The sequence below is a fragment of the Rattus norvegicus genome, chromosome 2, assembly GCF_036323735.1.
Source record: "Rattus norvegicus strain BN/NHsdMcwi chromosome 2, GRCr8, whole genome shotgun sequence".
Classification (NCBI taxonomy): Eukaryota; Metazoa; Chordata; class Mammalia; order Rodentia; family Muridae; genus Rattus; species Rattus norvegicus.
In genome coordinates, this window is record NC_086020.1 from 32,442,830 (window position 1) to 32,731,187 (window position 288,358).

At 45.8% G+C, this 288,358-nt stretch overlaps 3 protein-coding genes, 2 long non-coding RNA genes and 1 pseudogene across 13 annotated transcripts; 2 read left to right on the forward strand and 4 right to left on the reverse strand.

Annotated features, from left to right (window-relative positions):
- Positions 1-3,611: 3,611 nt before the first annotated feature.
- Positions 3,612-31,285, reverse strand: Ptcd2 (pentatricopeptide repeat domain 2). 2 transcript variants are annotated; one of them, XM_006231847.5, is made up of 11 exons: positions 31,152-31,285; positions 29,807-29,899; positions 25,999-26,128; positions 21,774-21,891; positions 19,217-19,295; positions 18,743-18,834; positions 16,191-16,304; positions 12,803-12,877; positions 7,503-7,541; positions 5,479-5,592; positions 3,612-4,296 (listed from the first exon to the last, which is right to left on the reverse strand). In XM_006231847.5, the coding sequence occupies exons 1-11, from the start codon at positions 31,255-31,257 to the stop codon at positions 4,072-4,074; spliced, it is 1,185 nt and encodes a 394-aa protein (XP_006231909.1). In that variant the 5' UTR covers positions 31,258-31,285; the 3' UTR covers positions 3,612-4,071. The 2 variants fall into 2 exon arrangements, with proteins under 2 accessions (XP_006231909.1, NP_001101118.1); NM_001107648.1 differs by lacking the exon at positions 7,503-7,541 and having other exon boundaries at positions 3,616-4,296; positions 31,152-31,284.
- Positions 31,286-31,348: 63 nt separating this feature from the next.
- Mrps27 (mitochondrial ribosomal protein S27) lies at positions 31,349-99,912 on the forward strand. 7 transcript variants are annotated; one of them, NM_001199192.1, is made up of 11 exons: positions 31,375-31,479; positions 35,278-35,355; positions 47,463-47,533; positions 49,660-49,718; positions 84,060-84,174; positions 87,353-87,431; positions 88,330-88,445; positions 92,920-93,022; positions 94,883-95,025; positions 96,890-97,060; positions 99,049-99,353. In NM_001199192.1, exons 1-11 carry the CDS (start codon positions 31,407-31,409, stop codon positions 99,286-99,288), a joined length of 1,248 nt encoding a protein of 415 aa, NP_001186121.1. In that variant the 5' UTR covers positions 31,375-31,406; the 3' UTR covers positions 99,289-99,353. The 7 variants fall into 7 exon arrangements, with proteins under 7 accessions (XP_038958469.1, NP_001186121.1, NP_001102013.1 ...); XM_039102540.1 differs by lacking the exons at positions 31,375-31,479; positions 35,278-35,355 and adding exons at positions 73,233-73,383; positions 74,801-74,865 and having other exon boundaries at positions 47,462-47,533; positions 99,049-99,912; XM_039102541.1 differs by lacking the exons at positions 87,353-87,431; positions 88,330-88,445 and having other exon boundaries at positions 31,349-31,479; positions 99,049-99,912.
- Positions 99,913-108,593: 8,681 nt separating this feature from the next.
- Map1b (microtubule-associated protein 1B) lies at positions 108,594-201,642 on the reverse strand. Of its 2 annotated transcripts, NM_019217.1 has the most exon segments (7): positions 108,594-113,065; positions 114,360-114,598; positions 116,331-122,811; positions 130,681-130,821; positions 133,296-133,378; positions 192,872-192,973; positions 201,295-201,642. In NM_019217.1, coding segments are annotated over 7 exon segments (7,386 nt in total). In that variant the 5' UTR covers positions 201,479-201,642; the 3' UTR covers positions 108,594-112,909.
- Positions 201,643-201,647: 5 nt separating this feature from the next.
- LOC102553545 (uncharacterized) lies at positions 201,648-224,645 on the forward strand. Its single transcript, XR_351331.5, has 4 exons — positions 201,648-205,132; positions 217,223-217,328; positions 217,442-217,560; positions 223,875-224,645. It is a non-coding gene; the product is annotated as an uncharacterized LOC102553545 (long non-coding RNA).
- A 13,273-nt stretch (positions 224,646-237,918) lies between these two features.
- LOC134485714 (uncharacterized) lies at positions 237,919-239,014 on the reverse strand. The gene is made up of 2 exons (XR_010063977.1): positions 238,386-239,014; positions 237,919-238,061 (listed from the first exon to the last, which is right to left on the reverse strand). It is a non-coding gene; the product is annotated as an uncharacterized LOC134485714 (long non-coding RNA).
- Positions 239,015-272,559: 33,545 nt separating this feature from the next.
- Mif-ps2 (macrophage migration inhibitory factor, pseudogene 2) lies at positions 272,560-272,905 on the reverse strand (annotated as a pseudogene).
- Between the last annotated feature and the right edge of the window lie 15,453 nt (positions 272,906-288,358).

Here is a 288,358-nt window from a genome sequence, read left to right on the forward strand (position 1 = left end):
GGTCATGAGCCCAAGAAGTCACCTTCTCTTTATAAACACTGCAGTAGGCTTTATGCTTTCTTTTTTTTTTTTTTTTTTTTCTTTTTTTCGGAGCTGGGGACCGAACCCAGGGCCTTGCGCTTCCTAGGCAAGCGCTCTACCACTGAGCTAAATCCTCAGCCCCAGCTTTATGCTTTCTTTCTCACCTTTTAACTCCTAAATATAAAAGCCTACAAAAAGCTCACTTGACATCATACACAAACAGAATTCTGGTCTTCAGACTTAAGGTCAGATTTCTATTGGATCTGGGGCAGGTAGCCATCAAACATGATTTTTAAATACATGTATAGAGATTGTGGAGAATGGGGAAAGTCTTGAGGGACCAAAGTCCTGGGTAAATATGTGTTGCTTGATGTGAACACAGCCATGTCAGGGACCAAAGCCTTCCAGGCTAGGCTCAGTGGAATAGCAAAGCCTTCACTCCTGGTCTGAGTACGTGCAGAAGAAGTCCACCATAGCTCTGTCCCCAAGATGTCTGCAGCCTGAAGATGGCTGTCCTACAGACTGCTCCTTCAGAGATTCGCCTCCATATTCAGTTTCAGAGTTTCCTGGAGGACTTAGCATACTGGAGGATTTTGAGAATCGCTTGTTGATTTCTCAGTAAGGCCTCGAGCTATAGTCTTTGTACCTTTGCTTCTGCCTGGTGTTCTGGTCTCTGGCAGGGGTGTGTTTCACTGGCATCCCAACATCATTGTAATTGGTACTCTGTGAAGACTCAGTACGTCACTCTCCCGGAATTGAAACGTGACCTCGGAACAATTCTTCGAGTTGGGCAGACCTAAATACACTAATGCTCTAGTGAGTCATCTAGTGGTTTTGTGTGTACCAAGATGTTTACTGCATCTGTAAGGTGCATGGGTACTTTACCCGTGTAGCCTCAGTGTGAATCTCTGCTCTCTCTTGAGTTCCAGAAATGGAAGACATTTTTGAAAACTCGTACCCTAAAAAAAGGGGACTTTGAGCGCCCTCTGCTGTCTCATCTAAATTCTGCTGCTGTAGGCTGGAAAAGAACACCCCAGAAATAAAGGTATATAAACATACAAAACAGAGACTCACACAAACACACAAAACACAGACACATAAAACAGACCCCCACACACACACATGCAAAACACTGACACACAAAATAGGCACAGACACATGTTGACACGCAGACACACACACACACACACACACAGAGAGAGAGAGAGAGAGAGAGAGAGAGAGAGAGAGAGAGAGAGAGAGAGAGAGGCAATACAGACATGTGACTACAAACATGTTTACCAAAGGTGCTTCCCAATAGCCCCTTTTAAATACCGTTGGCTTCCACTCCCTGGGATCCAATCTATGAACTTCAATCTTTCCTCTGAGCAAGTGGGGTAATACTATCTCAGAGGGTTTTCCTGAAGGTTCAGTGAGATATATATTCAACTGCTCTGCAGGAGGCTGAGAAACAGTCACCCTGGCTATGTGTTGGGTCATTTAAAAAAAAAAAAAAAAGGGCTGGGGATTTAGCTCAGTGGTAGAGCGCTTATCTAGGAAGCGCAAGGCCCTGGGTTCGGTCCCCAGATCCGGAAAAAAAGAACCAAAAAAAAAAAAAAAAAAAAAGAACTCTGGCATAAGTGGCCCTGCTTCTGTTGTCACCCAAACCCTGTCACCCAAATGCCCAAGAACAGAGGTTCTCAACCTTCCTAGTACCTCAACCCTTTAATACAGCCCTTCATGTCGTGGTGTCCCCCAACCATAAAGTTATTTTTGTTGATACGTCGTAACTGTAATTTTGCTTCTGTTTATGAATCATAATGGAAATATCTGATATGCAACGCTGTGAAAGGGGCATTTGACTCAACATTGCAACCCACAAGTTGAGAACCACTTCTCTAGATCAAAGAAGCACTCTTTAAAAAAAAAAAAAAGTAATTAATGGGACTGGAGAGATATCTCAGTGGTTAAGAGCACTGGCTTCTCTTCCAGAGGACCCAGGTTCAATTCCCAGTTCCCACATGGCAGCTCACAATTGTCTGTAAATCCTGTTCCAGGGAATCTGACTCCCTCACACAGGAAGGCAAAACACCAATGTCCATAAAATTAAAAAGTAACAACAGTAACTAATACATTTCAGGAAGTGAGTGCCCCCCTTTAATAGTGTATTGGTTACCCTGGTACTGAGGCTGTAACACAGGTAATGATGGCTGGTTTCCATCAGCCGAGGTCAGCTGCCTCCCCACAGGGAAGCAGGGGTTAGGAAGGTTGGTGCTTATTGTTCACAAAGTTGTTTGTGTTTTTGTTTTTGTTAATGAATGGCTGTGGCCTAATGAGTGCCATATTTATTCAACACATCACAGCCATTTACACACAGTAAGTTGGGGACAGGGAGCTTGGTCTATTCTCTAAGGCTCTGCAGGTAGAGAAGCTAACTTTTGCTGTTGTTTACGGAACACCAGACACCCACAGAAGCCATCACTTTCTATGAAGACAATTTTTTTTTTTGTCATTGTTGCTTTGTTTTTGTTTTTTTAAATGAGGCTGTCTAATGCTTTATAGAACACAGGCAAAATCCTTCTGACATTTTGGGATTTTCAGAGCTAGAAGAAGGCCTCACTTATTCACGGAATTCTTCAGCGAGGTGGGAATACTTTAAGTGCCACCTGCTAGTTACGGTTACACAGCGCAAGGCACAGCCCTTACTGAGTGTCAGGCTCACCGCCTGCTTTACACTCACTGTGAGCTCTCTCTTGCTGTCAGCCTGTGCGCTGGCTATTAGCCCCACCTACCCAGTGAGCAAACTGAAAACAGCCAGCCAGTAAACCTTGGGAGTCCTCAATATTCTGGAAATATCTTAGGAGAAACGGCTTTAGCCTCAGAAGAGATATCTCTGTGTCTACCTCTATATTATATATATACTTTATAAATATTACATATGTTTTTATGTATTATATATAAATGTGTGTTTATATGTTTAAAGTATTTTATAAATATAAATATATATTTATTATATATAATAATAGTTCACAGTGGGAAGGATTTCAGAACAGGAATCTAGCGTTCTATCCCAAATTAGTTCTGCTACTTTGATTAAGTCATTTCTTCAACCCGAAAGATGAGGGAATTAAGAGACTCGGGAGACTCTAATTCTACGATTTCTGATTCTATGGACAATTCTTGTCTGAGAAAAACAATGGCCTCAAGTACAAGTGTGCAGCACACGTGGGTTCCACACCTGTCTGGCCCTCTGAAGTAAGAATCGGTAAGATGGTTCCTGGTGCCTTCTGTAAATGAGCACAAATGCACAATTCAGGGCTGGGTCTTACACTGTCACAGAACTGGGCGTGCTGTTGGGAAAGTTTACAATAACTGGTAATAAAGTAACAACAATAAAGCACTCAAAAGAGGAGGGTACAGCAGACACGGTGACACACAGGCCCGAGTGTTTATGGTATTAAGTACAAGGCTAAGTGTTCCATGGTTTTCAATTGGCATTTTTGGCTTGCCAATGACAATGGCGATAATCATTTTAAACGTAGCACACTTATCAGTCCTGAAGGCTAAATTCTGGTTTTGCTCACGTGCTGAGAAAAGAAACACAACCCAAGTCTGTGCGGGTACCTTTTATTTATGTCAGAGAAAGTCCAACTCTCCTGGCCCGAGACTGGAAACGTGCACACAGACAGAAGATGACAGCAGGCCTGAGACAGGCCTCGGCCATTTCCAGAGATCAGATCTCCCGAGCTCGTCAGGACGCCTCTCCCCAAACTCCCCTCTGCCGTGAAGGGTCAGTAAGGTTGAAATTCCTTCTGTGGTACTTCTGAGTCCACGCTGCTGAGCTGAGGTAGTGGCTGTGAGCCTTCCTTTGGAGTGTCTGACACGCGGTGGCTGCCTTTCTGTGGAGCTTCCCCTGCTCGAGCGACATATTTCTCTGCTCAGCACAGCATCACTCAGGGGTCTTAGGGAGACCAAGTGTCAGCACAGCGCCACTGAAGTAAGATGGCTGCTTGGAGAAGCCACGAATTCACGTGAGGAAGCAGCTCCTCACGCCAGGGAGATGGAAAACAGTTACTCAGTCAGCAGGGACCGGCTGAGAGGTTGTAAGGTCCGATGGCTGACAGTCCTCTTCTTCAACAGCAATGTGTTGGATCTCTTGTCCCGGGGGACATGACAGAGCAGAGCATCCAAAGTGTAAATGGTGATTTGACCGTTTATGTGCAGCTTCCCATAGACCTCATCAAACCTGGCTATGAGTGTAGGACGGCCCTTCAATTTTTCTCTCGTTTTGGCCAGCTGGAAAGAGAGTTATACTGCATTACAATGAGGTCTTCCTATCCTCTTAGAAGCAGAAATAGACATGTAGAAATGTATAGCAAATACATAAACACCAAGGCACACAGGCATGACTGACTAGAAGAGCCGGTCCTCAGTAAAGCCACGCAAGCCATATTATTTTACCTTACGGAGGCAACTCAAATAGCACATGCTTTACAAGGAGACACAACTGGGGGAGGTCAGATGACAGCGCAATTCACAAAGTACAGTAAGAGTGTGGGTGGGGCAGAGTATACAGGCTTTACACGTAGTCCACGGAAAGATGCTTGGTGTCTACCCTAAAAGTCAAAGGGATGGCGAGGGCCATGGTCTGACTGAGACTTAACAAGCTGCACAGAGGACAAAGGGTGGGGGGATGTGGAGACAATTCCAGAGGCCCCATCACAGCCCAGAGAACAAGTGGTGATTTGTACTGGGAGAAGCACAGGAAAGATGGAGAGGTGACTGTACGTGGGCCACACCGTGTGTTACAGTGAAGGACTCACTCTAAGGAGCTGAAGGAAGGGGTCAGTGTCACCCTCCTAACTTGGGTCTTAGAAACGTGACCATGGACACTGAGGTTTACTGCAACGGGGAGGAGAGGGAGATCCAAAATCGGATACACAATCTGGACTTCTATTCTGGAGGTGAAACACTGGGGGTGGGCACGCCAAGGAGGTCACTGGCCATACAGTCTAAGACACAGAGCAGGGGCCAGACCAGAGCTCTTGATAATGGCCACAGGTCCATCACTAACCCTGGAAAGTGGGTCAGCTCAAAATCAGAATGGCTGATGGTGTACTAGTCACTTTCTTCAGTTTGCTTCTATTTCCTCCTACCAAAGGAAGCAAGGGTTAACTGAGAGTGGGAGCAAGGGGAAGGTACAGGACACAGAGAAAACTGTAAAAGCGTGAAGTCATTATTCAGAGAAGGGAAGGCACCTACAGAATAGTGCAGGGAGAGAGAAGAACACTGAGAATTCTAGAAGCCACATTATCCCAGGAGGAAACAGTCATTGTGTTAATGCATGCAAGCCTTGAAACCACAGAGACTGCTGTGTCTGACCTCTTGCTGCACAGCTGGCCTCGGGGCCGGGACACCAGGTGAGCCCCTGAACTGCGCTCTTGCCCTCAGTGCCACCTGCAGCGCCGACAGACTTACCACTTCCTCTGAGAACGTGTGTCTTCTTACAAATTTCGATAAATTTGGGTCAAGAGCATCCTGTAAGATCTTTAACAGGCTTTCCAACATATTCGACTGGATGTGGATTAAGATCTGAACAGAAAAAGACAAGACTGGGCTGGCATGCCAATGCTGAGATAAGCCTGAGCTGACAGGCACCCTTTTAAATACCATCCCCCAGTCCATTAGCATATGTATGTATGCGTGTGTGTGTGTGTGTGTGTGTGTGTGTGTGTGTGTGTGTGTATGCTTTTTAAATGCTTTGCATGTACGCTCACCAGCCAAAGTTACTTTCTTACAGCTAATGACATTGCTGTGCTGGGACTAGTGAGGTGGCTCACACATCAGAGGTGCTTGACACACCAGCCTGGGTTTGATTCCTGAATTCCACAAAAAGAAACTCACTCTCTCTCTCTCTCTCTCTCTCTCTCTCTCTCTCTCTCTCTCTCTCTCTCTCTCGGCCCAACTTTAAACCCTGGCTGAAGTCTCAGTGAAGTTTGTTTACACCGCACCCATTAAAGACCCTTCAATACTAGGTGCCAAACAAGTTTTCAAAATGTCCTTGTTAACGACTTCCCATTAGCCTGGCACTCATAGCACACGGAGGTGCAAGGCTCATTGCCCCTCTAATTGTCAGTACTCGCTAGGACAATTTGAGACACAGAGAAAAGGTTTTAAAAATTAGAATAACTGAGAATTCATCAACCAATGTTAATCACTATTTATAATTTGATGTATCTTGAAAATGTATTTTCTGTAAAACTGGATCTTTCCTTTGTCATCTATGAAATAATCTTGTATAGCACAAGAAATAATTGGAAAAATACCATGCTGAACAAATGCATAGCAATTAATCATGGAAATATACCATCTTCATTATATGACTGATGGGTCCCTATGAGAGGCAGTGTTCCCCTCCAACCTAAACCAGCTATTTTGATCCACCCACTTCCGCCCTTTCTGTTTGCTGGGATGTTGGCATTTTCACTGTCGTAACAAAACCGATACTCAGGAAGGGAAGAAGCTCACTAACTGGAAGTTCTGGAGCGGCAGGGCGTGGGGCTAGCCTGAGCTCAGCTCGGGAGGGTGCTTGAACCCAAGTCACACCAGGGCAGATGGCAACGAGAAATCGGCATGGAAGCAGGATCACATCTCAAACAGGGAAGCAGGGGGAGGGAGGGGGGCGGCTGGCTACGCTTCCTCCCGCCTGAGAGCACAACCTGTGACCCCAGGGCCACCCTCTAAACAATCTCACATGTGGATATCATGAATTTTGGCCACACACGGCCTTCCATTCCCTTTCCTTATTCCCACTCCCTCTGGGACACTTCCTCTTCCCAACACACCCCTCCTATTTTCTCATCTTTTTAAAAAACAACACCCAGCCCACCCCGAGTTTAATTAGGCATTCAATGCATGGGTTATTTACTATGTCATAGGTAGCTTACTACATTTCCTCAAGAAAAATGCCTCTGCCTCTTCCAAACACCATTAACTGCCATCTGCTTCTCACATAAGGAGGGAGCCTCCTGTAGGCGCTGCCTCTTAAAGGTCTCCTAACTCACTTCCACACTAAGGGTCAAGCTTCCAATAAACAGACTCCTGAGAGACAGGAAAAAATCCTCAAGCCAAGCAGCTCACCAGGTGAGGGGTTATTTTGGTCCCTAAGAACTTCACAGCATTGAAAGACTGCCCTGTCTTAGCACTTACAGGAGTCCAGTGGGCGAGCTAGCCCCTTGTCAGAACCTCTGCAAGGTAAACTGTCTTCTACATGAGTCTCTACTTAGAGCCATGCCAGATTTCTGGAGAAATGATAGGAATTCAAACGCAATCACAGAGTGCCCTGCCCTGGCCTCCCCTGCTTCCAGATACAGCTGTAGTGGGAACTCATCCTGTGACGTCAGGTGGCACGGCTGAGAAGGCCTGTGGTTTTCTTGAGACTGACAGGGTAGAGTCAACATGAGTGTGTCTTGATGAGATCATAGGCTAAATGAATACAATACCTGGCAAGTACCAGCTGGGAAAGTAAGGAACCAGGTCCTCTGGGTCATAGAGGCAGCAGAAGCAATTCAGATAGAAAGAAAATTAAGTTGGGGGTGGGTGGCTTATGTAAGTTTGAATTCTAATTCATTGCAGCAAAAGGTTTTAATTTTAACAAACACTGTCTTAGTCAGGGTTTCTATTCCTGCACAAGTTGGGGAGGAAAGGGTTTATTTAGCTTACACTTCCACATTGCTGTTCATCACCAAAGGAAGTCAGGACTGGAACTGAAGCAGGTCAGGAAGCAGGAGCTGATGCAGAGGCCATGGAGGGATGTTTCTTACTGGCTTGCTTCCCCTGGCTTGCTCAGCTTGCTTTCTTATAGAACCCAAGAGTACCAGCCCAGGGACAGCGCCACCCACAATGGTCTGGGTCCTCCCGCCTTGGTCACTAATTGAGAAAATGCCTTACAGCTGGGTCTCAAGGAAGCATTTCCACAACTGAGGCTCCTTTTTCTGTGGTAACTCCAGCTTGTGTCAGGTTGACACACAAAACTAGCCAGTACAAACACTGATTTTTAAAACAGACCAAGCAAAAGAAAACCCCCATCTATCAGCCTTTGTCAGGCTAGCAAACTGTTTACAGATTCCAAGGAGGTGACAGTCTTGGGAAAGCTGAGGCCCATTTGTCATTCAAAAGAGTGTGATCTAACAGAAGACCCAGGATCTGAAAGCCTCCTCAGAGAAGGCGAACTGTCTCTTTCATCACCCCAGGACGGTGAAGCAGCCCTATATAATGCAGCATGAGGAATTCAGATTGGACACCTTGGAATTAAGTGGGATTCCTTAAAGAGTAAAACCATTTTAATACCGTTTCCTGATAGTAGATAATTCCTTGACTGCATTCACGAAGAGGATCGAGTTCTACATTAATTCAAGGTTCCTTATGTGTGGTCCTTAACCACTCATGTGCTGGCTTTCTCCTCAGCAGAGGACAGGCGCTGCTTTGCAGGAGCTCCATACTCTATCCCAGGCGACATTTGTGATGGTTTGTACATGCTCGGCCCAGGGAGGGGCACTATTAGAAAGTGTGGCCCTGTTGAAGTAGGTGTGTCACTGTGAGTGTGGGCTTTAAGACCCTCATCCTAGCTGCCAGGAAGCCAGGATTCTGCTAGCAGCCTTCAGATGAAGATGTAGAACTCTTAGCTCCTCCTGCACCATGTCTGCCTGGATGCTGCATGCTCCTGCCTTGATGATACTGGGCTGACCCTCTGAACCTGTAAGCCAGCCCCAATTAAGTGTTGTCCTTATAAGAGTTGCCTTGGTCATGGTGTCTGTTCACAGCAGTAAAACCCTAAGTAAAGACAGAAGTTGATACCAGGGACTGGGGTATTGCTGTGATAGGCCTGACCATGGTTTTGTTTGGAGAATGTGGATTTTGGGACTTTGGATTTGGAAAGTGGCGGAATGCTTTAAATGGGTCTCAATGGGCCATCCTAGTAGGAATGTGGAAGACTTTGCTACTGAGAGTAATTTGAACTGTGCAGACCTGGCCCAAGAGGTTTCAGTGGAGAACTTCAGAACGTGGTCTAGAGACTGTTTCTGTGGTATTTTGGTGAAGAATATTGCTACTTTTTGCCGTTGTCTGCAGAGTCTGCCTGAGGTGAAGAGACTCAGATAACTGCATTGACAAAGGAAGTCTCAGAAACGCCCATCATAGACTTCGTTCTCTGGTTAAGTCTCATGAAGAGCATTTTAAGCAAACATAGCAAACTGAGAAAGGGGAAATATAAAATATATGGTTCAGGTATTAAAGGGGCACCAGGAAGTGAAATGGAGCTGAATCCTGTGTTCAAGGATATTAAATTGAATTGAGGGAGAAATGACCTTGTGGTAAGATTCCACCCAGCTAAATTTAGATCCAGGCATGGTAGAATAAGCCTTTAATCACAGTAGGCAAAGGCAAGCAGATCTCTGAGTTCAAGGACAGAGCAAGTTCTAGGTGAAGAAAAACTTAAATACAGGCTTGGTGGACCACACCTTTAAATCCCAGTGCTTAGGAGACAGGCATGCAGGCCTCTGAGTTCAAAGTCAGTCTACAGAGCAAGTTCCAGGACAGCCAGCTTAGGCAGTGAAGGAGTTGGAAAAACAGAAAGCTGATGATGATGTAATAGAACAAGGGGCCATATTCTAGCCCCAGCAAGCAGCAGAACTCTGCAACTTTGCCTATGTGGCTCTGGCTTTAGAGACCAGAATAGAAGGCATGACTGGGACACTTGATGCTGGTTAATTGGAGCTAAGAAATTAGTGATTAAGAGAGACCAGTATCACTGAGGTGAAATCTTCAGGGAAGTGTTTCCTGAGAGCACAAAGAAGCTGTGCCCCAGAGATGCCAAGGTGGTATCTCGTGCTGCAGCTGGACTCAGTAACGTGAGAGAACCACCCAGGTGGTACTGGTTTTGAAGGCATAAAGGGGTCATAAATGGCAGCTGAGGCTTGGCACTGTGAGAGGCCAGGGAAGGCCACTGGTGAAGGCGCAGCCTCAGTTGCAGTTGATGGCCCAGGACTGAAGGGGTCATGCACAGGAGCTGAGGCTTGGCACCATGAAGAGAGCCTGTGAGAGGCTATTGGTAAAGCCTGGTTGCAATGGAAGACCCTGGTATATTGGAGATGCCGGTATCACAGGATGACCACCAAGAACAGCAGCAGCAGTGGAGTGGATCAACTTGAGCTTAAAAGTGCTGCAGAGGGCAGAGCTAGGAAGTGATGCCAGCCCTTTGGAGGAGCCCAGAAGATTATGTATGGATCTCAGACATTGGAACAAGAAGTTGTAATGTTGAAGTTGCCTTGGAGACCAAGATGTTTGAGATGCCAGAGCCATGGGCTATCTGCTGAGGAAAGCTACTAAAAGGGAGTCAAACCAGCCCAGGAGAAAGAAGTCTGTTGTAGTCAACAAAGATGAAAAAGGAGGTCTCCACCTCTGAAGACTGCTTTGACATCAGACATGGAGATGCAGAGTTTAGAGTTTGCCCAGCTGGTTGCCTGTCTTGCTTTGGGGATTACACTTAAGTGATTGGATGGATCTCAGAAGAGACTTTGAACTTTTAACATTGTTGAAACAGCTATAGACAATGGAACTTTTGAAGTTGGACCAGTGTATTTTGCATTATGCTATGTTTAGGTATGGCCCCCATAGAGTCATGTTTGAATAAGCCTATGGGGGCTAGGGAATACAATGTTATAGTTTGTATATGCTCAGCCCAGGGAGTGGCACTATTAGAAGGTGTGGCCTTGTTGAAGTAGGTGTGTCACTGTGGGTGTAGGCTTTAAGACCCTCATCCTAGCCTTCAGATGAAGATGTAGAACTCTCAGCTCCTCCTGCACCATGCCTGCCTAAATGCTGCCATGTTCCTGCCTTGATGAAAATGGACTGAACCTCTGAACCGGTAAGCCAGCCCCTATTAAATGTTGTCCTTTATAAGAGTTGTCTTGGTTAAGGTATTCATTCACAGCAGTAAAACCTTAACTAAGACAACATTTCTTCCCCCTCTCAGCAGGCTTAAGGTGCATTCCCACCAAAACACTGTCTTGTTGTGAAAAGTCAGTTACTAACCACTGCAAGGGACAGATATGAACAGCCACCGAGACCCACAGAACGGGCCCCTGAGACCCACAGAACGGGCCACTGAGCCCCACAGAACGGGCCACTGAGCCCCACAGAACGGGCCACTGAGACCCACAGAACGGGCCACTGAGACCCACAGAACGGGCCACTGTAGTGGGTCATGCTAGTCAGTCCTGTGACCTTTCCACAACTGTCAAGAATGGTGAGGGAGTCCCAGGCCTGGCTAACAGACACAGCCTTCCTAGTTTCACAGGTCTCACCTTTCTGGAGAGGTGGGACCTCTCCAGGCTTTATAGTCTGCTGTCTGTATAACACCCTGGCTCTGCTGTCTACTTAACTCTGAGAACTTGGAAACAGAGGTCAGAAGAGGACATCGGATCCCCTAGAACTGGAGCTACCATGTGAATACTAGGAGTCAAACGTGGAGCCCACGATAGAGCTACAAGTGTTCTGAATCACTGAGCCTTCTCCAACTCTTCAAGTTCCCAACTCTCAAGATCTGTGGTCTTCTAAAAGAATCCAGGGGCTAGGCTGAAGAATACACTTTTGGGGAATAGAGATAATAAGCCCAAGTGTGACGTGCTAGGTCCAACCATGCAGTGGGTGCCCACAGGCAGGCAAGTGCAGCAAGGACACAGCTGGGCTGCAGAGCTAAAGACGAGATCCGGGAAGCTGAGAGGGTAAAGGAGACCTGCGGGGGTTCACACTGAACCATGCCCTGCTGGTTGACCGCTAGAGGCAGTGGGCATGACATGGTGCACATAGGTACATGCAGGCCAAATACTCACACGTACAATAAAAAAACCTGAGAAAAAGTTGGGAGCTTGTCTTTCACAACTCCACACAGCACACATGTACTCATACTCAGGCAAGGACTCAAATGGGCTGGCTGGGTGGAGGATGGGCAAAGCAGTCCTTATTTCCGCTGGCTCAAAACGCCTCAGTTGATTCTCTGCTCTAAAACGAGAGGCATTGACAGGCTTTGCTCCCAGTGTTCTGGGAGAAAATTTTCATTTTCAGCTTGAATGTTTCACGTCTTTGCTGAATGAGTACAGCCCCTTAGAGACCCACACAAGGCTCCACACAGGTGTCATAGAAGCCCAGGTAAGTCACAGGGTGGAGATCCCTCAGCAGACTGACAATGTGACAGGAATTAAATAGACACTGTCTGCTCAGTGTCTACTGACTGCACAGCAAGCTGTCAGCTGACAGTCACAGGCACGCCAGGAGTTAGCTGCTACCACAGAAACGATGCGATTAGCACCACAGGCTTCACCCAAGGCCTGGGAAAGAGCCTTGCCTTCTTAATCTACAGCCTTCTCACACATGTCTTACATGTGCAACACACACACACACACACACACACACACACACACACGCACACACACACACACATGCACACACACACACACACGCACACACACACACATGCACACACACACACACATGCACGCACACACGCACACATGCACGCACACACGCACACACGCACACACGCACACCCCCTTCATAAACTCCTGGAAGGCCTGTGGTGGTGATGACTTCTCTCACAGGAATGGTTCTCCCCAGAATGGAGCTTGGTAAATGACTATTGTTCTGAACTGAATGACACTGGGCAATCAGGACGCTGCACACAGACAAAAACAGTAGACACTTTACCACATTTCAACTCACTTTAAACTGTAAGGAGATCACTTACATTTAAGTTGGTACACGTTATGCTTTCTGGATTCATGATTTGAGAAAAAATGGACGTAGCTTTTTCCAACTGGTTCTGGAAGGAGAGACAAAAGTCACACTGCAAAGCATGCACCGTCAATTCTGTTCTCCTGCAGGCCACGCAGAGCAAGCAGGACTCTCCTGTGCGTGGAGCCCCAGGGTTGAGCCAACAATGGAAACGACCAAAACTAAACAAACACTATATGAAGGGCTCTACCCCACGACATAGCATCCTACATTTTAGCAGTGTCTCTGAGCCTGGGTTTTAAGATGGAGGCATTAGACTGGCATTCTCCCTTCTCCTCCTAGAGCCAGCTCTGAAGAAAAGACCTACAATGAGAGACAAAGCAAACCTCATCATTGGTATAATGAGAGCAGTGAGGCTTCTAATCCCTGAAGAAATGGCACACTCCAGAATCCTTGGAGATGGCACCCAGCAAGGTGGAGGAAGAGGCAGGCAGAGGTCCTACGTGGTATAGAGAGGGCCTCCACATTCTAGTTTCTGGGAGGTTCTTCACCAGCACAACCTAAAGTCCTCGGCCTAAGTGCCTGCCTGTGGTGACTGGAACTTTGCGACTTGTAAGGGGCAAATCTGGAGGGACAGATGGGAGGAGGAGTGGGTTTGTGGCTAAGCTGTATCTGCAGGATGCGGCAGAGAGAAGGCTGTTGCCACGCAACAGGACAACAAGTGTGAGCGCACATCAGCAGGAGGGCGGATTACAACACAGAGCTGTTCTACAAGGGAAGGCCTGCCCATCTACACTGGCATGATTCCTTGCCAATGGTTTCTAAAAGAATTCGTGGTTCTGAGTGATGAGTAAGCAAAAGAGAAAGAGTGTAAGAACTGCATAAAAAAGAGTTTTAAAACTAAGAGAGGGAAAGGACACAACAAAACAGAGAGGATGATTAGTGGAGGAGACTCCAGGGTGAGACTGTTCATGGAGACAGAAGACAAAATGAGGAACAAGGACAAGCTCACGTCTGTCAGCTGTAGAAATGATATCAAGCAGACTTCTCCACAGCAGTGGGGCAAGATGTGGAACAGAAGGCCAGGGCTTAAAAAACAAACAAAAAACTCAAGAAGAGCAAGTGCTATCTCAAAATGTTAAGCCCAGCAAAACTGCAATAAAGCAACTTAAACTGCCAAGAACTGAGGTACTATAGTTCGTTTAAAGAACTCAACAGAAGGCACGCTGCGGGCAAAGCATAGAGCACTGGGAGAACAGCACACCAGGGTAACAGCAGTGAACCACCGAGCCAGAAAACACCACAGCTGGTCCTACAGAACAGCGAGAGAGCAGGACTACTCACCTGGAAAGGAAGAGATCACTACACAAAAGGAACGTAAGGGCCTGATTTGAGAGCACAGGGTCTATCTCCTCCCCTATTTCCTCCTTAAAGCCAATAAACTGGGCATATCTACAAGAAAAGCGGACACTACTAAAGGTGCCATAGCCACTAAAATTCATGAGGGAGATGAAGAGAGAGAGAGCATGTCAACCTCACCATCAGTAGCTGTTGTCACAGGAATTAGACTGAGAAAACTAAGTAACGACATGTTTTTGGAGTGGTCAGCAGAGAGGACAGGGGACGGGAAGACCTGAAACAGAAATCCCAGGCAAGCTGAGGCTGTGCTACAAAAGCCGCCTTCATAGCAGCGTTTCCACGCAGCTCACCGAAGTTCAAGATAAAGGTAAGTTCCCCCAACGCAAGGTTCCTCGGGGCCTTAGAGTTAATGAGGCAGAGTAGTAAGGAAATACAGGGGACACGAGAGAGAGCCTCCCCACCAAGTTGCCTCCCAGGCTGGCACCCAGTTATCTACAATCTGGCAAACTACGTTCAGCAAACCCTGTACTCCCTTTCAGAGAAATGGCACAAGACACTGTCCTTCTTCAAGCACTTGTCCAACGGCTTCCTTCATAAATTCTGACGTCATTTGAAGAGTAACTGGTAGAGCAGTAGCAAACCAATGAAAACCACATGCTAGAAAATACTTTGTTATAAAAATAAAAGGCTCCGAAAAAAGGGGTTGGGGATTTAGCTCAGTGGTAGAGCACTTGCCTAGGAAGCGCAAGGCCCTGGGTTCGGTCCCCAGCTCCGAAAAAAAAAAAAAGAACCAAAAAATAAAATAAAATAAAATAAAATAAAAGGCATCAAATAAAAACCCACTAAGATCACGCATGTCATGTGAATATAAGCATCTCAGGAAAGACTCGTGTCCTAAAGTCAAGTTGAAGTTCTGCAAGACTTGAAAGATACACCTAAACCAGAACAAGAAAGACTTCCAAGTAAGACTATTGAAAAGGTATTAGTGCACCCACGTAAATGTGATCAGAATGAACAGACACAAAAGCTAAGGTGGTGATGCTACCAGAGAAGGCAAAGTGACAACTATGACCATGGAGAGTCCTGCACTGCACAGCGCTCAACTCAGTCATGATGACAGAAGGCTCCATGGGAGTTCCCACTGGGATGGCTTCGGCTTCCTAAGAGCAAAGAGCTACGAAAAGACTGGGACATGTGTCTCACACAAGACTTCAGTCCCTGTCCCTCAGGCCCTGGCAGAGTAGGAAGACATGAAAAGACTTCCCTGGCCAGACAGGGATGCTGGTAAGCCAGAAGTGACCATGGTGCCCGTTAGGAGTGCATCCTTATAAGCCTTCCCCAGCATTAAGGAAACGATCACCCTCGAAGTCCAAAGTACCTATTCTAATTAGTTTTAAGTAAGCGCTCCCCCGCCTTACTGGCTAGGTAAGTGACCTAGCTTGGTTACAACTTGGTGTCATAAGACTTTTATTTTCCGCATAGCAGAGGTGATCATCTCAGAAGTGGGCTCTTCAAGACAGCAGGTGTTCTAGCACTGTGTCCTTCACGGAGATCAATCTCAGAGATTTTACCATCTTTCTGGGCCTTGGTTGCTTCGATTGTCAATGAGGGGATGACAGTCTAAGGGAAAGCTAAGGCTTCAGCTAAATATAGCAGGCGGAACTACCTAACTGACAAGGATTGACCTAGGGATCCTTACTCATCCGCACTTTGGAGAGAACTGATTTAAAATGCTCTCTAAGGACGCCATGCGGGAAGCATGTGGTGTCTTTACTGACTGCAGCTTCCTTCTATGATTCTTCCTAAGATGTTGGCCCCACCCATGCTAAGTGGAAATGCATGCTGGGCCTTCAGTTAAAAGTGAAAGCGCTATTTACAGACACAGGTATGGCTGCAAACTGCTGTGGCAAAGAAGGCATTGCTTTTATTATGGGACTTCTTTACAATACAGTTAGGAGGGAAAAATGAACCAGAAACAAAAGAAAGCAATAATGTCCTGCCCACTGCCCACCTGCTGCTATCTCCTCGCCCCCAGGCCTTACCTGATTCAGAGCTAACGCCACTGCAAAACAGGATGCTCTCCTGGAGATAACGTCTCCCTTCATTAGGGCTTCTTCTCTTAAGGTAGTACAGATTTTAAGTGATTCCGGGCTGTTCTGTGAGAAGATTGGATTGCTCAGTCAGTGCCAAGAACCCTCAGGTGGACTGATGGCTGACAGCACTCGGTGTCTCAGATCTCCTGAAAAATTCCACTCAGCAGACATGACAGTGTGAACTGGGGAAAGACTGCAGGCCTCAACCCTACAGGCAACTAAGGGACACTCGGAGTGGGACAATGAGTCTTCCCCAGGGAAGGGCACACCAACGGGTTATCAGATAACAAATGGTTGGCCCTGAAAACACGCATACAGGTAGCACTACACACACTGAGCAGGTTGTACTGAGGAATACACATGTATACACATATACACGGAACAACAGTTGGTTGAAAAAAAAAAGCTATGAATTTGAAAGAGAGCAAAAGGGAGTATATCAGAGGGCTTAGCAGGAGGAAAGGAAGAAGAGAGGATATAATTATTATTTTTTAAGAAAGATTTACTTTATTTTTATGAGTACATAGTAGCTGTCTTCAGACATCAGAAGAGGGCATCGGATCCCATTACAGATGGTTGTGAGCCACCATGTGGTTGTTGGGAGTTGAACTTAGGAAGTTCATCTGAAGAGCGGAAGAGCGGTCAGTGCTCTTAACCTCTATGCCATCTCTCCATTATAATTTCAAAAAGAAAGGAAATCAAACTGTACAGAGACTGTTTGCAAATAAACTAGGCTATCTGTATGGTAGCCGCTCAACTCTTCAGCTTGCCTATCTCCACTGCAGACCAGTTTCCACTCATACACACTCAGTTTCTTTGTTTAGTAGTGGGCTAGTTTCTAGGCATAAGCCCCACAATGCAGTCAACTACTACTCATTAACTACTACTGTAATGCTCTGTAACACGGGGGACTTCCTTTGGGGGATTGCCAACTTGAAAATCTCCAGATAAGTTAAACACTTGAAAATATTAATACTAATCTAACATAGGTCATAAAATGACCCCATAAAAGTAGAAGCTAAAGAAAATAAAGAAAAAATTCAAGGGGGTTAAGAGACGGCTCACTGGCTGCTCTTGTAGAGGGCCTGGGTTCAGTTCCCAGCATCCACATGGTGGCTCACTGCTGCCTGTAACTCCAGTTCCAGGGAATCTGATGCCTTCTTCTGGCCTCTGTCAGCACCAGCACACACATGGTGCACATATTTACGTGTAGGCAACACCCCCACACACACATAAAGTAGCTATATCTAAAAAAGAAAGCCTCATTTTTAAATCGGAAAAGTGTGGTACCAACCTCCCTCTCAGTTATGCACCGTCTGTGATGTAAATCTAGCCCCACCCTCTGGGCCACCACAGTGGTGGTTTACAATGGCAGCACCAGTCCTACCTCTGTGAGTCCGTGAGACTCAAGACTCAATCCTCCAAACAAAGTCTGAATTTTATGTGGGGCAGTTGCCAGGGGTGACTGGAAATCTCAGCAACTCTGTTTCCCAACTTGTCTCCACTTCATGAAACAAGTTCTTCTTGGATACAACACAGTAAGAGCATCCTCTGGCCCTTCTTAAGAAGCAGAACTAAGTTCTCTATTCTTCATGCACCCAGGGAAGCATGCCTGAGCAGGCTTGCCATTTGGAATGACCCATGTTCTGGTGCTGTATGACTGGGAAGGATTACCTCATCCTGAGGTCAGTAAACTACAGCCTTCGGACCAAGTCAGACCAAGTCTAACTGTAGCTAAGAATGGGTTAAGGGTTTAAAAAAGCCTATAAAAACAAATTGAGATTATGTGGTAGCACAGCTTAGAGATGGCTAAGTGGTTAAGAGCACTGACTGCTCTTGTAGAGGACGGGGGTTCAATTCCCAGCACCTACATGATGGCTCTTAACTATCTGCAAGTCTAGTTTCAGAAAGTCAATACCTTCTTCTGGCTTCCACAGGCACCAGGCATGCATGTGGTGCACAGATATGCATACATGTATACAGAATGATAATAACCACAAAGAGAATACATGAGCAATCGCATGTATCGTTACCCCAGAAGGAGGGGATGATTTCCAGAGGGCAACAGGAAGGCGGATATAGTATAGTCTACCCTTCCGGGGAATCTAGAACTCAGCAGAAGTTGTCTCGCTTTCACCATCTACATCTTGCCAAAGTGCAAAAGACGGTTGTTCGTCCCATGATAAAAATGTCTGACAAGGCTGACTTGAATTTTCTAAAAGTGGATATTTAAAATCAAAATACTTGTTTCCAGATGGAAAATAAGCTTTAAAGGAACCAAAGAAAGAAAGGAAGGAAGGAAGAAAGAAAGAAAGAAAAAAAGAAAAAAAGAGAAGAGAAGAGAAGAGAAGAGAAGAGAAGAGAGGAGAGGAGAGGAGAGGAGAGGAGAGGAGAGAGAGGGAGGAAGGAAGGATGAATGAATGGATGAATGAATGAATGAATGAATACCCTCTCAGATACTCCTCAATTCCAGGGGCCCTGAGAGTTAGGGGAAGTCTTACCAGTTTGTAGCAGATTGCAAAAGCGAGGACATAGGTGTCTTTGCTGAACTTCACATCTTGGTTTTTCATTTCAATCAGCACTTGCAGCGCACCTGTATGGAGGAAAGAAGCAGCCAGCAGTTAAAGGCACCAACTGGCAGGCCCCAGACTTCTAATCAGTTCAGCACCACCTAGCAAAGAGCAGATCTTAGCGTGATGAAAGTCCTTCCTCAAAGTCAAATAGCGCTTATCTGAATGTTAAATTAAATCATCAGATCATGCAGGAAGAATGCATAGAAAATCTGTCAAGGTTTCAGGTAATCTGGGGTGGCTCACTTCAGCCACCACATACAGTGAGATGTTTTCAAACTTAAGGAGTGAGGTCACGGTGGGGCTCCTCGACAGGAATCTAAGGGTCACATCTGCGGCCCTTCCCACCCCAGCTGCTACTCCAGTAGAGTTTTCCCACAACATCAGACTGGATGTAATACTTACTTTCATATTTGCCTTTGGTAAATAACATATTCATCAAAATATTGAATGATGTGGAGTCTACGAAGAAACCTTGTAGATGCTGGAGAAGAGAGACAATACAGTTTGGTCGAAAGTTTAAACTGTTACGTGGATGCCACATACTGTATCAGTTTTTTGAGACCAGGTTTCACTAGGTAGCACTGGCTGTCCTGTAACCCATTATGTAGATCACTGGATGGCCTCGAACTCATAGAAATCCACCTGCTGTTGCTTCCCCTGTGTTGGAGTAAAGGCACGAGCTACTTACAGTGAGGGGCCTGTATCTTACTTCTACAAGTTTTATTTTGTAGCTTCCTGAATTCCCTAGTAGTCTGGTATACAGAAGATCTTCTTAAAGCTTAACTGATGAGGAGTGTTATAGCTATGGGAATGGATACACAAGACAAGAAACATGGAAACTCTTGGTTTCATGAGTAGTGAAGAATCAGGACAGTGGCCATGAACCTGGCACTGACTAGTAGTGTCAAATAGGAGCAGCGAATTGGTTTTAGATTGAAGACGAGAATGTCTCAGGGAACTGTAGGGGTCACTGGCAGGTAACACAGTTAGTCACTTTTGAAAATAGTCTACTGAAACAGTGGTTCACAACATTAGTTTTAACTTTTATTCATCTTAGTAACAAACCCATCTCTGTACTTACAATTGGTTTTAAAATATACACGTATCAGAATAGCTAAATCAGGTAACATTTATCACTTAAGAATCACTTAAGAAACCTAACACCTACTCCCGCCATAATTTTTAAAGAGTTATGTTGCCACTACCACCGTGGTTTATAACAGTTCAATTCTCTCACACCACATCGCTTTGCCATGATATTCAAATGTCGTTTCCTTTATTCTTTTTTGACAGCCTGCTGTGTAGGCTGAGACTAAGGGATGAGAAGACATGAAAGGCTGCTCTAAATGCTGGCTGGGTTTTAGTCTGGGAGAGCTTAGGTAGAGTCGGGGAGACGGTGAGCGGGAGTAAGAGGAGTGAGAAAAATAAAGCCAGAGTCTCAGTCAGCACTGGGACGATGGTGACAATGACCAGAACAGGGACAGGGGTAAGAGACAGTGGACGGAGAGAACACTGTCACAGACACAGGGTTAGTTAGGCAAGGCCTCACTTACTCAGTTCACTCTTCTCTACAGCAGACCTCCTTACACATTTGAGGCTTAAAAAATTACTTGCATTTTGGTTTTACTGTCATAAGCAAAACTTTGACTTATAATGATGAAAAATTTAATTTTCTTTTAGTTGTAACATTATTTATTTAAAATATTAAAGACACAGTTTACTTTCCAGGTTTTAATACACACACACTAGCATGTAATTGTGTGTGCATGTATGTATGGGTATGTACATGTCAGAGAACAACCTTGGACATGACTGTTTAGTGCTGTTATTTCTTTTGTCTCTCACTAGCTTGAAACACACAAGGCTAGGCTGGTTGGCCAACGCGCCCCAAGAATCCAGGTCGCCACTTCTCTGGCATTGTGACTGTAAGTACATACCACTGTGCTGAACTTTTCTAAAATATGGGTTCTGGGGAGCAAACCCAGGTTCCCTTCAAACACTTTTTTTCTTTTCTTTTGTTTAAAGTAGAAGCCAGCAAGAGCAGATGTTGAAACTGGTCTTAAATTACCTTTTCTCCACTTGCTAATACATTACTCCACCTTTCTAATGCGTGGTGTTCTTAAAGAAGGGCAGCTCTAGTGCTAGGTGTGATGGTACATTATCCGAGTCACCCCACTCAGAAGGCCGAGGCAGGAGGATTGCAAATTAGAGAGCAGCCTGAGCTACCTGTGTCAGATAAAAACCCTAGGGATCATTCCAACAGTACAGAACACAGTACGTGAAAGAGAGGAGGGAGTAGCACCAGGCCTGTTCACTCCACACTTCCTAAACGTGCTAAACTATACACTTGGGCACCAGCCCAAGTTGACAGCGTCTCTGGCTATGGATGAATTTATAATGTTTCTAATTCAGTCTCACCCTCTGTAATATAGAAAAAATAGTCACATCTGATGACTGGTTGGTCTGCAAATGATAATAATAATAATAACAACAACAACATTTTTATGGGAAAGGGTTGATGACATAGTAAATATTTGGTAAGCAACTAAAAATGTTTATAAAATGTATTTATTACTATTGTGTGCATGTGTGCAAATGGTGCACACATGGAGGTCAGAGGACAACTGTGTGGACTAGCTTCTCCCCTCCACATTTACTTGGGTTCCACAGCTTGAACTTAGGGCCTCAGGCTTACGTGGGAAGTAGCCTTATCCATTGAGTTATCATACTGCTGTGCAAAATTGTTTTGATTTAGAAAAAGAAAACCAGAATATATAAAAGCATTTTAAAACTTGGCCACTTATAAATGCAGCCTTTGGTCAAAAATAAAATCAGAGAGCTTCTTTACTCGACCTAAAGGTCTTACCTAGAAAAAATATGTAATGAAAAAGATGTCTTTTCTAACAGCACCGAGAACACCAGATCGCATCAGCAGGGGAAGGAACCGAAAAACAATCACCTTGTCTCTGATGAGCTCCATTGCAGAGTCCTCAAGGTCCAACTCGTAGCACAGCCTCATGAAAACGGGCCCGAACTTATACTCTCCCAACGTGAAATTTCTGTTTTCTGTATGGTACCTGGTAATCAAGATTAGTCTATTAGCAAAAACAGACACGGGGATGAGAAGATCTAAACCAGCAAGCAGAAAAACCCAAGTTTGGACTCCCAGCACCCACGTAAAAGTCAGGCTCATACATCTGGAACCCCAAGTCTGGGATGCGGTCAGGAATCTCGGCGTAAGGACAGCCAGTGTAGCCAGTCACTGAGCTCCAGGTTTGGTGAAACCTAGTCTCAAAAAAACAAGGTGTAGGGCAACTGAGGAAGACAGTTGACTGTCATCTCTAGCCATGGGTATGCACCCTCACATGCACATGTACACACACACACACACACACACACACACACACACACACGATATATATCACACATACCACATACCCACAAGGACAGATACAGACACAGACTATAATGTGCACTCTACGAGATGCTGGGAGCACAATAAAGAATAAGGAACTCCCAGTTTGGGAGAAATGGGATTTGAATAAAACCAGGAATTGCAGAGTGTAATATATTGGGCACTGAAACGAAGTTTTGTTAGAGGCCAACTCTAACGCGCTCTGAGAAATAAGACAGTGAAGTACACACCACTGTGGCCATCCCCTAGACTAAGCAACTACCTGCTGGGCTAGGAGTGCCTACAAGCAGCAGGGGCTCTCAGAATGGGCCCCACCACAGAACAAAGGAGGAGAGCTGGCTTTGTGTCACACAAAACCAACAAGGCACCTGTAACTTACACCAGCCCCTGCTTTTCTAAGTTCTGGCAAATGCCTATGTAAGCCATGGCTGTTAGGTAAACAAATTAAATGCACTTTTGGAAATGTAAGTCCTGGGAAGAGATTTTAACGGCAGTGACATCGTACTATGTGGCATAAGTTCTACAGGTATCCAGTCAGCTACTGGACACAGACCAGCACAAACCTACTTCCAGTAAGCAGCCATCGCTGCTGTAGGCACCTACAAGGAAACTCTGGTGACATGGGGAGCACTTCATGGTCACACGCAGGTCAGATTTCCAGGATGTAAATGACTTTAACACAGACTTTACTAGAAAACATTTCTCCCTCTGCTGAGACAACATGGGAGCTGAGGTGGCACTGGGCTGGGCTGTTGTAAGCACACGCAGTGCCAAACACTGTGGTGAATACGGGCCCTGCCCCCTTATAGGACCTGAGAACTGAGTTATTAAAGACAAGAGAGGACTTTGGACTGCTTCTGCGAGATGGTTAAATCCAGCTCTTCTGTTTATAGACTATATGACTGTAAGAAAGTCAATTAACCGTCTGGAGCTTCAGTTCCTCACCTGTGAACACAGGAACTCCATAGTTGTGTGCGAACTGGATAAGGTTTGCTCGGCACATGACCCAATGATTTCATGTTAGCTATTATACAATGTGAGGCATCCTTAAAATCTAAAAGTATTTCAGTAAACGAGGAACTCATGCCAGATTAAAAACAGAAAGCCAAAGTTCCCCTGGTTTGATGTCCATGTTCAAAATGAAGTTAACACCACACCAAAGAAAGGGAGGGTGTAAAATCCCCATAAAGTGGACAGCGCTGAAGCAAGGTTATGAGGAGATGAAGCTGCTACCCCACTGTGGCTCAGTAAGGATGAGCCTCTGTTTCACCCAGGCCCTCCCCTCCTGGCTGCCGGCTATGGGCTTCAGGAAGACAGCAAACAGGTTGGCTGGACCTTTCACCCTGCCCAGCTGCTCACGAAAGAGGCAAGGGAAAGCAATGGGGTTGTGTTGTGATTGTCAGTGAAGGACCGGAGTCATCCTTTGGACGTGTTGGTGAATATAAAAGCAGAAAGAATGTTCAGAATTTTTATCCTGTTTATCTTGTTGTGTTATTCTTACAGGTATCTGCTGGCTTTAGGGTAATAATAAGGAAAACAAGGGAAAAGTAACCAGAGGGCCTCAAATAACAAAGCAAAGACAGATCTGCAGGCTTACTGGTAGTCTGTGTCACAGCTTGAATTTGGTTTGTTTCCCAAAGGTCTCTGTTGCAAGTTTGTTGTTCAATGTGGTCTAATGGGATGTCCTCAGACCAACTAAAAATAATGCTCTCAAAACGGTATTTTTCATATGCCCCCCTCAAGTCCTAGAGGAGTGATTATAAAAGCCGGAGTCTGTCCCACTCAGCTTTGGGGCCTCCTATATTGAGATGTGAGACATTGTGAGACAGCCAAGAACCTTCAGGAGAGCCAAACTGATGCCAGTGTCATGCCCTAGACTATCCAAAACTGTGAATCAAAAATAATCTTCTTTCTTCATAATCAGACTGTCTTGGGTGTTTTTGTTATAGTTATGAGAAACAAATGTACTCTTTGACCCAAAACAAAAACAAACAGTATGTAAGCTTTCTAGAGTTATTCACCATGACGTTAGTTGTGTTAAAGAAAAGCTACAAGTAATTTAGATATCTAACAACAGGGACCAGTTGATTAAAATATCTAATATGTAGTAGAATAATCTAGTGCCACTCATTATGATTCCTTACATTTAAATAATAAGACTAACATATGTTGTATTTATTTATGGAATACTATCTTTTATACAGTAATCAGAACTAAAAGGAGCTCGGTGTGGTGACGAAAACTCATCAAAACCATAAAATATTTGCATAAAAATCCGTGAAAATCTGTAACTATTCAGATGAGCTTTTGTAGGTTGATGTCCATATACAGGTGAGGGCTGGCACAAGTTAGGTCAAGGCCATGATGGGACAGTAAAAAGTAAGGCGGGGACAAAGCTTTTGTAAGGCTGGAGAGAAGGGGAAGGAGAGGAGAACGAAGATGGAGACGAAGAGAAACAACCCAGATCAGGGTGGTCTTGAATGGCCCTAGGTAGTTATGAATGTTTAAGGGATGGATTTCTATAGGTAAATTTATCTTATGTAGGTGGGCAGTTTATATCCTTATCAGTTGGTTGTGCGTTTATTGTGTGGATGTATTGTAGACTGAGAATTTAACATATGAATCTGATTGTTGAGTTACAGCTTATAGAGTCATAATTTCACCAGGTAGTTGGGAGTTTATGCCTTAACTACCAAGGTGCGGCTGTTGGGAGTGTAAGCAGAGTCCATAGCAGGGAGCTGTGATAGGCCAGCCGCTGCTGGACTTCTAGAGCCCTGATTTTACCGGGTAGCTAGAGCCAGAGAGTTCGCAGCTAGCAGAGAGCCGCCAGGAGAGATACTAACCAGAGGTAAATCATGGTTAGTTCCATATGGCCCTCCAGTGCCGAACTAACTCTAGGGACCGGCATGGCAAGGTGCCACGCTGGAACGGCTTTCAGACTGCCTGGGTCTGAGAGTACTTGGGGGCAGCGTGGAGCCGCTGAGATAAAGATACCCCAAAGTCCCTTGTGGCTCTATGGGTGCCAATGCTAGCTTGAGATATAAAAGGTTACCCATTTTTAAATAATTACAGTAACAAGCTTTGAAGAGACTTCCCGTCATTCCCAGTCCTCCCCACATGTGCCTGCTGCCCCAACTGTCCAGCAGTACATCCAGTTCCCCACATCCAACTGTGGTATGGCCAGACAAATCACCTTAGCTAGGAGACACTGAGCTGTTTGTGGTGCTGCCCCAAGGCTCGGCAGCCTCCCGATTTGTGTGGGCTTGTGCCGCATACACCATGCTAACAGTGGGGTACTAGAGGAAGAAAGGGGGAGACCACACGGAAAAGCGCAGAGGCGATAGAAATCTAAGGGAATCTTCTTGGACTGTTTAGTACTCCCCTTCTGACAAAGGAGTCTGCAGTAAAACCTAAAAAGATGCAGTAGGCAGAAAGCAGGAGGAAGGAGGGTGAGGAGGCCACTGGTCCCAGGGAGAGAGGAAGCAACGGACTGTATCCTATCCAAGCGAAGAGGCTCCAAAAATACCTGTCGGTGTGACTGGCAGCTGCCAGAGCGGCCCTAGTGCATGCTGAGGGGCTAGGGGGTGGGTAACTGGAGGGACTGGCCGCCATGTTGGCAGGTTATGAGGTGCTGTTCTATGCTTGGCCCCCGGGTAAGGATCAACGCCCACAGTTGAAGGTTATCTGGAAGTCATCTGTGTAGAGGCAACTGCTCTGGGAAGGGCGGGGTGAGACGTGAGAGCCCCAGGGTTCTCAGGGAGCACCTCACCTGTAAATGACGGCTTTGGCCAGTCGCACGTCTTCCGAGGACTGGCACAAGTGCAGCAGCGTTTTCAGCTCCTCCCTCAAGATGAGTTTGTTCTGGGTCAACTTCTCCTCCATGTTTCTGAAATAGATTTCTGGAAGAAAGCACAGGGTGGCGGCGGTCAGGAAGGGTGGGGAGTGTAAGGAGGCTGACCTCAGGGAGAGGAAGCCCAGCCATAGCGCACAGCAAAGAGGTACCAAGGGCATTTGTGTCATGGCTTCCCTCACTGGCTTCCTGCTAGAGAAGTGGGTGCTGACAAAGGTCTGTAAGACACGCTGTGTCACACACAATTCTGGGCCACATTCCACCCGTCTCCAGACAACACAAACTGAGAGGGGAGCAGTGCCTCTGGCACCGTTTGGGTGATACTTGAGCACACTCAAGCACACTCAAGTGTAAACGAGCACTAGTCCAGCCCTAATAAACCAAAGTTCAGGTGACTCGTGAGAAGATAGTGTGGGCAGGCCCTCACACTCGCAATGAGTCGGATATCAAGAAGGGAAGCAGGAAAATGCAAATCCATGATGGGTTTAGCCAGACATCGTGATTAGGATAATTTCCTGTTCTTGCCCTTGATTCAGCTTCTCCTCTTTGATCTTCATGGTCTGCCTTTACTATGCTGTAAGAAAGGAACCACACGGCTATATGATGAGCAGAGAAAATGTTTTAAAAAGAGAAAGAAAACACAAACGGAGACAAAACCCACCGCAAACGACAACAATCCCGGTTCTCTAAACACTAGCACTCATTAGCTACAGAGTCATTTTTAGGTCTGCTCTATCTATGATGTCTTTGCACCGATGGGAATGTGTAAGGCGGTGGTTCTATGGGAACACACTTTGCTCAATACTGCTGTGAGACACAATGCAGGAAGCCAAAGTCAAGGCTACACTCAGTGCAGGAGCTGTCTGGGATTTGTTACAAGCCTAGAGCTGTGAAAGAATGCTGTTGATGCACACTTGCAACATAAGAACAAGAGTGGAGTCACTCCGATCTTGGCATCTGAGAAAATTCCTATATGGTTAGTGGCCAAGGCATTGGATCTTTCAAGCTTCCTTCTCAGAACCAGGTGATGGTTTTGCAGACGCAAGGACCTGGGCAGACCTAGGTCCTGCCACTTACATGCTCTGGAAAGACCCTTGTCTGTGAGACATCATTCCTCATGCACCAAGCCAAGACTATGATGCCTACACCCACAGGATTACATGAGGGTATGGACGGAGAGCATCTGACAAGGGGCCTGCCATATCGTCACTGCCGTTACGTAACGGCATTAGCAACCTCATTTCCATCCTAGCCCTGTGTGAACTAAGCAGTACAATTTTAGAGATTTCTAAGCAACTTCTCATTTAGAAGATTTTAAAACAACGATTTCGCATCCTGCACCTCTTAATCGTTTACCCAGTGAATCTAAAACATTTTAAAAATGTAAATTAGGACTTAAATAGTTTGACTTGCAAGTATCTTCACAGTCAAGAGGGATGTGTCTCTCACATGGCAACGGCTCCTCCCTAAGAGTTTAAAGTCTACCCAGGGAGACAGGTTACTTTGTAGCAATAGCATGTGAACCATGGCAACAGGGTAAGAAGAGTCGCATTTTGACATCTGCTGTTACCATGAGCAGGACAGATAAAAAGTTTCCTGGAAGTGGAAGAATATCAGTGAACATAGTGATGGAGAAGTCTGTACAAAGCGTGGCATATAAAAGGATGGCACTGTGCCTTCCTAAAATGACAGAATGGCATCAGCAGTGTACAAATATCAGTCTGACAATGCAGTAGACCGTACTGACTCTCGAAATTGCATCTTGGAACATGTCCACAGCTGTCACAGCTTTATGAAGTCCGTGACAGTTAGACATGACAACAGCACAGAGTCCTTCCAAAGCAAACCTCAGACAGCCCCCCAAATCACCCAAGATACAAAGACAACCTGGGGACTGGAGATGGCTGAGGGTTGAGAGCACTTGTTACTGCTGCAGACGACTCAGGCTCAGTGTCCAGGGTCTACATGGCAGCTGACAATTCCCTCTAACTCCAGAGGACTCAGTGCACTCTTTTGGTCTCACTGTAAACACATAGTATATACGTGCAAGCAAAACACCTACATACATAAAGTAAAAATAAATACATCTTTAAAAATATATATAAGAGAAATAAAAATGAAAAACCTTCGGTGAATCCACATTGAGTGTATGTGGGGTCACAGGTGAGGCAGGTACAAGATAGAATGAAGCCTGTCATTGCTGCCAGGCTCAGAGAGAGGCCTTTGGCAGCGTGATATGGGATGGAGCAGAGCGGGTGATATCTATCAGATATATTTGGGCAATGTGGTGCCAGACCTAGTGGGGCTAAAAGACAGCCTTTTATTTTTTATAATTTTACAACAACAAGTGTATTCATGGAGATACAAGCATTCTCCCCGACTGCTGGGGCTTGTCCCTGAAGATCAGTGAGAAGGACCAGGGTGGGAGCAATGGAAGCATGAGATGTTAGTCAGCTGTTCAGCAGTATCTGACAGCGAGAGGAAGGAGTGCTGGGCGTGTATCTAAAGAACTCAATTAATTTCGGAGGGTCACGAGACAAGCTGAACAGCCATGAATGTAAGAAGAGGGTTTGGGAGGGGACGCTGGGAGGTGGAGGGTCAGAGTGGCCAGTGTGTCATGTACATATGTGAAACTGTTTTAGGTCAACAGACAAGGTCTTTTAAAAGCCAGAGGAAGTCTTAGATATGCTTATGAAGGAATTGGAAGTTATAAATATATACCCTACCTGCAGGACAGAGGGAATGAATGCAGCAAGACTGCTAAGATACTAAAGGGACTGAAGCCTAAGGAACTGGTGTCCTTACATTTTTAGTGTTTTTTAAATTTTTTTTTCTTTTTTTTTTTTTCGGAGCTGGGGACCGAACCCAGGGCCTTGCGCTTGCTAGGCAAGCGCTCTACCACTGAGCTAAATCCCCAACCCCTAAATTTTTTAAATATTTTAATTATATGCACACACACACACCTGCACATAGGTTTTGTACACATTTCTGCCTTTGAAGGCCAGAAGAGGGCGCCAGATGAGTTGAAGCTAGATCATTCTAGGCAGTTGCAAGCCACTCAAGGTGAGTGCTAGGAACCAAACTCAGGTTCTCTGGAAACAGCAGCAAGCACTCTTAACTCCTAAAGGATCTCTCAAAGGCAGGAAAAACAAAACAGTAATAATGACCCACAAATGCCATCAGCCTTACCAAATACCAAGTTTGCTAAGTTTGACTGCTTTATGCACCCTAAACACAGTGGGTTTTTCAAAGTAAATGCCAGAGTCTATAATGTGAAAAATGCCACACCATGGTCTCATTGGCCTACAAATATATCACACAGGTCTGTGTTTCACCAAGGGTTAATCAACATTTGAAAGTCAGTCACTTGGATTCTTGAATGATGTATGTAGTCTATTCAAATCTGCCGTCTTTCCAATTCTATCTCTGTCCATCTCCCAGTTGATGCTGATGCTGGTCCTCAGATTATATTCTGAGTGGCACAGATCTAGATGACTGGCCACAGGGCTAACTTCACTATTTCCCTGGGATCCTGGGGGACAGGGCTCCCAGAGTCTAGAGAAGAGCTATAGACTTTAAGTAGCAGAGTATGAGAGGAAGGGTAGACTAGGAAACTAAGCAAATGGTCACTCTTTTTTTTCTCTATGAGATAGGTCTTGAGAAAAATGAATAGAGACAAAGAAGAAATATGAATAACAATGAGAGAATTGATGAAACATAATATTACCTTTGGTGCCAGGGAGGTTATATGCAATAACCATCTTTTTATGTTGAAATTCCTTTAATTTCACAATGTTATCTGTGAGTAGGTATCTTTTAGCTAAAAATTAGAAAAAGAAAATAAAGTCATTTTGATTGCTTTTCCCCCTGCTAGCAAATAAGAATTATAGTATCCCTGGTGGAGAAACGAGCATCTCCAGTCAACGACTGAATGCAAGTGTTACATTTGAAAGTAGGTAGGGATTGATGGGGTGTGAAGACTGGCTGACAAGGTGACATATGAAGCACAAGTGGTTCCATTTGCCATCCAGTCAGGGGCTAGCAGTGCACAGATACCACACACACACACACACACACACACACACACACACACACACACACACACACAGAGAGAGAGAGAGAGAGAGAGAGAGAGAGAGAGAGAGAGAGAGAGAGAGAGAGATTGATTGATTTTGGGAGAAGCATGAGATACTGGAAAAAGCTACATTGTGACTTCCAGTTTTAAAACTTCTGCACTGAACATAGCCTTTCAGATCGGTAGCCTTATGTCAGAAATCACTGAGCACAGCTTAGCAAGTCTGGAATGTATCCTTCTTCTGCATGGTTGGTTGGCTGTGCATGAGATAAAAACAGATGAACCGTGCATGCACTGAGATCTGATACCATAAAGTAGTAACAAAAATAATTGTTTTTTATAAAAAGGCAGTCCTGTGAAACTGTCAGACCCAGGTCTTTAGTTTAAATACTGCAGCTGCCAGCTCCCTGTGACCTTGGGCAAGTGACAACCTAGTCTACTTCCTATTCTGTAAATGAAAAAGGGTACCTCTGGGTGCTGAATGAAGTTAAATGTGTGTGTGTGTGTGTGTGTGTGTGTGTGTGTGTGTGTGTGTGTGTGTGCATATATATGTATATAGATACATGTGTGTATATATAGATACATATCTATCACACTAGGACGTTAAATAATTTTATTGTCAATAGCGGTCATGTGTTTAATATTTTCAGAAAGGCGGTAAGGAATAATTTGGGGGATGAGGACACCTTCCTCGAGTCTTTTAGAATAGAAGCTGCACGGCTTGGGTTCCCATGTCTTAAACTCCGTACCAAAACTTTGCAGAAAAGGAACCACAACGAGTTAAGAAATGTTCTCAAAGAGCAACTTGGACCTTTGCGAGTCCAGACCCTAGCTGTCCTCTGCTTTTCCGGCACCGAGCAGAGGGATTCACAGACCCAAGGAAACCTGGCTGCTCACGCATGCTGCTAAAGGGAAAGGGCGCACGAGACTTCTCCAAAGAGAGAGCCGCCCCCTTCGCTTCCACCCTCCCTCCTTTCAGGCGTGTGGCCGCGGGTACCTCCGAGAGTGCAGCGGCAGCAGGCGGAGCCTGAGCCTGTCACCCCGGGATGCAGTGAACGATGCGGTACCCGCAGGTGTTCCAAGGGCCGAAATACCGTAGCCATATTGTTCCGGGCCGGGCTGCACCAACTGCGGGACCCGCGGCCAGGGGGGACCGCCCAAGGTGGTCCGTCCACTTCCGGCGGAGGCGGGCTCTGTCCCGCCTTCCCTGTGCCTGACCCCCGGGGCGGCGGTCCATTTGGTACGCTCCAAGATGGCGGCCCCCATGGTGCGGTGTGGGATGCTCCTGGCTCGGGGAATAGCTGCGTCTCGCCTTTCCTTGGCAGGTTGGTGGCTGCTGCCTTGGAGCAGTAGCTCCATTAGGCCTCTCATCACGCTGTTTATTGAATGAAGGGAGCGATAGCTTCCAAGAAGATCATAAATGCTTCTGGGATCCGGTTGCTAGAGAAGCCATGTAGGGTATTGGTTAGTGCAGAAAGGAAAAATAACTCATCTCCTTTAAGGCTAGTACCCGCCAATCCAAACTTTTGAAAAGTAGATGGCGGCTGTGGCATGAGGCTCTGCGTATGTCTTGTAAGTTTAATGTGTTAAACTAGTAGACTTTGTAGGGATCATGAAAAACCCGAATATATTCACTCATGGGGGTAGACAGTTTTCTTCCCCTGAGATTTCTTTGGAGGGTCATCAGGCAAAAGTTTTTCCTCACTGCTTCGTACTTGATAGTCCGAACCCTTGGTCTTCATCTCGTGAAAGAATTTTTCAATACTAGCCTCACTTTACCTAGTGACCTTGGTCACAACTTCTACCTGACTTTTGTTGTTGTTGTTGTTACAGTTTTCCACTAGTAGATAGACAAGTAGAGGACTTTGATGTCTTAGCTGAATCGCACATCACGCAAAGCCTTATTAGTGAACCTAATGGTGGGAAATATTTTAAAGTATTTAGAAAAGCCTAGTTTGTCGAGGTTACAACCTCATAGTCCTTGAAGATGTGCTAGATTACAGGAGTGAAATGAACTAACCACACTTAGATGTTTCCAGTGCTGTTTATTTTCAATCAGACTCCCCTTAACACCAGTTACAAAAAGAAAAGCAATACACACTTGCTCACACTCCTACCATTTAAAAACTTCATGGTTGGCCTCAAGAGTTTTCTAAAGATAAAGCGTTTGAACTACCTGTTTAAGAATGTTGCATTTCGTGCATTTGACAAGTTGATAGGAACAATATTTGGCACTAAAGTAAGAATGCTTTGTAGAGCTACTTAGCATATTTAATTGTGATTGATAGTAAATTCTTTGAAGTCTAATAAGACCCATGCTAGTAGATGAAGGAGAGAAGTTGGTTGATAATGGTTGGGACAACCATGCTAACAAAGAAGTGGAAATTACATAGAGCAACATGAGAAAACATCTACTTTGGCAGTTGGTTTCAGTTTAAACTGGTAAACATATGGTAAGCTATTCCAACATGGTAGCTGCTAGTACTCGTAGCTATTTAAATTTAAGTTGAAGATAAAATAAGATTAAAAACTAAGACTTTTTTACTGGCAGTTGGTGTTTTATGTGTTCAGTGGATCTACGTAGCTGGTGGATTTTGTCCTGAACAACTTAGAATATAGCATTTTCATTTCTCCAGAAAGTTTTTTGGACTCTGCATTAGACCATAGATGGAGGCTGTAAGAAGGCACTATACGTACATAGGACAGATTTGAGTATGTGTATAAATACCTTGACTTAAGCACACAGCTGTACAAATTCATGGCAGATCAGTCAGTATATGCAACACTTTGAGACTTCTAAATAGTCCTCTATGAAAAGAATACAGCTAAAATTATCAAAAGGGTGGAAGAAAAATGAACCGAGAGCAATGACAAAAAGACTTGGAAAGGACAGAGGAAGGAAGCCACTGGGTAGCATAATTAGAAGACAGTGAGACATTAGTGAGACCATAACTACCGTGCTGATAGGCGGTATTCCTTCATTCTGTGTATGTGAAAGATTCAGAGATGTTGTGCGATTTGCCCAGTTTTCCATTAGCATTTATTACTGGCAACACAACGGCTGAAAGTTAAATTGTGCTGCTAAAACTCATCTATTTCCACAGTCACATTTCCTTATTTTAAAAACAAAACAAACCAACAAAATGCTTGGAGACGGTTGATTAAAGGCACAAGTAGAGCCATATGTGGTGGTACATACCTTTAATTCCAACACTCAAGAGGCAGAGGCAGGAGGGTCTGAGTTCAAGGTCACCCTGGTCTATGGGGGAGTTACAGAACAGCCAGGGCGACAGAGAGAAACTCTGTTTCCAAAAAACTGAAACAAAAAGCCTAAAATAACAAGCAAATATATAAGGCTGTAGGAGCAAATATGTTTTCCACCAAATTTGAAGTTCTGGGTCCTTCAAAGTACTACAGAATTCCAAGGAGAAACATTCCTTTTACTGAAGATACTTAGTTTAGAGAATATTGTTGCTCCAAGGATATTGATCTAAGTAAGGGTAATCTTGGGAAACATTTTAAACACTCTAGTTTTAGAGGCAGGGTCTCACTATATAGGGCTGGTTGGCTAGAAACTGTATAGAGCAGGTTGGCCTTGAACTTACAGACACTCCAGCCTGACTAAGCAGATATTAGTGTGTGGAGAGGGATTGGGCAAGCTGAGACCCAAACCTGTGAGTCTGAAGTCAGTCTCTTACTCATGCAGATATGGTTTGAGTACTTTGTTGTTGCCCGCTTACTTGTCAGAGAAGCAGAGATCTGTCTGCCCTGTAGGCCTGCTGAGAGTCTTTCTGCTTTTTAATGAGATTCCTACATATAACTAAAGTTTAAGAGATCTTCCGGGGGCTGCGCATTTAGCTCAGTGGTAGAGCACAAGGCCCTGGGTTCGGTCCCCAGCTCCCCCCAAAAAAAAAGAAAAGAAAAGAAAAAAAAAAGAGATCTTCCACTTTGTTTCTGGTCCGTCTCCTTCTGTCTTTTGCTCTGGCCACAGAAATTCTTTGGTTGTAACATAATCGTACAGAAACTCAGTTCATACTCAGTACTGGAAAAACCTTTGATCTTTCTAGAAAGATGAGTTATTATTTTATTTTACTTTAAAAAAGTGTGTGTGTGCCTGTGTGTGTGTGTGTCTGTGTGTATGCATGCATGTGTGTGTATGCATGTGTGTATATGTGTGTGTTGAGTATGTGCATGTGCATGCATACATATACATGCTTGCATGCACATGCTCAAATGTGTGCATGTATGTAGAGGCTAGAAGTCAAAGCTAGGCCTCATCTCCAGTCACTGTTCACTGAGGTAGAACTCAGGTTGTACTCCTTGTGTGGTCTGTTATTTTTGCTGGGTGTCTGCCTTGTATTTTGGAGTTCTTTCCCTTCGCTTGGTTAAAGAATTCATAAGCAGTACCACTCACTCACTGAAAGTACACAGTTGTGCGATTCTCAGCGTTGTGCAAGCATCTTTACAACCAACTCAGAGTATGTTTTATCACACTCTGTATCTCTTGTTGCCAGTCACTCTCACCCCCTCAATCCCCATTCCCAGTTCTAGGTGACATGTGGCCTACTTCCTCTCTTCAGATTTCCCTATTCTGATGCTTCGTGTAAGTGGGACATAATTTGCGGCTGGTATCTTCTACCTAACGTAATGTTTTCAGGATTCTTATTCTTAAATTGCTAAATAGCATTCCATTACAATGACATACCAATTCTTGGTATATACTGCTCTTTGCTTTATACAAAATACCGATAAATATGCTAATCCAAGTCAAATGGAAATGTTTTCAGGATTGATAACCATAACACATCGAGTCAATGACAGCATAGTTTGACAGGCTATTTGGGATCTCAGAAGGACTTTAGAACTGAAAAGTGGGGCTGTAACTTGATAGTATAAATGACTTTCAGTTTAAAAGATGAGAAGGACCAGCATGTTCACCTGTGAAACTGTCATGGGGTCTTTTAGACTTTTCTGTGTTTTGCTGTGAAATGTGTGGTAGTCATTATAGTATCATGCTTGAATTTTAAAAATGCATGAGTTGATAGTTGCAAATACAACGGAAGTTGTAGTCAGTAAAGAAGATCTGCGAAACAGGCCTGCTGATCTGATTATCTCTCCCTCAGGTAAAAGATGCCTGCTCTCCGCAGCATACGTGGACAGCCACCAGTGGGAAGCAAGAGAGAAGGAGCAATGCCATCTGGGTAGGTTCTGCCATGCACTGTATGTGGTCACTCGACCTACCTCGTATCATACACTCACATGACACATGCATAAGATATCTCTGTGAGGGGCTGGAGGGATATCTCAGCGGTTAAGAACACTGACTGCTCCTCCAGAGGTCCTGAGTTCAAATCCCAGCAACCACATGGTGGCTCACAGCCATCTGTAAGGGAATCTGATGCCCTCTTCGGCTGTATCTTGAGATAGCTACAGTGTATTCATATAAATAAAATAAATCTTAAAAAAAAAAAAAAAAGATACCTCTACGATGATGTGGCTTAAAGAAGTACATTTTGGGGTTGGGGATTTAGCTCAGTGGTAGAGCGCTTGCCTAGGAAGCACAAGGCCCTGGGTTCGGTCCCCAGCTCCGAAAAAAAGAACCAAAAAAAAAAAAAAAAAAAAAAAAAAAAAGAAGTACATTTTAAGTCTTAAACAGAGTTCTGTCCACTTATGGAAGATCACCTCCGCTGTTCCCTGCGGCCTGAAACCGTCTTTGTTGTCCGCCTTGGTGTTGCACTGCACTGTAGTTTCCATGCAGCTTGTCTCTGTTTTATAGTGTCATTGCCAGGTGACAGATTTGGAAGCAAATTTGCAGTGTCATGGAAGCCACGAAAGGATAGTGAGCAGGAAGCTCATAGAACCCTCTGCTTCCCTTGTTCCTGTTTCACAGTTCAGGTTGCAAGCAGCCTTTCTTGTATAAATTACCAAGGCCTAAAAGAAGTCGCTGACCCTACAGGCGCATTTTCCAAATGCGCAAGCAGTGGCGACGGTGCGGAGTGAATAGGTGGGCGATGGGCTGAGACTGTCGCTGTGCGCATGTCTACCTGTGCTGACCTAGCACCTCCCACCACCCACCTGCGTGTGCTCAACTCCTCAGTTTCTCTGTGTTGTGTTAGATAAGAACAAAGCCCTCCCTGCGATGGACTCTTCTAGAAGAGCAGGGATGTAGCCTTTAGTTTGGCCACCTTTAGGATGCTTCAGAACATGGTCTCCTTTGAGAATGTGAGTTGAGGACTTGGCCAGCAGCTCTAGATGGGGTGTGTGGCCGGGGGCGGCCAAAGCAGAGCTAGGCAGGTTCTGAGGGTGTGTGATCAAGCCCTCCATAGGGAACTTAAAGCCTGACTCTCGCAGCCTTTAAATCAATACTTTATACCGTCTGGAGATTAAATTCAAAGGTAATACATTTTCTAAATGTAACACTTTAAAATGAAGCAGTTTGGTTTATAGTAGTACTCTGAAATGTAATTCAGAAGTCACTACACTCTCTCATTTTCTATGTACAGCCCTGACCCACAGGACAATGGGTATGGGCACAGATGTACTCTACTAGGGAAACCAGACATCACAGGTATCCCTAGAGTGACATTTTTACTTTAAAAATGGACAGTTTTTGATAAAGTTCTAAATAACTCAAATGTCCACTTATAGTCCATTGTTATAGTCAATTTAATGAAAAATATCTAGCTTATTTTTAAGTATGAAAGTGCTTTGTGTTCATGTGTTAAAACGAAATTAGTTCCATGAATTAGAAGCAGGTTTGAAAGTAGTAAAGGGTCTCTCGCTGAATGTGGAGGGGAGCTGGCACCAACAAATCCAGGCAAGCTCAGCACCTCGACCCCGCAGGAGTGGGCTGTAGGCCTGCACACAACCATTCTGGACTTTAGATGTGGGGACTGGGGACTCACACTCAGATTTTCACTCTTTTTTTTTTTTGGTTCTTTTTTTCGGAGCTGGGGACCGAACCCAGGGCCTTGCGCTTCCTAGGTAAGCGCTCTACCACTGAGCTAAATCCCCAGCCCCCAGATTTTCACTCTTACTCACTGGCCCATACCCTAGCCCCTAGAAGGACTTTTCAACCTACAAAAAATTATTGAGCTCCTCTCTACCTTTCGCCCATATTCACTTTTTGTTTTCATTTTGATGTTTTTGTTTTCTCATTCTAGTGTGTGTGCGTGCGTGCGTGCGTGTGTGTGTGTGTGTGTGTGTGTGTGTGTGTGCGCACGCCCTGTCAGAGAGGTGTGCACATGCTGTTTTTTAACTGAGATACTGTTTCACCCATCCTAGCCTTCAGTCTCAAATTCTTCAGTATACACACTCGTCATCTCCCACAGCACATTTATTGAGTTCATTCGTTAATGCTTTTTTTCTTGCTTTTTGTCACTTGACTTCAAAATGCCCCTTATCAAATTTTTTCCTCCTCTAATACAGGATGCATTCTGGGTTCATGTTGCATTTAAGTCAAGTGTTCTTAATTTGAAATTATTCCTTACCCTTTTTTATTCCTCAGGCCTTTCTCACCGTTCTTTACGGTTCAGTTGCAGTTTTGCTTCCCATGCACACTACTCTGTGGCAATGTGATCCTGTCTGGGTGTCTGATGCGGACACAGCTGGTGACTCTCCGCCTCCCCTACACACATCAGCTCCATGTCCTGGTCACATGAGTTCTCAGCTGCAACACTGGCGGGTGTTCTCGACTGGCAGGGAGACCTTTAACTTAACGATGGTGTCCTGCTGCATCTCAAGTCTTCCCGTAGGTTTTCTTTCCGTCCATGCCTGAGTCAGTCTACACCTAAAGGTTGCAGAGTGGCGATTCTCCACCTCCTACTTGCCCTGCCTATTTACTAGTTGGCACCAGTGTGTTCCCCTTAGGCCGCAGACCTCGCTTCCTTTCCTGTTTCCTTCTCATGTATCTGTGGTCATACTTTGTGTTGACGGTTGTTGATTGCTGGGATTTTCCCCACTGGTTCATTGCTGTCATTATTTGGAGTCTAGTGTCCCATGCTGCCTGGCCAATATATTTTCCCAGTTTATTTTCCATGTCCTCTTTCTCACCACTTGCTTCCTTCTTGCTTAACAGTGTGTTCTAGGCTTAGTACCTTCCCTTCCCTAGCCTGGACTCAGCCCTTCCTTGGGAATGCTCGTGAGTTGTATTAGAAACAGGAGCTAGGCATTAGATGTCATTGATTCTTACCCAATAGCTCAAATTCCCATTCATCTGCACGGGGTTTTCCCTGGCTTTGCTGTGGTCTCCTTTCTATGGTTAGAGCTCGGTTCCCAACAGAGGCAGGGCTTTGTGGGGAGTCATAGCATTGCATGTTATACAATATCTTCTATCTAGAAAGTAGCAGCTCTCTGGTCATCGTGAAAGTTAAAAATAATCTATGCATACGTTAAGATGTCCTCTGAATTCAGTTATTCTTCTCTTAGAAGCCATGCACTCGGATAATTCTAATGTGGCTTCAAATAGCTATATAGCAAAGATCGTTCTCATGTGCCATATGTGAATAAATCCACAGTGCTATGGAACTATAAATAAAGGAGTGATGCATTCTGGGAAAGCTTATGGTTAAACATTTCCCTAGGTATGGAGGAAAGATGAGGAAATGGGGCCAGCCACTGTTGGTGTCTTGTGTTAGGTGCAGTTAGATCATTTAGACATATGGGCACAAACCTAAAGGGCTTTGTCCTGGTCACATGAATAAGTTTGCCAAAAAGTACGATGATAATCTGTTACACATAAATATCACAGGGAGCCAATTGTCTCTTCCGTGTTGAGACCAGTGCTTGAGTAAATTACCAGTCATTGCTGCCCCTCTGCCTCCAGTCAGAACTGTTTTCCTACTCTGTAGCTTGTCTTGTGCCTTCCCGCAGTAGCATGATGTGGATTCTGCACCCAAGGCTGGCAACTGGGTTTGTGTCCGGATGTCACCACTGTCCATGTCTATAGTTATGTTAGGGATGATTGATGTCTGCCTAGTTCCTAAACATTCATCCTAGAAATATGTGGAATGGATGAGTCCCTGGGTCCCTCTGTATGTCTCTCTGTATATTTGATGTGAAGTAAAGTTTGGAATTCAGACTGCCTGGAAGAAAACGGAGCCTTCGGAGGCTGTACGTTTTTCCCATTGTGTAACTGCTACCTCCTCTGGTTCATAGATGCACATTTTTCTGCATAGCATGACTGCTTGAGTTTGCTAGGGTTGAGCTCTGATTCTGAGCAGGGCTCCAGGTGCTCCTTTCCTGCATTTCCGCAGGTCAGGCAGTAGATGGCAGTGTGGTCCTTGCGAGAAACGCCCTTCCGTCTGTGCTGAGGCGCGGGAGAGCGTGCGCTCATGTGGAGCGCGGTGATTGGATATCGCTCTGGGAGTGCTGTGAGGTGCTCGGGTCGGGTTCGCTGATTGGAGGAGGGAGGAGGGCCGATATGAGGCATTTGCTCCTGTGGCCCTCATTGGCGCCGCTGCGGGTGTGGCGTTCTTGGCTCCGCCCGCCGTCCCCGGAGAGGGCTGTTTCAGGGGTGCCTAGGATCCTTGAGCATTAAAATGCTGCCTCTATTTTCTTGAAAGCTACTTGTTGCATTGTCTTGTGCATTCAGAAAGGCAGATCCTATGCAGTGAATTATCACAAAGTGAGCACACCTGCATAGGAGGCTGGAGCATCCTTCCCGCTCTGGAGACTGGGTTGTCTTTCCTGGCTTTCTTCAGAGACACCCGAAATTCTGATTTGCAACACCAGAGGCTGCTTTCTAAAAGCAGTTTAGCACTTTACACGAGAAAGTGTAAAACAGGAAAGTAGACAATGCTGTAAAGAATCCCCAGCATCCGCCATCTGCTTTCGGCTGTTATCAGCTTATGTCTGCTCCCCTTCCTAATCCTTTGGACTGTTTTGAAGCAGATCCTGCGCGCGCGCGCGCGCGCGCGCGCGTGTGTGTGTGTGTGTGTGTGTGTTATAATTAAAAAAGATAAGACTTTTTTTTTTTTTGGTTCTTTTTTTTCGGAGCTGGGGACCGAACCCAGGGCCTTGCGCTTCCTCTGTAAGCGCTCTACCACTGAGCTAAATCCCCAGCCCAAGATAAGACATTTTTAAAGCCATTGTTGTATATAAAGGTATATGAAATAATCAGCTTCTGTTACTGTTTTTTGTTTGTTTGTTTGTTTGTTTTTGTTTTTTTGGGAGGGACCAGGTCTCACCTTGTAAGCCTTGGTAGTCAGGAGGACCTTGAACTCAGAGATCCACCTACCTCTGCCTCCCCCGGATTGAGTGTGTGCACCACCACACCTGACCGATTTCTGGTATTCTTATAAACATACTTTTAATGCTCTAATTGAACAAGGAACCAACTGAATCACACAGATACAGTTGTGCTTTCTCTTGACTCTTTAATAAAAAAAAAATTGTAGAAACATGGGAGTAAACCAGATTCAACAGTATTAGTTCGAGTTCATCTATATGCTGTACCCCTCTATCAGATTGCTGCCACCCAGTCATTTTATATGTATTTTGATATGTACCTTCAAAGTCGATTTTTAAAGAAAACTATAATGGCATCCTTAAACACTGCATGTTCCCATTTCATCATGTGTTAAACATGCGTTCTTCACTCACAGAGGACTTACGTGTCACATCCCGCATGACACACTCACATGTCCCGCTTGCGAAAACTCACTTTCGTAGAGCATCTCACACTCTTGATTTGCAGATTGCATCGTTCTGCTGGTGATGAATGTGTCTAGTTTCCCATCTGTCCTAGCTGTAAAAAATAATATGATCGGGTTCGGGGCTTATTTTATTTGTTGTTATTGTTTTTTCCATGGTTGGTGGTCTAGTTGGACTTATTTTTGGTCATTTTGTTTGTGGTTAGTCTTATCCCTTGTTATTAATGTTGTTTTTGCTTTTATTTTTGTTGTCATGGGTTGGAAGAATCAAGATTGTTAGGAGGTCCTCACAGCCTGACTCTAGGGTCCACACGGCCCAGAGCCTCATAGTTTTTCCTACAGATCTAGGAGGGCTCAGCCCACCATTTGTGTCACGGGCCGACTGTTGTCCTTTTCCGTGGTTACTGCAGCTTTAGCCCTTGACCAAAGAGCCAGGTAGTGGTTTCTGGGTACTTGGTTTTGGCTGCTTGTTACTTAGTGGCTTAAGAGAGATGATACGTTACAACATGGAGCTGAGTGGAGGAAAAGGCTGCAGGAACAAACCCAAGGTCAAGTTTCAGAAAACACCAGCTGCAGTTGAGTATGGGTGGAGAGCTCAAGGCCTGGATCCCCCCCACGTCCTCCCCCAATGCCCACACCCCCTCCATCCCTGCCTCAGCCTCCTGCCTGAGGAAATGTATAGTGCAGTCATCTCTACCCAAGTGGTCTCTCCAGGCCCTGGGGTGGTAGAACACTGGAGAGTCGTGCAGAAGGCAAACGGGCTTTTCCAGTTTTAATTCAAAGTGGAATGTTACAGTGTACTTTATTCCTGCCTCGCTGAGCAATCATTTTCCACAGAACAGTAGCAGGTGGTGATGGACTGCAGCCTGGAGGGCTCTCTGAGAGTGCTATTTGGGGAGTTAAATTCCCTTAGATACAGCGAGACGCTTTCTTGAGGCATGTTCCTATGATGGGCACACCTCCTGCCTAGACAGTTTTGAGTTTAGGTGAGTGAGTTTATGGAGTCCCAGCTCCTACCTGCTGTATGCCTCAGGGCATCTGTCTTAGTTGACAGGGAAGTATGCTCGGGGACAGGTGGGAGCCTGGTGGGGTGTGGGAAAGCCGCTCAGTCACCTGACTGCAGAGAGGCTCCTCTCCCCTTCTCCTGCTTCAGCTAGAAGGGAATGGGTCTTACATTACCCCATCCCACTGGTATGGAAGTTAGATCCTCTATTTCTGTTTTTTTTTTTTTTTTAAAGATTATTGTCCTTCTTCTAAGGTAATTACTTAACTTAAATTCTAACGCTTACCACTTTATCCTTTAGAATAGCATACACACACACACACACACACACACACACACACACACACAGAGGCACACAAAGAAAAAGTGATACACTATGCTATTGTCCAATACTAAAGCTTTATCTTTCAAAACATTATATTTAAGCTGCTCTCTGGGCCCCTTTATTTACTCTCAGTTCTTACATCTCAAGTCATCTCTGAACAGCACCTACTTAACTGGACCTCTGAAGACTTCCTTAGCACTGCTGCAATACTGTTTGCATTCCTTGTCTCTACTCTGTCCCCTGTCTAAGTGTAAACACTGCCTGCTAGTGTTCATTCTGTCCCTTCCCTCATCCAGTTCTATTTCTGCCTTTCGATGCTATGCTCAAACCAAACCAAACCAAACCAAAACCCTCTCCTGGTAGAGTTAAGGTCCTTGGTTTGTTTAGAAGTTTTGGTTTGGTTTTCCTTTGTAAGTAGCTCCTAATTTTCCCCCTAGCTCTTTTTAAGATGACCCCATTCTCCCATTTCACAATGACACAGAATCTGTTTGTTGGGCTTATATGTGCAGAAGACTCTCTTTTATTATTAATCCTGAAACGCTCTCAGGAGACAGCTGGTTTGGTAAAGTGCTTGCTGAGAAAGCCCAAGGACCCAAGGGTGATCCCCCAGCACCTAATGAAGCCAGATGGGGAGTGGGCGGGGACAGGGCGGGGCCGGAAAGAAAGGATGATCCCCAGCACTGAGGGAGCCGGGTGAGTGGTGGGGCAGAGCAGGGCTGGAGAGATGACTCTGCCTAGGAGCATTGGCTGCTCTTGCTGGTGGGTTTGGCTCCCAGCAGCCACCTGTAACTCTCACAGGACCTGACACCCTCTTCTGACATCAGGTACTGCAAGCACATGGTGTACATATGGCTATGTGACCATGCAGGTAAAACACTACACAGAAAATTAATCTTTTTTAAAAAAAGATCCAGGTGTGATGGTGCCTGCCTGGATTGCCAACACCGGGGAGGAAGAAACACACAGACCCCCGGGTGTCACCGAGAGCAAGTTCACTGTAATTGGCGAGCCCCAGACACATGCACAGTACCTGAGGAACTGAGTGAAACCACAGCTGACCTGTGGCCCCCATACACATTCACAGGCCGTGTGTGCATGCGTGTGCACGTGCATGTGTTTTTCTATTACATGTCACCTCACCTCATTCTCTTGGTACTCTTGGAAATTAAATTTCTCTCAGAAGTCATTCTGTTTTCAGTGTCTCTTAGTGTCGCCCTTCTCATACTACTTCCTTGCTTTCTGTGTAATTTCACTTCTGCCTGGTTTTTAGTTCCCTAGTTCTCACTTACGTCTAACCTTTTTAACTCACTGCTTGCTTGCTTGCTTGCTTGCTTTTTGAGACAGACTGATGACACACAGCATAGGCTGGCCTGAAACTCGTGGTTCTTCTTGCTTCAGACTCCAGGTGCTGGGAATATGGACATATGCCTGTTTTTATCTCCTGTTCTGTCCCACCTTCCCTTGCTTTTGAGTTTTGTTGCAGTATTTACATAAAAACAAACCATGCCTAAAGCATACAGTTTAATAAGTTTTGACAAATGTGGAGCTGTGTATGACTGTACTTGTCATAGTCTGGTGACCCGCAAAGGCAGTGACTCTAGTCCTTTAATACCCGTGCTCCTTTCTGCCCCTCACCCCGGCCCCCAGGAGGGGATTCGTGTGCTTCTTGTGGTCCAGTTTGCCATTCCTAGGTTTTGTGTAGAGGAGCACCTCTTTGAATAAAATGCTTACCCTGGCATACTTGGGATCACCAAGAAGACATGCAAATGTCAAGGCTGCAGGGGCACCAGAGCTCACTTGTGTGGGATCCTCAAGAACATTGGTCCTTGTTCCAGTTTCTCCTTACGCCAGCAGCGCCAACCTAACTGAACCCCAGAGCCTCCTAAGCAGCTCCCCCTCTTACAGAGCCCTGAGTTTTCTCTGACCACCAGTTACTCAAACCAAAGGTCCCTGCACAGCAGCTCGCTGATTGCCTGGGGCGACTAACCCTGTAGTTATTCCCTCAAGTTCTGCAAGTGTGAGTGCCCTTGTGGCCCCGGCAATTGTATTTACCTTCTTCAAAGCTCAGTTTTATTTTTATGGTAAAAAGAGTCATTAAAGCAGTATAGTTCATCACATTCCAGAAATAGTATTTTTTTTTATTGTCTGTGGGCTTAGACACCACGCCCAGACCCTGCCTGCTCCGCAGGTTGTTCTTACGCAGTACACCTTCTTCTCCACTGGCTGCACCATCAGCTGCTGGGTCTGTTGGAGGCCCTGGTTCCCTACAGAGCCAGAGAAAATGACCCTTACTCTGGTGGCAGGCCTAGAAATCCAGTCTTAAACCCGTGGGAGCTCACTCCATCATAAAAAGTCCTTAGAGCCTCCGTGCTGTTGCTGTTTTCAGACAAGAACGCTTTAATACTATCTTGTGTTTCATCTTCCGAATGTATTTCCACATCGTGTAGTGGGAAATTCTGCTAAGTGAAGAGTTCGCATTTCAGGTCCATTTTCCCGTAGTATTTGTTGTCCTCCACAGCCGTCAGCTTCAGTGAGTGTCCTGGGGAGCAGAGAACCTTCCAAAACAGTGTCTTTGGCACAGCCCATTGAGCAGAACTTGGGCATCTGTTGGCCCCTCACTAAAGCATGAAGTGTGACTTTGGCTGTGGAAGCCACCATCCAGGAGCCTGTGGCGCTGGCCCTCCATATGCTGCAGCTGCCCTGCTTTCCTGGCCCTCCTGCCCTTCCCTGTTTTCTGCCTCATTCATCACAGCAGCTCAGTGATGTGGGGTGATTGGTCAGGTGGTGTGTTTGCAGCAAACCTCTCTGAGGTGCAGTATGTAAATGTTATTCATCAGGCGGGGGTTCTGCAGCTGCTGTCCTCTTAGAAGCCCAGGCCAATTCCAATCACCAAAGACGCCTTGGTGTGAAGATTCAGATAGAATCTGGTTACCATGCTTAGCGGTAGTCAGCGAGCTGTCTCAGTCCTGTGATGGCGAGGCGCTGTGCATACTTGTGAAAAGGACAAGGGAAAGAGCCTTGCAGGCCATTTTAACTAGGCCAGTAGCTCCTGATCCTGGCTCTTTATGTATGTGTGTGTAAATTTTGAATAAAAGGAGGTGATTCTTCATAGTGATCATTCCCATAAGAATGGTCCTAATTATAGACTTGGTAACATGAGTATCTAATTATGAGCAAGTGCACTTGACAATATTATTGATCCCTGATAGGGAAGGGTTTTAAGGATCTGTTTGTGGGTTTTACAGATGCTGTAATCACCTGTTTCAATACTTTTAAGATAGTCATTAATAAAGGCCATTTATAACAAGTCATGTTTTAGGAGTTCTGCCAAGTTGCTTTTCCATGGTTGCTTGCTCTAAGTCAGGAACCATGTCCCTGAGGCAGGAAGATAAATAGTTGACTGTGCAATAAGAAGTTGCCAGTGAACAGGTGTCAGTTGAGTGTCTCTGAATGTCTCAGGATTTGCTACTTACGTTACAGTAAGAAAACCTGAGAGGTGTACCCATTTATTCCTTAGCCTTTCTTCCTTTGATTCCCGCCTCTAGATATTTCCAGAGTGCTTTTCACAGAACTGTCCTGTAAACTGAGTGTAGGTCGGTGAATTCAGTTCTTCCCTGACACTTCTACTGTAAGGGCAGGAGGGATCATCTCATATGGGTATTTGTGGTTAATAGAAAATACTTTGGTTCAGAAAGGGAGTAACAGGATCTGAACTATGTTTAAAAGCCTCCCTCAGTCTGCTTGCTTGACAGAACCTCAATTCTAAGGGTAAGGTAATTACATGTATGTTTGCGTGCATGATGCTGGCTGCATGTGCACACTTGTGCATGTGTGGGTGTAGGCAAGAGGATAGCCTCAAGTTTTTTTCACGTTTCATGTTTGTTTTGAGAGAAGGGTGCTCACTGGTCTGGTGCTCAGCAAGTTAGCTGGCTGGCTTCTCAGACCCCCCGTGGCCTGCTCAGCAGTGGGATCATTAGCTCATGCCACCATGACTGGCTTTTTACATGTGTGCTGATGATCAAACTTCATGCTTGCTTGGCAAACACTTTACCAACTGACCTATCCTCTAGACCCTTTAATAGTTACTAAAGCGTGGTCAAGAAATAAGAGATTAGAAGCCTAGCAATGGAGCTGATGAAATAAATATGTATATATTCAAATCTGGAGCCTATAGGTGTTGCTGACCAGTTATGTAGTATGAGAAACGGTGGGATGAAAGATAACTCCTGCTTTCTCAGCCAGCCAGCCGTCTCTTTGGACTGGTAGGGAGAGCATATTTAGAGAGGACATTTGAAGAATTTAGAGGACATGCAGCTGAAAAGCCTATTGAACACACAAATGGAGATAGACTGGAAATGCAGGTCTGGAGTCAGAGGCCAGAATCGGGGTAGATGTCTATACGCAGACTGACTGTGAGACTAGAGCTGTGAAAGGGACTACTATCACGTAGCACCTTAACCCAGGCCTGAAGCCATAGCAGACTCCACTACTGAGAGTTGGGCATTCCAGGGTCAAGAGACAGAAAGAAAAGACAATCCTAATGGAGCCTGAGAAATGGTGGGGTGCGGATGAGCAGATAAATATTTCCTCAAGGATCTCTAGATGGAGAGATCAAATGAGGACAGAGTTAGCACTGGCCTGGTAGATTTGATACAAGGATAGTGCTCTCTTAATTATCTCTCCATCAAAATGGGATACAGTCATGAGCCTGAGAGTGCGGGGAGACAGTACTGTTAACTTGAGAAACAGTGAGGCGATGTGACAAGCCGTTCGGAGTGTGCATCACCTGGAGCCAAGGTGAGTTTAGGGTCCGTGATGAGTGGGACGTCACCCATTCCAAGTGTCCTAAGGGTGGTCTGTTGAGGGGAGCCAACACCTGGGCGGTGGAGACTCCTAATCAGGAAGGAGAGGCAGGGGCTTTTCTGCTTTAGTTAGCAAATACAGGAGAGTCTCTTGGTAAATGACCATTATAAACCTTTGGCGTGGCTACCATATGTGACTGGTGTACACTGCTAGGGATAAGAGGTGGTGACAGCTCCCTGGGCTTGCCTCTCACCTGGTTCCTTTTCCTACAGACTGACAGACCTCATGCTTTGTGTTTCCTTACAGAGGAACCTTATCGATCCATTTTTTTAAGAGCTAAATTTGTACTTTTTAAATTATTATAACCTAGTTCAACCAGTTACTGAAAACTGTGTCCTCAGTGTCTGAAAAGGAGCAGGAGTGAGCATCTGCGTCCATACTGACTTTGTAACGTTCTCGGCCATCTGGCAGGAGTCCAGTCTGTTTTTTATATTTAACAGAGTTCTTTCTCCTTTGTCTTCACAGCTGATCTTGCATCCTTAATGGACAAAGCATATGAAAGGAAGTTGCCTGTTAGTTCTTTATCAATATCTCGGGTAAGACCATTTTAAACCTACTTTCAAAGAAGGAAGCAATCAAGACTGTGTAGACAGCTGTGTTGTAGAAATAGTAGTCACGTGGGAGATAACTTTGCACAGTGTAGTGTGTTTTTATAATTACCAGTAGGTAGTCTATGATCTAGTGTCTGAAATGCAAGGAAGCAAATACACCAGACTCAGGTTAGCTATCACTGATGAGTTCTTTTCCTCAGGGTCATTATTCTGTGTTTCCTTCAGTGGAACACAGTGACCGTTCTTTCAGTAGACGGTTAACCCTGGGGAAGAGCTCGAGCTAGCGGTGAACTGACTGCCTCTGGAAGGTGGGTCGGGGAACTGACTGTCAGGCCAGCAACGTGAGCAGTGATCAGTGGGAACCACCACAGGGCACCCCCATGGCAGCCACTCTTCTAGTTTCTCGCCACACGTCATGTATGTTCATCTCCACAGAAGCTGTGAGACGTGTGTGGTATTTGTAAGGTGCAGTTGATGGGCAACTTTGCAGATGCACGTAGCTTGTAGGTAGAAAGGCTGGGACATCAGAGTCCACCTGAGATCACCATCAAGACAAGACCAGGTCAGATACTGGGCAGCAGTGTTCTTCTGTTTCCCCGTTTCCAGTTGGAGGGTGGCCGTGTCTCCCTCAGAGGTAGTGAGATCTTGGAAACATCTTGTGCAGAAGTGAGCGGGATCCTTCAGTCGGGAGCTACTAAATCTAGACAAAGGGACAGAAAGAATCTTTCCTTTCATCCCTGATCCTTTCCCTGTGCCCTTTGTCCTCTTAGTATAGAAACAGTTCGGCTGTCACTCCTTAGACTTGGGGACTTGTATCTCATAGTGGAGAAGATTGAGAGGCCTTTGTTTTCAGTGCGATTCCCCCACCCCGTGGGCTGAGATACCTGATTTTCATTTAGACAACGCTTGGAACTTTAAGAGCTGTTGTGAGCATGTTCCAACCTGAACCTTCCTCCTCGGGACGGAAGCCTGTAGCTGTTGGTCCAGATGGAGCAACTCAGTCCCAGAGGGCCCGTGCCATCTGTTTCTGCAGAGCAGGCTATCAGGAGCTGCTTCTCAGGCTCAGGGCCGGTGTTTGCGCCTCATGTTATCTGCCCGTTAATGGATTTCTAATCAAACCCACCGGGCTTGGTTATTTTTAGAAAGTCTCCCTTCTCTCTCTCCCTTCTCTCTCTTCACGAGGATTTGTTAGACTCACAGCACACCTAGTCTCTTATTCTGTCTTCCGACTTGAGATCTTCCACCTGAGAGCAGAATCCACCCTTGGGGAGTATTTCCGGCTCATTTAGATCATAGGTAAAGAACAGACTCAGAGTTTCTACCGTTTGTCTTTTCAAGTGCTGGAGATTGAACCTGGAGCCTCGTGAAGCTTGGTTAGGCACTCTCCACCAGTGAGCTGCATCCCCAGCCCCAGGACGCAGAAAAGTTATAGCTTGAAGGAACCTCAATCCTAAAACGCTTGCTCCGTATCGACACTAAAATCAGAGTGAAAACAGCTACAAACGGAATCCCGACGCATAGATTTTAATGTTCTGAACAGCATTGTTCCAGAGTTAAGATCTCCGCCATTTCAGGGCTGGAGAGCTGGCTCAGTGGTGAAGAGCACTGGCTGCTCTTGCAGGGACCTGGGTTCAATTCCCAGGATCCACATGGTGGCTCACAGCTGTCCCTGACTCCAGTTCCAGGGCTTCTGACACCCTCACATGTGCAGTCCAAACACTAATGAACGTAAAGTGAAAGTGAATTACATTTGTTTTAGAAATGGATCTCCACCATCTCCACCTCGTGTTCTGTGTATTCGGAGCGCAGGATGGGGAGGAAAGAGGAAGACAGGCGAACAGTACTGTGAGAGGCTCCGTCTGTATGACAAGGTTTGGGTTTAAATGGGCGCTTGGTTGTTCTTTGTTTTGGACCAAATACAGAAATATGTAGAAGAGGAGCTGTGCTGTGTCTCGTTCTCACTAGTGTGAAGGGTTTTCAGGAGAGAGCACAGCAGCAGCAGCACGTCTGAAGCAGTAAGAAGAGTGCACGTCTGGTCAAGAGCACGCATGATCTGGACCAGGCATGTGGCATAATTTGTATTCAACCAAGAATTTTTTTTTCTCCTTTAGTTTGTGGACAACATTTCATCTCGAGAAGATATAGACTCTGCCGAGTACTATCTTTACAAGTAAGCTTCCCGTCGCCTCTGCTTTCACACTCACTTTCAACACCTGGGTTTGGTTTTTTTTTTTTTTTCCTCCTTTTGTAGTATTGAGAAGTGTGTATGCGCACACATACAAATGCATGAGTGTGTGTGTGTGTGTGTACGTATGTACGAGGATGAAGCCAGTTGCATGTAGTCCAGATCATAAACAGAAGACTCATGTATTTGCTGTCTTCTCTTTCCATGTAGACCATGCATAAGACTCTTAACTCCAAGCCACTGTGACTTGCTGTAGTCAGAACAAATGCTCTTAAGATATCTTTTTTAAAATTCTCTTTTCATTATCAGAATGAGCCGTTTTCTGACTTTTTAAAAACATTTTCATGACTTTATAGATACTTTTGTGTCTTAAGAGTCGAGGTAAGCTATGTAAGCAAGGCTAGTGATAATCTTCTCCCATTGTCTAAATGACAAAGCTTCCCAGCCTGAGAGGACAAGGCCTCAGAAACGGTTTGTGAAAATGAAAAGTTACAAGCTTTACTTGTGGAGTTTCTCTCGAGTAACTGAAATCGGGGGTTAAGCTGGGACACCAGAGGCCTGGTCCCCTGAGAAGCTTCCACTAGCTAGGCCTCCTGTGGTTACTGTGGCTGACATCCTTACGGAGTGACTTTTGATCTCAGAGTGACATTAAAAGCACAGTCTTCCATGAAGGAATATCGAGCAACTTCTTAATCTTGGCCTACAGCTCCTGGCTGTCCTGCCTGCGGCATTTCTTACTCCCTGAGCAGTTCCATCTCCAACCTTTTGGGGGTCAAATGACCCTTTCATGGGGGTTACCTAAGACCATGGAAAACACAGACATTTACATTACAATTCCTAACAGCAGATTTAAAGTTGTAAAGTACCAATGAAAATAATTTTATGGTTGGGGGTCACACAACATGAGGAGCTCCATTAGGAAGGTTGAGAACCACTGACTTAGAGTAACCCTTACTGCTGCAGTGGCATAGGCTTACGTCCTTCCCTGTCACAACCTGTAGCCACCACCATATTTTAACTGATGGACTTTGTGCTGTGGGTCTAGGCACGGGCAGCAGTTTTAAGCTCCAGCATTTCCCAGGACTTGTGGCACACAGCACCTTCTCATCTCACCCCAGGGGCACAATTGAAATCTCCAGATGTCATGGTTAGGAAAGCGTGGACACTCAGTAACTCACCAGCGATCTTTACAGGAAGGCTGCTACTGAGGTAGCAAAAGGGACGACAGACATACATGGGCTGTGCACTACTCTCTGGGAGCCGGCCACACTGGGATCCACTGCTTATGATAGAAAAGGAAACATGAAGGAAAAGGAATGCTTTAGGTACCACAGTAAACTGCAGGTGTTTAAGGCAGTCAGTCCCATTGACAAAAATCTGAAAACTGTAATATTCTACATCTGAAGGGAAAATTCAAAAAGTAAGGATAAAGGTGACTCAGTCAGTGGGAAGTTTAAAAACTGAGTCAGTCAGCACTTGGGAACCAGGGCATGCTCAAAGCACCAACTGTGACTGTTGTAACTGAAGCTTCAGCTGAATAAAGCATTTTAAAGAAACACTGACACAGTGAGAGGACCTGAGACAGACCCATGGGTATGGTTTGGGTTTGGGTCTGGGGAGTAGGCTTCGGAGTGCACACAGGCTCTTCAAGCTTCTTAATCTGGGAGCCATCTTCAGGGCTATAGAAGCCTGGGGTATGGCTGAGGGAAAGGAGGATCAGAGAGGGAGAGGTCCAGCTGTGCTGCCACAGGCCCTTTGCTTCTGCTGAGAAGCCAAGCCTCTATCTGCTTTCTCTGTTGTAGTCTGCCAGAACGTTTTTTGGAGATCTGCAAGTTGGGCAAGCCTAAAACTCACCATTAGCATCTCAGTGGTGCTTAGCATCTATTCTGTTATGCATATAGATGACAGATGCCCGCACTATTTGCAGCATTTGTTGTTCGCACCAATTAAATCATTGATTTTTTTTTTTTCATTTGTAACAGCTTCCTTACAACTGCGCTCACTACAGTCGGTAGTTAGACTGCTCTTGTCCTGGGTCTGCTGTACTGAGATGCAGCCATGCTGCCTCATCCGGAACCTCTTAGTGTCTTATACTTGTCTTTCAGTGTAATTGGTTTCAGTTGTGAAAACCCAGCTTGGAGACGGGGTCCACAGGCCCACCTTCAGAGAGCTCAGGACGTAGAATACAAAAGCTGCAGGGCCTCCTATGAGGCCTTGTGAGCCACGGGCTCTTTTGCCTGGTTCTCCTGCTTCCTTCCACAGCCCTTCTGAAGCCCTGTCTTTGATTTCTTTAATGCAGACATTTTCTTTCCTTATTCTAGTTTGCCCTGTAAAGGAAGAAAAGTATGTGGCAAGTGTCTGTCTTCCAAATGAAAGGTTAGATACAGTGAGTCTCCTGAGCTGAGAGGTGTAAGAAGATTCTTCAGGCCCCTAGCCCTCCCCTCTGGAGAACAGAGCTGGGGTAGGGTGAGTGGGGACTTTTCTGCTTTGTTTTGGCATCATCAGTGCCTGGTGTGTGGTGAGGTGAGGCAGGAGCCACGGCTCCAGCAGGTGAAGACCGTGACGCAGGGCAGTCAGCCAACAGCAGCTGACACAAAGGCCAGTCAGAGGTCAGTGGAGAGGAAGGACATTTATTCTTCTGTTTTGAGAACTTTCTTACTCTCTGCTAATTTTTAAAATAACTAAGCTACAAATATTTTCTCCTCTGGGCAGAGGGTTTTTGTTACTGACTTACTGTTTTGCTGCCTTTTGAGAGGGCAAAGACTTCCTGCTTTTACAGTCACCACAGGGTTCAGAAGCATTAGCTGTGTAGCCTAGACAGAGTCTAAGATAGAGATTGCCGGAGCAGTGAGCAAGTGTGAGAGGGCAAGGTGCTGCCTGTCCTGAGCAGGGGAGCCACACACTCCAGGCCGAAGCGGAAGCTGGCATGGGGTCGCCCAGAGCAAGACCATTGTGAGGGACCAGGCTGGGGTGTGGCAGCTCCTAAGGGAACTATGGGAGGAGGATTCTGGGGAGAGTATGATACAGAGTGCTGCGGTATGAGGGAGAGGTTGGGATTACAGGTAGAAGGAGGTGCCTGGAATGTCGGGAGTCTGTGGACTACTCACTGTTATTCTGAGAACTGCAGTGTTCTTTATCTCCTTTGGAGCCCTGCCTGCCTGGGGTCAGCATTATTTTATGGTGAGTGTCCGTAAAGTTTCATACAGTGAACACGCCTTCCATTTTGGAGATCACCCTTCCTGGCCTGCTAGTCAGATTCTGAGCTGGACACACACACCCTCTGCGCTTGCTGTCCACACTTAGACAAGAGAACAGGGAGGCTAATGTGGCTCCATTTTTAGGAGACAGAACTACACGTTGTAGGAAAAACATGCCATCAATACACGCCACCATCGGGGTGATGATAGTGAGCTTGAGCAGTTCCTGTGTTAGTGGTGGAGGCTACGCTAATGGCAAGCAGCTCTAGTTGCTGCCCTCCCTTCTGGTGACCTCTTTAGTGAGGGTTTTGCAAATTGCAGTTTTAAAAGCTTATTTCGACTTCTGCATCACTTGGGGGACTGTGGCAGTAATATGAAACTTGTTCCTGTTACGCTCACAGCGTCAGTGATCAGAACATGGTGGGTTATTCCTGAAGGGTGACAGGAATCTCTGGCCATACATTTTCTACTGAGGATTCTACAGTTCCAAAGTTGCTGTGGTTTCTGGAAACAAAAGCATGGTGAATGTTGAATCTGTTGTCACTCTAGAAAGGCTGCAGAGCCCAGGAGCGGATCTTTTTCTTAGAATTGGACCCTTGTTGTCATGGAGAGCAACATGCCACCCAGTAATGAGAGAGGAAGACTACGTACCATGGCCTCAAGCATCCTTCATCAGTTGCTTAGCTGACCTGGCAGATAACAGGAGTCCCTGGGTGGAGACGGATGACAGGTCAGGAGCAGCTGGGAAGGGACAGATGGTAGCCTGCGTGTCTCCAGGTCTCCAGGCTGGCAGGCTGCCGAAGGCCCAGAATAGCTTCATTTCTCAGTGAGTGTAAGTGCTGCAGCGGCTCCGTGGAAGGTGGTGCTGTGGGGTGTTTGTGCCTGGGGGAGAGGGGGAGTCAGGGTTCCTTAGCAGTGAGCTGCAGGCAGGTTTGCTCAGGAATAACTTCTTGAGGTCTTAGACTGTCATTCAGCTGTCTTAAGTTTTTCTGCTAACATATTGCTTGGTCTCTATGAAATTCACACTTTTCTTTAAGCCTAGCGGTCCAAGGGCGACCAGTAGTTCTAGAGTGTTTTTAGAAGCAGCTCCTTAAACACTTTCCGGAACAGCAGCTCTGACACTGCTGTGCTGTGGTTGTCTTTACTTGTTGAGCCTCACCACAAGCCCACAGAGACACTCGACTGTAGTCAGATTTCTGTATTAGACAGCAGCAAACGGGCAAGCGTAGCTCACGCCTCCCCAAAGGGCTTGGCGAGGAGAACCGGAGCATCGGCCTCCACTGCTCTAGAGCCTACCCTTCTTCCCTCTGGTCTTTTAGCCTGGAGCTGGTGACAAGAATAAAGCCTATACTTTGCTAGCTATAGCTTACCACTCCCAGGGGCTCTGAGGTGGTTGCCATCTTTATTACACTGGGGAGATGACTCAGCACCCATAGGGGCTCCTGTGCTAGCAGCCATAGCAGTCCAGCTATTAAGAATGCCTGTGTGTCCATCTTTGTGTAGTGTCCTTTGTTTCTCTAGGGTAAATTTGTAGTAGAATGGCTGGAACATATAGAAGATACATGTTTAACCTTTTCTTAAAAAAAAAAAAAAGATTTATTTTATGTAGACACTGTAGCTGTCTTCAGACACACCAGAAGAGGGCATCAGATCACATTATAGATGGTTGTGAGCCACCATGTGGTTGCTGGGATTTGAACTCAGGACCTCTGAAAGAGCAGTCAGTGCTCTTAATCACTGAGCCATCTCTCCACCCCTGATGTATATTTAACTTTTTAAGAACTTGATAGTTGTTTTACAAAGTACTCAGCTCACTTTATAATCCTAGCAGAATCTCATTCCTCTGCATTTCAGCTGACAGATTAAGCTGAACTAGTGTGTTTTGATTTTGATTTAAATCTGTAATTGCCTGATGATTCCTCCATTGACAAAATGTTCAAATTTTCTGCCCTGTTTTGGTGGCTGTTTTCTTTTTACTGAATTTGAAAACTTTTTCTTAGTCTTGTGTTTTCATTCACTTACTGTATTTTCCAAAGTAAGGTTTTACTTTTGATGAAACACCAGTTCTTCCTGGATTTGTTCTTTTGGTGTCTTCTAAAACATCTCTGCCAACTGAACACCATAGATAATTTCCTCTGCTATTTTACCTGAGAATTTTGTAAATTTAGGTTCTAGAGTTATATCTGTAAGTAATTGAGGGTTTTTTGTTTGTTTGCTTGATTGCATTGTTTTTAAGGTTTTGTTGGTTTTCAAACAGAGTAGAAGATAAGGCTCAAATGCTTGTTTTTTTGTTTGGTTTTTGCTTTTTCATTAAAACCCCTAATTTTATCCAAGCACAAAACTCCTTTCACATTGCCCTGAACCTCTTGGTAATAGTTTTCATGTGACTTTTTGTTCTGTTGATCTCTGTTTTGCTTTATTTGGTTTACAGCTATATTGTCTTCATGGCCATAGTTTTTAATGTCTTTTCATTAGATAATATGGATACTCTAGCCTGGCTCTGCTATCAAAGTTCTTCTGTCAAATTAGGCCCCTTTCATCTTATGTGTAGCTGCATGTGTGCACACATTCACATCTCCATGTGGTTGAAGATGCATTCTGTGTACTCGTGCTGTGTATGTGCCTGCATGTATGTATGTATGTGTACTGAGGGTGTGCCTGGTACCCACAGAGGTCCGGAAAGGGCATCAGATCTCCTTTCGTTAGTGTTAAAGAGAACTGTTCCATAAACAGTCTGGAGTTGTTGATGCCTGTGAGCTGTCATGTGGATGCCGTGATCCAAACCTTCATCCTCTGTAGGAACGGCTGGTGCTCTTAACCGCTGAGCCATCTCTCCAGCCCACACAGATGTTCTTTGTTTGTTTGTTTGTTTGGTTTGTTTGTTTGTTGGCTGTCCAGGTGCACTATGTAATCCAGGCTGGCATCACACTTACAGAGATCCACCTACCTGTGCCTCCCTAGTGCTACAGTTAAAAGGGTGTGCCACCATGTCTGGTATGAACTCTTAATGTGGAGGAACTGGGAGTAAGCAAATCAGTAGGTACTGAATGTCTAGTATATATTTAGATAAAAAGGAAAGGGGGTGAATATAGGGAACATGGAGAGAAAGATTAATTTTGTTAATTAGCTGTTCTTTTTCTGTTGAAACAACTACTCTGATAAGGTTTAAAATGAAAATACATGAGGACAAATACCAACTACTGGGTCCATAAGGTAAATCAGCTCTGTTGATACAGGAAGTTCTAAAGCCGATAGGAGGTAGAAGAGCATTTTCTAATTCACTGAAACTGTGGTATAATCATGACAAATCAAAAAGACTGCAGGTTTTTAAGGATGAGTACGTATGTGGAGCTGTTCAAAGTCCAGGCAAATCCCACAGATAATAGGTAAGTTCACTGTGTTTATATAACAAGGTTTGTGTTTTAAAATATGTTTGGGGTAAAAGGAAAGAGGGATTAATGTTGCCATCCACAAATATGCATTAGAAGGTAGAACTTGACTGGTAAAGTTGAGGTTAGAACTGACTTTGTGGGGCCCGCCATCAGAGAGAGGGCCCTGTGAGGACAACTTGGGGGATGAGGCGGCTACACAGAGGGAGAAAAGATTGCACAAATGTTAAGAGGAATGAGGAATGATTGTATATTTTTATTTTCTATGGAGTAAGTTACAGAATTACTAGGTGACAGTAACAGTCTGTGGGGCATGTGTGCATGGTTTGTGACACATGTGTGTGTGTGTATGTGTACTATGACCATGTACATAGGATGGCTCTGAGTGATAAGCACAGTCATACAAAAGCTGTTAACAGTGCTTTCTTTCAGAAAATAATACTCCAGGGTAATTTTTCATTGAATTCTGTCTTGGACTTTTGAATTTTATGTTGTATGTATTTCATTGTCAAGAAGAACTTTTTTAATGACCCACAAAGTAATTATCATTAGTAGACTCTTGAGAAATGTGTATTATAACAAAGTTATTCCATGAAGATTAGTAACCATTTTTTTAATTTAAATGGCTAAAGGTGGGAGGGAATTAATTTTCCCTCCCTGCACTGTTAAAGATCTGACATGTGGTAATCAGCGGTAGGAATGGAGAGAGAAATAGATTATACACAGGAGGGGAGAATAAATCAGCAGAGTTAATGGAAAGTTGAAAGCATAGAGGGTTGGAAATGAAACCTTGGCCAATGGGAAAAAGACTGGGACATGGCTGAAGTGCGGCCTTGGAAGTCAGTCAGGAGGCTGGAAGAGGCTGGACACTTTTTGTCTTTTTATGGAACAGTGTGTTCTAAGTTGCGGTCTTCTGTCTACTGACCATACTTGATGGTTAGAGAAGAGCCGGCCGCAGAGCTGTGGAGGAGGCACAGTTGCCAAGCGTGCCATGCGGTCTTCCTGGCGTGCTGGCGGCAGCTGGGAATCTGGAGTGGAGCTGGCCTCTGAGGCTTGTCAGCTTTAGAATGACGTGAAATCGGAGTGACATCTGTAAAGTCTGTGGTGAGCGAGTCAGGTACTAGGAGCCATGATAGAGACCTGACTTAGGAAGCAAGTAGGCCAGCGTATCTGCCTGTGCCAGGTCTCTTCAGAGCAGTCTCAGTAGAAACCAGAACAGAGACGGAATGAGTCCTTAAATTATGACAGATCAACAGCGGCACAACAGTCTGTCCTCTTGTGTAGGGTAGGTGCTTACAGACCTTGACAGCAGAGTGTGGTAGGGCCAGTTTAAGCTCTAGTTTGATGTGTGACGTGCAGCCTGTTAAGCTGACTGTAGATAGCAGCTGCCCGGAGGAATACCTGGCCTTCTCATTGAGCTCAGAGCCTCAGGCTTTGTGAGCACAAGGGCCTGGTCTGCTGAGCTTCTCAGAAACACTGCTCTCTTAAATGGTATTATTAGCGTTTCAGTCAGTTCTGCCATGATTAACAAACAAAATAGCAGTAGATATAAGACTAGATCACAGAAAGAGTGGGGCTTCCGATCTGTCGGGGTTTTTAGTCATAAACAGCTGTAGTGATCCCTGCTTACTTTCTAGACAGCTGGTTACTATCCAATATCTACCTTTATATCTTCTGTCTCTGAAAGACTCACAAAACACATTTTTGATGACTTGCATATAAATGGGAAGGAAAGGGGCCAAAGTAAATCTGTTCTAACATAGCTAGCTGCCAAAACCTTTTAAGAGTGACCCTTTTACAAGTAAGGCCTGTGTCAGAAGATGGCCTCTGAGTTCTGTTTCCCACAGTACAGTCCTGCGGCCAACAGCTCTTTCTGTTGGCTGTTTTCATGACTGTAACAGTCAGCATCCCTGGATCAAGCCTGTGGGAGCAGAAGCTGATTAAACCCTTCTGCTTCTGTCGGTATCGGTGTGTGTGTGAGTTTGCGGCGAGCTCCTAGCAGCTGCTGAGAGCGGAGCAGATGAGCAGAGGCTTCGGGGAGGTGTGTGGGCGGGAGCAGGCGTTGCAGTTGGTTGCATCATGATTTTTGAGGCCGAGAGCAAATAAATTCGTAAGTATTTCCAGATGTTCTGTGTGTAGGGAAGTGGACACTTAGGACCTTTGTGAATTCTCTTCATTGATCATAACTGCTGTGATTTTCATGATAGATTTCTCTTTATCTTTGTTTTAACCAGCCAGTGTTTTTCTGAGGCCTATTCTGTTCCTTTAAATATCAATGCTGGTTTTAAGACAGCATCCCCATTTCCTAGGTGAGCTTGGAACTTAAAGCTGAGTCTTTGGATGCTAGACTAAGCAGCCTGTGAGGAAAATACGCGGCTTCATGGTCCATACTGGGGTTGGGGGTGATGGTGCCTCCCTGAGGGGATGCTCCAGGAGGGCATTAGTCTTCATTGCTAATAGAGGAAAGGTTCGGGAAGCATGTCAAAATGAGATCATCCCCATTCTCGGCTTGCTGAGTTAATGGCAGGTAATGAAAGGTATCTTGTCTCACACATATATACGGTGTTCTCAGAGCACAGCCATAGTGGCCTCCTGACCTGAGAGTGCCCTGTGCTATCTGTCTCTGCCTGTTTCCTGTTCCCTGTTTGGCCTCATCTCTACTTGGCCTCACTTTTAATGTAATTTCTGACCCTTCCTTAAAATTATATTTTAGCTACTTATCAACTCATCAGAAATAGATTTTTCTTTACTTAAGAAGTAGTTTTAAAGGTCGGTTTAATCATGATCTCTGAGGTCAGCGTGCTAGGCCTTGAGAGTCAGGTGTGGCATATGCTAGTGTAGTTAACATATAAATAGTGTGAGTAACACTGTCACCCCCTCCACCCCTCCTCCTTCACTAATAAAATTGTTAATAAAGCAGTACCCTTGTCTTGGTAGGTGGGGGCGTGGAGGCATCGTGTAAAAGCTGCTGCAGGTCTGCGAGCAGAGAAGGTGAATGGTTACTCAGATTTAGCTAAAGACTAGTCATGCTTTGTCCTTGAAGACAAGGACATTTTTCTCTTCACTTTTCTTTCAAGGAAGTTGTGTTTTACATCAGATTTTTGTTTTTAAACCCATTATTCCCCAGTGATCTTTGCCAGATTTGGAGATTGGGCATCAATAGTCCAGGCCTTGTCAGGATTCAGAAATGGGAGAGACAGATAGGTGCTTATGAAGAGAGCTCAATACCCAGAGGGAAAGGACGTCCCATTTGGGGGAAGCATCCTGATCCTAAAAGACATGACTGCCCTATAGATAGTGAACTACAAGTTGCTAAGCTTTATGGCAGCCTTAATGGACCAGTAGGGAGCAGCAGAGAGTCATCTGCATCCTGTCTGTGGGGGAGGGGTGTGCGCTGATTCCCAAGTAGGAAAAAACCTGCCCCAACCCCAGCCTTGGCCAGATGGTACTGAGTAGGTAGATAATCAAAGCACAGAAGCGATATCGCCGAGGGGTCTGGGCCGCAGGCATTCAACAGCTGAGAGAACCTGTGCATCTCCTCTGATGATAGAGCAAGCAGCAGCAGCTCGGGTAGCTGAAGCTGTCGGTTCTTCTCAGCATTCCCCTTTCCCTGATGGAGACGCTGAGTAGCCTGCTTACAGAGCCCATGGTTACATGGAAGGTCGGCTGGTCTACTATGGCCTTCAGGGTTAGGATGAAACAGACACTTTCCATATCTTAAAAATAGGAAAAGGTGGGTTGGGGATTTAGCTCAGTGGTAGAGCGCTTGCCTAGCAAGCGCAAGGCCCTGGGTTCAGTCCCCAGCTCCGAAAAAAAAAATAAAAAAAAATTTAAAGCAAAAATAGGAAAAGGTGACTAATGCCTTTAACTTATAAAGGAAAAAAAGTCTGTCTTTTAATGTTTCTGGCAATCTTTTTATTATATCTATTTTAAGTGGATCTATTTAGTTAATTCAGGTTTCATCTATAAAGTTAATGCAATTTTTGCAATATTATTTGAGAACCTAAGAAGATAACCGTAGGTTCATGTGAAAGAATCAATGGCCAGGAATGACTATAACTTAGAAAACTGGTGGGATGGTCTGCCCGATGGACCACAGGGCTTGTTAGGATGCCATGCTGGGTGATGTGCCAGCACACAGTGTGACGCAGGCACACAGACAGGACAGAGGAGCCAGACGGACATCTACACACACTGACCAAACGTGAGATGCTTTGCGTGTCCATGGGAGGGACAGGCGAGGTCATCCCTGCTGCTTGGATGGTGGGTTAGATGAAGAAATGCTCACAGAGCAGGTTTCCTTTTTAAGGTGGAGCAATAGTCCAGGTGAGAAAAGCACACCATACTTCTATCTGGAAGTAAACGGCAATACCAGAGATATGACAGTGGACATGTGCCGTGAACGTGATGGGAGATTGAAGGCTGGCAATTCCAATGTGTGAAATCTTAAACATTCTATAAAAGAGAAAACTTACACCTGGAAGACAAGCGAGATTACAGCCCACTTAGGATTGTTGAGGTAAGGTGAGCACGGTCATCAGGCAGCACATATACTAAAACTGGAACAATACAGAGGTAAGGCAGCAAATAGGAGAGCCTGCAGTGCTGCCCTGCAGGAGATCAGTCTGGATTGTCAGGTAGGCTTGAGCTCGGGAAGGTAAGGCTGTACTAACAGTATCTGCGACTGGATTTGTTTGTTTCACTCATAGCTGTTGGTCTTGACAATCAAGGGTATGTAATGTTACAAAATATATCAGAGATATTCCCATCTTTGTTTTCTCAAAGTTTCTATAAAACATATTATTCATTCAATATTTGGTAGCATTCACCAGTGAAGTCATCTGGAATTGGATTTTTAATTTAAATTGCAATTTAGTATTTTTAATAGATCCATGGCTTATTAATATCTTATTTTGTCTTGCTCAGTGTTAGTGAGATTGGCTTATATTTAGTAATTAATTTTCCTTAATATCCCATTAGTATTCCTACGAACTTTTACCTTTTCAGAATTTTGCTGGGTTACTGAAGTTTTTGTTGTTTTGGGTTTTCTAGTTTATTGGGCCCTTGTAATCTTTATGGAATAGCTTTGAATTAAGTGGCATTTTCTCATTTCTGTTGTTTTTATACAAGACTGATATTTTTCAGCCTAGTAAATTAACCCCCAATTAATGTATGCTTTTGTTTTTAACATGTATATGTGATTTTTAACATGTGTATGTGATACGTGTGGAATTGCATTAATTATGAGATATAGATTTATGCTTATACATAACCTTATATGCATAAAACATACACCCCCACCCCCGGTCATTCTTACGCCATTTATTGAACAGTCCATGATCCATGCTGTGCTTTGACATAGGAAACAGTCTGCAGTCCTGTCTGTACCATTGCTCAACTTCTCTCGTGGAGCATGTTTAACAGCTTCATTGGCTCTCAGATGTATTTTCCAAATGCTTTGTTTGATGTGTAGTTCATGCATTCTCCTCCCAGTGGAGAGACGTAGATGTAGCTGAACTCCTCAGAGATGTGGCCACAAACCTCAGATAGCCTGTAGGGTTTTCTGCTGATAATAATCATAATCAAATCCTTGTCCTCATTTTCCTCCTCTCATAGAAGAGCCTGCAGATCCCAAGAGGGGGCATTACATATCCCCCTGTTTTGTAGATGAAGGAGATAAAGACAGAAACCTGTCCAAACAGCTAGAGACTGACCAACGACCTTATCCCAGATTCTTTTGGTTCTTCCTCTAAGCCTCCAAGGAACGTTTGTTTCCATATCATCCAGTCTCGTAAGAACACTGTTTGCCAGCTCCACAGATCTCGGTCAGGTTAGCTTTCCATCGCCTCAGCAGTGCGCTGCTCTGAAAGCACACTCAGTATTTCTGGCGTGTTATGTCACTTTCTGTAGTGGTGTCAAAACACTCCTAGCTATCAGGAACACCCATGGTACAAAGAGAACAGTATCTTTTTAAAGAGAGGCAGAAATAGCCTGGGTTTGTTTTCACGTGTCAGTAGAGGTCTATAAACCTCTGGACTTTTGGAAGATGTTTTAATAGAGGATGACTTTCAAGTTAAGGCTGTATTCTGATAATAGTGCTGTCTGTTTATCATATTTATGATACCTAGGTTTCATTCAAAGGAGTTGACTGAAAGACTTTGGAGACAGCCTCCTTTCCTGCCACGATGTAAGTTAGCGTTCACCTCTGGACAGAGCATAGATGTGAAGCCAAGGCTGGCGTCTTAGGGCTGGCTGATCTTAACATGCATGATTACTGAGGTGGGAATTGCTGAGGTCATTCTAATGCCGTGTCCTCCACCCTCACCCTCCACCCACCTTCTCTTGGCTTTCATTTGTTAGTGTTACCTTTCTTTGTAGATAATAATCATTTGGGTTCCACTCTCGGATCTTTCTAGCCAAGTATTTTGTGGTAGTTTGCGGTCCCTAGATACTTATTTGGAAAGCAACATTGGAGCAATTTATTTCTCAGAATCTTGATATCTTATTATGGTAAGATAGTACAGAGTCTCTTTTATTTGTTTTGATATCTTCATCTTTGGCAGCAATAAATCTGACCCTTCCCTGTGGACAGAATGTATTGTATCTCTGGAGAACAGCCAGCTATGGTTCACATGTCGAGCATGATTCTGTCATAGTGACTTTGTATTCCCTGCACTGGAACATAGCTGATCTTCAGTAAATGTTTGTTTGACTGAATGATCGAATGAATTTATAAGCCAATTAATATTTAAAATTCTGATTGAATACATGTTGTTTTCCTCTGTTCATACATTGTTTGAACTCATTTAATGAGCAAATGAGGATAATTTGGGGGTGCATTTTCAAATAAATTACATAGTGAAGTATAGAATATCAATCCAGGGCGATGGTGTGGTTAGCAGTAAGCACTGGGCTGGAACCCAAAGATCTGTGTGGTTCCCCCAACATAAACAGTCTGAGTCTTGTCAGGCTGCTTAATCCTTGCTGATCTCAGCTTCTTCGTCTTTAAAGTAAATAGAGAAAGCTGTAGAAACTACTCTCCCCTGCACATGGAAATGCTCTGAAAAGGGTAAAGTCTGTCCAAGTACAGAGGAACTGTGTTCTCTGTGGGCTGTCTCTAGAGCTCTGAGCTCCACTTGGGGAGACATGGAGACTCCTCAGCCATGAAGCCAGCACATTTGCTAGGGTGAGAGAAGACTCAGGAACCCAATGGTAGCACATTTCTGGTTCCCTGTACATGTTCCCGGCTCCAGTTCAGTACAGGTCTCTTGTCACTTCTGCCTATAGTTATGAACTGAGCCAGCTGTAGATTCATAGTTCCTGGGGGAAACACAGGTCTGTGGAGATCTTCGTTTACACTGAGTACAAGCTCCAGGGGTGTTGCTCTTAGGTTCCTTGTCTCAGTTAGGTGCAGGGGAGCCGTGTGAATACCATATCTTGAGAACCGTAGGGAGCGTCTCTGTTGCCCCTCTTCCTCACAGGCTTAGAACTGTTCAGACAGGGAGCGGGCGGGTGTTTAGAGGACTAAGAGGCAATGGGCATATCTGCCTTTGTATCTGGCTCTTTGGAGCCAGTTGCTTTTCCCTCTCTTTTTTCTCTGCCCTTGGTGGGATGTCATCTTAGGCCAAGCCCCAAACAATTTTCTGATTTTGTTTCTACCATTTGTATATGTTTTATTTATAGCACCTTCAAAGATAATAAAAAGTAAGATCATTAACCAATGTATTGGGATGCCGTAATATACAGTTTTAATCTCAGTATTCAGAAGACAGAGGCAAGTGCATCCCTGAGGTCAAGGACAGACTGGTCTACTGAGAGCACTGGTGTACAGTGCTGCATAGTAGATCTTGTCTCATTAAACAAGGAAGGAGATCTGTTTGAACTCATAATGTTGATTTTTTTTCTCTAACAACCACCCTTCTGTCTACTTAGGACACAGATTTTAGAAGTCAGACTAATGATTTCCTGGATTTGCAATTCCTAATCGTAGACGGACAGACGAATATCACTACCCAGTTATTTTATAACTTCGTGAGACATCATGTCTAAGACTCCATCGCTAAACCACATGTTAAGAAGACAGAGCCTGAGGGTTGGGGATTTAGCTCAGTGGTAGAGCGCTTGCCTAGGAAGCGCAAGGCCCTGGGTTCGGTCCCCAGCTCCGGAAAAAAAAAAAGAAGACTGAGCCTGTCTTTTGTTTTCTTCCAGGAGCTTTACGGCTTGAGACTTGTGATTAGGTCACGGATGCATTTTGGATTTTTGGTAGTGCTGTGCCCCAGTACTGAGAACTACTCTCCCCCACTTAGCAATATGCTCTGTTAAAACTTACTTTGTAAATGTAAAAGAGGGCCATAGGAGACAGTCAGAAGATGCTTCCTAGAGGAGTCGGCCCTTCAGCCCTGAAAGGGTCTTCCTGTAGCTCAGTGTCCGGGGCTCCAGGAGCAGGGAGACTTCATTGCTGTCCCTAAGGCTCGTGCCAGCCTTAGGCTCGTGCCAGCCTTGCACTTCCACCTTGGAGCCTGCCCTGTGCTGTGCTGAGTACTCAGTGTGGCAGCCAGAGCCAGTGCTGGCCTAGCAGTTTGCTCTACTCGTCTTCAGGCTGTAGCAGAAAGTGGGTTAGTGGGCAACCAATGGGGCAGGAAGGAAATGGATGGTGGTATCCAGGAGTGTTCGTCTTCATGGTCTGGATGTTGCTTATATGGTACATTGTATTACATCACCATTTAAAACTCAGATGCTAGACTGTCAACAATCAGCTGCCCAGTAGTTCAGTTCTTGGTTTTCCATTAAACTCCTGTTCTTGAACCAGCATGATGGCTCAGTGGGTAAAGCACTTGCCACTAAACCTAGGGCTTGAGTTCAGCCCCTAATGGTAGGAGAAAACTGACTTCAAGTTGCCCCTGGCTTCCACACACTGTGGTATGTCTGCATACATGGCTGCACACCCATATAAATAAACACACGCAGGAAACAGTTTTAAAAATACGGTTCTTGCTATAACATAGTAGTACAGAGATGCAGTACAGCTCCTGGTGCGCTCGGCTGTTGGTGGGTTTTTGTTTTGTTTGCGTCTCAGTCGCTTTTTGATCAGCATTACCACACCAGTGAAGTGGTTTTTAGGAACATATGCAAGATGCCACTTAAGTGTAGATTATTTAGTTAATTATAGCAGAAAATAGTGTGAAACTTGGCATTTCGTTGTCCTGGAAACAGCCCAGCATTTCATGCATATTTTGAGTGACCTAATTACTTCGAACATTCTGAATGACTACTTCACCATTAGTTCAAATGCGTTTACCTAGCGAACTTTCATTATGTAATGGTTTGACTCCCGTTTTCAACCAGTACTCATTTTACTCAGTGCAGTTTTAGCACAGAAATAAAGACGGATAAATAAGCTGTGTGTGGGTGTAGCAGTGGCGGGCCCTCCCCTCTGTGTTCCGTGTAGCAGTGGCGAGCCCTCCCCTGTGTTCCCTGCTGTACAGCTTCCACCCGACCACGGCAGCTAAAGCAGAAATGCGATAATCTCGAAGGTTCAGGTCTGTAGCTGGGAAGAAGCAATAAAGCAGCAAGGAAACGGGAGGCTGATGTCGGAAGGGCAGGAAGTGTGACTCAGGAGGTGTGTAGTGACCAGGACCTTGAAGGCAGTCTCGTATCCTCCAACATGGCTTACTCATAGACCAAAGACTTAGATTTAACAAGTGAAATCATCCAGGGTATGAAAATACAACAGGAAAATAATCTTTAGAATCTAGAAGCTTGGTCTTTTTGAACATGGTGAGAATGTCAAAAATAACCTTAGTAAGAACTTGGTTTGTCCTAGGAATTATAAATTCATGTGTAGCAAAATGATTTACAGCTACGTCAAATAATAAGAAAAATGAGAAACTACTTAATTATGATATTGGTTTTCCATTAATAATCTTAAGAAATAGGTCAAACATCCTATGAATCATAGGGATGTAAACATTGCAGTGGAGGGAAAAAGAACAGAAAAGGCAATTCTAAAGAAAAGCCAGTAGCCAAAAGAATATGAAGTAGGTTCAGCCTTGCCCGTGAATACGTGAGTAAAGTGCGTAATGGTGAAGACTTGAACGTTACAGTTTTGTCCTCATGGAGGTAGATACTCCTCTACCCCAGTACACCTACTGGCTTAAGTTGGTGGTTTTTAGAAAGAATTTGTCCTACAAGAAATAGATGCATAACTCAAGAAAACTAACTGTAGTTTTGTTTACATAATAAAGAGCCAGGAACACCGTAACTAAATAACTGGTTAGGAGAGCAGTGTTGTACTAGCTCTGGATGGACCCAGTGGTTTTTACGTCTATATTTTGTATGTAATGATTAAATTTACATAAAATTATTAGACTTATGTCAGGAAACTATGCTCCTCACAGGGCATGAGAACAGAAGGGCCCACGACATGCTGTCTTCATGGTGCTGTTAGTTCCTTGATGAGGCCGTGCCCTGCTGACCTGAGCCTTCCATTAGACCCTATGTTCCTCAAACACTGTGGGATTTAGAGTTGAGCTCCAGGCCAGGGATGGTAGTATACACTTTCACTTCCAGCCCTTGGGAGGCAGATGGCTTGAGTTTGAGGCCACCTGGATCTAGAAAGTGAGTTCCAGACCAGCCAGGGCTACAGAGAAACTCTGTCTCGAGCAGACAAGGGGGAAAAGTGTTGAGCTCCAGTTTGAGAGGAAACCTTTAAATATCCTACTCAACCAAGTCAGTCATTTTAGAAACCTTTGTTTTCTTCCTTTCTGCCTTGCCCCAGCCCACCCTGAACAAGGAAAACAAAGGCTTACAAATTTAGCTCTCATTTATCCCCACCACAGCTTGGAATAGGAAATGTTCTGAAGCAGAATTTCCATAAAACCCATGTCCATGACATCCCATGAGAGCAGTAGGGCTATTGTAGGCCAGAGTCACGTGATTCGGGATTGTAGCTACGAGAGCCTACAGTGGCTGGTGGTTTATGTAACACAGGGAGAGTGATAATCCGAGCATCTGTGGACTCACAAGGCAGGACTTTTGATAGAGGCTTAGTCTCCTCAAGGTCACCACATTTAACCTCATTTCACAGATTTTGTCAAAGATACAAATCTATCAGTAATAAGATTGATGTATACAGAGCTATGAAGATTCCACTAAAAACATGAAAATAATACAAAAAGGTGGAGGTAGGCTCTGAAGTAGCAGAGCACTTAACTCCTACGCCGGCCTAAATTTAATTCTCAACACTGAAAACAAAGTATGTGTGGGCATCAAAGCTAAGGGCTCAGGCACCTGAGGGTGATTCTCTTGGCTCAGGGCAGGGCGCCCACTGCACTGATCCCTTTGTTCCTTCAGAAGCAAATGAACATGTTACACAGCATCCTTGGCAGTGCACTGTGCGGAACAGCCAACAAGCAGTCCGTCCGTCCGTCCTTCCTTCCTTCCTCCCTTCCTTCCTTCCTTCCTTCCTTCCTTCCTCCCTCCCTCCCTCCCTCCTTTCTTTCCTTCCTTCCTTCTTCCTTCCTTTCTTTCTTCATGCTCATTTATTAGTGTTTGACGATTTCATGCATGTACCTAACATGACAGATAACAGAGAGAAATAGTGTGCCCCGCCCCAAGCCCTTCAACAAGGCACCCTCCTTGTTGGAGGCCTTTTCTTCTCACTATATAACCCACTAACTTTAATTGCCATTGTTGGGGTGTACATTGAATGTTTTGAGTTCTAGATGTGGTCAGCCCCTCCCCCAGCAGCCATTTGGTGCCAATGGCTCCTCAGGGCTGGGGCCTCATGTGGTCCTCACGGACACTGTATTTACTTACATTCCTTTTGTTCAGGAAGTCATCCCAGCGGCTTTCTTAAATCCCATCCTTACAAAGAGCAGTGAGGGCTCCCTCTGCACAAATGGCGGTCGTGGTCAAACAGAAGTGCGTTAGGCTGGGAGAGCTCTGCACTTGGTTCATCTTATTCTGAAAATCTGATAACACGGTCAGCAGAGAGGCTCCAATGAAATGTGAGAATAGCAGGCCCATTGTCTCAAAGCTCACTTGGGCAAGCGACTAAAATCAGATCACACAGTAATTTCCTGGTTTCCATGAGTCATCCTGCTGCTTCTCTGCCTGGCTCATGTGTTTCTGCAGAAAGCACTCCGTGGGTAATGTGAAGAGTATTCCCCAGGCCTCCTCTTTTCAACCACAGGACGTTCTACAGTTGAGTCAGCCTGCATTCTTCCCCCGTCATCCCTTCCTTGGATTTCGTTTATCCTTTTATTAATACCTGTAAGGATTTACATTGTGAAGTAGCTTCACCTGTTCTTAATTTTATGGCACTGTTACTCCATTTCTTAGCATTTTCTTTTGTATGACTGTATATACAAACCTGTCAGGAAGCACACTACTGTTGCGAATGTATACAGGGTTAGGCCGGTGCCAATAAGCACACCTGTGGCATCCTTAGGGTAAAGATTCATTGTGATACTTGATTGTTACCGTGAATCATCGTAATGGAAACTTTAGCACTGAGGTGCCTTGCTCACAAGCCTATTAATGATACTGTATTCTAGAACCAGGAGTAAAACAAGACAGTGACTTCATTCTTTATTATTCAATGTACATGATGTTATTTTCAACCTCAGAAATAACCATTCACATTCTCTAGCCAAATGTCCCTTTGCATAGAGTGAATTTAATTAGAATCTAACCGGAGGATAAACCGTTGGTCTGGCTGTGGCATGACAAAGCCCCAGGGGTTAGTAGAGTGCTGATAGAAACTGTCGTCATCCTTACCCCGCTCCAGTCTCCTAACTTGATTTAGCACCAGACAAATTCACAGTTGAGAGCTCCAGAGTCCTACTCTCAGAGTTTGAATTCTGCCGTGTTTCATGTTGACTATATGACTTTGGGAACATTTTAGTCTTGAGACCCCTCATCTGTAAAATGGGCATAGTATGCTTACTTATAAAAGGTTGTTTCATAAGTAGTCTTTAAGAAGACGTGAGTACAGCGATGTGCAAGTTAAAGCTGGTGACATGTTGGTTGTGTTACTGAACGTAGTATCTGTGGGTGATTGGTTTGAGTGCCTATGGAAAACAGGTTCTATGTGACCTGGGTGTGCAGCACTGACCAGATGTGACGAGTACCCCATTAGGGCCGGTTAATGCTGTCTTAAACTAGGCTCTTAGTTCATCTGACTATCTCTTTGTGTTGTTTAACGAGGTGATCTCTATGTTACCCAGTCTGACCCGGACTCCTGGGCTGGGGTGACTCCTGTGTCAGCCTCCCCAGCACTGCCCTGGGTATGCTCTCAGCCTGTAGTCATTTCTGTTGTCACATTTTAGACGTGACAGGTAAGCTTTGACTGGGGCAACTAAATTTTGCATTTTACTTCAGTTCAGTGAAAGAAAATGACATGTGTGTTTCTTGGCAGCAGGCTCTTCTCTAAAGAAAAGCACGGTGGTAGCCAGAAGCAGGACTTAGAGGTTTCTAACAGCAGTCCTTATTCAGATTTGAATGACCTAAAGTCACTAAAGCAGAAGTGACCCAACCCTTGGAGACATTTTAATTTCTTGAATTGTTACAAAATAAAACTACCTAATGGCATGGCTTGTGTCTAATGTCACACCCCATGTGGCTTCGCAAGGAACGAACAATTTGATTTGGTCAGATTTCCTAGAGGAAGCAGATGCTATTACTCGCCATAGTTTCATGGAATAAGGACCGTGATTCTTGCTCCTGGTTCTGGTTGCTTCTGAATTCTCTAAATTCTCATGTCCTCTGCCCAGCGTCTGCCCACATCATTACAGGCTCGGGAAGGCCTCTCTTTCTGTCAGCCTTGAGGTATTACCTAAGGACAATTTTACTTCCCTCGCTGGTTGCCATTGTGCTTGTCCTCTTCCTCTCTTAGTGCTTCCTTCCTTCTCTCCCACCTGTAACTGTCTCTCTCTCTCTCTCTCTCTCTCTCTCTCTCTCTCTCTCTCTCTCTCTCTCACACACACACACACACACACACACACACAAGTGCACATGTGCGGTTTATATCTGCCGTGTAAAGCCACAGCACCCCTGATCTTGAGGTTGTGCAGCCATCCGTGAGAAGTTGCCCACGGTGTTCTGGGCTTTCTTGTTAAGTAGAAGTTCCTCCTGTTGTTTTTTTAGTCTTGTAGGAGTCATTCCTTCTTGGACCTTCCAATATAGATAAAACACTTAGGATGAATATGTACATATGTGTGTATGTATGGGAACAAGTCCTATGAATTTCTCCTAAAATTTTACCATTTTAAATTGTGCTAGGCATTTTGGCTTAAACCTAAAATCTCAGAACTTGAGCTGATGATCTGTAAAGTTCAAGGCTACATAGTGAGCATCGGGCCAGCCTGAGTTATATAGCAACACTTTCAAAAAGCAAATGAGTGAGTAAATGATGGCAGTGTTACATAGCTTTCTAAGTATCGAAGTTGTATCTCTAAAAGAGGTAGATTGTGGAAATAAGTCCAGAGAAAAGGAATGCTCCCTATTGGGTCACCCCAGCCTGACTCCCTTCTCCTCTTTGACTCTTCTGTTATAAATAAATCAGAAACCTTGCTACCAGTGATCAGCCTAAATGGCACATGCCTGTTCTGGTTGTGTGAGCATTTGCGACTGAAAAGCTTCTATCCTTGGCTTCACTCAGACTGAGCGCCTTTGCAGGAATGAGGGTTTGCCAGTGCTGTCCTCCTTACCCTGTGCCATCACGTTGGCTAGTGGCAGCCAGGTGCTTGTTGCACATGTGCACTGAGCATGCGCAGGTGTGGCCGGAAATACTCCGAAGAGCTTACGTTTTATTCAGTGACCTATTGAACATTGCTACTGTTTGCTACTCTGCTTGGGGTGTCTGAAAATGCTTGCAGCAGGCATGGTGCCCGCCTTGTAAGGTGGCATTGTCTCCGTAATCTTCATTACCAGTCAAGAGCTCTACTATATTGAGTAGTTATAACTTGCACCCTCGTTTTATAGATTAACAATCTTGGTCAATTTCCTGAACTAGTAGGAACCAACTCTAGATAATGCCACGTCTTATATCATAACTTCTTTACTACCGTGAACAGTTATGACATAGTCCTTGGAGCTGTGGTTTGGATGAACGTCGTGCTAAGTTCCTATGTAAAAGCTTGGTCCTCAGGGTGGTCTAGGAAGGTGCTGCGTTCCTTTAACAGGTGGGGTCTAGCAAGGTCCTTTCCATGTAGGAGGTACCAGCAGAGGGGGTCAGGAGCTGGGTTGCTAGAGTGAGTGTTGTGAGTCCTGGGTTTACTGCTCAACACCATTATTAAAAACGAAGAGTGTAGATGTCCTAGTCAGTACTCTGTGTTCTCTTCCTTCCTCACTTGGATTTGAGTGGTGTCCCTTTTGTTGTGATAAAAGTGCTCTTTTAAAGCCACCAAGGAGGAAGGGAGTTCATTGTCACAGTTACAGTCACAGGTGAGAGTCAAGAAGCTGAGAGGAGCAGCTCAGGAGTTAAAAGCACTTGCTGAGACCTGGATTTAGTTCCCAGACTCTCCATGTCCATGATTCCATTTCCAGGGAATCCAGCTCTTCCTTCTGGCCTCTAGGCACTAGGCATGCATATAGTACATATTCACACATGCAGTCAAAATAATCATACACAGAAAATAAAACGAGAATGAAGAAGAGGAGGAGGACAACAATGACAAGTGTTTGCTGCTGCTCAGTTCCCCCTTTCCACTTGGGTAGTCCAGGATCCCAGGCAGAGAAAGCCAGCATGCATGGCGGACGGGTCTTCCCATCTCAGTTAACACAATGGGGACGGTCCCTCCGGTGTGCCCAGACCCTGTTGTCAGGAAACACGAACCATCACACAGGCAGTCCCACCAGAATGTGCTGCCTCATCAGAGACTCAGCGCACAGTATGAACTGGGTCCTCCAGAGCCATGAGCCAAACTCAACTTTCCCTCATAAGCAGACTGAGCCAGATACGTCACGTCACTGCAGTGGCAGGGGCTGGCTGACTGGTGGACTTGGCATTGCTAAGGATTTTGATCAGCAGCACCAGACAAGCCATCAAGTACCTGGTCAAGTCAACTTAGGCTTGGATGTATGCATATTGAACTCCATACATTGGTTCCAGCTGTCAGACACATGTCTAATTCTCTCTTGACTTTCATATAACCTGATGATTATAGCATTGTCTCTTCTGCTTTACAGATGACAAAACTAATTCTCAGGAGAAATGACTTGGGCCAGCTACTGAGTCAGGGCCTGTTCCCATCAGACACAGCAGCATCTTGCTAGCAAGCTCCTGGGCCATGCCGTTTGCTTTTCCCTGGGAGAGAGGCTCGATCCTCCCAAATGTCTGAGCCAGTTTACTGGTTCCCTGCCCTGTCCTGGTCTACTTCTCTGTCTGACAGAGTAACTGCAGAGGACACATTTCAGGGTCGTAAGAGTGAAACCGTGCGTGAGGAAGGTGGGCTGTGTTTCAATCACGTCTCTAATACCTCAGAGAGTCAAAGATTCTCAGGAAAAGGAGAGAACGGTTGGGTTTGTTTCCTTCTGAGGACTCCTGGCACTACTGTGTACGCCTACAGTAAACTCACATAGAACCCAGAGCCACTTCTGCTCACGCAGTTCCCAGTGTAAGCATGGTGGCTGCTGAGTGATCACGTCCACAAGAGAGAAGGCTAGCTTGCCTCACCAAATGCTCCAGCAAGCTGCACCAAGTAATTCTAAGTAGGTCCAGAACCTGAATTCTCTTCTGTTTTGCCCTCAGTTTTTACTTAATTAAAAATTTTAGAAGGCCAGCCGGAAACCAAATAAGCCCCTCCTGTTGGTACCAGTTTGAAGAGCACTGCATTCCCTTTGGCAGATGCATACACATGGCCAGCTTTCCTACAGTCATGCCCTAAGTGCCACTTCACACACTCCTGCAGAAAAGCTCCATCCCTCCCTGCTCGGTGACTCGTCTGTGTGAGCTGATGGTGCTGGAAACTAGGAAGAAAGGTGTTTGCCTACTCCTGTTCTCACCTGCAAAGTGTGGTCTTCAGGATGGACGGAGGACATACCCCAGACTCTCCTGCCACGGTATTTTGTCCCCAAGTTGTTCTTCCTGCTCTGCTTAAGCCTTTCTGGAGTCTATTTAACTATTACCCATCAAAGCCTTTAAGCACAAAGTAAAAGAGGGGGAGGGCTTAGAACAGTGAGGAAGGAGTAGATTTTGCCAGGCTGTCCCCGCTCCATCCCTGGTGACTCATCACCGCACAGCACAGGCCTTGGAAGGCCGCCTGCAGTCACAGGGAGTGGCTCTCCTGACACTTGCTTTCCCAGGCAGTAAAGATGTCTTTAGATTGTTCATTCCCTAGTCCTGGGCCAGCTCAGAGCTTTTATTTTCCTGAAGCATGGCGTCTGTGCAGACGGTGAGCTCAGGCTTTTATACTTGGTTCATCACTAAGAAACCACTCATCCGTATTCAGAGTTTGTAGTCGGTCTTTCTGTGGCTGTTATAGAGCCAGAAGGAGTTAGTTATATGTGCTCCCTGTCCTTCCCATGACATAACGTTTACATTCATTCTTAAGATTTATATATTTTGTGTATGTGAGTACACTGTCACTTTCTTCAGACACACCAGAAGAGGGCATCAGATCTCATTACAGATGGTTGTGAGCCACCATGTGGTTGCTGGGAATTGAACTCAGGACCTCTGGAAGAGCGGTCAGTGCTCTTAACCACTGAGCCATCTCTCCAGCCCCTTTACATTCATTCTTAAGACTGTTCTTAGCATTGTAGATATTTAGTGTTTTAAATGTTTGATTTTGATATGGAAGCTGGCTAGAGATAAACAGAACACTTGCCTATTAAATGGCCTCATCTGGATCCCAACCATTTGGCAGTACAATGTTGCTGTAAAACTATAAAAAAAAATGCTGTCTTTTACCCCCCACTAGGTCTGGCACCTTGGTGCCCCAAGGTATCTGGTAGATACCTTCATCTCAGTCAGCAAAGCCTCTCACCCGCTTTGCTCCATCCCCTATCACACTGCTGATGGCTTCTCTCTGAGCCTGGCAGCAATCTCTCTACCCATCCAGTTCCCAAGGCAGGTTGCCACCATGCCAGATATGTCTCCAGCCACCACATACTCTCTTGAACTTAAATCACCACATGAAAGAACACACAACACAATAGCCTATGATCCAATTGATAAGATATAATTTGCTCATCTAGACACGCAAAGCCCTGTACAATCCATCCCTTAAGAATATTCATAACAGGGGTTGGGGATTTAGCTCAGTGGTAGAGCGCTTGCCTAGGAAGCGCAAGGCCCTGGGTTCGGTCCCCAGCTCCAAAAAAAGAACCAAAAAAAAAAAAAAAGAATATTCATAACAACCTGTAAATGTGCAGAGAGAAATCTTAACATCAGCCTCAGCTGCTTCCCCCCTTCTCAGTTCCAGTCTCCTCTCTAAAACTTTTCTCCCGCCCATCCTTCCTTCTCGTCCAATGACAGGCCTTGTTCTATCTCGTACCTGCCTTCACCTGCGTAATGACATCATCCTACAGTACCAGAAACAGGTTAGTGAGCTTTTCACCATCACGAGGGATAAACTTCCAAGGAGAAAGGCTACTTCTGGCTTACAGTTTTAGAGCTCCAGTCTTTATTGCGTGTGTGGGCCCTTTAGGTTTAAGCCTCTGGCAGGGCTGCTGGTGACAATATCAGGGAACGTAGTAGGGTGAAGCCATTCACCCTATGCCTGGGGTTTGTACAAAAGCAAGGAGCTGGGCAGGATCTCACATTCCCCCCTTCAGTAGCACCATTCCTTAAAGGTGCCACCACCTCTCAGAGGTACCTCCAATAGATGGGCCTGTGGAAGGCATGTAAGATCGAAAGTGCGGCTGGAAGGATGGCTCCGTTGTTAGGAACGTTTGCTGCTTTTCTGGAGGACCTGAGTTTGATTCCCAGCACACATGGCAGACAGCTCACAGTGGCCTGTAACTCCAGCTCCAGGAAATCTGGCACTCTTTGGGCCTTTGTGGTCACCTGTACATATGCATGTGGTATATACAGACACATCAAAATAAAAATGTAAAAACTAAAGACAAAAGCTATAGCAGTCATCTTATTTCCCTGCCTTTCTATGTAAAGAACTAAGGAATCTTTAAAGTGGCGAGTTAAAACCTGTGGAAACCAGTTGGACTGACGTGCAATCTCAGTGTGCAAACTTGCTTCTTTATTACACCAAAGACAATGGTTACGTCCTTCCTGCGGTTCCAGAAACTAGCTGTCAGGAAAGTTCTTAGTCTCTTTGTGCCCACACAGTCTTGAGACCATTTTTAGAAAGCATTTATGCTGTGAGAATTGCCAGATAACAGGAATTTCATACTAAAGTAAGTAAAGAAGGGTGATTAAGATGGCTTGTCGGCAGTGCACCTACAGAGGAAAAACAGTAACAGATTTAAGACCTGAGTCAGAGCAGACAAAGGCTATTCTCAATCTTAAAAACCACCCTCTTTGAGGTAAATGGAAATAAAGACAAAAGCCCATGGCTACACAAGATGCTAAAAATAAAGGACAACTGAAGGCTAGACCTTAGGTAGGACTTTTGTACGACCACTTCATGGCTCAGGGAACGTTGCAGAAGAGGGTACAGAGAAAGTATAATAGCCTCAAGATGGGGAGGGGGGTTGTGAAATTCCCTTTTCTAATGAGGACATAGATATGGGAACCACAGGCTCATAGCACTGTGCACACTGGCAGTGAGTCCCCAGCAGCCAGGGAATCCTGACCGCCAGCTGTAGAGGGTGAAGGGCCCCGGGGTCTGTACCACGTACAGCTGATGTGATGGCAGATTCTGAGAGGGGGAGACACAGTACAGGATGCATACCCACTGCGGAGTCCACCAAGCTCTGATAGTTCTAAACTCAGGATCAAACAGAGGGTCCTCATTGAACTGTGTGGGGCATGGACTACAAGTGAGAGAAAGACATGTCCATACAGGTGGAGAGAGCTGGTGTGGCTAGGAGAGCAGTAGAGGGCAATGGGAAGACCTACCAGAATATACACACTATATAATTACGGAATTGGAAAAGAACGGGACTTACTAATGGCTTTGCTAACAGAATAGTTAATTGTTGAAACATTTTATTTCCTACAAAACTTGAGCTTCAATTAAAATGTACTTGGGGAAACTTGTTTTCATGACTGTATCATTTCATTTTAAATTTTAGATGCCGGCTAGCAGGCTCTGGTGTCCCCATAATTAGGGCTTTCCTGGGGTAGGGTTGGGGGCAGAGACAAGCATTTGCCTAGAATGCACAAGCTCTCCAACACCAACAACTTTGTCTTGTTCCTGATTCTGGTAGAATTGCTTTGAGCTTCTCTCTAGTTCAGTTGATGTTGACTGTGGACTTGCTGTAAATTTCCTTTTTATGTTGAGGTATGTCCCTATGTCTCTGGTTTCTCCAGGAATTTTATTATGAAGGAGTGTTAGATTTTGTCAAAGGCACTTCTGCATCTAATGAGATGGTCCTGTGGTTTTTGTCTTTCTGTTTGTTTATATGGTGGATAGCATTGACCAGTTTACAGATGTTGAATCATCCCTGAGTCTGATAGAATTCTGCACTAAACCTTCTGACCCTGGGCTTTTGTATTAATTACTTTGTTGCTTAATTACTGCTTCAATTTCACTAGGGGTTGTAGGTCTGTTTAAATTGTTTATATGATTTTGATTTCATTGTGGTAGGTGGTATATATATTGAGAAAATGATCCGTTTCTGTTACCAGTTTGTTAGAGTACAGGTTTTTAATGTGCACCCTTATGGTTCTCTGGATCTATCTCTTCAGTGTCTGTTGTTGTGCCCCCCCCCCTTTTTTTTTTCTTTTTTTGAATTTGGATATTCTCTCCCCTTAGTTAATTTGAATAAGAATTATCAATCTTATTGATTTTTCTCAAAAAAACAACTGTCTATTTCATCGATTCTTTGTGGTTTTGTTTTGTTCATTTCTGCTTCATTGATCTCAGCCCTGAGTTTATTTCTTTCCACCTACTTCTTTTGGTTGTGATTTCTACTCTTTGTACCAGAGCTTTCCCTTTTAAAGCATTGTTCGGTGTCGGAGAATCTGAGTGGTTTTGATTAAGTTTGTGAAGAGGGTTCTTTGAAGACTTGAACTATGTCTTCTGCCAGCATTCTGTTTGGTTCATCCCTGTGGAACTCTGTTCCCTCGGGCAGAATCCTGTCATCCTTCCTTCTGTGGATTGTGCAAAGGAAACAGTAGGGGAGGAAATAAGACCGGATGGTTTTCCTGTTAGTATGCTTCCTCTGCCATGAGGTGACCTCCTCCTGCTTTGTAGGAGAAAGGCAGTGTTTCCTCCAACTTCGACTGTTTATAGGCAGGATAATACTCAAAACTGGCAGCAGATAGCTGTTTCCAGATGTACAGTGCCCACAGATGTCAGCATATGTATGTGCATGGTGAACTCTAGTGGGCCTAACTGCCATCGCTACATCCTCAAGTACCTAAGAGTGTGTGTGTGTGTGTGTGTGTGTGTGTGTGTGTGTGTGGAGAGAGAGAGAGAGAGAGAGAGAGAGAGAGAGAGAGAGAGAGAGAAGCACACACCTAATAGCTTAGTGTGGGGGGGAGATGGGAGGAAGAGTCTAAGAGGTTAGTCGGGGGGAGGGCTAGCTTTGTGTGTGTGAGAGACAGAGAGAGAGAGAGAGAGAGAGAGAGAGAGAGAGAGAGAGAGAGAGAAGCACACACCTAATAGCTTAGTGTGGGGGGGGGGAGATGGGAGGAAGAGTCTAAGAGGTTAGTTGGGGGGGAGGGCTAGCTTTGTGTGTGTGTGTGTGAGAGAGAGAGAGAGAGAGAGAGAGAGAGAGAGAGAGAACGAACCCTAAGAGCTTAGTTGGGGGAGGGGAACTTAGTGGTAGGGGGTGGTAGGGAGGTTGGTAGCTACAGAAGTAGCCTGACTCTGACTGGATTGTGAGACTGAAAATGAGCTCAGTCTCCCCTTCAGATAAGTGAAAATCCTCAGGGATTTGGCTCTGTTAACGCCCTAGGAGAGTCAGGATGCTGAGAGCTCTGAGGATGCTCTCTTCTTTATTTGGGAGAAAAAAATCTAATTCTTAAGAAATCCAGATTAGTGCTGAGCTTTTTCCCCCTCAGAAATGGCTGAAGACATCTGTTATCCCACGCAGCAGCCACATCAGATCTGAAGCAGCGTGCTCCATCTCCACCTCTGTGGCAGACAGACGCTGCCCGCTAGACTGTCTGCAAACCCTGACTTCTCTCCAGTCAGACCACTTGCTATCCTACTGACTTCCTTTCCCTTCTATCTCCCTTCCCCTGCCTCAGTTATCCCAGCGTAGCCATGACTAATCAGTGTGTGGGTTTCCTGCCTTAGTCACATCTGTCATGACTTTGTAGTTTTGTCTGCAGCCCTTTGCTTTATAAGACATGTTTGTATGTTTTTAAACCCACTGTAGGTTTTATACTCACAACCAAAAAGCATTCTCTTAGCTTTGCCTAAACCAAGCCAGTTCCCACAACTTGTATGTTTTTATAAAGATTAGTTCCAGGATTAGTTTTCCTCAGCTTCCTGACTCACCTAGTCAGAAACCTTCTCCTTTTAGCACCCGTTGAGGCTTCCAGGGTACATAAAGCCAACCTGTGGGCCTGTGTAGCAGCAGTGTGCCAGTGACAGAACAGTCTCCATAGTAGCTCCTGCATCAGAGAGAGAGAGAGGGGGGGGGGGGGGAGAGGGAGAGAGAGAGAGAGAGAGAGAGAGAGAGAGAGAGAGAGAGAGAGAGAGAGAGCCAGATAAGCGTTTGAGGGATCTTTAGAACAGCAGGGGTAGAATTTGGGTCGTGTACCTCACACAGGGCCACTACTGATGGATGATCATTTCATGGGTGTGCTGTCTGTCCATGTAGGATACAGTGACCGGGGTCCCACTTGCCACAGCAGCCTTCCTCGTGCAGTGATTTCTCGGATGTCTTACCTCAGTATGCTCCCAGTGATATGCCGGGCTCTCATCGATTCTCACAGACGTGATAGTTAAGAAGTCCCTTTGTCAGGCATGGACTTGACGCTACATGTTTTAAATTCTGTAACTTTGCTTAGCCTCCTTTCAGGCTGACCATCGGAGGAAGGCTAACGATTGCAGAACACACAGAAAGCTGCTTGCAAACTGCACTGTCTTTTTTTTTTTAAGTTTTGTTTGTTTGTTTTTAAATTGGCAAAATAAAAATGATAGCCAACCAGCAGATACAAATTGTGGCTCTTGTTATTTGTTTGTGGCATGGTCTTTCCATATAGCTCTGGCTGTCCTTGAACTCTATATAGACCAGGCTGGCCTCGATCTCACAGAGACCCACCTGCCTCTGCCTCTCCGGTGCTGGGATTAAAGGTGTGGCCACCATGCCAGCTGTTGCACTTTTATAAATACCTCTGGTTTGAAAGAGGACCCATGGACATGACCTACATAAAAGCCTTAGGATGACCGGAAAGTCCTGCAAAATTTACCGCAGAGGGAACTTCCTGGGTCATGGGATTGGCTCGAGTCTTCACTGTGGTGGGCCCTCTGTCAAATGTACAGTGGTAAAACTGAAAGAGTGGAACTTGAGGATCACAGCTCTGTGAACCCAACTGAAAAACTGCCTAGATATCTAACCAAAGACATTTCATCCACACCAGGGTAGCTAGAAATTGTAGGTGTTCAAATCCAGTCTTTGTATTAGCCTTTGGTAATGGGGTAGGAGGACATCTTTTAAAACATGGTACATTTATTTAATAGAGGTTCAACATATGTTTATTGGAAGTTGAAGTTAACTGAAACTTCCTTAAGCATAAAATATGGGATCTCGAGCAACAAAGGAATTTTAATCTGTAATAGTGATATTTCCATTTTGTATTTGTGATCATTGAAAGAATTAAAGATATTAAATTCTGAAATTAACAATTCTGAAAGCAGAATTTCCTGCAGGATGGAAAAGAAAGTAATTATCTTTCTAGTTACCTTTTTAGGATGAGAACGTGGTCAGTAGCAACTGAATCAGAGAGCGTCAGTCACACAACACTCTAAGCTTTTTTTTTTTTTAGTTCTTTTTTTTGGAGCTGGGGACTGAACCCAGGACCTTGCGCTTCCTAGGCAAGCGCTCTACCACTGAGCTAAATCCCCAACCCCTCACTCTAAGCTTTTTAGTGGGAGGAAGCACTTGACCCTTTTGAGAATTGCAAACTTGACTTCATGAACTAATAATTCACACTCCACACTGCAGCCCATGGAACCGGCTGAATTTTCTCCTTGGCAGCCTTTTCTACCACCCCTCCTCCGTCTGCCTTACTCAGTAAGGTTCCCGTGTGGAGAGCCTGTTGCCACAGGATACAGAATCTACTGGGAAAGGGAAAGCGTGTGTGGGCCTGGGCTTGCCTGGTGGCTGCTATAATCAGGGAAACCATGTGGAAAGCTTTCTCATCCGTGTGCAGGAGCCTGTGTTATAGCCAAGTGATAGCTGCTGCAGGCCTGTGGGCCCCAGCACCATGCTTGAGGCCTGTGGCAATTGTGGTTGTGATCCTAAATACTGCTGAGCGTGACCACTTTGTCAGTCTAAGGTAACGAGTCATTTGACTGCTGTGGAAGGACAGCCAAAGCCCACTGTTTTGTTGTTTTTGATTAAATGATTCAATTGGTCATAAATAACTATAAAGTCAGTCTCTGGTCTTCTCCTTTTACCCTCCATCTCTTTTAAGTAACTTCCCTTACCTTCTAAGAAACCAAAGGTGGCAGGCTCTTAGATCGTGTCTGCCTGACAGACTGTGACTCTGCTCTCCAACCTCCTGGTGCTACAGCCTTAGTGAGCGATCAAACAGGTGAATGTCCACCCTTTTCCATCCTGACCTGGGTGGGGGGAGCACGCTTCTCAGCTCCTGCTATTGGCTTGCCCATGGTTCGGGCTTCTAGAAAGCTCTGGCAGCCTCAGTTAGCACTGGGGACAGAGATCTCTTCTGCCATGGGTGCTAACTGTGGAATCAGAGTGAAAGCTTGACTGCAAACTTCTTCCATCCCGTCTTGTGTGACTCCCTCCTCCAAGAGGTACACAGCCACAGAGCTGAGCTGCAGACTGCCTCCCGCCTTTCTGAGCACAGCCGTGTGGGGCTTCTTTGAGCTGCCTTGTTCGTCGTTTCTACACTTAAGCAGTTCTCGGGTCCTGGCAGCCTGCTGCTTCAGTGGTAGTGATGTGTCCGATGACTTGTGGCCCATGCTGATGGCATCCGGTGCAGAGGGGCAGCCTGTAGTGGCTGGCTGTAACCTGCCAGTCTGCTGGGTGGAGCAGAGAACAGAAGTCAGTGCTTGCAGGCAGGTTGGAAATCAGTGTGTTGGTTTGTGTTCTCTCTTCGCCTTTCCTGACTGCCGTGCTGGCCAGCAGTCCACAGAATCATCTAGGTTGCGCCCATTTAGAGGCCTCCCTGCCCCTTACTGGAGTTCTAAAGAGGGTCCACACCAAACTGCTTGTGAAATTGGCCGAGGAATCTCTCATACCGTTCACGCTTCGTTCTTTTTTTTTTTTTTTTTTTTTTTTTTTTTTTTTTTTTTGGCATACTGTGTTGATTCCTTCGTGGTCTAGAAGTTATACACAAATTCTCTTTCTTTCTCTTTAGTTTTAACTGATAGGATCTAGAAAGATGTTCACTTACTGCCTATAGGGGAAAGACTGGAATTCCACTTTGAGCAGCATTGTGTGTGTGTGTGTGTGTGTGTGTGTGTGTGTGTGTGTGTGTGTGTGTGAAGCAGTGTGCTGGTGGCTGTTAGTTAAAGTGTCCCAGGCAATTGTGATGCATATGGACTGTGAGGTCTTACAGGACAGAAGTCACTGACCTCCTAAGAGCTGGGTAGCTGCAATTAAGTGAGATGTATGAGAGGTCAGTTAAATGAGATATGAGAGGTAGTCATGATTAATGTGTCCCTTAGGTTTCTAAAAGCAGAGGAAGAAAGAGACTTTGAGAAAAGACTCCCCTTTTTTTTCAGCCTTGGACTATTAGCGAAGTGCTTGAAATAAAATTTTAATTTAAGTTCTGAAGGTCTGTAGCATGGGTGCTACTGTCGATCTGCAGCGTCTCACAGTTGCTTGCCTGATCGTAAGAGAAAAGGTGCTTGCCGGCTGTGGTGATGAATGCAGCCACAGAGTGCATCAAGTCTGCCAGCAACAGCGAAGAAGCTGCCCATCCAAGACGTTCAAGGCAGGAGCTTAAGGGGGAGGTTAGGTTTAAAAAGCTCTTAGGTAAAGGGATAGTTGACAGTTTTAATCTCTTTTAAAATGAGAAATAGACTAAACTACCAAATCCTCAAACCCTGCGTCTAACCTCCTTCCATTGTTATAAAAGATGTGTGTAAGGAGGCTGTGAATTCTCCAGGCAGAGCGGCACTATTCTTTATATATACACACACATGTTAACAATGCAGTCTCATACACACACGTGTTAACAATGCAGTCCATGCAGTCTCATACACACATTAACAACGCAGTCTCATATACACACACGTTAACAATGCAGTCTCATATATACACACGTGTTAACAATGCAGTCTCATATACACACGTTAACAATGCAGTCTCATATATACATGTTAGCAATGCAATCTCATATATACACACGTTAACAAAGCAGTCTCATATACACACGTGTTAACAATGCAGTCTCATATACACACGTTAACAATGCATTCTCATATACACACATGTGTTAACAATGCAGTCTCATACACACGTTAACAATGCAGTCTCATATACACACGTTAACAATGCAGTCGTGCACAGAAGTATGCAGCAGTTAGCAAATGTCTTGAGAGAGCTCTGCGTTTATGTGCCATGAAGTGCCATGCCCTGAGGAGTCCTGTAGAATAAGTCCCGTAGAGCAGGATTATGAAGCTCTGTCCTAATAAAAACGAAACCGTTTAGACATGGCCCTGAAAGTCTAGTCTCCTGCATGCTGGCAGAGAGGCAGAAGAGCCTTCCTGCCCAGGCACCAGCCGTGTGCAAGCACTCGGGCCAGAGCAGCATCCCAGGAGCCTTCCTCCTAGTGACTGCTCCCTCCTCAGGCTGCCTTCACAGGCCATGAGGAGCTGTGGGAACAAGAGGGAACGGACGGAGCAGGTACAGTGGAGCTCTGTGTGTTTTCTAGAGTCAGTACTACCCCAGTTGCTCCTGAATGTTCAAGAAATAACTCGTGTAACTTCCTGCAGACTTCTTTGCTGGTCTAGTTTTCTTTGTCTGTTTTACTTCATTCCCAGAATATCAACTTGAGCTTCACATATCCCCTCTAACAAGATATGTATTTACATAATGTCCTGGATCATAGTTCCCCAGATCACTTCCATATAAATCTTACGAAAGCAAGGTGTTGAGGCAAGGGGGTTAAATAGCTAATAAAGCTGGATGTGAAGACACACACCTTAGTCACAGCACTTGAAAGGTAGAGGCGGACAGATCTGTGAGTCTAGACCAGCCAGGACTACACAGAGAGGCCCTCTCTTAACACAAATAAGTAAGTAGGTTTATATTTTTCTTTTTTATTATTTTGCCTTCTCTCTCCATTTCAGACTTACAGTTAAGAGTTTCAACTTCAAACTTTTATTAATTGTCAACACTCGTGACTTTTGGTCACATGGACTATACCCAGTAACTATTGCAAGAGAAGGACCCGCTGGTGGAAGGTGTTTGAGTTTTAACATTTAAGACATTAAGTATTACTCTTCTTGTGTTTTATTTAGATTTCGACACAGTCCCAACTGCTGGTACTTGAGAGACTGGACCATCCACACGTGGATTAGACAGTGTCTGAAATACGGAGCACCAGACAAAGCCTTGTATACACTTGTTAATAAGGTGAGCTTTCCTGCCAAAGCCTTGCATACCTTTGCTCATCCGAGGAGTGTTTTCTGAGTGAGTGTGTGTGATCTGCTGTTTGTACCTGTGACAGTACCACCAGAAACCACTTTCCCATGAAGGTGTCCCCTCAGATTCCTTCTCATGCTGCTTGTAGACTGGAGCCAGTTATAAACTAACCAACAAATAAAACACTAAGAACTTCCATAGCTGTTTCTTTCCCAAACACAGTGATCAAGAGAGGACAGGTGAGCGAGGAGCATGGCGGGATGCTGCGCTGGCGGTCACTTCACTTCGTCTTCATCCTCAAGCCCTGCCCTACTTGTCTGTTTCCCTTTCAGAAAGTTTGGGTGAACGGTGGCCATTTTTGCTAGAGTGTCATCTCCAGGTCATTCTATTCCTGGATAATAATTTGTCCTTTCTCCTAAGCTCCACAGTTCTCTCCCCAACCCAGAGTGAGCTCCAGGGGTTAAGGGCCTTCCGATGTCACTCTCCACCCAGCACTCAGCCTTCATTGACGTCATGACAAGGAAGTATATTCAAACTAAGCACACAAGTAGAGTGTTACTACTGCCAGAGTCAACCTGAACACTGTGATGAGCCTTTAAAGAACGTTAACAATGTTCTTATGAAAATATCGTATGTTCATAGTATCACCAGATCCTAAAATTAAAATTCAGACAGAATACCGGTTTATCTTTGATTCTTCCCTGTGAGGAGTATTTTCATCTGTAACTTAGTCTCACATCAGGTCAGCATATGTCATACACGGTGTCAGTGTGAGATGACACACTGATTCTGGGAGTGAAGGCAGAAATGAACGGCATCTCATCCTTACCGTGCAGAAATGCAGGAGCTCACTGGTAACCTTCACAGTAGAGAATTCCTGCCACACACGAGGAATTCAGATGATGGAATCCAGCTGGAAGGACGGGGGAGGATATAAGTGCCACTTAAGCTAGCTCTAAAAGGGTGCACATGGAGCAGAATGGGCTGCCTCTGTCTGCAGTGACCGTGTATTTCAAGGGGACTGAGTCAGGGAAGGACAGTCAAGGCTCAGGGCTCCCATCTCCAGAAAAAAAGGAAGAAGGCCTAGGAGAAGACAGACATGAGATCTTGTCTTTATTCCAGAAATTACATGCAGAGATAAAGATCCCTATGGAGATGCATTCAGAAGGTTCTAGACAAGCAGAGCAAAGGCTCTCCTTTCTGTCACTTCCAGGCCTTTAAAAGAGACGTTACCAGATGAGGGGTCAAAAAACACAGCTTTTAGCCCTTTAGGTTCTTTCTGTCAGTTGCCCGGAATGTCAGGCAAATAATTTTCTCTGTCTGTGTCCTGGTTTTCTTAATTCCAACTTGAGTGAGTGTAAGTGATTTACAACCTGAGCTGCCCACTAGACTTACCCAAGACTTTTTAACGCTTGAGCATGTTTTGAGTCTGGATCCCCAACACCCATGTAAAAAGTTGAGCAGGACAACCTATCCTTGGATGTGTACACACACACACACACACACACACACACACACACACACCCCTTGTCTTAATCTCTACTGTTCTAAATCAGTATGTCTTTTTCTGGGCCTAGGCATTTGGGGTTCAAAGCATCACTGAGTAGAAAGTGTAGAGATTCTCACACACCCCTGCCCAGCACACACAGCCTTGCCTGAACAGCATCCTGTTCCTGGAATGGGTCATCTGTGGTAGACACAGCATTAGTACCCAAAACCCACAGTTTATAGCAGGGTTCGTTCTTGATGTTGTGCGTCCTGTGAATACGGATGGAATGCTAAATAACACGTGCTCTAATAGAAATAGTCACTGTGGGGGCTGGAGAGATGGCTCAGTGGTTAAGAGCACCGACTGCTCTTCCTGAGGTCCTGAGTTCAAATCCCAGCAACCACATGGTGGCTCACAACCATCTGTAATGAGATCTGATGCCCTCTTCTGGTGTGTCTGAAGGCAGCTACAGTGTACTCATACAATAAAATAAAAATCTTAAAAAAAAGAAATAGTCACTGTGCCTTTTCATCCTTCCTAGAGACGTCACTGACCCATGACCAAGGTTGAAAATCCTAGACTGGCTCATTTCTTGTCTTTGTTTTGCAAGCCTTATCCTGTACTCCAGATTGGATCTTCCTATGTATCCCTAGAGCTCACCTCAGTCCTGCTTCAGCCTTCTGAGAGATTATAGACATGAGGGACCACACTTGGATTGGACCAGTTAATTTTAAAGTTCCTTCCTAGCTCTAATGAATCACTGTTCTACAATGTTTTGGCTTTTGCCTGCCTTGGATTCAAGCTGATATGGTCGAGCTCTCTGAGAATCACAGGCCACACCCCTGAGCCATGTGCTACCTTAGTCAGTTTAGGGATCCTCAACGGAGGCTTAGGAACTTCCCAAGGGAGTAGGTAGGGAAAAAAAAAAGTTCTCCAGTTGTTTCTGGTAGTTGGTGATACTGTGGAAGAGAGAAGTTAATCCTACTGGAGTAAGAATTTCAGGTAAAACTGTAACCATGATCAGGCAGTAAGGAGTGAGGCTCAAGTGTATATGAAAATCACAGAAGCCACTAAAACTGCAAGATTCCATCCCAGTTCTGATGCTGCGGCCTGAGACTCCGAGATCCAGTCATGAAAATGCTCCACACAAGCTCTGAAGCAGACACCAAAGCATCCTTATTGATTTCTAAGATATTATTCTTAAATTCTGACATCCTAATGTGAAGGCAAACAGAACCTTAGGCACTTGGTTTATCGTAAAGTGTTGGTATATTTCTTGGGTGTTTAGAAGTCAGACCATTTGCTGTATAGAGCATACTTTTTTCTTAGGGTCTGTTTCAAATTTTCATTCAGACCCTGTGAAAAGAGTCATTGGACCAGCTCTTTGTGAAGGTGGCGATTGGTCTCTTTCTTTGTGTTGTTTTAACTATGATGACAGTGAGCTGTTGTAATTTTCACCCATCAGTTGTCTTCTGTCAGACCCCCACTCAACTCTCTCCCTTCACCAACTGTTCCAGTTTCCAAACCTCAGGAGTCCCAGCCTCAGTCTCACTGCCACCAGTGCTGCAAAATGATGGTTACGTAGTGTCACTCAGTGGGCCAGCTGCCCTGACTAATACATAGGCTATATTACAGATGAGCCAGAGAAGCTTTCTTTCTCTGTTTGCACTTTTATTACAGGTTCAGTATGGAATTTTTCCAGATAACTTTACATTCAACTTACTGATGGATTATTTCATAAAGAAAGAAAATTATAAAGGTAAGAAACCTGATCACGATTCAGTTAATACAGGGCTTTCAGCTCCCAGTGGAAGTGTATAAATGCAGACAGCTTCCTCCTTCTTCGCTTCTTAATTACATCTCTTTATGTTTCTCTTTTAGTCAGAGAAGTTTGCATCGTTAGTATTACTTATGCCAAAAATTTTAAGTATCGCCCTTTCTACTGCTGGGATGGAAAATGTCAACGTACATAAGTTACTACAGGGGAAAAGTTCATTAAAGTTACTACAGGGGAAAAGCTCATTAAAGGCCACTCCGGTTCCACTTCCCCAGCTGATCGAAATGTAGAATATAAAGAATAAAGTAAAAACTGATGTAGTTTTCACGTGTAACTCTTCTGTAATTATGAGTGTATGCAGTAAGCATAGTAGGCCATGCAGTCAGTTGAAAACATTTGTTGTTTGTTGACCATGGTGCTCTTCATCTCCCCATGCTGATGGACATTGTGTGGGGCATTTTCATAGGCATTCTCTTGTTGAAGTAAGCAGAGCAAACATGTGTTTGACTTTGTTTGATCATTGTGAAGATGCTACTTACTGTGGGCCAGAGATGTGCAGGGCTTTGGTTCATTTGAAGTCATGGATGCAAAAGCTCCTGATTCAGTGTGCACAGAAGGTGTGAGTGGCTCCACAAGGACCTGCTTCCTAGAAAAACTGGGACCAGAGCCCGTGTTTACAACATCCTGATTCTGCTTGGTTTCCACTGCACTGCACTTTAAACAAGAGTTTACATTTCGAGATTTGGTGATGTTCCCTATGAACAAGAGTTTACATTTGGAGATTTGGTGATGTTCCCTACGAACAAGAGTTTACATTTGGAGATTTGGTGATGTTCCCTGCGCCTACTTCCCCTCATTCTCACCTTCATGTCCTTGCCAGATGCTTTGTCTGTGGTTTTTGAGATCATGAAGCAAGAAGCCTTTGAAGTGCCATCCACCCAGTTCCTCTCCCTCTATGTTTTATACCATTGCCTAGCAGAGAAGACAGACCTCACAGTAAGTGATCTGCCCTAACCAGGCCTGAGAGCTTGAGGAAAACCAAGCAGTGACTGCTGGGCAGGGAACTTTGTCTCTGAGCCTTCGGTGTGTTTTGTTTTATGGTTTCTAACAATGTAGACACTTCCCAAGTAAAAGCCCTTAGGCGCATTTGTTGGGGACGGGGAGGTATTTTTGTTTTGATGTTGGGATTGAACCCAGGTCCTTCTGCATACTGAGGCAGCATTTTACCACTCTGACCTACAACCCTAGCCTCTTTTACACAGTGTGAGACTTGAGCCAGGTCAGGTGACCCACAGCAATTCAGTAATGAGTCATTCATGATCACTGAGAACCAGATGGCGTGCTAAAGGGGCAGGGGGCAGCCAGTTGTGACCGTTCGCTAGCATGCTTCATTCTGAGTGTGTGTCGGTTTTCCTGCAGTTGTTCCACACCAGTTGTGTTCTAGAATGTGTAGCCTGCCAAGCTTTGGCTTGCGCTCTGGGTGAGACACTGACTGATGCTTACTGCTGTCCTGAGAGAACAGTGCTGAGAACAACAGTGGTAACTGATACTCGAGTAGCACTTTAGCACTCGCTCTCCACTGCACCGGCGTCCTGGGTTGTAAGCATATCAATGCCTTCACTCTTCACAGTACCTACAGAGACAGGGAGACGGAAGCATAGAGGCATTACAGAACCACCATGGCACTAGTAGATGATGCCAGGCGTCGGGGCCCTGCGATGTGCCCTTAATTCAGTACCAGGTCTGAAAACCTCAGTCTGGATACCTGCTGAGATGCCATCCAGTCCAGCCCACATCCCGAAAACCTGAGATGTTGTGCTTACCGTGTGACGTGGCCTATGATACAGCAAGTATATGTAGCCACTCAACCGTGACACCACAGTGAAGCTATTAATATGTATTGAGCCTACATACTCAGTCTGTTGCCAAGTACTACATAGTTAACAGTAAACATACTTTCTACTTAACAGTCTAGCACTATAAAACACAACAGGGGGCTAGAGAGATGACGCCTATTGCCCTTGCAGAAGACCTAGGCTCCCATCCCGGCACCCATGTGATGACCCTCAACAGTCTAAAACTAGTTTCCAGGGATCAGGTACCTGCTTTGACCTCCAGACCCCAGGTATGCACACGGTTCGCATGCACGCAAGTAGGCAAAACAAGCATGCAGCTGTAACACAGGAAAAGCCCTTAAAGAGTTTTGTTTGTATTTTAAGCTTAAAATGATTACAAAGGGGAAATGCCTAAAGAGACGTTTCCACAGTTACTGTTTAAGCAGTAGGTGTCGTTAGCTAGTTATAAAGGAAAGGCGTATGTCCAACCAGCAGAAAAGAGCATGGTAAGCAAACAGGTGCTGAGGCAAACTGAGCACAGTGGTGCATTTCTGTAACCCCTGCTCATGGAGAAGCTGAGACAGGATTGCTTGAGTTCCCAGCACGGGAGACTTATTACCAGGGCAACATAGTGAGACCTAGGGGAGAATGGGCTAGAGGGATGATGGACCAAGTCACATGTACTTGACTGACAGGAAGATACCATGATCATGATAACTAATCCCACTACAACATAGAGAATGCCTGGGGCCTTGGGGTGTGAGGTAAAGTTGAAGAACATAGGCCATTTTGCTATCATCCTAAAAATAGTGAGGAATTATCTGAAATTTTAAATAGGGGGTGGTGGGGGGAGATAATAATCAGATTTGTATCTTGAACCCATCCTCAGCTGTAAGGTGGGACAGAGATCAGAGCAGGGCAGGTTAGCTGTGGTCAGACCAGTGAAGACTGTCACGGAGTCTGAGAGGAGCTGCTGATGGATGGCCTAGCAGCCTCGGAGAGGTGGAACTAGCATCCCCCTGGATAAGTGGGAAGGCGACCATCAGAGGAAGAAGAGGTAGAGTCAGAGAGGCGGGGCTCAACTGCCAGGTCCTGTTTCCAGCCCACCTGGAAAAGAGAGCATTGTGTGCTTGCGAAAGGAACTCTGGGAAAGAGGGTTTTGTCAGGAAATGAATGGCTAGCCTGGCTCTGACCGTGCTGTAAACTTGGGATACTTTGAGGGATACATCGGTTTTGGAGCTGATGTATCCATAAGTAATGTGTACAAATGAACCAGAGAGAAAAGTGAGCAGAAGTCAGTATCGTGTGTGTGTGTGTGTGTGTGTGTGTGTGTGTGTGTGTGTGTGGTGTGTGTGTGTGTCAGCATACCATGTCAATCCGTACATACGAATTTGTGTCAGTAGATAATGAAATTTTGGAATGTATTGGACTGCACAAACCATGAAGAAAAGTGGCCTAGGAAAAAGGATGCTGTAAGGCAGGGTCATTGAATTTAATGACATCAGCACATGGTCCAGTTTATATCTGTAAAGAAACAGTGGGAAACCAGAGTGGAATGGATTACTGAGGGATTTAGAAGTATACAGAAGAGACAGCAAGTATGGGTGACTCAGGGTGTCCCTGTGAAGAGAAGTGGGGGTGGAGGTGGGGAGCAGAAGGTGAAGCTTGCTTCGTGATGATAGCCAAGGCATAGCGTCAAGCCTTGGTGAAGTGGCGTCTGACTTCACCCACACTGCCAGTCAAGTATCCTTCAGTCTTAGGACCAAAAGTGCTTTGGAGTTCAGGGTTTTAAACAGTGGGATACATGCACGGTGAGATCTGTTGGAGACAGAGTCAAATGTAAGCACACCGTGGCCCATGTGTTTTGTACACTTGAGACACACCCTCAGGGTGGATCTTATGCACTGTGCCTAATTTGTACCTGAAATGCCTCATGTAATGTGGCATTCCTTCTCTGCTAACAGTGTCATGTCAGTTTTAGAGCTTGGGACACTTTGGTTTTCGGATTTTCACCCGGGTCATCTCAGACAGACCCTGTGAACAGTGGCTGCTGCTTGTGTATTGGCCGCTCATTCAGCTTTCGTCCTGGTACCACCTATGCTGCAGCTCATGTGTTCTCAGGGGGAAAGGGGAGGGGACCAGTGAGATGGCTCAGTGGATAGAGTGCCCCCCTTCATGACTAGTGAGCTGAGCGGATTCCTGGAACTGACTCACATAGACTGTCCTCTCCCTCCCTCTCCTCCACCTCTGTCTCGCACACACAGAGGCACCTGTGCTCACACATGCACTCTCATACTCAAGAAACAAACACATATTTGAAGCCGACTTGGTCTACACAGCAAGTTGCAAGCCAGAACTACATAAGAAAACTTTTCTCAAAAACAAAATTAAATTGAAAAATAAGTAAGTGTAAGAAAAATAAGTCAGACTTCTTATTTATTCTGCACCAGACCCCACTATTCAGGCCATCGGTGGGAGACACAATCTTCCCTAGATTCGAATGTCGGCTTTTTGAGATGTAGTTTACTGGTGGGCACATTAGCAGGCATAAAGCCCCAGGTTTGCTTTCCAGCACATGCACAAAAGCTGGAATGGTTTTCATCGGAGAAGTGACCGGGTCCTTAACTAGAAGCTCTTCCTTCTGTGCTGTGGAAGCCCGCATGGAGTTTCCTGTCCAGGGAGCCACTATTTCCCAAGCTGTAGGAAAATCCCAAGAACTGGGGCCTGGACTGCGTGAAGGGAGACCAGGAGATCTATGCCTTTAGTACAGGCGGGGTCTCGCTACCCGGCAGCAGCTGCAGGGCAGCAGCTGCAGCCGCAGACCATCCTAGCTTCTTAGGGCAGAGACCGTGGGGAAACAGCCTGCAGCTCTTTCCTTGTGTTGGCCATTAGAGAATTCCAGCTCCTGCTATCTGGGTTCTTTTCAGACCCTCTCTGAGCTCAGCGTTCCAGGGATTGTGCCATTTATATTTGTTACTGGTGTGTGGTAGGCCCAGCAAGGCTTGTGGTGGCTTTGCCCTTTTTTTTTTCCTTTTCACGTCTCAAAAGGCTTCAGTTTTATTGACATACACTTCTACACCCTAGGTTGAAAGGTGCAGTGACTAAGTGTTTCTGATTGCCTGGTTTGTTTTCAAGAGGCACAAATCTATCTAAAAGCAACTTAATGGTGGTACTTACCTTAACCCTGTGAAGGAAGGCATCCTATCTCTGTGTGTTGTTGGTGCTCTCTCTCCCTCTGGAGCAGTATAAATGTGAAGCCGGCAGCCCGTGGGCCTCTTTGACGCTCTCAAGTCAGTGTGGGTCCAAGTGTTCTGTTATTCTCTTCTCTTTCTGACTATAAGAGGCTCTGGCTCGTTACCACAGTATGGAAAATCATAGGAAGCACAGCAGGGACAACCAAAACCACTTCACGACCCCACCACCAGGAATCTTCACTTATATAAAGGGCATTTCTGTTCTGATTTTTTAAAAAAATATGAATACCTTTTATTTATAGGATTGGGATAACTTCCACACAATTTGTTATTTTCATAAGCTTATTAATCCATGCTGTTTGGTGTCATTTTAAAAACATCACATTTTGCATGAAGTTCCCCTGGCTTTAATAGACAGTGATCTGCTGGATTCTGTTGCAGTGGGAAGAAGAAAGAGACTTCGGTGCGTCCCTATTGCTTCCAGGCCTAAAACAAAGGAACACAGTGGGCTTGAGTTCCCAGCTGTATGGCTATGCACTTCTCGGTAAGTTAGGGGAGCCTCGTTCATACTGTCCTTTGAGGAAAGATGTGGCACAGCCTTTCTCTCATAATACAATTTGAACTTCACTTAAATTTACTAGTGAACTTCCAGTTAGACAGTCAAGGGATACCATTAGAACTGCCACCACCAACCAGGTCAGGTGCACAGCATCTCCCCTGACTGTGTGCACAGTCCCGCCTGACTGCCGTGATTTGTCAGATGTGTGTTATTTTGCTGCTCTCCCAGTTCTATCAGAAGCCAGGCCTCCATGAAAGTGACTTTTCCTTGCTCCCTGCTCCTGTCCATCTTCTGAGGGGTAACTCTTTGCTATTGAAACCAATCTTTGCCAACAAAATATAGTTTGGATTCTTGGATTCTGATTCTAATATAAACCACTGAGAGACTTTAGTTTGTCCTAGTATGTCAGTTTGCCAGACTGCTTAGCAAACTCACATAGGAGTGTTCACTGTTTTTGTTGTTTCATTTGATTTGAAGGTCCTGTTGTCATTTTTTATTGGGAGTTTGGGATTTTTGGCTGGGTGGTCTGTTGGTTGCTTGAGACAAAGTATCAGGCATCCATAGCTGACCTTGAGTTCACTATATAGTCACAGGGAACAGAGGTTGGAACTGATTCTCCAACCTCTGCCTCTTCAGTGCTAGAACTGTAGGCTTTCCTGTTCTGTGTGATGCTGTGAATTGAATTGAAGATCCTAGGCAAGCCCTTTACCACCTGAGTTATAGCTCAGCCGTGGTCTTTGGCCTTTAGAGACAAGTTCTTGCCTCAAACTGGAGTCTTCTCCTCTCTGTTCCCTAGGTGCTGTGATCACACCACACCCCACCAGTGGTTCTTATTTAAAATCACATTTGCTAATTTGCTGCCTACTTTAGACACTGATTTGCTTTTCCCCCTTTTGTGTTCAGATCAGTGTTCAGGACTGCCGAATTACACGGACCATTAGAAAGCTGGCGAGGCTAAGAAAGTGTCCTTGCCTGTTGTTTGTGAGTGGAGGCCTGCCCCCTTGTGATAGGCAGCCATGCCATCAGACCCCCCACCTCTGCCCTGCGTTCACTGTGCCCTGCTCCAAAGCTTCACTCAACTCAGGCCAGCAGCCCAGAATGACCCTGTCCAGCCCAAGCACCTTAAAGACCTAAAATTAGCCATCTCCTGATAAGCTTTGTCTGCTGGTATCCTCCTACAGCTTCCCAAATCCTCCTTTCCAGGAAAGATGAGAGGTGGCAGACTTAAGACCAAGCCCCTCAAGGTGACTTTGCTCCCTCATGCAGATGGCCCCTCTTCTTCCTAGGGCCCTGCTGCCCCACCACTGCTCAAATGGCAGTTTGGGTAATCCAGGTTGAGAGACCCTGTGACCTCGAAGGTGGCTAGGACTCTGATGTAAGAATTGATAACACTCAAACAAGTGGGGGTTTTGTTTGTTTATTTGATTGATTGGGTGGCCAGTTGCTTCCTTTTCTTTTTTCATAAAGAAAACAGATCGGATGTTTGACACTTTTCAAAACAAGTCAGTCATTTCCTGGCAGGGAAAGTCAGTCATCATCGTCACAGGGTTCACACAGCAGGAAAGCGGTGACATTGCTTTTCTGGGCAAGGTTTTGGCCTTGAAACATAAGTAGTAGAATCATCTTCTTTTGTCCTAAGGGCGGCCTTCTGTAGGAACAGCTCTGTCAGACTCTCAAATTCCTCAGCCCAGTGATTCATGGGCCCTGGTGAGTCTCCAGCCCGATGAAACACATAAAACAAGTTCACAGAGCTTCCATTTAAAGGGTGTGTGGTGAGGGCTGTTGTCTAGGCTGCAGACACAGTGGGGACATGGCTGAGGAATCTTTGTTGCTCTTTGGCCACAGGGAAGGTAGAACTGCAGTGTGGGCTGCGGGCTGTCTACCACGGCATGCCTCTGATTTGGACACCAGGCTACCTCGACAGAGCCCTTCAAGTGATGGAGAGGGTGGCCTCCTCCCCTGAAGATGTCAAGCTGTGTAGAGAAGTGGTATGTTTTTCCACCCCCACTCAGTCAAATGGTGGCACACGGTCAGCCGGGTGGTTTGAATTTGTTTCCATTGTCTTTCTCCTTCCCCTGCTTTCTGTATTTGTACAGAATTGTTCTTTATTCAGTTGAAAAGGATGAAAAGAAACCACAAACATTTTCAGTGTTGCTGTCAAAAAGGCAATGGAAAATAAGATTATTGTTGATTCATTCCTCATTATGTAAGAGGAAAACTGTCTGCTCCCTTGAAATTCAAGCTCAGATCAATAAATAACCTCTTCATCCCCTCCCCTGTCCACGTAAAAGGCCAGCCTAGGAGTTCAGTAACAGACCAGTAACTGTCAGGGTGGGAGGCAGAGAGATGGAGGCCAGCTAGCCTAGACTAGGAAGGTGAAGTCCACATGCAGACATACACCATACACGACACCTCTCACTCTTCATCTTGCCACACAGGAACGGGTACCAGAGCAGACGCCATCTTACTTTCTTCCCATTGGACTGTCCTGTAGTCCCTGAATTATGCTGAATCTGTGTCACATAGCTCTGTCAACATTCAAGGTGTCTCTTTTGCCTATCTCAAACATGGTCCTCCCACCTGTGCAGACACTAATTTCTCAGTCACCTAAGCCCCTTACATTGAGTTCACCGGGCTGAGCTTACACTAAGAAACACCGCCGGCCTTCCAGCCAACACAGCGTCAGAGTGTTCCCTCCTTTCCCCGCTGCTCTACCCAGAGAGAGGCCCAGATGCTGTCTTATCAAAATGAAAGGTTGCCTTGGAGCTGCTCTTCTGTGTGGCTCACCCCTCAGCCTCCATTTCAGTCATGAGATACTCAATCCAGCACCTACCATGCACATTGTGCTGACTTCTGTGGAGCCTCTTCCCCAGTCATTATAACCAAGGAACCCTTCGAAGATGGCCGTGTTCAGTGCTGGGAACTGAGAAAACACACATTATACACAAATCCTTCACCCAGGATGCATTTCCCTCTCATTTCAGCCAACTTCACACTCTGTTCTGATTTATGGGAATGTGGTCGGGATGTCAATAAGTATGTGCTGTATCCCCGGTCTGTGAACATCAGAAGCAGTTAACCCTTGGAGCACTGTCGGCGCTTTGCTCTGCGGTGACCCTGTGGGGCTGATCCTACTCAAGTTGGGGCGTATGCAGGCCTTGCTACTGTTCCCTTCACGTCTCTGCTGACCAGCCCTGCATGGGTTCAGGGAGCTGTACCACACACTAGAGGTGATGAGTAAGAGAACCAAGCAGAAAGAACCCCGTGTTTTCAGTCACAAACCTCTCATTAAAATGAATTTCTTGTGTGCATCTCTGGCCCTGGCCAGCCGCTTATGTGGATTAGGCTGATCCTAATCACAGCTATTCTGTGAGCTGGGATCTTCCTCTGGGGGAGGCCCTGCCTATGTGCAGCAGCTTTAGTGTGCTTGCTTCCAGAGCAGTCTTTTGTTGTCTGTGGCCTATGATGGTCTTTCTTTCCCTTTGTCCTAATTCCAGACTGACAAGAAAGACATGAAAGTGTGTGTGTGTTGGCGGTTTGGGGTGGTCCTTTAATGCCGTCAGATGTAATTCCTGGGTTCCTACCTGGTTAATTAAAAACAAACCTAATTTACCATTGTGCTGATTCACTCATACAGGTGATCCTTAGTCCGGGTAATTGTTTCCTTTTTCCTTGTGTGCAGCATGAGGACTTGAACCTAGCACCTCATGCATGAACTGCCATTCCAGTAACCCCTAGCTATTACCTCAGTGTCATCCTCAGTCCTGGGGGTCCCCCTTGTTTCTTTGTCTCTGGCCTTCACAGAGTCAAGTGTGAAACAGATGATGCCATTCTGACTCTCGTGCCCTATAGCTCGATGTGCTGGACGGAGTCCTGAAGGTGGTGATGTCTCCAGACGGCCAGGCTTCAGAGACACAGCCCCAGGAGGGCGAAGACAGCTTGGGCTCAGCAAACCTGGTGGAGCAGCTGGACACTGAGGAACCAGAGCAGTCCAGGCTGCCCCAGTACCTGGAGCGGTTTCAGGTGACGTGAGGGGGAGATTGAGCCTTGTTCTGCGTCCGTCACGTGCAGAGGCATTCAAAGCTCACACCAAGAGTTGCAGTTGTGCTGCTTCCCGTAGCCATGGCTTTTCAGGAAACCAGCGGAATGTTTATGATTTCATGCTTGAGCTGATCAGTCACGGTGCTGTTCACTGGCAGCCTGGCATCCCCAGTGGTCCCTTATCGTCCTGATGGGTGGATAAAGCCCTCTCTTAACAATAGCCTGCCTCACCCCCTCTCATGTGGGAAGTGGCCGGCCATGTCTCTACACTACACCTAATGTGCTGGATGGGAACAGTTAGACATTAGCCACATTTTCAGCAGAGATAGGATTCAGGTCCTTTGTGGCTCCTGCCTGGCAGCTTTGTGCTGTCCAGCAGGGCCTTTAAAGACACCGCCTGTGGACAGGTTTCCAGGGCAGCGCTGAGCACTCAAACCGGCGCTCACGATCCTGCTCTCTGCTTTGCTTCTTGTCGCTTTAATACTAAAGAAGAAAGTGTTTTCTGTCGGATGTCATTGTAAGAGCAGGGGAACTTCCCACCCACACCACTGCCCTGCTGAACCAGCAATGCCAACCTTCCCTGATAGCAGGACCAGGAGCCCATTGCATTTCAGGCCATTGCTTCTCCCCAGGACTTCTGTAAGGAAGCCATGCTCAGCTTCTCACCTGTAATTTGAAACTAAGAATGCACAGCCCTTTCTCTTAACTTTGCCTGTCAGTGTATAAAACTTAAAGAAAAAAATCACCACACTTGCTGCTAAGGTGCTGAGGTTTTGTACATTTTTACAGTTTTGATTGTTTTTTGACTTTTGGCTGTCTTTTGTCCATTACATCTCAGAGGATGGAAACTGTGCCTTCACTAACTTCAGCCCTCTTACCTCCACAGGACACTTTCTGAGGATTCAAGAAAGAACAGAAAGGAATGTTTGTAGCCTGCTATCAGTGACCTTAGCTATGTTAGCAGCTGCAAACCCCCCTCCCCCATTTCCTTTATCCTCGCAGGAGGCCTGGGTGGGTGGGAGAGTCCCTGCTTACATGACACAGCACTGAGCCTGAGGTTGGGATTTGGACAGAAGTCAGCCACCTCAGAGTTGAGATTCCATGGCTATCTCTTTGGCCTCAGACTACCTGGAAATTATGTCAGAAAACTCATGTTCAGTTTGCCTTGACTTCCTGTTCCTGATTTCCATTAGTCTGAGGTAATCTGTTAGGGTCTGTTTTTATAATTAGACCTTTGCCTGCTCCTTGGATCTCATCGCTCTGGCCTCCTCTCGCCCCTGTGCCTGGCCAGATCTTTTCTGTGCACTCAGTCACCATGGGTTGAGAACAGGGATGTAGGCAGCTCATCTGCAGCTGGGGCTCTAACAGTCGCTCTCTGGTGATCTGCATCTTGAAGCACTTAAATAGATTAATGCTTTTAGTATTCCGGAATTCTACACTGACCCAACAGGCTGCCATCTCAGATGGAGCTGTAAGCAGGCAGGAGGTAAGGGCTGGCCTGCGGGGAGCACAGCAGGTGGAGGCCTACAATGCTCTAGCCCTCCAGAAGGCTGTTCAGCATTGGTGGGGAATCCTCGAAATGATTTCCATCTGTGGAAAGGAGGAACCAAGGAAGGTCACTTAAAGAGAAGACAGGGTTTCGAAGTTCCCACCTCCATTTTGTTTGCATCCTCACTCACTGCTTAGGAGCTGGCCTAAGTGGAAGCCTTGTGGCTATAATGAGAACTGAACGTGAGGAGCAGCCAGGAGTAGGGGAGTGCATTTGCACTCTGTCAGTCAAGCTGGGGGCATTTCAGGAGATGTGGTTTAACAGCTGAGCTGGAGAGACCAGCAAGGGGCAGCTGCACCTGAAGGAGAGGTGAGGGGCACCTCTTCCTGCAAGCAGATTTCGTGGCTAAAGCGGATGACTCCATTGCTCCTCACTGTCCTCTTGTCTCCTTAACCGTTTCATTTCCCTTTGCTTCCAACAGGCCTCTCGGTCCAAACTACAGGAGTTGAACAGAGTTGAGTCGGAAAGCCTTCTGACTCTGACCACCCAGCTTGTAAAAGAAAACCTCTCCGCCTGTGAAGCCCAGGACCTGGCCACTTACGAGCAGAAACTTCGAGAGTGGCACCAGGAGCGGATGCAGTTGGTCCAGAGGGAACAGGAACAGAGGGAGAAGGCCAAGCAGGAGTACCAGTCGCTGAGTGCAGTGGAGAATGCAGCCTGAAGTGCCCCAGGCCACCCCAGCCTTCTGCCAGGATGGGACTCGGCCTCCGCCTCCAGCTCTTTCTTACAGGAGGCCGTGCATAGCCTGAAAACCAGGATGTGCTGTGTCCAAGCCACTGTGTGCCCATCTAGATGTCAGGGGCCAGGGAACTAAGAAAGTGCCAAATGGTCGGGCTGAAGCCACAGCTACATCTCTTACAGGGGCCGTCAAGGCTCGCTGTGGAGTCCTGGGCACAGACTAGAAATATCGGGGGAGCATGATGGGAAGCTGTAGCTGAAGAATTGGGTCTGCAGCACAGGTGTCTGAATGGTTTCCTGCCCTTGCCCATGTTCATGGAGAGGAATGAGCTCCATGTCCTGATGTTGGTAAACCGAGAGCCACCCAATTCCAGAACCAGGCACTCCTTTAGCCTGCTTCCGGTAACTCAGCACCAGTGGCCACAACGTGACCAGCCGTCAACTGTGACACTTCCACTGTTAACACCGGCCTCATATTCTCCCTGTGCATGTGCACCATATAGAAAGCCTTTGTAAAGCCTGCAACTTCATGACCTACCCCCTTGCCATCCCTGCTCAGAGGCTGCCTTTTGTATACCTGCCTCCCCAATAAATCTTACCCATGTAATCTGTTGTGTGGTGTGATTTTGTGGCATTCCTTGGCACTCCGGTCACCTCAAGAACCCTTACACCTGAGACCTTGTGCCCATAGTGCCTCTCACGAGTGCCAACCAAATATCCTGGTGATCTGGCCTTGCACGCTCACACAATCCCACTCCCATCATGCCCTGCCCTTTCTCTCCCCTTTGGGAGAATCCAGCACAGAAGGTGTCCAGACCACAGCCTCACTGGATTTCTGATTTCAGGCACCCACAGTAACACAGAATGTAAATGCCTGGGGGTAACCTGGCCCTGGGTGTGAAACCCTTCTGCCCCGACTGCAGCATCAAGATGATTTTCCACAGTGTCCAATGTGTAAATGAGCCTCTGGTGTGCATGTGTTCACTGACAGCTCTCTAGAGCAGATATTTCTATTAAAGGAGAAAGTAAGAGGGGATGGTGTTAAACCTGAGAATTGCAAGAGAAACACCTAGGTTGATGTCATTGTGCAGTTGAAGGCAGACAAGATAAAACAAGGCCTGTCATTGGATGAGAAGGAATAGAGGTGGGAATAGAGGTTTTAGAAGGAGAGGGAGAAGCAGGAGAGGAGCTGGGAGAACATGGTGGCAGTTGTTAAGATTCTTCTCTGTGCATAGATACAGGTTTTATGAATATTTTTAAGGGATGGGTGTGTACAGGATTTTGTGTTGTCTGGCTGGGAAATTATATCCTATCAATTCCATCAGAGGTTATCGTGTGGTGTGTTCGTTCAATGTGGCAACTTAATTGAGTTCTAAAGAGGGTGTGGTGGCGGACTCACCGAGCCCGCCATGGAAGTGGGATGTGTGTGCCTGGTGTGGTAAACCGGCCAAGGGAACTGTGAGTGAAAGCAAAGCAGTGTGGCGAGGTGTTACACTGGAAAGGTTAGTGGACCACCTGGGTCAGAGAGTACCGTGGGGCCAGCGTGGGGCCGCTGAGATATATTAGTGCTAGTTCCAATGGCCCGGTGGAGCCGGACCCAGGGAGAGAGTGACCGCCAGGGTATGCACGGGAAGCACTCATGCCACCATTTTTCTTTTTTACAACAAATACCAATTCCACAATTTCTGAGTCAAATGTGAAGTAATCTTTAATTAAATACTAGATGATGGGCTCTGGCCAGAGCCATCCAGAGTTCCTAGAAAATAGGGAGTCACATCTTGCTGAGGCTGATCAAGGCATACCCATAAGGCCACTGCATTTCCCACCAGGCACAAACATACATCCTGGCATACTTCCTGCTCACGCACACCCTGCCCACATGTGATCAAGTGCATCCAGTGCAGATGGGACAGACAAGTGTAAGACAAAAACTCCTTAACTACAAACAGCACCATTAACCTGCAAGGTATATTTTTCCTGTCTTGGTCTCCCGTTAGCTCTAAGGTTTATTGTTCTTGTTTCTGTTTTTGGAACAAGTGTGTAGGTGATAGAATTTGGTGTAAACGGTCGGAAGACGGGATATTGCTAGAACCCTCTGGAAGAGACAGGGTCAGGGGCTTTTACTTGCCTGCCGTGTAGTGTTGCCTCTAGGCACCATGGTACATCTCTACTCACTACTGTGTCCTTTTATCAGAACCTGTGGAAAGAAAAACACCAAAGCAGTTCCGAACATTCCTCTTTGGGGGAAAAGGAGGGAGAGGGTCTTGGCCGAGTTATCTTTACTGTTTGGGGCAGAACACTGTCAGACTGGGACAAGTAGTGACAGTCATTACTCGCAGTTCTCACAGATGTGCGGCACGCCAGCATCTTGAGGGAGTGCCATCATCCTGTGCTCTAAGAAAAGCGATGACGCTAAGGGCCTCCCCCATGCTCAGTTGCTGCTGCGCCAGCCTGTGCTGGGCACTCCAGGTATAATCTCAGCCAGGGTCTTCCAAGCTGGCAGGATTGAGGTAGAGGTCATCACCAAAAGTCAGGGCTGGCATTCGGATCTATCAAAGGCTGGGTTTTCTCCATTGTAGATCAACTAAGAATGGGTATTGTTGAAGCATCTTATTTGTTCTTTGACTCTTAATTTTGCCTGTGTTGTACTTCCCTTAATACCCCTATCGCAATTCTAATCCTTGCTCCAAGGGACATTCCTGTCCTGTGTCCTGTCCTGACAGGAGCTTGCAAACGCCCCCTCCTTAGATTCTTCTGTGACAGTGTCCCCCTCCTAGGAACTCTCCACTTCCCAGTCCATCATCCCTTACTTGTCTCCTAAACCAAGATGGCCTCCTCTCTTACCTGACAGCTGAGGCTTCTGGCTGTAGTTGTCCTTTGTCCCTTCCACTGATGTCCCAGCCTGTGAGAATCTGGGGCAGACTACCCAAGTGAGGTCTTCGAACTGAAATGCTTTCTCTGCTTTTATTGCCTACCATGACCCCTATTGAAGCAGCTTCTCCCCTGCTCTCCCACCTGCAAAGCTGTCACCCTAACTAGATCTTCAGAATCTATATCCTAACTTGCTTCCCAACAACCCAGACTCCATGATCAGCCCAGGAGAGCCCAATGTTCGTATTAACAGCTTTTCTTTCTTCCCACTTTACTCGGGCAGCTTTAGCATCCGTGGGCCTACATCTGGAACAGCCTTAATTGTATCCCCTAAAAATGGTCTATTGAGGTCCTAGCCCCTAGAATCTGGCCTTAGTTGGGAAGACAGCCTTTTGTGGAGGCTATCAAATTAAAATGAGATTACTGATCCACTAAGACTAGCGTTCTTTAAAGAGGGCACTGCGAATGCAGAGTCAAAAAGCACAGAAAGAAAGCACAGGGTGACTATGGTAAGTGGAGCAGCCACAAGCTATAGGAGGGCCATTGACCTCCAAGGACTAAAGAGGCAAGGGAGGAGTTTCTCCTGGAGGCTTCAGTCAGCTCAGCCCTACCAGGACTGGACTTCAGACTCCGAGCCTCCAGAATATTTTGTCAACTTTAAGCCCCTCAGTGTTGGGTTCTCTTAACAGTAGCCTTGGGGGAAAAACAAAAACAAACAAGAACAAAAAACAGTAGCCTTGGGGGAAACTGGTATATCAGAAATTGGTTTTCTTTTTGTTTGCTTCAGTGCTGATGTCAGTGTAGGAAGTAGTAATTTGACGCTGACTGAATTCCTCTCCGCAGTTATAGCTGTCCTCTGAACTCACTGGTCATTGTGGTTAACTATGGACTCATTTTGACCTTAACAGCCTCTCCATTCCAAAGTGAGCCCAAGACCCTTTCACCCTGAGAACTGAGGAGTTGCTTCTTGCTTTGTTAGGAAAATGGGGCCTCATCACATAGCCATGACTTTTGCAGACCCCTCACAGTGTCCTGCCCCCATCATTTCCACCATCTCCCCTCTCTCAGGTAATACCTTACTGTCCTCCTCCCCCTTGACGAGGAGGAATCATTTGCAGCCCAGTCTGTACTTGCTGATGCTTCTGGGACCACTGAGAATCCCATGTCCCATTTCCCAGTGGCATCATCCCTATTGACTTCATCCATCTAGGTTCGAAGTCTGACGCAAATCCCCTCCATCATTAATCTAGCTCATCCTTCTCCTTCCGTATGTCGGCAAACTTCTGGAGAATGTGGGCGCTGACTAGTCGGCGGTTCATTGACTAGCCCTGGGGAATTTGTCTCACCAGTCCATGGTACAACATGGTGTTCCTTCAACCACAGAACATTACCTCTTGACGAGCTTCTCCACTCGGCCCCACCCGGATGACATTGTGGTCGGCCTCACACACACCCTGCACTCAGTTATTTGTTCAGCGTGGCCTGTATGTAACAGCAGAGGTGAGTAACATGGATACGACCTTCAGTTAACTTAGTTTCCAGGTGGGGAGAGGGGGCGGCGGTTGGAGAGATGGCTCAGTGCTCAAGAGCACAGGCTGCTCTTCCAGAGGACCAGTGTCCAGTTCCCAGCACCCACATGGTGATTCACAACCATCTCTAACTCCAGTTCTAGGGGATCTGGCGCCCTCATCTTGCCTCCTTGGGTAATCAGGCATACAAGTGGTACCCATACACATGCAGACAAACATACACATAAAGTAAAAACAAACCTTTAAAATTAGCACCACTCTTAAGGCAGAGGAGGGCCAGCTACCCACATCTGTCGGCCCAGAGCTGAGGAGTGTGAGGCATGGATACAGTGGGTACAGTGACGGAGAGGGTGAGGCACGGGTACAGCGGTGGGGAGTTGCAGAAGAGCCTTGCAGGCTGGGAGACAGGAAGGGAAATACCTGCTTTGTGCTTTGCATTCATCTCCCAGGTGCCACAGGCTGTCATGTGTACATGGCCCTCATGGGTACAGTCATGTACAGAGTAAAATGTGCTCTGGGAAAAAAAAATCATTTTAAGCTGAATGGAAATGAGCAGATTGAGCTAAACCTATTAGAGCCCATAACCTGCTCACCTTAACCAAACAAAAACAAACAACAACAAAAGGCAAGAGGAAAACAACAGGGAAATACAAATGCTTTAAGGCCTTGTGGCCAGCTGCCTTTTACTAGGCTACGGAGAGCTGATGAGGTGGACAGTTGTAGGTTGTGAGGGTGGGAAACCAGAAGCCAACGATGATGACTATCTCCCTTAATCATGCTGTCTCACTGGACATCAATTCAGCTAGGCTGGTTGTCACTGAACTCCAAGCATTCTCTCTCTCTCTCTCTCTCTCTCTCTCTCTCTCTCTCTCTCCCTCTCTCTCTCTCTCTCTCTCTCTCTCTCTCTCTCTCTCTCACACACACACACACACACACACACACTCCCTCCTTCCCCCTCCTCCCTCCCTCTCCCTCCCTCTCTCTCTCTCTCTTCTCTCTCTCTCTCTCTCTCTCACACACACACACACACACACATCACACACACACACACTCCCTTCTTCCCCCCCTCACACACTCCCTCCTTTCCTCCCTCCCCCTCACACACACACACATACACACACACTCCCTCCTTTCCTCCATCCCCCCTCTCTCACACACACACAACACACACACACACACACACACACACACACACACACACTCCCTCCTTCCCTCCTCTCTCTCTCTCTCTCTCTCTCTCTGTCTCTCTCTCTCACACACACACACACACAGACACACACACATACACATACACACATACACACACACACACACTCACCACTGGGGTTATAGATATAGATCTTACTGTCTTAGATTGTGACTCAGGTCCCATGCTTGCACAGCAGGCACCCTACCCACTGCACCATTAGGCCAACCCAAGGTTGTAGATTTTAGGAGAAATCACCAGTGGCCTTGAGAAATGAACAGATTTCAGCTCCTTCTCACCTTGACTGAAAAACCTCCAGCCCTGACTGCCTCCTGGCTTTGCTTTCAAACTGATAGCCCAGGGTGCTGTTGGTTTTGTTGCCTATCAGCAGTATGGTGCCCTTTGTGGACTACTGGGTATGAGGACCAGTTTTAGAAGCCTGTGTCCTTTGGGTCATCCATCCTCTACCTCCTAAATACTGAGACAGCACCTATGGGCTCCAGAGAAATGCATGCCATTGTAATCCAAGTGAAGCCACTGAGAAAAAGGCAATATTCATTTGATTTCCTCCTTACCCTGCTCCCACTGCCGTGGGATTGAGCCCAAGGCCCCACCCTTGTTTCTCTAGGTTCTTATGAACCATCCATCCTCAGGGTAAGTTTGCCACACCCCTTAGAGTGTTTACCCCTCCCCATTTTATTCTGAATGAATTCCACAACTCATCAGTGGCACCGGACTTTAAACTCCATGAAAACAGGGCCTCTTACCTTCTCAATTATTGTATCGAGAGACCAGCCATTACTAAGAGGAAAGCCCTTTATTTACCGAGGAACATTTCCTCTAAGATTGAAAGTCTGGGGACTGGGCTGTATTGTTGTAAGACCCCGTAGTGGCCTTACCTCAGGAGTGCAACCCACAGAGCACAGATTGACAAAGTGTCTGCTGCAATAATGTGAGGGTATAAGATTTTTAATCCACGTATGTGGGGTTGCTCATCCATGCAGGGAGAGGCAACCCCGAACCCAAAAAGCACACAACTTCTTCGTTACAGAGGGCAGACTTCAGCAACAGGGTTAGCTGGCCTATTTTCATTGGTGATACACAGGACAAACGATCTGGTCAGGTATTGGCTGGCCTGCTCAAGGGACTGTTCTTGGCTCAGTTGGTCACTTTCCTCATCCAGTCCTGTACCTGGCCTTGGAGAATCACTGGGAAAGGGCTAAGTTGGCACGTCTCTTGGGGTGGGTGGGGTGAACAGGGTGGTCAGGCAGGGTCAGGATGACCAATCTTGCATTTGTTTTCAGAATTTGCCACAGGGAAGGGTAGGGGGTCTCTCCGAGAACAGTTGGTTTTTTGTTTTGTCTTAATTAACTTAGTTAGAATCTTGATCACCAAAACTTTATCATATCACTGGGCATCCTGACGTCAGATGTATCTCTCAGAAAGGTCACAAGTTTGTCATAGGCATCCTGACCACCAAATATGTTTCTTAAAATCTTGTTTTTACAGTTTTGTTTTTCATATCTATGGAACTTTATTTCTTCAGTATCGTTCTCCCAAGAGAACTCCTCACAAGGAAACCTCTGTAGGTAATTCAGACCGAGTGGAATTTGTCAGATGGGTGTTTGCATCCTACTTATCTGTCTCCAAGCAGACGACTAGAAGGTGAAGAAGATAGAAGCCTGCACCATCACGCCCAACAAAAGCTTATGATTATTAATCATTCCTAGCCAAGTGTCATATTAAACCCTTTACAAGCATTGTATGTGATCCCTAAGAACATGGCGTGTACTCTTGCAGCTGCGTTTCACACATACAAGAAAAGGAGATCTTAGAAAAGTGCCGAAACATTGCGGCCACCCTCAGTGGCTGGAGGGAGGGCCGGAGTCAAGTCGGATCCGATTTGGCAGGACATGCATGCAAGGATGTGCGCATGCGCGCACCCAAGCAGGCTAGGAGGCAAGGACTTGGTTGAAGTGACCCCGAGAAGGTAGGTGAAGGGGGAAGAAATGCAACAGGGGAAGAGGGAAAACCAACTGGAAATGCTCAATTAAGTGGGGGCAGGGCAGGCTCAGTCCTGCTGGGGACCCTCCATGAGTCTAGTGCACACTTGGCTTTTACCAAGGGGCATAGCAGTCAAGAACGTGTGTGAACCCCATTCCTTCACTGGCCTGTGGCACCGCTAGCCTCCTCGTAGCTTACTACCACATCCAACAAATAGGCCTGGCTGTGAGAGCGAGACCCAGCCATCACCGGTGGCAGCTGTCTATAGGACAAACCTAAGGCTGGGGTAACCTATGGCTATGCTGACCCACTGGGAATAGTTTCCTTCCAGGGCACTTTTAGTAACGTTTGTCGGTATTTTTGACACTCAGCTGAGGGAGGGGCTGCTACTGGGATCTCGTGAGTAGAGGCCAGGAATGCTGTTAAACACCTCAGAGGGCACAGGAAAGTATATTACCACACACCCCAAGCGCCCCTCAGTTCAAAACATTAATAGTTCAGAACCCCTGGCAAAGACAGGGTACCAAGGGACTTCCTGAAGCAGTAGAGGTTAAACCGGGAGAGCAATCTGGGTTTTCTTTTCTGACTGAATGTGCATGTGAAATGTACAGTGACAAGAACATCGTCACTCCTTCTGAACTCGGCTCCTCGGGGAAATGGGCCAATGATGACCTACGAATGTTCCAAGTGAGCATAATTGGGCTGCAAGTCTGGAGTTCCCACGAGGATGCTGTTGTATGACCACAGGAGTCAGGGCACTGGGATTCTGTGGGCACTTGATATCCTTACTGGGTGTGGCTGAGAAGAGGCTGCTCCTGTCTGAAGTGAATCAGAGCAGCAGAGAATGTAACGTGAATGTGAACTTTTCAGCACTGAGAACAATATTGTGAAATCTCACTTTATAAACCAGGGCCATGAGGAGAATAAGATCTAGAAGCTTGCCTTGTAGTCTAGCAACTTCTGTGCTCAAAGATAACCTTTTCCCACTCTGACTTGGCCTTTGCTTATGCCCCAAGATGCTTTTTGCCTGTGCAACCTTGAGGAAGGGTTTTTTTTGTTTTGTTTTGTTTTGTTTTGTTTTGTTTTGTTTTGTTGTTTTTAAACAGTAGCAATGCTTCTCAGGCCATGTCAATAAAATATCCGTTTAAATATTTACTTAAAACAAGATCATTACTTATACCATGTGCTTGTTGAGAGCGAGTACACACATCAGATTCCAGATCTGCCCTTGACATGTTCAGAAAACGGGGATTTTACTCTTATCAAACCCATCTGGAAATAAATTCCATTATGAGATTTAAATGATGAATCAAAGAAGCTGTCTTTTGATTGCCTAATGGTATAAAAAGCATTTGCTCCCCCCCTTCATCTCCAGAGTTCAAAATATTAATCCTTAAAAAACACCCTCAGAGGCCGTCTACCACATGAAGGTTCTTCCAATGTGCTGGGGTGGGTATCCCCCAGGATGTGGCTCGCCAGTCATCAAATGCCATCTTGATTACAAAAATCATCTTCTGAAGTCTCCTTCTTTTGGGCACAAAGTCCCTCCCCTGAGGAGCTACTGGCTCAACTATAAAAGACACCAAACATAAATTGCAAAAACCAGCAGGAGCCCTCTTGATTGATCACCCATAGCCAGGGACCTCACCACGAACCCCCTGGTCCCGGAGGCAAAGTCCAAATGACCAAGAAGCCAAAGATGTCTCAACACACAAGTGAACTTTTGCCACTTTGTATTTTATTGTGGAACTCAGTTTCTTTTTTCTTTTTTTTTTTCCTTTACATCAAATATCCTCAATAGAAGAGGGGATATTGCACACAAATACCATAAAAGCACTACATATTACTTTCACTGGAAACTAATTTTTCTACATTAGATATGACTGGATAGGATGGAAGTGATGCAGGATTATAAGACATAATACCATACACAGAGGCAGACCGACACAAACACCATTCAGAACAAGAGAGAGAGTGAGCTTCTCCACAGCCGGGCTTAGGACTGCACGCTGCCTGCGGGCGCATGCGGGGAAAGCAAGGACCGCCGCGGCGTGGGCGGGCGGCTGAGCAGAGCCACTTCTCCGGGGCTCCAGTTTCGCGAGCTCCACGCGTGCGGAGAAGCCGATTATTAGCTGTTGTTTTTTTTTCCCTTCCTTTTCAGTTTTTGATGCTGCCTTTGAAATGAATTCTTAAAAGTTCCGGATTTTTGAAATAGTGAATAGTTTTAATACCAGGTGAATAAAACCTAATCGCTACCAAAGCGCGGTGCTCATCCCTAGGCTGCTTTTGGTGTGTTGTTCAGCTGGTTACGTGATAAAAGCTTACAGTTCCTCTCACGTGGAAACAGAATCTTTTTCTCCTAAATCTGAAGTATGAAAGGAAAAAAAAAGGAGAGAAGGAACGTCATTATCCTAACTCACAAATGTCATTGCCAAGCAGGGACCTCCTGTGACAAATGACAGAGGAGGTGAGAAAAAACAACTCCTGAATTGTAGTGCCGCTCCAGGAGCTAAGATTTGTAACACAAATGGGAGGTGGTAAAATTTCCATTAGCAAATGATTAAATTTATAAAACGAGTATTAGAAAGCTCCTAAATTTCATAAGCTATTGGAAACACTTAAAACATTCATATACACCGGGGAAACCATTCACTATGATATGTAAGGTTAAGAAAAAAAATTTTTTTCTTTTGAATTCCATGGAAAATGGTGTTTGAGGCGAGGGGGTCGGTCACTGTGTCCAGTCCCATCACAAGACTGGGAAAGCATGCATGGGGTTCGGGGTTTGGAAAAAAGGAGGACAGAATTGATTAAAATTGAAATGGAGGATTATCTCTAAGATTTAGTCTCTGTAGAATTTTGTTTACAAATACTACCAAAAGGGTCATGATCGGGAGTGCTAGCACAATAGAATTCCATCATTTAAACAGGGTGGAAACGCCTTCCACTCAAATAGTCAATCTATACAATTGGATCAAGGATTGTATGCACAAATCTTCTAGAAGTCTGTGTCGGTTTTGAGCTCTCACCACAAATGTACATAGTCCATCGTGGTGGCTACCTCTAAACTAATTGTGTATGTATGGAACAAGCAAGATCAGATCAGCCACACAGGTAGGAGGGGTGCCTGGGAGATCAGGAGCTACCTGCAAAGCCAATGTACTTCACCCTGGTGTCCTCGGCTACATGGCCATCACTGAGGACAGGGGTCAGGATGGTGCTGCCAGATTGTGTAGGAATCACAGCCAGTGGATCAGTGACAGTTTTGAAAAAAAAAAGTGTTTTCCCCATCGGATTCTGTATAAACAATAAGACGTATGGGGTCGAGTGGTTATAACTGAAGGCTGGCTATGGTTCTTCTAAGGTCTTTGCATCTTTAAAACAAAATAATATAAAAGGCTAAATAAATTTAAGCTGTAGAACTGGGCAGTAACTCCATCTTTTAGGAAAGAAAAGTCAACCAGAGGTCTGGATTTGGCAAGAAGGCTAGAAACTGTTTCTCTTTGAGTGTATTGTGTGGACCAACCCAACAGCTACCATGAGATTGCCATCTTGTGTGTGTTCAGCTTGCCTGAAGTGAGAAACAAGTGAGCTGACACTCAATGAACTCCGTTCTCAATGTCTCTTCCACCATATAGGACATTTCTGTACCTTTAATGTGTGGCTTTTACGAGTTGGAAAGAAATAGGAAAATAAATAAAAGCTGCATTCCTAGAGACGCCTAACAAAAATAGAATATTAATTTTCTTTAAAAAATTAAACATTTGGAAAATGTGATTCACAGCATTAAGTAGACTGCATGGGTCCTCGGTGAGGGGACCCTGGAGAAATATTGTTAAACCCTCAGAGTAAACAGCAGTGCGAAACATAGACTTCACAGACGAAAAGTAAACTAAAATGTAACTTTTGAAATAAATAACTAACATAGAAAATAAAATGAGGTCATTGTTCACTACTCCGGAGATCTTAAGAGTCTGCAGGAAACTCAGCGTGAACGAGCTGTCATGGCTGTCACTGAGAAGATTGCCAACTCTGAACCCCTGGTACATGGATCTGCCGTTTGAAACTTGGCGAAAGATTTCCTCATGATCTGGCGTTACGAGTTTGTGGTTCAGTGATGACAGTGACGGACATTGTGTCTGAACTCTCTACATGGTGAACGTAGGAGCTGAGAATTCATTTGTTTTCAATCTGTTATTTCTTTCAATGAATGTTTTCCAGAAAAGGCCCAAGCAAGCTGGCGCTAGGGTGCTTCTGAACTTGGCTCTTCCACCTCACGGTGAAAAAATCTTGAAAGGAGGAGGGAATAGCACTGTGAAACCCTGAACAGTAGCCTACCCTGCCACCTACCCACTCTCAAACAGCACGGACTCACACTTTCATAATATGAGAGTCAAAGGGTGGGAGGTACCACCGTTTCCAGTAGTGACGGGTTTTTAAATAAATATCATCACGACTTCAATATCAGGCTTCAAATCTTTCCAGAACCTCAAAAAACTTCAATTTTTTTGTCTTACAAAACACTTAAAATAATAATTAAAAAAAAAGACCATCGCTTCAAATTTTTCTTTGCATTTTTCTGTAAATGAAAACATTCGTTAGAAAGTTCATCTATGAAAAGTTCTCATGTATCTAAAAAAAAAAATCTTCTGTACATGTGTTCCCACGTGTTGGAATTAATGGAAAAATTAAAATAGTCAATGCAAGACAAAGGAAGGCAGACACTGTACACTTGCCGAGAACCCCTTCCACCGTGAGATTCATTGTTTCCCTGGTTCTGATTAGAGAAGCCATTTCAGTCTTAAACTTGAAGCGTTAAAGAAGCTACTTAGGGTGCAACTTATCTGGCTGAGAGGCCACGGGTACATCAGAAGTGGTGACGTTCACCAAGCATGACTCTGCACTAAACTGTTGGGCCAGTCAGACGAGTTTCTAGTACCTTCCCTCCCCGCATGCTCCTTCGCCTGGAGTATCTACAATCCTACACGGATGTTTTAAAAACTTGCCGTCTCACGTTAAAAAATAAGTGCATCGGGTAACTTTGTACATTCAAGTCACTTCCTAAGGCAAAATGTCTCCCATATGTTCTCCCAACTGCTTTGGTATTTGCTTCAGTTAACTGGGGTGGCCTTGGGTGTTGCTGCATGCGGGTTGACTCGATGTGGACTTGGGTAGACAAATGCTGGGAGCATGCCTTAGATCAACCTACTCACGTGTTTGAAAAGTCTGAGAGTTCTGAACGGGGCTCCAACCACTCGCTTCTCCAGCCTACACTTGCTACATTATGCGTGGGCAGCCTTTATAGCAAAGGCATTTAATTAAGGCGTGAAAAATCTCATGCCCTCGTGACAGGCTTCGTCCTTCCTGTTCTTTAGAAACAAGCTTTAGGAGATCGACTCTTTCTGATGACTCTGGTGAAAATGGAAAACTCCACCTGTGTAGACCACAGAATGAATCGCTGTGGTCTGGGAAAACGCAGACCCAGTTGCTGGTGTCTTCTCTATACCCCATCCTGCCCACTCTTTCTCCCTGGGCATCTCATCAGAACTCTCTACCTTTTTTGTCTTGCATTCTTTTTCTTTCTGATTCTTCCTCTCTCACTCTCACTCTCTCTCTCTCCGGCAGTCTCTTTGTCCCTCTCTCCCGCCGCTCTCCCTCCCCTCCCGCTGACTCTCTTTCCCTCTCTCTTTCTCTCTCTAAGATAAATGCCAATACCTAGCAGAAGTCAGTTGGGTGTGCGAGTGCCTGGCTTCCACGTATTTCAGCAGAGATGAACGGGGGTAGGTAATTTTGCAGTAACTTGAAATCTATTGTGGGAATATGGTTACTTTCCTTAGCGGTCGGCAAAAATTGAGAAATATCAGTGATTTGCATCACCATGACACTGTATAGCATCTGGCAGGTCCTTGTTCAGTGACGTAATTAGATGAATGGACGTTTAAGAAAAGGTAGTTTCAAATTCAGGAATTTCTGGAAACACAGTTCAAATCCTGTGGTGTGGTCGGCTGCGGTTTCTACAGTTCTATCTTGCATGCAGGGAAGGACTCGTCTTGCATGACCACTGTACTACTGCTTGCTAGGACCATGATGTTGAGGTCTTGCTGCTTCTCGTGGGTCTCCTGGTACCACTCCCTCATCACCTCAGAGTCATGTGTTGGGATCAGAGTCACCTACATGGGCGGGGGGAGAAAAGGAGACATTTAAAGGGTGGCAGGGATAGATGTCAGGAGTAAAAACAGAACAAGGTGTCTGTTGGATCACTAGAAGGGGACAAAAAGAAGAATGTTGTTTCCCGTGAAAAATGCCAATGAAGTTTTCAATGGATGTTTTCCAGGAACCACAACCAAGCGGTAAATATTAGAAGGTTTATTTTTATTTTTATTTATTTTGGTTTTTTTGGGGGGGGTCATTGAGGGAAAGAGGTGGAGACTAAAATCTGAATCACCTGGGAATTTGTATTTCATTCCTGTAAATTTCACTGAGGGCTTTTTAACGCAGTAGTGTTGAGAACTGTTTGGGTTAGGGATCGTTTCTCATGTTTCCAATGTCATGGGGCAAATGTCACACGGACGAGACTCTATACTTAATGCAAGAAGTTTTACATCGTAGCTCGAACCCTCAGAAAAGCCCACCACTGGCCTGAAAACAGAGACTGTGGGTTGCAGGACGGACCGATCGGAACGCTCTGGAAGCATTAGAAAGCAAGCTTATGGAAGGCATGAGCATGGGCTGCTGGGTGACTGTTTGCAAAGCCACAAATCAGATAACCAGTGATCAAAGAGCAATAGGAACATGGACACGGAATGGCTCACAGCCAGCCCTGAGGGGCTGGAGCCGAGGAATAGCCTGAGAGACCACAGCACTGCTCTGGAACTTCACCTGGAGACTTGATTCCCACATACCTCACCCGTAACCGCGTTCCTAACCTCAGTCTCCTGGTAAAACACAAACGAGTAAAGACGATTCCTTAGCAGGAATCCCTCGGACTCAGGACAACTTCGATTCCCACGTACAGTACTCAGCATGTGGTGGGATGGGGGTGGGGGGACAGCAATTCATTTCGGGTCATTTTACTGCTGCATGGACTCTGTCTCAGGTAAGGCGGCTCTCCTCCACTACCACTGACAGTGAAGCTGTCGAGAATGCCACCTTGGGCTGGCTTCCATATGCTGAACTGACCTTTTATTTGAACTTTTATATGAACCGCAAGTTCCTAGTTGATTTAGATTCTAGGCTCCAACTCCTCCCCTCAATGAGAACAGAAAAGCCTTGTACTATTTACAGCTTGGTTGTGGTTCTTGGCAAACATCAGTTGAAGATTTGATTGGCATGTTTCACATGCCACAGTCGGGAGGTAACACTTGTGGACCCTCGATCCCAAAGATGCCCGTTTAAACATGGTTCCTTCTCTTTGCCTCTAGAACTAGCTTGAATGCAGCTCAGACCCGGGCCTCGGGCTCTTACCTGCATGTTGCTTCCCCACTGAGCCTTCCCTTCCAACAAGGCATCCAGGACAGCCCGGCTGGGCTCCTCCGCGGCAGGGTCGTTCCCACTCACCACGTAGTAAGATGACCTCACTCTCTTGAAAAACTCAACATCGACATTCTTACTGTTGCTGTGGTTGGGAATATAGCAGAGGTCCAAATACACAGGGAGGCCGGGAGGCACGGTGGACGACTTGGCCGTCTTAGTGGTTCCTGGTCCTGTGGTAACAAAAGCAAGGGTCATAGCAGTGGGAAGACACATCCACGGATCCCCAGCTGGGTCCCCTGGGGCATGGAAAGGATCTTAGCAGTCCTAGTTCCCTGGCACCTGGTATAGGACCTCAAACGCCAGGAATTGGGGAAATGATACCACTCTTGTTTATCGTCTCAATGGGAGAAATTGAGAGTGAGACTTGACTTTCCTCTGCAGAAAACCCATTAGGAAGTAAAAAGAGCTCCCCGGACGTTTTACAAAAAGGAATTAGTGCCAGGTGGTGGCGGTGCATGCCTTTAATCCCAGCACTTGGGAAGCAGAAGCAGATGGATCTCTGTGAGTTCGAGGACAGCCTTGTCTACAAAGTAAGTTCTAGGACAGCCGGGGCTTAAAGAAACCTTGTCTTGAGAAAAACCAACCAACAAACATACATACAAAAAGAGGAATTAAATAATGGTACTCTCCATCCAAAGGGTCTGATATGTATTTTAGTTGGAAAAGCTCTGTAAAATGGAGACTCAACCTATGGATCCTGACGCCATATGGAATTAAACAACTAAACAGGAGTGGGTCAATATGTTTTTCAAGTAAGACATTTCTGGTTGCCCGTTGACATTCACTTAAAATCAGACATAATGGCGCATGGGGTTTCTGGTCGTGCTTGTAGCATGGCACACGCAGTTCCACGGCAGCCCTGGTTCTGATTCCACAGTACGCCCAGGGCACACTGCACTTTGCTGTCCTACTGTGCGATGCAATGGGCAGTGCCTGGAGCATGCTGCTCTTGCAGAAGCAGAGGAGTTGAATGAGGAGCTAAGACTTCTCATAGCTTTCTACCACTGTGCCAGAGTGTAAGTGTCAAACTAGTGTATCTTCGCATTGGCTCGTGCCAGAATGTTTGAATTAATGACTTGAGCCTCAGTGGGGAGGGGGGGGAATGCTTAAGAAATTTGGGGTTGAAGGTGGGAAATAATTTCCAAAGCGGCAAGAACTTATCTCACAAACCAGGAGTCTCGAGTCATTGCTAAGGAATGGAGACCGCTTGGGTATCAGTGACAAATCGGAACCGTCAGACATTTCTACTTAGAATTCCAGTCTGGAACAAATCACTGTGCTAGCAAGACCATGGGAACGAAGAAGAAACAGCCTTTATTGTTGCTTTCCTCTTGTTCTACTCTATCGTGATTGGTCAACTGGAATCACACTGTTTATGATCAGCTAAGAAAATATAGCAGATGTTTCAATGGGCACATTATGCCTAACTGATGTTTTTTTAAAGGTGTGTCGATTTTTTATATTTTTACATTTTAAATTTCACAGAAGAAGCAAATATCGGACCTAGACAAAATTCCAGGTTTGCTGGGGTGGGACCTCTGGTTTGCCATAGACTTTTGGGAGCTCCTAACCCATCACCCCGACGTGATTTTTAAGGTCAGCCTGCCTGAAGCCTCCTGGAGCAGCCTGAGACGTATGTCCTTACAGAATTCTGCCCTGCAGCTGCTGTCCAGAATGACACCAATCCAGCAGTACCACCAGAAGGATCCCCGCAGCACTGGGCCGTACACTCTGCCATCTCTAAGTCATACTGGGCCAGGAGGGGAACCTTTAAGCCGAAGAGGAAGGCCGAGGAAAGATAAAACATTGGTCCATGCTTTCTGGTCTCCCCAGCAACAAGACAGAGAAGTAGACGGGCTCCAGGGCGAAAACAGCTCTGATCTGTAATGTGACCCCACCTACCTGCTGTTGCAGTCTTCACTGACTTGGATGCAGAAGCATTGGCTGCATTCTTAGTTTCCTTGTCCTTCTCTTCCCCTCGTGTGGCTTTGACCTCAGGAGTGGTGGTGGTCTTCATAGCTTTCTCCACAGACTCTTTCTTCTTGGGAGAAGCCACTCTGGACACCTTGTCAGAGGATTCCTTCAAGGCTCCTGGTTTGGGGGAAGCTGCTGAAGGCTTGGACTTCCCATCACCCTTTTTGACAGGTGAAGAGGACTTGGTCTTTGTGCCTGGTTTCTTGGTCTTGGCCTTCTCCTTCAGATCCTTTTTCAGAGCCTTGCCTAGGTTCTGCTCAATAGCCAAGGCCTCTGGATCCACCATGGACACATCAGGGTGGCGAGGAGAAGGGCTTCGGTCTTGCATGGGGGCTGGAGGCGGGTCCATGTGTTTGTACGTAACCGTTTTGTCTGTGGGGATGGTTTCTGACTCATCTTCAGAGTCAATGTTGGCATCAGCTGTGATGGAGGGGCACTCTTCTGTCTCTGGGGGAACATCAGAGTCCGTCTGGGATGGAGCTGACTCACTGACTGAGGTGGGTGGAGTTTCATCGCATTGTCTGCCCTGTTGTTTTCCTCCTGAAGGTGGGGGGGCTCCTCCAGACTGAGTGAGAGGCTTCTCAGATTCTTCAGTGGGCTCTTCCCCAGCAAACCACTCGAGAGGGTTTGGATTAATGAAGGAAGGTGAGAGCTCGGTCTTGGGATGCTTGAATTCACAGGAGGACACCAGACACAAGTCAACATCCTGGCGTGCCTCCGAGGGGGACTTCCTTTCTGGAGTGTAGCATCGGTCTGAGGTCTCATAGGAGTATGTGGATGCCTGTGGGGTCTTGGTGATCTTCTCCATGGTCTCGTAACAGTATGCAGAGGTGTCTGGACTCCGTGTTGTTTTTGTAGTTGTCTCATAGGAATAGCTTTCAGATTCAGGAAAGCTGGTAATTTTCTCAGTGGTTTCGTAGGAATAGCTACAGTCGCCAAGTGTGTGGCCACCATCCTCAGTGTCATCGTAGCCATTGCTAATGTCATCGAGGAGCCTTCTGGACCTCTCGGTCTTCTCATAGGTGTAGCCACTTACTTCAGGGGTTCGTGTTGTCTTCTCGCTGATCTCATACGAGTACCCGCCCTCTTCAGGGGTCCGAGTGGTTTTCTCGGTAATTTCACAGGAGTAGCCACCATCTTCTGGGGTCTTGGTGGTCTTCTCAATGGTCTCATAGGAGTATCCACTGTCACATGGGGATTTTATGGTTCTCTCTGTCTTCTCATAGTAGTAACCACCCACATCGTGGGCCTGGATGGTTTTCTCGTGAGATTCATAGTCATAATCTTCTTCATCTGGGGATTCGGTGGTGCTCTCGGGCTTTTGATAGGCATAGTTAAAGTCACCGGGTGTCTTCCCTCCATTGTCCTTCTCCACACTAGATGTGGTCAAATCTCTACTCAAGGCCAGGTGATGCTGCATTGTATCAAATAACATTGAGGAGCGGAAGCCGTAGGGCTCTGCGGCTGCTGCATCTATTGGTGGGGAAGAGGAGGTTTGGTAAGCCGCTGTACTCTCTTTAGCTCCAGAGGTAGAATCTGAAAAGCCAGGTGAATATGTAGGTGAGGACTCTCGAGGGGTGAGCGGAGAAATATCGGATTTTGGAGAGAGTTTCTCTCCTTCCAGGCTCTGCACTTTCTCAGACGCAAGCGAGGCATATAAGGACATATCTCTGGGAGGAACGACATCAGAGAGAGTGTCTTCCTGAAGAGGAGAGGCTATCTGAGAAGGAGTGTGAGCAGAAGAGGTGGATGGGGAAGCCTCCACCTGAGACACAGAGATGAGCTCGGACAGATCATTATCCTGGGTGTAGGATGGCTCTTCTGTCGGCGGAATCTTATGTGACAAACTAGAGTCCTGGATATCGGAGGGACTGTAGTCCACCTCAGTTGGCCCATTTTCGGTGATGTGAAGCATACCAGCACCCACAGTAGGGTGGTCTGGAGACTGCCGACTAAAGTCCATAGCAAGAGAATGCTCGGGGGATTCCTGACCGAATTCAATAGACATTGAAGACTGTTCGGATCGGTGATCTTGAACTGGTGTCCTGGATTTGGCTGTCTTAGGGGAGAAGTCAGGAGGAGAAATCGACATTGGTCTTGGGCACTCTTCTTTAGACGGAGACATTTCTGTTTCCTGGAAAGTAGTTGGTGTTTGCACCACCGACACCGACAGGGAGTCATCCACCTCTGTGGAATGTGGAGAGCCCACTTCAGCGTGGAGAGAAGGAGACACGTCATCTGTGGTTGGCTCTGGAAACGAGCTGGTAGCCACAGAGGCGGTTGACACTGAGGCCACACCTTCCATGTGTGAATAGGTGTCTTCGGCCACGCCCTCATCCACAGGCGTGGCGGACTTGTCTGAAACGGTGCCTTCCGAAATGGACATCTTGGTGTCTTCTTTGAAAGAGCCAAACTGACTGACATCTACTTGCGTTGGAGATCCATCTCCTCCCAGTTTCCTTTCATCCAAAGCCAGAGCTGATTGAGAACTCATGATTTCAGCATCGCTGGCTTTCTTTTCTGGACTAAAGTCTTCCTTTATCGGTATGAAGCCCGCGCTTTTCTCTTCCTGCTTGTCTTGGTAAAGATCGGAAGTCAGGTCAGAAACTGGGCTTTCTTTGTCTGAGAAGCCTTGCTTTCCATTCTTCCCTTCAAAGGGGCTTTCTGAACGTCTGCCAAGAGCCTTGTCATCCGCACTCAGGAAGTCTTCATATGCGGACTCGGATCCGATAAGGGGAGGGCTGCGTAACGGAGACAGAACTTTCTCGATAGGAGACTCTGAGTCAGGCACAGGTTCATCCATGGGGCTGATGGACGACCTCTCGTTCTCATCTTTGGCCTCAGTGAATTCAAAGCTCACCGGGACTGCCTGCGGCTTCTCAGTGACTTCTGTAGGTAGGTGACTGGACTTTTCGTCGGTGGGAGATTGGTAGTAAGGTGTGTGGCCCGCACTGCCTGTCACAGACTGAGACGGTGACACTACCTCCAAGGTCTTCTCCTCAGGACTGGCACAGTGTTCTTCAACTACTGCTTGGGTCACTCCGGGGGACACTACTGCTGTTGCCTCTCCCTCTGCAGAGGCTTTGATCTCGTTGGGTGTCAGAGAGAAATTCACGCTACGTTCACCCAGGGGAGTCTTCTCTATGGGTGATGGTGGAGAAGGACTCAGGGATGGACTCTTGGCTGGGCTAAGTCTCTCATCCGAAACATCTTTGATGTCCAACTCGGCACCGGTTTTCACGTCCGTCTCTTCTGGGCGGTAAGCGTCACGAAGAGCAGACTTGCTGAATTTGTCTTCTTCCATGGACGAAGGTGGTGATATGGTGGAGGCGGAAGCGTTGTAATCCCTACCGTCAGTGGCGTCTGTCTTTGACCCGTCTGACAATCCATTGAATGATGCAACCACAGGTTTGGAGTACTCCTGAGAGTACAGCGAAGACTCGTATTTGGTAATGTTCACGAACTCCTGAGACGGGGACTCTGTCTCCTCATTGTTGGTCTCGTCGCTCATCACATCTCGAGGAGTGGACATCTCATCCATTGGAGTCGGCTCACTAGATATCTCGATGGTGGACTGAGTATATCCGGAGGTGGCGGTGAATTCCTCAGGCTGGTCTTCTCGATTCTCCTCATCTGAAGCAGTGGCCTCGCTCTCGGAGCCTCCGGGTAGGGTCTCATCATGAATTGAAGACGCGGGTTCTCGGCTAGGAGACTGGACTCCAGGTTGCTTGGCCGGTGTCCCCAGGAATCCATACTGATCCTCGGTGACTCCGGCCTCCGCGGCCTTGTCAACCACAGCCATCACATAATCTTCAGCCTCAGTTTTGTCGGGCTCATGGTCTTCCTCTCTGGCGTCCTCTGCTTTGTCCTCCTCCTCCTCACCCTCCTCCTCAGACTGTTCAGCTTCTCCTTTCTCAAGCGCTTCATCCATGTCTTCTTCGGCCCGGTCATCGCCGCTGGCCACAGACTCCCTCTTCTCCTTGATGTGTACGTCCGCCTCAGCCTTAGCGATTTCTTCGTCTTCTGTGGGGCTGTGCTTCGAGGCGCTCCCGCTCACATTGTCTTCCCCGTCTTCTTCCGGCTCCTCGGCCTCCTCAGTTTCTGCCTTCTCTTCGTAGTCTCCGGCCTCTGAGGATTCTTCAAAACCAGCGCCTTCATCCTCGAACTTCTCGATGTCATCCACGCCCTGCTTCTCAACTGGCTCCAGCTCCTCGGGGGTTTGCTCGCACTCCCCTTCCCCCTCAGTGGTGGTGATCCCTTCATCAGGTGACTCAGCAGAACCTTTGCTGACTTCCGTCTCTTTCTGAATGACGTAGGCTTCTCCCGGCTCGGTTTCCTTCAGTTTCTCTTCATCTTCAATGAGCTCCAGCTGAGGCTTGATGTCCTTCGCTACATCGATCTCCTCAGCCTTTAGCTCCTCAAAGTCCTTGGTTAGATCCTCAGGGGACGACATGAGGGACCGCTCAGCTTCAAGTTCTTTGGCAGGACCGCTGGCCGCTACTCCGGCTGCTGCAGCCACGGCAGCAGTGCCAACAGCTGTGGCAGCGGCCTCTGTGGTCTTGCCTTCCTTTTTAATGACTTTGACCTTCCCCTTGTCCTTGAGTTTCCCAGCAGCAATAGGCTCCTTCTTGGTGGGCTCTTCTTTCTTTGCTACTTTTGGTTTCAATGCAGCCGGTTTCTTTGTGTCTGACAGAGGAGTGGATTTCTTTATGTCCTTGGAGATCTTCTTAATCTCCTTTTTGGGTTCCTTCTCTTCCTTTTTAACTTCTTTCTTCTCGTCTTTCTTCACCTCCTTCTTGGCGTCCTTCAGGGGCGTTTCCTTCTTCACCTCTTTCTTCAGCTCCTTTTTCTCTTCCTTTTTGATTTCTTTCTTGATCTCCTTCTTCGCCTCTTCCTTTTTGGGCTTCTCGTCTTTCTTGAGGGGAGTTTTGTCTTCCTTTTTAGCCACTTCCTTCTTGGGCTTCTCCTCTTTCTTTTCTTCGGGTTTTGTCTTTATTTCCTTTTTTACCACTTTGTCTTTGGTGACTTTGGGTTTGCTCTCCGTGGCCGCCTTCTCAGCCACCTCAGCTTTGACGGGCGACTGCTCCTCTTTGCTGGGCACCTCCTTTTCCGTCACCGATGGCTTACTTTCTACCTTTCCTGGCTTGTCTTTTTTCACTATCACTTTCTCTTTGCTTTCAACTTTGGGTGTTTTTTCCACTTGGCTGGCTTTTGTGGCTTCAGGGGCCTCCTCTTTGGACTCCTTCCTCACTGATTTACTGGAAAGTGGTTTTGTGGCTGGCTTCAGACTCTCTCGGCTGTCAGCCCGCTGTTTCAACTTGACCTGTTTCACTGGGGGGGTGGACACCTGGCCAGTGAGATCTTTTTGGGTGGCCAGTGGCTGCTTTAGGAAGTCTAGATGTTTGAGTTTTTCCAGCCCTTCTAGGATGTTGTACTGGGTGCTGTTTCCAGGAAACAGAACCCGGATGATTTTCTCAGCAGGGTTGGCTGGGTGCCACACAATCAAAGACGAGACGGAAGTCAGGTAGGAAATCGGGATGTCTACTTCTTGACCATTGGGCAGGATAAGTTCAGCCTTGTCTTTGTTGGTTCCAGTCCACTGCTGCATGAAATACTGCATTTCCTTGCTGCTTTTGACTGGGTTAAGCACGTACATCTCCAGTTTACCCACTCCCATTTTTTGGAACAGGATGACAGGCTCAATGGCATTGCCTACACTTCTAAATAAAGGCTCTGGTTTCATGGACAGTTTGTTTAGGTACTGGAGGGTGAAGCATGCTTCTTCTGTACTTCTCTTCATCTTGATGTTGGGTTCTGGGTTTTTCAGATTTTCAGGTACATTGAGAAACACAACCCCCAAGTCAGGGGAGATGAGGTTTTTCATCCAGTCACTGTTGCTGGTGGAGCCCTGGGACCGCTCCTCTTCCAGCTCTGCAATCTTGCGTTGCAACATGCTGTTGATCCCGGGCAAGTTGTCATCCCCAATGTGGGTGAGCAGGATGGAGTCCACCCGGTCCAAGTGCCGAATGAGCTTCCAGAAGCAGGACTTTCTTTCTGATCCTCCGTTAATGAGCATGTTGAATCCGTTCACTGCGAACAGGGCAGAGTCCCCGCGGCCCCCCGGAAAAATGTAACAACAAGGCTTGGAGAGCTTCAGAAATCCGCCCGAGGTCGGGGGCTCCAGGATGTCAAAGGGGGAGGGGACTTCGACAGACTCCGAGAGGTACTCGGTGAACTCAGAAAGTCCCTCCATTTCTGGCAAGATAGAAGCTGAGTTGAGCTTGATGTTGATGAAGTCTTGGAGATTGTGTCTGTCAAGGTTGGAGTTCTTCCAGTCTCCTTCCTCAGGGCAGAAGAGGGTGAGGCTGGCTTTGTTGGCAGGATGGGTGGTGCTTAGGAGCTCCCCAATCTGGGTTTGCGAACAGAAAGAAAGGGAGAAAGGGTTAAGTGATGTCAGCCCCGGCTTCTCATCTTCATCACTGTCAGTTATTGTAGGATCACTGACTTTACACTGACTTTATCACAAATGGACTTGGCGGCAGCACTCGGGAGGCAAATGCAAGTGGCCCTCTGTGAGTTTGAGACCAGCCTAGTCTGTAGAGCAAGTGCCAAGATAGTCAGGGCTACACAGAGAAACCCCGTCTCAGAAACAAACAATCAGGAAACAAAAACAAACAAATAAAAACTTGACCATTACTTGGCCATGGTCCTGTTCAAAATATTGAAAAACTTAAAGGTAGACAACCTCTGTTCTGGGTCCCCATATGTACCCTCTGCTACTTGGAGGCCTCTGCTCTAGGATCCTCTCCCTGTATAGCCTTGCCCCAGAACCCTGTGACAGTTCCCAAACTGGGGACCATCTGGGTGACTGGTATTTATATCACAACAGTTATAAGATAACTTGAATGTCACTCTGGATGTTTGCCACGCAAAGACGTCCTTTAACAAACACTCGACAATCACAGAAGAAAAGCTATCCGTCATTCACTACAGGTTAGAATCTTTCCCTTTAGCCTGTGGTCAGACAAAAAGCCAGCACCGAGAAGGAGGTGGAAGCTCGGTCTCACCATCAGCTATAGCGCTCTTGACAATTGACAGCTGCTAGAAAAGGGAAGACAGCTGGTTCTCTTTAAGGGTGTGGCCTTACTAAATTGACCACGCCCAGTGCCAGGCCACACTTACAAGAATATACCAGCAGCACAACTGGAGAAAGTGGGTCTGTTTGTTTGTTTGTTTGTTTAAATGAAAAAGAAGGCACAAGGCTAATTGATAGGGAAAGGGGACAGATTTGGGAGGTGTTATTGGGAGGGGGTGAATACACTGAACAAAATTCTGAACAAAATTTTCAAAGAACTAATTAAAAAAATAAAGCCTTTGCTTCTCTTAGTCCATTGGACTTGGCATAAAGGGCCAGATCGGTGCGTCTGAGGAAACCAGGTGATAGTAAGGCCTTGTATCTTCTTTCAGAATCCAGCAGACACAGGAGAAAGAAGTGTGGTGGATTTGGTTGCCCACTGCTGCAACAAATTACCAGGTTCTGGTGCCCACCCTCATTAAGTGACTGCCCTAGCAGACCCTCTGCAAATACAAATGCTCCTCTTGAAGTCGTGATGACAAAGTGGCCAGGCAGTTGTGCAAACCGGTGGCCACATTCACTCCTCTGTGTAAGTTTAACTCTAAGGTGAAAAAATAAAAATAAGTAATTCCACGGTGAGCCACTCAGCTCTCTACATGATCTCCATGGACTGGGGACAAACTGGTTGCGACTAAACCAGATCTCCTTTGGCATAAACATGTTTTTCAATATGCTATTCAGTACTTCCCAAGAAAGGAAATATAGAAAACTGAAACAGGACCAAAACAAGTATGGTTTATGGAAACAGTTTTCCTTGTCAATGTCAAGGCTGTGTGTTTTTTATTGGTCTTGACTCAGCAAAGGTAAATCATGTCATAAGCCCCACACTTCTGTCTCAGCAAATCTCACACATCAGCTCAGCGGTTCAAGTGACAAGGAGCCTGCATCCTGACGCAAATGATTCAGGGCCAAAACAAATGGCCGTTCCTGAGCCATTAGCTCTGAACTCTTACCCTGGGTTTCTTGTCTCATTGAATTTCAGAACACTTCACTCCAAGGCTGTGGCTGGGAGGGTATGTATAGACAATGATAGAACCCACACTTTCCTATAGTAGATGGCAGGGGGTGGGGTGGGGGCAGCCATTTTTTGTTTCGTCAGACTCTCCACCATAAATTGTTGTCCCCAAATACCAAAATAACAGTGCTGTGTGCTATTTTCCTCTGACTTAATCATCTTCCACAAACCAGTTCAATGTCAACTCTTGTTTTGAGAACTAAGAAAACTAAAACAGCCATGGTGAACATCTATGGGGGTAAAGGGAGTCCCCGAATAAAGTCGGCCATCTTTGGGGAAACTTTGTTCAGATTATTTGGTGGCCAAAGCAAAGACAAATAACGTTTTATTTTATTTTATTATTTTATTTACAAGTACTTACTTACCCATTCACTTACGTCTTGGGCATGTGTATGTCATGGTGTACGTGCATGGAGGTCAGAGGGCAACTCTCCGGAGTTGCTTCTTTCTTTGTAATGTGTGGGTCCTGGGAGGGGGCGGTCAAACGCAGGTTGACAGGGTGGGTGGTGAAGTATCTTTACCCATCTCACTGGTCCTTTAAATGATTTCTTACTGCGTTTCCTTTATTTTAAAATAGGGCGTCTCGTCCAATAATTGGCATGGACCTCACCGTAATTTCAACATGGTGAGGGCTCTCTCACGCCTAACTTTCACACACACACACACACACACACACACACACACACACACACACACGGTACCTGAGAACTATCCATGGTGTACACTTTAGGGGGTGAATCAAGGATAATCCAAACTGCCAAGTCTTTCACAGCAAAAACTGTAAGCTAAGTCCAGCTCATTTTAATCTCTGAGATCCAGTCTAGCCGAGCTGAGGCACATCAAAGGTCTAGTCTAGCTGTGTACACCTGGGGTTATTTAGTCATTAACGTAAAATGGCCTTTTTAGGTGTATTTAGTTTGTTTTATGTGTATGGGTGTTTTGCCTGTATGTATGTATGTATGTATGTATGTATGTATATATATATGTATGTATGTATGCATGCATCCATGTATGTGCAGTACACATATGCTTGGTTCCTCTTTAGGGCAGAAAAGGGTGTCAAATCCATGAACTGGAGTTATGGACGGTTGTGGGCCATCAAGCAGGTGCTGGGAACAGAACCCTGCTCCCGGGCTGGAGAGATGGCTCAGTGGTTAAGAGCACCCGACTGCTCTTCCAGAGGTCATGAGTTCAATTCCCAGCAACCACATGGTGGCTCACAACCATCTGTAAAGAGATCCGATTCCCTCTTCTGGTGTATCTGAAGACAGCTACAGTGTACTTATATATAATAAATGAATAAATCTTAAAAAAAAAAAGAACCCTGCTCCCCTGGAAGATCATCCAGTTCTTTTAACTGCCGAGCCATCTCTTCAGCCCCTAATCACCCGCTTTTTAATATGAAATATATAGTCACCTGATTCAAGGAGAAAGAAAGAAGACTTGAGAAATATTATCGCACTTTCTATCTCTCTACTGTCTTCAGAGAGTTCCTATGGAATGCAGAAAGTGACTGAAAAGATTCCGAGGAAGTCAGGGAGCATGAGAGACAGCCAGGGAGCCATTACTGCATAGAAAACTATGATCTAAGGAGACCAGAAAAGCAAGTCACCAGCAGTGCTGGGCAAACCTCTGTCCAGACAGGGAACATCTACTCACTCTGCAAAACATCAGAATATCAGCATTCTGTACACAAGACAGAAGCACAAGAACGAGAGCTGGAGAGAGCCAGTTAAGGAGACAGATGGATGGGTCAGGAGGTAGGAGGGATAGCACAGCATCCTTGGGGCTGCCCAACAGAACTAAAACCCCTGTGTTTCCCCAGAGTCCAGCTCCAGGCCTGTGGGGCAAGTACCAGGAGGAGGACAGGAATGAAGAGCAACAGGTATCTTAAGATACCCAGTCCATGGGGCTGCTCAATCCATAACTCAGCAGTGAATGGTGAGAATGCACAATGCTGGAGGTAGTAAGGACATGATGACTACTTCTTTGTAACTGGGGCTGCTTCCACATGAACTGGGAAGCCATGTTAATAGTAACAGTGGCCACACGGAAAACCCATTGCAATGAAAGTTTCGTTATCTTTGTTTTCCTAATGTATAACCAGACCCAGTGCGCTGGGTTATACTGCACTAAATTTGGTCAATTAAATACATGCTTTCTTCCTGAGACTGTGACAAGTGTCTGCCAATGGTTATCGAGCAGATACTGTTGCCATGGTTCTTACAAAGATGGATGAGGGACACGAGTAGGAGTAACTGCTTTGGGATAAGATTGTCTCTTTTGTTAATTACCTTCCCTGATTAAATGCAGGCACACTGAAAGAAGGAGGACACAGGAATAAATGGCTTTCCTGGAGATATTAACAAAACAAATTATAATTTCTAAACCACGGACTTCTAACTACATTTCCTTTTGTGATTAAATGACCTGCTTAGCTGAAGAGGAAATACTGTAGGCAGTGTGTCTCTGGGCTTTAGCAAGACATGTAACAGGGTCTTGGAACAGTGTGATAGCAGAATTACATGGCATTATAGGAGGTGGTGTTCCTTAGTGTCAACCAGGAGGAAGATGTGCAGTAGGCTACTCCAGGTTCATTTCTCTGCTATTGAGTATTGATTGGCTGGCAGGAAAATGGAACAGACATGCTTGTCAAAGCTCTGCACGGCTTCAAAACGAGAGGAGTGAGGGAGTGTGGGATGGTAGAGCTAAGGTGTTTAGGAAAGCTTTGGACTTGGGACATAATGGCAAGGCAACTGTCAACAGGGTGGCACTCTAAAGAGATAAATGTAAGGTTCAACAGCCAGCAGATAAGGATGGGCTTGGAAGATGCAGCTTAACAACAATATCCATGGAAAGCCTTGGGGATTTTAGTTGACAATCAAATGGATTTATGTGAAGCTAAAGAAGCTTAAACTTCAATGTCCCTTACTGGCTTGGTCCTCTGCTGAAGTACCATGCTTAAAAGGTTTATTAATAATGGGTTTCCTTTTTCTCCATATTATGTTCATTTGGAGAATGCCTCAGGGCCTATATTTCTTCTCTACTGACACCTAATCATGTTTGGAGAAAATTTGAAGCTTTTAGACTTATTTATTAACTAGGCTGAGAACTGTTCGAGTTGCTGACTCTGGTGACACTAATCTGGTCAGATTTCTGGAAAACGGGGTCTAGGTTAGGTAAGGACCTCTAACGAGTTGTATTTATTGGTTTGTATTCTCTCTCTCTCTCTCTCTCTCTCTCTCTCTCTCTCTCTCTCTCTCTCGTGTGTGTGTGTGTGTGTGTGTGTGTGTGTGTGTGTGTGTGTGTGTGTGTGTGTTGGTGCTGGTTGTCAAACTCAAGATCTCGGGAATGCCAGGCAAGCATTCTACCATTGAGCTATACCCAAATTGTGACATCTGAGAGAAACCCAATTAAGCAAACAAAACTCCAGAAACAAGTCCTGCTTGCTGGACCCTTCTCTTTGACTTTAATCCCTAGAGTTTTTCTTAATGCTTTCTCTCTAGAGTAAAGCATCTGTCTTCCGGGCTTCAAAGACCTATATGCAAATGGATACAAATGGGCATCTCTCACTAACTCAAAGTTTCTTAGCTCTGGGTTCAAATATCCACCTGTTTGATAATTCCAAGGTGTCTAAGAATGACAAGTTCTGGGGCTGGGGATTTAGCTCAGTGGTAGAGTGCTTACCTAGGAAGCGCAAAGCCCTGGGTTCGGTCCCCAGCTCAAAAAAAAAAAAAGAATGACAAGTTCTGAAAGCTTGGATAGTCCCCATAGCTACTGTGACAAGGGACACACAGGCCCTTCTGCATTTTACAGATAGGTAGAATAAAACAGAAGATACTTACTCTAGAGGATGGATGGAAAGGAAGCTATAGGTGAACTCAGGGTTAAAGTCCCCTCTTGAAGATGCAGTGAAAAAGAAAGAAAAGCCTTCTCCTTGGAAAGGTTGAAAATGTTCTTAGAAATGTTTGTTTTGCTAACGTTATATTTTCTGATTCTTTTTTTACTTGACTAGTGTGTTTCAAGGGTTGGACAAGTGGAGCAAGACTGGACAGCAAATGACCTCAAATGAGTCATTCTGCAAGCCTCCTTCCAAGGCAACAACAGGTTATCATAGTTCCAAACATGAATATCCATCCGTCTACTCTAAGATTTTAAACATTTATTATTAAATGTTAAATGTCTGTCTGTCTGTCTGTGTAGCACATGCATGCAGTGCCCTTGGAGACGAGAAGAAGTTGTTGGGTCCCTGACACTGAATCACAGAAAGTTATGAGTTGCTATGTTGGTGCTAGGAATACGGAAGAGTAGCTGGTGCTCTTAACCACCGAGCCACCTCTCCAGTCCTAGGCTAATAATTTTCAATCCACTTTAGCTGTAGCATCCTTTCTTCAATGTTTAGGTAAAAGAAACACAGGCTGAGCTCCTCTGGTTTGGCATGGGGGATAGGCATGCATTCTGCCCTCTCCCTGCTACCCAGATACCAGTGATCTACTCTGAGAAAACTGTGGAGAGCTTTTCGTGGGCGCTGAGCATGACTTCCTCTGGAGAAGGTGGGGTAGGAGAGGAGAATATGACCGTCTATGGCATCAGCGGTGGCTGCTGGATGCAGTAACATGCAAGCCCCCTAGAGCCCACGGCTATGATTACAAACCCTGGAGAAGCTGCCCCTTTTACAGAGCTTGGATTCCTTAGATAAGGCTTTCTTTTTCTTCATAATTAGTGGTAAAGTTGGGCACATGCACCACAGCCCACTGGACAAAATCTCCCTTGCCAGGGCTTTTAAATGTGATGTAAACAGAAACGTCACATAAAGCCATTCCCTATTCTCAAAGAGGGGATTACTTGGGGCCCGATGAATGGAATATGATATCTCCTTGTGTAAAGTCTTGGCGATGGTAAAGCGCATTTCCTTACACATTCCTTTGTTTGGTTTCATGGCAAAAAACACAAACCTATGACGTGGCCAGAAAGAAAACTCCAGAAAGGAACGGCAGGACTGTACGGGAATGCAGGAAGGCCCCCATGTGCATGCAATCTTACAAGCTATATCACTTGTCTACCCATCATGACATCGGCTACTACAACCCGCTCCCCTCCCTGGGACGAGACGCTGACATCCGAAAGGCCAGACAAAAACCCAAGTACTTGTCATAGCACATTATGTGTGAACAGATCTTGAAAAAGAGCCGGTATTATACTGACTATTAGACAACTTCCCAGCAGTCTGAACAGGGGAAATCATAGCTCCTTCTCTGGCATTTCAAGGCCATTGAGCAATGTGGCTGTGATACAGCAGGGCATTAGGCTCATCAGCCCAGGGGTCAGGGGGAGGCAACACGACTCAAGAGAAAGACATAGGCAAAGCTTCTATCTTAAAGTGGGAAGACAGGCTAGCTGTAAGTGAGCCCAGAGGCCTCCTAGCAAGGAGCCACTTGCCAGCCAGAGATCTTTCCTGCTCTGGTGAGCTGGTGTGGTGTGCCTCCAGGTACAGATGACCTCACACCCTCTGAAAAAACTGGGGCGAAACCAAATGAAGCTGGGCAGTTTGCTGAGAGGCTAAGCCACAGAGACCTCCCTGTGAAATGTGGGGCTGAGGAAGAATAAATGCTGGGAGACACATGGCCTTTCCCAGCACACGAGGCACCAAGGCTGCCATCTCAGGGAGACAGATCTAAATGGTTGTAGCAATTCCCGGCAGCACATCCCTTGGTTCACTCCAAACCTCACCCCGGCTTCTCATGCAGCTTCTCTCTAAAGGGTCCAGCCACTAGAAGTAAGAGAAATAACCAGGCCAGGGAAACTGGCACAAGTCCTGACAGAGACCCAGGCAGAGACATCCTGCTGAAGCCCAAGAGATCTGTGGAGGAATCTTGAGAAAATAGGAATGCTGAATTTCTCCTCGAGTTCAGTAGGTTCTAGCGTCCCTAGCACTTCCACCGCCCGTAAACATTGATCGTTCATTCTTATACTCTCACAAGGTCCACCCATGTCTCCTCCAGCAAAATGGCCGAGGTTCTAATCATCCATCGATGGTAGCGGTGATCTAACCCAGGCCTGGGTAATCTTTGATCACAGTTTTGCTTATTTCAAAGGGGTCCCTCCAAACAGTCGTCCGCGGAACCCACCTCTTGGTCGGTGAAAATCTCTATGAAGTTCTGGAAGGAGAAAGAGCCTGACTGGAGGATGAGCTCTCCAGTGTTCTCAAAGCACTGTCCGGTGAGCACCAGCAGTTTATGGCGGGCGGCGTCAGTGATCATCAAACGCACCTGAAAAACAGCGCAGTCACGGGGTAAGCGGGGGTGCGTGGAGCAAGAGCCGCCCCCCTCCCCAGTCGCAGTCACTGTCACCATGCTTGAAGCTTACTACCAACCCAACACGTTCATTCCAAGTGTCTGATTACTTCAACTGAGAGTCGGGGCAGGGAGCGTTGGACAGAGCCTTGCCTGTAGGAATTACTCACAAAATTTACCATTATCAGTTATCAATGTGCCAGTGAATACCGTGTTGGAGTTCTGCTTCCACCCCCAAAACAGCAGTGGTTGCTGACTCTCTCCCCCTGAGTATCCTCTTTTCAAAGTGGTCTTCCCAGCTGGCAGGCAATTGTTCCACAGCTGTCGTCAAGTATCTACCAGCAGCCTACGAGTCCAGGACACAAGGCCAGACTTGTGGAGATGCCACCCCAGGCCCCCCCAGCCTAGCCTCAGAAAAGACGTTTCCAAGTAGTCCTCAAGTTCCTACTCAGGATTCCTTCCTTCTGGCCCTTACAGCCCAAGCGCACCATGACAAGCGCAGACTCCAGCGCTTGCAGCAAAATGCTTGAACAAAGGGAAAGGCGACCCCTGAATGGCATCCTGGGAAACCGAATTGAACATAACTTGTGCTGAAGAACCTCTGGTGGATTTTTAGTGTCGGAGGAGTGGGGGGTAGGGGTGGGGGGTGGGGCTCTCCTATGCAGGATCACCACCCTTAGCGCCAAGGTTCTGAACCTAGTTCATGAGTGTTGAGCACACGCTAGGAGCACACGCTATGTGCCCAACATCAGGTTCTGCACCAGGGAAAATGCAAAACTAAATAAAGAGGCCATGACCCCTGCCTGAAAACCCCACAGGCCTCTCAGGGAAAAGCATGCATACCTAAGCAGTTGTCTCAGCCTCCTGCGGTCCACAGACCAGACTGATTCTTCCAAAACAAGAAAGCTTTTTTCCCTCCTCCTGTTCCACAGCTAGCCACTCTACCAGGGCACAAACCAGCCCTCCAGCTTTTAGGTGACAGAAGGTGCCATCCCGGGGTTTTGTCTGACTTCACTTCACCTTATTGGATTGTCAGAGCTTTTGCAGGCAGAAGTAGGTCAAAACAGGCCCGATTATGATACCTCCAAACCAAAAGCAAGGTAAGTGCCAGCAACTGAGAAACCAGGTGTGGTGAATGGATGCAAAAGGATGCCACACAACCATTGAAAGGAGTGAGGGACCGACATGCTGCCCCAGGATTGGATCATGAAGCCACCAAGCTAAGTTAGGCTCCACAAAAAAAAAAAAAAAAAAAAAAAAAGAGGCCACATGCTGTATGATGTCATTTGTAAATGTCTATAAAATAGAAAAATCTGGAGAGAAAAAATAGGGGTTGCCAGAAGCAAAGGGGCAGTAGAGTGACTGCTGATGGGCTCAGGAAATTTGAAGGAGTGACAGGCATGTTTTAGAGTTAAGCTGTGACGCTATCTGTTCACCTCTATAAACATTCTTAAAGAAATGATCACAAAATATCGTACTCTCAGTGGATGGAGTCTATGGTTTATGAATTATATCCAAATTAGGAAAACCATATAGTCAGAGCTGCTTACTATAAACCCGAAGAAGACACCCTAGGCAAGGATGCTGCCAGGGCCTTTGGCTACTTTAACATTCGAGAAGCAACTCTATCTCCAAGGAGATGGGAGAGGGGCTCTGTCAACGCTTGGCTGAGGGACCAGAGGTTTTCCTGGCTTCCACCAAATTCTTATGTCAGGGTGGGTCCTGAAATTCCCAGTTACTCTCTCTAGTAGTTTCCTCACGTGGTGCTAATAATACACCAGCAATGGCCAACGTGCACATCTTAGCCAATCTGTGCCACACCTTAAGTCCTGAGCACTTCAGAGAGCATTAAGTAGGAACATTAAATCCAGGGGCTATCGTGATCTCCTTTGCACAGAGGTGCAAACAGAAGCAGAAAGATAACTTGACTGAGGCCAGCAGTTTGTAAGTGGCAGACCTTGGATGATGAAGCCAGGTGATTTGACCTGGGCTAGCGACCATGTTTCTGACGCTTGTGCTGACCCGCTTTCCAAGGGTAGCTAGTGCTGGCCTGGATTGCTCTGAACAGCAATGCTACTTGGGATGACCCTCTTCTCTGAGTTCCATCTCTGTGTATGCCAGCCTGGGGCTTGCTGTGTATTTCCTCTGCTAGATTCCTTCCCCGCATCCTGGCAACAACATACCCAGTGCATATCCACACCAGTCCATTCCACACCCCTCTGCAAACATGCTTCCAGCTGGCACTGACCACTGTGTCCTTATTTAAAAGAGGCTTCTGGTGAGCTGGCTCTATGATACTAGAAGCAGAGAAGCAAGCTCTGGCCATTGTGGAAGCCTGGGACCTGGGACTTCTCCCTTGTACATCCCAACTCCCTCACCTATCTAGCGCCTCTGATCAGCGAAGTCTACATCCTTTGGAGCTCTAAGGCCTCCCAGAACAGAATACTCACCTCGGTGCTGACTGCTTCATCCGAAGGGTTGATCAGAACTACAGTTTCTAAGACGTCACTTCGGTGATGGAGGATCTTTTGTCCTGAAGGCACAAAGAAACACACAGAGAAGAGACCTTTAGCTTTTCCAGAGGAAAGCAGCCCATTTGCTTCTGGGACAGCAGAGAAATTTCCAACTCGGACGTGGCCCTGGATACTGGGAAACACAGTGGATGCTACTGAGCGAGAGGGTGTGTGCACAGTGGGCTGAACCCAAGCTGGTGTAGCCTGGGGCCCCCAGGCTCTTACACTGGGTCTTTCATGGTCATTGGCTAGGCAGCCTCCTGACCCAATGGCCGGGTTTTCATCAGACACCAGGGAGGGGTGCCAAGAAAACTCTACGGCAGCTCTTGACACTTCCTTTCTCATGGAAATTGGGGATGTTTCTCCCCAACCGCCTTTCTTCTGGTGAGAACTGCTCGGAGATTAATTAGGAGCCTCATTGTAAAGTGAATGACGGCCAGAACCCCCCCCCCCCCCAGCTCACAATTAACCCAGCAGCCAGAATGGCTGTCTGAGGCAGGCTTACTTGGTCTGTTGGGGTATTCACTAATTAATTCACTTGCTTGTAGGAAAGTGAAGAAACCGGGCAAAAAAGAAGTGGAGGGCAACCCTCCCACAGGACAGGGTGGCCAAACTGCCCCACAAGACAAAACTGAGGGAGAACTAATAAAGTAAGGTGTGGTTTGGGATGGGGGAGCCTGCTTAAGGATGCTCTGCAGGGCCCTAGATACCCTACTCCTTATAGGACCTGTGGCTGGTCACAGAGACCTATGGATTGCCTTCTACAAACATTGCCCAGCCTTGACAAGGAGATGAAAGCCATCTAGTGAATGTGGCCAGAGTCGCTGATGTATGCTTTAGCTTTTCCTACTGGCAAACAAGGGACAGTGAGAAGCGTTCCCTCAGAAATGTGGGAGGAGGCCACGTGGTTGGGAGGGAGAGCACGCCTGCTGTTTGGAAGTACAATGAGGCTTGGAAGACAGGAAGACACAGAGGAGCATTTGAGAGAGATACCAACAGAGAAAAACAGAGAGAAAGTAGATCTAGGGCTCTTCGAAAAGCTAAAACAGAATCCTGCATGACACTGCAATTTAATTGGTCGGTGCGAATTGAAAGCAGAAACTTGAACAAATATTTTTATGCTAATGTCAATCACAGCGTTATTTTAATAGCCGAGTGTCTGGGTTAGATGTGGTCTACCCACAATGGAATACTAGTCAGGCATAGAAAAAAAAAAAAAAAAGCAAACTCTGCTAATGTTACAAAGATGAGGCAGAACATGCTACATTAAGAAAAAAAAAGCCGGACACAAATGGATAAATAAAATAAGATTTCATGCCTATGAAATACCCAGAATAGGTAAATTCAAACTAGTAATCACCAGAGGCTAAAGGAGAGGGAATTGAAGAGCTATTGCTTAATGGGTACTGTTCCACGTCTGGGATAAGGAAAACGTTTTGAAAATGCAAGCAATGATATATGCAGATGTCACGGTCACTCCTGAGCTGTACGTTTTAAAAATAGTCAAAATGGCTAATTTTTCTTTATACATATTTTATCCCAAGATGAAGAATCGATGTGACAGACAACTAGTCCCTGGAGAAAATACTTCACGTGTGTGTGTGTGTGTGTGTGTGTGTGTGTGTGTGTGTGTGTGTTATACACACTATCTCAGGAATGCCATTACAAAGGAGGCAACTCCAGGCATTACTCTGTTAGAGATTTCCCCTTTGTATTATCAAGGCTCAGAGAAAACAGAAACGGCCGCTTGACGACAGTCTCACCATGTCACCGCAATCGATCACTCTTGCTTTTCCCCACAGGACTATTTACCAGTAAACTCTAGGGAGGGCAAGGAGCAGCCCAAACTAAGCAGCCGCCCGAGCCACGCCCTGTTCTGAGACCTAGACAATTTCACTGAAACCCGCTAAGAGCTCTCACCCGTGGCACCGCGAGCTTGGCTCACTACTGAAGACAAAGAGTTGACAGAGGACATCGAGTAGCTCAGGACCCCACAGCGAGCAAGTGGTCGGGCCAGAGTCCGGCCTCAGGTTGCCCAGCTCCCTTCTGGATTTACCATTTCCGAAGATGCTAGTTATCAGAACTTGGCTTTGGCAAAATGGACATCAGATGCTGAGGAAGAGTTAGGGGAAGGACCAACAGACTGAAACAAGAGATGGGCTTAAAGAAGCAAGATGTCAGCAGAGAATACCGGGCTGGTCAGGAGAGGCACAGCACCTACTCACAGCAAAGTAAAATTGAATAGAAACGTGAAATGTCCTGCCACAAACGACCACTCCAGAAGAAACTCCAAGTAAGAAAAGTGTTAACTGCTTCAGCAGGCAAAAACACAGTTCCCTTATCACAAATGCTCTATTTTACAATTAATTTAAAAATTGCCCTTTTGGCTTCTGGTTGTTTCCCCCTTTGGCAACCATACGCACTTTAAGCTAAAGCAAACACAATTCAAACAAGCTGATGATACAGTGAAAGATTACACAGATCCACACTCGATCAAGCGGTCCTTCTATCTGTGGCCTCCTCAGAACAAAGGCTTTGGGATCTTCGAAGCCATGCATGTGAGGCAACATGAAGCTGACACTTAACTAATACACGAATGGCTGTTTCTTCATCATGTCTTTGACGTGAGCACCCACAGCGCCAGGCAGCGTGAGACTGGGTGTGACTATTGTCACTAACTGTGCTCTGTAGGAGTCACAGAGGCAAACCTTAGCAGGGTTTGCAGAAGCCTCCCCTCCCCAAGATCCCTGAATGGAGTCAGAGCCCTTTCTCTGCTGTCTCACAATGCTGCTGACTGCACCCTTCAAAAACAACAGTCTCCACAGTCGCACTCCTGCCCGCACGCTCCAGCCCTCCCCAGAGAGGTCTCCAGCTGCTCCCTGCCAGGGGCTTCTTACCGTCCACCAGATTCTCTCTTCCTCCCTGGCTTCCTCTGTCGCAAAACACAACAAACGCCAAGTAACAGCTGCTGGTCACCTCCACACTTCCTAAGTCAAAGCTCAGAGCAGTCTGCCCAGAAATTCAGTTAATGATGCCTTGTCCATCTTTGTAAGAACTTGGAGGGAGGACCCTGACAACGCATGTTCCTTTTTTGTAGGGTTGATCTGAATGAAGGAAGGGATGTCAAGACAGCCAGAGAGAGCTCCCAGCACTTGTTTTGGCTGGAACGTTGTCCAGATTCAACCACAAGACCTGTAAGGGAAGGTCAGGCTTCTCCAGCATCTGGCAAGGCAAGGGCCGTGGCTGAGGGACCTATCAGTTCCCCACACCCAGCATCCATGGGTGCCCACTCGCTCTCTGGCAGTGAGCGGCTGTCTGCTCAGGCAGCTGGGACGCTCACAAAGCTGCATATTTGGGGAATGTTTCACACTGGGAAGAGGGCCAGGCATTCTCAAGGAGAAGCCACCACCCTTGCCTGTAAAGGTTCTATTCAGTTGCTTCAGGAAAGAAGTTCCCAGCCCCTCTCCTCACCCTCTAGTCTGCCCTCCCCATAGATACCTCCTAAAGAAACCAAGGGGCACCCTATGAATAGCTAACCCTCCTCAGCCTTGTGGAGGCTAGACGTGGAGTGATGGAGTTGTGTCAGTCTGTTTCCATATGAAAAAAAAATAGTCTTTGAAGTCTTCCTCAAAAAAATCCCACATTGCCGGGAAGCTCAACCTAGTGAGGTGGGGGCAGCAGAGAAGGCCGCTGTGTGACAAAAGGTCTGCTCCACTTCAGAATCAAAAGAGAACGAGGACCCCTTAAAGCAGCAGGGCCCTACAGACAATGGGGCTTTTGTCTGCAGTCTCCTAGGGCTGCAGTTTGAAATTCAAACGGTCTATACTTCGCAGTTATGGCTGTGATTTTTTTTTCTATTTTTAAAACCCTATTTAACTGGATCTACGGTCTTTTGAAGTTGGGTTGTTTGGTTGGTTTATGTTCACATCACGTCTAGGTGATTTCTGAAATCTTTTAAGGTTAAAAAAAAATGTCTTCTTGATTCCAGGATAGTTATGGATCTCTTCAGGGAGTTTAAGGTTTTCCTCTCAGCACGGGTGTGACACACAAAACTTAGGCACACTCTTGGGTTTCAGAGGTTGACTGAGGCTAAATTCAAGCACACTCATCACTGAGGACCGCAATACAAAACCTGGACTGGGATATACCTCAATCGGTAGAATGCTTGTCTGGCATACGCTAAGACCTAGGTTTGATCTCCAGCACTGCATGTTGGCTGTGGAGGTGCGTGCCTGCAATCTCACCGCTTTGGAGTTGGAATCAGAAGTTCAAGATCATCCAATTCAAAGCCAGTGTGAACTGCACAAGACCCTGCCTCAAGAAAGACCTCAAGGTCTAGAACCTTCTTTTACACATGTGTAAGTCCTCTCTCCCACATGCAGAGCCTATAAGGAGTAACTGGAAAACTGAACCATCCTTGCTGGGGCCAGAGCAATTCCACAACATCCTTGGTCTGGACCAAAGAAAGCATCAAGATAGCTGAGAAACCTCCTGATGAACACAGAACTGCTAAAAGCCCCTAGGCTGTTCTTATGAGCACAGCGCCCATCTTGAACTCCCTTTCAGTGGTTACAAGCCAGAGCTTTATTTAAACAACTTCAGTTCATTAAATCGTACGACAGAAGATGAAACAGGATCTAAATCACAGACAGCCAAGATGGTGATCAGAGGGAATTCCACAAGTCCTTACAACCCCATCCCTTCCCCTCTGCCAGTTCCCACTGCTGTCATGCTTTTGTCTATATCCCCTCCCTCCAGTGTTTGCTAGCTGAACACTAGAGTGACTTTTCGCTAAGGCACCTGGTCTTGTAACCAGCACCAGATAGACCTCATTGTAAAGATTAAGGAACATCCTAGGGTTGGGCTGGTAAATGCTTGGGCTAAAGACAGCCTGAGATGGCTTAATTAAACATAAGGTCTGATCAATCAAGGACTATGAACACCCTGGATATTAAGGCAGGGAGGGAAGGAGGGAGACTGCGGACAGACTTTCACCCCTACTCCTCCATCACAGTAGGGCTGTGGAGGGGAAACCTCCCACCTCAAACCTTTGCGCTCAAAAGAACTCTGCTGGGGAAGTTTAGCTAAAAGGATAAAAGCAAGAATCAAGAGCTATGCTTCACAGGCATAGAAATCACAACCCTGTGGTTGGTAATTACCTACAGGTCTCTAGGCAGCTTTAATAACATCTTTTTATTTAAAACCATAGCCTGGTCTCCTTACTCGAGGAACCCACAGAATGTGCAGGGCAGATGTGTGGTCAGTGTGAAGAGAAACAGAGCTGGTATGGAAGCAATTAACTCGGAGGAGAGCAAGCACCGCTTTAGCAGGAACTGTGGCCAAGCTTCCCTCACAAGGGAGAGGTGAGACCCGCAAGTGAGGAATCTGTGAGGGGCCCAAGGTGATTGGTCCCCGTGAGCCTCTACCCCACCTGTGCTTCTGAACAGGAAAACCAGGGTGTGGGTGAATATAGGTTATCAGGTAACAGAGCTTCGGAGAGGCACAATTAGCAGATCCACTCCCCCACTCCTACCCCCATCACACTCAGGTTTAGAAATGGAAGGAAGTAACCAGAAGAAAGGCTGAAGCAACCTGAGAACAAATAAAGCCACCTTCATGCTCCCTAGAGCAAGAAGTCACCTCAGCCTGGAGAGACCACAAGGCAGGGCAGACTGGAAACCCTTTAAGGCTGCTTCTGAGAAGCTTAAGAAAACAAAGGTGCTGGGGGACTTGGTATCTCCTGATTGCTAAGATCCCCAAAGACCAGCCTTGGCGTCAGCATGTTGTCAGGAAATGATATGGCTTCCCTCTGGGGAGACAAAGCCTCTCACCCTGTAGGGAGTTTGATTTCTCCAAGGCCCTCTCTCATCAAGCCAACTTGTTCATCTCTTCTGACTTACCTGTTTAACCTTAGGCTTGGGAAAGGACCTTCTAGCCACAACAGGCAACAGGACCACAGGTAAAAGGCAGTCCAAGCATAATCCAACGGACAGGCTGACTTTATGGGTGTGGCTGAGAGAGCCTTCCATGTGGGAGGTGTCAATCTACTTGGATCAGGAACTAACTACAAGGCTGAAATCGCATCCCAGGAGCACAGCAATCAAACCTTAAACGTGGAGAGTGACTTATTGGTCTTGCCAGTGGAGGCTGTGTTTCAGTCTCCTAACATTCCTAAAACAGCCCGAGTGGCAATATTTCTCCCCTCTTCACGGATCACAAACCTAAAGACTTGCCCAGCTTCTCATGGCCAAGGTCAGGGATGTGATAGTATCCCTTTCACCCTTTCTCCTCAGCCACTCACCCAAAATAAAGGTGGCCCGGTTGCAATGCCAATGCTCCCTTTTGTAAGAGGTTAACACACAGTGTGGGCCAGTTGACAGTCATCCAAAGTCTGCTGGATGGCACGGTCGAACCTCCTACAGGGTTGTTTCTGCTGAATGGTCAGCCAAGTTCTCCCCCATTGTTCCCCCCCACCCGCCCCCGCCATAGTCCAGAAATGAGATTTCTTTTCTGTTGAAAATAAGTTTTTGTTTCTGATGTTTCAGCTCTGGGGCATGTCCCTGAAAGTCACGCTGCTCTTCAAATTCTGGCCATTTAATTTTCAAGAGAATTAAAACATCAAATCCCATTGTACACAAATCCGGGGCACATTCTAACTAATCTTTTTCAGTGTAAGTGAGCTGATCGGCACTTGGATGCAATACGGCTTGTTTGCAGCACCTTGGTCTTAAGAGTTGCAGAAAATTCCGTGATTTGAGTCGGAATCTCATCGCCCTACACTCTCTGCTTTTCCTTTTCCCCTGTCGCTGGCTGTGGTCTCATTTTCTATGGCTGCTGGGCCTTCCATCCATCCTTTCCTTGGATGCTCTGCCCTCCTGGACTTCATGTGTTCCCAACCTAGAGACAAAAGGCTAAAGACCCAACTCCCAAGGTTCTCTCGGTCCTGAGCTGGTAGAACTACATAGAAACCACGCAGCCTTCGGCTAGCAGTGGCCTCTGCTGGCAGCAGTCCTTGCTTTGTGTCTGTATTCCCTCAAGTCTCAGCTGAGCACCAGGGGCAGGACTTTCAGGGGAAGGATTGGTGGCAGTGGCTTCTGTTCCCTTTGCAGAGTTTTACTTTCTAAATCGTCCTCCATGTTCGTCTTTCCTCCTCAGCCCTTCCTTAGCCTCTTTACTTGCTTTTTTTTTTTAAAGCTTTATTTATTTTATGTGTATGAGTACACTGTAGCTGTCTTCAGACACACCAGAAGAGGGCATCAGATCTCATTACTGATGGTTGTGAGCCACCATGTGGTTGCTGGGATTTGAACTCAGGACCTCTGGAAGAGCAGTCAGTGCTCTTAACCACTAAGCCATCTCTCCAGCCCCTTTATTTGCTCTTTAATGTCTTCATCCCACGTCTCCTTTTCCTTTCTTTCTTTCTTCCTTCCTTCCTTCCTTTCTTCCTTCCTTCCTTCCTTCCTTCCTGTGTAATTACATGTCTGTACATATTTATGCACCAGCGTGTGGGGGCCAGAAGAGTGCACCGACTCTCCTGGCTAGAGTTGTAGGTGGTAGTGAACTGCCTGGCTTGGGTACTGGGAACTGAACTCTAGTCCTTTGCAAGAAAAGCAAGCACTCTTTCCCCACTGAGCCGTCTCTCTAGCCCTCTGGTTTCTAGCCCTCAGAGTTTCACTATGTAGCTCAAGCTAGCCTCCAACTCATGGTCCCCCTTTCTCATCCTCTTGAAAACTTAAGATTGTGGGCATTTGCCACCACACTCAGACCCTCTTCACTAGGTTTTCACAGCCTCAAGACCAACTGTCAAGGGTTGGAAGTGAACAGTGGCAGAAGAAAGAAAGAACAACAAAGTAGATAAAATCAGCTCCCTGGAGGTCACCTAAGGAACAAACAACACTCATTGTGGGCACTAGTGGAAATTGACAGGACGGCCTGAGGTCCCATCACCAGCAGCACATGGACATCGCAAGGCACATCTGGTATAGATGTGTCTGCCCTGTTCAGGTTCATCAGAGCCACATCAGGCTCATTAAAATGGATCAGTACTCATGACTCACTGCGGGGCTTCCAAAGGGCTCCTCTGTCTTCATTATGTTTAGCCTGTTCCAAGCCTCTGAATCTACTCCCCTGGGCTGAGATGAGGTGGGATCGAAAAGATCTCTGTCTCTGTCTCTGTCTGTCTCTGTCTGTCTGTCTGACTCTCTCTCAACTTCTAAAACCCAAACAACAAACAAACAAACAAACAACAAAACCCTCCTAACACAAAGGAAAGTCGTCTAGCTCCTTATGAACCAGCACGGAGTTCTTTTCTTTTCCTTTGCCCTGAAGATGTTTGGCCTCCACCCCATGAGTCTCCAAGAGGACTGGCCACTCTCATGATGCATGAAATCTGAACTTGCCTCTCTCACACGGCACCCCTGAAGGAACCCTGGTGACAGTGTTTTCCCTCCCTCCTTATTTTACAGAGAAGGACGCTTCAGAGAAGATCAGACCCAGACGCACATGGCTCTACAGACCCCAGCCTACAGGGGGCAAAGGATTTCCTATGGATACTGGGGCCATGCTATTGGGGTTGGGTACCAGACACTAGCACTGCTTTGCCTTCGTGGTGCACTAGTCGGTCCTTTTGATGTTTGTTTCCATGTTGTCTTTTCTACATTCGTATCACAAAGATGTATCGTTGTAACCCCTCCTACTTTACAGGCAGAGGAGTTGAGGCTGAGAGGCCATCTGTTTAAGAGCTGGCTATCTCAATCACACGGGTATCAACCGTGAGCTGTTCAACCAGGTGTTCAATCCAGCCCATCTGGTTCCTGACCCTCACTCCTTTCACCAGCCCATCTGCTTCAGAATGTCTTAAGATTTTATAGTTAATTTTTTTTCTTGTGGTGCTGAGGAATGAATGCAGGGCTCTACTACTGAGCTACACTCTCATTCCGAAAGGCTTTACTTAAACAAAAATTAGATTTATAGCTGGGTGTGCTGCACGCCTTTCATCTCAGCACTAGGGAGGCAGAGGCAGGTAGGTCTCTGAGTTGGTTCCAGGCTACCCTGATCTATAGAGTTAGTTCCAGGCTAGCCTGGTCTATAGAGTTAGTTCTAGGACAGCCAGGGCTACACAGAGAGACTCTACCTGGAGAAACATACAAATAACACTCACATATATAATATATACCTATATTTAGAGAGAGAGAGAGAGAGAGAGAGAGAGAGAGAGAGAGAGAGAGAGAGATATGTGATATATATTTTCTTAGATTGAAGAGTAATTCCATTCTCTGATAAATTATATTGGAGCTTCTTAGGTTTTCGCAATTAGATGTGCTGTCTTTGCGTTTGTGGTTCTTGATTCTAGCAGCACTGTTTGTTTTGTGATGTTGAGTATGGAATGAACTAGTGCCTTAAACATGCCAAGCGAGCGCTCTACCACTGAGCTATACTCCTGGCCCTGCTCAAAGTTGTTACTTTGAGAAAAGTTCTCATTGAGTTGACCAGGCAAGCCTTGAGATTGTGATCCTCTCCTGCCTCAGATTTTTGAGTAGCTGGGCTTTGATGCTTGGGCCACTAAACCCAGCTAGACTTTCTTGAGAATAAAGTTTCAGACAGAGTTTTTGTTTGTTTGTTTGTTTTTGTTTTTGTTTTTTTTATCTTAGGGGCCCCGCTGCCATTGTAAAAAGAAGCATTTCCTATTTGTGCAGATAATGCCAACTGCCTCTAGAGGACAGATTTCCTGGAATTTAAGTCAGGCAGATCAGCGGGATTTTCATAAATGAAGCTCTGGGGTTAAAATATGAGTGAACACTGCCTCTGTCCTGAAGGTGATACAGTTTACTGGGGAGCTCTTCTAACTCAGGAAACCTAACTCTGAAACACTGTCCTATACATAGTAGGAGCTCAATCAATATCTGATAAAAAAAAAAGGACAAATAATAATAATGGCCATGATATGTTGAATATCTGCTCTAGGTCAACATTGACCTAAGTTCTTTAGGTCCATCGTCTCTATTAATGTGTGCTTGAGACCAGTTGGGAAGACATTTTTCTGGTAAGGATGAGGACCTTGAAGCCCAGGGCTGTGACTGTCCCTTGGGATGAGGACCAGAGTCAGTGGTCAGTCTATAGAGTCAGCTCAGGTACTGGGACACCATCTATTTTATTATTTCATTTGATTCTTTTTCAAGACTGTTTCTCACTATAGATAGCTCAGGCTAGCCTTAGGCTTGTTATTTAACCCAGTCCATCCTTGAACCCTCAATCTTCCTACATGATTAGTCTCCTGAGTGCTTGAGATTACAGGCAGAGCCACCAAGCTCAACTGTGAGGCACTGTAATTAAGGTATTAGATTGGGCAGGAAGAGAGAGAGAGAGAGAGAGAGAGAGAGAGAGAGAGAGAGAGAGAGAGAGAGAGAGTGTTTGGGGTGGGGGTAGGTAGCAAAGACAGACTGATAACACTGAGTGACATGGGTTGTATTGTATTTAACATTCCCATGGGCTGCTCAGGTAGAAATGTCCAGTAGTAGATAGAAATATGGATCGGAAGCTCGGGTCCTAGATTGAGCCAAATCAGGGTCTATTTTTAGTTGATGCTGTTGGAGAGTGCTTCATGAATCTCTCTGATTACAGTCTAGAGAAATGCCCATAATTAAAGGGCAAGCAAAGGCAGGAAAAGGCTGATGGAGATGCTGGAGAAAACAAAGAGGAGATGAACTCCCAACCTCTTCTGCATAGTTTCGCCCCACACAAGATAACCTGTAACTGCAGCTTGTTCTAACACTGGACTCTGCTCAGTGCTGAGGCAGAATATTCCAGACACCAAATAACCTAATGAGAACTGATGTTCAAATTCAATCCCAAACCCTCTTGGTTTGATCTCCACAAACACTGTGATATGTTAATAAACAGGCCTGTGAAAATGGGCCAGCCACTAACGGGCTTCATAAAATTCTCCTATCTGTGGACCACCCTTGGACACTCTGATTCAAGAGGTCTGGAGGGCCTAGGGCTCTGTGCTTCTGTAGTCTCCTAGGTCATTCAGGTGGCTCTGAGTTTTCTTTAGGAAACAAGACAGTGCGACAATGACTGCTCCGATAATCAGCAAGGACACAGTAACTGGCCTCACTACCATCATCTGTACATTGTTCTCCTGTGTCACTTCCCCAGTGCCTCAACATAATGTTAGAATTATTTCCCTCGGGACAAAAGATGATCATTAAAGGCTCAACTAATGTTTCCTGCTACCTATTGATTCTTGGAATCCATTAACATGTTTATTGGACATTTAATTTGCCACCCAAAACTCCAACCATTGATTGAATCCAAGGAAACGGCTGACCTTTTAAAACTCATCCTCTGCTCCTCTCAGAACCAAATTAACATGCTATTACTCATCTCCAAAGCCATCTTGCCGACACAACAAAAACTGTGTTAGCCCTTTTTAGTGTCTGGTTATTGAAGAGAAAAAAAGAAAAAGGAAAAATACCAACAGAGGACAGAATACATGTTAAACATAGAGTCAATTAAAACAATGACCCCATCCTGGGCCACTCTTTGGTTTTAAACCATGGAGAAATAGCATGAACTGGATTTGGTTTGCTTGTTTTGGGATAGGATCTAAAGTCTCAAGTTATGCCAGGATAACCTCTAAGTCACTGTGAGGCTGAGTCTGAACTCTTGATCCTCCTGCCTCTACCTTCCCAGTGCTAGGATTACAAGTGCGCGCTCTCCCCAATCCCACACACTTGTAAATGATTTATACTGTGCTGTAGATCAAATCCTGGGCTTCGTGCATATCAAGCAAGGGCTGTACCGAATGACCCAAATCACTAGCCTCATCAGCCAGATTTTTTTTCCTAGAAAAGGTCAAGTGGGTAAAACTACCCACAATTGTAGTAACGGACCTAGTGGCCCATCAGGAAGGGGATTCTTAGGTTCAAGATTTTAACTTAAGAAGATGACACTCGAAAGACTGGAGATTTTTCCCCAACTGAAGTGAGGTACCAGTTGCTACTGTACATAGCAAGTGATGTGCAGGTGACTCGGACCCAGCTAAGATAGTAGTTCTCAATCTGTGGGTCGAGACCCCCTTTGGGAACATCAAATGACTTTTTCATGGAGTTGCCTAAGACCATTGGGAAACACAACTATTCATAACCGTAAGAACACTTGCAATTATGAAGTAGCAACAAAAATAATTTTATGGTGGGATGGTCACTACAGGGTGAGGAGCTATATTAAAGGGTTGCAGCATTGGGAAGGTTGAGAACTTACGAAATCTGGCCGTCTGTACAGATACGTCATACCTAGACAGCCTACCTCTAGGGAATTGGTTGCTGTTGTTGTTGTTGGCTTGGAGATGGAATGGTTAACTTCTCCAGCCCAGCACCTGCTTTCTCATCCATGTGATGCCTGCATTCTTAGGTCATGGCTGGATGCTTGGCTACCCAGACAAGTACACCCGTTCTCGATGACCGTGGCCTTCCCTCTCCTGGAGCTGCTGGAGGGTGACAGTTGGCGTACTGCTGTGTTTTTCGGTTCTTTACACTAAGTTATACTTCCTGTCTGGGGGAACCAAAATGCTAGGCATTGATTACCTGCAGTTTGATTATCAACTTAGCCAAGGCGGATCTGAGTGGAGCCCAGGTACTCCTTGCATTTTTAAATGTGTGCTCTCTAAGCCCAAGGCTGGGAGACAGACATTCAAGGTCTCTGCTGCACTGGTAGGCTCTAGCTTTTCCTGGGCTAAGCTCACATATAAAATGAAAACCAACATTGGCTCATGTGTTTTCTTCCTTACCATTGCTCTCTTCTTTATCCTGAGGAAGTAACGAGTCTCCCCTCAGATAGAGTTTACCTTTCTACACTATACATTGTCCCAGGCAACTGAGAGAAAGGGGTAGCCTTTCTAATAAGACCCGATGAACTCTGTGACCAGGAAGCCTTGGGTGGGTGTGTTGGCCATTATTCATTTATTTGTTTGTCTGTATTATTAAACAGGGTCTTTTTATATAGTCATGTCTGTCCTAGAAGCCACTATGTAGGCAGACCTGACTTCAAATTCACAGAGACATATCTCCTTCCAAAGTCCTAGAATTAAAGGCCTCGAGTAGCCCTTTATTAAACATTGAAGAAGACCACACAACAAACTCACAAGTTTTAACTGTTCTTGTTGGGTCTTCAAAAATTCTGACACAGGGTATGCTCAGCCCTGTGTGTGAAGTCTCTCTTCACAGACACAGAGAGTGAAATCCAACACAACAACTTCTCCAGCTAAATCCACCAGCTCTCTTTGGCCCACTAAATCCGATCTGGTATTTCGTAGCCAATTATCTCTGGAATTTTACCCTAACTTTGCTCATTCTGGGCTTTTGAGATTTTGCTTTTAGTTGTTTGTTTGTTTGTTTGTTTTTTAAAATTGATTCACAAATCTCAAACACTGAACCCACTGTCCTGAAAGCAACAGCACACGGACGGGTGAGCCACCAGGGTTGCATGAAGCTGAGGAGAACAACAGAAACCATCTTGCAAACCCACATTCCCTGTTTCCCTTTGTTTTCCCTCTCTGCGCTCTAAACTCTACATTTCGGCATTTCTGCTTTGCCTCTGGTTTTTGGAGCTTTCATACTGAGCATTTCTTGTGGAAAAAAAAAAAAGGAAATCTAGCAATTAGCATACATTATGTGGCTGTACCCATCTGGCAGACTCACAGAAATGTCTGCATGGCAGAGCGGAGGCCCTGTTTTGTCTTGTTTCCTGGCCTGCCCCGCCCAGCTCGCAGCCTGGCATTTGCCAACTGGAGATGCCCACCCCTTCTCTTCCTCTGCTTTTTCAGTTCTCCAGCCAGCCACTACAAGGCCTTCCTTGCTAAGTACTTAATGAGGTTTTAATTCGGGTTTGGGTCTGGAACAGGGCCAGCTACTGATGGCGGTGGCTCCGTTTTCCCTTTACACATCATCTGAGAATAGTCATGAAGACAAGTTGGGTTTCCGTTGGCCTCCTGGGGGAGGGGTGGAGCTTCTGGGGGGAGGACTCCCTGTGCCTTACGCTATCGTCAGGCCTTGTTGCCTTTAGATGATAAAAACTGAAGGAGTACATGAGGGAAAGGATGTTAGGTGTTTCATGAGGGAGGCAACTGCTTCAAACTTTCTACAGCTCTGGGTATCAGCACATCCAGGTCCAGTTTGAAGAGAGAGAAGAACAGTGCATGTGGTATGCTTTGGGTCAAAACTCATATGCAGTTTTATAGACACATGCCTGTCATATAGCAAAGTTCTGGAATATTCTTCTTGCCCATAATTATCAGAGCTGTAGAGGGGTCTGAGTGCTTCTCTTATCTCCCTAGACTCTGAGAAGCTCGGTGAGGTTTAATGTGCTGAGATATAACTTTCCATGGTATAGCGTTTCTTACACTTGCTCACCCACGGTTAGGGTGTTATAGTCTAGAATTTCGGAGCCTGGAACTGCAGTCAGAAAAGCCTAATTTTAAGTTCCCTTTGCCAGCTGTGTGAACCTTGGAACACGTGATCCTGAGGGAAGTGAACTAGTGACCACGAGAATGGCTATTTCGAATAGCTGGTAAAACATCCAAGTTATGGAAAAGATTCTCAAAATCATGATTTCTTCTGCCCAGGTCCACTGGTGCCTGGTTTAAAAAAACCCTCTCTCTATGGGACTTCTTGGCACGATTTGTTCCCTCTTCTTCTAGCATGCTCTGTTGGCAGCATGCATCATGCAAGTGAGTACAAGGGTTTTTGGAAGACAGAGCTACTGGATCACCCTGAAGCCAGAGTTACAACCAAACTCAGGTCACCTTCGAGAGCAACGTGTGCCCTCAGCCACTGAGCCATCTCTCCAGCCTCCAGAGGTCTCCATCATTTTTTCGCTCATTTCTTGTCAAGAATGAGGACTGACTTGGGCAAGAGAGTTGGCGCCCAGCAAAGAGCCAAGGTGGGGGTTGGGGATTTAGCTCAGTGGTAGAGCGCTTGCCTAGCAACCACAAGGCCCTGGGTTCGATCCCCAGCTCCGAAAAAAAGAACCAAAAAAAAAAAAAAAAAGAGCCAAGGTGGCAGTATCACCAAGAAATAGTCCCCACCCAGCTCATGACCAGTGCCCTGCCCAACTGCAAAAAGAGACCCAGAGCAACAGGAAAACTAGTGTCATTCAAGATGTCCCAAAGATTCTACTCACAATGGCCACCCCCAACACATGCTCTGAATTTCAAACAACAGATGAGGACACTCTTGTCGTCACCCACCTTTGCTTATCACTGCCTTTCACACGAATTGTGAAATACCTCCTACCTTATCTTCTTGTCTCCAGGTAGCCAAACCAGTCTACAAACTCCACCAAGGGATCTTCCTATAAATGAATTAACTCGTTCAACTTTGCAACCAGACCCCCTAAGTTCACATTTAAGCTCTAGGGACCCGTGGAAATAGCTCAGTGAGTAGGAGTGTTGGCCGTGCAAGCTGGAATGCTGAGTTCAACTCACAGGTACCTAAGTCAAAGGCTGGGTATGCTTGTGAGTGCCTCCAACTCCAGCTCTCAGTGGGGTGGGCACAGAGGACTGCAGGCCCACCACCAGTCTAGCTCCAAGTTCAGTGAGAGACCTTGCTTGGGACAATTGTAAGACAAAAGTAAGAAAGAGTTCTCCATAGTGAAAGAAGAAAAGACCTCAGGCTAAGAGAAAACCAGGGAAGATGGGGAGTCAAAATAAAAAATACATAAAATAAAAAACACAAGGGAAGGAGTACAGGTGGATGTGAGAGGAAGTGATGCGAGAGGAAGTGAACAACCGGGTGGGAGGCTTCCTTGTATTTCCTGTTGGCTGTGACATTCAACCCACCAGATACTGATTCAATGCTGGGGAGTAGGGGCCAGCAGAAAACACAAGATGGCCACCACCTTCTGGTGCATACACACTCTGGAGGGAACATGAAACTCTTAAGGTTAGCAGAGAACCACCATGGGAGGAGGACTTGGGAAAGCTTTCTGAGTAAGATGGCATTTAGGAACGGCTTAACGGATTGAGGTAAAGGTAAGCAGGAGGCAAGCAGTAAAGTAGGAAGCATCCTTCAGGTTGAGTTAGGCAGTTCAAACAGAATCCCTGCAGCCTATCACTCAAGCAATGGGGATCTGGATGGACAGATTCTGTTTTATAGTCTGTAAGCATAATGTTTTGTTACCTTTATTCAACCTCTGATTTCTCTGCCCTCACATCTTGTTTCAATCTGGACACACGGCATTGTGAATCTCCTGTCTCAAGCTTGTGTAAACAATTCTTATCATTTATTATCTGCCTTATCAATAAATGTGGATCACCAAATATCTGGGCAGAAGAGAAAATAGAACCAGGCTTCCGCCAGCAAGGGAGAAGAGGGAAGGACAGAGTTTCAGATCACCAGGAAGAGAGGGTCTGAGATCAATAATAATACCAAGTGTTGTTGGCTCATGGCTGGGAAGTAGCCAGATTAGCATATGGGGCTATTATAGATCGTTTAACTGCCCAGTATTGAGGTACAGCTTGAAATAAATCTTGGCTTTTCTGTGTGGTTATTGGGGACTAGCGAAAGTAAAGAAATACAGCTGCTGGATTAATCTATTACTTATATTAAAAATGATTCCGTTTACGACAAAGACACTAAGGTTCAGAAAGGCTGTCTGGTAGCCTACTGTAAGGTAATGGCAGACTCAAGTCAGGTGTATGTATCCAGACCCCCATGGTGTCCCGCACAGCCACTGCAGAGGCTAAGGTCACTTCTACATGACCTGTAAACTTTTACCTTCTGTGATGGGACACCTCCCTCCTACCCCTGCCTTCTATCACACAGTAATGGGAGCATTCAATTAGTGACAGCACCTCAAACAGCATGGCAGCATGAAAGATGTCTTTGATTCTTAATCTAGATGTTTCTCCAATTCCTCCCTGGAGGCCACAGCTGGGCTGCAAGAGAAGTTCAAATTCAACTCTTAGGTTACTGGTTTGGGTCGAGACGGCAAAAACATGGGCTCTCATCCACTTGGCTAAAGCTGTTGGCTTTAGAGCTGGCCACTTATCCGGCCTTTCTTTTGGACAAGGAACAGCTAGAAAACATAATAGCCTACTTTCTAAACTATTGCAAGGGGCTGAAGAAATGGCTCAGCAGCTAAGTGCTCTAACTGCTCTTATGGGGGAACAGAGTTTGGTTCCCAGCATCCACGTCTGGCAACTCACAACCGTCTGTAACCGCAGTTCCTGAGGGTCCAACACCCTCTCCTGGCCTCCGAGGGTCCTAAACATTCTTGTGGTACACAGGCATAGACACAGGCACAACACTGTTTTATATATATATATATACATATATATATATATATATATATATGTGTGTGTGTGTGTATATATATATTAAGCCTTTTAAAGGAGATCTTAATGAGCAACTCTTAGTATCTTCCCATGATGCTCTACACTTTGGTTCTAGTTTTCAGGGATTCACACCAGATGGAAGGAAGTCTCATAACACACAAGCTAGGCGATAATCTCCCCTCAGCAGTGTTCGCTGTGCCATGATTAACATCCTACCTATGTGCATTCATAGTACACAAAGGCCCTAAGTGCAAAGGGAAGGGATTTTTAATGGTGCCGAGTTCATATTTTTACCCAAGTCAGATCACTCACCCTGCAAGCAAGCAGGAAATACCCGAGGATTGCAGAGGTGAGAGGACTGACGATGTGAGGGAGCAAAAATCCCATAAACAAAGTTATCTTTCCTTAGAAATACTTCAAAGTCACACCCTAGGGTGATGTGGTGATGTGTGTGGCTGCAGGGAACAGGCGGCAAGGTATTTATTTACGAAGAGCATTTCTGGCTTGTTTGCTTTTGGTTTGGGGTTAAGATTGCTTTCCAGCATGTCTTTCTCTTAAACTCACTTTTTGTTAATTTCTCCTCTGAAGAGCCAGAGAGACGGGGAGAAAAAGAAAAGGGTCACCCAACAGTCTCAGAGATTTTTCGAGTTAGTTCTTTGGAAAGTAGCTCTGAGAGGATGTTTAAAAAAAAAATAAAAAGAAAGGTCTTTAAATTGTCACATTAACAATGATTTTCACAGGGAAAAATGGCTGCCACTAACTTAGTTGTCCTTCTCCACACAGCTTGGCTAGGTGGCCTTCAGCATTCCTGATCCCAGGTTATTAGTCCTCCAGTGCCAGACTCGGTGCCTCAGAGACCACGGCAAGCTCTCCACACTGCCTCAGTCCAGAGCCCTCTGCTTGAGAGCACCAGCTTGTCTCGAGGCTCCAAGTGCCATCTCGATTCTGACTTTTTCCAACATCTCCTCCCCCATTCTCTCACACTGTTAACAGGATCAGTGTGAGCTGAGGATAGAAAAGGGAGGGCTTAGAGGTAAGGACATCACACGCCTCCTCCCTGTCCTCGTATCTGTTCTGTCTGCTGTAGGTAGGTCGTATTTCTAAGGGCCACGACAGCTGCCGTTTCCTGACAGGTGATTATTCTCTCCATATTGTAACATCAGTTCTAACCTTCCACTGGGGCGGCATTCACGCCCCACTTCATTGTATGGATGGAGGAAGTGAAGTCCAGGGAAATTGATTGGTAAGCCTGCCATAGAAGACTGCCTTTCCTTGTGGCACATGGAGTACCACTGGGCTAAATGCTTTGGCTGACCCAGGGTTGGCTCTTCTCTGTCGCCTGACCTTGGGTTCTAAAATAAGGAGTCTCAACACTTTAGGGAAAGCTGCAGGGTCCCCTATCAGGTCACTGTGTTGCTCATGCCCAAGGGCATCTCTCAACGGTTGTATAATATAAACAGTGTTTAGTAGTAAAACCAAGGGGAACTGTGCTCCTGGTTTTCTGACTTAAAAAAAAAATCTCCCATCTCTCTCTGGGCCAAGGCTAGACCCGATGCCCCGTGTAGGTGACTCTGTGAGGCCCAGGACAAGTGAGCCTTCCCTGATCTTCACCGTCAGTCTGGTTTTCTCTTTAAGATGAGTCTCCCAAGTCATACCCAGGACTCCCTGACCTTGTAGTAGAAAGGGCAGGAGTCCCGCTGTTTGCCCTATTCTTTGCTTTCGGAGTGCGGAAGAATTTTCACAGGTCATTCTGGGGTAAGGAGTCCTGACACAGGGTTCTGCTGTGTAGCCTCAACAGACCTTGAATTCACAGCAACCACCCTCCCTTAGCCTTCAGTGCTGGGTGCTGCAGTCGCGTCACCACGCCCAGCCTCACAAGTCTTTGATACTGTCTATATTTATCTCAAGGAATAGGACTGGCCCTATTCATTCTACTAAAGGCTTCCCATGCTACAGAATAAAATGATTCTATCTTTGGACTACTACATTGATACAACAGAGCAATCACAGGGACGTTTACAAACTCTTCCTACCTCAAAAGAGTGCAAAAAAAAAAAAAGAATAAGTTCTATTTCTAAAGAGTGTAATCAGGGAGTCAGTCTATTCTCAGCCTACACTCGTTATTTAGATAATAGTCATGATTGTTTAAATAACTTCAGCTATTTCTAGCTGGGCAAATAAGTATAGGCTCACAGAAAAATATCACATGTAGTAAAAGACCTAATGCTACCACTGCTCTTGATTAAAGATATCATTCGCTTTTATGTCTTTTCAAAAATAGCCAGGAAGTGGCTACAGGAAGTGTTTGGGTTAGGGGGGATTTGTTTAGTTGCTAACACACGCTGAGAATCTTCCCTTGTACCCCATCCCTCATCCACAATAAGGAAATCTTTCCAACTGTTTGCAGTTAACCATTTATGCTGGAACTGGAACTGGAGACAGAGAGAGGGGGAAATGGAGAAAGAGCTAAAATGTCTCCCCTTATTCAATGCAAAGATACATTTTGCTGCCAGCCATAAAAACCCCCCAAACTCGGGGCTGCTATACATGCAGATAGACCATTCAGATACATGAAATAAGTAAATCTTAAACAAAAATGCCCAAACTCATACTGTTTTAAGAGACACTAACTAAAAACAGGTGACGGCTAAAGCACCAGCTGGGTTTAATTATGAAGGAGCCCCACCCTCTCTCAGCTGAAACTGTTTCTTGTGGACAGAGGCTCTGTGTGACAGACTTCTTCTCACATCTCAAGTTAAAATCATGAGTAAGTCCAGATCTCATCTTCTTTAGTCCCGGGAAAGTGATCTCCTTATAATTAGACTCCGATGTGAATTTAATATGAAATACTTTAACTCCTGGGGTCTCCTGAAGTTCCTGTTAAATCTTTACAAAGGTTTCCTTCTTTATTTTCATCATCTGATGTATTGGAAGCTTCCTCTAAAAATCCACCAAAGGCAACTTTTCCTGGCCACTAAGAAAGTGAGAAGGCACTTTTCTCTGGGGCCCAAGTTAACTCACTGGTGTAATGGAGTTTACCAGTAATATAACACCAGATGGTCAATGCCAACAGATAATTGTACCCACACAACCCAGAAAAAAAGACGGCCCGATCTAATGATCTGCCAGTCCACAGGATCCTGGATAGTTTTGTTCTTTCTAGAGTCCAAAGAGGCTTCAAAGGACTCTCAGCAGGCATAACTGACCAGCAAACTCCATTCTGACTAATCCCTAAACTGTCTTGAGGAAAGTTCACTCCTCTGTGGCCTTTCACCAAGAGCTGTTTTACTTTTCTCAGTTCTGATTGTAGAAGGTGCCTAACAGGAGTGAAATCATCTTTGGAAACGGGCTCCTCTCAGCTCACATCTCAGTGTTACAACTTGCTAGCTATGACTTTGGGTTATTTCATTGTTCTGGCCCTCGGGTTCTTCATTGGTCAATGGTAATAGTAGCACTTCCGAGGGCTGCTGAGGGGACCAAATCTGCTCCATAAGGAGTCTGGCATCTGGGGAGCTCAGTGTAATGGATTAGCTCCAAAGGCTGTGGTAACTAGACCTGTGTACAGCACCCCAATCTCTTTCTCTAGAAATGAACCCTTTAATCCCAAATACACATTTTATATGACGTCATTGAATAGGGCTGGCAAGATGGCTCAGCAGGTAAAAGTACCTTCCACTAATTCTGATGACCTGAGTTTGACTACCAAGGCCCACACAGTAGAAAGAATGTATATACAGTAAGTGAATGGAGACAGATAGGTAGAAGGGATAGATGGATAGATGGATAGATAGACAGACAGATAGAAGGGATAGATGGATGGATGATGGATGAATAGATAGTAGATGGATAGATGATAGATAGATAGATAGATAGATAGGATAGATGATAGATGGATGGATACACAGACAGACAGACAGACAGACAGACAGACAGACAGATGTTTAAGAACTTCCTTGAACCCCATTCCTGTCTCCTCCTTCAGCAAGACTCCATCATCACTCGCACACTACACACTAGTTTCCCACCCATGAGCATTTACTTCTAACCTGTTGCACCAGCCAGAGTGATGGACCAAACCCAGCAGCAGTGTCTTCTTGACTGGGTTGCACCTGTTGTCCATTTCACTCAGCACCAGTTTTGCATCTCCCTCGGTAATCACCCCAATTCTAAGCTGCTCTTACTTTCCCAGTCCACACGGCCTCAGTCCTTCCTGAACTCATCACCCTCCAAGTCACCACCAAAACCCTTGCTCACTCAGTCACGCGTCAGCTGCTGTGTGTAAGGGGACTCAGTGACAATGTCCAAACACTCCTGTCATTCTCCGGCCGTTTTACCTGTCTGGATAGGTGGGTATAGCAAAGGCAAGATGGAAGGCTAAACTGGTTTTGGTTTGCATCGTCGGCAGATCCCCACCACCCCTTATTAATCCATCCATTACTAGGACTGTCCCATTGCTACAGGTGGAGGAGTGAGGAAGCCTCCAGTGTACAAGGCAGCATTAAAGGTGTTTTGTACACGTCGTTTTTTTCACTACCATTCATTCCCCACTCACCTAGAAGCAGTTTCAGGAAGATGGGAATTGCTTCTATGCAACTCACTATATGGCTATGAATCTTAAGGTGAGGTGGCTGGTCACCATTCTCCAATTCGCAGGGACCAATAATTTCTCAGGAATCTTATTGGGAAGGTGAAGCTGGCCACTCATCATTCTCCATGCCCAAGGGACCAGGATCAATAATTTCTCTTAGTTCTGCTGCCCACTTGACAGAGAGAGCTGCTCCCTCTCCAGTAGTGGAAGGGATCCCTACCCTCCAGACCTCAGCTGGCTCTCCCGGGCAATCCATTTCCATCTTGTCTCTTGGCTCCCACACGCCACCCTCAGCTACAGCTGCTGACCTGTGTCTGTCTCAACGCTGTTTGCGTTCCAAAACAATGCAATGTACAACGGGCGCAATTGTAAAATTGGAGGTTTGTGCTCGCAGAGGCACCAAAGCTTTTTTTTTTTTTTTTCGGAGCTGGGGACCGAACCCAGGGCCTTGCGCTTCCTAGGTAAGCGCTCTACCACTGAGCTAAATCCCCAGCCCCGCACCAAAGCTTTTGATGAGTCCACAACACGGTAGGAAAGCAGCTCAGTGCACCGCGGCTGGCCATTCGCAGACTCGGAGAGCCCGTGGGTGGCTGTCTAATCTGGGATTTCCAAACTGAATGAAAACATCTTTGGGTAGGAAAGTGGGTCAAGACAATGGAAAGGAAATGTGTTTATCTGCACACAGCCTCAATTAAACTGAGGTACCCATCCATCCATCTGTTTAACACACGTTTTACTGGCTAAGTGCTAGTCCCAACCCATTGGGTTATTTTGGGGGGAGCTGATTCAAAATCCATTCCCTTCCACAGATAAAGCCTGAGGGCTGACCCACAACACGTCGACTCTGTCCTGTGACTTACGAAGAATCTCTCATAGATTCGTCCTCTCCTCTAAAAAGTGGTGAGAAGATGAGACAGAGGTTTGGGCTGGCTGCTCTGAGAGTCCCTTTCATGCCTTGATACTCAACTGAAGCTTCCGGGCAGGGTGGGGGGGTCCTCTGGTCTTGCTCTGTGCTCCTGTGTGTGTTAGAGAAAGTGCTACACCTTGACTGTGCCATGGGATTCATGAAATTCAGAACCACATGTGAGTCTGTCTTGGTTTCTTTGTATTCAAATGGGAACTGGGTCAGTTCTTATCTAAGTAGGTGAGATTTCAATGAGATAACCTACAAAACCCCCTTTGCATCATACAGATGTGAGCTATGACAAACACCCTGAGATTTAACAGCCTCCTTAGGATCAGAAGTCGACAGCTTGCCTTCCCGCTGTCCCCAAGCACCTCTACCAGACTTATGCTTCGCTTGAAAGAAAGAAAAGGATTTGTTTATCTTATGTGCATGTGTTTTACCTGCATGCCTGCATGCGTACTACTTGTGTGCCTGGTGCTCCTGGAAGTCAGAAGAGGTCTCAAACAGAGTTCAAAATGGAATTATAGATGTTGTGAGTCACCATGTAGGTGCTGGGAACTAAACCAGGTCCTTCGTAACTGGGGGGATGGGGCGTGCTCTGGTCTTGCTCTGCCCTTTGTGTGTGTGTGTGTGTGTGTGTGTGTGTGTGTGTGTGTGTGTGGTGTGTGTGTGTGTAATCCTGTAGACATCATGTGAGGCTCAGGTACTCATTTGAGCCTCTCCATATCACGTATCACAAGAACATCAAGTGCTCCTAACCACTGAGCCCTTAACCGCTCCTGTTCCTGGGTTTCTGCTCTTAGTGCCAATTAGTGTCCAATGGCTCTATTATGGGCCATACCAGTCCATTCACAAGTTACTGTCTTAGAGCACTGCTGCTTGGTCTTTGGTTTTGTTTTTTCCTTTGAAAGGGTAAGATTTAGAAATGTCTTTCCTCCTTCAGCTGAGACCTTTTGGACCACAAGCAACACATCACTGAATCAAAAAAAAATCGGTGTTCTTTCTTTCTTTCTTTTCTTTTCTTTTTTCTTTTTCAAGAGAAGGTTGAAAGACTGGCACAGGAGCTGAGGCTGAAGGGCAGGTCAGTGTGTGTCACAGGCCAGCTCTGCCTCCTGGGACTCTTATGCAAGGATGAAGAAAAGCCAGTGTTTTCAAAACAGAGGAAGGGGAAAGCAAGGGATGAAAATGCTGAAATGAAACCTCATTGAGCCAGACATGTTAAAGACGAGAACCTTTAACAGCCTCTTGAACACCGAAGGCCACCCAAAGGCTGTAGGAAAAGCAAATGAGCCACTTTAGGAACTAGTTCTAAGCGGACAGTGTGGGTACATCTGACCACCACAGTCATTCCAAATGCTGCTGTTGTGAATGTGATAGGGAAAGGCCCAGATGAAGCTATCTGAGCCTCACATGATGTCTGTAGGATTTTACACACGCACACACACACACACACACACACCCTCTGTATGTAGAGATGAATTACACACACACCCTCTGTATGTAGAGATGAATTCTCTGCCCTATTTAGAGAGTTTTTTTGTTTGTTTTTAGGGTAACTACCATGTACTTCTCCAGGACAGAGATGTACCAAACCACAGACACACCAAGACGCATTCCTCAAGCCAACACATTCTCACCAAGTCACAATGTCAGTCGCTGCAGCTAAGTCACGCCACGTTAAGTGCCTCCAGTGGCACGCTAGCTAGCCCTGTGGAGTAAATCGTGCTTCTCAGCATAAACTCTTTCCCCATCTTGGAAGTCCTAGGAGCGAAATGTAAAAACAAGCAAACAAACATGGGATTGTGACTCCTGAGTTTACGAAGGAAGTCTGTGAAGTCAGGTGATGTGTATGAACTGTTTAGAAAATCAGTACATGCCACTACACAGCCAAGCACCGAGCCAGCGAAGGGGTACACTCCAAGGGGCACACAGTGGGATACTCCTCCTCCAGTCACCAGAATGTTTGGCTTCCTTGAGTAGCTACCATTGTCTTCATGAAAATTTCCAACTTACCTGTCTTACCTACCCTATATCTATATCCATGTAGATACATATAGATATAAATCTGCTCTTTGCAGCACACTGCTGGTACCCTTAAATAGCACAGTGCCCCTGTGTCACAGTTAACCTGAAGTGTGAACTTGACTGTGTTAAAGACTAATGGGAGGAACCGGTGTGCCCAAGGGTGTCCTAAAGAGGTCGGTATGTGTGTCAGTGGACTGAGTGAGGAAGGCCTGCCAGTGTGGGCGGCACCATCCTGTTAGCTGGGGGCCTCCACAGAACAAGTCAGAGAAAAGGTGAACTTTTCTTTGATTCCTGAATTGGAATATTCTTCTTCTCCTGCTCTGGTTTTCTGTCTTTTAAAACTTATTTTATTTTATGTGAATGTGTGTTTTGCCTGAATATTATGTCTGTACACCACAGGCATTTCTAGTGCCCACAAAAGGCAGATGATTTTCAACCCGTGGGTCACAACCTCTTTTGGGATCAAACAACCCTTTCACGGGGGTCATCTAAGACCATCAGAAAACACAGATATTTATATTATGATTCATAGCAGTAGAAAAATTGTAGTTATGAAGTAGCATTGAAACAATTTCATGGCTGGGGGGTCACCACAACATGAAGAACTGAATTAAAGAGTCCTGACGACATTTATGAAAGCTGAGAACCACTGCTGCAGAGGGCGTCAGATCTCCTAGCAGTGAAACCATAGAGGGGCTGTGAGCTGCCATGTGGATGCTGGGAACCAAACTCAGATCCTCTAGAACAGCAGTCAGTAATCTTAACCACTAAGACATTTCTCCAGATTCTTTCTAGGTGAATTCTAGGACACCACCGATGGCTCCTAGGTGCTAAACTTTCTGCCTCGAAGTGAGAACTTTATTGCTGGATTCTCTAGTTCCAAGGTTAACCCACAACCACCCCAGTGTCCCCAGCTTACAAATCAACTTCCCTGAGTAGATCCCCTCTCACAGCATAAGAATATGCCCACAAATGTAGGAGCACGTAGTTCTTCTTGTCCCCTCCATGATCAGTCCTGTCTTTCTGGGGAATAGCTGACAAATTCAACTTGAATTTCCCAGGCAAAAAGCTTCCCAAACAAAGTACACCCATCAGAAGCACAGCCTTTGGTAGGTGGCTTGTTAAAACGTAGCGAAGGTTGCTCCAATTTGAATAATGAGCCGGCTCAGTTCTACCGAAGTCCCCAGAGCTGGCGGATCTGGAGGTGGAGGGGCCCCCGGTGAACATACAGGAGTATCAGAGCCCAGGCTCGAAGAGGTCTCACCCTACTTACTCCCCGCTATCTGGCTGTAGACCTGACAAAGTTCGTGATCTCATCGGGCAGCGTGCTGGTTGCCGCTGAACGATAAACTTCATTCTCCCAACACTTCCCTCCAACTGTCCCCTGCTCCTGGCCATCTGGACTGACCAAATTAACTACAACTTGTGAAATGCCCCTTCTTGTTGTGGAGACACTACCTCTGTGTCTGTTTATAAATAGATGAGGCTGTTAACAGCACGCTGGAAGGGGACCAAAACCAAAACACTCAGTTGGTCCAAAAACATGTCAGGCTAACATCTCTTGGAGGAAAGCCCTTAAGCATTGTACACGGGCCTTGGGGCCATCCCAATTCTCTGGACCTAACTCCTTTGGTCATGGAAATACTTCCTATACCTACTTCTAGAAATTCGATGGTGTATGCTGCACTTGCGTGTGACAGAGGGGTGAGATGGGGCTGGGGACAGGAGATAGAAATGCAGTAAATGAACTCCCCAGAGCTAGAAGCAAAATGAAAAGGTAACAAAATTTTTACACAAACGGGATTTTCTTTTTGCTTTTATTTAATAGTCTAGGGGTTTTTAAGCACATTGGTGAACGATACAGATGTTCTAACCTGCAAATTGTGGTTAGAAATGTTTTCGTTTTTCAAGTTTTTTTTTTTTAATTGAGGCATTATGGGATATTCATTAGTTGTTAAGACAGATTATCACTCTGTAGCCCAGGATGAGATCCCAGGAGTGAGCCACCGACTGGGTTATTTATTATTGTTGAAAAGGCATGCATTGGGGCTGGAGAGATGGCTCAGCGGTTAAGAGCACCTGACTACTCTTCCAGAGGTCCTGAGTTCAATTCCCAGCAACCACATGGTGGCTCACAACCATCTGTAAAGAGATCCGATGCCCTCTTCTGGTGTATGTGAAGACAGCTACAGTGTACTTATATATAATAAGTGAATAAATCTTTAAAAAAAAAAAAGAAAAGGCATGCATTGGAGGTCATCTTGTCAATGTCTGTGGGAAAGGTATTATTATTTCTTTCTGTTCTTTTATTGGGCATCCTAAAAGACTGAGAAGTGTGAGCAAAGTGTCGCTGGGAAGTGCTGGGGGGAGTGAGGACCCCAGCTCAGAGTGAGACCTTTTCTCTCAGTTTCACCATTTGCTGTCATTCAAAGCCCAGCAGTCCCCAAGCAAAGGGGAAGGGAGTCCCTTTATCTCCTTGACCAAAGGCCAACAGAAATGACCCAGGGAGCACAGAACGGGAAGGAGCTCCCTCTATCACATCTGCAGCCATGAGCCAGGGGACACTGCTGTGTGTGGTCCTCCCAGAGCTCCTTTCCTTTGTATCCTTAGAAATAACCCCTTGTGACTCTAGGACTCTGTCACTTGTGGCTGATTAGCTTTGGGTGAGATTATCACGAAGATCGGTATCCACAGATACTGAAGAAAACATTTAAGTAGCTGTAAACTCTCGCCAGTGAAAAATCTCGCACCTGGACATGAGTCAGTAAAGGATCCTAATCAAGTTTAATGTCGTCCCTGAAGATCTGTGACACAGTTTCCTTCAGGGAGGGTGACACGGGCTTGGCAAACCTGTACCCTCTCTGTCAGGCTCTCCTGTGAGAACTCTGGTCAGGCAAGCAACACAGCCTGTTGCTAGGTAACAGAGCACAGCTAGCATGTTACCTCATGTTTGTAAATGGCAAGGAAAAGAAAGACAAATCTGTGCAAAAAGACCGCAGCAAACACAGAGGGAGAGCAAACAGGAGGCAGTTCAGCAAATCTTTGGCTATAGTCTGCTCAAACTTCACAGAACCAGACAACAGACATACCCACAGTGCAATTTCCCGGCTATGTTTTGCTTTCTGAACATTCACTCCTGGGGCCTTAGACAAGCTTTCTTCTCAGACTTTAGAAGGCCTCGGTTTCCTTGTGGTTCCCTTGATGGAACCACGTTCCCCGATTCCTGTTCCAGCAAGATCAGCAAGTGAGTAAGTGGGAGGCGCACAGGGGACACATTGTCCACCCTGCCTCCAAGGGCATAAGCTGTACGGTGGATGCTGTCTCCACTCAAAATGTTATTTCTGCACTAAAGTTAGAAACATGTCCTTCACAGACTTGCTACTGGCCAACATAAGGCTGAAGGGTAAGGAAGGAAAGAAACAAGATCTAAGTCTTAGGTCTGGCAAAAGTACCAGGGAAAGTGTACCCCTGGAGATAGAGTTCTTAGGTACCTTAGAACCAGGGTAACACCCTCAGGTACCATTTCTAAATGGTCCCACTTGGTGATTGTCAGATGTGTGGACCGGGAGTCCTGACTAGCTGGGTACACCTCACTTTATGTACTGCTTGTCAGAACCTTTTTCTCCGTCACCCCATACCCTCCTACTTACCCTTTATTCCTGTCTCACCATCTTACAAGAACATCCCAAGCATCCAAGGTAGCTTGAAACCACAGTGATACTTAAGACTTAAGCCAGAAACTGAGCCTGTTACAAACGCAGATTCCTGACTCCCGTGCTGACACAGAAACTTTGTATCCTTACACTGCTAACCACCCCTCTGGCCCTGCCACATGGTTCCGATACTTGCTTGAGCTACCCTATGTGTTCTGTTGATGATTTTAAAAGAGACTTCAAAGCTATCCGGGTAATGCCTTAGAAATCATTCACAAAGACCTCCTCCCCATGCAATGCCCTACTGTGGGTCCCAGGAGCCTCAAGGCTTGAGGGGCTGTCTCCTAAACTCTCAGCAGACAGGAGTAAGAATTCTAAAGTGATATGTAGCCTCAGAGTGAGATGGGGAAACTTCATGGGCTAAAGATCGGAATAGTGTTCAACGAACTAGATAGCTTTATGAAATTTGAATAAGATTCCCATTGTAAAATCTTCATTTCCTTTTAACTACTCTAAAGTGTATAGTGAATTAATGTGGAATCTTTGCTATAAACAGCATATAAATCTTTGCGATAAACACCTTTATAGGCAACTGGCCTTGCATTTAGAAAACCTATGAGTCTTTGAATTTGGGTGGTTTTCCCTACACTGTAAGGAAAGGGAGTTCTGGAGACTAAAACTGAACTCTGCTCTATGGCCATCAGTGGGATCTCATGCTAACTTTTTACTTGAGCTGGCTAGAGGCCTTGTCTCCAGCATGTGGCTCTGTCAGAGATGACCATAGGCAGGAACCTCATCTGCTGCGTCCATCCTGTCAACAGCAGGCTTCCCAGCAGTGAAGCCAGCTCCATCCCATGAAGTAGCCCCAGCTTTCTCCCCTGACATGACTTCTAAGCCCTACCTTCCCACCTGGCCACCAGAGCTCACCACTAATCTGCCACTAATCTGTTTTGGAGGAAAGGGTGGACTGGGACAGACAGAGGGGGGCATAGCTAACAGTGACTTCTGTCAGCCTTGAGCTTTGGCCTCCGGAGTCTTGTCAAAAGCTGGTGGTCATTTGCAGTCACTTCCCTCCTCATTTTGAATACCTGATGAAAGTGACTGGCTCTGGAAGTCCTACTTCCTAGAAGAGAGGCCACTGGAGCACAGAGAGCAAGGAACGGGTGAGCTTCCAGATATTTAACCTCGCTCACAAAGCCAGGTCTTCCAATGCAGCTTCCTGACCAAAAGTAGTACCAGCCACTTTGGTATAAGCTTGGATATGGGGGATGCTGAGACAGGGACACAAACTGTGTATAGCCTGGGCTGGCCTTGAACTTGTAGTCGTCCTCAATCCTCCTGTCTCTCAGTTTTGGAGCTGGGATTAGAGACGGGATCCACCACACATAACAGGAGTTCCCTATTAAAGACCTTCCCAGAGGTGGAGTTTGGGAATTGAGATCTCCAGAGTCTAAACTTCATCCCTGCTACGTCTTCATTGTGTGACCTTGGACCTGCTACTAAAACACTCTGTGCTTTAGGTTCCTCAGTCAAACGCACCCACATCTTCTGAGCACTTGGTGAAAGCCACAGTTTTGTTCTAGCTCCCGGCAATCAAGGCGGAGGACACAGTTCAGTCAGAACACTTGATTAACACGGCCTGGATTTGATCCTCAGGCAACCAATTTGATGTAGTGGCTCATACCTGCAATCAAGACATAGAGGTGGTGGTGGTGGTGGTGGCAGCGGTGGTGATGGAAGATCAGGAAGGAGTTCAAGCCACACGTTAAGCTTCATGCTAGCCTGGGCTACACGGGAGAGCCTCTCACAAACAAACAAACAAACAAACAAACAAACAAACAAACCCAGAAAGCTCAAAAAGCTGAAGGTGCCAACACGGGCTTGAAATCCCACCAGTGGGTGGGGCTAATCCCACCAGTAGGTGGGGCTAATCCCACCAGTGGGTGGGGCTGAGGCAGACAGGAGGGTTGGGAGTTACAGGCCACTCTGGGCTGTACTTGGAGACCAGTCAAAAAGAAGACAAAGATCCTCAAGGCCCTTCTGAAGGCCCGTTGCTTCACAGAGCAAAGGAACGACCAAAACTTCACAGCACCAGAACTATCTGGGAAAAGACAGAACCTTTCCCCCAGAACCTTTCCTCTCCCAGAAATCCCTAGGAAGATGGCCTGCCTGAAATTATTTTTAGATTTAATGAAAAAGGCAATCTACTTTAAATTAGTGAACCGGGTAACTGTGCGTTCCAGCCCCGGGGCACCATTCAGATGGGTTTGTGACTTGGTAATCTTGCTGGGCTGAAAGAAATTGATTTAAATGAGCTAATGAAAAATTCAGGCTCCCTCCTCACAATTGGCACCCTAAAGCTCCAATAGCTCAAATGAACAAATCACTTTCTTGTGAGGGAAAGAAGAGTGTGGACTTGGTGCATGGAGCTCTTCCCATGTCCCTCACTGTGAGTTCCTTGTCTGGGAGATCTCTATTCAAGTTTAGGTGTCCTTTCCTCCACTTCCCTGTCAAGGTCTCCCTAGACTCCTGAAGACGGCCTAATGGATGTGGTTTGTGGGTCAGTATTGGATCCAGGAGGAACAGTACACTTCCTGCTTTAGAAATCAACGACAGTTCTGAGACAATAGAAATGGATGCAATCCAAGATCTAGACCAGGGCCCTAATTAGTGAACGATTCAGGGTCCTGCAATTTCCCCCGACACTGCCTCAGCCAGTGCTGGTACTCCCCTGCTCCTCACAGGGGAGATAGATGCCTGGAGTCTGAATGGAATCTTGTCAGGTGACATGAGGTCACTTCTGAGTCGCGCAATATTTCCCTTCAAAATCTCACTGACTGTGCAAACACTGAATAATTATGCCAATTCGTGTGCTATGTGGAACGGCAGCACATTAGCACTGACACGTCACTCATGGCGCCAGCCTGCTCGTAAGGCCACCATCCATGGAGAGAGAAAAGGATCCCATTCAGAGTCGTGACAGGCGCATTGACAACGGATATGGCTTTCCCTTTCTCTATTTTTTTTTTTTTTTTTTGGACGTGGGTGGATGCTAAAGACTAAAAATCATTCTGTACTTAATGCCGTTCTCCTCGTGCTCCTCCAACACTTAATACTTTCTTTCAGCAGAGAAATATGAAAGTTGGGGCTAGACAGCTGACTCTCTGAGACCTTTCTATAAATGGGGTCGGTAAACACTTCCCACTGGGTGTCTATGGCTTTCTTTAGAGGCCAATGTCGCCCCTGCAAGTGGACTGGGAGCTTGGTCTGCACAGAAATAATTTCTAAAAAAAAAAACACACTAATAAATTGAACTGAGAAGGGAATTTATGCCAAACAGTGCCTCCCTCACACCCCGCCCCCCACCCACCCCCAGCTGTACTGAGAATGACTTTCACCCAAACAGAATATAATTCACAGGAAGCACCAGAGAGAGGCAGGGACAGACCCTTCAGCACCATCACAGACATCAACGGTCTCTGGCAGCTCCAATAGCAAGAGAAGAGAGGGATCTGTGTCCTACCCAGAAGAAGGGATCCATTCTAGCACCTCTCCTACACAGCCCAGTGAGGGCCCAGACCGCCTCTCAGAGCATCACGCAGCTCAGATCTTCCCTAGCACCCACAAGCCCTCGATGTGAAAAAGAGCCAAGCTCAGAAACTCTTTATCCAGCTGCCTCAGATGCAAGAAACTCAGTTTAGAATTGAGTTATTCAATGGTAGGCCAGGGTGAAGGCTTGGAGCAGGCCAGAGCAGAACCTATCCAGCCAAAATATGTGACGTTCAAGGACTTCATGCCAGGGAGACCCCCCCCCCCTCGCAGCTCAACACTGAGCTCAAGTCCAGCTCTCTTTTCTGCTTTTTTAGTCAGGAGTCCTTAGAAGCTGAGTCAGCTCTTTGGTTTTGTGGTCTACTGCAGACTCAAGAGGGGATCACAGAAAGAAAGTGTACCGAATAGACTGGCCTTTCCCCAAAGTCACATCTAACTGGAGCTTCAACATGTGACCTCTGCTGAAAGTAGGAGACTATACAAGACTAGAGGGAGCCTCAGTGCAATGGCTGGTGTGCTTATGTGAAGGAAAAACAGGGGGCTTGAGAGTTAACTCAGTGATGAAGAGAGCTTCTTGCTCTTCCAGAGGATTTGAGTTCAGTTCCCAGAAACCACATAGGGTGGCTTACGCCTGCCAATTCCAGTCCCAGGAGGTCTGACATCTTCTTGCAGAGCCTTAGAAGGAACCAGCCTCACCAACACCTGGTCTTGGACTATAAGCCTCAAGAACCCAAGACATGAACTTCCTGTCCTTGCAAGCCACCTGGTTTGTGACATTTTGTTATGGCAGCTAGAGGACACATGGAGAAAGTTCAGAAAGAAATTTCAGCAATGTAGCTCCCAGGGGGAGCCAGGAGGGAGATATTTTCAGAAGACAAATGAGTTAAAGAACCAGAGCTGGGATCAGTCGGTTTGGTGGCAAGCCAACAAGTCCACTGGCCATGTAATGACATCATCCAGTGGCCACTGTATTCAAAGAGCTCTGAGTTGGTCATTGAGAGGCTGGCTTCGGTGCAGACTGTTCCAGCAGGGCATCCCTGGGCTGCCTCAATCATTCTCCTAAAAAGGGAGTGTGCCTCTTTTTGTCTCCCACCGCACTGAACACTCTCATACTTGACATCTCAACGGGGCAGTGAACTCCATTATTACTAAATTCTTAGGACTAAACTTTCACCTTTTCTTTTTCGGAGGGAGGAATCCCAAGCAAGTCATACTGATTATCTACAAAAGACTTCTCTATACTTTACCAATATTGTTGCTATCTTCTTACAGCTACTCAGCACATACCCTAAGGACATCACCAAGAATCATCTACCAGTATTCAAATCTATCAAAACCACAGCCATCCATATTCCACCGTGGATTTTATCACTGAAAAACCTCATTTCCGGTGGGCAGACTAGGAAATCAGACTTAGAATGATTATAAGTTGTCCTCAAAGCACTTAGAACCACTTCACCTCAACCTCCCTCCCATCTAGGAAGGAAGAAAATGGGTAGTTGCCTACAGTGTACACAGCTATCATCCCAGCACTTGAGGAAGCTGAGGCTAGAAAATGGCCCTGAGTTTGAGGCCAGCCTAGGCTAAAGGAGTCTATGAACAATCTGGGCTATGCATCTAGACCCAGTCTCAAAGGGAAACGAAACAAAACACCCACCTAACCAACAACCAAGAACGAACAAACGAACGAACGAACCAACCAACCAACCAACCAACCAACCAACCAACCAACCAACCGACCAACAAACACCACAGCAGAAAACAGAGTCCTTATGAACTGTATTCCATATAAGATGGTGTATACCAGTTCTGCATTGGTCTTTGATTCTTCCCCTCCACAGTCTGTACCAAAGTCAGCTTATGTCTTTATCCATAGTATTTTTAAATTGTATTTAAAATCTTGGGGTTTTGGGTTTTTTTTAATGCGTATGAATGCTTGCCCGGATGTATCTCTGTGTACCACATGCCTGGTGTCTGTGGAGACCAGAAGTGGGCATCAGATCCCCTAGAACTGGCATTACATGCAGTTATGAGGCACCGTGTGGATGCCAGGAATCTAACCAGGGTTCTTTGGATGATAAGGCAGTGCTCCTAACCTCTGAATAACACTCTAGCCCCCTAGAATAAAACACACACACACACACACACCACACACCACACAGACACACACACACACACACACGCACACACAATTGCTAGGAGGGAGCATGTCATGGCACACGTGTGGCGGTCAGATAACAACCCAATATGGGTCCTGGGATCATCAGGCTTGGTAGTTGATACGTTTCTCTGCTAAGTCATCTCGATGGCTCCAGTTAATCTTTTTTTTTCTAATTCAAACTTATGTTTGCTTCCTCTTAGAAGGTGGAAGGGTCACGGGGTCATGCAGGCAGAGCAGCCCACTTGTGAGCCCATCACTGCTGCCGCCACTTGGCCCCTCCAGATAGTTGAGCTGGGCCCAGAGCCAAGCTGGGGAGGGCTGCCAAGCAGTCGCTGGGTAAGTTCTCCTTTGCTTTGCCTTGCCAGTGTTTTAGGATTTGGGACTGGGGGTGGGGGGGTGCTGAGCTCCAGAAATAACAAAAGGCAGCCATTACGGAAGCACGTGGCAAGGAAGGCTTCCCAGCTTTGAGGACTTTCTGCAGGGCTGGGCTGGGAGACAGGCAGGTCTCTCGCTGAGGGTTCTTGATCCAAAGACACAAGGCACAGAGGACCGTCAGCCCAAGCAGCAGCAGATGGATGGGAAACTGCCTCCTTAATGCAGGGTCAGGAGAAGGACTGCACAGAGTGTTTTCTTCTTCATCTAAGCCTCTTAGTAACATGGCACTCACTGCCTTAGGCTTCTCTTTCTTTTCTCTCTTTTTAAAGAAAACGTAATCTTCTTACAATCCGAACACGAAAACAGTCTCAGAACCTCTCCATATAAGGCATTTCCAAACACATGGACACTGAGCACTTCTTGGGTTCAGTGGAGGAAGTTCTGGGGCTTGTCTGTCTGACACGGGAACAGACCTGGTGGCTCACGTAGGACTGCGTCTGGTCTGTCAGAGCCACGCAGGTCAGTAGCAGGAAAGGTCATGCTCTACTAGTGTCTGGGTGACAATCATGATTTCCAAAGAACTCCTGAGCCCAGAAGCCAGGTGCAACTGTTGGAACAGACCCTGAATGGTGTGGCTCTGAAGCCTACTCCTAACTGAGGAGCAGAGGCCATTGCATTCCTGCTGTAGATTGAAGAACTACCGAGTCCCGCTCAAGGACCGATAGCCACTTACCTTCTGGAGCCCCAGGGATCATGGCTTAGCTCCACCAGCCAGGCCTAGAGGTGACCAATGATTAACAGACGAAAGAGACCACTGAAAGAAAATCGTATCTTTTTTCTATTGAACCAAATTAAAATGCAGTGTCACGAAAGACGCCGTGTGTAAACACTACCTCGCAAACAACCATGAGTAGAAAGGAAAGCAAAACTAACACAGAAGGACTTGAGTTAAGAGAGCAGACATGAGGGGTTGGAGAGATGGCTCAGTGGTTAAGAGCACTGACTGCTCTTCCAGAGGTCCTGAGTTCAATTCCCAGCAACCACATGGTGGCTCACAACCATCTGTAACGGATTCTTGTGTATCTGAAGACAATTGCAGTGTACTCACATACATTAAATAAATAAAATATTTTTTAAAAAAAGAGAGAGCAGACATGAGGGATAGGGGGTTAGAGCATTTGCAGTCTTGGGCTCAATGCCCAGCACCAAAAAAGATAGATCTCTGAGAGAAGGTGGAATTGTGCTTCTGGAAGCAATCACACACACACACACACACACACACACACACACACACACACACACACACCCGATCTCACCACCATCACCACCACAACCACCACGCAGAGGAAGGAAATTGCCATCAACTTTGGCCACATGGAAAAAAGAAACAAAAGCTAAGATTTGAGAGGTTGTGGTTTTGTTCTGAGTGTCTGTCTTGGACTTTCCTTTTCCAAGTCAATCCCAGTCCCAGTGTAGGAGTCACTGTGAACAAAGGGTGACTTAGCTTCAGGCAGATAGCCCTGGGTGGATTCGGGAATGCAATCATTCACTGTTAGTACCTGTGTGGCTGCTCTCATGAAGCCACTGGGTGAGTGCAGGGGCCCAGAGCCTGCCATGTTTGAAGGACTTGGCACACTTTGTCTGACATCTATCTGTGACTTCCAGAGCATGGGGCAGGGTGCATAGTGTACCCCAAACTTCACTCCTGCTGTGGCCTGTTCTACCCATCATGATCTTGTCTCACACGCCTATCTGCCAAAGCCACTTCTCGCCCCTTTTCTGATTCTCTGCAAAGAATTTTGTAAGTACTATTTAAAGGTTGTCCTAATATATAGGCCTTTTTGGCAGGGGGAACCTCTCCATCCTCCATCTTTTCCAAAGGCTCAATGCCAGTGGTCTTTTTTTTTTTTTTTTTTTTTTTTGGTTCTTTTTTTCGGAGCTGGGGACCGAACCCAGGGCCTTGCGCTTCCTAGGCAAGCGCTCTGCCACTGAGCCAAATCCCCAACCCCGCCAGTGGTCTTTCAAAAATGAGTACTGCAACACTTAAACGTAGCAGGGACAGAACCAATGGATCGAAATTGCAGTAAGCCTAACAGGCTAAAATAACATTGACTGCAAATTAAAAAAATGCATTACACGTTGCAGGAATAGATTCTGTCAATGTTTAGTTAAACTTTTGCCCCAATTTATCATGTGATTTGTACATTGGAGCAAGGGAAAAAGAAGTTTCAAGACATTCCTATATATTTCTGTATGTTGTCTTTTTGTTTCGTTTGTTTGTTTTGAGACAGGGTTTTCCCATGTAGCCTTGGCTGTCCTGGAACTTGTTCTATAGATCAGGCTGACCTCGTCCTCAGAGGTCTGCCTGCCTCTGCCTCCAGAGTGCCATGATTAAAGGCCTGTGTCACCACTACCTGGCCCGTGAATGTTTGTCTTTAAGCTCCCCTGAACAGAGCCCTTCTAATGGACCAGCTACAATGGATGAAGATCTGCTGCTTATGGAAGTCTCGAGGTCAAAGACACTTCCACCGGAGATGAGATGCTAATCAGCCTGAGCTCTATAAACCAAAAACCATTGCTAAAGCACACCCCAGGCTTGCCTGTATTCTAAGACTCCCTGCTTTCATCTTGTGATCGGTCCCCGAGAGAGAATTGAACAGCCTTTCTTGGTGTCAACTACGGTCTTTCCAAGGATTATGCCCGGGTGTTTTATAGATCAAAAATGCCTGTGCCATTAGGTGTGGTGTCACTTACCTTCAGCCACAGGGAGTGTTCCTCAGCCCCAGCACTCTGGAGGCAGTACCTGGTGGGGCTCTGCGAATCTGAGGACAGCCTGATCTACCTATCCAGTTTCAGATCTGCCAGGACTGCATAAGCTTAGAGAGAGAGAGAGAGAGAGAGAGAGAGAGAGAGAGAGAGAGAGAGAAAGAAAGAGAGAGCTACTAAGTCAGAGATAAAGAGATAGAGAGACAGAGACAGTCAGAGAGACAGAGACAATCAGAGAGAAAGAGGGACACAGAGAGACAGGGAATGTATGAGCTCAGACACACTGGATCCAAGAGTATGATGGGGAAGGAGGCTCCCCCTGCCTCCACACTGGCTGGTCCTCTTCAGAACCACAGCTCAATGTGTAAGGCTGAAACAGAACCAGAATGCCAAATTCCAAGCAAAAATAATCATCCAATACTGGGAGAGAACTCAGAGTACAGAGAGTTTGGTGACATGCCCGATGTCAAGTACAAAGTGTACCCACAGGCAGCCAGAGCAGGAACCTGGCTCCTTCCTGGCCCAGCACCATCCACTTTGATTCAGCTTCAGTAAAGAGGCTGCCCAGCACCAAGGGCACGAGATCTCAGAGCCCGTTTCCTCTCAGAGCTGTTTCACGAATCTACTCGAACCTTCTTAACTCAGGCTGACGTCGAGGCTTTTCTTGCTGTATCATTACATGAGTCTGAGGTTTCTGAGGTTAGGGTCTGGAGAGCTTCTCAAACCTCTGACTCAGATGTACTCGGCTTCCCCTTAGACACAGAGCTCACTACTGAATCTCATTTCCCTGAGACGACCAAGGTGGGGGGTGGGTGGGTGACTCACGTCTCAATGTCAGGCTTATCATTTTAAAAACGCTTGCAGCTTGTCCTAATTTCGAAGGGACACCTGACCACTGCACAAAATGTACAAAGTACAGAGACAATGTAGAAGGAAATACCGGGATGATCGCCCACATTAAGGTCTGGTGCGTTCTGCAAAGACAAACGTTGTTTTGATCATTACGTCGAGACCGAACTGTAAACGGCCTCCATGACCTTTGCCCTTTTACTCACAGCCACCACGTGTCCAGTGACACATGGTGTGTGATGTGGGCTAAGAACTGCATCCTCTTCCTTAGTCATCATTAATTAAACCGTTCCCTACTGACGAGAATTTCAGGGTTTTTTTTCTGAGCTTTTTTCTCATAGATAACAAAGTAATAAGACAGCAAGCCATTTTTATCTAATTTTATGCACAGCTCTGCTTATCTCCATAGACTCAATGTATGGGTCTATATGAAGTCGAAATGCTGATGCACTTTTACTACCTGGTTTTCACTGAATTTCCCGTGTCAGAAAGGCCATTTGTATCCAGTAGTAGAATGGGAAGAACTTGGCCTGTGCTCTTCACCAACACTATGCAGAACTACTTTTAAAGCCATGTGGTTCGCAGGCAAAGCCGTACCTTCTCGAGCCGCTCATACTCATCATGTGTCTCTCTCTACCCATCGCCTGTGTGTATATAAACTGGACGTTCATACCACAGCCCAGTTTTAAGACTTTACTTAGCTGTTTGTAAGAGCTCCTTATAAAAACAGGAAAATTAAATTTTCCACTATGAAATTCAGGGGAAATCCTTCCGGAATCACTTTCAACCGCATGTCGATACGCCCTGAGTCATGCCATCTGCTGGCAAACAGCAGAATAGTTAGTAACTACTCCTAAGGCCAAGGTAGTGTGTGTGTTGGTGCTTTTCTCACACCAATTATTTTAATAGTAGATACCGAAGATGAACAGTTAGAGGCTTCAAGACATTCTGGAAGTTCAAACGGGTCTTATGACTACAGATCTTTGATCACATTAAAATATTAGGGCTATTTAAGTTGGGCAGGAGGGGGCAAAGGCTTCGACTTGCCAGACAGAAGGGGAATGTTGAGTTCTAATTCCTATCATAACTACTTCTGGAATGAATGTTGGTCATAGGTGTGCGAGCCCCGTTTAAAGAAATCATAGCAATTCGAATTTTAAATTTCATAATAAGGTAAACGAATAAAGGTGCCTCCAGTATTTATTTTTGTTAGAAACATTTCCAATCAAGACTTTTTTTTTAACGGACATTGCTTGTAGGTAGTTAAGAAGAAGTTGGGGCAAATTCTGGTGAAGTTGGGTTTAGCCAGATCGTAAGGGTTCCATGGAATTCAACCAGAAAGTGCAGCTTAACTCAGGGCTCACGTCAAACAGTAGCCACGGCTGATGTTTACTGGCGCCAATCTCCTGTGGGAGCAGATCTGGGAGAAGTAGCGTGTTCAAAGATAACGCAGAAACATGAGCTGAATACAGTGGACCAATGGTCACCGATCGTACTCCGACACATGCAGGTCTGTAGCCAAGCACCAGGCCCCTCACTGGCCTGTCCAGACAGACAGCAATTGAGTAGCCACTCTCTTTACAGGAAGTTGCGCTCGGAAGTGTGCTGAGCCGATCTTTGGGGGCTGTGAATTATTATCTGGCCCCTGGGAGTTCTGATGTAAATCACATGTAAGCGATTGCAGGGAGCTGGTCAGCTTAGTGCCATGAGCACATCTGTGGGGAGGTAGCTTGATCCTCGGGTAGCAGAGGATGTGCAAACCAGAACCTTTCTACAGCCAGAAATGAGCAAACACAAATATTCTGAACCAAGTACATAGATTTCTAACAGTAAAATTAATGCAGGTACTTGAGAGAGTAGCTCAATGGCTTCTGTATGCGTGGATCCCTCAACACCGAAAACAGCTGACTTTGTTTGGGGGTTGGGTTTGGAAGAGCAACTCCCAGACAAGATTTTCCCTGTTGGGTTTCTTAGCTTGAACTAAATAAGAAAAAAATTAAATCATAGTTTATTGTTTAAAAAAAAATGAATGCGGATCTGAGGGTGTGTGAAGAACCTTATGTGGGGATACTCTTCTATTATCCCAGCCCTCTGAAGGCAGAGGCAGACATCGGGAGAGCAAGGCTAGCCTGGGCAACATAGCAAGATGTTATTCCAAAGGCAAAAAGTAACAACAGAAATGAGGCTGAATCCCAAGTCTGGACACACCCTGATCCAGAAGAACGTCTGGCCAGCATCTGAGTAAATGGAATAAAATTTCAGCCAGCCTGGCTCAGAGCAGGGCCTGGCAGATGGTGATGGTGAAATGGTTGTGAAAGGCAACCAAGGCTATTTCCCTCTCCCCAGCATCCAGGTAAGGAGGCCCTAGGAGGCAGATTCAACCTTATCCCAGAAACCCAAGCCATGGGTGAGTCAGACAACAGCTGTGTTGAGAGCTTAGAGGGGCCACAAGCGGGGTAACGGGGAAGGTGACCTTAATGTCCCTACAGCAACCTGGGAGAGGAGGATGTGGCCATCCCCAGACAGTAATTTCAGTTCTCTAGAGCAAGTAATGACAACCTTTCTGTAACAGCCGTACCATGATGACAATGTAGGAGAGCTGTCCGTATTCCAAGTGAACCAGGGAGTACTATTGTCATTTGGAGTAGAGGCCATATCCCATCAATCGAGAAGAAAGTTCCGGAGGAACAGAGATGACAACCCCTTGTCCAAAGTCGAATTGTTTTGTTGAAGCCCCTGACTCTGCATGGAGCAGAGAAGAGAGTCCAGAGCCAGTACATGGCCGTGGCATCTCCCTTCTTCCCACTCTACAGGGACAGGTGACCCGGATAGTACAGTATTTCTAGAACCCTCAAACACATCCCAGGGTCCCTCTAAACACATAGCCAACTCAGAACTGCAATTGAAGACTTTTGGTCAAATGAATAGCGTCCAGAATCTTACCCCTAAAACAGCACTCATCTAAGCAAAGCCCAGCTAGAGAAAGAGCTGAAGAGTGAACAAGAAGCCCGGTGTGGTGGTGCATGCCTTTGGCCCCAGCACTTGGGAGGCAGGCGTATCTCTGTGAGTTCGAGGCCAGCTTGCTCTACAAAGAGAACTCCAGGATAGCCAGGGCTATACAGAAAAACCACGTTTTGAAACCTCCACCCCATCCCCCAAAAAACAAGGGAGGAAAGAAAAGCAGCCACCCTGCCAGACAGAGCAAGAATAGAACAGCAAGATAGGGCATGGATAGGCAACGTCATTCCCAATAAGAAAATGTGCTCTGGGCCCAAAGAAACTCAATGCTAAGGAGGATCTTAGAGGCCCAAGTGCACTGTAAAATGTTTTAAACACTTCAATTCACACACACACACACACACACACACACACACACACACACACACACACACACACCCCTACCTGCCCCCGGCAATTTCAAGGGCCCTCTAATGCAGGTGGCCCTGGATCTCACAGTCCCTGTGTCTTCTCCACCAGGAAAAGGCCAAGACAGGATGGAGTTAGTTTCCTTGCCTGATTCTGTAAAAGCCTTACAGAAATGGGGGACTTTGTCCTTTCGGGTAGTGCCTTACTGTGGGAACACTAGCCTGCTTTCTGAAGTTTCTGACTTTAGGGAATGAAAAAATGACCTCTGACACTTGTCAGATTTCGCCTGTGAGGTACAGCTACTGAGACTGGTTAGTCAACGCCGCTGCACTGGCCGAGGCTCTGGGCCTGGTAATGAGCTGCCCGGGCTCCCACAGGTAAGCCAGGCTGTACTTGGGCCTATGTGATTAACTCTTCCGACTCAGAGCTCTCAGATTGCTCCAAACACGAAAACAACTCTCCCTGCCCACACAGAAAAGGATTTTCTTATTCTGTTAAATTATTGATTTTATTTCTTTATATCCAATCTATGTTTACATACACTGGAAGAAGTGAAAAAGATTGACAAACTCCACAGAAACTCTATGACACCTGGCTTCCACCTTGGGTCCTGACTTACTTTTTCTGTCTGGGATGACAAGAGCTCTAGTCCAAAACATAACAAATCAAACGTCCTCCATCCACACCATCCTGGAAGAACAAACATTTCAGAGACGGATAGGACCAGCTGCCTGCATCCCCTTTCCACCCAGCAGCCGCCCTGGCTGTGTCTCTCCCCCTGATCCATTGTTTTTTCCAGAGCCATTTTCTGCAACAGGGCCATTGTGGGCTTTGAGAAGAATGAAAGTCCTCTGCTTTTGTAAGGCAAGGGGGCGATTTCCCAGGCACGCTCTGTGCCCCTGTGCTTTCACTAATGTTAGACAGAGCCACAGTGCCTATCTCTGTTCATGTGGCGTGTGTGTGTGTGTATGTGTGTGTATGTGTGAGTGTGTGTATGAGTGTGTGTGTATGTGTGTATGTGTGAATGTGTGTGTGTATGAGTGTGTGTGTATGTGTGTGTATGAGTGTGTGTATGTGTGTGTGAGTGTGTATGAGTGTGTGTATATGTGTGAGCGTGTAAGTGTGAATGTGTGTGTATGAGTGTGTGTATATGTGTGAGTGTGTATGAGTGTGTGTATATGTGTGAGTGTGTATGAGTGTGTGTATGTGTGAGTGTGTGTATGAGTGTGTGTGTATGTGTGAGTGTGTGTATGAGTGTGTGTATATGTGTGAGTGTGTGTGAGTGTGTATGAGTGTGTATGTATGTGTGAGTGTGTGCATGAGTGTGTATGTGTGAGTGTGTGTGTGAGTGTGTATGAGTGTGTGTATATGTGTGAGTGTGTATGTGAGTGTGTGTATGAGTGTATGTGTAAGTGTGTATGAGTGTGTATGTGTGAGTGTGTGTATGTGAGTGTGTGTGAGTGTGTGTGTATGAGTGTGTATGAGTGTGTGTGTATATGTGTGTGTATGTGAGTGTGTGTATGAGTGTGTGTGTATGTATGAGTGTGTGTGAGTGTGTGTATGTGAGTGTGTGTGTATGCCTGTGTTTCTGTGCTTTCAAGGTTTTTCCTCTCCTTTTAAAAACTTCCCGGGGCTGGGGATTTAGCTCAGTGGTAGAGCGCTTACCTAGGAAGCGCAAGGCCCTGGGTTCAGTCCCCAGCTCCGAAAAAATGAACCAAAAAAAAACAAAAAAACAAAAAAAAACAAAACAAAACAAAAAAAAAACTTCCCTTATGAAGTAAAACAGCAGTTATTGGCAGCAACATTTATCAGAACCAAATTCTTCGTAGTGGAAAAAAAAAAGACTTTCTCTCTTCATGCTAATCCCCTGTTTGACATGCAATGACATCATCCTACAGGGAGGAGGGTGGGTGTGGACAGGAGACAATGCAATGTCTGCTGTAATTACAGGGCTTAGTATGCAGGATCAGGGAGGTGGATGTGAGTCTAGGCAAGCCCTTCTCACAGGGCCTTGCAGGGCTGGGGTGGGGGTGGGGGTGGGGGTGGGGAATACAATGGGACACAGTAATGCAGTGTGGGGTCTTGCTGTGGCAATACCCAAAGGAGCAGAAATCAAAGGACTACACTGGCCAGCCTTCGTTTCCTGATACAAAAACATCTACAGACCAGTGAAGTAGAACTGCATTTCCCCCTACTGAGCCCCATTGAACTACAATGTCTCAAAAGACAGCAGCAATGGATACAAAAGCTCACAAACAAACGCAAACAGAAAAAGAGAATTTTAAAAGGCAGTGCTATACCATGCACTCACATCCCAAAATATCCCTGGCATGTGGATGATGTATTGATTTATATGGAGGCAACTAATCTCGCCAGTGGGCTTTCTTCTTTTGGTAAAAAATAACATTCATAAGTCCCTTTTAAAAACACAGGTTTTGAGGCGTATCAAAGATGACAAGACAGTAGCTAGCACATTCTCTGACCATGGCATTTACAGAATGCCTCCATTAGACAAGATTAATCTAATGGGCTGTCAGTGGGCTGCCATGGTGGCAGGCAGGCTCAAGCAGTCTAATATGCCTTGTCCAAATGTATGTGTTTTCAAACAATTCATAAACGGCAACTCCTAGAGTCACATGAGGAATTGATCTGAGGCATCTCCGGGTGGGTGTCGGGGCTACAGGAAGGGATTGGTGTTCGAACTGTATGTACCATCAGGAAGACAGAGATTTCAATCAGTTTCAAAATGTGAAGGGCCTTGATTAGGCAAAGTAAAAAAATAAATAAACCCAGGCTCCAGGGAACTTGGAGCTAATGTTGTAAGAAAATTAGAAGCCCAATGCAATCACTTACGTGAGTGAAAATTCACGTCACTGCACAGAGTGGCTAACAGTACTATCAGTTTGAACAGAGTCAGGATGCAGCAGGGTTCTAAGTCTTCCTAACACTTCTTAGCATTTCCCTGAAGGGTTGAAAGCTCTCCTTACCACTGTTAGACATCTCCCTTTTTAAGAACGTGTATCTGAAAACCTGAAAAAAACAGAAGATAAAATTCTTGGTGAAATATTGGTTTGTAGTTCCAAATTCCTGCATGTCACTTAGGGAAAGGACACTATGCCAGAGTTCAATGTGATGTCACAGCACTGGAGAGGTTAAGGGGAGAGGATCTCTATAAGTTAAAGGCCATCCCGGTAAGGCTCGCCTCAAAAGAACATCACAAAAAGTAAGAAGATGTTCTGCTAATTACCACGGAACGAGTCAACCTTCCTGGAGTACTTTTAAATACAGGAAAATAAATGAAATGACTGAAAATGAGTACGCGGCTCCCTCTTGAAAATACAGCTCTTGAATCATCAAAGATTGTAACACGGTGACAGCTGTTGAATGGCAGATTTCCGCAAACAGAGACTCTATCACACAACGACTGCTTCCACTCTTTCCCAAATTCATAAGTCATGAAAAGGCATAGGACCACCATAAAACAACAACAAACATGGCTGTTGTGATTTAAAGTAAACTGGTGCCCCGTGGAAAGGTACAGGGAGGGGGGAGGCCTCGCAGGAGAAGACATGTATGTAAAGTAATCAAAGTATACATTTTAGCATGTTTCACCTAAGGAAGAAAGCGACACACTAATAACATCATTTAATATGGCCTCACTATCTCTACCCTTCCCATAGCCCATAGTCCCTGAATACTCATGAATCCACCGTGTGTAGAACAGGGTCTTCCTTCGGTAAGGAAACTGAGGCACAGAGAAGTAACATATGGCATGGCGCTTGCATTTGAACCTGTGCACTCACCCTTACCTGTTTTGTCAGACTCAGGAAGGCTGGAGAGACTCGAACTCAGTCCTTCATACCTGTCCATAATTCTAGCCTGCAAGACATACTTCAGGGGAAACTGGTCTCATTTCTCGAGGCTACATCCTCTTAAGAACCAAAGAGAGCTGAGTATAGAGGAGGTCTCTGGGGTCAACAACCTGGGCTGGATGATAGTTCAGGAAAAGTCCCTGTAAGGGGAGGCAGCATTCGGTAAAAAAACGCCAGGACTCAGGGGGGATCGTGAGATTCCCTGAGAAGGCTCGCCGGATGGCAGACGCTGAGCCTGGAGAGAAGGTCGGTCCAGGGAGAAAACAAACAGAACTCAAAATGGGACATTTAAAAAAGGTCTTCAGCCCAAGATAAAATGAGTTGGTGGAAAAATTATATCTTAAAAAAAAAAAGGCTTTCTTAAAAGGAGAAAGTGGAATTATGGGAAATAATGGTACCTCCCCCCCCCAAATAACGTAGACATATTCTCTATGAAATGGTAGAGAGCCATCCAAAGTAGAGTGAGCCATCATGCAAGGAAGCAGTACCACGCTGCCTTGTGAAAAGCAAACGGTGGAGCTAATGATCCAGGGCTACACTGGAGCAGCATCACTTCCTACAATTCCTGTAAGCAAAGACAGGCAGGAAGACGCTGGGAAGAAAGATCCTCGGAGGGCTGTGGTTCCATCACAGCAGAACCTCAGGAACACTCACAACCGAAGCCCTGAGTCCCGAGGCCCACAGGTTTGCACTGGTTTCTCTCTCTGGTCCCTGGAACTTCTGCTGCCTCCAACCACAAGTCACCAATCACGTGTCTCTAAGCGGTCAGCAAAAACTCGTGTCTCCCTCTAGCTTTTTCTCCTTACATCTCAGCAGAATAGTGTAAGCTTTATGAGAAATATTAACATGTTTATAGGGACAGCTTAGATAATTTCTACTTCCTTGTTCCTAATTCCTAAGCAACAAAGGATTGTAAACTTTCAGTGATCCACACAAAGTTAAGCACGAAATGACAGCCCTGCCTGCGCTACGACTTGTAACTCGAGGCCATTTCAAACTGCTAACTTAGGGAATAGAAATAGCAGCCATGGTCCATCTTAAACACAAAAGAAAAAAGACTTGGTGAATTTCACCCGTGACATTCCTTCCCTTGTGACTCTTGGCAGATCTGTTCCTCTGTCACATGTTAGATGGTACTACACTCTCCTCTCCTCAGAAGTTTGAGATGCATACACACTTGTGCGGCTGACAAGGGCCTCTGCATCTCCATGGACAGCTAGTTCCAACAACAGGACGCTGTGTGGGGACAAACTCATCTATTATCGCATCATTATTAACCCTCACATGCGACAGAGCCCCAGACTCCCAGACAAGGGATATGCATCAGGGACAGTGAACGGGGTAGGTGTGCCTGACCCCATCCATCGGCTATGTTCATAGTTAACAGATATGGCTACCTTTGCATTGAAAGCATTTTACCAACTATACGAGTGACTTTTTTTTCTTACTATGGGTTGATGTTATCAAAAATTAGCAGAATATTAAGTATAAAAGGGATCTTAGCGATAAAGTTTAGAAAACACTGAAGTTCAAGAATTCATCCCCGAGAGCACACATCTACCTAGCAGAGGTGATTGAAGTCCCCCGGAGCCCACCTGCCCAAGGCTCTGCCCATCCCTCTCAGAAGTTGCCTCTTGGCCACTTGTTTTTGTTAAGTCTCTGAAAGTTAACAATTTGTAACTAAATATCCAACACCTTCGTGTTTAAAGGAAATCTATAACAAAGAAACTGCTGATAAGGTCAGCAATGACTGCATGTTTTCGTTTTGCTAACGCGGCTTATTTTCTACTCTGTAAAGTGCTTCTAGTTTCTTGAGCCAGTGACTCCTCATGACTCACCATCTTGACCTTGTCCGCCTGGGTTCCCGCATTACCCACTAAGGCTCTTTAACTTAAAGCCTCTCTGCCTCTGTGCTGAGGGGATAACCGCATTCCTTCCTTCTCACAAGTTTGTTGCAACTGGGAAAAGAGCGGGATCTGAAAGGATCCTGGAGGGAAGGTTCCATTCCGCAATCTGCTCCGTGACTAATTTAAGGTCTTGCTTTTACTTCGTCGAAGTATGTTTTTGTTTATTTCCATTATTATTTTTTCTTTCTGAATTGTAAATTGGAACCTCTGTTTTTTTTTGTTGCTAACTAGTTTCAAATTTGTGAGGAGTCTGTTTCCCAGACATAGAAATCCACTGGCTGGGTAAAGTTTGCTAGGTTGCAAGTAGCAGTGTCTAAGGATAGAATCCTATTTCTAGATGACCCCATGGAGTGAGTTAATTTGACACATTATTTCACTTGTATTTATACACTGGAATGATATCCTAAAGGCACAAAATAATCTCTGTCCTATGTATAAAACAATAAAGCAAAAAGCAGACAGGACATAACAGCATAACTGACCATGACGTAAGGCTTATTTAAAAAACAAAACACTGACCTCATGCCTAAAAATAACCCAAACAGACATGATTTGTAGAAAACAGGACTGTGACTGGAGAGTAGGGAGACATGCTATTTTTAAAACATGAAATGGGACTATGAAAGTGAGAGAGAAGCAGGTGACATGGGGCTTGTGTGTGATTGCAGGAAGGCTCAAATCAAGAACAGGCTTGGATCCGAGGGGGGAGGGGGCACATGGCACACTTCAATGGAAAAAGCTTTTCTCCCAAGTGGGAGTATATTCTGAATCACAATAAGAAGTCTATTTTAGCAAACACCGTGGTCAGTGATAGTTGGTTATCATTATCAACCACAATGTACTGTGACGGTAGCCATGTGCTACACTTTCATACAAGTAACAGTGTAGAGGGATTTTCATCAGCATGGCTGTTTTCCCTGTGGTGTTATGGCATCCCTTAAAAATAAAAAAACATTCCCCAGATCCATTAGGAGCTGATGCAACCTCGGTAGCTTACACTCCTATGGTGCACAACTATAATTTAAAAGCAATGTGATACACCCTCACACATTTGCACGTGCACACACACACACACACACACACACTGAATATAAGTAGAATTATAAGTGGCTCCAAAATGTACCCTTAAAAATTTGTAAGATTTAAATAGAGTTTGGGCAACAAGCTTTATAAGAACAGTCTCACTTTTCGTTCCTTTTTAGATCAGTTGTTCTCAACCTGTGACTCCTTTCGGGTCAAACAACCCTCTCACGGGGGTCGTTACCAGACACCCTGCATTTCGGATAGTTACACTATTATTTATAACAGTAGCAAAATCACATATATGAAGCAGCAGTGGAATTAATTTTATGGCTGGGGGTCACCACAACACGAGGAACTGTATTAAAGGCTCCCAGCATTAGGAAGGGTGAGAGCCGCTACTCTAAGTCTTGGCTGGATTTTGTGTTTAGAAGTGAAGCACACTTCACATAACACTTTCACAGAGAAGACATACAGGAAGAAGGAGGGTGTGGACGGGGCTCTGTCAGTTTGCAGGCCCCTGCTTCTAGTAAATGACAACACTTACTTAAAGGGTGAACCGGAAAAGAGAAAGATAAAGACCTCTCCTCTCTGTTATCTCTAAAGACATCACTCTAGAAAGGAGAAGGAAGAATACATTTCCAAACCCATATTTACTGCAGATAGTTTACCTATGTCTTAGGTTGACGTTTAAAACTGACTTAGAGATTCTAAGTGAATTCTGAGACACTTGCCTTAAAAAAAAATGACTGTATCATTGAATTGTAAAACTTGGGGAAGAATAACCCCACAAAGAGTTATCAACAGAACCTTTGAGTGACTGACCGCTGCACTGTCATCAACACACACCATCACCGATGGTGCTATTCTACACATAAATCATTTCTTTTCAAGTTTTGGCATGCTCTGTATGGTTTTCTGTGAACACACAATAATGTCATCTAGGGTCGAATAAGTAAACTAAAAATAAGCTTTTAGGAAAAAAAATAATCAAATTAGAGTTGGGACAAAAAACATTGCCTTAAAGGCCTCATATGTAAGTAAGCCCAGGCAGCTTTGGCACACACAGAGGCAGAGGCAGGGAAATCTCAGAGTTTAAGGCCAACCTGGTCTACAGTGGGAATTCAAGGACAGCCAGAACAAAACAGGGAACCCTGTCTCAAAAAACCAAAATGGATGGATGGATGGATGGATGGATGGATGGATGAATAGCTAATTACAAGCCATATTACCATAAAAACCACTTTTCCAGCTGGATGACCCCAGCTTTCTGGTAACAATCACCTGCATGCACATTGTTGGTAATAATCTGATTTGATCATAGCTCCCCAAGGGTATTTATATCTGTGTGTACTGACTTGTTAAATTATGCCATGCTAATTGATGGCTCACATGACAAGATATGCATAGCTGATCATGCTCATTAAAATGCAGGCCATTCTCAATTCTGTGTACACTCAAACTACACTTAATCCCTGAGTTCATAGGCTGCAGCCCTTCAGCCTTCTCCCAAACACTTGTGCATAAGGACTTCATCTGAGGCATAGAGCAGCACCAAACGTGCACGATCTTGTTTGACTGGGAAAAGTGACATTATTTCCTATTTGGCACTGTGTAGATAAAAAACACCCACAGATCTGACTTTTGAAATACTTTCCACACAGGTGTCCACTGTTTTGCAAATACAATTAAATTTTGTCTGCTTCACGCTTTCTATGGGAAGAGATAGGAAAAGACAAAGGCCAGGGAGAGTCCCATCCTGGGAAGTCAATGCCCTGAGAATCTTAAGGTTGTGACTCTTCCCTGATTGACAGTCCTAGTGGATGGGACAGGCAGATTTTCTAAATAAGGTTTCTTTCATAGTCCTTTTAAACCTGGTTTTTAAAATAAGGAGCTGAAAGATAGCTCAAGGGTTACGAGTATTGGCTGCTCTTCCAAAGGACCCGGGTTCAGTTCCCAGCACTCACATGACAGCTCATAACTGTCTATGTATCTCCAGTTCCAGGGGATCTCTCTCTCTCTCTCTCTCTCTCTCTCTCTCTCTCTCTCTCTCTCTCTTACACACACACACACACACACACACACACACACACACACACACATATATTCAGGCAAAACACCAATGCATATAATAAGTAAATAAAATATTCTTTAAAAAGAAAAAAACTGGGAGTGATTGTATGCATACGCCTTTGATCCCAGCAATTGGGAGGCAGGGGCAGGTGGATCTCTGTGAATTTAAGGCCAGCCTAGTGTACAATGTGAGTTCTAGACAGCCTGGGCTACATGGAGAATTCTGCTCTTGGAAAAAACAAAAATAAAAATATAAACAAATTAGTTAATTAATTAAAATGTGTTAGGCTGGACCAGGCACAGTGGCACATGCCTTTAATCCCAGCAATCAGGAGGCAGAGGCAGGTAGATCTCTGTGCATTCGAGTCCAGCCTGGTCTACAGAGCAAGTTCTAAGACAGCCAGGGCTACATAGAGAAACCCTGTTTAGAAACACCAAAAAGCAACCAACTAGCCAAACAGTCAAACAAAACAACAACAATAAAAAAATAAATTAAGCAGAATGGAGGACAAGCTTGTCTGCATTTCCGTGCTGGGACTGTGGTAGCACTCGTGGCATCCTGGGTTACAGAACCCGGAAGTGGGCTCAGCAATCAGCTCCACCCTTTTACAGTCTGTTCTGCAGAAGCCCGATCCACAGTGGAAGGGACTGGTCAAATGTATAATCAGTCAGTAAAACTGAAGCAGTTTATGCAAAGTGGTTTATGTTGCTACAAACATAGAGTTCTATGGCTGACAACAGGCTCCAATGCGGCCAGAGGTGCTGCACTGGTCATGGTTCAGAACCCTCTGAAGAAGAGAGCAAGCCCTTTCCAACATGTCCACTCTAGCCTGAGAGCAGTGAACCAGCTATTTCACACTTAGGTCATGGAACTCCGTTCTTTCATGACCGCCCTTTTACGATCACCTAACTGTCTCTAGTGTCTCCCTTTCTATCCCTTCTTCAGCACTCAGAATGAAGACAGTCTGGAAAGAGACATCTTACACCCAGCCATAGTTTTCTTACGTCATTACCAAAGTCATGATTCCTTAAAATAGCTATTTCCATCAATGAACTGAAGGACTCAACTCTACAACAAAGTTTCAAACTAGGGAATACTTGAGTTTGGATTCAAAATTTCCAAGGCCACAAAGAGATTTCAACATCTATGTCCCAAATAGCATAGATCATATATTTTGGAGCATATACTATACACATTAAAAAATATTTTAGCATGTCTTCAATGAAAGAAATTTACAGGTCTCTCTTGCAAGTTTCTGATTAGCACATACTGTAAGCTTAACTGCCTTGTTTATAAAAGTAACCACAGTCGAGTTACTCGCAGGCAAGGATTCAGCAAGCCATCTTACCCCAGCCAGTTCCAAACTGAACTGCACTTGCTACATATGTTTCAAATGACAGTCTGAAAACAGCATTGTCTCAAAGGATACATCACACAACTTAAGGAGACTGCCTCCTTTCTACTGGATCAGAGTAAAACTTCCTCTCTCAAACACACACACACACACACACACACACACACACACACACACACACACACACTCGTTTCCCACTGAATTGTGCCACCAACATTCTGAACTTTGCACTGAGAGACTCCTTGGAATTCTGGTCGAAGAACAGTCACTCCTTAAATCTAAGCAGGCATCCAGTGCTTCCGTCCAGTACAGTTAACTGCAGTTTGGAGCGCTCTTTCACAAGCACAGTCTCCCAGACAAGAGCTTGAAAATGCTGTACAGAATCCAAACAAGATGGCTGTTCACCATATCAGTATCGTTTACCTGGGCAGCAGGGCATGGCCCATCTTTGATCCTTTCTGTCAGTTTTGGTTTTATTTTTTTGCCCAATGTGATTTTTTTTTGTTTTTTTTTTTTTTTGTTTTTTTTTTGGTTTTTTTTTTTTTTTTTTGCTGAATTTCAAGAACCCAAAGGCAATGCTCTGAGGCGGGGGCTCAGGGCCCTGTGTGGTGTGCTGAACACTCACTCAGTAGTAGCTACTCCATCCTGCATTAGCATTGCGAGGGTCCCCCAGGAATCTGTGCATTGGGGCAGACACTCAACAGTGACTGTTCTCATAACTATCGAAATCCCATTTTGTTAAGGGAAGACTGGCTTAAGAACAAAGGGCCTTTCCTCCATGGCAATAAGGGCAGTTCTTAGGATACTGGGTTTCATCTTAGTCCTTCCAAACTCTGTTTGAATCTTTTAAACTGAGGTGTGGTGCACTCTGAGTTTTGAGCGCTTGCTTTGAGTCGCATACTCCTCCTCTTAAATCTACACTAACTCTCTTGCTCTATTTTCTGTGAGCACTACTTCTAAGTGCAGGCAGTTCTTTAAGCCCCGGGAGAGTTTATTAAAGTCACATTATTTTTGTCTTATTTGTATTGGCTGCCCAGGCACTGCAGCTCATTTTAAGGGGCTTCCCTGGGGGGAGTACCCCTTACTTTCCCACGTGTCTCCAGGACCAAGGAAATAGGACTTGATACACAATAGTGATCGCCCTCAGACTGCAGTGAGAAAACAAAACCAGCCAGCCACGGAGGTGGACGTTTGGAGACACTTGATCGTTGCCACGGTAGCGTTTAATTAGTCTTGGGTTGCAGCTGGGGGCGGAGTGCTGGTACCTGGGTAACCTTGTCATCTCAGGTTGGAACAATCAAAACATGGGGCTTGTTAGGTTTTCCATTTCACTCCTGATCTTCAGGAATAGAGTTGTTTTTTGTTTTTTGTTTTTTGTTTTTTTTTAAAGAAAAAACCTCTTCTCCGTCAGTCTCTGTGTCTGTGTCTGAGTCTGAGTCTAAGTCTGTCTGTCTGTCTCTCTCTCTCTAACACACACACACACACACACACACACACACACACACTTTGTAAATTAAGGAAGTGCTTTCCTTGTAAAATAAAGAGTTTTAAAGGAATGAATGATGTCTTTTTCCATCGAAATTATAAACACCAGGTATGTCTTCTCCCACATTTCCCTCCACCTCTCTTTGCTGATTGATGGGCACTCAATGCCCTGTGCCTGAAACTCAAGAAGCCATCTTTCAGTTTTTGTCTCATCTTTCCCTCATCTGTCAGTCTTTCTAGCACATTGCCACAGATGCCGGACCTGGGCAGCAAGTATGGGTCTGCGGGCCTGGCAGTTCACTACTGTTGTGTGGTGTTTTTAGACCCTAAGTCAAATCACAGGCACATTAGTCCCTAAAAAGAAAGAAAACCGCATGGAGACAGCCTGAGATGTCCCCTTGCTGAGCAGTGACAGCAAGGGACTGCTCTGGATTGCACTTAGCTGCACTTAATGGCAGGTTATTGGCATTCCCTAACACGGTCCCTAAGCCCAGGCAGCCCACTTCCTGCCAGGGCCCTGCCTACGCTAGTCTGTATGGAGTAGTTCCACAGTACCCATTAGGACCGGCTTGAGAGCCATTACTGTCTTGGACTAAAACATCCTTTCTACTCAGGTTTTCTTTTTTTTTTTTTTTTTTAAAGTGAGATGAATAGTTATTTCTAGGTGGCGTGAACAAACCGCCATTAACTCCCTGGGGGATGAACGCAGCAATGACACATTTTTCTCCTTTATATTGGCCACACCTGCGCCAAAGGAGGGACATGGCCGGCTGTGTTAGGATGTGAATATAAAGAGCCCCTGAAAATCCAAAGCCGATAGGCATGCAGACCTCTTAGGTATCAAGCCTCCTGCTACAGAGGCCACAGGACTCTGTAGTGGCTTCGGACTGTTTTGAAAATGGCAGGCTACATGCTGTGGTCTGGACCAGCAGTTGAAAGGGGAGAATAGGACAAGGGCAGGTAGGGGGCCACGGGATAGCAAGCAGGCTGCCCTCCCTGCAAGCAGGCTAGTCAGTGTTGAGGAGGAGGGCCAGTGGAAGGCTAGGGGTTTGCGAGATAGAATAATTCTTTCCCCAGCAGGCACCGTTTACCTCAGAGTCGGGTTATTTCGTGAATAATAAAGGGTTGTCATTTTAACGACAGAGTTCTTCCTGTCATCTTAGACAATGACATAACGAGAAAGGATGAGGGAGCTGTGTGGGCCTGTGGACAGGGACCCCACCCCGAGCATGTGCATAAGACAGATGAATCGGTAGGACAAAGTCTTGCCTACCCGGTGACCACAGGTTCCCTGAATGATGTCAGTTCCTTGAATGCAACGGGAAGACCTGTTCATGTGCTTTGTTGCTTAAAGGCTTAGAGCGAGGCTGAAAAAAATCCATCCATGACTCTCCAGTATAGAGCAATGGATGTATTCTAAGCATACACAACTCAGTCATAATTCTATGTAATGGCTAAATATACGGGACTAGATATAGAAATATGACAAACAAAAACCTAGGATCGTTGTTGAACTTTCCTTATGATCCTGCAAGCAAATGTTCGACATGAGACCTCGACTCGTTCACCTGAAAGGAAGGAAAAGAGTCACCTGACTGAAGTGTAAAAGGATCGGTCTTAATCTGCTGACCTAAACCAATCTCCGGAAAGGATATTTTTAGCAGTCACTCAACACAGACCTAAAGATGCTCACCTGCGGTCTGTTTATCTTTCCTCCTCTACGGGGAAGGCATGAGTTCTCGGGCAGAACCGCCCATGTACACATTGCAAAATCAATCACAGACAAAAGAAGGCTTCTGTGAACACTGTCTAGTAGCTGGTAAAACTATTGTAAATATGCCAGGGTTGTACTATTTATTCAGCTGACTAAGAAAGTAAACCACAGGAAATGTGAGTCTCTTAAAAATTGGCAGACACTATAGTCACTGGTGGGTTGAAGAGAGAAAAGGAAGCTGTGGTGGGTGGAGAGGATGAGGTTTGGAGGGCCTCGGTCATCACGGTAAAGGAGATAACTAGGGCTATCACTCTATATCACCATCCTTGTTTCCCGTGTGGTAGGCCACGTTGCTACTCTAGCACTGCCTTCGTTTTGCCCAAACAACTGAGAGCAGTGCTGAAAATATATCTAAACTGGAAGATTCTTGCCACCTCCAGACAAAAGGAGCAGCTATGTGCCTTCTGGGAATGCCAGTGGCACCTGCTTCTGAGAATCATCTTTAACATAAATTAAAAATTACTACAAGAAGGAAGCCAGCCATATATCTGAACTCAGTATTTCCCACAGACAAATAATAATCACCACGCATACAAGTCACGCGGATTTTCCTTGTGAAGATGGGAAGATGGCCACTCATTTATATTTAGTTCCCCAGAAGGTAGGTTGCAATGTTTTCGTACACATTGATTCAGCTGGTCTTCACGACAGAAGCAGAAGTAAGCATTCTGATCAACAAACAAGGAAACCGAGACGTGAAATGCTTAAATGTCCAAGGTCATTCAGAAAAACCCACGACGGGGCTAAGAACGAATGTGGGGAACCAGCCCTGGAATCTGTAACTGTATTGTAATTGTAAATTATAATCTGTAAATTGTACTCTGTATTGACGGCAAGGAACGGGGTTATCAAAATGTTAGCCATTTTAAACAACAGATAAAAGATGGCAAAGTAAGAAAGAGAGAGAGGCTTGAAACTGGTGTTCTTTCTCTTTGGGGAATTTCTTTTTCTCTTTTTTCTCTTGCTTCTCTTTCTTCCTTTCTTCCTTTCTTTCTTTCTTCTTTCCTTTCTCTCTCTCTCTCTCTCTCTCTCTCAGTATGAGAAGGCTTCTCACCAACAGAGGGAATTATGGGATATTGTCTATGCTCTCAGAAGATAAGGTCCCCTATAACTATATGCACCAAGATCTACAGTTAAACCTGGGAAAGAAACAGCAGAAATGGAAGCGAGTCGAATTCTATGCACCATGGCAGACTTGAGCTTCCCTGGAAAGTTTTGTGGATTCTTACTCCTGGAGACCGGTAACAATGACTGGACTTCAAATCAAAGGCATGAAAATCATATCCATGAACAAAAGCTTTATGATGGAGTGTGGATTTATATAAGATAGTGAGTGCTCTATGTCCCAAAGACTCAGCTACAGAGTTCTCTTGAGTGAAAGACTAGGTTGTTCTCTCCTATTGGAGCCTATTGGTCTGTCTCTCACATGGCCAGAAAGCTTCAATGAGGGAAAAATCCACAGGGAATGGCCTTGGCACACAGCAGGAGTGTTCTGGGTGATCTCAAAAGGCAATCTGTGCTAGGCTGGTTTGAGATACTGGCATAGACTACAGTGACTGACCAATCTAAAAATCACATAGTCAGCACTCTACAGGACATCAAGATCCCTGGACCAACATTTTGAAGAACTCACACTGTGCCAACTTCCCTACTGTACAGGAGGCAGCCTACATTCCAGGTCCCGAATGACTACTCAGGGTGATCTTGAGTGAGACCTGATTTGACTCTCTACTCCAAAGCCTCAGTACCAAGTCTAAACTAGTATGCGGGTTAGCTCCACGCACATGGTCCACCCCTTGCAATTTAAGGCAGCCACCAATTCTTCCTATATGACCCCTGATTCTTAAAAATAACAAAAGAAATAACAACCGACATGAACGCACAGCACAGCACATCTGATTACCACCTGGGTCCTTGCCTCTCAAGTCTCACCAATATTCTACCGTAATGCTGCTAGCTATAGAATTATCAAACCAAATCAAACAGCCAACGGAGGGGGTAGGGGCGGGACCTATTTGATGCCTAGGGTGCAGGACTTCATGCCTTCTGAGAACAGAAGTATGGCAAAGGTCACGACTATTCTATTGCTCATCTTCAGTGTATGGAGGGCACTGGCTTCCATTTAAATAGTTTTACAGTGACCAAATGGCTTTTGTTGTTGTTGTTGTTTTTGTTGTCGTTGTTGTTGTTTTTGTTGGTTTTACGGGCCCCATCACTCACTTCATTCTCTCTCTGAGTAGACTTAGATTCTTGAAACTCTAAATGAGGAGGCTAGGCTGGTTCTGCCGTAAACAGTGTGGGAGACCCAAGTTTCAAGCGACTGGGGAAGAGACCACTGGGCTTGAACACACTTAGAACTGGACACCAGCGCATCCAAGAAACTTCACCAAAGGTCTCCTAAAGTAAGGGTTGTCTGACAATTTCCACCCACCCCGATCTGTGCTCTTGCCCTTTAACCTCTTTCCATCTCATGCTCCGAATTGTGCTTTTGCCTACAACAGATCGAGGGTTTGGTTGGCAACAGACTTTAGATTTTTTGGATTAAAGATTTTAGATTTGCAAACGTTCCAAACCTCGAATCTCCAAACTTCAAGAATTTTTTTGTTCTTGAACATTTTAGATAAGGAATACTCAGCCCAGTTTGGCTTAGAGAACTTCATGACTCCTCCACAGGGGCACTACTGCCTTGGCTCTGCTCAGAGGGAAGCTGGGTCCTGCACAGTCTGAAAGGGGCAGTCCTAACATTAACCCACTCCAAGCTGACTGTAGTGCTAAGGGTGCTGTATGTCCAGAAGCCAGTCCCCTAGCCCAGCACTGAGCACAGCACCGGCATCGCTAGATAGGTGACCCATTCTTAATGCAGGTGACAGCAGGAAGAGGGAGGGGCGGGGTCTACCAGGCTAACGTGGCATTTTAGGGAGATGTCTCCTGTTAGTCTCCAAGCTAGGCCTTTAGCCTGGAAAGAGTTAATTCTTCAGCAGTTTTCCTTTCGACTTTTCATTTTGCAATACGCATTTGTCATCATTGGAAGGCAACCCAAATACGAATGTATACAATGAAAGCCACATGTGTATAAAAGAAAGGAGGGGGGAAAAAGTCTTACAAAACAGAAAGCCAGAACGACCTACAGAGAAGTGACAGAAACTTGGCGCTGACTCATTGAAACAAACTCACTTGTTGGCAATGGGCACTTATCTTCTGTGAGGTGATTACAGAGATTTGTGAGACAAAAAAAAAAAAAACCAAAAAACAAAAACAAAAAACAAAACAAAAAACAAAAACAAACCCACAATAATGACCAGAGCAAAGACCTTAAGCTGTACCTAGCCTTTAGCAAATTATATCCCGATCCTCCCTAGATAACCTCCCCCCATCCCAATCCCCACCCACCTCATCCACCATCTTCTCTACGTTTTTATTAACGCATTCAGTTCGCTGCTGGACAGCTACAGTAGAGGGACACTGAAAGCGTTGGGTTTTATTCTATTCTCAAAGTCAAAAGGAAAAAGCAGGGGGAGGTGCCCAGGGCTAAATCACCCAGTTAAGATCGAGTCCTGAGGGCATTTACATTCTGCACAAGCGGTTTGGATTCTCAGTGCACATGAGTAGTGGAATATCTTCTAGTCACGTAAGAGAGACCGACCTTCATGCCTGACGTTGTGTCAATGCCAATAAGAACTCAGAGAAGAGAAGCATATATCCAGGAAACTCTTGATTTTACAGAAGAGTCAAATGAGAGTCGAGTAATAAAATCAGTTTCATTTCAATGATAACTCTTTTGAGAGACACACCTGGGTTTAGAGAGTTCAGGAGCCAGAAGCTGAACTCTTATGCCCAAAGGGAACCAGATGGGAGAAGTGCAGAGCTCACAGAAGAGGAAAAGCTGAATCTGGTGAACCATCACCAAAGCCTGGTGATGGGACACATCCTCATGGTGGGGGGGGAATCAACTTTATCTGTGACCAATGTTTGTATCCTTACCTTCGATTCTCTTATTCTGAAAGAAAGGCTGTTTTCACAGCAGAGTGGGACATCAGGTTCCTCCCCACACTAAGGAGCTGAAAAACATCTTTTGTGTCTGAAATACCATGTGTCCTTTTTCTTTTTAGAGAAGGGAGTTAGAGGATCGTAGAAGCACTCCAGAGCTTGGAGTAAAATTAAGATTGAAATATTCTATAATCCCTTGAGGTCAGAGTATAATTGAAGCCGAAAGGGAAAATACCCAAGACTTGAAAACCACTCATAAGAACCCACACCATAAATACTCCCCATGGTGATCACTTAAATTCTACTTTTTCGGGTTGTGGCTGCTGGCTCAAGTCAGTGAAATAAACAAATACAAAGAACTTGCCAGCAGTGAGAGGAAAAGTTTTTCTTTACAGCCCAGACAAAGTCTCCCAGCTGACAGTCACTTCCTGTCAAAAGCGGGGCTAACACCAAACAGAAGCCTCACCTGGAACTTCAGGAGAGAATCTCGCGGAGTGTCGAGACACGAAAAGTTTGAGCTCTTGGTCCAAGTTGCACTCGATCAGGTTTGTGTCCCACGATCGGATCCCTGTGGAGTAAAAGGAAGACAGTTGGCAGGCTTCCTGTGAGTCATCTCAGAGTGGTTTGGAAAGCATCCCTCACGGGCCTTTCTCTGGAGGGTTCCTTGGCTAGCGGTGGATGCCCACAAATGGAAAAGGGATGGTCCCTCCACTGGGACACAAGGGAGGGAGAACTAACTGGGACACTGAAGGTCTGCCTCTCATAAAATGTAGGTGTGGCAGGGCTGGAGGCTGGAAAGCAAACAGTTATTAGAAAATGGCAGAATCAGAGAGGCAGGAAGGCACGGAAGACGACGGTTCTGGCTTAGCGGCTCCAGACTACCACTCACTTCTTCAGACTCCACTACTAAGTGGCCAGTGTCAGATGCAGATGGGATGGGCAGCTGCCATTCAAGCGTTGGTCCGTTTCCCAAAGGATGCTCTTGCCGTGCGCGTGTGCGACTTCTCCCATTTACTTGTTTTTGACCTTGGTTTCTTTCTTTTTTTTTTTTTTTTTTTTTGGTTCTTTTTTTCGGAGCTGGGGACCGAACCCAGGGCCTTGCGCTTCCTAGGTAAGCGCTCTACCACTGAGCTAAATCCCCAACCCCTGACCTTGGTTTCTTAATCTCCCTTCCCCCATATCAATCCCAAATTGTATGATCTTTGATAAGCATGTAGAACTCAAGGTTTGGACTAGGAGTTGTATCAGTCATTTATTTTTAGTAAGCTTGTCAAGAAGTGTCTTTAATTCACAATTGTTGAGTTATACTGATTTTTTTTTAATCCAGGAGAACTTTTTATACTTGATAAAACTCTGGTAGTTTGGGAGTGGGCATGAACTTCCTTGTATGAGCCTGGAAGGAACCATCGGGGACCAGAGTAACCCACAGTCAAGAATCAGAATCATTGTGGTTTCCAGTACTGGCCCTACCTTCTCAGGCTCTTCTTTCTCCTCCTTGCCTCCCCTCAACCGTAGGGAGATGTTTCAGGGAGAATGCAGAGAACATCAGGTTACGAGAACCCTGGACAGAAGCCAGGGAAGCTGTGAGCCACAGAAGCCTAGGTAACATCTGTGTGTGTGTGTGTGTGTGTGTGTGTGTTCACATGTATGTATACCTGTGCTCATGTGTATGTGCGTTCGCATGTATGTGCTTAGACTTCGCCCAACAGACTGCTCATGATGGGGCCAGTACCTAGCACCATCCTCAACGGTCAGAAACCAACTTCTGAGCCAACAAATACTTATTATCAAACTCCTAGGGGAGAGGCTCGAGCCTCTGCAACCGAAGGTGTATCTCTAACCAAAAAGCCAATAATTGATTGATCGAATGATTGATCGAATGATTGATTAGTGTTTGTGCCATCAGCCTAGAGGGTTTACAGGGCAGTGTGTGAAACCCACCTCTAAATCCTTAATGTCTGCCTCCGTTTACCACCACTATGTTCTTATCTTAGGGACAACCCTTTGCGTCATACGTATAATAAATCTGTATAACGCATATCTTAAGTATATGTAATGTCTTGATTAAAGATACAGACCTTTTAAAAGATTGTAGAGCTCAGTTCACTATACATGAAAAGATATCTTCAAAATCATTCTCTCTCTCTCTCTCTCTCTCTCTCTCTCTCTCTCTCTCTCTCTCTCCTCTCTCTCTCTCTTTCTCATTTTTATTTATTTATTTCTTTGAGACAAGGTCTTACTACATGGCCAAACCAGCCTAGAACTTGTTCTAACTAGATCAGGTGGCCTTGAAATTGTAACTCTGATGCCTGGGGCATCTAGGTTGGTGGACAAAGACCTTCTCCATCGGAGGAACCTTCTCAAACAGCTGCGTGCCCCTTTGACAGAGGGAGACTTTCTCATAGGAATAGCGGGAAAGACTCAGATAAGAAAGGGTTAACGCTCCTAAGGAGAGGCTAAATTATAAGGGAAAATTTTATGAGTCTCCCTGGCAACATTAAATGGCCTCAGTTTGCATTTGTGTTAATGGAATATTTAAATTTTAACAAGAAAGGCATGTTGAGAGTTTGTGGGTCTTTTTAGTGGAGAAATGATAAATGGCTTCTTTTTGTTCCCCGCTGAGCTTGACAGGTTGAGAGATCTGAATTCATTAGAATATTTTACTTCAACATATACACTTTATACTAGCCTCCGTGCGCAAAGCCATTGAGTTCCTGTTGGAGCGGCTTAATTGGAACCGTTGATGGAGCTCCATTTTGTCTTCTGGCGTGTCAAGCCAGGTCAATAAGTTACTAACGAGACATATGTATTTAAATTAAATTCATACTATTTTTCCATCTTTGTTCTAGGCAACGTCTAAATGGCTACATTATTTGAATGACTTTGTCTGGGGTTAGGCACCCACTTGCTCCTGCATTGGCATTTGCCGTTTCCCCCTTGTTGCAACGCCAGTGCGACACCAGTGGTGAATTGTTCACTTTATATTAATTTATGCCTCTTACATTTATAATTTGACATTAGAAAAATACTAAACTTTTTTTTAAAAAAATCCATTGAGTTGATTTTTTTAATCAAACCAGCAGACAGTTGGTAAAAATAACTCCCGGCGTGTAAATTGCCAATGAAAGGAAAAACATTCAAGGTTCTCTCTTTCTAGGAGACCAGTTTCCAGTCAAAATATTTCTTAGGAATGTATGATTGGTGCTGCGGTTTATAAAATAAAGACTATTTAGACTCCCTGGCTACTTGGGAACGAAAAATTTGGAGCCTTATCAGTTTTAGAAATAAAACACTTAGTAATGAGTTGTCCCCTTATGCTGGGATATTAGTGGTAAAGAGAGGGGTTCTCAATGAAGACCAATTGCTTTCGACTGTGTTTCCAGATCTCCCCTTCCTGACTAATTGGGGACCAAAGCTGGAACCCCTGATATTGATACAGCTCTTCCTACATTCTCCTCTGGACTTGGCAGCTAGAGAGGGGATCCCTGGGTGGTGTTAAGAGGTTCTGAAAGAGATTTCTATAGTGGGGGAAATGTGCTATATCCCTCACCCCCTTTTTCTGATTACCCCCTATTTCTAAGGGCAATCTCTTGATTGAGGGTTTGACTTTGTAGCCACCTAAGAGGACTTCATCCTTACTGGATTACCCAGGGGCTGACAACTGGAGCAGCCGGAGGCAGTAAACCTCTGTGTTTCAAATGCCCGGCTGGGTTCAAGGGGCATCAGGCACAGGAGAATGCGCTGGGCAGCTCCAGAAGCTGGAGAGCTCCGCCCTGGGAGGCAAGCGCCCATCCCCGTGTTCAGGTGGACAGGAAGTATCAGACTATCTTTTCTTTTCTGATCTCTCACCCCATGTGTTAGTGATGCACAAAGAAGCATGAGTGCAGGTGGCTTTTAACAGAAGGAAAAAGAAGGGGAAGGGTATTTCCAAGCAAGTTGGGGTGAGGAAGAAAGATGGACGTTATATCCTGGGTCTTCTGGCTCCATTACACAAAGCTTACCCTGATCTTGTAGGAACTTTTGGCTTAATAAAACCAAAAAGCCCCTCTCCTTTAGTGGATGAAAACTGAATATTTCTAACAGAAGCAGTAGACCAAAGGAAAGGAAAGGAAAATGAATGGACCGTACCGTGCTCACTGATGCACAGACGTTGCACGCACGTGACAGCTAATAGGGCCTTTGACAGGTTATTTTCCCCAATTTGATCGTTCCCTTTTAGAAGCAGGCTTTTGATTATTTTTCGTAAATACATGAATGGTCAGCCTATAGCCCTATGATTCTGTTTGGAAAATGACACTAAAAGGTAGCTTGAACCTAGCATAGAAGCATAAACCAGAGAAGCAGCTGAACGGAAAACACTAAGATCCATTTTAGAGAAAAGATTTCCCAGCTTTCCTTTGACCTAACTTTTGGTTTGCTTTTCTCTTTACAAAGCCAGTCATTTAACGTTCATCACGTATTCGTGTGTTATGGGAACCGTATCTTACATGGACAGAGCATCATTTCAGAGCATGGAAGTGAAAAAAGAAGAACATCTCAAGTCTTAGATAACATCTCAGAACAGAAGCAAAGAGTCATCTATAAGAATCTACTTCCAAATCTAAAAGTTAGACATTACTTTTAAAAGCAAGCCTCAGGGAAGATTTACAGTAAGGCATTGATTCAATGACCTTCAGTTTGAGGACTGACTAGCTTGTGTTTCAGCTATGCTCACAGAGCCCTTAGTGGTAACACCAATTAGGCAGCACAAGCAGAAATCCATCTGCCTCCTGACTTTGGAAGTGTGAAGACGACCATAATAAATGCAACACATTCTAGCATCTCTTTATCTCCTACCATATATGGTTTTCACTTTTCTCCTTGCTAGAAGAAAATGAAAATTAAATCCCAAAGTCTTTCTGGATTCTTCATTTTCTTGCCTACAATTTTGGATAGAACATATTCAGTTAGGTAGCATCAGACTATCACGATAGAACCAGCTTAACTCACACTGAAAGACCCAAGACTGTGGACATTCCACTCATCTATTTTCTCACCAGCACATCCTGCTTATTCCCCAGGTCACCTAGAAGGACAGTTGCCTTCTGGTCATAATTCAAAGCATCAGACTGACACTTAACACTTGACATTGGGTGGCTTGGATCTTTTGAAAAGAAGGGCACAAACTGACAGAAACTCATTGTACCATTCTTTAAGTTTCTGTTTCGTGGGTATCGTTGTATAGGGCCTAGATATTAAAATATACTCAGACACCAGCATTTCCCCGAGGATACGGATATCAGGCTGCCTCCACGTCAGGGACAATTAGGGAGGGACAAATGAATCAGTTGGTGGTGTCCGCTCTAGTTTGGAGTCAAGTCCTGTATAACTGCGTCAGTGTAGGTGGGCCAGGGCAAGGGAGCGCTATTGTTTGAAGCTCTGAACATAAAACCTGACTTGGTGCTTTTGGAACGCAGCTGAGCAAATAAGAGCGGCCATGTTTCTTTCTTGGTCTCAAGAAGCACTTAGCATCCACACTGGGGTGTTTTCGGGCCTGATGATTGGCTGCATTATCTACCATCCCTCTGGGGGGTGTTTAGATTTATTTATTTATTTATGCATTAATTCATGTATCTATCTATTTATTTATTTATTTGCCTTTCCAGAGTGTTCTGGATAATCAATCAAATGGCAAATGTGCCAGACTCCAGGGTCTCGGAGGCTACACGGTGCCTGGGTTTGGATGGGAAAGGAAGAGGAAATAAGGAAGGCTAAGAGATGAGAGAAGCTGTTTTCCCAGCCCTCAGGGAGCTCACAGTCAGAGCTGGAGCCCCCTGGAGCAGCTTCTCCTGGCTTCACACGGCATAGCCTGCAGGCACCAGCCACAATAGCCATGGCACCATAGTGACCTCTGGAGGAGCCCAGCTGGGAGCTGCCAACTGAAGCAGCAGTGTGCCCTGCCATGGAAACAGCCTGCCACCCTGTTGCTAAGTCATCCCGAGCTGTCTGAAAAGCTGGGGGACGTAGGATTTTTCACTTATCCAGTGTGAGCTGCACCAAGACCCTGGGACCCAGGAGAGCACTCTCTAGAGGATCAGCAACATCTGTTACTACCCTGGAGGAAATGGCTCTGCTCACACACTTGGTTGATTCTTAATGAGATTGATATAACCATTTCAGAAATCCATGCCAAAAAAAAAAAAAAAAGAAAGAAAGAAAGAAAGAAAGAAAAGAAAGAAAGAAAGAAAAAAATAAAAAGAAAAAAACTGACCAAATTAGGGAATTAAAAACCAGAAAGCCTGGCGATTGTGAAATGAACGTTAGGGTTGGTGGGTGGGGATTCTAGTAAATGACTCTTTCTTAGCTGGACAACACAGGTATGCTCACTTTGTGAAAATTCAGTGAACTGTTCCTCTATGGTTTGTGCTTTTTCCTCCCTCTTGAATACTCTTCCTCCCTCCCTTCCTCCCTCCCTCCCTTCCTTCCTTCCTCCCTTCCTTCCTTTTCTTTTCTTTTCTTTTCTTTCTTCCTAGTGTCAAGAAGACAAATCTGGATTTTAGGACTAAACGCTAGTAAAGTCAGAATTCCTTGGCTGCATCTATTTTCTCCTCCGACAGAAAGAGGCTTGAATAAACCCTGGAACGGAACACGTACTGGAATGATCAAACCCAGTAACAAAGCGGGAGATAAATGTGGTCGCAAGGTGATGGCTGAGCCACCTCCCTGCACCTAGAGGTGCCCACAAGTGGACGACTTCCCTAAGACAAGGTCTGAAAACTGCCTGTGGAACCTGTGATGTTAGCCTGCTCTCACTCCCATCTCGACCCATAGTGACCTCTGCGGTACCAGTCCTCGTCCTCCTGTCACTGCTTTGCTCCATGACCTTGAGTCTGTCCCTCACTTTTCCTCCCTCACGTCCCAGACCGCAACCTCTAAAAATGGGCGTGATGATTCCTCTCTTGGCACCACAATGGGTGGGTCTGAAAATTCTGGAGATGAAAAAGCACTTCTTAATGTCCCAGAAATAATAAGTAAAAAATGATTTTAAAACACCTAGCCATTAATCCCCACAATAGCCACACCCAATGTCGATACTTGTGAGTTTTTCCAAGGAGAAAAAAATGTGCAAATAAACTAAGTTTGAGAAACAGATCAAAAGCCCATAGTCTGAAAATGAAAGATTACTGAGACGTTCAGAAAAAGCATTCCACTTCTGAAATCTCTTATTCTTGATCTTCCCCCAACCCTCGGATGAAAAATCACCACAGGCTTTCTGCTCACTTTTTTTTTTTTTTCTTTTAAGCTGAAAGGGAAAATCCGTGCTTTAAAGTTAAACAAAAGAACCGGGTCTGCAACTCCAGTCCCCACCCTGAAGCCTTTTGTTCTGGGGACAAGTGGCCATTTCCAAATGCAGAGGCAGGTGACAAGCTTTTGTTTATTTATTTATTCATCTAAACCAAAATCATTTCATCCATCTTTTATTGGCGTGAGAGCGAGAGGGAAAGGAGGGCTGCGTGAACGCCCTTTGTCCGCCTCGGGCTGCCGTAGAGACCGCAGTGCGGACTGCACCACGCCCACCAGCCGGTGTCTCCTGGCAGAAACGTTTCAGCACCACCCCAAGAGAATAGAGCGCTCAGGCTGGAGCTATACCCAGACCCGGGGACTTCTGCCAGGGATGAAGTGAAGGGAGGGATGCCGAGGGGGGCGCGGAATAAGGCAGAGGCTAGAGCTGCCCACCAGAGGGTGGGGTGGGGTGGGAGCGCAACAAAAAACGCTCACGGCCAAAGGTGGGCGCAAGGCTCCGGCAGAGCGAGCTCGGTGCCAGCCGGGGGCGCCGCAGTGCGGGGGCAGGTGCGGCTGTCCAGCGCGGGCACTGCGGCAGGCCGGGTGGGGCTGAAGGGCGGGCCGATCGTTGCCCGCCCAAGACTGTGCCCTCCGGGACCCTCCCAGCCCCGCCCAGGGTTTCCCGGGAACCGCTATTGCCGCAGAGCCCGTTCCTGGTGCGCGCAGTAGCCCAGGAGCTGGCCCTACCCTGCCACCCCCTCCTCCCATTCAAGCTATGGCTCCTGAAGCAGAGACTTTTCAAAGAAGCCCATCTCCGCAACCTGGGGTCCCATTGTCCTTTCTGAAAGCTTCAACCAGGACCTCGGGGGCAGGAGCGAGGCCCGGCTTCGTCTAGAAACATAGCGCAGACGGGTTCCGTGCCTGTGTCCTCAGGGGCTTGGGGGGGGGGGCGGGCGTGGCCCTGGGACTAGCCTAGTCATTCCCAGTAAAGAAAGGGTCGGGAAGTTTTAAGTCAGAAAAGGCATTCTCCATTCTCAGAGGAGTGTGTGTGTGTGTGCGTGTGTGTGTGTGTGTGTCTGTGTGTCTGTGTGTGTGTGTGTGTGTCTGTGTGTCTGTGTGTGTGTCGGGGGCGGGGAGCACGAGGTGACTATGATAAAGACGATTCCCATGCGGGCCTTGGCACATGGTGTTTTGACCCCACGATTTCGGGTAAGGGGAGGTGGGTCCCAGCCTTTGGCAAGGGCGAGAGCGGAGCTGAAAAGAAGAGGTTTTGCTAGGTTCACCCCCACCCTTTCTCCGCCTGCGGTTGCGGTTTTATTATGGCCTCCGCTCCGCTGACACCTGCATTTCACTGAGCACGAGAGGAGGTGGCCAAGTCGGCGGTGGCCACGGACCCAGCCAGGTGACCCATCCCTCAGGGCTATTATAAAGATCCTCTCTCAGGGTCTCAAATAGAATAATTTATAAATTATCTCAGAAAAAGAGTCCAGACGGAGTGTGGGAGGTGGCCCGGAGAGGCGTGGGTGCGGGGCGTGCGGGAGAACAAGGTGGCCGTCGCGCCCTGGGTGGGGTCGTGCTGGCGCGTCTCCCCAACTCACGCCCCAGGGGGGCCTCGGGACGGCTTACCCAGCTCGATGTTGCCGATGGCACGCCTCAGGTGCTCTTCGGTCACCGTCTCGCCGACCACCACCAGCAAGTAGAACTTGCTGTCTAGGAAGCGGTGCGACAGGCTGGGCGAGGTGGTCGCCGCCGGGTTGCCGATGCTGCCCGATGGCTCCGGCTCGGTGGCTTCCACCACCACGGTCGCCATCCTGCCGGCTCTGCTAAAGCCTGGGAGAAGTGTTCCTCTCCCGCCGCTCCTCTGCTCTGCGGCAGGAGAAAGGATTATCTCCGAAGGTGCTGTCTCCGCTCCGCCCACTGCGTCCCCCCTCCTCCCGGCGCGCGTCGCCTCCCCCTCCGCTCTCTCCCTGCGCGGAAGAGAGGAGCGGCGAGTGAGAGGCCGGGGAGGCGGTGCCGTTTATATGGAGACTAGGCTAGGAGCCTGGGAGGAAGAGGAGGAGGAAAGGACCACCCGGCACGTCCTCGTGGTGGCTGCCTCCACTCCTCCAGCCTTTAGCCCAGGGCTGATGTCATCTGCAGCAAATCATTTCGCCGGCGGCCCGGAAGCTGGAAGGACGAGGTGTGTGGACAATGGTCTGGGCAGGGCCAGGAGCCAGGCTCTGGGGGACCCAAAGAACTCTGCTGCAGCCCCGAGGGGCATCTGCACCACCACCCTTACATACGCACGCCTTCCTTGCCCCAAACCATCAACTTGGCTGTGCCAGAGAATAGGAATGACGTCCTGCTTCAGAGCAGGAGAATGTCCTGAGTCCGATTGCACATCTTCAGGCCTGTGCCTGTATCCCATCCACGTGAATTCAGAAATTGAGTAGCTGCAGCAGTCACGGTGGACGCTGGGTTGAGGGTACTCCACCCAAGAACATAAACCTGTCTTTTTGACCTTGTAAATATAGAAAGGCGTATTTGTCCATTAAAAAAAAACAGGAATATTTATCACCTTTGCTTAAAGGAGACTTTGCAAGACCTACGCCTAATTTGTCCTGACTTTGGATTCTAGTCTGGAAGGAGTACTGCTGAAAAGAACTGGCCTTTGGTGCTCATGGGAAATGGATGAGAAGAGGCAGACATATTATGCTAGATACAGATTTCTTTTCTTAATATGCGGAACAGATAGCATCAGCCATAACAAAGAATAGAGAAGATACTGTCTCTGCCCTGCAGGATTACAGTGACTATAATGTGCTTTTCAGTTCCCTGGGGAACACACAGGCAAAATTATTTTGCGTGACAATGATGTCTTTTAAGATACCCGTAGCTTGGCCAGTTTTTATCGCCTTTGTCTATATTTAGAAGAACTCATAATAATGTTTCTAAAGGCCCTCGTAAACATTCATTCCCTACAAATCTAATGAATACATTTCTGTATTAGGGCAGGAGAGGACGGCAAACACCTCGTCATCATAAAAAACGGGTCATTTTAAGGAGAAAAATAGATGGAATAGGAAAAATAGCCCTCTATCTTCGTCTGATATAACTAATATTGGGGTATATACTACTTTTAATTTATGCTAAATATAACATACTAAATAATAGTTTAGTATATGTTAGTCCATATACCTTTAACACTGGGATATATACCGGTTTTAAAATACCAACTGGAGGCGTTGTGGCTCAGCTGATAGACTTCATGCCCATGCCAGCACCAGAACCCCTGGCCAGTGCAGTCCCAGCACTCAGGCCGTGCAGAAGGAGGATCAGAAGTCCAAAGCCATTCTTAGCTGATGAGTTCAGGATCAGCCTGAATACGTAAGACCCCGATTAAAACAAAACCAGCCAACCAACCAACCCAACCCCAGTGTCTGAGGGGTTGACCCCCATGATTTACTTGGAGGCCTTTTCTTCTCCCGTTCTTTCTAGAAGCCTGGATAGGCAATACTCGGTGAGCAGCCAAAGACTACACTAGTGTGATCAGTGGTGGTGACTAAAGATAATGTCTGACTTATCACACTGGGGGTCTGCAATAAGCTTGTTGGGCACACGTCTAAACAGGACATCCAGTTACTCTCAGGAAAGGGCAGCAGGATGACCCAAGGTGGAGGTGAGGAGGGGAAGAACATCTTTCTGGAGGTCCGCCATCAGAATGGCTTCATCTAGTGAGTTTCCCTCCGTCTTGCCGAACCGCCATTACTCCTGTGCATATGTGTGCATTCGTGTTGCTTCCTGTCACGCATTCCTTTGAGAGACTGTTTGGGGGTGGGAAGGTTGATTTCTGCTCACAGCTTCCAGAGTTCCAGACCATGGTCTGTTACCTCTATTTCTTTGGGCCTGAGGTAGGGCAGAACGTTGTGGTGGAGGGGACTGTGCAGTGGAAGGGCTGCTCACCTCCTCACAGCCAGGAAGCAAACGTTCTTCTCTTGTATTCTATCTGGGCCCAGCCTGTGAGGTGCTGCTGCCCATATCCAGGGTGGTTCTTATCCCCGTAGCTAATCCTCTCTGGAAACGCCCCAACAGTGTGCTTTACTAACAACCTAGATGTCTCTCAACCCGATCAAGATGAAAAATCAACTTGATACCAGTGTTCCTTTATCTCATTAAATATATTTTGGAACAAAAGTCCACGTTTTTGTGTTCATGGAAACACATATCAAAAATGAATAGGGGGTAGCCCTGAAAAATATACAGAATGGAAATAAGACGATTACATTTCTACTACATATTGTTACTAACAGGCTCAAGGCTGAGCCTGAGGTATGTACTATCTAGGATAAAAAGCAGAGATGTGTTGAAATAGCCTTACACTCGACTGAATTGTTCTGTATCTTGCAGTAGATTGTTGAATGCAAGGTGCAAGAAGCCAATGAGATGACTCAGTAGGTAAAGGTGCTTGCTGCCAAGCCTGGGGACCTACTAAGTTCAAGTACTTGCTGCCAAGCCTGGGGACCTACTAAGTTCAAGTACTTGCTGCTAAGTCTGGGGACCTACCAAGTTCAAGTACTTTCTGCTAAGTCTGGGGACCTACTAAGTTCAAGTACTTGCTGCCAATCCCGGGGACCTAATAAGTTCAATCCCAAGACCCACAGAATGAGAGGAGAGAACAGACTACTATAAATTGCCCTCTGACCTCCACACACATTAGTTAATTAATTTAAAAACATGCAATAGAAGAAAGCGCTTCTTCATTGTGGCGCTCTGCCCAAGACAGCCACGACCGGGAACCAGCCCATTCTTCACCCACCCTTTGCAATCCAGAGATATCATGGCAGAACGCAGACTAGCAATGGCTACCTTACACGAGGTCAACTAACTTGGCTCTTTTTTATGCCCAAGTCCCTTCGTTGCAGAAGTGGAAAGAACTGGATCTTTGTGATTGCGTGGGGGGAAGAGTAAGGGAGGGAGGCTTCAGAAGCGCTTAACCCAGTGTTGGGATCAACTTAAGCAGCCAAGGTGTGGCTGATTAAAGGACACCCCCGCCCCCATTTCCTTAGGCAGCAGGGTAGAAGTAGCCTTACAAAATGTACAGGTGACCCCTTCACAAACACCTTTGGGAGAAAAAAAAAGACCCAAAACCCAACATGATCAGCCATGCTTAAATTGGAAAAGTCCCCATTCCCAAGACAAAGGAGACAGCAGCAAGGAAAAAGGAAACGCACCTATAAGGAAGCCTGGCTGTGTCATCGGTTATTCCATGACTACACCTGAGTGTCCCAAACGCTTTGCAAACTGCTCCAGGCCTCCATCACCCTTACCCTCTAGAGCTGGTCTGGCGGGTCTGCTCCATTGAACAGTAGCGCCATGTCTCCCGCACTGCAAGGTGGAAACTGCACAGACATCTGTGATCCTTCCCTGGACCTTAGCTGCAAGTGAAGCCAGCACTGTGCCTACAGTCAGCGCTACACAGACTCTGGTGAGTTGCACTTTCACCTTCCGGATATTTCCTCAGCCATCATCACGGCCTTACCATTATGAGAGGTACTATATATGGGGGGGGGGTTGTTTGTTTTGTTTTGTTTTTTAAAGAGTTCTGGGGCAAAAGTCTTCTCATCCAGACATATTAGCCATAAACTGTAGTGTGCCGACACTCATTTGGCCGCAAGAAGACATTGATTTAGGAGAATCCTTACCTTGTCAGTTGCTTAACCTAAGATACAGAGTCTATACAGGAAAAAAAAGGACAACGGACAAACACCTGGTTCTTTACTTACTAATTTTCAACATTGTTCGTTCTATATCATTCTGCCAAAGTGACTGATATTTTTCAATCATTAAGATCTACCTTAGAAACCTGGGGAGGCTGCCTCCTGTGGCCAGGCAGGAACCCCGGTGGAGCAATAGGGACACCAACCCACCCACAAGACTTTCGACCCCAAACTTAACCTGTCTACAAGAAATGCAGGGATGGGGGATGGAGCAGAGACTGAGGGAATGGCCAACCAATAGCTGGGTCAACTTGAGACCCATCTCATAGACAAGCACCAATCCTGTAACACTATTAATCATACTCTGTTATGCTTGCCTGGGGCTACCACAAAAGCAGTTGCCGACACGTGGAATATGGTCTTCTCTCTGGGCTGCCTTGCCTGGCCTCACTGGGAGAGGAAGTGCCTAGCCTTGCAGAGACTTGAAGTGCCAGGGTGGGGTGCCAGGGGCCCCCACCGGCTGAGAAGAGAAGGGGATGCGGGAGAGGAAAAGGATTGTGAGAGGGGTGACTGGGAGAGGGCAGTAAGCAGGATGTAAATTGAATAAGTAAAACAATTAATTAATTAATTAATTAAAATATACCACAGAGCTGTTATTCTTACTAATATTCATTTCCCCCTCTTGGCCAGCAGTATACAGGATACTCCTCCCTTCCCTTGTGTTATCCGCAGAACCTGGATTTATCTGTCTCTCTAAGGAGCCCACACTACTTAATTAAAAATAGGACTTAGAGATGATAATCTTCACCATCTTGTTAACCATTCTCAGTAAACACATATAAGGGATTTTGTTTTTATCATGGAGGACACTAAAGGTTGGCACTAACACAGGTCAAGGTCACAGGGGTCTGTTTGTCCTTCATCTTTCTCCTACACCAGCAATTCCAGTTCTCAAAGACAACAAGGACAGGATTAGAGCAGGGAGCATCTCTTTTTCTCTGTCTTATCCTCACAGTCACTATAGATTTAAAAACACAACACTTTTGGCAACTGTATGGTTACTAAAAGGCCATTACGTATTTCCACAGTTGTTTTTGTTCTTAGCATGTATCAGTAGAAAACCAAAGCACTCGGTCATCAGACACTGGAATGGTCATCCCTTCGCGCTCTCCCTCACTATGAGCCCAGCTCTGCTGGGACAGAACAAGCTACCAATATCAAAGGATTACCAAAAGCAGTTTGCAATTCCTTCCTGCAATTTCTTTTTTCAATAGCTATCTCCCCAAGGCATGCAGTTTTATGCAGTCTAATTAATTAATTCCTTTTTATAGGATGATGCCATTAACTCGATACATAGATTTCATTGGTTTCGTTTGCAGTTTTTCTGAACTGAATTTTGAATTTAATTTTGCTTTATAATTATGAATGTATGGCTTCAAGGTCAAATTTATAAGACAATTTGTATCTGGATGACTTCAGTCTCCATGTATGTTCCCTCTATCGTGCTCCCTAACTTTCCTTAGAGTCACTCTACCTATCTACCCATCCCACCCCTCCACCCTGGCTGCCTGGGTTTATTTAGTCTTTCCTTTTAAAAATCCAAATACAGGGCTGAGGGTATAGCTCCTTGGCAGAGCTTGCATTACTCCCTGGGCTCAGTACCCAAAACAAACAACCAAAACAACAATAAACCAGTTAATACATACTACCCAATAACATATCCTGGTGTAACACACACACACACACACACACACACACACACACACACACACACACACACATATATATATTTATATTTATATATAGCCATTTGAGCTATCTTTAACTCGATTTAAATTATAAACAGTTTTTTGTATCCGTTCCGTTACTTTTCTTCTTCTTTCAACAAAAGCAACTTGAGGAAGGAAGGGCTTCATTTTGGCTCACGGTTTGAGGGTACAGTCCCTCCTGTTGGGGAAAGCATGGGAGAAAGAAAAGTCTCAGCGGTGGTGGCCAAGAGCCCAAGAGAGCTGGCCTTGTGTCCACAGTGAGGGAGGAGAGAGAAGGGATCGCTCACACTCTGGTCAGCCTTTTTTTTTTTTCTTCATTCTACAACCTTGCTCATGTGAAGGGGCTGACTCTTGTTCAAGATGGGTCTTTTCTGTCCAGTTAAACCTCGATGAAAATGCCTGTACAGACACTTTCACCAAAGATGGGATTCTAAATCCTGTCAAGCTAACAGTGAAGATTAGTCATCACCGTAATTATTAGCATTGTTTTCTTCCTTTGTAACGACAGGGTCACCTGGCTGGCTCTCGTAGGTTTATTTCAACCCTCAGCTAGTCTGTGATTCACACAGCACAAGGAGAAGGATCTTACCTGGTTGGTCATTTAATCCGCTCCTCTTGAAATTTGATATTGTCTTTAGAATAAAGACCAAACTACTACTATCTCTCCTCTTCCTCTTCCTCCTCCTCCTCCCACTCCTCCTCCTCCTCTTTCTCTTCTTCCTTCTTCTCTTTTTCTTCTCCTCCTCCTCCTCCTCCTCCTCCTCCTCCTCCTCCTCCTCCTCCTCCTCTTTCTCTTCTTCCTTCTTCTCTTTTTCTTCTTCTCCTCCTCCCTCTCCTCCTCCTCTTCTTTTTTCTTTTCTTCTGTTCTGGTTCGTTGGTTTTGTTTGTTGAGATGGAATCTCACTATGTAACCTTGGTGTAGACCATGGCTGAGCTCAGACTCAGAATTCCACCTGCTTCTACCTCCCAAGTGCTAAGACTAAAGGCCTGTGCCGCCATGCCTAACCCAAGACCAAACTTCTTAACATGGTCTACAAGGACCCCCGAAAATTCTAGCCCCTGATTATTTCCCCTGGGCAACCCACAATCCCACTTTACTCTCATTCTTTAACCTCAGCCACCCTAGCCCCGTTCAGCCTTTCCTTCCTCCCTAAGCAGACCTCTCCTTTGGTTGGCACTGACTAGTTCACCTCTCCTGGTTAACATGGCCTACAGATGGCACTTCTGCCATCACTTCTGTGGGGCGGCCTCTCCAGCTAACCTTTTTATATGCAGTTGGATCACCAGGCCTCGGGTGGCTGCAGTGTTTAATTTATCACCAATATAAGTGACTTCTAGAATCTGCTTGTGTTCTCCATAGACTCTGTGTGTGCTCTCTAGAGTGAGGGTCATGTCTTCACTTCCAGAGTGCTCCTGCAAAGCAGACAGACAGACACACCAACACACACACACACACACACACACACACACACACACACACAGGCATACAGGCACGCATACAAGCACATACATACCAGCTCTCTTCAGTGTTCCTAGTGCCCCAAGTAGGTCTGGGTACATTTAGTAGCTAAAAAGCTTCTCTGGTGACAAAATGGTGGCATCCGTGGATTGCGTGCGTCACTGTGCAAAACGTTGACTGCACGGCCTTGACTTGATTCCCACCAACATGCTAATCACTAACGTGGGGTTTTGTTGTTGTTTTGTGTTCTTAAGAAAGAAAGAATGCAAAGCTAGGTGGATAGAAAGGTGAGGGAGGAGCTGGGAACAGTGGGAAGAAGGAAAAGAACGCTGTCAACATATGTTGAATGAAGTTCTTAAAGAATAAATAAAAAACCATTATTTACATTTGGAACGATTCCTTGCCTTCCCAAATTATAAGCCTGCTATGGAAAATGGCAAAGTTTGGGAAGAAACAAGAAATCAGGGGAACGATTTCTAATATACGAGCTATCAGCGACGATTTTCACAGTATCACCGGCCGTGTCACTGGCAGGGCTACTGTTCTCGGCGGGCTGTTTGTATTATTTCTACCGGGCATTTCCGTAAATTCGGTGCTCATAACCTCAGCTACAGAGAAGTATCTTACACTCACTTATGTTTAATTATGCTCGCCTGGGAAATTGTCTCTTCTTTTGGTAAAAAACGCTTAGGGGAGGGGGAATATCGCTTCAGGAGGCAGCTGTGTGGAATCCCTTTTAGCTGTAAGAGCTGGTCCCTCCCATCGCTCTTCTTCAACAGCAAATGAATGGACAACCTACAGTTGGATAGAGTAGTGTGTGTGTGTGTGTGTGTGTGTGTTTATGTGTGTTTACACATATATGTGTAAACATGTGTTTGCACACATATATGAACGTATATATGTATACACACATAGTATAGGTGTAGTGACCTGTGCACTCACACGTATGCACATTTACACACACATAGACACAGCTCCTCCCCCAAGTCAAGAATACTTTGCATATGGTTCTCTAAATAGCATTTCGTCTTTGAAGCTCTCTACAGCTACACGAAGATCAACCTCGTTTTCGAAACTCGTGCACAGGAGCCCACGGTCTGACTTGTCCGCTGTTCACTCTCTCTTCCCCCATCTGTAGTCCTTAGCAGATCTTTGCTTTCTTCTAACCGCTGTGGCGATGGCCATGTGTCTATGTGTGTTAAGCTCTCTGGGCACAGATGGCTGGAGTAGAACAGATCAGCTAAGTGGACTACCTCATTTCAGAACGGGCTGCCTCCTCCTGTCCAAAGACTCTCAAGGGGAGTCAGCTGCTGACCCCCCCCACATCACCACCCCTTCTCCCACACCACAGAAAGAATCTTGAAGGGGTTCCCTCATAACGGATAGACATAGAAAAACCAAGGGAATCTATTTGCCCTCGCCCATGGATCTTTTAAATCACATGTCTTCCCTTTAATCAATTCAACACGTGTTCTTACATATGTGCCTCCTTTTATCTCCTGGATTGCTAGCTTCCTGTGTTTTTACTGTTGTGTCGTTTTTGATATTTTCTTAAACTTTTCGTGTGTGTATATAGATGACTAGGTGGAGGGGTGAGGGGGCCAAGGTACACATTTTGAAGAGGTGGGTTTTTTTTTCCTCCCACCATGTGGGTGCTGGGGATTGAACTCCGTTCATCAGGTTTGTTAGCACATGCCTCTACCTGCTGAGCCATCCGGCTGGCTTGTTTTATTTTTGATGCAATCCAGGCTGGCCTAGAACTCACTATGCAGCAGAAGATGCTTGCCTGACTTGTTTGACTGCAGGGATCTCAGTATATCTGGATAAATAACCTCTGTCGTCGACATGTGTTGCAAAGGTTTCCTCTCTGGGATGGCTTTTGTGTTTTGGTCCGATTCTGACCATGACTTTGACCTTCCCAGTTCAGCCAACCTCATGAGGAAGAAAGCTATTTATGAGTTACTAGGATATATATTTCCCCAAACCTTAGTTATTCTAATAATTTTACAGACACGTTCAATTAAGAGGATCTCAGAAAGAAACATTTAAAGTTGCCCTAGAAGAATGGTTGGTTTGTTTTGTTGGTTTTTGAATCAGGCATAGAGAGAGGACAACCCCCTCATGAAGGGACAGAGTGTGCAAAACCAGCCAGCAGGATCAAGCTGAGCTCGCCCCTGAAAATAGCTGGTGGTTCCTTATTTCCTTTCATGTAGCAGTGAGCTGAACAAACTGCCCTTCACCTTGCTGGGTGCTTCTCCACACACCCTCATCCTCATCATGAAGGGCAGGCATCCCTGTTGCCTTTGACCAACTCGTAGATTTCCTTTGTGTGTGTAAATCTTACTGCGTCGTGGCTGTCTTGATGACTCTCAATCTAAAATAGTGCTGCTGTAGTTAGGAACAAATCAGACAGGGCAAACAGCACTGCAGCCTATGGCGTTGCTCTCTGCAGGGGTGGGGGGCGGGGGAGGATGCTTCAGAAATTGCTGAGTCAAGGGAAGCACATTTGTAATATTGAAAGACGTTGAAAACCTGCCTCCTTTACATTTCGTGTCAGTGTGTACTCTACCAGTAGCAGACGACTGGGCTGCTTCTCAACATGCAAGAGTTTTTAAACCTTGTTTGTTCTGGTGTTACAGATAATAAATAGTATCTCTATGATTTTAGTTGCTCTCTCTCTCTCTCTTTCTGTGTGTGTGTGTGTTGGTTGCAGGTGCACATGTGCTTGAAGACACACATGCAGGTATACAGGGCGGTGTGCACGGTTTGGGTTAGGGGTGGGGGTAACTCCTAAGGTTTTCTTTGATCACTATCCACTTCAGTTTTTGAGATAGTCTCTCACTGAACTTGAAGTCCATCCATGTGGTTAGACTAGCTGGGGCTTCAACGATTCACTTATGTAGCCCCCTACTGCTCCAATGGGGACTATAGGTGTACATCACCATACCAGGCTTCTTACATGTGTTCTCGGGACCTGACCCCAGGTCTCTGTCATCCACAGCCATCTCTCCAGCCTAGTTGCATTATCTTATAAGGAAGGCTGAGTGGATTTTCCTATCTTTTCAGGAAGCTATATGCTTTGTCCTTTACATATATTTTGATGAATGATTTGTGGTTTTCTTATTGATCTGCGTGTGCTCTTTCTATATGAAGGGAATTAGCCATTTTTATGGTATGACTTGCAAATATTGTTTCCTCAGGCTGGCATCTGTCCTTCTGACTGTTTTTGCAGATCTTGCCCTGGGAATATCATTACGCAGCTGTTTCATTTCTGGCTTCTAGCTTCTGGCTCCTCCATTGTACCTGGATCTTAAAACGGCCTTGCAGTTATTAGAATATACGAGAAGGATTTCCCTGGGTTTTGTCCAGTGCTTAGAAGACTTAAATATTTAATATTTTGGATTTATCCAGATGTAGACTGAAATCTATTACTTATCAGTTCCTAAGTTCCTTAGCACTTTGCTGATGTAAGATTTTACGGCATGATGTAATGGTTCGGTGCCTTATCTTTCTTCTCAATTGATTTTAGGATCTACGAAAGTGGGTTCTTAGATTTTATGCTTTTATTTCCCCCATTTGCCTTCTGCCCACTTCAACCCCAGCCCAAGCATCTTCAGGTGTCAGCAACTGGGCAGCTCAGACTTGGCTGCTGACCATTGCTGGGGGGAGGTAGGATTGCACCTGAGTTGAATGAGGCCTGAGAGGGAGAACTTAAATGAGGTTGAGAAGTTCTCGTCCAGTGCCTTTTTTATTAAACTCTGGCTCCCACCGAGTCCAAATGCCATGTGAGTCATTCTGACACACCAAATGACCACGTGCCAAAAGAAAGAATTACACTGGAAATAGCCAAGCTTGCTGGAAGATGGCTCTCTCAGCTGGCAGTGCAGACAAGCAGCCACCCATCCACCTCAGAGCAACAGCCAGTCAGTTTACGACTGCAGGTGCAGACGCAGGCTTCCCTCCCAGGGTACCAGTGACCACTGGGGACTGTCCTCCCAGCTCACAGTTAGGATGTATATCTCCGGCCAACGGAGAAATCCTGAATGAGGTAAAAGGTGTGCCTTGAGACTCTAGGGGCAACATCTAGGTGGCACCAGGCCAAGCTAATGTCCCCTGACTGATCAGTAACACAGTAACAGCACCTGTGATCCATCCTGCTGTTTCTAGAGCCCACTCGGTAGGAGTGAGGGAACACAGTTGGATCTGACTTTCTCGAGAAAGTAACAGACACCCAGGAACATGGTGTCAGGCCCAGGAAAGGAGCTAGATCCAGAGTGTAAGAAAGAGTTGTGAAGGAAGTAATTACATCCAGCTGAGGAGACCAGGGAAGTTGAGAAGGAAGGGACACAGCTGCCACCAGAGCCAAGGGTCAGAAGGTCACTTTCAAAAGCTGTTTGGAACAATGAAGACGGGGTCTGGGAGGGAATGTAGGCAGACTAATGCCCCTACCCTAATCCCTGTGCCTGTACGTGTCATTTTAATGCGGTGGCTCTTAGTGTCCCCAATACTGCCACCCTTTAATACAGTTCCTTGTGTTATGGTGACGCCCAACCATAAAATCATTTCCATTACTATTATTTAAGTGTAATTTTGCTACTGTTATGAATCGTAATGTGAACGTGACCCACAGGTTGAGAACTGTATTAATAGTAAGGCCCTTTGCAGATGTGATCCGATGAAGGATTCTGAGGTATGGTGATCTGGTCACAAGGATCCTTGTAAGGGAGACTCAGTGTCAGAGTCAGAGAAGAGGGGACAGAAGGATGGGGGAGGGGAAGGGAGCAGAGGAGGGAAAGACAAGACTGAGATCTGAAGATGGGGGAGGGCGGTAATAAGTGGTGAGGAGAGCGTAGGTAGCTTCTGGATGCTGGGCAAGCTAGGGAAATGGAGTCTTCCCCTGTGACCCCAGAAGGAACAAAACCACGCTGACACCCAGATTCAGGCCTTCAAATCTGCAGGACTATTTAAGAATGGGCGTTTTACATTACCACGTTTGCTGTAATTCCACAGCAGCAGGGCACTAATGAGTGAGTTAGACACTTAGACCATTCTTTACACGACTGTGTCTGAAATGCCCTCACGTATTTGGGATTCTGGAGGGCTCTGCTAAACGTGCCCACCCTGCAGTCTGGGTCTTGGGCAGTATAGGGTTGGAGCTCACCATTTCTCATCGTTGAGCTCCCTGCATGAGCAGTCAGGGAGCTGGGCATCCATCCACCCTCTGCATAGTATGAAGTTCAGTAAGAGTTCCTAAGAGGGCTGTCAACAGTGACACAGTCAGTGCTGTCCAGTCAGACCCATGGTCACTAACCATTTGATTTCCCACTAGATGCTGTTCTCTAAGTCTTGTTATTTGTGGGTTAGTTACTTCCCGGATGGGCTGTGTGTGGGGATGTTGGTGGGGAGTGGGGGGTGTGTGTTTACTTTTAAAAAGTAATGAGAAAACAGGAAACCATCCTCAGCCAGATGAAAGAAAGTTTTCTGGTTATGACGGTACATTAAAAAGGAGTCATTAGTCTGGCCACTCACACATTCTTGAATCAGGGGAGGGGAAGGGAGCAGAGGAGGGAAAGACAAGACTGAGATCTGAAGATGGGGGAGGGCGGTAATAAGTGGTGAGGAGAGCTTACCTTCAGTAAGCATCTACCATGTGCCGGATACCGTGTGTGTCCTAGAAGAGATGATGAGAAAAAACAGATGTGGACCAACACCCATCAAGCAGGTATAGGAAACAGGAAAAAAGAAAATGAAAAAAAAAATTGGGTATTTTAAATATTCTTTTCTCTCCCAACTTTGAGGCCAAATTGACAAATATATGTATTTACCATGCATAATGTGATGTTTGATTCACACAGCATAAAACTATTATCACCATCAAATTACTTACCATAGGCATCACCATATGGGTTATATCACGTAGGGAGCTTTCCACATACACATGTGTTCGTGTGTGTGTGTGTGTGTGTGTGTGTGTGTGTGTGTCTGTATACATGCATACGTGCCTGCATGCTTATGTCTCTGTGTGTGTGTGTGCATGCGTGTGTGTTCATGCGTGTGCCTGTGTGCAGCTTTAAAAATTGTGATGCTGGGTTGGGGATTTAGCTCAGTGGTAGAGCGCTTGCCTACCAAGCGCAAGGCCCTGGGTTCGGTCCCCAGCTCCGAAAAAAAAAAAAAAAGAAAAAAAATTGTGATGCTACAGAGTCCATGTGGAAGACGGCAGCATCTCATGTCCCCAAGATGCACTGTTCCTCTGTGCACATTAGGCAGCAAGAACAGAGCCGCCACAGTGGGCATAGTCTAAGATCTCCTGGCAGTGGAGCACTAAGGATCCGCATAGCCAAGGGCGTGTGGGATTGCGACTGGGCTCCTCGAAGCCCTGGGTGCCGGGCTGCTGTCCCCTCCACACCTCTGCAAACCAACTCTCAACTCTGAGGACATAAAACAAGCACAGTGACGTCACCAGCACCATTGACAACAGGTAGCATTGCATCTCCAAGAATCAGGACGAAATCATCACTGTTCAACCTTTTAAACAATGTGCTATCCTGGCAGATGGGAAAATTGCCTACTTTTTAACTCTATCCGGCCTCATGTGGTGATGATGGTCAGAATGACTGCAAACAAACAAAACCAAGCAAAATAAAGAGCAGTTTCATCTTGTTCTGGCTTTATTGAAACAGGATTTCTCTATGGCTAGTTTGAGACTCACTACATAGACCAGGCTGGCCTCAAACTCACAGAGATCCTCCTGCATCTGCCTTCCAAGTGCTGGGATTAAAGGCATGCAGAGCCAGGCCCAGCCTCAGTAAAGACTAATTGTAAAGAAAGGCTTGGGTCTGACTGGAAACAGTCCATGGCTTCAGTGGTGATAGAAAGCGGATGAATAAAAACCCTCAAAAGTGGCAGGGCTTTGTCATCTGAACTCAGGGCCACCATGTGTACCTGGGCCATACATGCTCTCTTATGAGCAGGTATCTGTTCCTTCCCCACTATCATCAAGGAGGGCATACCAGGAAGGCATTAATGACAGTGATGAGATTAGACCAATATTTATGTATCCGACTCTTTACCACCCTACAAAATAATCCAGTAACTCAAATATCCAATCTATTCTTTGGTAGAAAAGAATATCACCCTCCCTACATCTAAACAATCCCCAGAGATGTCCCTAGCATTTGTTTCAGGATGGTGTGGTAGCTCATCAGGTGCAGGGTGAGGTTACCAAGCCGCCTCCTCATTTCCTCATTCAATCTCATCCCATGTTAGTGGCAGGACCATCTCCCTTAGCTCCCTCTGTGTCAGCATCCTCACCTAAACAACGAAGAAACCACATCATCTCTATGCATACAATTCAATCACTCATTCATTAAGCACTGGCTGTATACCCTAGGAGTGCCAGACATGAGGCAGTTGCTGAGGACGTGGCATAGTTAATTACCTTGGTGAGTTATCGGTCAGTCAGTCTGTCTGTCTGTCTGTCTATCAGTCCATCTAATCTATCTATCTATCTATCTATCTATCTATCTATCTATCTATCTATCTATCTACCTATTTATCTATATATCATCTATCATCTATCTATCTACCTATTTATCTATCTATCATCTATCATCTATCTATCTATCTACCTATTTATCTATCATCTATCATCTATCTATCATCTATCATCTATCTACCTATCATCTATCTATCATCTATCATCTACCTATTTATCTATCTATCATCTATCTGTTTATCTATCAATCTATCTATCATCTATCTATCTATCTATCTATCTATCTATCTATCATCTTTCTATCTATCATCTATCTATCTAATCTTTTAAGAAGCCTATTGAACGATACAGGCGATGACATCCACAGCCTCAGAGTGGATGTTAGTTTTAAGGTAGTTCCAGAGTGGATGTTAGTTTTAAGGTAGTTCCAGAGTGGATGTTAGTTTTAAGGTAGCCCCAGAGTGGATGTTAGTTTTAAGGTAGCCCCAGAGTGGATGTTAGTTTTAAGGTAGCCCCAGAGTGGATGTTAGTTTTAAGGTAGCCCCAGAGTGGATGTTAGTTTTAAGGTAGTTTTTATTTACTCTAATGTTGGCTGCTTTATTTTTGGCTTTGGCAAATGCCTTAAAGTAGGAAATGATATTTCACACTCTAGGCACCTATTGTTTCTGTTTTTCACAGTTCTCAGGAACCATTAAAGACACAACAGATGATGTGGAAGACAGACATAGCCCCCATAGGTGGACTTTTGGCTTAGCTGGTGAGGAGCCTGACAGTGGTCTCTGTAGAGCCTCGCAAAGCCTATTTAAGTGAAACAGAAACCACTTCCAACTCCCCCTCATCAGTACTACACATACTTAAGAGTGGGGTCAGCTTCCAACCCTTAATATACATATGCGCCTACTCATTGAACTGTTGATGCAGTCAGCACAACCCAATCCACCACAAACTTTCCCCTGCAAATAACCAGTGCTCATAATAAAGCTGTGGGTTTTCCTCTGGACCCCTGATGTCCTAACTTCTCCCTACAGCATGCCATCTGTGCTGGCTGGTGTCACCTTGAGTTATCTGAAGTCGGGACACTTCAATTGAGAAAATATCTCCATAAGATCCTAATGTAAAGCATTTTCTTCTTTAGGGATTGATGGAGGATGGCCCAGCCCATGGTGGGTGGTGCCATTGCTAGACTGGTGGCCCTGCATCCTATAAAGAAGCAAGCCCAGGCTTCCTCAGCTTTTGTGCAGGTGAGCCTGCTTGGAAATCACGGACTTTCCTATTTCTGTGTTCTGGCCGCTCTGGGGAGTGACTGAAAAGGTATATAATATTTGCTTACCCACCCACATTCAACCATTCACAGGCTATATGCTACCAGGATGGGACAACTCCATGTAGTCACGCACATGATCTCTGGAGCCAAGGAAATACCAAGATAATGTGACTTTGATGGTACCTCACAAAGCCTCCATCTCCTGGAAGGTGAGCTATAAAGAGAATGTGTCCCCATGATTTCATCCCTTTCTAAGAGGTAGGCACCTCTTCAAGCTTACATCTTATATACCACCCACCCCCATTCTCTTCTGTCCATCTCCCACCACACCAAACCTGCTCTCACCCAGCCTCACCTAGGAGACCCTCGACGGTGCGGCTGTCTCCTACTCTTCGTGAGGGTCTTATCTGAAACAGGCTCTGTCATGCTTACCCTACCTAACTGGTACTTGGCACCATGACTGGGGGCAAAATGGCTAATATTCTGGTTTCAGTCTTCTTTCCTCCATCCATTGGGTTCAGACACTGAGATGAGCAGCTCATGCCAGCCCGAGACCTGTTAGCCTCCGTGTCTCTTACCCTGCCTTCCCCGTGTGAAGCTACTCAGGAAACAGGACAACGGGCTTCAGAACAACAGAGGGCCACCTTCAGAATACGAATTTTATATCTCTACCTCCCATGTTGCTGCTTTAGAGCTTTCCAAGGGAACCCACCCCCCTTTTTTGAGACAGTATTTCACTACATAGGTTATAGTGTAGGGAAGGAAGTTCAAAGCAATTTTCCTCACAGTTGGAATTTAGGTTTTTTGTTTCTTCTCACTTCTCATCTCCCTTCCTCTACCACTGCTCAGTGTTTCCAAGTACGTATTTGGGGGGTGAATTACCTACCACAGCAATCAGTCTTGGTAGAAGATAGCATTTCTACTTATGGTGATAAAAATGACCACCCCCCATAGGCCCATAGAAAGTGGCACTATTAGAAGGCATGGCCTTGGAGGATAGGTATGGTCCAGTTGGAGTGGGTGTGGTCTGCTTGGAGTGGGTGTGGCCTGCTTGGAGGTAGTGTGTCACTGGGTGAGGGCCTTGAGGTTTCAGATGCTCAAGCCAGGCCCAATGTTTCAGTCTCTTCCTGCTGCCTGCTGGTCCAGATGTAGAAGTCTCAACTCCTCTCCACCCATCAGCCTGAGTGCGGCCATGTTTCCCAACATCATGACAATGGACTAAACCTGTGGACTGTAAGCCAGCTCCAATTAAATGTTATCTTTCTTAAGAGTCGCTGTGGTCTCGTCACAGCAATAGAAACCCTAAATTACTACCCATTTTGTCTACATCCCAGCACCACCAATGACATGGCTTTGTGTAAGGCTCCCATTCTCCCAGGGGATGGGATGGACTGAGGTGGCACCCTGAGAAACCCAGCCCCGGTCTTGACTGAAGCATCCGTCTCTCTTGGCCTCTAGGAATGCAGGACCCTTTCTCCTGGTGCCTTCTGCATCCAGGGGACTCCTCTGCAGGCTCTCCTCACACTTATTTCTTCTTTGTTCTGGCCCTGAGCATGTATTTTCTCAACATCACCCAGTGGCTCCATTGATTCCACGCCAGGCACACGTCACCTCTCCACTGAGCCTCTCCCGGATCCCAGTGACCTGGGAATGGGCGTTGCTGCGGTTTGGAACCTGTCTCTGGCTCCCCAATATTGCTTTCTGGGAGTGTTTTTATCCTTATTTTAGTGCCATTAAAGTTTCTTCCTGGCCCCAGCCTCACTAATGTTGACACTTTCAGAGAGTAAATGAGCTGAGACACTCTTAATGCGTCTCCAAACACTATGGCGACGTACGTAAGGAGAGGAAATCTCTTAGTAGACTGTACGCTGTAGTAGACAGGAAGTTCCTCTTGACCCCAGGGTGGACACTATAATCTTCCGAAGGCTCCAGTCACCCCTGCAACCAAGGTTACAAACAGTGCACACTGCTTCTTGGTGTCCACAGCTGAAGAGCTGAACTTGCCTGTGCTGTAATTTTCTGCTCTTTAAGACGGAATGGAAGCAGTGCTTGTTCAAAGGACTATTGAAAGGCACCAAAGCAAGCAAACAAACAAAAACCAACAACTAAGGTGCTTAGATCAGGGAGTCGCAGGAGCTTAACTGCGTCCTCAAGTGACGCTGGGAGCGTGTTGGTGCCTCCTGTGTGGGTCTGTTTCCATGGGTCTGGTGCCGGCTGTGACCAGTCTCCAGCATAACTTTACCACAGGGTCATCTCAGAATGTCCGTCGAGGCGTCCTCGGAGTTTCTCCAGCACTGTTGCACACTGAGAAGCTGTCTGTAGGTTGAGGTTATAGAAAGAGTATGCAAAGAACCATTCCCCCCAGCTCTACCGCTGCAGCCAGCCTCTGCGCCTGCGCCGTCTCAGTTCATCGGAGCCTGACCTACGCGATCAATCCAAAACCACCTTAGGTTTCTTGCAACTTCCATATGTGGCGTTTCACTAAATGCACTGTTCCCAGTAATCACAGATTTTCACCCTTGAAATAACCCTCATTTATCCCTGCCTGATTTTGCTCCATCCCCAATTTTTTTTTTTAACCAACAGTGGTTTTTCTTGATTTTTTTGGGACAAGTTCTTCAACAGGACAGAAATTTGATCCAAAGGATTTGCTATTTTTTAGTACATTTTCCACCCCTGAAAGCAAACAGTATCATCCATGACCACAGCCTACTTGTATTTTAAATAAAACCAGATTTGAAAATATGATCCGATGGAGCCTATGTATTTTGCCTGTCACAACTAAGCTTGATCAATTACTAATTATTATGTGTGACTGAAAACAAGTCAGAAGGCTTTTTAGCCTTGAATCCCAATACTTAGGAGACTCAGATAGGATCAAAAGTTCAAGGCTAGCCTGGGCTAACTATCAAGACCTTGTTTAAAACAAACAAAAATTAAAGGTCTGAGGTCTACCTGTCCTGTGAGTGTGTAAGTTAAGGAGGCCAGTGAGTCCCACGACAGAATCTGTCTGATTCCTTTTGTGTCTCTACTGTTTGTGTGCAGTTTGAGTCAAGTGGTGTTCATTGAATGAATATATAAAGTTTTAGAGGCTAGCCCTATACTAAAACAAAAGAAAACAAAAACAAAATAAAAAATCCAAACAAACGACCCTGCACATACCTTTATTGCCAGATTGAGTCTGAGGCGGGCAGATCTCTGAGTTTGAGGTCAGACTGGTCTACAGAGTGAGTTCCAGGACAGCCAGGGCTATACAGAAAAAACAAACAACAAACAACAAAAAACAAAAACAAAAACAAAACAAAAAACCTGTTTTGATAAACAAAAAAGAAAAGAAAACAAAAAATTTAATAAGAGAAATTCCTGCACTCTGATACATTGCATTATTTAGGGCTCTGGGGACCCTGTTACCTAAGACTGGACAAGAGACGTTTGTAGATGAGGTAAAGTTGCTACCCAGAGGAGCAGTGAATTCCAGGCACTGGGTCGGCCAGAGCTAATTCTTCCTGTTGTCATGACTTCTAGCCCATCTGATTTGTTGAATTTCAGATACATACTCACTGGGGAAATAATTCACTGCAGAAATGTTAGAAGCTATAAATACACAGACACTAATCAAACCCAGAGGAATAAAAACCTAACCCCAGCTAAGCACAGCCCCCGCTGGAAAGCCAATCGGTTCATTAGAAACGTTTATAAGATGGTAGAAAAGATGATTAAATCTGAGCTAATCACAGCCTTGGCATTTTTATAGAACTAGTCTGTGTACACGGCAAAGGAGTTCACCGGTTTTATTAACCTCATTACTCAGTGAGTTGAATTTATGAAAATCTAGAAAGTCGATAACAGTAATTAAGTTTGGGAATGCGACAAACCTGTGAATGTCTAATGCCGGTGCGCCTGCAGGCACAGGGCCAAAGGCTTTTAACCACCTGGCAGGGGCCATCTTTCTGAAAAGAAAAGAAAAAAAGAAAGAAAGTAACGGGAGGGGGTGGGGCAAGGATCGGAAGAGAATGATTTGATTTGTTTCCAGCCTTGGAATTATCCCATCCTGTCCTCACCTTCTTAGCAACAGCCTACTGCTTCGGTGCTGGGGATCATTTGATTACACTGAAACATCTCAGCTATCCATTTCCTGGGCTCAGTGACAGACCAGGAACTGCCCTAGCCACTCAGCCCTTACGCTGTCCCTCCTCCAAGGCCCACCAGGCTCCTCCCATCAGAAAGCAAACAAAAACTAAGAAGGAGGGGATGGCGGAAACCCGTCTTGGTGCTTGGTTCCCACACTTTTCTTTTGTCCTTCTTGGAGTAGATTGTAAGGGACACCCCATGTCTGATGGGTCCTCACAAAAGGAAGATTCCCCTCATTGATGTTCAGTGAGGAGGATGCTCTCAGTATCTCTTAGAACACAGAGAGCCCTTCTACGTGGGGAGAATGTGCCTCTTCCGGGGTGGAACTGAAGTGCAGGAGGATGCCCAGATGCCCAAGGTTTTTGGAATGCCTTTTAAGTAGCTCTATTTTGTCACGACGTACTGCAGTTCATCATTAGATGAGCGCCACCGGCACACGGATCTGTGGCCCCTACGATAAAAGTAGAAAGATCGGAAGGCATATCCCCAACTTCAGAGAGGCTATGAGCGGATTTGTGAGTTGCAGTAGCAAGTACAACTTGGAGCAAATACAAGATGGAGGCCCGGGGACCGCAAGAAGGCCAACCTACTGTGAGTCTGAAAATGGCTTCCGGGAAGAAACGGAACTGACAAGGCTCTGAGCTGGGGAGCTCAAAGAGGTCACAGAAAGCACTCGAGGACTTGCAAACAAGTGTTTCCAGGGCCCTGGATGCAGTGACCTGTGGAGGAGAGTTAGAAGATCCCGGGCAGGTAGGCTGAAGGTCAGAGACCTTGATGCCACACTGAGAAAACTGGCTGAATCCTGCATACAGTGAGTAGCCATGAAGGTTTTAGAGTAAGAAATGGTTCCAATGGCAGACATATTCTGAGTGACCATTCTGGCTGGCGTATGGTGGAAGACAGAATGGGAAGGCAGAAAAGCCAAATAATATCTTAACGGAACTCACAGGAGAGGGTAGGTTTACCTTCAGGCTGGTGGAGGACATCAACAGATCACCAGCAACTCCTCTGGACAAAGTTAAACGTGGTTAGCATGGGTGTCGATTATTGTTCTCCTCAGCGGGACTCTTCCTGTTGTGAAAGAGCAGGAAGCAGAGAGCCTGGACCAGAAACTCAGCTGGCCCTTTAACACTCAAGCCTCACCCCTGGCCCTGTGTCTGCCAACCAGGCCCATTTCCAGAAGGTTCCACAACCTCCTCAAATATCTCTACCCACGGGAGCCAACTGTTCAAACACATGCCACAAGGGGGGACATTTCACATTCAAATAGCAGCATAACTCAAGAGGCCTCTATCTCCCCCACCCCTGTCCCTCCATTGGCTCTAAGTCTGTGTCTCCCGCCTTCTTCTCCCACAAATCTCTTGAAGCCCAAGTCTGCTGTGCTCTCTAGGCTTTTGTCCATGCTCCAGTCATGATGAAGGTGATGGTGACTGTGTATTGACGGCTGACCCGTAGAGTTCAGTCGTGAGCCTGTCCCTCTTGCAAGTGCTTGTTCTTTCTAACTCTTTTCCTGAAGACACTTCGAGGTCTAAAGTGGTGGTGCTGAACCTTTGCTCATCCTCCATGAAGGGCTGGTACCACAGCCATCAAGTACGGAACCAAGAGTTCGAGCACAGGGCTTTTGGCCAGTGCTAATATTCTTGAGGCACATACTCAATGGTAACTGAACCTTATCACAGAGTGCGCTAACAGTGCTATTTTCTATTCCGGGTGCGTGTTCCTAGATCCGTGTTATTAGGAAAGCGATTACTATACTAACAGTGACTAGGAAATGATTCAGCGTATTGTGGATTCAGAAATGCAGCATGATTTCGTTCATCTCTGGCTGTATCCAGGGCGTATGAAACGATTTCCTGGCGCATAGGAGAATATGATGTAAGTTTATTCAATGACTTGGTGGATTCAAGAGTTGTGTAAAGCCCATGGAGGAGTACACTTGCCTCTGCCCTTTTCCTTTTTCACATAATCAAACCTACCAAGATGACAATATCCCTCTCACAGTGTGGCCTTTCCTGCTATGATTGATCTTCATAACAAATCACAGAGAACACAGCAGGATAAGAGAAACGAATCTAAATGCCACTGCTTCCTCAGCATGCTGGCTTCTAGTCTTCCATCCAGTGATGGGTCAGGTGTCACAGAGGGGCAAGCTCCGGGGCGAGGCCATGGGGGAGGAGAAAGAGTAGTGCTTCCCCTCTCCTGCCTTCCCTTCTTGCTAGTAAAGGTGATTCCAAGCATCTTGGAGTGTACTGGAGCACAATTCAGGAGGCACGGCACCTGCCATGGTTCTCTCCAAGTGTATCTAGCCCTGGGGTTTAAGGGCAAAGGCCTGGAGACCAATTTTTTTTTTTCTTTTCAATCTGAGGATTCTCAGATTCTGTCTTTCTTGCAGGTGCAGTAAGAAGCAGAAACCAACATGGCTGAAAGAACAAAGGCAGAGCCAGTCATGGTGAGGGGGCAGGCAGCACGAATGGGACTTAGAAATGGAGCCAAGGCACCAAGATAACAGTCACTCTCTGGCCTGCTTTATCAACATGAAGAGACACTGATACACATCCTTCAGGGAACACAGAGTCTGCCACTCAGAGGGAACCAGCCTCACTCACTGATTATCTTCCCAAGGTGTCAGAATTACACGGGAGTGGGGAGAACAATCAGTTAAGCAGGAAGACATAAGACAGTGCTCAAATAGACGTAAAAACACATGGGGAAAAGGTGCTTACTTCGAATGGATATTTCTCCACACAGGGGAAGAAAATCAAAGTTTTGCTATGGGTACAAATGGGTAAAATGCTATGAAATATTTTAGTAAAATATTTAGTGAAATATTTTAGTAAAATAGAAAATCAAGATCTGAAAAAAAGAGCCACTCCGAGAAAACCAGTTTTACGTTTTAAGCCATATCCACCCTGACTTGTGTGTGTGTGTGTAACACGTATTTGTTTTCCTAGGTTTGAAAATGCAACCATGCTTATATGCTGTTTCGGGCCAAGAGTGGATATAAATTTTGTGACTCTAAAGCTTTAAACACGGGAAGGCTTTAGGGAAATATTTGAAGGTTATGAATGCAAACACACTAGGGAGAAGGGCTTTGCAAGCAGGGAGTTCTGGAATTTAAGCTCTATTATCGTGATGAATAAAGTACGGTACTCAGTAGACTCTTTCACTGTGTCCCAGTTTGGTTTATTTATTTGCTCATGTCTTTGTTTTTCTCTTTTGAGTATTAATACATACCAGACATCTATTCACAGTACACGAGCTCCTTTCCCCACTCAATCTCATAAGATGACCTCAGAGAAGATTAAACTCGGTCAGCACACATTGGGCGCCTGGTGTGTACTCAGGCTGACTGAGGAGGTTGAAAGAACCAGTTCAAGTCCTCAGGAATGCAGCAATAGTAGGCGGGACAGAACTTCCCTCGCTCATCGCCTGCCTTCGTTGCCGATTTCAGAGATGCTCCAGCTAATCTAAGTGCCTTATTAGTTCTGCTACCCAGAATACCTCCAGTGTATGGTCACTATGGAAACGAAGGCTTGTTCTTTGAAGCCGGAAGGTCTTCTCTATCTGAACACACTCTCTCTCTCTCTCTCTCTCTCTCTCTCTCTCTCTCTCTCTCTCTCTCTCTCTCTCTCTTACTTTGCCTTCCAGCAGGAGTCTGCTGAGTGTTCTTTTCCACCTCAGATCATGCTGATACCTCTATAATCTGAGTCTGTGACCTCTGATGGCCTGTGGAGTTTGAGCAAGCTCAGACCATTGATTACTTCAGTTCATCCCAGAGACTATTGTTTTCTACACTTGCGACCACCCTGTTTTTGTTCCATAAATACCTTTGAATACTAGTCTCCGGGAGCTAGATTTGGGAGTCTGGGGTTCTTGCTTCCTTTAGGTTGGTGACCCCTGAATAAATGGAACATTTCCATTTTTTTTGCAATCAAAGGTTGGCAGACAGCATGGCACAGAAGGGGCCTTTTTGGTAACAGAAAGAAGCCCAAGGGCTGGCATCTCCCGATGGCTCGTGAATTCGTAGGGTAGAAAAAGGAGCCCCAGAGCACCAGCCAACGTTTATCTACATATTCTTAAATGGGATTGTGCTGGCATTGTTTTTTGTTTTTTTTTTAAAGCAGTGAGCAAATAAAGACACCAAAACAGAAGACACATTGTCACTGCTCTGAGCTGCTGCTGAATTTCACCGGGCACAGTTCCCTTTGCCTTATATACCGGGCACCAGAAATGATTAAATGCCCCTAACTCAGAGTGGGAGTGTTGGCTTTAGCCGAGGATCTGCCCAGAGGCTTCATCTGGAAGACCAGCTCTCCAGCAAATGGCTGTGCCCACCACCATTAAAGCACATGCTCCAGGAGCCTCGCTTCTAACAGTATGGCTGATGGAGCTTGGTCCTGAGCTCTATCAAAAATAGATGTCATTATGACAATGATATGAATAATGTAGTTCCAAAAATGGGGAGAACAGATTTGAGGATTATAACTAAACATAGCTTGAGTGTTCTTTAAGGTTAATCGCCAACACTCCGGCACTCCGAGTTAGAGGCATTTAATCATTTTCTGGTGCCTTGTATTTAAGGCAAAGGGAACTGTGCCCGGTGAAATTCAGTAGCAGCTCAGAGCAATGACAATGTGTCTTCTGTTTTGGTGTATTTATTTGCTCACTGCTTTAAAAAAACAATGCCAGCACAATCCCATTTAAGAATACGTAGATAAATGTTTAAGCTACAGTAAAATGCTTATTATTAAAGTTTACGTGTTTTTTTAAAAAAATTCTGTAAAGGGATAGAATTTTTTTTTAGCAACTTTCCAGTGGCTTGTGTGGGTGCAAGATTCTGGAGACCCAGTTCTCAGATGACAGTATCATGGTTCAAAAAGAGCTTTCTCTGCCTCCAAGTATATTAGCTACTTTTCTTTTTTTGATGACAACAGACAAATAGAATGACTAAGACAATTATGGAAGAAAGAGTTTATTTGTCCTTACAGTTCCAGATTAGGGTCCATATTGGTAGGGACAGACAGCATGGCAGCAGACAAAGTGGCAAGAGCTGAGAGCTGAGAAATCACTCCTCAAAACAGAAATGGTGGTGTCTTTAAAGTCTCAAAGCACAGGGTGTTGGCAAGCATTCCCTAAAGGAACTGAACTGACAGAGTGTATTAGAGTAGCTGACAGGCTGGAGTGGCTGACCAGCTGGGGTCTGCATAGACCACCAGTGTCTTCTCCTGATGTAAGGTTTAGGGATCCAGTAGTTGTGTGGTCTACGAGCTTAGATACCTCAGCAGTCCCAGTCAAGTGCGGGAGCCCCAGGGAAGCCCTAGAGAGCTGCTGGTTTTCATTCCACTGATGGAGTCCTCAAGAAATAGCTTCTAACAAACACCAGAGAGAGAGCAGCTCTCAGAAGCAGGATAGATGAACGTGCCAATGAGAGTGCAGGCAAGCAGGCAAAAAAGCAAAAGCTTCCTTCTTCCATGTTCTTTTTGGTGGCTGCCACCAGAAGGCATGGCCCAGACTCAGAATGGGTCTTCCAACCTCAGATGAACTGATCAAGAAAAATGCCTCACAGTTATGCCCAGACGCTTGGGTGTTGTTTAACTCTAGGTGTAGTCAAGTTGAGAATCAAAACTTAGCCATCATGCGCTCCCCCAGTGACATACTTCCTTTATAGAGACCACACCCCTTAGATCTACTCACACAGTACCACCAACTGGGACGAAGCATTAAATACCCCAGACTTGGGAAAGGGGGGGTGCATTTCTCATTCAAACTGAGGTATTTATTAAAGTACTGTGTATAGAGAACGAAGCTCAAGTATTAAAAAAAAAAAAGACCTCTGTGGTCAGACCAGATGTAAATAACCAAACAAGAAGTTATTGTTCAACATTAGAAGATAGCATAAAAAAGAGAGCAATAGTCCATTAACATAATGGAATGCTGTGTGGCGGCAAAATGAGAAGGCTTTTCGGATATCTGCATCCAAACATTCCCCAAGATACGCTGTGAAATGCTGGACACAATGTGCTGTAACTTACATAGAAAGTTGCAAAAATGTAGACTTGTCATGAAGGACACACAAGGAGGACAAGGGAAGGATGGGAAGCCTCACCGTGGATCTTTTGGGATGTATGTACCTCCTACCCCTAGCCCTGGTATTAAACCAGGAGCCACACACGTGCTAGGCAAGTGCTCTCCTGCTGAGACACCCCCCCCCCCCCCGTCTCCTTTTATTTGCAGCAGGGTCTCCCTAAGTATTCAGTCTTGAGCTCACTCCTAAATCCAAGGGGGCTTTGAATTTGTGATCCCTCTGCCTCCCACTGGACCAGGCTTTTTATGGAATTTTGACTCAAGTTACTGTATTACCTACTCTAAAAAAAATAAATAAAAACCCAAAGTGTAATTAATTGCCACCCAATGAAACATTGCGGTTTCTTGAATACAAAGAATGAACCTGATTTCCAGCCTAGAAGTCGGATGTTTTCATATGCTCTCTCAGCTTGTCTTTAGGAAAATAAACCGTGGGCAGGGTTCCGTCTCAACGTCCCTCGAAACATGGTTGTTTCTCTTGTTGCACAATTAATAGGAAGCAGAATTTCAGGATATAGTGTCTTGATCTTTGAAAAGGAGGCTTTTGCTTCCTGGATCACTCCCTTTGGTCTCTCACAAAAGTTTCCAGCAAGAGGGGCCCAGTTGGATTCCGAGTCAGCTTTCTGAATTGTGTATTGATTAGCACCCCCGTCCCCACTTTATGATGGCAAGGGTTAGAGCTGAGCTCAGGAAGTGACTCTTGGCCATCCTCCTGCCTGGGTGGAAGTTCATGAGGCACAGGATGTGTTTACAGCTGCTTAAACTTCCAGGCTGGGAAGCTTGCACTTTGTAGAAGAGGGACATCCCACATAGGGAGCCTCTCAACATTCCCTTTCAGATCCTGAAACCATGGTTGGTTTCTCCTTGCTTCTCCTACGTGATTTCTTAAGGGAAGTCTCCCAAGGGAAGAGGCATAGCTCTATTCCTGCTCCTCTTGGTTCTTATGGAGGTAAAGTTTTGCTTCTTATAGTAGCATATGTACCTGAAATAAATAGTGAAAGGCAAGTGTCAGTGGACAAGAAAAGACTTTTCAGCTCATCAATAACTGGGCAGAGTTATAAATAGGCACCCGGGAGCCACCGCAGAAAAAGTTCTCAAAGTTCTAGGCTGTGGGAGGAAATGGGTTCGCTGGCTGGGGACTGAAAACGACTCAGACATTTTGTGCTTCAGAGAGGCCCCCTAAGTCCTTGGTCTCTTCTAAACGTCCTTGCACTTCAGTGACCATCAGCAATATCTCACTCAGAATCTGGAAACAATGCATCTTCTTCCCAACACCCACAACACCATTGCCCAACAAAGATGGCCGACCCCCCAGACGACAGCAGAAAGCTGAAGTTCAAGTGAGCTGTCAGAATTTTCTCCACAGGAATGCAGACACCAGCTCCCCAAAGTTGAAGGCAGTGGGCCTAAAGACTGAGGCAGTTTAACCTTGGGGATAAAAAGAAATCAAGGAAGGGGGAAAAAAAAGCCACTCCATATTCTGCTTGGCACAGCATTAATAAATCTCAATTTGGGCCCTAGCCACCTACCTGAGTGAGTCATCCAATCTCTGGTTCTCAGACTTCTCATTGGAAGGGCCTGACAGGGCCTCTTGGGAGGACGGAATGAGGTAGTGAACACCTGTGAGGTGCACAGCTGGTGAGGACCGCATGGCACAAAGGATCTGCTAAGACCAGGGTTGAGAAGGAAGCAGAGTGGCCTTGGGAGAAGGCCAGGTCGGACAAGGAAGCTCTCGCTTTGTTTCATTCTGAGCCCTTCCTGCTACATCTTGGGAAGATTATCCCCCACCCTGCAGGCTGTCACTCCAGCGGGAGGCCCCAATCCCCGTGCATCTAATCATTCAGCTGTCCCTGTTTATCTGTGGCTCCTACCACACTGTCAAGCATGCTATCCCAGAACTGATTTGTGTGCAACGAGGCTGTAATGGACACAGTTATCATATCATAAAACCAAGGTCACGGGAAGGTGACGGTGGGTAAAGAATCTATTAGGTTCAATGAAATAATATGAATAAATCATCTCGATTTTTAAAAAAATGACTACAGGAGAACACATAAACCTAAACAACACTTCACATTTTTATGGGATTTTACGACTTGCTCCTGCCCCTTCTGCCTTTCCAGCCCCTCGGTTTTCAGCTAGCCTGATGCGGAGTCATCTGTTATCTGCCAGAGCGATGCTGTGGAAGAACGGTCCCTAGAAAATACTTAAAGAGCTATGGATCTCTAATGAGGCTGTGGATGGCTTTCAGTCGGATTATTATTTTTTTTTTAAATCTATTTGTGTGTGTGGTGTGTGTGTGTGTGTGTGTGTGTGTGTGTGTGTGTGTGGTGTGTGGTGTGTGTGTGTGTGTGTGTGTGTGTTTGGTTTGCTAGTTCTCTTGAGAGAGGGTCTCACTGTGTAACCCCTCTGTCAGCCTGGAACTCACTCTACAGACGAAGCTGGTCAGGAACTTGAAGCATGGGACTGCAGGCATGTGCCACCACGGGTGCTACTTCTGAATCGCTTGCTCGACATTTTGTTTCTATTATTTATAAGCCTGTATCTGTGAGAGCAGGTGTGTGTGGGTGCCTGCAGAGACCAGAGACATCAGGTCCCTCAGAGTTGTAGCTGCAGGCGGTTAGGAGCTGCTGATGTGGGTGTTGGGTGCAGAGCTTGGCTCTTCTCTAAGAGCAGTAAGAGCTCTTAACCGCTGGGCTATACCTCTAGTGCCTTATGTGTTTGCTTTATGTGTTTCTGTTTTGTTTTGTTCCTGAGACAAGGTCCCATTCTGGAGCCTAGAATCCTCCTGCTCCAGCCTCCCAGGGTGCTGGGATTATTCACATATGCCCGACACCCTCAGGTCAAATAACTTTTTAATGACTACTTGAAAGCAAGAAGCTGCCCGTGTGGGCTTTATGTGGATTTACAAGATTCTTCCCCCAAGGAAGGTTTCTAGCGGTTTCCTTTCCACATCATGGTAAAGACGAATTCAGTGCTATGTTGGAGGATGGACATCTTACCTTGGGGTCAGCACAACACCTGGATCCAAAAAGGAAATGTTCTGTTGGACTTCTTAAAGGCATCCTGAGGCACACTAGCAGTAATTTAAGGTTGCCTTAGCTCTTCCACATCTGTCTCTCCTAGGGCCAACATGATTATTATACTCCTCAGAAAACACCAAGCCCAGGTCCATCCACAAAACACAGAGAAACTATTGGGGTAAAAATTTCGGGGCTCTGGGTTGCCAAGACTTTGAACACACACACACACACCACCACCACCACCACCACCACCACCACCACCACCACCACCACCACCACCAGCAGCAGCAGCAGCAGCAGCAGCAGCAGCAGCAGCTCCACCAGGGTCAACCTGCTTGAGCTGTTTTCTAGTTTGTATGATTTAGCTCAAACAATTCAGCTTGAGCATGAACCATGCAAGGAGCGGGCTTCCCTTGCCGTTCTGCTGCATAGTAACTAGTCAGTGTTTCCCAATTCTTTCCAAGCCCCAGTCCCTGAGTCCCTCATCTCCTGTAGGCGACAGCCTCTTACTGTTGGTAAACAGCAATGATTTAGAGAATGTTGCCTTATTTGAAAAAGCCTGTCTTTGTGTACCAAGCACTTTTGCGTGTATTTGTGAAAGACTTAGAAACACATTGTGTTTATGCCATTACTGCCCCTAAATATTTATGTGCACAGCCACAGTTTATAGGTATCTGGAGGCCTTTATAATTTATTTAAAAAGCTGTTTTAAATTAATCCAGCAGACGGCCAGTATAGCAAGACAAACAGATCATAGTCCGCCTTTGGTCAACCATGTCCTAGAAAGATAGCAATTTCATAAATAAATGGCTCATAGTGGCAATTGCTCCTCCCCCACTCCCCCACATAAGCAGCACAGCAGACAGATGCCTATGCATTTTAGCCGTACACAGCACTTTTCCTTGACTACGTAAGCAAGGAGTTCAGATCTGAGGTCTCGTTTTAAGGGCTGATATCTTCCCAACTCCAGCCTTCTAGCTTATCAGGATTCAGACAAAAATGCGTCTCATCCTGTGCTAGCCCCGAAATTCTATCTTTGCAAGTAGTGGCGGATCAATCATTGGGTGTCATCTTTGAAAGGATTTCCACTCCTTTAAGGCATTACCCTTCAGGGTCTAGGGATGCCTAGGGCAACAGGGAGGTACGATTCCTTTTTCTCCTGGTAGGATTGTAGGTGAGAAATATGACAAGCAGGGCAGTTTTCTCTGGGTGGCTAGACATCTGACGAAATGTCTCTGTCTGTGTCTCATCTGTGCAGAAGCGTTTGAGAAAATGTGAGGTCCCGTGAGAGACACAGGCCTTTGATATAGCTAACAGCTTTGCATGCAGGACCTCAGTCGAATTTCATGCGATCAATCTGATTCTGAGGAGAGGTGTTCTGGAAACTTTATTACCAGGAAAAATAAACGTATCTATCTCCCGCCTCCATTTCATGGGGTGTGTCAGCTCCCACCCCACAGCTCTTAAAGGGATATGGGGGATTTTTTTTTAACCTTGAGTTAAAAACCTCGTCTCCCATCACAATGTGGGGGAAGACGTGTGGTGAGTGTCAAGAAGGAAGGGACAGCGTGGTCTAGATCTCTGCTCACTCCTACAGAGTTGGGGCTGTCTGTGCCTGCATGGGCAGATGGGAAAACATCAGCAAGGGCTTTCCCAGCATGCTTAGATTAAAAGCCACTATCCTCTTCTGTAGTGTTGTGCCTTTGTCTAAGAAAAACACAGCGGTCAATAATCTCGAAAGCGCAGGACCTTGATTTTGTAAAACATGTGAGCGAGTATTGACCAATGTCATTTGTCAAAGAACTTGGCATCTGGCTGGCACACTGTGTGCTAGGGCAATAAAAACTGTGTTCAGTTTTCATTTTGCACACAACATAACTGGCAGTCACACTGTCTGTCTGTCTATCTATCTCTGTCTACATATATACGTGTGCATATTTTTATTACTTATACAAACATTACACATAAAGCAGCATGGCAAATACTAAAATATATATATATATATATATGGAGTTCCTCTTCCCTGTAGCTACATTAAGTGAGGCAGAAAAATGTCCCATGTTCCAGTACAATGAATCACCTGACGTTGGACTGACTCTACTTAACCTTCGCTCGGTGACTGGCACCCTGGATGTATGTGCAGTGAACATTAGTGCTCTGCTAACGACGCCATCCCATGTTCACGCCACTGATCTGCTTGGGTTCCGGCTCACTAAGCCCAGCTGCTCCCTGCTCACAGGGAGAAGATGCTGACTAAGCAAAGGGAGGAAGGGACCAGCCACAGAAGGCCAATCCTTTCCTGTCCGCTCAGAGGACTTACGTGATCTCAATACCAGCTACTAAAACCGCACTCCGATCCCCCACAGGATAGTATTGGAAGAATAAGTGTTAACTCCTACCTTAGCTTCCTAATATCAGAACCTGATGACCCAGGCCCTGTGTCTAACTCTGGCTCCTCCTGTGTCCCCTGGGATCTCACAGCAAGGCAGCAAACATGTGCTGGCCTTTGTTTTCTCTCACTGAGAAAGTATTGGAGAGTGCTCTGGAGAAAATTAGGTAGTACCCTCCTCACTGAGATATTGTGAATTTAAATAAGATCATATACCAGGGAAGGGTTTTGTATGATGGAATCCCAGCCTACCATTCAGCAAGCTCACAGGGCTGTTGCTGCCGTGGGTATCTGAGCTGATGGTAGCTTCACTCGAAATTGACAGGAGTCCACAGAGTGAAGAAATGAGATTGAGCCTACCCTTGCCCATGTGCTCAGCCTCTGCTCAAAGGGAGAAAATGTAGAGATTCTCTGCCTCATTTACCTTAGAGTTCTCCAAAGGCAAGGCATCCGCTGTTCTTCCAAGGCCCTGTCCTGTCTCTGTTGATTTGTGTGTGGTATTGTGGATCAAAGCCAGGTTCTGTCATGTGCCAGGCAAGTATTCTATCACTGAGCTACAAGCCCAGTTCTGGTCTCTGAATCTGTAATCTGCCATGTTAGACTACAGTGTCGAGTTTCTCACAAACGTAGAAAACAAACAAAGCAAAGCCCAAAAGCTACTTTCAGCTGTTCGCTCTTTGAGTAGTTTTGTGTGGGACAGAAAGTACATGTCTAAGTATGCCCAAGAAATTAACCTGCTTACAAAAGGAGATGGGAGCATACCCAGCAAGCACAGTGCGGTGAGAGGCTGCTGACCTAAGACTGTGTTTCTGTGCCATCCTGGAGATGCCTGAAGACCAGCGTCTAAAAATAGAGCCAAGGCTTATTGGCTGATGACTGTGTATCCCCCTGTGAACGGTTGCTGACTAAAGTCTGCAGAGCCAGGGGATCATTGTCCTGACAGGTGCTCCATGCTGCAGTGGGTTAAGCACACATTACAAACAGTTTGTAGTGGAACTGTCTCTGGCTTTCCTTTTCACCCTCCTTCGAAATGCAGGAGATCTCAAGCTGCAGTCCTGAAGCCATATGACTACCACAGGTGCCTCATTCTATAGCTGGTGACTGTAGGAGCTGCCATGCATGTGATGTAGACCCTAGTTTGCCAAGGACAGCCTTGGGTAAGTCCAGGTTTCTGAGTGAGGGGGTGTCTGGGAGCATTGGAAAGAAACAACTAGAACTCATACCATGGGTCCAAGATGGCAACCTGGGTTCTGCTGAGATGGCTTTCCAGATTGCTCATATTCTCTCTCTCTCTCTCTCTCTCTCTCTCTCTCTCTCTCTCTCTCTCTCCCTCCCTCCCTCCCTCCCTCCTTCCCTCCCTCCTGCTCTGCTCTAGACAGCTTTTTCTCGCTATTCTAAAAACTCTCTGGCGAGACAGCTCTCTCTGTTAGTACAAATTCTAAAAGTTCTATAGATAGCTTATGAGTTTTCTGACCAAAGCCAGAAAAACTGCTATTAAAAAAAAAATCCTTGGATCTTCCAACCAAGTCAAAAATCCTGGTAGAACAACTCCAAAAGTAATTATTGGGTTTTCCCATCAAATTTAGAAAGCCAGAAAAAAAAATCCAAAAGAGCTGTTTCCGCTCTTCAGACAGCCTTCTCTGGATAGCTGCTAAAGTACATTCTGAAAGAGCTGTTAGTTCTCTATGTAATTCTTGGTATTTCTGACTGACCAAGGTCAAAAGTCCTGCTAGAAAAGATTTCTAGAAGAGCTGTGTTTGCTCTTCATGGATTTTCTGACCAGAACAGAAATCCTGTTAGAAAAAATTCTTGAAGATCTGTTTTTGCTCTCTAGACAGCTCACCTATCGCTAGAGAAAAATTCTAAAGATCTGCTATTGCTTTTGCTAGTTCATTTCTTTCAGATCAAAAGCTCAGTTTTTATTTACATTTCAATTCATTTATTCTAGGTTCCCTTTTGATTATCCTATGAATCAGCATCCTGTGTCCCCAGCTGATTGATTGATTGATTCTTAGGAGACAGCAAGCACTGTATACATTATATAATAAATATAATATAATACATACTATAATATATCAATAGTGAAAAAGAATTCAGAGATCTGCCTGCCTCTGTTAAGCACAGGTAACAAACTAGCTGGGTGGGACCTTATCCTGAGATTACCATTCTGACCACACCAGGTCCTAAATTGACTCTGTCCCAAACTGACTTTGATCTCAAGAATTTGCCTGCATTTTAACTGCCCGTCTTTATGTTTTGACCAGCTGGTTCATACTGTAGCTGCCGCTGTTCCTTTAGACCTGTGAAGCCCCTTATACATTCACATTGCATCCTTATATTTTTTGCATAGTCAAGAAATTATGTATTTTTGAATAATACTTATGGTTTTAGAGCTCTTTCCCACAGCCTTAAAGGCTATCCTGAAGGCTGCAGTGTTTACCATTTTGCTGAGACATTAGCCACACTTTTACCTCTTGAATTCATGCTGTCTGATTATCATGGAGTCATCAACATTAACAAGGAGTACATTCCCCAGAGGAATGTGAAAATGTGTACATTATTACACAAATAAGCCTTTCTCTCACAGCAGCCACAGACGCTTATGGAGGCCTATGCCTGCCGGCCCTGTCCTAGAGACAGGGACCATGTCATTCTGTCCCTACCAGGCCAGGTACAAGCTTCCTCCCAAAGAGGCTCAAGTGTTGAGGTTTCATCCACTGCTATGTATTGTAATGCTAAACCCTAGGCCTCTGAGTGACTTTTCGTGTTTATAAGCCTTTGTTGTGTAAACCTTGTTCTTTGATTATAAGTATTGGTTAAAGAAAATTGGCTGCAGCCAATTACTGGAGGGATTAGAGATAGGTTTGTTTGGAGTTTGGAAGAGGAGACAAAGGGGAGAAAGAGAACTAGAGAAGAGAAAGAAGCTACCATGAGAGGAAGTGGATCATGAATGCATGGGGAGGTAGCCAGGCCTGCAGTTAGAAGAGTAGATTAGGAATTACCTCCCAAGTAACTGTCAAAACCAAATAAAATGACCATAGTCTGAGCCTCATTTATTTGTAAACTAGTGGGGGATAAACTTAAACCGGTTGTACAACACTCAAATGTGAGCTGGCTTTTGTCAGCATTTCTGCCTCTTGGCTCCACGCCCTCCCTTCTGTTGCTTTTATCTCCAGACCCCTCCCAATTTACCCCTACTGTACGTGGCTTAGGCATGAGAGTCAGTTGGGAGCCATCATCTCGTGTCCCTGCAGCTGAAGAGAGCTGGGGGGAGGGGTGTAGTCCCCTCCTCTTATTCAGGCATTGGATCCAATACTTTCAAACAAAGATGAGATCTGAGGATATAGTGTGTGGTGATCGCTTTGGTCATTTGATTAGAGAAGGGGTGCATGTGGTAAAAGAAAGCCAGTGGCACTACCCTCCTGCATTGCCCAGAGTACCAAGCTCCCTAATGACACCAAGTGTCTCCAGTGCCTCTAGACTCTTCCTGAGCCACTCTTTTTCCCATTACAAGCCTCTCTTTACTTAAACCGGCTCTCTAGGCCATAGTCTCTTCCTAGAAGCTGTCTGCAGACCTAGCTGAGATTTAAGTGAGCTCTTCATGAAAGGTGATCTTGACTCAGGGTGTAGTCTCAGGAGCCAGTCTTGTCAAGATGCAGATGCAAGTCCTCTCACTGATGGTATTTACCCCTGTGGGCTCAGAATAGTCTTACTGGTTGGTAGGCCATCTGTCAGCTGTATCTCAGCCCTGAAGTCCTGATTGCTGGTGCCGTTTCCCCTATTTCCTGGTCTCTGATGTCTGGCCAGACCGCACTATTCACCCATATGCTGACTCTCTCCTGGTTTAGCAGATGGCTTCACCTGTGGAAACCTCACCGAAGCTTTGGTTCTGGTCTCTGGTCCCCAGTCTTGTTGGTATGGTACCCAGTTCTGGCTCTCTGACTGCAGCTGCTTTTGTACACTCCTAATGCATAAATGCACGTGGCTTTTCTTCTAGTCATATGCTTCTAATTTTATTTTATTTTTTTATAGTGGATGTGCAATCTTACAGCCCTCCCCACTGTCTTCTGTCTGTGTTTTCTCTTCCATTTTCTCTCTCTCTCTCTCTCTCTCTCTCTCTCTCTCTCTCTCTCTCTCTCTGTGTGTGTGTGTGTGTGTGTGTGTGTGTGTGTCTGTGCTAGAGGTCTACAACCTTGCACTGTTTTCTTTAATTACATACATTTTTAATTAGTGCACTGCTTTCCTATTTAGAACAACTGCACAGCACTGCAGCATTTACAATAAAAGGCAACCATTTCTCTCCTACCACTTCTAATTTACCTTACCTCTTCCAGAATTTACCAGTCTGTCATACCATTCCAGAATGCACCCAGGCACTTGCCTATGGCATATGCAAATATCACTTGGGGAGCAGGGAGATTAGCAAATGGTTCTGTCTCAACAGCCATGCAGTCTGTCACGTTGTTAATCTTGTTTGGGTTGGAGCTGGTCTGAGATTCCTTCTCTCTCCTCGTCTGTTCCTTATCTGTGTTCCCTGACCTGCTTGCCCGACCATCCCTGGAGTCTGAGGCATTCTGCTGTTCTGTAGAACACCCTGTTTTTCTCCAAGGTCTCTTGCTCTGTCAACAGCCCTTTTGGCTTCCCATCACCTCTCTGCTCACATTCTTTCTGGGAACAGAGTCAGAGGTCACATGTTCAGATATTAAACTGCAGCACATAAATCGATAATTCTACCTCCCTCTGGGCACTTTGGAATTGTCCCCCATGACTTACTTTAAATGATTTTCATCTTATCCCAATGCCCTCCCTTGGAAATATGGTCTCACCGTGTAGCCCTGATTGGCCTGGGACTCACTCTGTAGACCAGGCTGGCCTCCAACTCAGAGATCTGCTTGTCTCTGCCTCTTGAGTACCGAGATTAAAGACACAATCTCGGAAAATTTAGGAAAAGACATTTTTACAGCAACATTTTCTAATTCAATAAAACTGGATGGTCAGTCTTCCGGCCCAAAGGCAGGCACCGTCCCTTCAGACGCTGAGTTGATCATCTGATATGTGGAAAAATCCCACTGAGCAGCAGGAGCTAAAAACAGAATTTTGAGAAGCCATGAGTCATGGCCTAAATGAACAAATACATTAAATGATAAATCAAATAGAACAGAAATGCCAACGAAACATCCATGCTGGATTGCGGCCATTGTCTCTGTCTCGCTCAGGACAGTAGATGTTAGAGGGTCCCACGGGTACTGGGGTCACAAACACTTTCTTTTCTTTAGATTGATTGATTGATTGATTGATTGATTGATTGATTGATGGTTCCTTTCTCTTAAAAATGTGTTCACCCCAACATACACACACACACACACACCCTAGGTCATTTTCCCCTTTTAAATGGCTATAAACCTACCTGTGAAAAAAACAGCTAGGTTCTGTGGGCTTAGCAGCACATCTATGCTAATCCCTGATCAGCCTGGTGCTTGTCCTCTAGACGACCTTGAGCTAGGCCTCCTGCTCCTTCTCAATCTCCAGTTACCTCCTCAGCTGGTATCACCACTATGCTCTCCTCCCCTCCTGGGCTGTCAATAGATCAACAAGTGAAAAGATGGGGGAAAGCTACAGGCTAAAAGCAGGCAGCTGCTGAGCCAGGATGAAGAGACAGATTGGTTCCTGCCACAAAGCTCTGAGTTCTAGCTCCCTCCCGTTCCAGTTCGACTAGGGGTGGGAAAGAGAGAGTGGACAAGGGCTGCACAGCCCATCTAGCCAGGGAGACCTGTTCAAAACACACGAAAGGTCAGCAGTCCATGCTAGAAATGGACTAACGTCTCTACCAAGCATGACGGCATCTAACTTCTGTGTTTGCATGTGGGCTATCGGGCAGGCCAGAATCCCCTCCTCCAATGATACTGTGCCTCCTCAGGACTGTCCCTCAGTCCCCAGTGCAGCCTTTGCCCACTTGATGCTGCTTGTCGGCTCACAAAGCTTAGTGTTGTTTTAACTGTAACGAAAGCTGTGACTTAAGACCCGAGGAAGAATAGACTTGCTTTGGCTTTCTGATTCAGAGGATTCTGTTCATGGTTGTTGGTATTCTGTCTAAGCTCCACCCCCACAGCTACCAGGGAACAGCCAGGTATGCTCCGCCCCACAGTTGCCTGGCAACAGCCAGCTGTGCCTGATGCTATAAAAGGGGCTGCTTACCCTCTCTTACTCTCTCTTACTTCTCTCTTTTTCTTCTTCGCTGCTCTTGCCTCCTTCCCCACCCTTCCCCACCCCTCCCCACCCTTCCCCTCCATGTGCCCATGGCTGGCCGCCTTTCCACTCTTCTACTCTTCTCTCATTAAACCTCTCTACGTGGAAGCATGGTGGCTGGATGTGTTCTGTCCCGGCACGGACGAGATTTGAAACCCTAACAATGGTTATGTGGCAAATTGATGGCAGCTGCGTGTAGCCATCCTCACAGCAGACAGGATGCAGGCAGAGTGACAGGATGGGCCTGGGACAATATTGTCTCAAGGATCTCTCCCCGTGACCTACTTCCCCCTACTCCTCCCACCTCTTGAAGTTTCCAATACCTCCCCAAAAGCCCTATTGGCTGGACCAAGCATTCAAGACAGGAGCCTGGCAGCGGGTGGGGGGGATGGGGAGGATTTCATAGTCAAGTCAAAGTGTTCTCTTCCTAAACAGGAAGTTAACTCGAAAACTTTGGTCAATACCTAAACGTTTACAAACATGCAACAATCTCTCTTCAGCTTTGAAGTATAATCATGTATCAGATATGAAGCTTACATATAGAATACAGTAAAAAACTCTCAGGCATTTCGAAGGATTTCAGGGCACAGCGGGCTAAGGAATGCTGGGACCCGCCGCCTGGGAGCTGAGGCCGCTGCCTTGGATCTCGATCCTTCATGGAGTTGCAGAATTATCACTCTAAGAAGGCAACCTGGCGGCGTGGGTGGGGAAAGATGCCCAGAGAACTGCCTGTGATCACACAGAACCGGTGGGCCGTAGACAAACAGAGATCCACCTACTACCACGAAGCACAGCCGCCGGAGAGGAAAAAAGTCCTCAGACTCTCCCAACACCGCATCACACCGGCGAGCTGTAGACACCTAGAGGCCCATTTGCTGCCTCACTACGAAGTGCAGGCAGAGGAGGTCACTCAAAGGCCCGACAGCTGCGTGGCCGCTCACAGCCAGAACCCCTACAATGTGCAAGCATGCGTTGGACAGATGGGAGAGAAAGAGAAACTGGACAGTTTGAGCTTTATGAAGAGAGATGGAACGGGGAACGGCAGGTTGGAAAGGTACAGCCTGTTGTGAGTAGCCAGCTCCGCCCCTGAGGCGGCGATGAAGTCCTAGTACATGCTGCCTATGATGACCGTGTCTGGGTCCCTTGCCATGCAGCTTCAGGGGTTAACAATACAATCCATGCAGCGATCCCTGATCTGGGCAGCCATCTGGGACCACCTGTAAGTCCAAGGGTGCTTCTGAACTGGCCCCACCTCTCACTGGCTGAGGTACCCTGGAGAACTGGCTCTACCTCTCATCAACTGTAGCACTCCAGCATTAGGGCCTGGTGCACAGGGCAGCACAGTGGAACTGACCCTGGTGGGCGGAGGGGGCAAGCTGGCTCTGAGAGGATGAGAGGATGAGAACTGATCCAGCCACTTGTGTGCTGTGAGTGCTGTGGTCTCAGAGGTGAAGAGTGAGGGAGAACTGGCCCCACCACTCATCTGCCATGAAGTGGCGTGGGCAGGGTATGCTACATATCACACCCCAATCCCTGCCTGTGGTAGTTTGGGGAGCTGGCCCAAGTTATGGGTGCATGAGAGCTGGCCCTGCCTCTCACCGGCTGCACTGGCTGCAGCACTCCAGAGAGTGGACACTGCACCTTGCCTGGGAAACACAGTGGAGTTAGCCATGGTTGCGAGGGCATGAGAGTGGGAGAGCTGGCCCTGCCCTGCCAATGTGGGCATTAAGCAGGCTAGCCAGGGGCAGTTCTGGAGAGCTAGCCCTGGTGGTGTGGGAGAGCTGGTAGGCTGATCAGCTTAGCTACCACCCAGCTCCAGATCCAGGGCTCTGAGTTGGCCCACCCCAACATCTACATCATCTATGAACTGTTAGAGCGTGCGAAAGAGTGGGCCCTGCTCGCCCAAAGCTGCAGGGTCTTCAGGACACAAGGGCTGCAACAGGAAAACCAAGAGGAGTCCTGGTAAGGATCCAGTATTGATGTTACAGAGAAGCCGGGGACCTCAAACCAGACCAATGACTCATTGCAATGGACACTTGCAAGTGAAGATGTGTGGACCAAAGGATTCACTGTGGGAACACACTCTGACACACGGCGGCGTCCACGATGACGTGTCTCCTGTGTTTCGTTCTGTCTAGTCTGCATGTTTGCTTTGTTTGTTTTTTTTATTTTCTTTTCAAGGGGAGGGTTGCAGGGACAGGGGGGAAGATATGAGGGGATGGGAGATGAGTAGGACTGGGATGCATGATGTGAAACTCACAAAGAATCAACAAAAATTAAAAAAAGCCTCTCATACTTCAGTTAAAAGGATAAATTACATTTTAAGATAGGTAAAAGATTTGTGTATATATTCTCCAAAGAAGACATTAATGGCTGCTGAGTACATGGAAAGATGTTTAGTGTTAGCTTTTAGGGGAATGCATACAGAAACCATGAGATAACCACTTCACAGACTGGCTAGAGCGACTCACAGACTCAGAGGGTTCAGACTGTGGTCTCTTAGTCCAGTATACTCAGGCAGAAGAACATCACTGTGGTGGGACTGTGTGGCAGAGGGCATCCGCTCACCTTAAAGTGGGTAGAAAGCAGAGAGAGACAGGAAGAAACCTGGGACAAGACACCCCTCCCCCCACTACCCCAAGGCCCTGCTCCTAGTGACCTATTTCCTGCACTGAGGTCCCACCCGGAGTTCCCAGAGTCTCCCCAAAACAGTGTCACTCACTGGGAACCAAGCATTTGAACCACAGGAGAGGTTTCATATTCAGACCATGACAACCCTGCTATATCATCTGGGCTCATTCTCCAGGAAGCTTTGAGGTGTGTGTTGAGGGAAAAGTAGCTTTACGTGAGCTAGTCCGCAATCTTGAGGAGAGAGGAGGAGAGTGCACGTTAGCTAGAGTATTGCTGAGTAAGTGTGAGCATGCCAGCCGCCCTCCAGGTCACTAGAGGAAAGTCTAGCTCCTGACAGTGTCAGCAGGTCAGGCTTCATTGTCCTTCCAGTGTGTAGGACGCTGTATTCTAAGACAAAGCCTTCTGGAGTCTGGTGGAAGTTGGGGGGTTGCATGTGACCCCTGCTTCTCAGGAAGTTTTTATGGGATCATTATTGCTTCCTTAATATACGTCACAATCTGTACTTCAGCATCCTCCAATTTGTGACAGTCCTGGCCGTTGATGGGCCCTTCTTACCTAGGTCTCCAGAGCCTTTTAATGGGGAAGGTCGTGGGTGTGCAGGAATGAACCTGACCCCTGCCATTACCGGGGAGTAGACAGAAATGGCAAGAAACTCAAAGCACGGATGAAAATTTCCCACTTGGTTACCCAGAAGCAAGCAGGCTGGTGAGGCTGGCCAGCTGCAGGCAGCCAAGTGCCCTTCTCCTCTTGTAAGACTCGAGCTTTTAGCGTGCGGATCCTGTCCAGCTGGAAGCTCCGGCAGGAATGATAAAGCAGGGCTTATGGCCAAGCCTTCTGAGAAGTAATCTCTTAAAAGCAGACGGGGAGAGACACGCGGTCTGGGGCGGCAGTGCGTCTTGAGGGTTCTGGGACTCTCATCTCACCCCGAGCCAGCTCGTCTCTGCTTATCTCTGAGCTTAACAATGAGACTGGGGACACATTAGACTCGGCAACCGGCTTTTCCCCTTTGAATGAACGAAGAATGCAATCACCCTTGCTGCTGGCGCGTCTGAGCCTCACTACCCTGCCTTTTTATTCTAACCCTTCCTCATGCTCTTATTATACTTTGCTTAATGGGGAAATGTGTCACAATCTCAGCATGCCAAGGAGGGCAGGAGATGGGCTAGCATGTAGATGAAGGAGCGTTCCCAGCAGGAAAAGCTAGATGCTACCTTCAGAGAATGAGGCAATGGCTACTCAGACCCAATTTGTTGCTGACATGCCTGTGTTATTGGCAGGGTTTTTTTTTCCCCTTAAGAACACCAGAAATCTAGAAATGTATTGGGCATTTCCATATTTTAAAGCAATGTGTGTAGAGCCACTAAAGGGATTATGGGAAAAGGCTCCTTCCTTTCCATCCAGGGCGGTCATGAAGTGAACAGAGATGGATGCACACAAGGACATCCAAGAGCTCAGCAGTCTACAGTGATGTTCTTTCTCCTGAGGGTTCGATGCTGGCAGGCAGTACAGCCAGCTCTCTGCACTCCCCTCCCCACAGCACTGAATAAAGGCATGGAGCCCTGGTGGCTGCAAACCCCCAGCTCCTAAAGGCTCATCTTACCGAAAACCTGTTCATTGTGGTGTTAACCAGATAGTTTGCTGGAACTCTGCCGTCTGCTCCTGAAGAGAGCTGGACCCCACTGTGGGGCTTTGAGAGTCTTGAATTTTTACTGGGTGGGTAAAGATTCCACATATAAAGTTTTCAAGGTTTTCCTCATTGGGGCAATTCTTAAAGCTCTCAGAAGGAACCATTGCACCCAGTGAATCACTGAACCAGACCACAAGCACTGACACTGGCAAGCAGCAACAACCATAACCAAGGAAAGGGCCACACGGTTCGTCTCATGGTCGGTGGTTCTCCATCTGCAGCTTGGAGACTGCACAGTACTCTCTAGCCCCCCTCCACTGCCATCAGCATAAGGTGTAGGTAATGTTTGTAAAAATTCATACCTAAAAAACTATCCAGGACAGTCAAAAGAAGAAAAAAAAAAGAAAAAGAAAAGAAAGAAGAGTGTGAGAGTCATAGATCTATATACCTTGAAGGCTTATGAATAATAAGGTTACCAGTTTTCAGTCTCTGCTGAAGACCACGGTGCCTAACAGCCGGGATTCTGGAATCCAATTAATTAGATTTTAATTCTATGCCAACTGTGGATCTTGAGTGAATTATCTAATCTTATCATCAATTAAAAATTCACCCACTACCATCTTTTGAGAATTAAAGGTGCTTACCACGATGCCAGACCTCTAGTAAACTCTCCACAAGGATTAACTGTTTCTACTCTATCTTGATTTCCTTTGAAACGACTAATTTCTACCCTCAAGAAGCATCTTTATGAGCAGCCATCTTGCTGAAAAATCCCAGCAACAGGCCCTGCTAGGAGCCGCAGAGCTGCAAGCTCTGTGGAGCGCTGATTGCAGTTTCCCTGCAGCTCACCGGAGGCTAGGAACACAGCCCCTCCCCCACAGGGCATGCCCAGAAACTATAGATCCGGCCTTAATTACCAGCAATTAAATCGGCTTCAGCCTGCAGTGCAGAATCCGGTGCTGCTGTAGCCTCCGGAGGGCCTTTCGGGAACGTGGCTCAGCCCTTCAGAAGCCTTCCGTACCCCTCCCCCAACCGTCTATTTAGTTTCCTCAAACTTCCCAGGTGTCAGACACACCCCAGCTCAGGAAATCTGAGCTCGGTGGGTAGAGTCCTTTTGGCAGCGTTCGGACTAGCGCGCTTTCTTAGTTATAGGTGTTCTCGGGAGCAAACTTGGGCTCCTAGATTCTCTCTGGACAGTGAGAGATTAAGGCCCTGGTCTTTGCCGGGACGCTCCAATTGTGAGGGAAGAAATCAGCAAGAGAGAGTGTTCTACAACTGCAGGAAAGTGATGATACATTAATTAGCTCAAGTGGGAAAAGATAATTCAGGATGGATAGATGGATAGAGATAGATAGATAGATAGATAGATAGATAGATAGATAGATAGATAATGCACAGATAAATGTATGCTCTTCTAGTGTGGTAGAAAGAACAGCTGTGGCAGAAACTTTCAGCAATTTGTGAAAAATCCAGGAAGGACACCAAGCAGAACTGGAGGCACCCTCAGCACCTCTGAGTCTGAAGTGCCATGAGTACAGGCAAGAAGGAAGGACTGAAGTACCCAAGACTAGTCTTTCTGATTGTCCTTGAGTCTCCATTTCTGACACAGGCTACTGAAACATCCGAGAAAGTCCTTTATTCCCTGGTCTTTGTTCACAGTGTGGGTCTCAGCCTCTAGGGAGAGCAGACAAGTAGCCTGCACCTGCTCTTGGCTTTCGAGCCCTGAGGCTGAATGAAGTTGGCTCTTGGAGCAGCTGAGTGGCCTCTATCTGACTCCTGAGGCTTCAGTGAGCCTCTGCAAGGCAAGCAGGAACTTCCCTGGTTTCTGTCTCACAGTCAGCTTCATTGTATCTGAGTTGTGATTCCCCAGTTACTAATGCCTCTGAGTGCCTGGGGTTACACACACACACACACACACACACACACACACACACACCACACACACACACACACACAAAACACACAATTTTATAAAAATTAAAATGAAGGTTTAAAGTAGCTTCCTCATTTATGCAAATCTTATCTCTTAGGTATGTCTTTATTTCTCTAAATGGTACCAGGCCAAAACAAAAGCAAAAGCAAAACGAAACGACAAAATAAACAACCCTTCCCAGTGTTTGACCAGCGTGATTACCCATGTCAGCAAATTCTTGTCTTCTTTATTTCCCTCTTTAACCTGGTGACGAATTGGTTGATGAACCCTTGCTTCAGATGATGAATTGGCTGATGAACCCTTGCTTCAGTGAACCTCTGTGGGATGTGTTTCCTTGGTGCTTCGCCCATCTGTCCTTTCTCCTGTTCTGCAGTGTTACTAACTGTCACCAAATGATAGATCTACAATCTCACTAAGCACAGTCAGCCACGTAAGAGAAGGCAATGTTTATACATACCTAGCTCTCTCAATTTCCAGCCTCAGAAATCATGGCAGACCAGTTAGATGCATCGCCCCATTAAGAAACGGTAGAAGCTATCTGCAGAGCCTAGGAAGTCTCTCTGAGCCTCCATTTGAGCTCTGCTCCACACAAGGGTGTGAAGTCCTGACTGGAGGTGTTTAGAGTAAATTCAGGGAGGTTCATATAGATAAGCCAGAAAATGTTATGTAGATGCCCTTTCAATGGTGCCACAAATAGGGCTGCGCCCACCTGGTGGAAACATTTGCTGTGTTGGCTATGTTGAGATTAACCCTACAGAACTAGCTACTCCTCACCGTATTGCATCCTGAATCTCTGCTACACAGAACAAGCGAGTTTGCCCTCTTCATTCGCTTTGGTTTCCTCAGTTGCAGAATTAAGGGGTTACTCTAGATATGTCCTGAAATTCTTTCCAGTCATAAGATCCTGAATTTAAGAAATCTCTTTCGTCCATTCTTTGGATTTTAGGCTCTTCAGATCACCTCTCCTTTCTCCAGGTAATTACTCAAGCCTGGTAGCCTCAACTCTTAGAGAATAAGGCCATCAAGTCAGGGAAACGATGCGGTTGACATTTCAGCACCACGGAGAGCGACAGATCCGCTGTCCCAGCCTTTAACATTTCCACCATTCGGAAAAACCACTAATATTATTGTCTACAAATGAAGCCAGCTATATCACTCCTGTCTATATTCCTGATGGAACCTAATTAAATATACAGCAAAAACTATTTGCACATGCGTGTTTATTTCAGTTTTCATAATACCTGAGTTATGGAATCAACCTAGATGTCCATCAATGGTTATGTGGATAATGAAATTTGATGTGATGTGACGTGGTGTGTGTGTGTGTGTGTGTGTGTGTGTGTGTGTGTGTGTGTGTGTGTGTGTGTGTGTGTGTGTGTGTGTGTGTGTGTGTGTTACATTGGGGATCAAACTCAGAGTCCCACACATGCTAGATAGTAGTCTGCTGTTGAGGTACACATCTAGTCTTTGCCTGACTTTTCATTAACTTCTAAAAGAATGTACAGATGTGTGTTTGTGTGTGGGCACATATGGGTGCTCATGCATATGGAGGCCAGGTATCAACTTTAAGTATTGCTCCTCGGATGTTGTCTGCCCTAGTTTTGAAGTTAGGTCTCTCACTGGCCTGAACTGGCTGATTAGGCTGGACCAACTGGTCAATGAGCCAGTTTCACCTGTCAGTGTCTCTCCAGCGCTGGGATTGCAAGCACAAGCTACCACCTCTTAAAAACTAATTAGGATGGATTAGTTTTTATTACACACTATTAAAATGTATCCTTTAGCGAGTTCTATTATTCTGACATGTTGTAGAACTACCATTATTCAATTTTATAACATTTCCTAAAAGATGTCCCATACCTGCTGGTGACCAGTGTTGATTCCTGAATCCCTCTTGCCAACCATGAATCTGCTTTCTGTCTCATGGGGTTGTCTATTCTGGGCATTTTATATAAGCAGAATTATACAATATGTAGCTTTTCATGTTTTGTTTTTTTGCTGAGTGTTATGTAGCTAAGGTTCATCCATGTTGTAACATGCATCAATATAGCCTTCTCTTCCATGGCTGAAGAACATTTTGTTATTAGGATATGTCACCTTTTGTCTTTGGTAATTTGATGGACATTTGGGGTGTTTTTCCTTCTTGTTGATGCTATAGCAGAGGTTCTCAGCCTTCCTAATGCTTCAGCTCGTTAATACAGCTCCTCACGTTGTGGTGGTCCCCAACCATAAACTTACTTTCATTGTTACTTCATAGCTGTAATTTTGCTACTGTTATGAATCGTAATGCAAATATCTGATATGCAGGATATCTGATATGTGACCCTGTGAAAGGGTCATTTGACCCTAGAACTCACAGGTTCACCCCAACTCACAGATTGAGAATCACCATGTCCTAGGTATCCACATGCAAGTGTTTGATGAGACATAAAGTTTCAATTTACTTGAGTGTAATCTTAAGAATTACTGGGTGGAATGTGTGGACAGTGGACAAAGCCCCTAGTAAGGGTGTAAGGAGAGGATGAAGTCCTGAGGGAATGAGTACTATTGACATAAGCACAGCCATGATGAGGGCCTCAATGCCTCAGACCCATGGGAGTGGCCAAGCCTTCCCCTGGTGAGGCTCAGAAGTAAGGTCAAAGGTGTCCTCTTGAACAGTTGACCAATGTGTGCAAAACTTCCTTCTCTGGGATAGCGGCAACCTGAGACTGTTTCCCTGCAGAGGTCGCCTACCAAGGGCAGCTAACAACTCTGCCATGTGCTGGACGAAATACCCATGCTGAATTCTGGGCTGTTGAGTAGTTGACACTACACTGTTTTCCAGTTTCAGCAACAAGGCAGAAGATTGTTCAATTTCCTTATCTCCATCAACACTTCTTATTGACCAGTTTTTATTGATATGCTTATTGTTCGTTGTGAGTGTAGTGTGCATGCATGTGCATGGGTATTTTCACATGTGTGTGTATGAGTGTGTGTATATGAGTGTATGAGTGTGTGTGTATGAGTGTGTATGTGTGAGTGTGTGAGTGTGTGTATGAGTGTGTGTATGAGCGTGTGTGTATGAGTGTGTGTATGAGTGTATGTATAAGTGTGTGGGGTGAGTGTGTGTGTATGAGTGTGTGTATGCGTGTATGTATAAGTGTGCGTGTGTGAACATGTGTGTATGAGTGTGTATAAGTGTGTGTATAAGTGTGCGTGTATGAGCATGTGTGTATGAGTGTGTATAAGTGTATGTATGAGTGTGTGTATAATTATGTATATGAGTGTGTGTATGAGTGTGTATGAGTGTGTGTGTATGAGTGTGTGTGTACGAGTGTGTGTGTGTATGAGTGTGTGTGTACGAGTGTGAACACATGTACATGCGTGTGTAGAGGCCAGATGTGGACACTGAGCATCTTCCTCAATCACTCTCTTCCACCTTGTGTTTTAAAGCGGTGTCTCTCACTGAATCCAGAACTCCCTGATTCAGCTAATCCAGCTAGCTAACTTGTGTTGGAAATTCCCTTTCTCTGCCCCTTGAGCACTGAGATTATACACAGACTGCCACACCTGCATGGCATTCTGTGGGCACAGGAGATCTGAACTCTGGTCCCACACTCTCATGGCAACAAGCGCTTTTCCCAGAGAACCATCTCCTCAGCACTCCATCCGTTCATTTGAATGGCTTTGAACTGGCTTCTCATTGACTCCCCCTGGCTCCTTAGGATACTGTGCATTTTTCATGGGATTACTGACCCAGGCACCTCTTCTTTGAAGAAATATGTAGTTAAATATTTTGCTCATTTGGATGTGATAACTTATAAGAGCTCTTTACATATTCTGGATACTAGACATATAATATTATTTGCAACGATCATACGTTACTTTGTGGATAACTTTCTACAATCTTGTTCTGCACAAATGTTTTGAATTTTTTCACAGCATACCATTAACGTGTTTTTGTCTCATTGCTTATGTCTTATGTGTAGGAAAGCATTGTCTGATTCACAGTCCTGTACATTTGCATTCAATTTTCTTCTAGGAGTTTGCAATTTAATCTTTTACATTTAGCCTATTTTTTTTAAAAATAGTCTATAAAGTATTGTTTTCATTTAAAAAAATTTTTTTTTTTGGTTCTTTTTTTTTTTTTCAGAGCTGGGGACCGAACCCAGGGCCTTGCGCTTCCTAGGCAAGCGCTCTACCACTGAGCTAAATCCCCAACCCCTTAAAAAATTTTTATGAACAACCTCATTTAGGCCAAAAGTGGAGGTCGTAGAGTTCAAAGAATGTCACAATATCACAGTATGAACGTCTATCCCTCTCAGAGCTCACAGGGTTTACAGAAGGAGGTCCACTACAGAAATCGCCCATATCCAACTACAAGATTCTGGCTCCACGAGCAAACAAGTGGGAAGAATGAGGAGGACTGTTTGGAATCTTCAGAGGTCTAGTCTTCGTGGTGAATGGCTTTTTATTGTACCAACAAAGTTGGTAAAAGTGATGAGACTCCATTGTGCCTGGCATTCCAGGCCCCAATAATGCATCTGTGAACGATGGGACTTACTGACCTGATAAGGTGAGAGTAATTGAGACGGGATGATCACAAAGAAAGAGGGGTGACTGGAGAGGCTTGTCAAGGCTCAGAGTTAAGAGTATGTCTGGGCCTTCGCCATTTATCTCCCCGGCACGGTCCTAAGGGGGGCCCCAGGAGCAAAGGACATGTGCTTCTGGTAGCAAAGATGGCGTCACAGTGGGTCTCCCAAATCAGGCACCTCATGTGCAGTGGGTACCCATGGCTTCCTGAAGAATACACACATGCCCATGGTGATATCAACCAGGAGAGACATTGTCTGTTCCCTGCAGTTGGCTTTATGAGCTTTAGGAACTTAAATGTATGACCACATCGGTGTCTCTGAACCATAAGAAGGAACCTTATGCTTCCAGCTTTCCCCACTTACCTTCAGTTGGGTGTCTCTGCTAGGCAAAGGAAGTCAGTCTTGCAGCAAAGATTAAATGCAGGACTAGATTAATAGCATTACCTTTATCAGCCTCCTGCTGTTTCACCTAGCCTTGGGGAGGGAGGCCAAGGATACGTGGAAAACAGGGGGCAGTGAGAAGAGACCTCAAGCTTCAAACCAACATCTACACTTCGTCGGTATCTGGTGTTAGCTTTGCTTAGATGCCTCAAGGAAAGAATGCTATTTTCCATCAACCGTGGCTGGTATCAACCATTTCACAAATGTCTAGGTGTTCTCTGGGCAAGACAGTCACAAGGGGACACTGAAGCTGGGGTATCAGAGACGCCCTACACAGTGCTTGTGATTCTGCATGACATCGAAATCCTCCCAACTGTCCTAACGCTGAGACCCTTTGGTATGGTTCCTCATGTTCTGATGAGTGTCAGCCATGAAATTATTTCCTTGCTACTTTATAACTATAATTTTGGTGCTGTAAGGAATCGTAAATATTTGATATGAGGATATCCGATATGCGACTCCCAGAGGGGTCATGGACCCACAGGTTGAGAACTGCTGTTCTAAAGGGAAGACACAGGGTGGTTTAGATTTCAAAAATAGCCACCACTTGTGTTTACCTTGTCAGACTGCCTATACATGACTCAAAAAAAAAAAAAAAAATCCTGTGCTTAATAGTGTGACCGAACAGCTACAGTTTCTATTGGCTCTTGCTGTTCAATGATGGGGAACCATGGCAACCAGGCATTTCCATTGAACTGTTCGGTAGGCCTTCCGAGTCACCGAGTCTGGCTGCACCAACTTCAGTGCTTTTGCAAGGCTGCTAGGCTAGGCGCAAAAGCAAATCCTCCTAGTCTTTTGTCACATCTTGTTTCCTCTTAGTTTCGATATTTTTTTTTGACACAGGATCTCACTGCGCAGCAGCCCCTGGCTTTGAACTCCTGCCTCAACCCCTTGAATATTAGGAATATAGGCGTAAGCTACCACACCAAGAATTTCTCACGATAACCTAAATTGAATCCTGTGGCTGGTCTCTTTTTTATATTTGGGTTAAAAAAATTAAAAAGAACCATCCAAGGGTAGGAATGAGAACATGCAGATCATGAGATGTTCTTCATTGAGACTTGGAAAGTCTGGGGATAAAATACTGTATTGGTTTTGTGTACTTGCCACAAGCTAGGCACCTCAGTTGAGGAAATGCCTCTATGAGAGCCAGCTGTAAGGCATTTTCTCAACTAGTGATCAGTGGTGGAGGGCCCAGCCCATTGTGGGTGGTGCCATCCCTGGGCTGTAGTCCTGGGTTTCATAAGACATAGGCTAAGAAAACCATGAGGAGGAAGTCAGTAAGCAGCACCTCTCCATGGCCTCTGGATCAGCTCTTGCCTCCAGGTTCCTGCCCTGTTTTGAGTTCTGGCCCCGACTTCCTTCAATGATGAATAGCACTGTGAAAGTGTAAGTCAAATAAACCCTTTCCTCCTCAACTTGCTTTTTTGTCATGGTGTTTTGTCCAAGCAAGAGAAACCCTAACTAAGACAAATACCATGATAACTCAGGAGTCCCACAGATAGTTCCCCCATTGCTGCATCTGGGCCTACAGCATGTGTCATCAACAGGAGCTGTGGCAGCCTAGAGCCAGGAGCTATGACTACTGCCATGTAGGAAACACTGGGACTCCATTGCATGTGGTCTCATTCACTGCCATAGACTTTGTAGAGTCAGAGTCTGATTAATGGGTTTACCAAAAATACACCCCAGAATATCTTTTAAGTTATGCCTTTTGGCAGGAAATGATCAAAAGATGCAATGCACAAATGCATTGAAGTCAACAACCCGTTGGGCCTGGGGACATAGCTCAGTGGCAGAGGGACTTGCCTCACAGGATCCAGACCCAAGGTCCATCCCCTGGCACTTAAATCTGAAATAAAACCACTGCCCGCTCACAAAACATATCGGCTGTGATTAACAATTAAAATGTGGTCCAAAGAAAGTTACCACCAGGAGCGATCCAGAAGCATCCCTTTGTGCCCTGCAGTAGACCACGAACTTCCTGGAGGCCTTATTCTGTGCCTGTTAGTGGGTCAGGAACTTCCCACGCCCCTCAACAAACAAGCAAGCAAACAAATAAATGAATAAAAGTTACACATTCTCAAATCCATGGGTCTTCCTCCCCTTCCTCTTCCTCCTCTTCTTCCTCCTTTTTCTTCTCTGCCTCCTCCTTTTCCTCCACCTCTTCCTGCCCCCCCCTCGTTTACATTTCTGGGTAAAACAAGCCATTCCTAAATACAATCCTGCTGCTTGTACAACATTCAAACATTTTAGTAAAGAACCCTCTTCTGGCATTATGTTCTCCGCCCAGGATCACCTGCCAATATCTTAAGGCTTCCGAATTGGAAACATCTGGCCAGACATGCTCTTGTCTTTCCACTGTGGGTTACAGGTCCCCATGGTGACGGCTCGGAACCTGGGTGAGCTGGCAGATTGCACAGAGATCCGCTCTGATGTGATCATTTGTCAGGGTGCTCATTAAAGGAACCCAAACATGTTCAGGAGGCTCCCCTTGACGAGTAAACGAGAAGCAAGTGCAGACACAATGGCTGAGATTGCTCAACAGCTGGCTTAATTAAAGCTGCCGAGACACCTCTGGCTGGTGCTCCTGGCCCAGAGCTGTGGGGCTCAGATGGGAAATGGATGGGTGGTGAACCCAGGATGATGAAAGGGTGAGGACACACGTGGCTGAGTTTACCCCTGGGAGGGCCTCCTGTGAGTCCTTGGTAAAGGCAGATTGGAGGCTAATACTGGAGCTAAGCGATACAGTACCTGCCTCAGACACGAGCGTTCACCGTAAACACATGAACAAATGCCTTCCCTTCCTATTGCCTTGTGTAGGGGTAACAGTGTTTACCTAATCATTTCTTTTCTGTTGTGAGTTTTCAGGTGTAAGAACTCCATTGGGTGCTATCTGAAGGAGAGGTGGACGGAGCTAACGACTGTAATAAAAACACTCATCCAAGCCAGGCACGGTGGCTCACGTGTGTTATCCCACAGCGGGAAAGACTGGAACAGGCAGATGTTGAGTTCCAGGTTATCTTGGGCTACATAGTAGTTGTAGACTAGCCTGGACTCAATAAGTAGCAAGACACTGCCTTGAGAAACAGGAAGTAATACATCTTCCTATTGTGGGTCCCAAGAGTGAGCAGACATTCCCTTCACATCCACTTAATGAGCACAAAGGGCTGATGGTCAAAAAGCTGCTAACAGAGTCTGTTTATGGTACACACGCACACACGCACACACACACACACACACACGCACACACACATGCCCTCCCACACCTGCACATATGCTTTCTGTCTGTATCTGTACAGAATTATTTCTTAGTACTGTGTACATTTCCCCCAGTGGCTACCAGATCACTAGCAGGAGGCCGGGGATCACAGAAACACCTTCCACATCTCTAGTCAGGTCATACTTTAGAGTAGGGCAGTGATAACAAAATTTTCCCCACAGAGAAGCATTTGAGTAATGGCTGATGCACACTATGGGTGCTTAGCCCTGAAAAGTCTTAGAGGACAGCATATCTTTGGCATCTTCACATCTAAAAGGGTCTGCTGTGTGTGTGTGTGTGTGTGTGTGTGTGTGCGCTCACGCGTGTGTATACATGTGTGTTTGTGTGTGTATGTATGTGTGTCTGTGTGCTTGTGTTTATGCCTGTGTGTGTGTATATATGTGTGTGTATCTGTGTGTGTCTCTGTGTGTGCGTGAAGGTCAGAGGGTAACCTTGGGTGTCAGACTTTAACTGCCACCGTGTTTGAGACAGGGTTCTTAGTTTTTACTTGCTGCATATGTCTGACTCACTGGCCCAGAGGCTCCCAGAGATGCTCCTGTGTTTATCTCTCATCTAGCTATAGGATTACAGATGCTTCTGTTATCTGCTACATGGTCAGCTTTAACATGGGTTTAGGAGATTCAAACTCAGGCCCCCATGCTTGCACAGCAAACTCTTTTACTCACTGAGCCATCTCTTGATGCTATCATGTTAAAAACAGTGTGGTGTTGTGAATGAAAATGTCCCCTATGGGCTGATAGGGACTGGGATGAAAGAATTAGGATGTGTGGCCTTGTTGGAGGAATAGTGTCACTAGGGGTGGGCTTTGAGGTTTCAGATGCTCAAGTCAGAGCCAGAGGCTAGATCTCACCCTGCCCTGTCCCTCCACCCCCATTGCCTGAAGATCCAGATATAGAACTCACAGCCTATCTCTCCGGCACCATGTCTGCCCTGCATGGGCTGCCATGCTTCCTGACATGATGATTAATGGACCAATCTTCTGAACTGTAAGCCAGCCCCCAATGAAATGTTGTCCTTTATAAGAGTTGCCATGGTCATGGTGTCTCTTCACAGCAATAAAACACTAACCAAGACAGACAGCTTTGATGTTTTCTGTCTAGACGGGAAAAAAGAATAACTTGAGAGACTACAAGATGTCTTTTACCTACCCGCCTTATTTGTGTGGCTCTTGAGACTCCTCAGATTACTCAAAGGACTATATATTGTTGACTTGAAAACTTTGGCGTTGTGCTGCAATGGGGAAGATTTTTCCTCTATGCTCTTAGGTTCTGTGTGAGGCCTGAGAATTACAACAACCAAAGAAGATGGACAGCAGAAAAACTGCTGAGTGTGTTTTGTTCATATTTTTATATACTCATGAAGGTCCTGTAATAGAGGAAATGAAGACCTGGGGAAGCAGGCAGGGCTATGTACGAGAGAACACAATGATGACTTTAGGAGACTAATGAGGGAAGAAGGGGACTGGAGTGGGCCAGTAAGATGGGGCAGTGACGAGAAGGAGAGAAGCGGGGGAAGGCAAGGGTTCGTTATTTCAGTAGGTTTGTTTTACACACTCGTGTCAGTATTCACTGCCCACATCCAGGGATGTCCTCTTCTTCCATACAGTGAGAGTACCTCTTCTTCACTAGAAAATGTTGCTCTTTACTTAAGAAGAGGCCAAAGGGCCCTTCAAGGCAGCGCTGTATCTCAACTGGCCTCACTTCAAAGTAACTGATATGCCCACCCTCTCCAGTGCAAATCTGGTTGTATTTTTAACCTAGCTCACCTCACATTGAGAAAACCTTACTTAGATTTTGCAAGCTGCAAAACTGAACTGTGCGTCCAATCTCAACCACATAACAAAGGGCGGTGTGTCTGACCTTGCTTTGTCCAAGACTCAGCCTTGCTCCTTGAGAGCAGAGCTTATATAACACCAACAGTTTCACAAGTTTAGCCAAAACAATAGGTACAGATTACCGAAGTGGAAACCAATCAGCATACCCCTGTTATGCACTGTTTTTTTTTTTTTTTTTTGCAACTCAAATCATCTCTACCCCAAGGTAAGCTCATAAAACCTTTAGGTCATTCTGTGCTCTCAAAAGAGGGACAGTAGTAGCAAGTCCAGTATTTGTTGGCTCATTTCAAAGGTGATTCCATCTCTGAAGTTGGGAAATTTTCCTGCTGATGGTATTGAAAATCACTGGTTCCCCCAAGATAGTGTCTCGTGCTTCGTGGCTTTCTGCCTCGAGCCCCATCCTGTCCTTCAGCAGCAGCTTGAACCTCCCCAGCTTCCTCTGCCCCCGTAGGAAGTATTGCTTATCCAACCTGGGTTCTGCCATGTTTGGTCCACTTGTAACTCCCAGCCTGGGTAAATATTATTTATATTCGCACCATTTTCCAAAAGGAGGAGTTTGCTGGAAATAACAGTGCTATTCTAAAGCAATTGGCTGGAGGTATTAGAAATAAAACGAACCAGAGGGGAAGAACCCGAGAAAGTCATTATGCAAATTTGAGGCTATTCACAGCAATTCAAAGCCATCTGCCTTGAAGAAATAATGTCAGCTGAGGAGATGTGAAACTTTTCCGCTAGCTATGGTTGTTATCTTCGGTGTTGTCTTTGGTTTCAGGCCTGTATGAGGCTGGCATTTCTCAGAACCCCCTCACTAGAACTCACTCTGTCTGCTGCACTGTGGCTGTGCAGTTTTCGCACAAGAAAACCAGGAATCCCAACGCCCATCATGGTACTAACACCCTCTGAATTCAGAGGATGGTGAAGTGCTCACAGTTAGAGAAGAGAGAGTACTCTAACAGGAATAGTGGCTGAGGGGAGGCCTTGTGCCCTTGGGACACTGGAAGTCTAGTTGTTCACACAGTAGTATCTGATGCAACCGTGGCTACCTGGCAAGAAAAATTAAGCAGCACACACACACACACAGACAATCACACACACACAGACAATCACACACACACACAATCACACACACACAATCACACACACACACACAATCACACACACACAAAATCACACACACACAAAATCACACACACACACACACATACACAGAGGAGGTAGTCCTTAAAAATACAGAACAAAGACAATATAGCCACATGGTAACCTTTTTTATTAAACGCTCTATTGAGGTATAATTTTCATACCACAGATTCAGCCATTTCAAACATAGAATCTGGGAATGGGAAGGCAGATGTTCAGTTTGAAGACCTGAATGTAAGTCCTTAGTGCCCACACGAAAAGCCAGCATGGCTGCTTGAGTTTGTAAACCTGACATTGAGGGGCAGATGCAGGGGGATGTCAAGAACCCATTTGCAAGGCAACCTAACCAAAAAGGAGATGTTTCAGTTCAGTGAGACAGTCTGTCTCGAGCTGATAAAATAGTCAGCAGTAACAGCAGTAGAGAAAGACACCATGTCCTGAGTTGGGCTCCACACATGCATGGGTGGGCAAGGATACCTGCATACTAAAGCTCACCGACCTCATATACAGATCACACACACCCCCCCACACACACACCCCTCCTCTTGACGATTCTCAGTTAGGTCATGCAGTTAAACAACCATTGCCATGATCTGATTATACTTCATTTCATCATCCCTACAAGAAACACCATGTCCGTTTACAGTCTCACCACATTCTCACCTGCAGCAGACTCTAGCCCACTTGTGGTTTCCAAAGCTGCACATATTCCAGACACCTCCTGTCATGGAATCACGTGACGTAATTCTTTAACTGCGACGTCTTTTGCTAAGCAGCAGGTACCAGAGATGGATTCATCTGTGTTGGGGATGTGTTACCACTGCATTCCTTGTTATGGTGACATATTCATAGCTGTGTACGGACATTCCACACTTGCTTATCTCCTGGTCAGCTGGTATACCCGTACGTCGCTCCTGGTTTACTTATTGTGAATGATGCTGCTGTGAACACTCAGGGACAGAGATTTTAATTCAAACCTTCATCTGAAGCTGCCAGATCACTTCTGACAGCCTTATCACTTCTGTCTGACAACATCTTATAAATATCTTGACTCTCCCTTGAGTCCCACTATTTGAGCCTATTTCTTTCTTGGTATATTTGTTCAGTGGTTTCTTTAACACATTCTTTTGCAACAGAACCAAGCTGTGTGTTTATTCTTCCTAACACTTTACAAAATCTACTCTGTCCCTGTGCAGAGTTCTGAGGCCTCCCATGTATCGGACAGTTGTAATCAGTCTGAACTTTCTGCATATCCCAGGAGACATAGTGCAGAAATCTGTCACCAGGATGCAGAGACACAAAATAAGGACCTCATTCTTAGTGGGGTTTTATGTATAAAAATAAGGATACAGATAGGGATAGTTGTGAAGCAAAAACAGCCACATCATCCAGAGATGATAACCAGATAACTTTGTAGACTAGGTAGGTTGGACTTACTCAGAAATGATGTTTTGTAATAGAGGATTAAATTTTAGGTTTCTTTTAGTTGACTAATTATTAATGATCAAGATTGAGGTTTTGCACATTAGGCAAATACCCTACCATCAAGCTGCTCGAGAAGATTCTATTCTGTTCTGTTCTGTTCTGCTCTATTCTGTTCTGCTCTGTTCTGCTCTATTCTATTCTGCTCTCTATATATGCCTGTATGTGAAATTTTGTGCTATCTTTGAGATACAGGACTTCAGCTGGGAAGTGGTGGTGTACACCTTAATCCCAGCACTCGAAAGGCAGAGGCAGGAGAATTTCTGAATTTGAGAACAACCTGGTTTATAGAGCAAGTTCCATGATAGCCAGGGCTACACAGAGAAACCCTGTATCAAAAACCAAAAAGAAAAAAGGAAAAGAAAAAGAAAAGAAGGAAGGAAGAGGAAGGAGGGAGATCTGGATCTCTGGTTCAGGCTGGTCTTGAACTACTGTTCCCCTGGTCCTCTGTCCCACCTTGGTGTCTCATGTGAGGAGTCTGCAGGTATGCACCACCGGGCCTGGCTTTCAATTCTGTTTTAGAAAGGAAAAAAATAATTATTCATTCACATCTTCAGTGCACTTAAAGTTAGGCAGTATTTCTGTAAAATGGTGTAGATGCCTTCTCTTTTATTTAGACCCCACGCTACATACAGTACACGTTCTCACCTTGTGTTTCTTCCAATGACAGACAAAATGCCTGTGTACTCTAGTAAAGACCTAGTAGGTAGTCTCTGCCTGCCAAACATCCTGACTTTGATGCTTCAGGAAATTGCACTCTATGGCTAGAGAAAAGGGTGACTTTAGTGGACGCTCTGGCAACCACAGACACGAAACACACTGAAGTATTAAAATTCCTCAAAATGAGTATGATTGCAAATACTTTTCCTCAGAAAAATCCCTTAATGTTCTCTAAAACAAGAAATAAACTTCATCTCCTGTCTGAGGGCTAAATCTTCAAGGTTCCACTGCTATGTGAGAAAGGAAGGAGGGGCCAGACACACAAAGCTCTGAGTACTGAGGAAAAAACCTGTGTGTGAGCTTCAAGCTTGAGACAATCCAGGATATTTTCACCAGGACATCCCTACTCCCTGTAGATTTCTATTTCCTGTAGAGTCCATGGACATGTTCCAGAAGATGACTTTCCCCTCCAGAAACTTACCAGAGCCCAGTTCCTACCATCAAAAAGCCTGTGGTGTCCCCAAGTCTCTTAGGTCTCTAATTAGCTCCTTCAAGGGATAAGGTTGGTCATTAACAGAGTGAGTTTCTCCTTTCCAGAATTTCTGACAGGTACACAACTATACACTGAGGGAAATAGGGAAGTCTAATTTCTTCATCTAGTCCAGTGGTTCTCAATCTTCTAATGCTGAGACCTTTAATTACAGTTCCTCGTGTCCTCGTGACCCTTTAACTATAAAATTACTTTTGTTGCTTCTTCATAATTGTAAGTTCACTATTGTTATGAATCATAATGTAAATAGCCGTGTTTTCCTATGGTCTTAGGAGACCTCTGTGAAAGGGTTAGACTCCCCAAGGAGTCACGACCCACGGGTTGAGAACCACTGATCTAGCTCCGCCCTCCCATCCACCCTTTGTAGCCAGAAAGATCTGTGCCTGGCCCTTCATCTGTGATCAAACGATGGAATTTAATCTCCCTCAATCGCAACCCGAAGGTTGTAGATTCCTCTAGTCTGGAGTCTGAACATCTGTTAGTGAAGAAGAACATCACAATTGTGCCAAGATGAGTCCAACACGTGAGTCTCTTAAACGGTATCTCTCAGTGATGCTTCCAATGACCGGATCCATCCTTTGACCTGAACCCCTCCTCAGGGGCTCCCCGTGTAATGAGTTTAATGAGTTTTTTAACATCTACTTCTGTATGTCGCAGACATGCCTGGGTTGCTTTCTCTCAGTCTGAGTGGACTGACACAGTTCAGTCCCAGTTGTGAAGCTGCCTCGGTGCACAGCTCTTCTGTAGTTGTGTCTCAGAGCCACACATGCGGAATGATTTAAAGGGACATGGATTATTTTTTTCCTTGGGATGTGGAGTGATGACATTCCCTTATGAGAAATCTTTGGAATTTATCAAACTGTATTTTCCCCATTTTTTTCCTCATCATACCATTGTTTAGGTCAGTGGAGTAATTCTAGAGCAATTGGTCTGGAAAGTATAAGAACAGATGACTTTTTTTTTAAATTATGTGTTCACTTACATTAAAAAACTATTTATTTATTATTGGGTATGTGTGCATGGCATATGCCTGTGGGTCTGCGTGCCACAGTGGCACCTGTGTGTACCAGAGAACAACCTTCCGAAGTGAGTTCTTTCCTTCCACTGGACTCCTGATCACCAGTGCTTAAAGTCATGTCATAGGAGAAGATGGGCTTTCCAACCTTTTTAAAAGAATTGACCTTCTATGATTATGTCTTCCCCCCTCCCTTTTTTTTTATTTTTTTGTAAAATTGGATCTGTATACTATTAGTCTCCTTGCTATGACAAAATTCCTGCCAAGAAACTATTTAAGGAAGGAAGGGTTAACTCTGATACTGTAAGACTCAAAGTGAGTCTTAACTACTGAGGGACCCCCCGAAGTGAGACAGGAGAACGGAGTTCGATGCAAACGCAAGAGGGTTATTTTTCTGGCGCATCGGGGTTGACCCTCAATCAGTCCCTTGGGGCAAGTGACTAGAAGGTGAGCCCGAATGGCTATAACAAGCAGTTTTTAGGGGTACAGGTTACATCAGCAAGGTTACAGTTTAAACTTATTGGCTAAGCATAATGACCTTTGAATCTATTGGCTAGCAAGCATATGACATGCATTTGAACTCTATCTGGGACAGAATGTTCCTGCTCTTCTCGAGAACTGTGGGTGGAGAATGGAACATGTCCTAGCCTTGACCCGAGGTGGGAAGTTGGTACTTGGCCTAGTGTTGTCCTGAGGTGGTGGGTGTAAGGCTGGCGAAAGTCCCTAGGGTCCTACAATACTCTGGCTTACAGTTGCAGGGGATACATCCCATCAAGAGGTCAGTTGGGCGGGGCTGGGGATTTAGCTCAGTGGTAGAGCGCTTACCTAGGAAGCACAAGGCCCTGGGTTCGGTCCCCAGCTCCGAAAAAAAGAACCAAAAAAAAAAAAAAAAAGAGGTCAGTTGGGCACACTACATCTATCACCAAGATACAGAAAAAGATCAGGGAGTGGGGCTGTGCCCTCAAACTTCAAAGCTTTTCCACTAGGGACCCAGTTCCTCAAGTAACGCTCCACTGCCTAGAGGTTCTACAACCTTCCAAAACATCATCACTCGTGGGTTCAAACACAAGAACCTATGGTGGACATTTCACAGGTAAGCCACGATGGTTTGCCATATGAAGTCGGTGTATCCTTAGAGCGCAAGTGAGAACTTAACCCCCAAGGTGTTGATATTTGAAGATGAGGAGAGCTCAATTCCTCTTTCAGCTCTTGTCAGATGGGAACACACCGCATATATGGCTACCTGCAATCAATCCAGGATGTGAGCCCTCACCAAACAGTGTGGAGACATGCGGAGCTCCCAAGGTACCAGAACCATGAGAATGGGATGCCTGCTGTTTCGGTGTATGGCATTCCGTTTGAAGAACCCTTAGCTAAGATGGGGAGCGGTGTATCTGGTTAGCTTTCCACCGGTAGCGCGCTATTAGCCGAGGGGATAATGGAGTCTCCCGTGGTCTCTACTTGAGATGCTTAGGAGAGACTGGTATGAACTCCAGAGGCATGCCAAGGGGAGCCAGGGACTAGTGACGGCATAGAAGGGTTGTAGCCCCATGCTTTACAAGCCTGCTGTAGCTCACGTGGCCAAAGCTCAGACTCGAACAATCAATATGTCAGCTCTGCTTCCCCTGCGCCCTCTGCGTTCTCCGGGGAATTTACTACGGGTTTTTCCTCCATTTTATTGATTTTGCAATTCCAGTTCCTTTAGGAAGTTTCACAACTTACCAAAGTCCTTGTTAAATAAACTACAGTCTGGACAAAAACTACTGACGGGGTAATTTCTTTCTAACCCTTCCTTGATCAGACACAGGCTGTGGACTGTTTTACTCTCACCAGTGGGTTTTATTACTCACTAGGTAGATTTGCTTTGGGAAGACGCAGACTGCTGTGTCATGCTTTTATTTGGTTTCAAGAATTCTGGGAAAGCCTTACTTCTCTGATCTAGGGGGTTTTACTGTTCTCTCAGTCGTGCTTCAGAAGGGGAGCCACGAGCACTTGTCTTGTAGAGCACATTCATAGCTTGCAGGCTATAGTCAAGGAAGAGCTGAACATCTGAACAATGTGGGGTATCTTTTCTCTTCTTCCAATAGACAAAGGTTACCATCTGGCCAACTGTCCCCAAACTAAGAGTAAGCATTAATGACAGCCAGGCTGTGGGACAGCATCGTGTATCTGGCAGTCACTTCTAGGGAAGGCCATGAAAGATCCCCACTTTAAAAAAATTTACATTCATTGTATGAGTCCTTGGTGAAGGTGAGGGGCAACACTTGTGTTGGGCCTTGTGGACATCAGAGAAAAGTTTGAGGGTGTTGGTTCTCATCAGGCTTGGTGGCAGACACTTTTATTCACTGAGTCATGTCTCTTGGCTCCATGTGTTTTGTCTTTTTGGGTCATCATGGACCTTACTTTAAGAAACCAAAATTGTTTGCTGGAAAATGCACTCTGTCTCCCAGTAGACTGTGAAGGCTCAGCCTTTCCTTCCCTTTCAGTCCGGGGAGTCTCATGGGACACATTCTTGTGCTAGCTCAGGTCAGGGGTCCAGCTTTTCTGAACAGAGACAAGAGATAGTTTATTTTGCCTAAAGAAAATCTCTCTGTCTCTGTCTCTCTGTCTCTCTTCCTCCTTTCCTCCTTTCCCTTCCCATCTCCCCCCCCCACCCCCGGGTTCTTTAATTCAAAATATCCTTTTTAGGATGACCCCTTCTTTGGCCTGTTTACCCAGGAGAGATGACTAAAGAAATCAGGCTTATCTCATTTTGTTAATTTGAGACAGAGTCTCACTACACAGCCCAGACTGGCCTCAAACTTGTTTTTAGCATAGGCTAGCCTTGATCTTGTAGCACTCCCATCTCATCATCTATTGTGCTGGAATTACAGGCGATGCCCCGCACTAGACCTGGAAGTAGGCTCATCTCAAAGCAAGAGTGATTCAGACAGACTATCAGGCATAGCCTTACCCTCCTCGCTCCTTCCTGAGGTGGCATTTTCTATATTGCCTGCAGGTGGGAAGATGAACGATTCCGAGTTTCTGTTGGCTTCTGGCATACAGCTCTGTAATTTCTTTCTGGATATGGTTTCTATTTTTAGAGCAGCAGAAAGATTTGATTTCGAAGACAGATAGGAGACCTGCATGTGGGTGAAGCACTGTGTTCGGAATTCTTAATATGAGGTCCCTGGGTTCTTACCGGAGGCAGGGGTCTGTGCGAATCAATTTGGGAATGAACACTCACAGTTAACATCAACCTCACAAGAGAGCTTGCGGTTAAAAAACAGACCCTTAAGAAAACCAGGAAAGAGTCGTTGCTTTGAGTGAAGACTGCATTAGAGCATGCAATTAACTAACCGATCCTGGCTGTGCTGGTTTATGACAGATCTGGGAGACCATTGAACGTCCTTGAATCGGGATCTTCCACTGGGCTCATTCTTCCAAGAATAGGGAAATTGACTTGAAACTCCTCCTTAATAGTGACAAAGGGTCAGATAAATGTATTAGGCTCTCTCTTGGTGCTTCCTCTGAAATAAATAAGCCATTTTGCTCACGTGCAGATGACAGAAGTCATCAGCTTTTGGCCCCAGAACAGTAGGAGACAGTGAATGGCCAAAGGTCATCAGCCTCTGGTCTGCCTGTCTGCGCGTGCGCACGCCCCTCCCCCGCTCCCACCGTGTTCCCTCCCGCCTCTCCCCCCACCTCCGCCCCCAAGAATCTGTCTGTCAGGGCAGGACCCTGTCAAGCAGAAACTCCAAGCCTGGCCTGGACGAGCCTAAACAGCCAGTGTCGGGAGCTGGGGTGTAGGCATAGTGGCTACATCTAGTAGCCAGCCAGAGCCTGGTTCCCCTCGGTTTAGAATTCGCTTCCTCACACTGGCAACATCACGTGACCCAGTGGCTAGGCTCCTCCTCTTTGCTGAGAATGGATGCATGCCAGAACTGTGTATCTTTTACTTCTTCCCTACACTGAACTTTAAAAAGGAAATTTATTCTCTCTCTCTCTCTCTCTCTCTCTCTCTGCCACAGAAGCCAGAGGAGGGCATGGGCTCTCCTGGCGCTGTAGTTACAGGTGGTTGTGAGCTGCTCAGTGTGGATCCTGTGAACCAATACGTTTTTAGCCATTGAGTCTCATCTTCAATACTCCTGATTTTGTTGCTTAGCAAAACTGTATATATAGATCCTTCAGTCAATAGCAAGCACCCACTGCATGGGGAAGGTAATGCTGGATACTTTGATTTAAACTAAAAAATGTGTGAGAGGCAGTGAGAACATGGGGAGAGGACTTAGGGGTTCATTTTACCTAATTCACCTGTAATGCCTTAGAAAATAACAGGGTCTTCTTCTTCTTCTTCTTCTTCTTCTTCTTCTTCTTCTTCTTCTTCTTCTTCTTCTTCTTCTTCTTCTTCTTCTTCTTCTTCTTCTTCTTCTTCTTCTTCTTCTTCTTCATTGAGATAGGTTCTCACTATGTAGCCCTGGTTGCCTGGTTGCCTTGGTACTTATTCTATGGGATATGTGAGTGTCTGTGCATGTGGGGAAGAGAGAGGGAGGGGAGAAAGACAGAGACAGAGACAGAGAGCAATAGAATGATCAATATGAAAACCATAACAACAGAAACCTCAGTGCCTGTTTTCCCTGTCTGGGAGGAAAATTCCATTCTGAGTCACCCAGCCGGCAGCTCTGGGCTTGCTCCTGCCTCACAAGCCGGGACACTCCAGGCTTTTCCTCAGCCTCTGGCTGCCTGGAGCTGCTGGAGGCCACAGGACCTTCATATTCAAACTCCTTGTCCCCTCTTAACATTGTCACCCGTCCATCTTCTGAGCCCTGTCATCTGTTTTCCAATTCTTTGTCTTTGTGGCCCCAAACATCTCTAACGCAGAGCAAAACATTCCCCCTTCCTACATCATGGCATTGGAAGCCAGTTCACAAATCCACTGTCCTCTGACTCAGCCACTAGTGCCAAGGACTGGAGCCATTGCACCTACACAAACCTACAGTGTTTTTTCTATCGGCCACGCCCACACATGCTCCAGTTGCTTTTAGAGCCAGCCCCCACCCCTGCTGCCTTAGATAATGGGGTCTAGTGAGATGTGAGCTTTTCTTTCTGAAGCGACATTCCTCAGGTTGGTTTGCTTATCTGGAATGCTTGTTACAAGACACAGTGTAATCCCCAGGCGGTCATCAAAGTCGAACTCACGCTGGGCCAGAATTCGAGTCCTCCCACTGCATGATTTCAGTGCTATCTAGCGAAATAATGATGCTTATTGTGTACATACATGTGCTTATTGTGCACGTACATGTGACTTTCACACAGGAACATGTCTCCTGAAACCCACACTTGAGGCCAGTGGTGAGGGTGGGGGACACGGGGAGGGACCACAGGTAAACGTGGGGGATGGGGGCCCAAGAAAATTGCTGCTGGACTTCTAAAACCTACTCTCTTTATTCCATGTAAAATGAGCCATCGACCTAGAGGCATCAGAAGTGGGGTGAGGAAGAAGAGAAGAGAGGAGGTCTTGCAGTCAGGACGTGGCCTCTCCACCAACTCCCTCAACACTAGGACATGAAGCGTTTCTCGCTCTGAGAGATTATCCTGCTTTTTAATATTTCTGACAGGTGTCCTGCGGGTCCCTCTGGAGTGGCAATCTGTCCCTCTCTTCTGTTATGCAAATGTGCTCACCCTATTTTGGTCATGAGAGAGAGGATCAGAGAAGCGAATTTCTGTCACAGCTATATTAAGAAGATGGGAGCATCTCAGAGGGACAACTCTGTGCGGAGCCTGCTTTCCTCTGCCCTGCTTTCCTCTGTGCTGCACTTCTTTCCCATAGAGGCTCCAACTGCCTCCCTCATTGAGCTTTTGTATTTCTGAGCTCTCTGCCTTTTGATACTTGGCCTTTGCCCAGATCAAAAGCACTTGAAAAAGCTGGACCTTTCCAAGAAGCTGGGTGGCGTGAGGGCAGGCGTCCCTGCAGCCTTTCATTCCACACACACTCTGCGTCGTGTCTTTCAAAGAAGAGACCAGCGGCTAGGCTTGTAGCTAAGCCCAGCTTAGCACCACAGTGATTCTAGCACCAACGCCAACCAAAGGATGCCGAGTTTCAGCTGTATACAATTACACTATTTTTCTCAGAGCCATTGAATAATTAAGCAGATTTATTATTTTTTTTTAAAAAAGAGGTTTGTAGAAAAGCCAGAAGGTTGGAAAGGGAGAGAGATGTGTGCTGATCACCAGAGTTAATTACGTGTCTCATACAAACCTGTCAATATTCTTCTCATGTTCAAACCACGCTCCTCTGCTGTTGCTGCTGCTGCTACTGGTGATGTTAACCCATTGTGACCTCTGAGAGGAGAGGGAAGCGAGGATGCAGAGGCACAAGGAGCAGAGATGGACCAACAAATGGCTTGCAAGCATGTGACCTAAGGGGAGGGGAAGCTGCTGGGACAAGAAGCTGCAACTCATCACTGTCTCCTGCCTGACGATCCTGAATTCACACTGCAGGGCTATCGGGAATCCTAGGCAGCTCCCGGTCCCCACCCCCATCCTTCACTCCTCTGTATCTTTTTCCTCCCGCTTGGAAACACTCAAGTTCCCCAGTTCTAGCTGCTATGAAGGACTTGCTGCTGAGAGAGGGACACTGTCATCTCTTAGCTGCCACCCTTTCAGACAGGTCTCCAGGTCTGGAGGAGATGTGTGGCTGGGGGTGGGAGTGGAGAGGTCCTTATTCGTGGCAGCCTCTGACCACCTGGCATCATGTCGGGCCATAACGGATGGCCTTTTCCTTTCTGGCTCTCTGGAGGACATACCTCTTCCCTGATTCTAAACCCTCAATACTCTGGTGTTCCCAGTGGAGTGTCTGACCCAGAGCCAACATTAACATCATCTACACTCTTGTCATTATCAGTGTGTGCTGCGGGGCAACTCAGCACCAGTAAAGACCTCACGTAGGAAAAACCCAGAGCCCTACCTCAGACCTGCTGGCTCATAGTATGCACTAACTTTATTACTGTATATTAGTGGTACAAAGCAATGAGTTTCATTGTACAAACACACACACACACACACACACACACACACATGCACACACACACACACACACACACACACACACACACACCACTACCACCACCACCACCACCATTTAATTTTTATTCTTTAGAGAGGATTTAAGGTATTCCAGGCTGGTATCTAACTTGTTGTGTAGCCGTGACCAGCCTTGAATTTCTGATCCTCCTGCCTCAACTTACTGAGGATGGAAATCAACGCTCTACACATGTTAGGCCATCACTCTCCCAACCCTACCACTCCTTCCTTGGCCCTAGAATCCATATTTTTAACAAGATCCGTTTTGCAGAGGATTTCTACACATGATTTTATGTAAGTATCCTCACTGGCTGGCTGGAGCACTGTGATTCTTGGTGTTTGACTTGGTGGTGTCTTAGAAGTGAACCCATTATTATTGCTGGGGACCAGGAACTCACCCAGATCACTGGCCTTCCATTGTGATGGGAGACTTTTTAAAGAGGAAGGACTAGAAAGAGCACTGAGAGAACATTCTCTAGAGGAGACTTGCGGAGGAGCCCTGAGATACATCCCCAGAATGGGAGGTGAGCTTCAGGAAGGATGTATGTGTGTATGTATGTATGTCTGTAAGTATGTATGTAAATATGTATGTATGTAAGTATGTATGTATGTAAACATGTATATATGTATGTAAGTGTGTATATATGTATGTACGTATGTATGTATGTAAGTATGTATGTTTGTATGTATGTAAGTATGTGAGTATGTGTGTATGTATGTATGTAAGTATGTATATATACGTAAGTATGTATGTATGTATATATGTAAGTATATATGTATGTATATAAGTAGCATGTAAGCATGTAAGTATGTATGTATGTAAGTATGTGTGTACATATGTATATGTATATATGCATATGTATATGCTAACAATAGTCAAGAACATGGTTTCTTCTGGGACTGCATACAGCACTGTATACACAGCTTTTTTCAGCTGCAAATATCCTAAAACCTTATATATAAATGGGAAAGGCAGTGTCACTGAGGTGGGAAGTGAAAGGTGAGTCTAGAACCCAAGGACAAAATGGGTGCCTGGGGGTAGACACAGATGGCTATCGCCTGAGAGTTTAGGTGACTCACCGAGGTGACACTGCCATTCTCCTAAGTCTCATGATTGACAGTTAAACACATTGTCCAGCCATGGAAAGTAGTATAAACTACTGTTGTTGGGAAGATGGCATTTACAGGTCACACACCCTTGGTAAAACTCCTCAGCCTCCATTGTCTTGTCTTCCCCGAGGAACAGAGATCATGCGGGGACTCTGGGGCTGTTGAGAGGACGGATGAGAAGATGCTTGTGTAGATGTGCTGAGTCCTCTTTCCAATAACCATGCTGGCCCAGTCGCTCAGGCCTCAAGCTGTTGATGAATAACCCTATTCCTTCAATGGTGAGTTGTTGGTGGGACAGACTGAGCCAACTGTGGCCCTCTACAATTAGACAGGAATACAGAAGTATGCAGTTCCTACTCTGTACCCTTCCATGTCACCTGGGAAGGTCGAAGAGATGGGAGGAACAGGGATCCATCTAAGCCCTTGACCCTGCACATGAGTCAGGCCATGGCCTCACCTGACATCCTTGACCCTGTGCATGAGTCAGGCCACGGACTGCCTCCTATCCATTGATCTAACGAGGCACATGATCAGATACAGTGCTTTTTGCTGAGCTGCATTTGGACAACACTTTAGGATATTTGCAGCTGAAACAAGCCATATATACTTACATACATATATACATATATACATATATAAGAATACATACATTTATAAAAATACATACATATAGAATAAGTGTATGTATGTATATAAGTGTGTGTATATATTATATATATACATATATAATAAGTATGTATACATATATATATAAGTGCTGTATACAGTCCCAGCAGACACCATGGTCTTGAAAAATGTTAGCCATTATTATTATATAGAGAGTATACTATCCATACAGACCCAGCCTACAGAGAGATTCCTCCCAGGTAACTGTAACCAAGCAACTGGAAAAGTTTTTCTCATTTTTTTCACCCCTAACCCCACTTAATTTACAGGAAAAAATCACTAATAAAACCAGCTGATTTTTTTTTCCGTGAAAAGAGTTGGTTAACTCCTATCAGCAGAACCTCCAGGCATGGCTGCGCTCAGGGTGGCTTCAGAGCCTGGTGTCTGATGGCAGCTTAAGACAAAGGTGGACCACGTGCCACATCCCCTTTTGTTTGTTTGTTTTCATTTTTTAGAAGTTTCAAAACACACAAGAAAAAAAAGATAAAGATCAGTTTAAATGCTTGCATTCCCATGTCTTTGCATTTACTCCATTTTATTGAAATAAAAATGACAGGAAATATATTGAAAATTCTAATCGATTTTCTCCAAAGCCCATGTTAAACCCGTTTTTTAAATTACCATATTTTACTATATGTATTTGTGTTTTGCATGTATGCCTGAGTACCGTGTGTATGACAGGTGCCAAGGAGGCCAGAAGGAGAAGCCATCAGATGCCCTAGAACAGGATTAGAGAGCTGTGAGCTACCCTATGGGAGCTGGGAATTGAACCCAGGTCCTCTAGAGGAACAGCAAGACTCTTAACACTGGAGTTACTTCTCCAGCACCTTCGACCTTGTTTTCATTCATATTTTTATAGCTATTTTAATTCCATGACAAGAACACATATTATTTTGTCTGTGTTTTTAAAATGTACATAAATGGTATAGCTATGAGAATTCTCCAGATTTCCTAAATGACAGATACGGAAGAAAGTATACAGAAATCTGATTTTAAAGAATAGTTCGTTAATTAAATTTACGTGCATGGGTGTGTTTGCTTGATGTATGTCTGCACACCTGTGTGTGCTTGATATCTGAAGACCAGAAGGCACCAGATTCCTTGGGGCTAGGCTTTAGAGACCATTGCCTGTGTGTGCTGGGAATTGATTCTGCTCCTCTGAAGAGCAGTCGGTATTCTTAACTGCTGAATCACCTCTTTAGGCCTGAGAAATAAGATTTCAGTGCTTTTAGTTTGGATAACAGAAGAATAATCAAGAAGAATGCCTGAGGCCCTTCGTCATTACTTTTGAGCTGCTGGATTGTCACCCTCCATTAGACCGTGAGTGATGCAAGCTGGTGGCGAGTGGGGAGACTTGGAGTGAGGCCAAGGAGAGAAGCATCTGCAGTGCATATCCTTCCACCTCAGAGTGGCTGCCTTTAGGGGTAGATTGTGTCTGCAAGTCTCCTCACAACACTTTTTAGTGTGGATTGATTCATTAATCCTCATAGCCAGCGATGAGGTGGGGACCATTGTTATTCGAATTTTTTTCTAGAGCCCAGAGAATTTTCACACTTGGCTCAGGTCACAAAGCAGGTAAGTAGTTAGCTTAGCCATAAGCAACGGGTAGCTAGGCCTTCAAGAAGGCTCCTAACTATATTCCTTTGGCTTAATACCCAGGGAGCTTTGAAAATTGCACAAAATGTGCATAACTGTCTACCCTGGATGATGTCACAGAGTTGGAAAAAAACCCAAACAAATGTAGTTTCTTTTTAACGAGGTGACCTGAAGATGGCCCTTCTTTTTCCCTACACTTCCTTCTTTCCTTCCTTTCTTCCCCTGGCTTCTTCTCCTTCTTAACTGCTCCCCGCTCCCTTGCTGCCCTCTCCTTTTCCTTCTTTTTGTGACTGTGTCCCATGTTGATGTGGCTGATCTCAAACTTGCAATGTAGCCAAGGATGGCCTTGAACTTCTGTTTCTCCTGCATTAGCCTCTCAGTTTGTTACAACGGAAAGGTCACTATTTTAAAATGTCTCACCATAGATTAGTATTTCTTGTTTGAAGTTTATGTAAATAAAGTTACAAACTATTTTCTCTTTAAAGCTTAGCTTTCTTATTTATTGTTTCTCATCTTAAGATATTACTGTAATTTATTCTCTGTTTTCCAAACTGTACCATGTTTCATTTCCAGCAGCAAGCTGGCTTGTGTTGTTTGCCATGTTGGAATCTGCTGTGGGGTCTCAGACACAATAAGAAAGGGGTTCTGGTATCCCCATGCTCACATAAACACCCAGGATTCTCTGTCTCTCATTCTTTATCATCCTGTTGAGTATGGAGTGATATTTGATAGCTTTAATTTGCATTTCCCTAAGAACTGATACTGAGAATCATGGTGGACCATTCGTAGATCTTTTGCTAGGTGTTGTCAATGCTCTTTGCCTGCTTCAAAGTTGTTTTTTTTTTCTCTCTGTGGTTCGTAAGGAGTAACTTATAGATTCTTGACACAGTCCATTGTCTCATTCATTAATGTATATATACACACATACATATATATATATATATACACACACAAAAGTATTTGTAATATATTTACATATATATTATAAATACTTTTTCTCATTTTTGCAGCTTGCCTTTTAATTTTCTTTTTAAAAGGAACTATTTTTATCTTTATGTGCATATGTGTGTGTATGCCTTGGAGGCCAGGAGAAGATGCTGGATCCTCTAGAAGTGGAGTTGTTGTGGTTGTGAGATGCCACAACCCGAACTCAGATCCTCTGGAAGAGCAGCAAGCTCTCCAACTACCAGGCCATTTATCCAGCCCGGTGAGTTTCTTAAGGGTCTTTTGAGAAGCAAAGGCAGAATTTTAATTCAGAGATACAAGCTATTAACTTCCCCACTATTATTTTTGTGTCTTCTTAAGAAATGGTTGTTTAAATATAGATGTTGAAATACTTAATTTTATTCTAGAAGCTTCCTATTTTCTTCTCTTGCATTTCAATACAGGATCTACTGCAAATAAAATGTTATTATGGTTTCTAAGAGATACCAAGATCCACACCCTAGTAGCCATTTGTTATTTCTTGCCTAAGTTGTTTATAATTGAATGACCATGCAGCCTAATCATAAATTTAACAGATCACGCATTTGCAATTCTGCTTTTCACCTGTTAGTCATGAGAATTTATGCCACGACCACAACTAACTTATTGTTCTGATTTTTTTTGTCTTGTTTTGTCTCTCAAATCATTTATTTCTCCTGACCAGAAGGTGGGCATTGTAACGGGTGGATAAACACAGAACACTGTGTGCTTCAAGACTCGAAGAACAGCGGTGCAGTTAAGTGAGGCCAGGACTCAAGTGTAGGTGGAACCGTTCCAGCCCACGTTGGCTGCATTCATGTCGTAATAGTTGATGTAGACCCGGTCTGGGCTGATGTGCAGGAGATCCAACAGCAAGCCACACAGCAGCTTGCTATAGTTGCCGTTTTGGGCACCACCGACCTTGCGGGTGCTGTGCAGGCTACAGAGGTGCCGGGGTCGCTCATGCCGCTAAAAGTCATGAGCTGGTTCCGGACCACATGCACTGTGATGTACTGTGTCGGCTTGCCAGTGGCCTGCGCCAGCTGTTGGGTGAGCTCCAAGAGAAACTCCTCTGGCAGGGAGGAGCAGGAACATTGGTGCTCATGATGAACATAGGCATGGTGGTAGAGAGACTGTGCATAGTGCAGTGTGACCCAAGCCCGGGACCTGAGCTACTGATTGTTTTAATTTTATAGTAACCTTCAAATTCAGAAAACATAAGTGTTACAGATTTGTTTTTCTTTTTCTTTTCTTTTCTTTTTTCAAAATTGTTTAGGTTACTTTGTATTCTATATAAATTTTAATGTTTTATTACTTTTTATAAAAACTACTCAGTTTTCATTGGAATTGCATTTAATCTGTACATTAGCTTGTGAAAAGTTAACATTCTAAAAAATATTATTGAATCTCCCAACTCATCATTTTATGTCTTCATAGATGTAAATTTTAAAATAACTTTAACAGTAACTGGTAGAACAAGTGGGGAAAAGAATCATTAAGGAGGCAGAAGTTTGGACAGCATAGTTTAACAACTTGCCTGAATTGAACAATGCGCCAAAAGAACTGAAGAACATAGTCTTGTCAATTGCATAGAGAACATTTACCAAATACCATGTGTCAGACTGCAGAGCAAAGAGGCATCATTATAGAGCCTACAGATACCACAACAAAATAAGAGTATGTTCTAAGAATTGACTCTTCAGAAGACTGGTGTCTGTGGTGTGTGTGTGTGTGTGTGTGTGTGTGTGTGTGTGTGTGTGTGTTGATGGGATGCAACCAGGGTCTTGCCATGTTGGGACAGTGCTTTGCCACTAGGATATACTTCCAGCCCCTAGTTGATTGGAGAATGAATTCGATGAATGCAAGACCAATCCATGAAGGTGTTACTTCTCCATAGCAATTTAGCCAAATGTAACAGTGACTTGCCAAAATGGCGGCAAGTGGATTGAATAAAGGATCAAATAGAGAGGATGAAAAAAAGAGAGCCAAAGCCCAACGATAAGCAACACTGCAAAGCACTGGTTAAAGTAGTTAGTGAATACTGGATATGATATCAGTGGATATAATATCAACACAGATATGGATCCTGGCTTACTAGTAATGGTTACCTGTGATAATATCAGAGACAGAAGCTATCTGAGAGGCCATCCCATAGTTTAAATACAACACAGCCAGAATGTGCAGTTGTGACCTCTGTTGTGTGGCTTGATTTAACTGGTGCATCTGATATCAGCACAAATATCCTTGTATCTGCTGTTTTTGAGCCACTGCGATGGCAAGGTTCTTCCAGGGAGCAATTATCGATTTAAAAATTTATAAGCTTAAGCTGAACCTTCATAAATTTTCTTCATTTGGCTCAAAGTCATAGACATTAGAAGATGACTATCCCAAAAATCAATATACTGTCCTTTTTTTTAAAAAAAAAGAAAAAAAAAAGGAGGCAGAGTTCTTTGTCTCGGTGGCATCTGTGATCTGTTAGGCGTTAGCACCTTCTGCCCGAGGTATATGACAAAGTTTGACAGAAGCAACTTCCCCAAACCTCCTTATAATCGCCACTGTCTGAAGCCAAAACTGTGCAAACCCTGGAGTTCTCCATGCATCTGGTTTGCTTTTAATTCCCCCTCTGGAACTATGGAATGTTGAAGCTGGAACATTTTGCATGACCTTGGACATCTCCTTAGAGCCCTTTTCATAATCAGAAGGGAACACAGTGCACAAGGACACCTGGAGACTTAGGAGGAGCCGAAGCCATTACTGAGCTAAGAGAAAGGAAAAGAAGTGTGAGCTTCGGAGGCGGAGGCAGCTGGGAGGTAGAAACAGAAATTTCTCAGGCATGAGTATTCTGTGATGTCAACTTGACTTCACTCCACCAGTCTGAGGCACCCACATCCCAATCCTGTACCTTCACACTGAAACACTACCACCCTGGGTGTCAGCAACAACGACTGCAGGAGAGGGGCTGCCATGAAGCCAGTGAGCACCCACCCAGTTGTGTTCCACAGAATAACAAGACGAAGAGCGACCAAGCCTTGCTACAGCTTTTGTTGTAGGCGCTGTTTGGAAAACTCTCTGAGGAAGGACTGAGGACAGTGAAGCCACTTCGAATAACCCTGTAGTGGATCTGTACAACACCAGAGGTGAACCCTAGTGTGATTGAGAACGACCTTCATGGGCTCCTATGCATAAGTGCTTAGTCACGGTATAATGGAACTCTTTGGGAAAGAGTAGGAGGTACGGCCTTGTTGGGGGAATTATGTCAGTGGGAGTGGGGTTAGAGGTTTTAAAAGCCCATCCTAGATCCAGTCTCTCTCTGTCTCCTTCTCCTTTTCTCTTTCTGCTGCCTGCAAGTCAAGATGGAAGGCTCTCAGCTACCGACATCATGCCAGTCTGCTTCCCACCGTGATGGTAATAGGCCAACCTTCTGAAACTGTAAGCCAGCCCCCAACTAAATTCTTTCTTTCATAATAGTTGTCATGGTCACCGTGTCTCCTCATTGCAGTAGAACACTAGCCAAGATACCTAGTGTTAACCAAGGCTGTGAGTAGTGACTGTGTGCCGATATATTTGCTCAGTGGCAGCCATGTAATTATAGAGAGGGAATCTCAGTAGAGAGTGGTAATGTATGCATGGGAACAGGGTGGGGGAGGGGTATGGGAAATCTGTGAACTAAAGCTTGATATGTACTTAGAAGGTACTCTAAAAATAGTTCACTAAAATCTGACGTGTGTGTGTGTGTGTGTGTGTGTGTGTGTGTGTGTGTGTGTTGCCTTGAAGATCAGCTGGAGTTACCACAATAAGTTGATGGAGAAGTTGCAAGGTAGGATAACTCTGACTTAGGCTCCCTCAGTAAGCAAGCCCTGACTTATAGGTCCTCATTTGTAAACAGGAGGACAGAAAGAGATTCTGTTTCTGTGAGTGAGCGCACGCACGCACGCACGCACGCGTGCACACACACACAAATGACTCCCAGGGCCTTGAGAGTAGGTGATAGGACCCTTCCCTGAGCAGTAAAACCCTTGTGTGGCTCCTAGAGTCCAGCTCCTCACCACAGAGGACATTGAGCATAATGTATGTTGGCATTTAGGATCTACAGGTCATTCGACCCTGGTCTCTTTGGCTGTCCCTCCTCCTTAAGCCCACCCAGATGCTGTCCTGGACCCACACTTATTTCCTGGGTGCTTGTTTCCTTTTGGTAACTCCAACAGATTAGTATTCTCCCCCAAGCAGAATGTTATTTTTAACATCAGCTGTGGGTTCTCAGTCTGTCACCTCCTGTCCCAAGGCTTGCCCCTATTCCCTTGTCAGATTTTAGGACCTGAGCCTCTTCAAGAGAATGACAGGTAGCAGCCTGGGCTTTATGTCTAGACCATATCTCTTTTACTCCTTTTGAATTCTGGAGAGTGTTTTGTTTGTTTTTCTTACCAGACCTTAGCATTTGCTGGAGGACTTAGAGAACTCTGGCAATCCCTGAGACTTTACTCAGCAAAAACATCTGATGGAACAGAATCATCAAGGTTCCTCCTGCTTACATAGCAAAGCACCTCGCTGAGGCGTCCATTATGGGCTCTGCAGAGTTGCTCTGAGTCCACGCTTGCCACAGAGAGCAGGGCCATCCAGTTGGGGCTTCCTGTCTGTGGAGGAGTGGTAGAGTCTTGATATGTGGCCCTAAAGCACCAGGTGAATGTGAGGAGAATCGGCCAGGCTTACTCATTTCATTCTCTGGTCCATTCCATGTCATGAGAAAGAAAAGAGCTGCCTTTCAAAAACATGTAAGGGGCCATTAGCTAGAGGAACATTAATCAGAGGTATGAGGGTGTGTGCATGCATGTGTGTGTGTGTGTGTGTGTGTGTATGTGTGTGCGCGCGCGCGTGAGCGTGGGCCTGCTCCAAGCGTGTGTTAGTTACATCCGTGTGCCTTTGGGAGAATGCCTGCAATGTGCTTAGCTTTCCTTTCAGGCTGACTGAATGCATGTTCTCTTTGTTCTTTCTCAGGACATTGGTTCTCGTTTGCATGTGCACACACATTTCCTGCAAAGGAAACACTCCCTCTTTTTGTTGTGTATCAAAAAGAGCCTCCTAGTGTGTCTCATTCAATGTCTTATCTCTATTAAGAGTTGGTTGTGGTGGCATACACCATTGATGCCAGCCAACGCCTGGGAAGACAGAAGCAGGCTGATCTCTTGAGAGTCAGAAGAAAGTCCTTCAGGCAGGGCAAAATGGGAGCATCTTTGGAAATGGTCTTCTGCATCGCTGGACTCCAGCCTTGGCCTGTGTGTGGTGTTTTGAACTTCTGCTCCCTGTCCACAAAGCCAGTGCTCAGAGACCCAATCATTTCGGACTTGGTATGGATTTAGGCTGATGTCTTATCTCTCCTGGGAAGTTTGCATTGTAAGCCTTAACTCCGATTTCTAAATAAAGCCATTTCTCCATACAAAGGAATAGCCATTACCACACAGACAGAGAGAAACTTCAGAAACACGAGTAGCTTTATTCCAATCACCATTTTGCTCAGATGAGGATTGCATAGTTCCAGGGATGTCTGCTTATGCTGGAAACCTTACACACACACACACACACACACACACACACACACACACACACCATACACATATACCAAACACATACATACACGCATACACCATACACACATACATACACACACCATACACACACACCATACACATATACAAACACATACATACACGCATACACCATACACACACACACACCATACACACACACCATACACATATACCATACACATACATACACGCATACACCATACACACACACACACCATACACACACACCATACACATATACCATACACATACATACACACATACACCATACACACACACACGTACACACACACACACCATACACACACACCATACACATATACCATACACATACATACACGCATACACCATACCCACACACACACACACACACACACACACACACAGCCCCTGTCTCAGTAACTGAAACATTCACCATCCAAGGTTCACCATCCAACATTCAGCATTTGTTCATGAAGATTAAATCATCTCCCCTGAAAACCACTGTTTTCAGAACAGGCCCCTGGGGGAGAGGCAATTCGGGAGCTGGAGAAGAAACTGTCTGCCTGTTTCGGCTCAACACCTTGTACACCTGGGCCACAGCTTGAGTTAATTTTAATGGCCAGGAGAGGGAAGACACAGGATGTGGAGGACAGAGGCCTACATTTGAATTCTGGAGACCTGAGTCTACAATGAACTCTAGAGCCTGGAGGAAACCGCTTGTTCTTTATCTTCTCATCTGTAAAAGTAAATACCAGTCAGTGTGCACGGGGGAGTTGAGGTAGACGGATGGATGGATGGATAGATAGATAGATGAGGCAAAAGAACTTTTTTTTTTTGTTCTTTTTTTCGGAGCTGGGAACCGAACCCAGGGCCTTGCGCTTCCTAGGTAAGCGCTCTACCACTGAGCTAAATCCCCAGCCCCGCAAAAGAACTTTTAAGACTGCAAATCTTGGCTGACAGGAACTGGATATAGATCTCTCCTGAGAGACACAGCCAGAATACAGCAAATACATAGGTGAATGCCATCATCAAACCACTGAACTGAGAACGGGACCCCCTTTGAAGGAATCAGAGAAAGGACTGAAAGAGCTTGAAGGGGCTTGAGACCCCATATGTACAACAATGCCAACCAACCAGAGCTTCTAGGGACTAAGCCACTACCCAAAGACTACACATAGACTGACCCTGGGCTCCAACCTCATAGGTAGCAATGAATAGCCTAGTAAGAGCACCAGTGGAAGGGAAGCCCTTGGTCCTGCCAAGACTGAACCCACAGTGAACGTGATTGTTGGCAGGAGGGCGGTAATGGGGGAAGGATGGGGAGGGGAACACCCATACAGAAGGAGAGGGGGAGGGGTTAGGGGGATGTTGGCCCGGAAACCGGGACGGGGAATAACAATTGAAATGTAAATAAGAAATACTCAAGTTAATAAAGATGAAAAAAAAAAGACTGCAAATCTCACTAACATAAAGGCCATGGTAGCATTTGAATTTGTGAAACACCCAGCCTTTCTTTTGGTCCATTGCAGACTGAAAACTGGGCTTGCAATTCAGATACCTGCCACTAGAGATGCAGTGTAGCCTCCAAAACTTGGTAAGTATCCTCTCTGTTTTGGCAGGAGGTACTGGTGAGTTCTGGTAGCTGATAACAGTTGCTTAGAGCAGTAGTTCTCAACCTTGGTTATGACCCCTTTGGAAATGCATACCAGGTATCCTGCATATCAGATATTTACTTTGTGCTTCATAACAGTAGCAAAAGCACAGCTATGAAATAGTAATAATATTGTGGTTGGGGGTCACCACAACCAGTGGAATTGTATTAAAGGGTCACAACATTGGGAAGCTTGAGAATCACTCACTGGCTTAGAGGTTTCCATGTACGCCAAGACCCCACACTCAGCTGACGCCCTTTGCAATAAATTGGGTTTGTTAGCGCCACACCAGGCACCTGGGGCTAGGCATCTGCTTCCTTAGAACCATCCGCTCGTTGGAAGTGGTTAAAGAGCCCAAGAGCCTTTCTTTATTTTTAGTAAACCAAATCACAGACTCCTTCTGATGCCACCTGGATAAATCGGGTTTGCAAACATCAGGAAAGCAATCTTCTGAAACCATCCCGATCTTGGCCTTCCCATCCTGGGTAAGCATGTAACACAGCCCAGGCTGTCTAGAAGCTTTTCCTGAGTCATCCAATAGTCCAAATGGGCCTGATTAAGCCCAAACTTGGGCACCACAGGTCATTGCATTCGTCTCTTTGGCAGTGTTTATGTCACTGAAAAGACAGCAGACAGCATGACTCTTCTGGAGCTTCCGGAGCAGCCGGAAGAGCAGCCGGGTAACCAAGCTGGGCCTTCCCGGAGTTGTCTCTCCGTGCAGGTAATCAGTTCCAGTAGCAGATGTAGCAAAAAGGAGTCATGCCACCACACACCTGAATGTCGATAAATGACCATGCATGAAAGCATGAAGTGGGATACTGTCCAGTCCTGGAGAAAGGAAACCTGAAGCACAGGCCAAGGTACAAGACTTTCAAAAGCAGAATTCACCAGTTTACTTAATTCTTATGGACATACACATGAACACACATGCTGCCGTGATGCCAATCTTACTGTCCAAACACGATCTTCCAAGGTTCCAAATACTTACCCTGCTGTGTCCCAGACATCTTGACCAAAACCAGGCCCTGCCTTGCTAGAGCCAAGAGTCCAGTTGGGGAAAACTAATCCTTACCTCCAGTTCACACCAACAGCTCGGTGATCACACCCGGTGAGAAGTACAACCAGGAAAGGCCCAGGGGTTCACCGAAGAGTGAGTGGTGTGACTGCTAATCTTGATTGTCAGCCGAATTGGACTGAGGGATGCCTAGGGGGATGGTATGACACCCTCCTGGGCGAGTCTTAGTTGGTCTAATCCAATGGTGGCTTACAATTGCAGTAGATTGTTGGGAGGCGGCAATGGAACCTGAGGTCATTGGGACAGAGGTGACCAGGGTTATGTCCTTCAGGGCTATGACTTGTAGCTCCTTCACTGACCTTTGAATCAGCTCTTCCCCCACAAACTCTGCTGTCACAAGGGTCGGCCTCAGCCAATGGAGCAGCCAACAGACTCAAACCACAAGTCAGGTAAATTCCTCCTTTCTTTAAGCCACTCACTTGGTCACAGTGACAATAAAAGCAACAAGGTAATGTGTCAGTGTACAACGATCACCAAGAGCTGATTGTTTAATTTCCAGCAAGGTTGCAAGAGTCAGTTGTTTGCAAACTTTAAATGGGCTTACCACTAAGTCATTTAAAAATAAAACAAAACAAGAACAAATATTTAGAACTCATTGCTACCTAGCTGATGATGGTACCGTTTATGCCTCAGAGGGGTTTTGCTCTTTTTTTTGCCCGGGTGGGTGACAGAAATCTAACATGACAAATTCCTGTTTCCTCTTCCCCGCTCCATTGGCCATCATGCTGGTAGCTCCAAGTTGGCCACAGTGGATGTGCTTACACCACAGGTAAGCAGCGAAGCTGGCTATGGATGGGAGCTATTTCTGTCCCGAAGAGCTGAGGGTGAAATGTTTTCGAGCATAGCACCACCTGGGGCCAATTAACAGGGAGCTGGGGTTAGACTGGAAACAAGAGAACTCCACAGGAAGAGGAAGAGCGGCCGCTACCAATCATCATCTCCTCTCCTCATTCTCATCTTGCTTTTGAAGCATAGGCATTGTTCTGTCATGGCAACCACTGGCTCAACTATACAATTACACATCCCAGCTTCCTTGACACTCCCCCTGACACACACACACATACACACACACACGCACACACAAGGGCTCACGCCCCACAGGTTAAGAACTGCTGTACTAAGACATAATCGTTGTCTTGAGGAGTGACTTTTGAGTGTATCTGACAGGAACAGGCAGGGCTTCACAGAGTCCGATGAACAGGATATCTAGTTTATGCTAACGGAGCAGGTGGACAGTGTTAACTCTCGGATTCCTGGGCCTTGAGCTCTTGACATTCCCTGCTTCCAAATGCCTGGGCTTTACCAGATGAAAGGGAAGACCCTGCTGGGAGGGGTCTTGCAAAGGCAGGGGCAGTATTGTGTCTCTGCAGGCGTTAGTCAGTCTACAGTATGCAGGAGCGCTGTGGGCTTCTGCCTGGCAGGCTACAGAATGGAGCCAATCTGGTGCCTAAAATGAAGCCCTTTCTTCCAGCCTCTCCCGATTGTACTCCATGAATAGCTTTCAAATCTTGTCCACATTCTCGGGTCCTGGGTAGAGGAGCTAGCTCTCTCGTGCCTGCTAGAGAGAGAGAGAGAGAGAGAGAGAGAGAGAGAGAGAGAGAGAGAGAGAGAGAGAGAGAGAGGGAGGGAGGGAGGGAGGGAGGGAGAGAGAGAGAGAGAGAGAGAGAGAGAGACCGGCCTTTTGAAGGGAAGCAGAGACAATGACAAAACCCTTTAGCTGGTCGCTGGCATTCTATGTACCTTGATTTCCTATGAGAGATGCTCGTCTCTATAGAAACTGCAGCGTCACAGTGTTCCAGACAGTGATGGCTTCTTGCAGAACAAGCCTCCTATTGGACACTGGGATCAGGAAGCAAGAGGACCCTGGAGCCATCTGTGGCTTTACATATGTCTCCTCACCGTCTTTCTTCTCTTCCCCTCTGCCTTTCTCTTTCCTTCTCTCTCGTCTTTCTCCTCCCTCTGCACAGCAAACAGGAAACGATCCCAGCTACGCAAAAACATTTCTGTATTGTCTTTTTACTTTTCTTCTTACTCGAGGAGAGGTCAGGTTTTGTCACCTCCCCCGACCCCACCCCCAACCCCTGCACCTCCACACCTGTACCTCCCAGCCTGCACCCCACAAACACCTACACCCTCTGCTCTGCTCTGCTCCCTTGCAGAAAGTACAGAAAAGACTCACTTGTCTGAACTCCCTAAAATTCATGCTGCTTATGAAGACTCAAGGCTTGCTTAGGCCAACCTTCCTCAAGCCCCCCAGGTCCCTCTAAGAGAACTTCATGAGGGGTTTGGGGGTATTGGAAATTCTTACTGTCAGAGTCTTACTTTACTTACTGTCTTACTCTTAGAGGTCAGTTCAAGGTCACACACAAGAAATGGGTCTCCTCCTCCTCCTCTAAAATACATAGTCTCTGCCTTATGAATGGCCAGCATCCTCAGATCAGGGTATTTCCCACAGGAGTCCTTAGGGTGAACATCAGGGCACTTCCAGGCTACTATGACTTTTGATTGCTCCCCTCAGATCTTACAGGAGCATGCCTTCCAGAGAACACTAGAAAATGAAATGGCTTCCAGTACCCTACCACCCCACCCCCTTTGCAGGCTTCACTCAGCCGCTGAAGAAATTGGAGGGTTTTGGATAGTTGTGTGGGCACAGAAATGAAGGAAGAGATTGTGTTGAAAGACTCGAGATGTTCAAGGAGACTCCTGTCTGTGTGGTGTTTGTGCCTGTGTCCCTGTGGGATAGTCACTGGCTGACAGCCAGGCTCAGGACATGTCACCAACACACTCCTGAGGCATACCTAACCCTTGTCTCACAGTGGCCTTGCACAGCCCAGCCATCCCTCCAGGGTCCGACTCCTCCCGTTGGTCCACAGCCAGACTTTTGTCTCCTCATAAATTCAGGCAAGGGACAAGCAGAGACTTCAGATCACCTCAGGCCTCTGGGTCTCTCCTCCTCCTCAGCGCCAGAGATGGAAGAGCTTCTGTCCCTAGTAAGTCCCAGGCTCCATAAGGCAAAGTCCCCTGGTAGCCCTTTCTTTTGAGGGGAATCACAGCCTAATCGTGATTGTCAATTGGTCCAAATAAACTTTCGCATCAGGAAACCCTTTCATATTCTTTTTGTGAAATATTATTTCAGTATATTAATGGGGAGTTTAACTTAGAGGGATTGGTAGGATTAGGCACCCAAAAATACCTTGGCAGGTCTGGGCCAAGGTATGCTACATACCACAGATCTAGCACAAGAGGTTTATTGGGGTGGGGGGTAGCAAAAGGCCATCTTCCAGTGGGGACATGAGAAGGGGGCGTGAGAGAGGGAGGGAGAGAGAGAGAGAGAGAGAGAGAGAGAGAGACAGACAGACAGACAGACAGACAGACAGTGTTGTCAACTTGTATCTGTGACCCCTGCCCCCATATCTTTAGTATAGACAACAGTGTCCTCATACTCTATCTCACAGTTAGCCTTTTTTGTTTGAATATCTGTATGTTATCTGTGAGCTATAAAATGTTTTCAAAAGTGAAGTGCTATGACTGTGTGCTTTCTTTTCTAATGGAAAATTCTACGTTAGGTTAATACATGTCTGACTCCTGAATTAGCGATTCTTACAGATAGCAAGAACCCATGCCTATGTTCTCTGAGCACTTCCGGGAAGAAACTCAGTCACAGCACGGGGCCATTACAGACCAGTAAACAGTGAGCAGCAGCTCAGCTTGGGTTGGTGTGTCACACACACTAAGTAATTTGAAGCAAGAGACTGTAGCTCACTACTGTTAGAGCAGCCCACGTACAGGGCAACTTTAGCTCAGTAAGACTCTCTAGGGCAGTAGATCTGCCCTAAAGGGTCCTAATTCTGGAACCCTTTAATAAAGTTCCTTATGTTATAGTAACCCCCAACCATAAACATTGTTTTTGTTGCTATTTTGTGACAGTAATTGTGCTACTATTATGAATCCATCCTGACTCAGGTGTTGAGAGCCAAAAACTCTTCTAAACTGACACCCTTCTGGCCCCATTTCCTCCTTCTTGTCAGAGTTACAAGAGGCAGGATGGCTCAGTAAGCCCTGGTGTCTGTCAGTCTGTACCTGTCCATTTCTGTGGGCAGAATATCTGCCTGCCCCGTGAAGAGCAGGCCCGCATCATCCAAGAGAAAAGGAACCTACGAGATCGGTGGAAAACAGAGGATGCTACGTCAAGCAGTGTTCCCTCACTGAAGACTAACTGTGATCATTGATGGCTTCCCAGTTGCCAGTCTTACCAACCCAGTTAGTTCTGCAGCTTCTGAGGCCACAGCAAGGAGCTTGCCAGCTCAAGATCTCTCCATCATTGGAAAAGCAGCACCTCGGTCTCCCTAAAGTAGAAAACCTTTATCCGACTTGGCAGAGAAGGCTGTGTATGCCTGGAGCTTTACTGTGTACCTCGGGTTTGTTTTGCTAAAATGTTCTGTTATTAAAATGCCATTAGCCGTGTTCCCGGGTTTTTGCAAGCGTAGGGGTCTGATCCACGCCATGAATCAGAAACGGAGACAGGCTGTACTCGTTTTTCTGGGACTGCAGCATAGCTTTTGAGATGCAAACCCGAGTTAAAAAAAAATAGAAGGCAGCAGTTTTCATGGGAATAAACCTACTTAATAGTAAAAGAAGACAGTGGCATTCAAGTAGACTGTGCAGAATTCTGCATAAAGGGCAGGAAGCATGCTTCTGTTCCAGCTCCCTCCCTCCACCATGACTGGTCTCCTTCCCTCCTCTTGTATTGGGGACTGAGCTCTGTCCTTTGCACATGCTTGACAAGTGGTGGACCACATGTAGGGCCCTCCTAATTTTTTTTTTAAATTCACATCTATTCTGGTACAGGGAAGAATTATATGTTTTATATTAGTGGGGTTTTCTGTGGGCCTCTAAACACGATTTGAATGAACTCGTTTAATTACCCCATCACCAAAAGATACAGGTTACTCCCCATGTTGCCTGTATATAATTGGAAGTCCGAGAGGTCAGACTACTAGCAGAGCTAAAAACCAGGAGGCCAGCCAAGACCAGTTGATCCTTCAGTATGAGTTCACTAATACTGACCAGTGTTGTTAGTTTTAACCTGTTAGCGCCCTGGCCTAAGTCTCCAGGGAAGGGTTCTGGGGAAAGAGGTAACAGTGCTAAGGGACATGCAGGGTGTGGAGCCTGAGGGACTATGGTTGGGCTAACCCAACCAGGACACTCAAGCCTACGGATATCTCAGTTTCTTCCTCTTAAGCAAAATACATGTGTCTCTGGCCTCACAGCCATGCTGCAAAGGCAAATGTATGAAAATGTTAATTAGATTGTAAATGGCATGCATTCAACACTTTCCCCACAAAGTTAGAGATATTTTTAAATACCTGAATTCTGTGGAGAAGCTGTGAACCGTCTCACACACTGCAGACTTCTCTCAAGTCTGTAAAGCGACTTCCTGTTGGCTTCAGCTCACTCTGTATGTGAAGAGGTATTTGCCGCCACTGAAGGCCCAATGGTTCTGCCCAGTCCTTCGCTTTCCGCAGCGTTCAGAGCACATGTGGGAGGAGAATTATGGGAGAACAGAGGTGAGGAGTCACAGTCCCATTCAACCTATCATCTTCCCTTGACCATCAAGATTTGTGTTTCAAAATCATGACCACAAATCTACTGTGGGTGGGAATGAAGGGAACTCTGTCAGAGTCAAGCCCACTTAAGAGAAGAAGTAGTTTCCAGACGAGGGGCATATCATCCTTCTCCACTAAAGCTCACGAGCGTCGTCGTTTAAGCTATCTGACCGTCCTGAGAATTTGGCTGGTTGGTAGAAGGGTTTCCAGTTAAGTGTGGTGAGCTACAAGTAACCCTGGTTTAAATGTGTACTGAATACACAGATGTTTACAAGCATTTTTATTTATTTTTATCTTATTTTATGTTTCTGGGTGTTTAGCCTGCATGTATGTCTATGTATCATGTGCATGCAGTGCCCAGGGAAACCAAAAGAGGGAGTCGGGTCCCCTGGACTGGAGTTACAGACAGCTGTGAGCCACCATTTAGGTACTGGGAATCAAACCCAGGTCCTCTGGAAGAACAGTCATGCTCTTAACTGCTGAAGCATCTCTTTATCCCCTGAATGTATAGATTGCAAAACTGTTTGGAGACATTAACGTCAACTTTAATAGTTGTCTCATTTTGGTCGTTATAGCAAAATACCCGAGGCTGGATGACATGGTCACCTCAGGCCGTGGTGAGTGCTCCTGGCCACCTACTACAATGGTGGACAACACCTTAGTGCAAACACATGTGAATCACTTGAGGGTCAGGAAGCAAGTTCAGGAGAGGTGCCTGTTTCTCTCATGGTATTCTGCCTTTGTGGCCACTAACCAGAACAAACAGGTTAGTTTCTTTCCAGTGGCATTGTCTCATGACCTAATTAGCATCTGCAGGGAGCTGGACCACAGGCTCTGGAGAGAGGCTCAATGGTTAATAACACTGGCAAAGCACCCATATACGTTTAAAAAGGAAGTACTTCTCTCAGCACCACAGACGTTAAGGTCATGCCACTACCATATAAAACTGTGGAGACACTCAGACCACATCCAAATCATAGCAGCTCCTGACTCATCCACTGCCTGGGCTGCAGATTCTGAATCACACATTCCTTTATCTCTGAGCACTGTGGCATCCTTCCACAGGAGCTGGTCCAAGAAGCCGCATTTGTTCTTTGTGACACATGCCACCAACTGCAAGCTGCAGTTTCTGAGACCAAGTTTTATCCTCTGGTAGAATCTTGCATATATATGCTAAGAGAAATGGCATTTTTTTATGCAATAGCAAAAGACTTGTGACAACCTGGAGGCCTGTTCTCACCAGGAGAGTGGGCAAGAGATGGTTAAAGTCCTTTGCACAGCGTCACACTATGCAGAGCTCACAGTGAGTGGCAGAAGCGAGAGAGGTTGGCATCCTAGTTCCGCTCTCCAACATGGCGAGGCCACGGTGCAAAGCTCTGGGATTGTAAAAGCAGGTTGTAGTGCAGACGCTTTTTTTTTGCAGTTTGAAAGCATGCAAGCAAAATCACATCTCAGTCACACATACACATAAAAAAAAACAAAGGAGGCCTAAAACACTGCACTGTTAGGATACTTGTTAGCCCTCTTAAGGTAGGGGATTGGGCTGGAGAGGTGGCTCAGCCATTAAAGGCTAGGTTCATAACCAAAAATATAAGGTAGGGGATTGTCTAGTGGTTTTTTTTCGTTGCTTGAATTGGATACATAAATGCAAACACCTAGTATATTATTCTCTATATTTTTATAAAAAGTGTATTGATATAACCCAAAAAGAAAAATACATCAAAATATCTGTAGCAGTTAATTCTGAGGGAGGGAGTTATAGATAAAGTTTCCCTACTCTTCATGTAAAGTTCCTTCCTTGTCCATTATTATTTGGCATTATTACATGGCATTGTCATATGGCATTATTATATGCCATTATTATATGGCAGAAAAATAAAGATTGTTGACATATGAGAAAGATGCATATTTGAAAAACTCTTCCATCAACAGCAAAACCATTTCCCCTGTCACGAGGTGCAGATTAATAATGCCCCTGCATTAGGAGCTTCTATACTGTTTGCATACGCACAGTGTGTAATCTACGTAGAAGTCATATTGGCTATACTATTACCAGGACGTAAGTGATTGACACGTGACTCAGGAGCCCCTGCCAATGGAGGAGAAACAGAACCAGGGAGACGGTGTGGGCGTGGGAAGGACGGGGTGGCAGAACATGAAGTTAAGAAGATAACAAAACACAACCCTATCAGCATCAGGGAGAATTGAACTCCCAAGTTAAAGCATTTGTGCCACATGGACTCACAAGTCCAGAGATCCCTCTCATGAAGGAAAGCCTCACTGTGGAGGGTATTGGCTCTGTCCCCAAGGTAGTGGGAAACAAAGACCTGGGTGTTGCTGGGACACTGCTCCTCACCCCCCAGAACAAGGGCAACAAGGCTGCTTGTTATCTGAGCTCTGCATGTTACTCAGCCTGCCTGGAGCCTGGAGCATCTCATTAGGATCTAGCTGGTTCTCTGGAATCTTCAGGAACAAATGCTGGTTCTGCCCCACCTTTGCAAACCTCAGTGCTTGACTTTTAATTAAAGGAAGTGATGCATTTGTTTAATACACACAGAGGCAAAAGATTGATTTATGCCTTTTCCACACACACAGGGACGGCTTAATTTAATGGAGCTGAGGGAGGCGGGGTGGGGGTCTCGGTGAGGCCCATCTGGCCCTGCTCCTGTCTAGCAT

What these genes read in the sequence shown, in the direction of transcription:
- Ptcd2 (XM_006231847.5), bottom strand. Translation starts at nt 31,257, where the DNA reads ATGGCTACGGTATTTCGGCCCTTGGAACACCTGCGGGTACCGCATCGT. An exon ending in TAACCTCCCTGGCACCAAAG is followed by an intron (nt 26,129 to 29,806) that starts GTAATATTATGT and finishes GCTTTCTTCCAG; the next exon opens with AAATCTATTTCAGAAACATG. An exon ending in TCCCAGCTGGTACTTGCCAG is followed by an intron (nt 5,593 to 7,502) that starts GTATTGTATTCA and finishes TTTTCTGTTCAG; the next exon opens with ATCTTAATCCACATCCAGTC.
- Mrps27 (NM_001199192.1), top strand. Translation starts at nt 31,407, where the DNA reads ATGGCGGCCCCCATGGTGCGGTGTGGGATGCTCCTGGCTCGGGGAATA. An exon ending in GTCTCGCCTTTCCTTGGCAG is followed by an intron (nt 31,480 to 35,277) that starts GTTGGTGGCTGC and finishes TCTCTCCCTCAG; the next exon opens with GTAAAAGATGCCTGCTCTCC. An exon ending in GTATGGCTATGCACTTCTCG is followed by an intron (nt 93,023 to 94,882) that starts GTAAGTTAGGGG and finishes CTTTGGCCACAG; the next exon opens with GGAAGGTAGAACTGCAGTGT.
- Map1b (XM_039101889.2), bottom strand. Translation starts at nt 130,812, where the DNA reads ATGATCACTGACGCCGCCCGCCATAAACTGCTGGTGCTCACCGGACAG. An exon ending in AGTGAAGACTGCAACAGCAG is followed by an intron (nt 114,599 to 116,330) that starts GTAGGTGGGGTC and finishes TTGTTACCACAG; the next exon opens with GACCAGGAACCACTAAGACG. An exon ending in AGTGGGGAAGCAACATGCAG is followed by an intron (nt 113,066 to 114,359) that starts GTAAGAGCCCGA and finishes CCGCCCATGTAG; the next exon opens with GTGACTCTGATCCCAACACA.